We start from the raw sequence: 288358 nt of genomic DNA, 5'->3' as shown, positions 1-288358 counted from the left end.
ATCAGGTCCACTCCCCTCTTCATCAGGTCCACCGTCCTCTTCATCAGGTCCACCGTCCTCTTCATCAGATCCACTGTACTCTTCATCAGGTCCAACGTCCTCTTCATCAGGTCCACCGTCCTCTTCGTCAGATCCAACATCTTCTTCGTCAGGTCCAACATCCTCTTCATCAGGTCCACCGTCCTCTTCATCAGATCCACCGTCCTCTTCATGAGGTCCACCGCCCTCTTCATCAGGTCCACCGTCCTCTTCATCAGATCCACCGTCCTCTTCATCAAATCCACCGCCCTCTTCATCAGATCCACCGTCCTCTTTATCAGGTCCACCTTCCTCTTCATCAGGTCCACCGTCCTCTTCATCAGATCCAACATCCTCTTCATCAGGTCCACCATCCTCTTTATCAGGTCCACCGTCTTCTTCATCAGATCCACCGTCCTCTTCATCAGGTCCACCACCCTCTTGATCAGGTCCACCGTCCTCTTCATCAGGTCCACCGTCCTCTTCATCAGATCCACCGTCCTCTTCATCAGATCCACCGTCCTCTTCATCAGGTCCACCGCCCTCTTCAGTAGGTCCACCGCCCTCTTCATCAGGTCCATCGTCCTCTTCGTCACGTCCACCGTCCTCTTCATCAGGTCCACCGTCCTCTTCATCAGATCCACCGTCCTCTTCATCAGATCCACCGTCCTCTTCATCAGGTCCACCGTCCTCTTCATCAGGTCCACTCCCCTCTTCATCAGGTCCAACGCCCTCTTTATCAGATCCACCGTCCTCTTCATCAGATCCACCATCCTCTTCATCAGATCCACCGTCCTCTTCATTGGTTCCAACGCCCTCTTCCTCAGGTCCACCATCCTCTTCATCATGTCCACCGTCCTCTTCATCAGATCCAACGTCCTCTTCATCAGATCCACCGTCCTCTTCATCAGGTCCACCGTCCTTTTCATCAGGTCCACCGTCCTCTTCCTCAGTTCCAACGTCCTCTTCATCAGGTCCACCGTCCTCTTCATCAGGTCCAACGTCCTCTTAATCAGGTCCACCGCCTCTTCATCAGGTCCACCGTCCTCTTCATCAGGTCCACCGTCCTCTTCATCAGGTCCACTGTCCTCTTCATCAGATCCACTGTCCTCTTCATCAGATCCACTGTCCTCTTCATCAGATCCACCATCCTCTTCATCAGGTCCACCGTCCTCTTCATCAGATCCACCGTCCTCTTCATCAGATCCACCGTCCTCTTCATCAGGTCCAACATCCTCTTCATCAGGTCCACTGTCCTCTTCATCAGGTCCACCGTCCTCTTCATCAGGTCCATCGTCCTCTTCGTCTCGTCCATTGTCCTCTTCGTCACGTCCACCGTCCTCTTCATCAGATCCTATTCCTCTTCATCAGATCCACCGTCCTCTTTATGAGATCCACCGTCCTCTTCATCAGATCCAACGTACTCTTCATCCGGTCCAACGTCCTCTTCATCAGGTCCAACGTCCTCTTCATCAGGTCCACCATCCTCTTCATCAGGTCCAACGTCCTCTTCATCAGGTCCACTCCCCTCTTCATCAGGTCCACCGTCCTCTTCATCAGGTCCACCGTCCTCTTTCTCTGGTCCACCGTCCTCTTCATCAGGTCCACCGTCCTCTTCCTCAGGTCCACTCCCGTCTTCATCAGGTCCATCGTCCTCTTCATCAGGTCCACCGTCCTCTTCCTCAGGTCCACTCCCCTCTTCATCAGGTCCATCGTCCTCTTAATCAGGTCCATCGTCCTCTTAATCAGGTCCACCGTCCTCTTCATCAGGTCCAACGTCCTCTTCCTCAGGTCCACTCCCCTCTTCATAAGGTCCATCGTCCTCTTCATCAGGTCCAACGTCCTCTTCCTCAGGTCCACTCCCGTCTTCATCAGGTCCATCGTCCTCTTCATCAGGTCCACCGTCCTCTTCCTCAGGTCCACTCCCCTCTTCATCAGGTCCATCGTCCTCTTCATCAGGTCCACCGTCCTCTTTCTCAGGTCCACCGTCCTCTTCATCAGGTCCACCGTCCTCTTCCTCAGGTCCACTCCCGTCTTCATCAGGTCCATCGTCCTCTTCATCAGGTCCACCGTCCTCTTCCTCAGGTCCACCGTCCTCTTCATCAGGTCCACCGTCCTCTTCCTCAGGTCCACTCCCCTCTTCATCAGGTCCATCGTCCTCTTCATCAGGTCCACCGTCCTCTTCATCAGGTCCAACGTCCTCTTCATCAGGTCCAACGTCCTCTTCATCAGGTCCACTGTCCTCTTCATCAGATCCACTGTCCTCTTCATCAGATCCACCGTCCTCTTCATCAGGTCCAACGTCCTCTTCATCAGATCCAGCGCCCTCTTCATCAGGTCCAACGTCCTCTTCATCAGATCCACCGTCCTCTTCATCAGATCCAACGTCCTCTTCATCAGGTCCACCGTCCTCTTCATCAGGTCCACCGTCCTCTTGATCAGGTCCACCGTCCTCTTCATCAGGTCCACCGTCCTCTTCATCAGGTCCAACGTCCTCTTCATCAGGTCCAACGTCCTCTTCATCAGATCCACCGTCCTCTTCATCAGTTCCACCGTCCTCTTCATCAGATCCACCGTCCTCCTCATCAGGTCCACCGTCCTCTTTATCAGGTCCAACGTCCTCTTCATCAGATCCAACGTCCTCTTCATCAGGTCCACCGTCCTCTTCATCAGATCCACCGTCCTCTTCATCAGGTCCGCCGTCCTCTTCATCAGATCCACCGTCCTCTTCATCAGATCCAACGTCCTCTTCATCAGATCCAACGTCCTCTTCATCAGGTCCACCGTCCTCTTCATCAGGTCCAACGTCCTCTTCATCAGATCCACCGTCCTCTTCACCAGTTCCACCGTCCTCTTCATCAGGTCCACCGTCCTCTTCATCAGATCCACCGTCCTCTTCATCAGATCCAACGTCCTCTTCATCAGATCCACCGTCCTCTTCACCAGTTCCACCGTCCTCTTCATCAGGTCCAACGCCCTCTTTATCAGGTCCACCGTCCTCTTCATCAGGTCCACTCCCCTCTTCATCAGGTCCACCGTCCTCTTCATCAGGTCCACCGTCCTCTTCATCAGGTCCAACGTCCTCTTCAACAGGTCCACCGTCCTCTTCATCAGATCCAACATCTTCTTCGTCAGGTCCAACATCCTCTTCATCAGGTCCACCGTCCTCTTCATCAGATCCACCGTCCTCTTCATGAGGTCCACCGCCCTCTTAATCAGATCCACCGTCCTCTTCATCAGGTCCACCGTCCTCTTCATCAGATCCACCGTCCTCTTCATCAAATCCACCGCCCCCTTCATCAGATCCACCGTCCTCTTCATCAGATCCACTGTCCTCTTAATCAGGTCCACCGTCCTCTTCATCAGATCCAACATCCTCTTCATCAGGTCCACCTTCCTCTTCATCAGATCCACCGTCCTCTTCATCAAATCCACCGCCCTCTTCATCAGATCCACCGTCCTCTTCATCAGGTCCACCTTCCTCTTCATCAGGTCCACCTTCCTCTTCATCAGATCCAACATCCTCTTCATCAGATCCACCGTCCTCTTCATCAGGTCCACCACCCTCTTGATCAGGTCCACCGTCCTCTTCATCAGGTCCACCGCCCTCTTCATCAGGTCCACCGCCCTCTTCATCAGGTCCACCGTCCTCTTCATCAGGTCCATCGTCCTCTTCGTCACGTCCACCGTCCTCTTCATCAGGTCCACCGTCCTCTTCATCAGGTCCACCGTCCTCTTCATCAGATCCACCGTCCTCTTCATCAGGTCCACTGTCATCTTCATCAGGTCCACCGTCCTCTTCATCAGGTCCACTCCCCTCTTCATCAGGTCCACCGTCCTCTTCATCAGGTCCACCGTCCTCTTCATCAGGTCCACCGTCATCTTCATCAGATCCACCGTCCTCTTCATCAGATCCACCGTCCTCTTCATCAGATCCACCGTCCTCTTCATCAGACCCACCGTCCTCTTCATTGGTTCCAACGCCCTCTTCCTCAGGTCCACCATCCTCTTCATCATGTCCACCGTCCTCTTCATCAGATCCAACGTCCTCTTCATCAGGTCCACCGTCCTCTTCATCAGGTCCACCGTCCTCTTCATCAGGTCCACCGTCCTCTTCCTCAGTTCCAACGTCCTCTTCATCAGGTCCACCGTCCTCTTCATCAGGTCCACCGTCCTCTTAATCAGGTCCACCGCCTCTTCATCAGGTCCACCGTCCTCTTCATCAGGTCCACCGTCCTCTTCATCAGATCCACTGTCCTCTTAATCAGATCCACCGTCCTCTTCATCAGATCCACTGTCCTCTTCATCAGATCCATCGTCCTCTTCGTCACGTCCACCGTCCTCTTCATCAGATCCACTGTCCTCTTCATCAGATCCACCGTCCTCTTCATCAGATCCACCGTCCTCTTCTTCAGATCCAACGTACTCTTCATCCGGTCCAACGTCCTCTTCATCAGGTCCAACGTCCTCTTCATCAGGTCCACCGTCCTCTACCTCAGGTCCACCGTCCTCTTCATCAGGTCCACCGTCCTCTTCCTCAGGTCCACTCCCCTCTTCATCAGGTCCATCGTCCTCTTCATCAGGTCCACTGCCCTCTTCATCAGATCCAACGTCCTCTTCATCAGGTCCACCGTCCTCTTCCTCAGGTCCACCGTCCTCTTCATCAGGTCCACCGTCCTCTTCATCAGGTCCACTCCCCTCTTCATCAGGTCCACCGTCCTCTTCATCAGGTCCAACGTCCTCTTCATCAGGTCCAACGTCCTCTTCATCAGATCCACTCCCCTCTTCATCAGTTCCACCGTCCTCTTCATCAGATCCACCGTCCTCTACATCAGGTCCACCGTCCCCTTCATCAGGTCCACCGTCCTCTTTATCAGGTCCAACGTCCTCTTCATCAGATCCAACATCCTCTTTATCAGGTCCACCGTCCTCTTCCTCAGTTCCAACGTCCTCTTCATCAGGTCCACCGTCCTCTTCATCAGGTCCAGCGTCCTCTTCATCAGATCCACCGTCCTCATCAGATCCAACGTCCTCTTCATCAGATCCAACGTCCTCTTCATCAGGTCCACCGTCCTCTTCATCAGGTCCACCGTCCTCTTCATCAGATCCACCGTCCTCTTCATCAGTTCCACCGTCCTCTTCATCAGATCCACCGCCCTCTTTATCAGGTCCACCGTCCTCTTCATCAGGTCCACCGCCCTCTTTATCAGGTCCACCGTCCTCTTCATCAGATCCAACATCTTTTTCGTCAGGTCCAACATCCTCTTAATCAGGTCCACCGTCCTCTTCATCAGATCCACCGTCCTCTTCATCAGGTCCACCGTCCTCTTCATCAGATCCACCGTCCTCTTCATCAAATCCACCGCCCTCTTCATCAGATCCACCGTCCTCTTCATCAGGTCCACCTTCCTCTTCATCAGGTCCACCGTCCTCTTCATCAGATCCAACATCCTCTTCATCAGGTCCACCGTCCTCTTTATCAGGTCCACCGTCTTCTTCATCAGATCCACCGTCCTCTTCATCAGGTCCACCACCCTCTTGATCAGGTCCACCGTCCTCTTCATCAGGTCCACCGCCCTCTTCATCAGGTCCACCGCCCTCTTCATCAGGTCCACCGTCCTCTTCATCAGGTCCATCGTCCTCTTCGTCACGTCCACCGTCCTCTTCATCAGGTCCACTGTCATCTTCATCAGGTCCACTATCCTCTTCATCAGGTCCACTCCCCTCTTCATCAGGTCCACCGTCCTCTTCATCAGACCCACCGCCCTCTTCATCAGTTCCAACGCCCTCTTTATCAGATCCACCGTCCTCTTCATCAGATCCACCGTCCTCTTCATCAGATCCACCGTCCTCTTCATCAGACCCACCGTCCTCTTCATTGGTTCCAACGCCCTCTTCCTCAGGTCCACCATCCTCTTCATCATGTCCACCGTCCTCTTCATCAGATCCAACGTCCTCTTCATCAGGTCCACCGTCCTCTTCATCAGGTCCACCGTCCTCTTCATCAGGTCCACCGTCCTCTTCCTCAGTTCCAACGTCCTCTTCATCAGGTCCACCGTCCTCTTCATCAGGTCCAACGTCCTCTTAATCAGGTCCACCGCCTCTTCATCAGGTCCACCGTCCTCTTCATCAGGTCCACCGTCCTCTTCATCAGATCCACTGTCCTCTTAATCAGATCCACCGTCCTCTTCATCAGATCCACTGTCCTCTTCATCAGATCCATCGTCCTCTTCGTCACGTCCACCGTCCTCTTCATCAGATCCACTGTCCTCTTCATCAGATCCACCGTCCTCTTCATCAGATCCACCGTCCTCTTCTTCAGATCCAACGTACTCTTCATCCTGTCCAACGTCCTCTTCATCAGGTCCACCGTCCTCTACCTCAGGTCCACCGTCCTCTTCATCAGGTCCACCGTCCTCTTCCTCAGGTCCACTCCCCTCTTCATCAGGTCCATCGTCCTCTTCATCAGGTCCACTGCCCTCTTCATCAGATCCAACGTCCTCTTCATCAGGTCCACCGTCCTCTTCCTCAGGTCCACCGTCCTCTTCATCAGGTCCACTCCCCTCTTCATCAGGTCCAACGTCCTCTTCATCAGGTCCAACGTCCTCTTCATCAGATCCACTCCCCTCTTCATCAGTTCCACCGTCCTCTTCATCAGATCCACCGTCCTCTACATCAGGTCCACCGTCCCCTTCATCAGGTCCACCGTCCTCTTTATCAGGTCCAACGTCCTCTTCATCAGATCCACTCCCCTCTTCATCAGTTCCACCGTCCTCTTCATCAGATCCACCGTCCTCTACATCAGGTCCACCGTCCCCTTCATCAGGTCCACCGTCCTCTTTATCAGGTCCAACGTCCTCTTCATCAGATCCAACATCCTCTTTATCAGGTCCACCGTCCTCTTCCTCAGTTCCAACGTCGTCTTCATCAGGTCCATCGTCCTCTTCATCAGGTCCAACGTCCTCTTCATCAGATCCACCGTCCTCTTCATCAGATCCAACGTCCTCTTCATCAGATCCAACGTCCTCTTCATCTGGTCCACCGTCCTCTTCATCAGGTCCACCGTCCTCTTCATCAGATCCACCGTCCTCTTCATCAGTTCCACCGTCCTCTTCATCAGATCCACCGCCCTCTTTATCAGGTCCACCGTCCTCTTCATCAGGTCCACTCCCCTCTTCATCAGGTCCACCGTCCTCTTGATCAGGTCCACCGTCCTCTTCATCAGATCCACTGTCCTCTTCATCAGGTCCAACGTCCTCTTCATCAGGTCCACCGTCCTCTTCATCAGATCCAACATCTTTTTCGTCAGGTCCAACATCCTCTTCATCAGGTCCACCGTCCTCTTCATCAGATCCACCGTCCTCTTCATGAGGTCCACCGCCCTCTTCATCAGATCCACCGTCCTCTTCATCAGGTCCACCGTCCTCTTTATCAGATCCACCGTCCTCTTCATCAAATCCACCGCCCTCTTCATCAGATCCACCGTCCTCTTCATCAGGTCCACCTTCCTCTTCATCAGGTCCACCGTCCTCTTGATCAGATCCAACATCCTCTTCATCAGGTCCACCGTCCTCTTTATCAGGTCCACCGTCTTCTTCATCAGATCCACCGTCCTCTTCATCAGGTCCACCACCCTCTTGATCAGGTCCACCGTCCTCTTCATCAGGTCCACCGCCCTCTTCATCAGGTCCACCGCCCTCTTCATCAGGTCCACCGTCCTCTTCATCAGGTCCATCGTCCTCTTCGTCACGTCCACCGTCCTCTTCATCAGGTCCACCGTCCTCTTCATCAGGTCCACCGTCCTCTTCATCAGATCCACCGTCCTCTTCATCAGGTCCACTGTCATCTTCATCAGGTCCACCGTCCTCTTCATCAGGTCCACTGCCCTCTTCATCAGGTCCACCATCCTCTTCATCAGACCCACCGCCCTCTTCATCAGGTCCAACGCCCTCTTTATCAGATCCACCGTCCTCTTCATCAGATCCACCGTCCTCTTCATCAGATCCACCGTCCTCTTCATCAGATCCACCTTCCTCTTCATCAGACCCACCGTCCTCTTCATTGGTTCCAACGCCCTCTTCATCAGGTCCAACGTCCTCTTCATCAGGTCCAACGTCCTCTTAATCAGATCCAACGTCCTCTTCATCAGGTCCACCGTCCTCTTCCTCAGGTCCACCGTCCTCTTCATCAGATCCACCGTGCTCTTCATCAGGTCCACCGTCCTCTTCATCAGGTCCAACGTCCTCTTCATCAGGTCCACCGTCCTCTTCATCAGGTCCACCGTCCTCTTCATCAGGTCCAACGTCCTCTTCATCAGGTCCAACGTCCTCTTCATCAGGTCCAACGTCCTCTTCATCAGATCCACCGTCCTCTTCATCAGTTCCACCGTCCTCTTCATCAGATCCACCGTCCTCCTCATCAGGTCCACCGTCCTCTTTATCAGGTCCACCGTCCTCTTCATCAGGTCCACCGTCCTCTTCATCAGATCCACCACCCTCTTGATCAGGTCCAACGTCCTCTTCATCAGGTGCAACGTCCTCTTCATCAGGTCCACCGTCCTCTTCATCAGTTCCACCGTCCTCTTCATCAGATCCACCGTCCTCCTCATCAGGTCCACCGTCCTCTTTATCAGGTCCACCGTCCTCTTGATCAGGTCCAACGTCCTCTTCATCAGATCCACCGTCCTCTTCATCAGGTCCACCGTCCTCTTTATCAGGTCCACCGCCCTCTTCATCAGGTCCACCGTCCTCTTCATCAGGTCCACCGTCCTCTTCATCAGGTCCACCGTCCTCTTCATCAGACCCACCGCCCTCTTCATCAGGTCCAACGCCCTCTTTATCAGATCCACCGTCCTCTTTATCAGGTCCACCGTCTTCTTCATCAGGTCCACCGTCCTCTTCATGAGGTCCACCGTCCTCTTCATCAGATCCACTGTCCTCTTCATCAGATCCACTGTCCTCTTCATCAGATCCACCGTCCTCTTCATCAGGTCCACCGTCCTCTTCATCAGATCCACTGTCTTCTTCATCAGATCCACCGTCCTCGTCATCAGGTCCAACATCCTCTTCATCAGATCCACCGTCCTCTTCATCAGGTCCACCGTCCTCTTCATCAGGTCCACCGTCCTCTTCATCAGATCCACCGTCCTCTTCATCAGGACCACCGTCCTCTTCATCAGGACCACCGTCCTCTTCATCAGGACCACCGTCCACTTCATCAGGTCCACTGTCCTCTTCATCAGGTCCACGGTCCGCTTCATCAGGTCCACCGTCCTTTTCATCAGGTCCACCGTCCTCTTCGTCACGTCCACCGTCCTCTTCGTCACGTCCATCGTCCTCTTCGTCACGTCCATCGTCCTCTTCGTCACGTCCATCGTCCTCTTCGTCACGTCCTCCGTCCTCTTCATCAGATCCACCGTCCTCTTCATCAGATCCACCGTCCTCTTCATCCAGTCCAACGTCCTCTTCATCAGGTCCAACGTCCTCTTCATCAGGTCCACCGTCCTCTTCATCAGGTCCACCGTCCTCTTTATCAGATCCACCGTCCTCTTCATCAGGACCACCGTCCACTTCATCAGGTCCACCGTCCTCTTCATCAGATCCACTGTCCTCTTCATCAGATCCACTGTCCTCTTCATCAGGTCCACCGTCCTCTTCAACAGATCCACCGTCCTCTTCATCAGATCCAACGTCCTCTTCATCAGGTCCACCGTCCTCTTCATCAGATCCACCGTGCTCTTCATCAGACCCACCGTCCTCTTCATCAGGTCCAACTCCCTCTTCCTCAGGTCCACCATCCTCTTCATCAGGTCCTCCGCCCTCTTCCTCCGGTCCACCATCCTCTTAATCAGGTCCAACGTCCTCTTCATCAGGTCCACCGTCCTCTTCATCAGACCCACCGTCCTCTTCATCAGGTCCAACGCCCTCTTCGTCAGGCCCTCTTCCTCCGGTCCACCATCCTCTTAATCAGGTCCAACGTCCTCTTCATCAGGTCCACCGTCCTCTTCATCAGATCCACCGTCCTCTTCATCAGGTCCACCGTCCTCTTCAACAGATCCACCGTCCTCTTCATCAGGTCAACGCCCTCTTCGTCAGGTCCACCATCCTCTTCATCTGGTCCACCGTCCTCTTCATCAGATCAAACATCCTCTTCTTCAGATCCAACATCCTCTTCATCAGGTCCACCGCCCTCTTCATCAGATCCACCGTCTTCTTCATCAGATCCACTGTCCTCTTCATCAGGTCCACCGTCCTCTTTATCAGATCCACTGTCCTCTTAATCAGATCCACCGTCCTCTTCATCAGATCCAACGTCCTCTTCATCAGATCCACCGTCCTCTTCATCAGATCCACTGTCCTCTTCATCAGATCCACCGTCCTCGTCATCAGGTCCAACATCCTCTTCATCAGATCCACCGTCCTCTTCATCAGGTCCACCGTCCTCTTCATCAGATCCACTGTCCTCTTAATCAGATCCACCGTCCTCGTCATCAGGTCCAACATCCTCTTCATCAGATCCACCGTCCTCTTCATCAGGTCCAACATCCTCTTAATCAGGTCCACCGTCCGCTTCATCAGGTCCACTGTCCTCTTCATCAGGTCCACTGTCCTCTTCATCAGGTCCACCGTCCTCTTCATCAGGTCCATCGTCCTCTTCGTCACGTCCATCGTCCTCTTCGTCACGTCCACCGTCCTCTTCATCAGATCCACCATCCTCTTAATCAGATCCACCGTCCTCTTCATCAGATCCACCGTCCTCTTCATCAGATTCAACGTACTCTTCATCCGGTCCACCGTCCTCTTCATCAGGTCCAACGTCCTCTTCATCAGGTCCACCGTCCTCTTCATCAGATCCACCGTCCTCTTCATCAGATCCAACGTCATCTTCATCAGGTCCACCGTCCTCTTCATCAGATCCACTGTCCTCTTCATCAGATCCACTGTCCTCTTCATCAGGTCCACCGTCCTCTTCAAAAGATCCACCGTCCTCTTCATCAGATCCAACGTACTCGTCATCAGGTCCACCGTCCTCTTCATCAGGTCCAACGTCCTCTTCATCAGATCCACCGTCCTCTTCATCAGATCCAACGTCATCTTCATCAGGTCCACCGTCCTCTTCAAAAGATCCACCGTCCTCTTCATCATATCCACTGTCCTCTTCATCAGATCCACCGTGCTCTTCATCAGGTCCAACATCCTCTACATCAGATCCACCGTCCTCTTAATCAGGTCCACCGTCCTATTCATCAGACCCACCGTCCTCTTCATCAGGTCCACCGTCCTCTTCATCAGGTCCACCGTCCTCTTTATCAGGTCCACGGTCCGCTTCATCAGTTCCACCGTCCTCTTCATCAGATCCACCGTCCTCTTCATCAGGTCCACCGTCCTCTTCATCAGGTCCACCGTCCTCTTCATCAGGTCCACCGTCCTCTTCATCAGGTCCACCGTCCTCTTCATCAGGTCCACCGTCCTCTTCATCAGATCCAACGTTCTCTTCATCAGGTCCACCGTCCTCTTCATCAGGTCCACCGTCCTCTTCATCAGGTCCAACGTCCTCTTCATCAGATCCACCGTCCTCTTCATCAGATCCAACGTCATCTTCATCAGGTCCACCGTCCTCTTCAACAGATCCTCCGTCCTCTTCATCAGATCCACCGTCCTCTTCATCAGATCCAACGTCATCTTCATCAGGTCCACCATCCTCTTCAACAGATCCTCCGTCCTCTTCATCAGATCCAACGTACTCTTCATCAGGTCCACCGTCCTCTTCATCAGGTCCACTGTCCTCTTGATCAGATCCACCGTCCTCTTCATCAGATCCAACGTCATCTTCATCAGGTCCACCTTCCTCTTTATCAGGTCCACCGTCCTCTTCATCAGATCCACCGTCCTCTTCATCAGACCCACCGTCCTCTTCATCAGGTCCAACTCCCTCTTCATCAGGTCCACCATCCTCTTCATCAGGTCCACCGCCCTCTTCATCAGGTCCACCGTCCTCTTAATCAGGTCCACCGTCCTCTTCATCAGACCCACCGTCCTCTTCATCATGTCCAACGCCCTCTTCATCAGGTCCAACGCCCTCTTCCTCAGGTCCACCATCCTCTTCATCAGATCCACCGCCCTCTTTATCAGATCCAATGTCCTCTTCATCAGGTCCACCGCCCTCTTCATCAGATCCACTGTCCTCTTCATCAGGTCCATCGTCCTCTTCATCAGATCCACTGTCCTCTTAGTCAGATCCACTGTCCTCTTCATCAGGTCCATCGTCCTCTTCATCAGGTCCACCACCCTCTTCATCAGGTCCACCGTCCTCTTCATCAGGTCCACCGTCCTCTTCATCAGGTCCAACGTCCTCTTCATCAGGTCCAACGTCCTCTTCATCAGGTCCAACGTCCTTTTCATCACGTCCAACGTCCTTTTCATCAGGTCCAACGTCCTCTTCATCAGGTCCAACGTCATCATCATCAGGTCCACTGTCCTCTTCATCAGATCCACTGTCCTCTTCATCAGGTCCACCGCCCTCTTCATCAGGTCCACTGTCCTCTTCATCAGATCCACCGTCCTCTTCATCAGGTCCACTGTCCTCTTCATCAGGTCCACCGCCCTCTTCATCAGGTCCACTGTCCTCTTCATCAGATCCACCGTCCTCGTCATCAGGTCCACTGTCCTCTTCATCAGATCCACCGTCCTCTTCATCAGGTCCACCGCCCTCTTCATCAGGTCCACTGTCCTCTTCATCAGATCCACCGTCCTCTTCATCAGGTCCACTGTCCTCTTCATCAGGTCCACTGTCCTCTTCATCAGATCCACCGTCCTCTTCATCAGGTCCACTGTCCTCTTCATCAGATCCACCGTCCTCTTCATCAGGTCCAACATCCTCTTTATCAGGTCCACCGTCCTCTTTCTCAGGTCCACCGTCCTCTTCATCAGATCCACCGCCCTCTTCATCAGGTCCAACATCCTCTTTATCAGGTCCACCGTCCTCTTCATCAGGTCCACCGTCCTCTTCATCAGATCCACCGTCCTCTTAATCAGGTCCAACGTCCTCTTCATCAGGTCCAACGTCCTTTTCATCAGGTCCAACGTCCTCTTCATCAGGTCCAACGTCCTTTTCATCAGGTCCATCGTCCTCTTCCTCAGGTCCACCGTCCTCTTCATCAGGTCCACCGTCCTCTTCATCAGGTCCACCGTCCTCTTCATCAGATCCACTGTCCTCTTCATCAGGTCCACCGTCCTCTTCATCAGGTCCACCGTCCTCTTCATCAGGTCCACGGTCCGCTTCATCAGGTCCACCGTCCTTTTCATCAGGTCCACCGTCCTCTTCATCAGATCCAACGTCATCTTCATCAGGTCCACCGTCCTCTTCAACAGATCCACCGTCCTCTTCATCAGATCCAAAGTACTCGTCATCAGGTCCACCGTCCTCTTCATCAGGTCCAACGTCCTCTTCATCAGATCCACCGTCCTCTTCATCAGATCCAACGTCATCTTCATCAGGTCCACCGTCCTCTTCAACAGATCCACCGTCCTCTTCATCAGACCCACCGTCCTCTTCATCAGGTCCAACTCCCTCTTCATCAGGTCCACCATCCTCTTCATCAGGTCCACCGCCCTCTTCATCAGATCCACCGTCCTCTTCATCAGATCCAACGTCATCTTCATCAGGTCCACCGTCCTCTTCATCAGATCCACTGTCCTCTTTATCAGGTCCACCATCCTCTTCAAAAGATCCACCGTCCTCTTCATCAGATCCAACGTACTCGTCATCAGGTCCACCGTCCTCTTCATCAGGTCCAACGTCCTCTTCATCAGGTCCAACGTCCTCTTCATCAGATCCACCGTCCTCTTCATCAGATCCAACGTCATCTTCATCAGGTCCACCGTCCTCTTCATCATATCCACTGTCCTCTTCATCAGATCCACCGTGCTCTTCATCATATCCACTGTCCTCTTCATCAGATCCACCGTGCTCTTCATCAGGTCCAACATCCTCTACATCAGATCCACCGTCCTCTTAATCAGGTCCACCGTCCTATTCATCAGACCCACCGTCCTCTTCATCAGGTCCACCGTCCTCTTCATCAGGTCCACCGTCCTCTTTATCAGGTCCACGGTCCGCTTCATCAGTTCCACCGTCCTCTTTATCAGGTCCACCGTCCTCTTCATCAGGTCCATCGTCCTCGTCGTCACGTCCATCGTCCTCTTCATCAGTTCCACCGTCATCTTCATCAGGTCCACCTTCCTCTTTATCAGGTCCACCGTCCTCTTCATCAGATCCACCGTCCTCTTCATCAGACCCACCGTCCTCTTCATCAGGTCCAACTCCCTCTTCATCAGGTCCACCATCCTCTTCATCAGGTCCACCGCCCTCTTCATCAGGTCCACCGTCCTCTTAATCAGGTCCACCGTCCTCTTCATCAGACCCACCGTCCTCTTCATCATGTCCAACGCCCTCTTCATCAGGTCCAACGCCCTCTTCCTCAGGTCCACCATCCTCTTCATCAGATCCACCGCCCTCTTTATCAGATCCAATGTCCTCTTCATCAGGTCCACCGCCCTCTTCATCAGATCCACTGTCCTCTTCATCAGGTCCATCGTCCTCTTCATCAGATCCACTGTCCTCTTAGTCAGATCCACTGTCCTCTTCATCAGGTCCATCGTCCTCTTCATCAGGTCCACCACCCTCTTCATCAGGTCCACCGTCCTCTTCATCAGGTCCACCGTCCTCTTCATCAGGTCCAACGTCCTCTTCATCAGGTCCAACGTCCTCTTCATCAGGTCCAACGTCCTTTTCATCACGTCCAACGTCCTTTTCATCAGGTCCAACGTCCTCTTCATCAGGTCCAACGTCATCATCATCAGGTCCACTGTCCTCTTCATCAGATCCACTGTCCTCTTCATCAGGTCCACCGCCCTCTTCATCAGGTCCACTGTCCTCTTCATCAGATCCACCGTCCTCTTCATCAGGTCCACTGTCCTCTTCATCAGGTCCACCGCCCTCTTCATCAGGTCCACTGTCCTCTTCATCAGATCCACCGTCCTCGTCATCAGGTCCACTGTCCTCTTCATCAGATCCACCGTCCTCTTCATCAGGTCCACCGCCCTCTTCATCAGGTCCACTGTCCTCTTCATCAGATCCACCGTCCTCTTCATCAGGTCCACTGTCCTCTTCATCAGGTCCACTGTCCTCTTCATCAGATCCACCGTCCTCTTCATCAGGTCCACTGTCCTCTTCATCAGATCCACCGTCCTCTTCATCAGGTCCAACATCCTCTTTATCAGGTCCACCGTCCTCTTTCTCAGGTCCACCGTCCTCTTCATCAGATCCACCGCCCTCTTCATCAGGTCCAACATCCTCTTTATCAGGTCCACCGTCCTCTTCATCAGGTCCACCGTCCTCTTCATCAGATCCACCGTCCTCTTAATCAGGTCCAACGTCCTCTTCATCAGGTCCAACGTCCTTTTCATCAGGTCCAACGTCCTCTTCATCAGGTCCAACGTCCTTTTCATCAGGTCCATCGTCCTCTTCCTCAGGTCCACCGTCCTCTTCATCAGGTCCACCGTCCTCTTCATCAGGTCCACCGTCCTCTTCATCAGATCCACTGTCCTCTTCATCAGGTCCACCGTCCTCTTCATCAGGTCCACCGTCCTCTTCATCAGGTCCACGGTCCGCTTCATCAGGTCCACCGTCCTTTTCATCAGGTCCACCGTCCTCTTCATCAGATCCAACGTCATCTTCATCAGGTCCACCGTCCTCTTCAACAGATCCACCGTCCTCTTCATCAGATCCAAAGTACTCGTCATCAGGTCCACCGTCCTCTTCATCAGGTCCAACGTCCTCTTCATCAGATCCACCGTCCTCTTCATCAGATCCAACGTCATCTTCATCAGGTCCACCGTCCTCTTCAACAGATCCACCGTCCTCTTCATCAGACCCACCGTCCTCTTCATCAGGTCCAACTCCCTCTTCATCAGGTCCACCATCCTCTTCATCAGGTCCACCGCCCTCTTCATCAGATCCACCGTCCTCTTCATCAGATCCAACGTCATCTTCATCAGGTCCACCGTCCTCTTCATCAGATCCACTGTCCTCTTTATCAGGTCCACCATCCTCTTCAAAAGATCCACCGTCCTCTTCATCAGATCCAACGTACTCGTCATCAGGTCCACCGTCCTCTTCATCAGGTCCAACGTCCTCTTCATCAGGTCCAACGTCCTCTTCATCAGATCCACCGTCCTCTTCATCAGATCCAACGTCATCTTCATCAGGTCCACCGTCCTCTTCAAAAGATCCACCGTCCTCTTCATCATATCCACTGTCCTCTTCATCAGATCCACCGTGCTCTTCATCAGGTCCAACATCCTCTACATCAGATCCACCGTCCTCTTAATCAGGTCCACCGTCCTATTCATCAGACCCACCGTCCTCTTCATCAGGTCCACCGTCCTCTTCATCAGGTCCACCGTCCTCTTTATCAGGTCCACGGTCCGCTTCATCAGTTCCACCGTCCTCTTTATCAGGTCCACCGTCCTCTTCATCAGGTCCATCGTCCTCGTCGTCACGTCCATCGTCCTCTTCATCAGTTCCACCGTCCTCTTCATCAGATCCACTGTCCTCTTCATCAGATCCACCATCCTCTTCATCAGGTCCACCGTCCTCTTCATCAGATCCAACGTACTCTTCATCAGGTCCACCGTCCTCTTCATCAGGTCCACCGTCCTCTTCATCAGGTCCAACGTCCTCTTCATCAGATCCACCGTCCTCTTCATCAGATCCAACGTCATCTTCATCAGGTCCACCGTCCTCTTCAACAGATCCACCGTCCTCTTCATCATATCCAACGTACTCTTCATCAGATCCACTGTCCTCTTAATCAGATCCACCGTCCTCTTCATCAGGTCCAACATCCACTTTATCAGGTCCACCGTCCTCTTCATCAGTTCCACCGTCCTCTTCATCAGATCCACTGTCCTCTTCATCAGATCCACCGTCCTCTTCATCAGGTCCACCGTCCTCTTCATCAGATCCAACGTTCTCTTCATCAGGTCCACCGTCCTCTTCATCAGGTCCACCGTCCTCTTCATCAGGTCCAACGTCCTCTTCATCAGGTCCAACGTCCTCTTCATCAGATCCACCGTCCTCTTCATCAGATCCAACGTCATTTTCATCAGGTCCACCGTCCTCTTCAACAGATCCACCGTCCTCTTCATCAGATCCAACGTACTCTTCATCAGATCCACTGTCCTCTTGATCAGATCCACCGTCCTCTTCATCAGATCCAACGTCATCTTCATCAGGTCCACCGTCCTCTTCAACAGATCCACCGTCCTCTTCATCAGGTCCACCGTCCTCTTTATCAGGTCCACCGTCCTCTTCATCAGATCCACCGTCCTCTTCATCAGACCCACCGTCCTCTTCATCAGGTCCAACTCCCTCTTCATCAGGTCCACCATCCTCTTCATCAGGTCCACCGCCCTCTTCATCAGGTCCACCGTCCTCTTCATCAGGTCCACCATCCTCTTCATCAGACCCACCGTCCTCTTTATCATGTCCAACGCCCTCTTCATCAGGTCCAACGCCCTCTTCCTCAGGTCCACCATCCTCTTCATCAGGTCCACCGCCCTCTTTATCAGATCCAATGTCCTCTTCATCAGGTCCACCGCCCTCTTCATCAGATCCACCGCCCTCTTTATCAGATCCACTGTCCTCTTCATCAGATCCACCGTCCTCTTCATCAGATCCACCGTCCTCTTCATCAGGTCCATCGTCCTCTTCGTCACGTCCATCGTCCTCTTCATCAGATCCACCGTGCTCTTCATCAGGTCCAAGGCCCTCTTCCTCAGGTCCACCATCCTCTTCATCAGGTCCACCGCCCTCTTCATCAGATCCACCGTCCTCTTCATCAGATCCACCGTCCTCTTCATCAGATCCACTGTCCTCTTCATCAGGTCCATCGTCTTTTTCGTCACGTCCATCGTCCTCTTCGTTACGTCCACCATCCTCTTGATCAGATCCACCGTCCTCTTGATCAGATCCACCGTCCTCTTCATCAGGTCCACCGTCCTCTTCATCAGGTCCACTCCCCTCTTTATCAGGTCCACTGTCCTCTCCATCAGGTCCACCGTCCTCTTCATCAGGTCCACCGTCCTCTTCTTCAGATCCACCGTCCTCTTCATCAGATCCACCGTCCTCTTCATCAGATCCACCGTCCTCTTCATCAGGTCCACTGTCCTCTTCATCAGATCCACCGTCCTCTTCATCAGATCCACTGTCCTCTTCATCAGATCCACTGTCCTCTTCATCAGATCCACTGTCCTCTTCATCAGGTCCACCGTCCTCTTCATCAGGTCCACTGTCCTCTTCATCAGGTCCACCGTCCTCTTCATCAGGTCCACTGTCCTCTTCATCAGGTCCACTGTCCTCTTCAACAGATCCACCGTCCTCTTCATCAGATCCAACGTACTCGTCATCAGGTCCACCGTCCTCGTCATCAGGTCCACCGTCCTCTTCATCAGGTCCAACGTCCTCTTCATCAGATCCACCGTCCTCTTCAACAGATCCACCGTCCTCTTCATCAGACCCACCGTACTCTTCATCAGGTCCAACTCCCTCTTCATCAGGTCCACCATCCTCTTCATCAGGTCCACCGCCCTCTTTATCAGGTCCACCGTCCTCTTCATCATGTCCACCGTCCTCTTCATCAGACCCACCGTCCTCTTCATCATGTCCAACGCCCTGTTCATCAGGTCCAACGCCCTCTTCCTCAGGTCCACCATCCTCTTCATCAGGTCCACCGTCCTCTTCATCAGATCCACCGCCCTCTTTATCAGATCCACTGTCCTCTTTATCAGATCCACCGTCCTCTTCATCAGATCCACTGTCCTCTTCATCAGGTCCACCGTCCTCTTCATCATGTCCACCGTCCTCTTCATCAGACCCACCGTCCTCTTCATCATGTCCAACGCCCTGTTCATCAGGTCCAACGCCCTCTTCCTCAGGTCCACCATCCTCTTCATCAGGTCCACCGTCCTCTTCATCAGATCCACCGCCCTCTTTATCAGATCCACTGTCCTCTTTATCAGATCCACCGTCCTCTTCATCAGATCCACTGTCCTCTTCATCAGGTCCACCGCCCTCTTCATCAGATCCACCGCCCTCTTTATCAGATCCACTGTCCTCTTCATCAGATCCACCGCCCTCTTTATCAGATCCACTGTCCTCTTTATCAGATCCACCGCCCTCTTTATCAGATCCAATGTCCTCTTCATCAGGTCCACCGCCCTCTTTATCAGATCCACTGTCCTCTTTATCAGATCCACCGTCCTCTTCATCAGATCCACTGTCCTCTTCATCAGGTCCATCGTCCTCTTCGTCACGTCCATCGTCCTCTTCATCAGATCCACCGTGCTCTTCATCAGGTCCAACGCCCTCTTCCTCAGGTCCACCATCCTCTTCATCAGGTCCACCGCCCTCTTCATCAGGTCCACCGTCCTCTTCATCAGGTCCAACGTCCTCTTCAACAGATCCACCGTCCTCTTCATCAGGTCCACCGTCCTCATCATCAGGTCCAACGTCCTCTTCATCAGGTCCAACGTCCTCTTCATCAGATCCACCGTCCTCTTCATCAGATCCACCGTCCTCTTCATCAGGTCCAACGTCCTTTTCATCAGGTCCAACGTCCTCTTCATCAGGTCCAACGTCATCATCATCAGGTCCACTGTCCTCTTTCTCAGGTCCACCGTCCTCTTCATCAGATCCACCGCCCTCTTCATCAGGTCCAACATCCTTTTCATCAGGTCCATCGTCCTCTTCCTCAGGTCCACCGTCCTCCTCATCAGGTCCACCGTCCTCTTCATCAGGTCCACCGTCCTCTTCATCAGGTCCACCGTCCTCTTCAACAGATCCACCGTCCTCTTCATCAGGTCCACCGTCCTCATCATCAGGTCCAACGTCCTCTTCATCAGGTCCAACGTCCTCTTCATCAGATCCACCGTCCTCTTCATCAGATCCACCGTCCTCTTCATCAGGTCCAACGTCCTTTTCATCAGGTCCAACGTCCTCTTCATCAGGTCCAACGTCATCATCATCAGGTCCACTGTCCTCTTTCTCAGGTCCACCGTCCTCTTCATCAGATCCACCGCCCTCTTCATCAGGTCCAACATCCTCTTTATCAGGTCCACCGTCCTCTTCATCAGGTCCACTGTCCTCTTCATCAGGTCCACCGCCCTCTTCATCAGATCCACCGTCCTCTTCATCAGGTCCAACGTCCTTTTCATCAGGTCCAACATCCTCTTCATCAGGTCCAACGTCATCATCATCAGGTCCACTGTCCTCTTCATCAGATCCACTGTCCTCTTCATCAGGTCCACCGCCCTCTTCATCAGGTCCACTGTCCTCTTAATCAGATCCACCGTCCTCTTCATCAGGTCCACTGTCCTCTGCATCAGGTCCACCGCCCTCTTCATCAGGTCCACTGTCCTCTTCATCAGATCCACCGTCCTCTTCATCAGGTCCACTGTCCTCTTCCTCAGGTCCACCGTCCTCTTCATCAGGTCCACCGTCCTCTTCATCAGGTCCACCGTCCTCTTCATCAGATCCACTGTCCTCTTCATCAGGTCCACCGTCCTCTTCATCAGGTCCACGGTCCGCTTCATCAGGTCCACCGTCCTTTTCATCAGGTCCACTGTCCTCTTCATCAGGTCCACCGTCCTCTTCATCAGATCCATCGTCATCTTCATCAGGTCCACCGTCCTCTTCAACAGATCCACCGTCCTCTTCATCAGATCCAACGTACTCGTCATCAGGTCCACCGTCCTCTTCATCAGGTCCAACGTCCTCTTCATCAGATCCACCGTCCTCTTCATCAGATCCAACGTCATCTTCATCAGGTCCACCGTCCTCTTCAACAGATCCACCGTCCTCTTCAACAGATCCACCGTCCTCTTCATCAGGTCCACCGTCCTCTTCATCAGGTCCAACGTCCTCTTCATCAGGTCCAACGTCCTCTTCATCAGATCCACCGTCCTCTTCATCAGGTCCAACGTCCTTTTCATCAGATCCACCGTCCTCTTCATCAGATCCAACGTACTCGTCATCAGGTCCACCGTCCTCTTCATCAGGTCCAACGTCCTCTTCATCAGATCCACCGTCCTCTTCATCAGATCCAACGTCATCTTCATCAGGTCCACCGTCCTCTTCAACAGATCCACCGTCCTCTTCATCAGACCCACCGTCCTCTTCATCAGGTCCAACTCCCTCTTCATCAGGTCCACCATCCTCTTCATCAGGTCCACCGCCCTCTTCATCAGGTCCACCGTCCTCTTCATCATGTCCACCGTCCTCTTCATCAGACCCACCGTCCTCTTCATCATGTCCAACGCCCTCTTCATCAGGTCCAACGCCCTCTTCATCAGGTCCAACGCCCTCTTCATCAGGTCCAACGCCCTCTTCCTCAGGTCCACCATCCTCTTCATCAGGTCCACCGCCCTCTTTATCAGATCCAATGTCCTCTTCATCAGGTCCACCGCCCTCTTCATCAGATCCACCGCCCTCTTTATCAGATCCACTGTCCTCTTCATCAGATCCACCGTCCTCTTCATCAGATCCACTGTCCTCTTCATCAGGTCCACCGCCCTCTTCATCAGGTCCACTGTCCTCTTCATCAGATCCACCGTCCTCTTCATCAGGTCCACTGTCCTCTGCATCAGGTCCACCGCCCTCTTCATCAGGTCCACTGTCCTCTTCATCAGATCCACCGTCCTCTTCATCAGGTCCACTGTCCTCTTCCTCAGGTCCACCGTCCTCTTCATCAGGTCCACTGTCCTCTTCATCAGGTCCACCGTCCTCTTCATCAGATCCATCGTCATCTTCATCAGGTCCACCGTCCTCTTCAACAGATCCACCGTCCTCTTCATCAGATCCAACGTACTCGTCATCAGGTCCACCGTCCTCTTCATCAGGTCCAACGTCCTCTTCATCAGATCCACCGTCCTCTTCATCAGATCCAACGTCATCTTCATCAGGTCCAACGTCCTCTTCAACAGATCCACCGTCCTCTTCATCAGGTCCACCGTCCTCTTCATCAGGTCCAACGTCCTTTTCATCAGATCCACCGTCCTCTTCATCAGATCCAACTTACTCGTCATCAGGTCCACCGTCCTCTTCAACAGATCCACCGTCCTCTTCAACAGATCCACCGTCCTCTTCATCAGGTCCACCGTCCTCTTCATCAGGTCCAACGTCCTCTTCATCAGGTCCAACGTCCTCTTCATCAGATCCACCGTCCTCTTCATCAGGTCCAACGTCCTTTTCATCAGATCCACCGTCCTCTTCATCAGATCCAACGTACTCGTCATCAGGTCCACCGTCCTCTTCATCAGGTCCAACGTCCTCTTCATCAGATCCACCGTCCTCTTCATCAGATCCAACGTCATCTTCATCAGGTCCACCGTCCTCTTCAACAGATCCACCGTCCTCTTCATCAGACCCACCGTCCTCTTCATCAGGTCCAACTCCCTCTTCATCAGGTCCACCATCCTCTTCATCAGGTCCACCGCCCTCTTCATCAGGTCCACCGTCCTCTTCATCATGTCCACCGTCCTCTTCATCAGACCCACCGTCCTCTTCATCATGTCCAACGCCCTCTTCATCAGGTCCAACGCCCTCTTCCTCAGGTCCACCATCCTCTTCATCAGGTCCACCGCCCTCTTTATCAGATCCAATGTCCTCTTCATCAGGTCCACCGCCCTCTTCATCAGATCCACCGCCCTCTTTATCAGATCCACTGTCCTCTTCATCAGATCCACCGTCCTCTTCATCAGATCCACTGTCCTCTTCATCAGGTCCATCGTCCTCTTCGTCACGTCCACCATCCTCTTCATCAGGTCCACCGCCCTCTTCATCAGATCCACCGCCCTCTTCATCAGATCCACCGTCCTCTTCATCAGATCCACTGTCCTCTTCATCAGGTCCATCGTCTTCTTCGTCACGTCCATCGTCCTCTTCGTCACGTCCACCATCCTCTTGATCAGATCCACCGTCCTCTTCATCAGGTCCACCGTCCTCTTCATCAGGTCCACTCCCCTCTTTATCAGGTCCACTGTCCTCTCCATCAGGTCCACCGTCCTCTTCATCATTTCCACCGTCCTCTTCATCAGATCCACCGTCCTCTTCATCAGATCCACCGTCTTCTTCATCAGGTCCACCACCCTCTTCATCAGGTCCACCGTCCTCTTCATCAGGTCCACCGTCCTCTTCATCAGGTCCAACGTCCTTTTCATCAGGTCCAACGTCCTCTTCATCAGGTCCAACGTCCTCTTCATCAGGTCCAACGTCCTTTTCATCAGGTCCAACGTCCTCTTCATCAGGTCCAACGTCATCATCATCAGGTCCACTGTCCTCTTCATCAGATCCACTGTCCTCTTCATCAGGTCCACCGCCCTCTTCATCAGGTCCACTGTCCTCTTCATCAGATCCACCGTCCTCTTCATCAGGTCCACCGCCCTCTTCATCAGGTCCAACATCCTCTTTATCAGGTCCACCGTCCTCTTCATCAGGTCCACCGTCCTCTTCATCAGATCCACCGTCCTCTTAATCAGGTCCAACGTCCTCTTCATCAGGTCCAACATCCTTTTCATCAGGTCCAACGTCCTTTTCATCAGGTCCAACGTCCTCTTCATCAGGTCCAACGTCCTTTTCATCAGGTCCATCGTCCTCTTCCTCAGGTCCACCGTCCTCCTCATCAGGTCCACCGTCCTCTTCATCAGGTCCACCGTCCTCTTCATCAGGTCCACCGTCCTCTTCATCAGGTCCACGGTCCGCTTCATCAGGTCCACCGTCCTTTTCATCAGGTCCACCGTCCTCTTCATCAGGTCCACCGTCCTCTTCATGAGATCCAACGTCATCTTCATCAGGTCCACTGTCCTCTTCATCAGATCCACCGTCCTCTTCATCAGGTCCACCGTCCTCTTTATCAGGTCCACGGTCCGCTTCATCAGGTCCACCGTCCTTTTCATCAGGTCCACTGTCCTCTTCATCAGGTCCACCGTCCTCTTCATCAGATCCAACGTCATCTTCATCAGGTCCACCGTCCTCTTCAACAGATCCACCGTCCTCTTCATCAGATCCAACGTACTCGTCATCAGGTCCACCGTCCTCTTCATCAGGTCCAACGTCCTCTTCATCAGATCCACCGTCCTCTTCATCAGATCCACCGTCCTCTTCATCAGGTCCAACGTCCTCTTCATCAGGTCCAACGTCCTCTTCATCAGATCCACCGTCCTCTTCATCAGGTCCAACGTCCTTTCCATCAGGTCCAACGTCCTCTTCATCAGGTCCAACGTCATCATCATCAGGTCCACTGTCCTCTTTCTCAGGTCCACCGTCCTCTTCATCAGATCCACCGCCCTCTTCATCAGGTCCAACATCCTCTTTATCAGGTCCACCGTCCTCTTCATCAGGTCCACTGTCCTCTTCATCAGGTCCACCGCCCTCTTCATCAGAGCCACCGCCCTCTTCATCAGAGCCACCGTCCTCTTCATCAGGTCCAACGTCCTCTTCATCAGGTCCAACGTCATCATCATCAGGTCCACTGTCCTCTTCATCAGATCCACTGTCCTCTTCATCAGGTCCACCGCCCTCTTCATCAGGTCCACTGTCCTCTTCATCAGATCCACCGTCCTCTTCATCAGGTCCACCGCCCTCTTCATCAGGTCCACTGTCCTCTTCATCAGATCCACCGTCCTCTTCATCAGGTCCACTGTCCTCTTCCTCAGGTCCACCGTACTCTTCATCAGGTCCCCCGTCCTCTTCATCAGGTCCACCGTCCTCTTCATCAGATCCACTGTCCTCTTCATCAGGTCCACCGTCCTCTTTATCAGGTCCACGGTCCGCTTCATCAGGTCCACCGTCCTTTTCATCAGGTCCACTGTCCTCTTCATCAGGTCCACCGTCCTCTTCATCAGATCCAACGTCATCTTCATCAGGTCCACCGTCCTCTTCAACAGATCCACCGTCCTCTTCATCAGATCCAACGTACTCGTCATCAGGTCCACCGTCCTCTTCATCAGGTCCAACGTCCTCTTCATCAGATCCACCGTCCTCTTCATCAGATCCAACGTCATCTTCATCAGGTCCACCGTCCTCTTCAACAGATCCACCGTCCTCTTCAAAAGATCCACCGTCCTCTTTATCAGGTCCACCGTCCTCTTCATCAAGTCCAACGTCCTCTTCATCAGGTCCAACGTCCTCTTCATCAGATCCACCGTCCTCTTCATCAGGTCCAACGTCCTTTTCATCAGGTCCAACGTCCTCTTCATCAGGTCCAACGTCATCATCATCAGGTCCACTGTCCTCTTTCTCAGGTCCACCGTCCTCTTCATCAGATCCACCACCCTCTTCATCAGGTCCAACATCCTCTTTATCAGGTCCACCGTCCTCTTCATCAGGTCCACTGTCCTCTTCATCAGGTCCACCGCCCTCTTCATCAGATCCACCGTCCTCTTCATCAGGTCCAACGTCCTTTTCATCAGGTCCAACGTCCTCTTCATCAGGTCCAACGTCATCATCATCAGGTCCACTGTCCTCTTCATCAGATCCACTGTCCTCTTCATCAGGTCCACCGCCCTCTTCATCAGGTCCACTGTCCTCTTTATCAGATCCACCGTCCTCTTCATCAGGTCCACTGTCCTCTTCATCAGGTCCACCGCCCTCTTCATCAGGTCCACTGTCCTCTTCATCAGATCCACCGTCCTCTTCATCAGGTCCACTGTCCTCTTCCTCAGGTCCACCGTCCTCTTCATCAGGTCCACCGTCCTCTTCATCAGGTCCACCGTCCTCTTCATCAGATCCACTGTCCTCTTCATCAGGTCCACCGTCCTCTTCATCAGGTCCACGGTCCGCTTCATCAGGTCCACCGTCCTTTTCATCAGGTCCACTGTCCTCTTCATCAGGTCCACCGTCCTCTTCATCAGATCCAACGTCATCTTCATCAGGTCCACCGTCCTCTTCAACAGATCCACCGTCCTCTTCATCAGATCCAACGTACTCGTCATCAGGTCCACCGTCCTCTTCATCAGGTCCAACGTCCTCTTCATCAGATCCACCGTCCTCTTCATCAGATCCAACGTCATCTTCATCAGGTCCACCGTCCTCTTCAACAGATCCACCGTCCTCTTCATCAGACCCACCGTCCTCTTCATCAGGTCCAACTCCCTCTTCATCAGGTCCACCATCCTCTTCATCAGGTCCACCGCCCTCTTCATCAGGTCCACCGTCCTCTTCATCATGTCCACCGTCCTCTTCAGCAGACCCACCGTCCTCTTCATCAGGTCCAACTCCCTCTTCATCAGGTCCACCATCCTCTTCATCAGGTCCACCGCCCTCTTCATCAGGTCCACCGTCCTCTTCATCAGGTCCACCGCCCTCTTCATCAGGTCCAACGCCCTCTTCCTCAGGTCCACCATCCTCTTCATCAGGTCCACCGCCCTCTTTATCAGATCCACCGTCCTCTTCATCAGGTCCACTGTCCTCTTCATCAGGTCCACCGCCCTCTTCATCAGGTCCACTGTCCTCTTCATCAGATCCACCGTCCTCTTCATCAGGTCCACTGTCCTCTTCCTCAGGTCCACCGTCCTCTTCATCAGGTCCACCGTCCTCTTCATCAGGTCCACCGTCCTCTTCATCAGATCCACTGTCCTCTTCATCAGGTCCACCGTCCTCTTCATCAGGTCCACGGTCCGCTTCATCAGGTCCACCGTCCTTTTCATCAGGTCCACTGTCCTCTTCATCAGGTCCACCGTCCTCTTCATCAGATCCAACGTCATCTTCATCAGGTCCACCGTCCTCTTCAACAGATCCACCGTCCTCTTCATCAGATCCAACGTACTCGTCATCAGGTCCACCGTCCTCTTCATCAGGTCCAACGTCCTCTTCATCAGATCCACCGTCCTCTTCATCAGATCCAACGTCATCTTCATCAGGTCCACCGTCCTCTTCAACAGATCCACCGTCCTCTTCATCAGACCCACCGTCCTCTTCATCAGGTCCAACTCCCTCTTCATCAGGTCCACCATCCTCTTCATCAGGTCCACCGCCCTCTTCATCAGGTCCACCGTCCTCTTCATCATGTCCACCGTCCTCTTCAGCAGACCCACCGTCCTCTTCATCAGGTCCAACTCCCTCTTCATCAGGTCCACCATCCTCTTCATCAGGTCCACCGCCCTCTTCATCAGGTCCACCGTCCTCTTCATCAGGTCCACCGCCCTCTTCATCAGGTCCAACGCCCTCTTCCTCAGGTCCACCATCCTCTTCATCAGGTCCACCGCCCTCTTTATCAGATCCAATGTCCTCTTCATCAGGTCCACCGCCCTCTTCATCAGATCCACCGCCCTCTTTATCAGATCCACCGCCCTCTTTATCAGATCCACCGTCCTCTTCATCAGATCCACTGTCCTCTTCATCAGGTCCATCGTCCTCTTCGTCACGTCCATCGTCCTCTTCATCAGATCCACCGTGCTCTTCATCAGGTCCAACTCCCTCTTCCTCAGGTCCACCATCCTCTTCATCAGGTCCACCGCCCTCTTCATCAGATCCACCGTCCTCTTCATCAGATCCACCGTCCTCTTCATCAGATCCACTGTCCTCTTCATCAGGTCCATCGTCTTCTTCGTCACGTCCATCGTCCTCTTCGTCACGTCCACCATCCTCTTGATCAGATCCACCGTCCTCTTCATCAGGTCCACCGTCCTCTTCATCAGGTCAACTCCCCTCTTTATCAGGTCCACTGTCCTCTCCATCAGGTCCACCGTCCTCTTCATCAGGTCCACCGTTCTCTTCATCAGATCCACCGTCCTCTTCATCAGATCCACCGTCCTCTTCATCAGGTCCACCACCCTCTTCATCAGGTCCACCGTCCTCTTCATCAGGTCCACCGTCCTCTTCATCAGGTCCAACGTCCTTTTCATCAGGTCCAACGTCCTTTTCATCAGGTCCAACGTCCTCTTCATCAGGTCCAACGTCCTTTTCATCAGGTCCAACGTCATCTTCATCAGGTCCAACGTCATCATCATCAGGTCCACTGTCCTCTTCATCAGATCCACCGTCCTCTTCATCAGGTCCAACGTCCTTTTCATCAGGTCCAACGTCCTCTTCATCAGGTCCAACGTCCTCTTCATCAGGTCCAACGTCCTTTTCATCAGGTCCAACGTCATCTTCATCAGGTCCAACGTCATCATCATCAGGTCCACTGTCCTCTTCATCAGATCCACTGTCCTCTTCATCAGGTCCACCTCCCTCTTCATCAGGTCCACTGTCCTCTTCATCAGATCCACCGTCCTCTTCATCAGGTCCACTGTCCTCTTCATCAGGTCCACCGCCCTCTTCATCAGGTCCACTGTCCTCTTCATCAGATCCACCGTCCTCTTCATCAGGTCCACTGTCCTCTTCATCAGATCCACCGTCCTCTTCATCAGGTCCACCGCCCTCTTCATCAGGTCCACTGTCCTCTTCATCAGATCCACCGTCCTCTTAATCAGGTCCACTGTCCTCTTCATCAGGTCCACTGTCCTCTTCATCAGATCCACCGTCCTCTTCATCAGGTCCAACATCCTCTTTATCAGGTCCACCGTCCTCTTTCTCAGGTCCACCGCCCTCTTCATCAGGTCCAACATCCTCTTTATCAGGTCCACCGTCCTCTTCATCAGATCCACCGTCCTCTTAATCAGGTCCACCGTCCTCTTCATCAGATCCACCGTCCTCTTAATCAGGTCCAACGTCCTTTTCATCAGGTCCAACGTCCTCTTCATCAGGTCCAACGTCCTCTTCATCAGGTCCACCGTCCTCTTCATCAGGTCCACCGTCCTCTTCATCAGGTCCACGGTCCGCTTCATCAGGTCCACCGTCCTTTTCATCAGGTCCACCGTCCTCTTCATCAGGTCCACCGTCCTCTTCATGAGATCCAACGTCATCTTCATCAGGTCCACTGTCCTCTTCATCAGATCCACCGTCCTCTTCATCAGGTCCACCGTCCTCTTCATCAGGTCCACCGTCCTCTTCAACAGATCCACCGTCCTCTTCATCAGGTCCACCGTCCTCTTCATCAGGTCCAACGTCCTCTTCATCAGGTCCAACGTCCTCTTCATCAGATCCACCGTCCTCTTCATCAGATCCACCGTCCTCTTCAAAAGATCCACCGTCCTCTTCATCATATCCACTGTCCTCTTCATCAGATCCACCGTCCTCTTCAAAAGATCCACCGTCCTCTTCATCATATCCACTGTCCTCTTCATCAGATCCACCGTCCTCTTCATCAGGTCCAACATCCTCTTCATCAGATCCACCGTCCTCGAAATCAGGTCCACGGTCCGCTTTATCAGTTCCACCGTCCTCTTCATCAGGTCCACCGTCCTCTTCATCAGGTCCACCGTCCTCTTCATCAGGTCTATCGTCCTCTTCGTCACGTCCAACGTCCTCTTCGTCACGTCCACCATCCTCTTGATCAGATCCACCGTCCTCTTCATCAGGTCCACCGTCCTCTTCATCAGGTCCACTCCCCTCTTTATCAGGTCCACTGTCCTCTCCATCAGGTCCACCGTCCTCTTCATCAGGTCCACCGTCCTCTTCATCAGGTCCACCGTCCTCTTCATCAGATCCACCGTCCTCTTCATCAGGTCCACCACCCTCTTCATCAGGTCCACCGTCCACTTCATCAGGTCCACCGTCCTCTTAATCAGGTCCAACGTCCTTTTCATCAGGTCCAACGTCCTCTTCATCAGGTCCAACGTCCTCTTCATCAGGTCCAACGTCCTTTTTATCAGGTCCAACGTCCTCTTCATCAGGTCCAACGTCATCATCATCAGGTCCACTGTCCTCTTCATCAGGTCCACTGTCCTCTTCATCAGATCCACTGTCCTCTTCATCAGGTCCACTGTCCTCTTCATCAGATCCACCGTCCTCTTCATCAGGTCCACTGTCCTCTTCATCAGATCCACCGTCCTCTTCATCAGGTCCACCGCCCTCTTCATCAGGTCCACTGTCCTCTTCATCAGGTCCACTGTCCTCTTCATCAGATCCACCGTCCTCTTCATCAGGTCCAACGTCCTCTTTATCAGGTCCACCGTCCTCTTTCTCAGGTCCACCGTCCTCTTCATCAGATCTACCGCCCTCTTCATCAGGTCCAACATCCTCTTTATCAGGTCCACCGTCCTCTTCATCAGGTCCACCGTCCTCTTCATCAGATCCACGGTCCGCTTTATCAGGTCCACCGTCCTTTTCATCAGGTCCACTGTCCTCTTCATCAGGTCCACTGTCCTCTTCATCAGGTCCACCGTCCTCTTCATCAGGTCCACCGTCCTCTTCATCAGGTCCAACGTCCTCTTCATCAGATCCACCGTCCTCTTCATCAGATCCGCCGTCCTCTTCATCAGATCCACCGTCCTCTTCATCAGGTCCACTGTCCTCTTCAACAGATCCACCGTCCTCTTCATCAGGTCCACCGTCCTCTTCATCAGGTCCAACGTCCTCTTCATCAGATCCACCGTCCTCTTCATCAGATCCAACGTCATCTTCATCAGGTCCACCGTCCTCTTCAAAAGATCCACCGTCCTCTTCATCATATCCACTGTCCTCTTCATCAGATCCACCGTCCTCTTCATCAGGTCCAACATCCTCTTCATCAGATCCACCGTCCTCTTAATCAGGTCCACCGTCCTATTCATCAGACCCACCGTCCTCTTCATCAGGTCCACCGTCCTCTTCATCAGGTCCACCGTCCTCTTCATCAGGTCCACCGTCCTCTTCATCAGATCCAACGTCATCTTCATCAGGTCCACCGTCCTCTTCATCAGATCCAACGTCCTCTTCATCAGGTCCACCGTCCTCTTCATCAGGTCCACCGTCCTCTTCGTCAGATCCACCGTCCTCTTCGTCAGATCCACCGTCCTCTTCATCAGGTCCACCGTCCTCTTCATCAGGTCCACTGTCCTCTTCATCAGATCCACCGTCCTCTTCATCAGGTCCACCGTCCTCTTCGTCAGGTCCACCGTCCTCTTCGTCAGGTCCACCGTCCTCTTCGTCAGGTCCATCGTCCTCTTCGTCAGGTCCACCGTCCTCTTCGTCAGGTCCACCGTCCTCTTCGTCAGGTCCATCGTCCTCTTCGTCAGATCCACCGTCCTCTTCATCAGATCCACCGTCCTCTTCATCAGGTCCACCGTCCTCTTCATCAGATCCACCGTCCTCTTCATCAGATCCACCGCCCTCTTCATCAGGTCCACTGTCCTCTTCATCAGGTCCACTGTCCTCTTCATCAGGTCCACTGTCCTCTTCATCAGATCCACCGTCCTCTTCATCAGGTCCACGGTCCGCTTCATCAGTTCCACCGTCCTCTTCATCAGATCCACCGTCCTCTTCATCAGGTCCACTGTCCTCTTCATCAGATCCACTGTCCTCTCCATCAGGTCCACTGTCCTCTCCATCAGGTCCACCGTCCTCTTCATCAGGTCCACCGTCCTCTTCATCAGGTCCACCGTCCTCTTCATCAGATCCACCGTCCTCTTCATCAGGTCCACCACCCTCTTCATCAGGTCCACCGTCCTCTTCATCAGGTCCACCGTCCTCTTAATCAGGTCCACCGTCCTCTTAATCAGGTCCAACGTCCTTTTCATCAGGTCCAACGTCCTCTTCATCAGGTCCAACGTCCTCTTCATCAGGTCCAACGTCCTTTTTATCAGGTCCAACGTCCTCTTCATCAGGTCCAACGTCATCATCATCAGGTCCACTGTCCTCTTCATCAGATCCACTGTCCTCTTCATCAGGTCCACCGCCCTCTTCATCAGGTCCACCGTCCTCTTCATCAGATCCACCGTCCTCTTCATCAGGTCCAGTGTCCTCTTCATCAGGTCCACCGCCCTCTTCATCAGGTCCACCGCCCTCTTCATCAGGTCCACCGTCCTCTTCATCAGATCCACCGTCCTCTTCATCAGGTCCACTGTCCTCTTCATCAGATCCACCGTCCTCTTCATCAGGTCCACCGCCCTCTTCATCAGGTCCACTGTCCTCTTCATCAGATCCACCGTCCTCTTCATCAGGTCCACTGTCCTTTTCATCAGGTCCACTGTCCTCTTCATCAGATCCACCGTCCTCTTCATCAGGTCCAACGTCCTCTTTATCAGGTCCACCGTCCTCTTTCTCAGGTCCACCGTCCTCTTCATCAGATCTACCGCCCTCTTCATCAGGTCCAACATCCTCTTTATCAGGTCCACCGTCCTCTTCATCAGGTCCACCGTCCTCTTCATCAGATCCACGGTCCGCTTTATCAGGTCCACCGTCCTTTTCATCAGGTCCACTGTCCTCTTCATCAGATCCACTGTCCTCTTCATCAGGTCCACCGTCCTCTTCAACAGATCCACCGTCCTCTTCATCAGGTCCACCGTCCTCTTCATCAGGTCCAACGTCCTCTTCATCAGATCCACCGTCCTCTTCATCAGATCCAACGTCATCTTCATCAGGTCCACCGTCCTCTTCAAAAGATCCACCGTCCTCTTCATCATATCCACTGTCCTCTTCATCAGATCCACCGTCCTCTTCATCAGGTCCAACATCCTCTTCATCAGATCCACCGTCCTCTTAATCAGGTCCACCGTCCTCTTCAACAGATCCACCGTCCTCTTCATCAGATCCACTGTCCTCTTCATCAGGTCCACCGTCCTATTCATCAGACCCACCGTCCTCTTTATCAGGTCCACCGTCCTCTTCATCAGATCCACTGTCCTCTTCATCAGGTCCACCGTCCTCTTCAACAGATCCACCGTCCTCTTCATCAGGTCCACCGTCCTCTTCATCAGGTCCAACGTCCTCTTCATCAGATCCACCGTCCTCTTCATCAGATCCAACGTCATCTTCATCAGGTCCACCGTCCTCTTCATCAGATCCAACGTCCTCTTCATCAGGTCCACCGTCCTCTTCATCAGGTCCACCGTCCTCTTCGTCAGGTCCATCGTCCTCTTCGTCAGATCCACCGTCCTCTTCATCAGGTCCACCGTCCTCTTCATCAGGTCCACTGTCCTCTTCATCAGGTCCACCGTCCTCTTCGTCAGGTCCACCGTCCTCTTCGTCAGGTCCATCGTCCTCTTCGTCAGATCCACCGTCCTCTTCATCAGGTCCACCGTCCTCTTCATCAGATCCACCGTCCTCTTCATCAGATCCACCGCCCTCTTCATCAGGTCCACCGTCCTCTTCATCAGGTCCACTGTCCTCTTCATCAGGTCCACTGTCCTCTTCATCAGATCCACCGTCCTCTTCATCAGGTCCACGGTCCGCTTCATCAGTTCCACCGTCCTCTTCATCAGATCCACCGTCCTCTTCATCAGGTCCACTGTCCTCTTCATCAGATCCACCGTCCTCTTCATCAGGTCCACCGCCCTCTTCATCAGGTCCACTGTCCTCTTCATCAGATCCACTGTCCTCTTCATCAGGTCCACTGACCTCTTCATCAGATCCACCGTCCTCTTCATCAGGTCCACTGTCCTCTTTATCAGATCCACCGCCCTCTTCATCAGGTCCAACATCCTCTTTATCAGGTCCACCGTCCTCTTCATCAGATCTACCGCCCTCTTCATCAGGTCCAACATCCTCTTCATCAGATCCACTGTCCTCTTCATCAGGTCCACCGTCCTCTTCAACAGATCCACCGCCCTCTTCATCAGATCCAACGTCCTCGTCATCAGGTCCACCGTCCTCTTCATCATATCCACTGTCCTCTTCATCAGATCCACCGTCCTCTTCATCAGATCCAACGTCATCTTCATCAGGTCCACCGTCCTCTTCAACAGATCCACCGTCCTCTTCATCAGGTCCAACGTCCTCTTCATCAGATCCACCGTCCTCTTCATCAGATCCAACGTCATCTTCATCAGGTCCACCGTCCTCTTCATCAGGTCCACCGTCCTCTTCATCAGGTCCACCGTCCTCTTCATCAGGTCCACCGTCCTCTTCATCAGGTCCATCGTCCTCTTCATCAGGTCCACCGCCCTCTTCATCAGGTCCACCGTCCTCTTCATCAGACCCACCGTCCTCTTCATCAGGTCCACTGTCCTCTTCATCAGGTCCACTGTCCTCTTCATCAGGTCCACCGTCCTCTTCATCAGGTCCACCGCCCTCTTCAACAGGTCCACCGCCCTCTTCAACAGGTCCACTGTCCTCTTCATCAGATCCACCGTCCTCTTCATCAGGTCCACTGTCCTCTTCATCAGGTCCACCGCCCTCTTCATCAGGTCCACCGCCCTCTTCATCAGGTCCACCGCCCTCTTCATCAGGTCCACCGTCCTCTTCATCAGGTCCACCGCCCTCTTCATCAGGTCCACCGCCCTCTTCATCAGGTCCACCGCCCTCTTCATCAGGTCCACCGCCCTCTTCATCAGGTCCACTCCCCTCTTCATCAGGTCCACCGCCCTCTTCATCAGATCCACCGTCCTCTTCATCAGACCAGAACCCTGCAGGTTCCAGTTGTACCCACCAGAACCCGTCATGATAAGCGAACCCGACCCGTTCCTGTAGAACCTGCGACCCGACCCGCCTGCTAACCCGTTAATTGTGAACCCAGCCGTCTCTCCTTCACTACTTTGCTTTATTTCTTCTTCTATTAAATGTGATTCGTCTTTTCTTGTTTCGTTTCCAGTAAAAGTGAAACCAGTAAATACGTCTGAAGCTTTAACATGTTTAATGTCAGACTGGACCAGTAGACCAGTTCCCTGCAGTCTGCTGGTTTATTCATGTGATGGGAGAACGCTGCATGGAGCATATCTCATCCAGCATCCTGGTTCCACCACAGAACCAGCAGAAACCTCTCTCTGGCTGCCGGACGCTGGGATGGAGACAAAGCTTTGGAAAACCTCCTGCAGGGCTTCACAGTAAAGACGCCTGATCAGTAAAACACTCGGCATGTCCACGAACACAAAGAAAAGAAACAAAAATCCACCTGCATGGTGTTCAATGTGTCATTTTTACCTGACAAACTGTGTGTCTGTTGGAGTTTCACCTCATAGAGAACAGTTTAAACTATGTAACCTTTTCCAGGAGGATTGGTCCCACTGAGTTACAACCAGTGGTGTAGTGGACCATTAAGAAGTGGGAATACTATACAATTATTCGCCCTTTTTTTAAAAAAAATAGAAAAAAGTAGCCCCGAAAACTGCTGTTTCAGAAAAAGTGACAAGTCAAACTATTCTATTTAGTTTACTCCAAAAGTCCATCAGTATATTTGCTCCTTGTCACATCATTTCTGGTCTTCGGTTTCAGGGAGGAAGAGTTATGAAATGACTAAACCAGTACTGGAACACAAACTGGTGAGAGACAAGTTCATAGACATATATACATATATTTTTATTGTGTCTATGTTTAGGCTAAAGTTAACGCAGCTGATGGTTAACTGCACCAGTCTAGCATACCGGTAACCTTAGCCGAGCTGCTGGTTGATGTAGGTACATGCACATGGGATGTTTGTTAGTGTAAAAGTATCACAGAGAGTTTAGAAGTGGGTATACTCTATGCTGACTGAAAAAGAAGCGGATATACTCCGTTTACCCTCGTATACCCTGGACTACAGGTTACATCCAGGTCAAACACAAACCAAACTTTATGGAAACTGGACGGATTGTCCTCCGGACTGTCCTGGTATGAACACCCCCAGCTAGCCACACAGCACCGGTCTAAACAGTAAAGCTGTTTATTCAGGTGTGGATGTGGACAGTCTCAGCGAGGCCAGTGGGCTGAAAGACTCGCCGTCCAAAATCCTGATTTTACACTGTAAACAAAGCGGCTGGGTTCGGCCGAGATCTGGACCTGATACCAGCATTTAAAGGTTATCAGGCTGTGGACAATAAACAAACAATTGAACAGTTAAATAAATTTTAAAAAATGGCGTCTGGAACTGGCAGAAATGTGTGAGCCACGTGAAATGGGACGGATGCTGCATGTCCAGGAGAGTAAAGGAGGAAGACAGCCTCCGTCATGCTCCGTTTCACACCACATCCACCTCCAAAATAAGTTGAGTGAAGTTTTTAGAGGCGAGCAGGATGCTGATCTGTGATGCTGGCGGTGGAGCGTGGCTCCGAGCTACAGGAACAGATGTTTTATCAGGAACACCCAGAGTGCACGATGAGATGCTTTAAAGGTCACTGTTATTCTGTAATAACAAGCAGCTCCCCAGAGTTCCACCATACTGTATCTGTCAGCAAATACCAGAGCTGCACTTGGCTTCGTCTGAACAGACGCAGGGCATTCGCGCATCTAAAACAGCTTAAATAGGTCAGTGAGCCTTTACGAACCCAACGCTTTGCAGACAAAGCTGGAAGAGATGTTGCAGGTAGTCCGTCTTATCAGACACTCATTATTACTGTCAGCTGAACAACAGGAGCAGCTCAAAGCTACTACAGACAAGTACAAGTATATGGACTATTGATCAGTTCTTAAACAAGCTGTTTCACATTCTTAAACTTTAATCAGTCCCTAACAATCAATAATAATCACCAGAAATACCAAGTATACATGCCAACAAGCTTTAACACATGTCTAGGTGAGTAAACGGGAAGATACCGTTTTCTGGCCCAACTTCCAGCTGTTTTTATACTTTTATAAAGTGTCATGGTTTCTTTTGTTCTTGTTTCCTGTTTTATTTTGTAGTTCTTCCTGTTTATCTCCCCTGTGTATTGTAGTCCATTTAGCTTCCTGATGTGATGGCTCTGTGGGGTTGGTTTGGTTTGTTTTTCCATTTTATTTGTTGGTTTTTTTCTTTTCCAAGCGGTGGGTTGAGCTCATCCAGCCAAAAACCCTGTAGCTTCAACAGGATCCACCTCCAAGGTTCATGGGGGACATGAGGACTGGACTCACCCAGGGGACATTGGCCATGTTTACATGTTTACAGTTTTGAGTCCTGTTTAATTTAGAATAAAAGGTAAATCCACTTTAAACTGAAAAATAACCATGTAAACACCTAAATCCTAATGCTAAAGTTAATTTGGAATTAAACTTATTCCCAAGTAAGTGGCTTGTTTATTCATGTTTTAAATCCGAACTGATTAATTCCTCTGTCATGTAACCTTTGTTCCACTCCAAGTTAATTCCGATCGTTCTGAGCATGCTCGTTACATTGTCCTGTCCCAATGATGTGTATATTCCATATTGTTTTGCCTCCCGTTTTCTGTAGTCTGTCTCCCTTCTATTCTATTCTATTCTAATCTATTCTATTCTATTCTATTCTACAGTCATTTAGCAGACGCTTTTATCCAAAGCGACTTACATATGAGTGAGAACAACACAAGCATGAAATCAAACAGTCGAGAAAATTGTAGGAAGGTTCTAGTGGACTGTCCAGTTGGACGCAGGTCCTTACATGAAGTGCTACAGGCTTTTGTTTTTGCTTGTTTACTCCCTTCCCACCCCATAATATCATAATATGTTATAATAAAAAGAATTAATACCATAAAGTTTGTTGCAAAGAACTGGGCTAAGTTCTCCAACTTTCCAATAAATATAGCTGTACTAAGTGTTGAAGTTCTCCTTGAAGAGCTGAGTCTTCAGTTTGCTCTTAAAAGTAGACCGGGACTCTGCAGAGCGGACAGTTTGGGAGATCATTCCACCATCGTGGCACAACAGAGGAAAAGAGTCTGACTGGTGATTTAGTCCCACGTATTGGTGGTAACACGAGGCGTCTTTCACTGGTGAAACGTAGCTTTCGAGAGGGAATGTAGGCATAGATTAGGGAGTGAAGGTAGACGGGAGCTCTCTCGCTGTACCAGCGTAGAGTCTGGGGACTCACTCACATCAACGGATTTCTAGGGTGGGACACACAAACGTGGAGTTAACCAATCAGACAAATGACGTCAGTCAAGTAGCAACCTACAATTTCCGGAAGTGTTCAGTATAGCGAACGCAACAAAAGAAAATAAACATGGTGTGAAGGACAGAAGACATAAATGACTTGTGTTGTTTTTGCTGTAAAAACCTGAAACTACACGGCATTATTGGCAACTCTGTGTTGCTTTGTGAACCTAATAAAAAAGAAACAAACTCCCGCTACATCCGTCCATCTTGAATGTTTTGAATACATGGTGACACAAGGCAAGAGGAGAGAGTCTCCTCAGATCAACCAATCAGAGTGGTCTGTTTGTTTCAGACAAGCAGCAACCTCCGGCGGTTAAAAGTGAAGCCAATGCAGAAGTGCATAAAACTGCAGTTCCCCCTTCATGCCACTAGGGGCTCCAAAACAGAGCGAATCCCCATAGACTCCCATGTTCAAAAGACCAACTTCACAGCAGAAATAAACATGTTTACAGCCTGGTTCAAAAATCCATTTTAGGTTTAATAGGTCAGGTTTACCTTCATGACAACTGTGGGGGGGAGTGAATTTCTTTCTAAGTCGCCCGTTTAAAAGTAATTTAATCTCGAAGTTCAGCATTTGTAGGGGTGTGTCCTTTTGATTGACAGGTACCCGATCTCCCGCTTCAAGTAAGAAGAACGTAGAACAACCGCCGTTTTTAGTCGGTTAACAACGTGACTTAGCTTTAGCCCGCTGACCTCCGTTAGCTGGTTAGCTCCTGTTATCTCTGGGCTAGCTCAGTTGGCTCTTAGCTACAGAAAGCTCGGAGTTCGCTCAATGTCTATCATCCACAATCATTTACAGCCCCCCTCTCAGCTCCACCTCTTTGCCCATATTTGTAATTTCCAGGCGAGACGACACGCATGCCCCTGCCAAGATGGCGATGGTAGGAACCGCCCACCGAGCTTCATTTCAGCTCTTCAGAAACCTACGGGTGACGTCACGGAGGCTACATCCATCTTTTTATACAGTCTGTGGTTTCAGACCAATGCAAATCTCCGTGAATGGGAGGGACTCCAGACTGTGTCTCTCTGTGTTGAGTATGTAGAGGACTCCAGTCTGGGGTGCCAGGCTACAACATTACAGTCTAACTATTTAGACCTGTTCAGGTAGCAGTTCTCTCCAGGGTGTCCGCAGTCAAACAGTGTGATGTCCCAGCATACCTGTGTGCGAGGTAAACTTCTCGCTCGAGCCTCATGCATATTCATTCACACATGCTGGGATGTTTACTTCTGCTTTTTTGACTTTCTGAAAGCTAAAAAGTTCCATTTAAAGATGGATTGCCTTGATTTAATCACTGTATTTACATCATACCTCATTTGAATAGAGGTCATTGCATGAATTACTGGCTAAGATATTAAAGACAGAACTTGGGGGTGTGCAGACCATTAGGTCCCCGCACGCCCAAAACAAGAAAGTTCAGGTCAGGACTGAAGACTGAAAAACATGATTTGACTTTGAAGAAGGAAAAGTCATCGACTCAACTGATTAATATGATTAACGAGAACAAGCATGTTTGTTTCAGCTCTCACCCTTTCAGGAGAAGAATTACTGGCATTGAAACAAACACACAACAAAACGATTTACATTTTTACACATTTTCCTCATTTCCACGTCTTCCTGCTACTATCTACCTGCTATCCTCACTGCAGCACCTCCACCTCAGCTGCATCCCAAACGTCTTCCTGGCTTTATTCCAGCCATAGAGGATCATTATTTTCCTGCTTTTCTCATCACTTGTTGATCTTTGGCTGCTCCTGATTGGACGTTACCGTCAGTTTAAGCTCTCTGATTGGTGAAAAGTCTGACAGGAAGTGTCTTCATCATCATGTCCAGGTGGAAATAGAGGTCTCTTAGCAACATGGTAGTGATGGTGATGAAGATGTGATAAATAATGATGGATTTACCATCTAGAGTCTCTGAGTAAACACTACATCTGGATAGTAAACCTCCTGGACGGATAAAAATGCTGGAAAACCTCCGTAGATCAGCTGAAGGGTCACAGATCCATCACGGTAGCCACAGACCACAGAGACACTGATGATGATGCGACCTGGTGGCATTTTAATGGTTACAGAACTTTCTGACCTGCAACATTTGAGCTAAACTGGAAAAATGATTCCTGCATTGGTATTACTGGGTTTGGATGATTGTGATCGTGTCTTCAGACCTCCAAGCTTCACGAAATGCTGGAGCCAGACTGTAAACATATTCCAGCACATGTACTCACATCACCCCGCTTCTATTCTCTTCAAATTAGTTTTGAGCTTTGTTAGAAAGTTTTTAGGTTAACGTACAGAGCTCTGAATGGCTGCAGGTTCTGCATCTCAGCTTGGTGAGTTGCACAGGACTCATGCAGGCCCCATACCCAGCCAGCAGGTCCATGTGGAGCCCATACGGCTTAAATATGGGCTATAAGTGGGCATGAAGGCCCCATGTGGTTTCAGTGACATGGGCTCCATGTGAGAAGTCCATGTGGGTTGTATGAGCCCCAAAAGGGATGTAGTGGGCATGGGGAGCCCGTGTGGGCTGGCTAAACCTGAAACCCTGCTGAAACCCAGTTGGAACCATCTTGAAACTCATATGGACAAACACAGGTGTAGCCACCATGGAAACTGGACATACTGGCTTGGATGACCTGGATAAACCTTCAGGCATCTTTAACTTGACTGTCAACCTCCAGAAAACTGCTTTTTGTTTTGCAACAGCAGCTGTTGCTCATCAGAGGCAAACAATGTTGCTTTATGATCACTTTTTTTCACAATTTCTTCTATAAAGATAAAAAATGTTGAACTTTGTTTGTGTTTTCATGTAAAAAAAAAAAAAAAAAGAAGAAAACTATCAGACGATTAATCAGAGATAGAGAAGTAAAACCAGAGACTGTATATAAAAGATGGGTGGAGCTTCCGTGATGTTCCCCATATCCTGAAGAGCTGAATCTAAGCTCATTGGGAGATTGTCACCGTCGCCATTTTGGCAGCATCATTCGGGTCAAAGAATGGGCAAAGGGGTGGAACTGAGCTGAGAGGGGGGCTGTGAGCATCGGGGTGGATGATCGACGTATATCGAACTTCAAGCTGCCTGTAGCTAAAAGCTCCAGGTGAGTTAAATCACGTTAACCAATTAAAACCTGTGATTGTTCTACATTCCTCCTTCTTGCAGCAAGATATCAGGTAGCTGTCAATCAAAAGGACACACCCCCAATTATGACGAATACCTTCAGTTGTCATGAAGGTAAACCTGACCAATTAAACCGAAAATGTGTTTTTGTACCAGACTGTAAACGTGTATTTCTGCTGTGAACATGTTTCTTTCTGCTGTGAAGTTGGTCTTTTTAACATGGGAGTCTGTGGGGATTTTCTCTGTTTTAGAGCCCCTAGTGGATGAGGAAGGAACTGCAACTGTTGGCACTTCAACACAGGCTTTACCTTTAAAGGTAAAGTATGTAAGATTTTCAATATTTTCAAAATAAATTAACTAAAAACAAATCATAATTAGTTTTTTTAAAACATGTCGGTTCCAGTCTGTCCATATTGGATCCGTTATTAAATTACAAGTTTAATTAATGACAAAGACCCTTCTTGAATATTTTCTGACCAGTAAAAAAAAAAAGTACTTTTTTTCCACCAGTAGGGGGAGTATAATCCCATTTATTGCAGAGCGGCTCTGAGCTACAGCTCACAAACCATTCCTGCCCTCATTGGAGCTGGCAAGGAGGAGGGGTGAGTTTTGCTCATTACTGCCAACCTGTGGTCGTTTGTGGACGTAGCAGTTTTGTGGTTTTGCTCACGACCTGGTGTTTGCCACCTGGTGGTGGAAAGAATCGCCTTGAAATCTTACATACTCTGCCTTTAATCACTGGAGGTTGCAGCTTAAGTAAAACACAAAAAGACAAACGTAATCTCAGCACAATGACCATATAAATGATATCTCCAAAGCATGATGCTGATGTGATGAAACTCTCCGCTTCCAAAGAAAGCACTGACTCCATGTTTATCCCGGCTCTTCATCACCTTTCTCCAGTCTAAGTGTCACTCCTCCTCCTCCAGATGTTTCAGACCTCCAGAGGAGTCCTAAGTGGTAGGAAGTTCCTGAAGAGGACAGCGCTGAGGCCAGAGGGACGTTTGTGGACAGTCTGGGAGTGGAAGGATGTTTTGGCTTCATTTGATGACAAGCAGCCGATCAAACGGTGTCGTTTGGAACCAGCAGGTATAAACTCACGGAGGGGATGATCAGACCACAGACGTACATTCAGTTGTATCAGGCATTAAAACTGAAGGGGAAATTTTGTTTCATCGTTGTTCTGAGACTGTATGTTGCTGGTTTAATAAGGGACGTCGTCTCACCAGTAAGCACACACAAAAATAAAAGAAGTTAAACTAGAAAATATTTATTTTTGGTTCATTGCCAGCGTTTATATTTTCTATTATTTTGATATTGTTCACAGAGTCATCTGACGGATATATTTCTATATTCTTTATTACATGTTTCCATTCAGTCCTGTGATGAACTGGTGACCTGTCCAGGTGTACCTGCCTCTCGCCCAGTGACTGCTGGGATAGACTCCAGCTTGCCTGCGACCCTTAACTGGGCTAAGAGGGTAAGAAAATGGATGAATAAATAAATGTTTCCACTCAGGGGATAGTCAGTTCAGCATACCTGGAAGTGACGTTAACGGCGCTTCGTATTGTCGTAACTCTAAGACTGAAGATCCACCAGTGCAGTTCGCTAAAAGTCCGACTGAGACACATGATCGGTAACGTTTAATGCAGCAGCCAGGAACTATTTTACTTGTAAGTCGACTCGTAACAGTGTTGTTTGGAGGAATTTAATGAAGTCTGATAAACACGTCCCCTGAGGTGTGTCAGTTTGTTGAACATGTTGGTGGAATCTGCTGACTTACGTCATGTTGCGTGAAATGATCCAACTGCAGAATCCTGATGAAGTGACTATTATCAAGCTTGGTGCGAGCTGAACAAGCTCTTTTGTTTCCCTCTCAAACGTCTCTGCAGCTTTTCAGTCTGAACTCCCTCCTGCTGTCTGATCTGATGTGCTGCATGCGTTATTAGAGCCAGAAAGAAGGCGCAGATGACGGAAAGAACCGTACAGCCTGATATCTCCTACACTCTGCACAGGAAAGAATGTGCCACATTTCATGGTGTCTGATCTATGGATGGTGTTTCAGTGGCAGAGCGTCTACCCTGGTGAAGGTGTGGATAAAGCATGCCTGATGCAGCGTCTGTGCTTGATTATGGTTTTCTAGTTGATCTCCTGGAGATTAACTTGAGATATTTTTATCTAAATAAATCCCTGTCAGCTTTCACCTGGTGTTGTTGCCACCTGCCAGGTCAGAAAGCGTGTCTGAAGCTCTCATCTTCCATTGATGAAACCAGTCTTCATGGTGTCCAAGCTTCATGGTGTACGCTGTTCAACCGGTGGGAATCACTGTCACAGTAAAAAAGTCGTCACTCTCAGCTCGCCGGCGATTCAGCCGGCCTGAGCGAAGCGTGGGATAGAAGCTGACAGCTCCTCAGACCCACACGGCTCGGTCTCACACTCCTCCACGTTCGCTGATACACTGGAACGAAAACAGCCACCTGACAGGATGTTTGAGGAGCGAGCAGGAAACACATGAACACACACTGGTACATCCCAGGGCTCCTACACCAGACACACACACACACACACACACACACACAGATAATACAGTAGTGCACTCAGAATCACCCCTCTCAGTCTCCAGCCATGAAATTTCAGCTTTGGCAAAGACGGAGACATAAAAAGAAAAGACAAAACAAACGCTCACTCAGACTTTCACACATCCTCGCAGCCGAGCCAACTTTGGATTAGTCCAGGGATGTTGTCTCCACGACAACCAGCTTCTGGTGATTGGTACCCGGATGGCTGGGTGCCATTCTGGGCCAGATGTTAAACTGTGGTCCGCTTCCCGCTTGCGTAAGTCCTGTTTTATCAGCCAGTTCCCTGCAGTGTAACAACAGCAATATAAAATCGGGGCCTCATTAGCATACTTACATAAGCTGAACTAATGAACCGGGTTAAGTCCCTGAGCCAGGACCAGAACCAAGGCATGTTTAGAAGGTGCATTTATAAGTATTTCATCAATAAGAGCTGAATTAGTAACAAGGCCTTCATGTTTTTTTGTGTTTAGTCAGGAGTCAGCTCCACTCTGTGATCAAGAGGCGTGGAAATGGTTTACGGCGGAGCAACATTCCCGCTTTAATCCGCTGACGGCATGAGAGGCGGAAAGAAAAAGGAAAAAGGAAGAGGGTGAGGGACAGGTCGAGGAGGGGACGACGGGGGAGGATCACTGAGGCTGAGAGAGCCGGACGAGACGAAGACAGGGTTAAGCTGGGTGAGGTCTACACAGAGATGCAACACGTCAACGACCACAGAGACGAGGAGAAGTGAGCAAAAGGCAGAGAAAGAGAAGTGCAAGGAGTCAGAGGGGGAGCGGGAAGTCAGGGCTCCTCCGTGGGGAGGGTTTGTCTTCACTCCCGCTGTTCTTTCAAAGCCTTATGTCTGGAATCTCACTTCATTTCTCTCATGACATCTTAGCCCGGCGTTGTCCATGCACCACCGCCCCTGTCTGCCTCCTCTGCCTCCTCTGCCGTCTCTACGGACTCTGCAGACTCTGCAGGTGATGCTGTGTGGAGCGTCTGCGTTGTAGCCAAGCTGGAGTCGGAGATAAGCTGCTCCTGAACAGCGCCAGATCCACAGAGCTGCAGGCCTGAGATCACGGAACACACACCTTCAAACAACACACCTACTTCCACTTCATCGAGCATCTTCTGATTGTGTTTACACTGATCAGCTCTAAAACTGCAGCTTTATTGTAAACAATGTTTACATGAAAACATCTGCGAACACGACAATGTCATGATGTGATGTTTCTTGTTCTCTTTAGTTCCTGGTTTCCTGCTTTATTTTGTAGTTCAGTTCATTTGTGTCTTGTTTAGACTTTGTTCCTGTTGATATATATATATATATATATATATATATATATATATATATATATATATATATATGAAACATCAAGTTAAGAATTTATTTCTCTGACAGGCCGTGTCGCTTCTTTTGGGCTTGTTTTAAACCAGCTGCTTGCTTGTTTTTCTCACACGATCTGGCAACACAGCCTGTTAATCAGATTCACCTGGTCTGGTTAGTTTCATCCATCTCACCTGTTTCTGTTTCTTGTTCTGTGGTTCAGTATTTACACCCCTTGGTTTCTGTTCCCCATTGCTGGTTCACTTTGCTGGTCATATGTTAGGTTACTGTGTTTTCATGCAGTGTCTTGCTTCAGTTGTGGGAAATAAACCTTCTAGATTCTGCATTCCTGCCTCCCGTCCAGCATTTGGATCCACACCTCCACCACTCATCATGACAGACAAAAGATTAGCTGGTTTTAATTTTCTTGCTCGGATGACATGGAGACCTGCAGCTCAGCTGTTCCAGTACAAACTCGTCCGAATCGCTCAAGCGAGAGCTGGAGATCACGATCAGATGAAGCCAACAGGACCACGTCATCTGCAAAAAGCAGGGACCCAATCCTGAGGCCACCAAGCCGGATCCCCTCAACACCTCGGCTGCGCCTAGAAATTCTGTCCATATAAGTTATGAACAGAATCGGTGATAAAGGGCAGCCTTGGCGGAGTCCAAGCCTCACTGGAATTGAATCCGACTTACTACCGGCAATGTGGACCAACCTCTGACACCTGTCGTACAGGGACCGGACAGCTCGTACAAGGGGGTCCGGTACCCCATACTCCCGGAGTACCCCCCACAGGAGCCCCCCGGGGACACGGTCGAATGCCTTCTCCAGGTCCACAAAGCACATGTAGACTGGTTGGGCAAACTCCCATGCCCCCTCCAGGACCCCAAAGAGGGTATAGAGCTGGTCCACTGTTCCGCGACCAGGACGAAAACCACACTGCTCCTCCTCAATCCGGGATTCGACTATCCGGCGGACCCTCCTCTCCAGGACCCCTGAATAGACCTTACCAGGGAGGCTGAGGAGTGTGATTCCCCTGTAATTGGAACACACCCTCCGGTCCCCCTTCTTAAAAAGGGGGACCACCACCCCAGTCTGCCAATCCAGCGGTACTGCCCCCGATGTCCACGCGATGCTGCAGAGGCGTGTCAGCCAGGACAGCCCCATAGCATCCAGAGCCTTAAGGAACTCCGGGCGGATCTCATCCACCCCCGGGGCCTTGCCGCCAAGGAGCTTTTTGACCACCTCAGCGACTTCAGCCCCAGAGATAGGAGAGTCCACCCCTGAGTCCACCAGCTCTGCTCCCTCATTGGAAGACGTGTTGGTAGGATTGAGGAGGTCTTCGAAGTATTCCTTCCACCGACCCACTACGTCCTGAGTTGAGGTCAGCAGCACCCCATCTCCACTGTACACAGTATTGATGGAGCACTGCTTCCCCCTCCTCAGCCGCCGGATGGTGGACCAGAATCTCCTCAAAGCCATCCGGAAGTCTTTCTCCATGGCCTCGCCGAACTCCTCCCATGCCCGAGTTTTTGCCTCGGCAACAGCCGAAGCCGCATGCCGCTTAGCCTGTCAGTACCCATCAGCTGCCTCCAGAGTCCCACAGGCCAAGAAGGCCCGATAGGACTCCTTCTTCAGCTTGACGGCATCCCTCACTGCTGGTGTCCACCAACGAGTCCTGGGATTACCGCCACGACAGGCACCAACGACCTTACAGCCACAGCTCCGGCTGGCCGCCTCAGCAATAGAGGCACGGAACACAGCCTATTCGGACTCAATGTCCCCCGCCTCACTCGGGACATGGTTGAAGCTCTGCTGAAGGTGGGAGTTGAAGCTCGCTCTGACAGGGGACTCAGCCAGACGTTCCCAGCAGACCCTCACAACACGTTTGGGCCTGCCAGATCTGACTGGCCTCCTCCCCCACCATCTGAGCCAACTCACCACCAGGTGGTGATCAGTTGAAGCTCCGCCCCCCTCTTCACCTGAGTGTCCAAGGCATGTGGCCGCAGGTCCGACGATACGACTACAAAGTCGATCATCGAACTGCGGCCCAGGGAATCCTGATGCCAGGTGTACATATGGACACTCTTATGTTGGAACATGGTGTTCGTTATGGACAATCCATGACGAGCACAGAAGTCCAATAACAAAACACCATTTGGGTTCAGAGGGGGGGGACCATGCCTCCCAATCACTCCCCTCCAGGTCTCACTGTCATTGCCCACGTGAGCATTGAAGTCCCCCAGCAGAACAATGGAGGAGCACCCTCCAGCACTTCCTCCAAGGACCCCAGAAAGGGTGGGTACTCTGAACTGCTGTTCGGTGCATAAGCACAGACAACATTCAGGACCCGCCTCTCACCATGAGCAACTCCAGAGTGGAAGAAGGTCCAGCCCCTCTCGAGGGTACTGGTTCCAGAGCCCAAGCCATGCGTTGAGGTGAGTCCAACTATATCTATCCGGAACTGCTCAACCTCGCGCACAAGCTCAGGCTCCTTCCCCACCAGAGAGGTGACGTTCCACGTCCCTAGAGCCAGCTTCTGCAGCCAGGGATCGGACCGCCAGGGTCCCCGGCCCTTGCTGCCGCCCAGCTCACATTGCACCCGACCCCTACGGCTCCTCCCGCAGATGGTGAGCCCACGGGAGGTGGGGCCCATGTAACCCTTTCGGGCTGAGCCCGACCGGGCCCCATGGGCGAAGGCCCGGCCACCAGACGCTCGCTCACGTACCCCGCCTCCAGGCCTGGCTCCAGAGGGGGGTCCCGGTAACCCGCGTCCGGGCAAGGGAACATTCATGCCCAGGTTGGTCTTCATCATAGAGGTCTATGAGCCGTGCTTGGTCTGGTCCCTCCCCTAGACACCTGTTTTCCATGGGTGACCCTACCAGGGGCATAAAGCCCCCGACAACATAGCTGCTAGGATCTTCGGGACGCACAAACCCCTCCACCAGATAAGGTGACGGCTCAGGGAGGGGACCTTCAAACTAAACTGGAATAAACTGGTAATAAATTAGTTGCCATGACAACTGCTCACACTACGAAAAGAAAAAGAGACAATCGCTGAAAGTTTTTATAAAAAAAACTATTTACCCAGTGATGGACTGGCGACCTGTCCTGGTGGACCTGCCTCTCGCCCAGTGGTTACTGGGATGGACTCCAGCTTCCTGTGACCCTCAGTCAGACTAAGGGGTTTGGAAAATGAATGAATTAATATTTACAGTTACAAAACTTTAGTTTACAGATATAAAATATTATTAATTCTAAAAATATGCACAAATACTTTCAAAACCAATTGAAAAACGTGGATGTAATATCAATTTCTATTGTCGTCCTGTTACATCTAAGGTCATGTTTTGTTTCACACACTGGAGAGACGAAGCTGAAAGGGCTTTGAACCCTTTATAGATGCTTCTTGTATGCGGAGTAAATGCAGCAAACTGCTGATAAATCAGTTGGAAACCAGAAGAAATGTTGTGACACTGAATTGTGTTGTGAATCCTGATCCGGTTGTCTGATTGTCCGGTTGTCTGGTTGTCCTGATTGTCTGATTGTCTGGTTGTCTGGTTGTCCTGATTGTCTGATTGTCTGGTTGTCTGGTTGTCCTGGTTGTTCCCTACAAAAAGAGACGTGTTCATCTCCAGAACACTCACAGGACATTTATCTCCTGAACCCCCCAGAGTTATGTATCATTTGTTGTTTTTGCATTTTGTTCAAAATCAGAAATAAAAAACTAAAAAAAATCTGCTTGTTTTTCATCATTCTGTGGAAAACAGGCTGGTTTTGAACTTTTAATTATTACAGTTCACTTTTGGAAAAAAAACCAAAAAAAAAAAAAAACTTCATTCTATTTAGATTTTTTCAAATTTAATTTAGTTTAAATAATTTAATTGCATTTTTTAAATCTAATTAAAATTTTGAAAAATTGACCCAGTAAAACGACCCCTGGACAGAAACTGGTTTCCACATTAAAGCTGCTGGTTGGAAGTTGATGTTTCCTGCTCGATGTCTTGTCCCAGTGCAGACCAGTGGTTACACAACGTGTTGGGTCATGATCCCCAGTGCTGTTGGTGTGCAACCGGTTTTCCGGATTGTTCCATCGCGCTCTGATGAGACGACTTGTTTTCCTGCGAGCAGCAACGCAGCAGGTGGATCTGAACATCAGATGTGGATGTTTACGCGTGTGATGAATCAAGCGGGTCGCCGTGCGCTCGTCCCTACATGTCAGGCTTAAAGCCACCAGAATCTTCATTAATCAGGAGGAGAAAGTGATTCACTGCTGTGACAAAGCTTCTTCATGCCCTAAATCAGATTTTTAATCCAACATGAGAAACAACTTTGATGTTTATTTATTAAAAAAAATAATACATCAGTTTCACATATTAATCTCTCTGAAAAATGGGGAAAAATGTTTTGTGTTTTTATGTCTTAAGAGAGACTAAATAAACATAAACTGGAGAAATTCTGTTTTTATTTTTGGAAGTTTGGGGGTTTGTTGCTTGCAGGCAGCATTGTACCAGAAACATGTGTCATACTGTGTTGAACTGTGGGGCGCCGCCCACAAGACAACACTTGATGACATCATTCTATTACAAAAACATGCCATACGCTTGATGCATAATGCTGGATATTATGATCATCCAATATTTATTCAATCAAAACTCATGAAATTTGATGATATTGCTATAAAACAATACAAATGATGTTTAAGGCAAAACAAAATGTTCTTCCAGAAGATGTCCAAAGCTTCAGCAGAATAAATATAACTTCAGAAACCGTCGTAAATTTATTGTTCCAATATCTAGGAAAGATGTGAAACAAAGATGGTTTTCTTTTCGGGGGGTTCAACTGTGGAATAAACTCAGAAATTAGGTAAATAATTGTATTTCTTTATTTCTATTTAAAAAGATGATCAGAGATATGCAACTTTATAAATGATTTTTCTTTATAAAAGTCACACATTGTGCATGTTGTACATTTATTTTTGTTGGTATTTGTATAATTTAAAGTAACTACTGGTAAGTGTACATTATTAGGCATACAAGCGTTACTTCTGCTTATTTTGTTTTTGTTGCTTGATTGTTTTTTTGTTGGGGGGGAGGATAAACTGATTGTGACTGATACAAAACAAAACTAACTAACTAACTAACTAACTTTCTTCTTTTTAGCCGGGTCTCCATTGTTTAATGGTCCTCTTCTTCCTCCTCAGGCTGCTGAAATTTCGCAATTCAATTCAATTCAATTCAATTCAATTCAATTCAATTCAATTCAATTCAATTCAATTCAATTCAACTTTATTTACATAGCATTAAATCATGGCAATGCCATCTCAAGATGCTTTACAAACAAGAGAAAACATAATGAAAGCCAATTCATAATAGCCTATATAAGGAAACCAACAGATTGAGTTGGAGATCCAACTCAATCTCCCATCCTGAGCAAGCACACGGCGACAGTGGGAAGGAAAAAACTCCCTTTTAACAGGAAGGAAACCTCCGGCAGAACCCGGCTCAGGACAGGCAGCCATCTGCCTCTGCTGTGTGGGGGGAAGAGGACAGAAAGACAACAGACAACAGGAACTGCTACTCCCGGCCAGGGAGACCTGCTGAGACAGGAGACATATATATGTATGTATATATATATATATATATATATATATATATATATATATATATATATATATATACATATATATATATATATATATATATATATATATATATATATATATATATATATATATATATATATATATATACATACATACATACATACATACACACTGTTATTTTAAGCGCATCACATGGCGGATTTTGGACAAGCCACTAAGTGAAAATAGCGTGGTTACAGTATAGTCATTGCTATTTCCTACCTAATCTAACCCATGTCTCTTCCCACCTGACATGTCAGACCATTTTGTCGACTTGTGGCATTCCTGATTATTCCCAATACTTTCCCCACCCCTTAAGATTAACACAAACTGGTTATTCTGGCTGGTTGAGGTTTCTCTCCCTCCCTTCCTGCGTCCTGCAGGGTTTCCAGTTTGGAAAGTGGGAAAACGCAAGATTGCAGTCATAGAAGGGCTGACTTTATCTTTCTGTTTTAATAAAGAAAAGAGAAACTGTGAAGAAGATGATGATGATGAGGAGGAGAAGAGGCGGCTAATAATTGCAACTGCCTTGTTTTAATTGTGCCCAGCATCCCCAGCGTTTGCAGGGGCCATTAGAGGACCTGAAGCGCTGTTGTGTTGATCAGCATGCTCTTTTCTACTGCACACAATAACACACATAAACCATAATCCTCAGTGATTCGTGCACACAAACTGTTTTCCACAGCAGCCAAGCTGTCAACAATCACAACAACAGTGTGCATTGTGTGGACGCGTACCACTGGAAGTTGGCTCGTTCCCATTGTGTGCCAGTACAGGATGTTTAGGAGTGTGCTGCCTTTGAGTCTTCTGAACACGCCGTCCAGAGGTGTGTGTGCCAAGCGAACGTCAGCGGCCAGCAGCAGTACGCCGGCCAAACACCGACTGCAGAGAGGCAGCAAAACACTCTGCAAACCTCAAACTTTCATTTAGCAAATCTGCATAAAGAGAGAGAGAGACTGGCGCTTGTAGAACCTTTATCTGTTTGTGCTCGCAGGCGTCTGAAGTCGACCAAGGTTGTAGTTTTCAAAGGGAGCAAACCGCGATCAGCCGGGTGGAAAAATCTCCCACAATCTTTAATCAGGAGAGAAACGTGTCAAGGAAAAACTCTCCCGCTCTTTTTTCATCAGCCTTTTGTTTGATGTGCTCATAAGAGAGACAACGAAGTGTGTGTGAGAGGAGAATCTGTGCACGGGGGACAGATTCATTACTTGGATAATGAGTCCATCTGGGACAGTATGAGACAGTTCACCTCCCCTCTAGTTGTCTCCAGCTTTCAGGAAGAGGACATTCTTCCAGCCTGGAGCCAGAGGACTGTGAGCAGAGCTGTGGCCTGGTTAGCATGCCTGCCAATAGGTGCAGCGTCTGCCGCCGCCACCGTGCACCGTGCACCGTGGAAGGGCTCGCTGCAGGAGCTGATCCGACCGGACATGTGGGATTGCAGATGTCTACAAATCAAACCTGGCGCTGAACCTGCGCACCAACCCGCCATTCTAGACAAGTTTGGAGGTTAACAAGCAGATAGAAATGAAAACATTCAGGTATAATCTGCATCAACTAAAACCACGCGAGTTAAACGAACTTGTGATGTTACGCAGGCTGGAAAATCCTCACAAAGAGGAGGTAAAAGGATCGACAGGGAACCGCAGCCATGCTCACAAGGACTAATTATCCCGGCCTGCTAGATGGAGGCATCTTCACTTCCACATCAATACCCAAAGTGGAAACAGAAGACAACAACTTACTTCCATCCCACAGAGCACAATCTAACAGCTGGAGTGGCTGTGGCTCAGCGGGTGGAGCGCTCGTCAGATCCTCAGTTCCTCCACTGGGGGACCAGTTGTTAGCCCAACTCCACCTTTCTGACCACTGGTGTGTGAGACATGGCTGCATTACAGGAAGAACCACCTGAATCAGGTCCACCTTCTTGCACTGCCTTTCATCAGAACACTCAGTACGTCCAGTACGATCTGGTACTGCGAACCAGTAAAAACCAGTCAGAACCAGTCACAACCGCTCTCTGGGTTGGAAACTGGGATGCATGTCATGGATATCAGTGCAGCATCAAAACAAGACAGAAACTCTCAGTTTTAAGGGGGGAGCTAGTGTTGTTTTTGTTTTGAAGACACTTTGTCTCTGCAGGGAAATTCACCCTCATTGGCGACGTTTACACGATGTTTTTTAATTCAGAATTAAATCATTTGGAACTAACATATTCTCCTACGAGTTTACATGAAAATAAGAATAAAGGTTTACATGAAACACGTCCTCACTTAATTCCTCTTTAAGAACAACTGAGAAGGAGAAGAAAGATAGACCACCGAACACGGGAGGCAAAACAATGCGCGTCATCGGGACAGGACAAGGTAACGAGCATGCTCAGAACGACCGGAATTAACTTAATGTAGGAGTGGGCCACTGGGATCCTGCAGACCAATAAGGGAGGAACTGTAGGAAGGACTAAATGGCAGCAGGTGCGACTGCAGGACTCCAGTCTTTAAAAACCCTGTGTGTGCTCTCTCCTGACTTTTGATCCTCTGCACCTCTGGTAAGAGACTTTGGGAGTTTGATTTTTTTATAAGTTTTAGTACTTTAACTGTTAGGGTACTGTAGGGGTGTAAGACCCTAAGGTATTTGTATTTTATTGTAATTTTGGGTCTGCCACATTTGTTTAATCATGTTTTATGTGTTTGGCTTTTTAGGCACAACACTGGCTGCCGTTTTGTTTTAGTTAGTTGTGATACATTTTTAGGTAATTGATCTTATTTCATTTTAGAGTTTTAACATCTTTCCTTCTTGTTTCTAGTGCTGAGGCTGGTGTGGTCCGCCATGCACCGGCCTGGTTTGGACGCTGGGAGTTCACTTTTGGGGGTGATGTGTTGTATATAGTTATTGGTGTGGTGGTTTTCATTTGAGTTGTGTTTATGTAGACCTCTTTGTTTGAGTTAGTATACTACCAGCTCCCCTCGTGGTGAGTGGTTGGCCTCCCAGTCTCAGCATGACATTCTGTCATCTTATTGCTTCTTATCTGCTTTCATTTGAGTTTTAGAGTTATAAAGTAAAATGGACGTGGTACGACCCATACTGACTGTCGTGGCCTCTTTATTGAAGCCTCTGCTTATCAGCCTTTCTGGCTGCATTAAGCTTGTTCCATCCTCCACGAGAAGCAAGAACTGAGGCTGCAAGAACAAGAAAAAACGTCTGGTTCATCAGGTCCATCCATCCTCCAGGAGGGAGAGATCACTGCAGGGGGCGATGTCTGCTTTATGTGCCATGAACCTGGTTGTTACCTCCACCAAGGAGGTTATGTTTTTCCCACCGTCTTTTTGCTCAAGATAACTCAAAAGGTTAAGGACGAATTTTTTTTTAAATTTCAAGAGTTGTTGGAAATGTGAAAATGAAGAACTAGTTAAATTCTGGTGGTGATCCGGATCACTGTTTGGATCCAGGAAGTTTTTAAAGGATTCTTTAACATTGTGCTTGGTGGAGGTTTCCGCTCTCCGAGTGTTTTTCTAGTTTCATATTTAACGAGCAACTTCGGACGCGGCAGGGCAGGTCGTGCACGCGGCAGGGCAGGTCGTGCACGCGGCAGGGCAGGTCGTGCACATGGCGGGGTCAGAGTGTTTTAGTGCCACATGTATAGTTGTTGGTACTTTCTCACCACCTCGATCAGCTGTTTTATCAAAACAATCCGTTTTACCTCCAACAGTAAAAACGCAGAAGCAGCAACTCCGCTTCATGCTTTCTTGGTTAACCACGCCCACCTCAAATGTCCGACCAATCATGTGATCGAGAACAAGAAAAAAGTTCTGCCAGCCTGATGTCTCGATAACTGTCTTCAAATGTGAGAACAAAATGACGTAATTTTCTTCTCGGAGCCTCGAGAACAAGAAGAAAGTTCTGGCTTCTGGTGGAGGACGGAACAAGCTTTAGAGCGGAATTAGTTTACATGACAGAGGAATTAAATAGTTCAGAATTAAAATGCGAATAAACCAGCCACTTACATCGGAATCAAGTTTAACTCTCAAAAGAAATTTGCATTTGGAATTACGTGTTTACATGATTATTTTTCATCAATTTAAAGCAGAATTAATTTTAATTCAGAATTAAACAGGAATTAAAACTCCCATGTAAACGAACGGCATGCCTGTCTTAAAACTAACTTACACTCATCAGCCGTCGATTTAGCCTGAGACTCGATCTGATTTGGTTTTTATTTCATCTAGTTTTTATTGTCTGGATTGGATTCGTTTCCATTTTCATTCTGTAAATAGTTTTTATTCATTGTAATGGTTTTCTGTTGCTTTTAGCCTTTATTATCCTCGATATTCAGCATATTGTTTAGCTGTGGCTGCTGTTAAAGCTTTAAGAACAAAGGGAGATGATGACAACTTAAAGCGCCGTCTGCTTCTAAAACTAGCCAATTACTTGTGTTTGTAAAACAAACTGTCCTGTGCTGCAACAACAAACTCAGAAGATGAGACCTGCAAACGTTTTTAAATAACTTTACGACAGAACAAACCTTAACATTATCTAAAGACACATCCAGTCATGGTGGATCGTGGGACCTGTTTTCATGAGCATCTATCAGATCTCAGATAAACAACTCTGCCAGATTTTCTTTACTGTACACGATTTTCCTTTTCTCAGCACCTGCACTGAAAGCAGGAGGAAGAAAGCGAGCTTGTGCTGCCGGCGCTGCTCTCTGATCAGACCAGCAGTGTTAAACAGTCCGCGGCGGAGACGGCAAACCCAGGAGGACACACAGCTGACATTTTATCCACCGCCGACAACAACATGACTGATAAAACTCTTTCAGGGGAAAAGCTAAAATCTAAAAGAATCTTCCATCACAGCTCCTACTGAACTCACATGAAGTCCAGGCAAAGCAGGAATTAATCTATGAGATTAATCTATGAGCTGCATTCTCAGCTCTGAGACGTGTCAGAGCTCCTACCAACAGATCTCAGAGCAGCCACAACCCAGCCAAACGTTTCAAACCCCAGCAACACTTCATGCTTTTGCTAGCCGCTAGCAAGCGAGGAAGAGAACCAGCCAGATAAGCTCTTGCAGGAGTTAATCTGTTATCAGAGGCAGACTTTGTACCTCAGGTGTGTTGTAAAATATCCAGTCAAATTACTGCAGAGATTTTATTTTCCTTTCTCACTAGATAATTATTCATGCATTAAATCTATTACCTATACAACCCGAACCCAGCTACCGCTGGGCTAAATGGAGGCTACACCCCGGACTGGTCACCAGTTTAACCAGTCTCTGCTCAACTAGAGCAGAAAAGACAAAAACTGTTTCGTGATTTTGCTTCGACGTATTTGGAAACAGAAAACAGAGAACCCTGAAGCTAAGTGGGGATTGGTTCGAGAAGCTGGAAAATCTTTTAGCTCACTTAAGACAGAACATTTCCTGAACACATCACTAACATGAACAACAAATATCCCCAACTATGAGTCAAATAAAATAAGATCTGAATCTCCCAGAGGCAAAGAGAGACTGGTGGAAAGACAGATTATTTGCAAAACCTTAATCTTGGATCTTGGCCTCTGAAACTTAGTGAGCTCTGTTTGGAAGACAAAATGCTTCCCTTCGTCCCCAAAATGACTCAATCCAGCCGAATACCAGAGAAAGATGTCAGTGGTGATCCTCAACTCCCCATGCAGCGACCATGGTTACTCCTGTAGCTATGGCTACCACCCTTAGACTCTTAGACCTTCCAGAAGGTGAATCCTTCCTGTAACTCCATAAAACTTTGAACAAACAGACATGTGGATTGGCGACAGTTTACCTTTCAGTTCTTAGACCTAAAAAACAACAACGACAAAAACAAAAACAAACAAAACAGAAAAAGCACCAGTAGCCCTACCTGGCAACACCTACGTCTACCTACGATTCGCAGCCGTCTGACCAGCACCTACCTGCAGCTGCGTTTCCATTATATTTTTTCCTAAAAATAAAAGTTATATTTGTAAGTTTCGATAAACAAAAACTATTTGCAATTGTTTCCATTGAACATTGTTTAGCGCACTAGCCTCAGTTCTCGTAAAGTTTAGGCCATATCGCGAGATTTAACGAGAATTGCGGCTTATGCAAGATAGCCTCGTTGTCATGGTTTCAGCTCTGCCCTGAACGAGCTGAACTCTTCCCTGCCTGGTTGCTGATTTTCCTCACCTGTGCTGATCTCTACTTAAACGCCTGCCCTAGATCGGCTCAGTGCGAGATCCTCTGTCCTTCCACAGCCTTCAACCGTTGTGCATGTGCCCGTCTCTGAAAGAATACCTGATCTTGACCCTGGCTGTCCCCTACCACCGTCTTTACTACGTCCTTGTTGGTATGAATTGACCACCTGTTGCTGAACCTGGCCTGATCCTGACCCTGCCTCCTGCTTGCTCCTTGATTTCTTCCACTTTCTTGTGTCTTTTGGTGTGGACCCTGCAGTGTTTTTGAACCTTGTGATTCTGGATTGTGGAGACTGTTTTTCCTGCTCTGGAGGTCTACTCTGAGACTGCCTATCCCCCCCATCTCCTGGTAAACATTAATTTTTGGCCTCTCCATGATTACCTCACCCCTGTTTTTTGGTTCACCTCTGTCTTTTGTGCTCCAGACCTCCTGATGACCCACCTTCAACACCATCTCTGTTTCAGTTTAACCTCCCCTGTTGGCTGAGTTGTGGGTCCTGGCTTCTTAAACCGTAGTACTCGTAGCGTTATTTTCTAGTTTTTGCCACGGTTTTCAAAGCTTTTTTTTTACTCTTTTAATTTTCTAAAACTCTTAAATTTGTTTTCAGGTCATGAACAGGTCATGACCTCCCATGTCACGTCCAGGGACACGTAAATGCGAAAAAAATGTTTAATTCCACTTTTGTGAGATATTTCTAAATGGAAACGTCTGAAAAACTTTTTCAAAACCTCGGTGTTTCATTCACATTTTTTATTACGATATTTATTTTTTGCTCAATTCTAGATGCAATGGAAACGCACCTATTGATGGTCATGCTGTTTTATTTCTTATGTCCTCGTTCTAGAATAAAGCAGACTAGAAAACCACAGGGGCAATTTTGAGTTGTACACCTGACTTACAACCAGAGAAAGGAACAAACCTGAGAAGAAAGGGAATAAGATTCATCTAAAGAAAAAGAAGTTGAGGAGAATAACCAAAACTTTGTGGTTTTATTCTTCTGCTGATGTTTTAGGACAGCTATAAACAGTTTTATAGTGGCCCATTACCAGTGTCAAAATGTGGAAATAAACTCCAAACTCAGCACTACCCACCACTGGATGTACTGACTTAACCACCATGCAATGTAAAAGATGTGGAAGTGTGAGGGCGACGATGAAACAGACACTAGTTTACACACGTGAGCTAGCAGATTTGGACCATTAGACTCTTAGCTAGTAAGCTAGCTGCTGAACCTTTGCAAGTCCTTTGCATGATGGGAACATGACTGAATGAAGGAACTGTAAAATGTTCAGATGGCGGTTCTGATAGACCGATGAAGTTGTGTAAAATTATCCACGTTGGAAAAAGCTTTGACAGACTATTGCTTGTTCATCTAGCATCAGAAATGATCGGTTAGCTTCGAGCGGAGGCTCGCATTGACAGGCAGAAGCCCACACAGAAAGAGTACACCTTCCTTAGTAGTAGCAGTGATTACTTCAGTAGAAGGTAGAGTGATTACTTCAGTGTAAGTAGAAGGTAGATGTGATGCATGATGGCTTGTTGGCCTTGTATTGCTGACGATGCAGATACAGGACTGTTGCATTCATAGCTGAAAACATGAACTTTTAAATAAAGTTAACCAGAGAGGTGTTCGGGGTTCAAACCACGGCTGCTTCTCTCCTTTGTTCTTTACTTTTGTTTTCTTTTGAATGCTTTCTGGCGTCATGTGGCGCAGTGCTGTGTGGTGCATCCAAATGGCTGGAATAAACCTTAAAGTATGGATTTTTCCATGGAGTTGAGCTGTCAATTTAGCACCCATGGTTGATGTGATTTTGCCTCAGTTGGCTTTGGTGTTTGCTTCCCGATGGGAGAATCAGAAACGTTAATCAATAGAGTCTCCCCCCTCCTTGTCTCCCCCCCATCACCTCAGAAACAAGCAAGCAAAAGAGCAGCTCGCCGACATGGAGGCAGGCGTGAAAACAACTTTATGGTAGGAATTCAGAGCCCTGTTGGATCTGCTACACCTTAGTGAATATGTCATTTTGTGAAAATGTGTATTGGCTTCTTCTTTGTCTCGTCTTTAGACATGACACCCTGTCTCCTCCTCTTTTCATCCCGAGCCAAACTGCATCAGGCGCTTGCGGGTGAGTCCTGCTGAAGAAAAGAAAAAGCCTGTAAGAGCTCGGAAGGTCAAAGATAAGTGGAGGTATTAACAGGAGGAAATAGAAAGAAAGAGACCCAGAGAGAATCACATGGACCGTTCGTTCTCCATTCAGAGCAGCGTCTACACTACGGCGCACAGGAAGCTCACAGGGACACTTCCTTTGTCATTAATCATGGTGACAGGCCTTTTGTTGTTACTTAGCAGCGGTGTGCTGGGAACATTACTCCTCTGTTCACGGTTGCTAACACATGTGCACCACGGTAGCATGTACATGGGGACCATGCGCTAACGCTGACCCTGCTGGAACCCAACAATATACCCGTTATCCTGCAAGAAGTAGCTCTGAATTCTGTTTAAGGGGCTCAGGGAATGGGTTTCTTGCCTTATGCAAAGTCTTACAAGTCTGTTGAGTTCAATTCAGCTTTATTTGTAAAGTCCCAATTCACAACAGTCATTTCAAGCCACAGTTGGAGATGAAGTCCTACTGAATCCAATTCATTGTCGTCCCATTAAAACAAGCCCATATTCATTCATACATCCATTTTCTTAACTGCTTGTTCCAGTTAAGAGTCGCAGGGAAGCTGGAGCCTATCCCTGCAATCTTTGGACATGAGGCAGGTACACCCTGGACCGGTCGCCAGTCCATCACAGGACTACATACTTTATGCACATGCACCCTCTCATACAGGCGATTTAGAGTAACCAGTTAACCTAACATGTCTGAACGGTGGGAGGAAACCGCAGTACCCGGAGAAAACCCACGCACACACGGGGAGAACATGCAAACTCCACACAGAAAGACCAGCGTTTGATCAGCCGAGGATCAAACCAGCGACCTTCTTGCTGTGAGGCCACAGTTTTAACCACTGTGCCACCGTGCAGCCCAAAAGTTGACATTAGTCCAAGTTAGTCTCACTGTCCGCTTTAGGTTCACCTGTTCTACTTCACGTTAACCAGCCAATCACACGGCAGCATGTAGTCTGTAGACATCCTTCAAACTGAGCATCAGTGTTACGACTGCGGTTGTTATGTTGTGTGTGTGTGTGTGTGTGTATGTCTTTATTTGGAAAATTTGCATTTTGTGAACAGGTGTGTTCCAGTGACTGGACCAGAATGGACCAGCAGCACATTGACAAGTTCTAAACATCCATCATTATAATCAAAATTAAACAATATATATATTAGTTTTATACTGTATATATGGGTCAACGTAGTTCATATCTAAGGAGACTATGGGACATATTACATGTAACTGTCATGCTAAGATAGTTACCATGGTTACAGACAAAACATTCTGGTAGTGATATTTACAGAGTGTATGAACGCGTCAGAAGACCACTCAATCAATCCGGTGATCAATGATCACCGGATTGATTGAGACCAGGAGACTGGGGGGGGGGGTTCTTTATGTTTCCAGTGTGCTGGAAGAGGACAGGGTGAGTCGGTACATATGTTAGGGGTGTGGTTCCCACAGCAGTCAGAAGGTTTATAAATCATCAATAAGCAATCAATCGATCTGGGTTCTGGGAACTGTTCCGGGTCTGTGTGTCTGCTGTGGCACCTCCTGTCTAAAGGCAGGGCAGAAAACAGCCCATAGCAGGGACAACTGGGGTCACCATGCTGGTCAGGCAGCGCTGTGTTGCCAGGTCCTGAGTGGGACCAGCATGACCCCAGAAACCGCTTGATGTCGTTCCACAGAGAGATGCTGCTGGGAAGCCCCATCAGAATGACGCCTCTGCAGAAGGTGGAGAGAGTTGTTGGGCTGATCTCTCTTTAAGAAATGGTAGCTGTGCTGGAGCTTTTACACAGTGGAAGAGATGTGGAGGGAGCAGAAGATTGGTTCCCTGAACTCCGAGGAACCTGGGGGACATCACACCAGGACAGTCCAACTGGGCGGATTTACGAGTTAATCAACATCTTCCTTTGGTTTGATTTGTGTTCAAAGTGTACTGAACTGCATGGGACCAAACCTCCTCCTGGTCCTGGTCCTGGTTCTGTGATTCAGGATGGAGAGCACACCAGGAACCAGGATGCTTCAGCAGACTGCAGGGAGGTGGTCTGGAGGTTCAGTCGGATCAAGCTTCAGACATGTTTACTGTGCTGTTTTCTTTTTTACTGGAAAAGAAAAGGAAACATGAATCACATTTCCAGAAGAAATGAAAAGAAGTGAAAGGACGGGGTGGATTTACTGTTAATTTTAGGCTAAAACTGGTGAAATATGATCTCTCCTGCTAGTCCTCATCAGAACCCTCGCTGCAGCGTTTTGGATCAGCTGGAGACTTTTCAGGGCATATTTGGAACAGAACATTAATAAGGAATTGCAGTAATCCAGGCTAGAAATAATAAAGGCATGGACTAATCTGTCTGCATCTTTCTGAGACAAGATGCTCCTAATTTTTGCAATATTATGCAGAAACCTGTTTTAAATGTGAGCTAAAAGACAAAATGGTTCCTCCCAGTAGCACACAGATTAATGCATCCAGATTAATTTTGTCCAAAGTTTTTCAGGCCTGAAGATAACAACCTCAGTCTGACCTCATCAGCTTCCACTTCAGATCAATCAAACACCATCATAATTGTATGTTTATCAATCAGCACATAAATTTATTAGTATAACTCAACACAGCATGAACGACAGAAAGATCATGTGATGCGAGCATGTGACTCATCATTAAGACTTTACTGGAACTGAACCACAAACGACATGAAAGCAGAACAGTTTGCTGACTTCTGCATTCAGTTTGCAGCACTGATGTGCATCATCATCATCATCATCATCATCATCATACGAATCATTCTCATCCTATGAGCAGAATATCTGACTTGGTTCACCTGTCCTGCTAAATGACACGAGGGAAACTTTAATGTCAGGTCCTCTGTGGTTCATCCCATGTTTTAGACCCAGAGTCAGGAAGCTTGACCCTCTTGCCAACAGCTTTCTGATCCAGCAGATGTCTCTCTGATCCAGCACACCAGATTCAAATGATTTACTTCACTGTTGGATCCAGTGAAGGACACAGAGTGGATCCAACAGCAGTACAAACGATTCTGGCAGGTAAACAGCCTTGTCCGGAAAAGTTGCAAGGTGAGTACGCTCAGATTCAAACACAGGTTTCCTGTTTGCCAGACCAGTAAGGAACCACGACACAAACAGGGAAGACAGGAAACTCAGAGGAACCACAGACTCTCTGCAGGTGGGATCCGTCCTGGAGAGCGGTTCGGATGGGGGCTGGGTGCAGATTCAGAGCTGGCCGGAGGCAGGTCGGGTTGATAACAGGGGAGCAGTCTGGGAAAAAGTCCTGGAGAAGGCAAAGACTGAGTGGTGTGAAGCTATACTGGTTTAACTGGGAATGGCGAGCGGGTGACGGCAGCAGGTGAAGGAAGGTAAGCCGATGGGAGGTGTGGCTGATGGGACAGATTAGAGTAATAAACTCTGGTAAAATCTGCAGAAGCATCCAGAAAACAACTGAACACTGAAATATTATTACTTTTATGGAAAATTTCCTCCCGAACATTTAAACATAGATCTGCACCGTGTTCACTGCAAAAACTGAAACCTAAGTTTAAAAATCTTAAACTGAGTACACATATGCTTATTTTTTTAAAGGTAAGATAATTCTTAGTTTCTATGCCGGAGAATTCTTCTTGTTTTATTAGTATTTTTACTTGTTTTGGGAAGTCTTGACAAGCCAAGTTTTCTTGTTCTGTTGGCAGAGAATTTATCTTATTTTAAGCAACATTTACCTCATTTTTGTATATTTTTTTCTTGTTTTTTAAGGCTGAGTTTTTGCAGTGTTTATACTCAGACTGTTTGCCAGCAAAGCAACGGAGCTCCGTGTCTCTTTGTTTGTTCGTACATAAACGTAACGTGTGTGCAGACATGACGGGGACCAATAATACGGCATGTGGGGATTATTACAGACTGTAAACATGAGCTCATGATGTAAATGTGAACGTTCCTGCTGAGCAGTTTTTAACTTCCTGATGCCCGTGGGAAGAAAACTGTCCTTCAACCACGGACCAGTTGAACGTCCACATGAAGGCAGAGGTGCAACTGGTCCTGGTCCAGGTCCAGGTCTTGGTCCTGATCCTGGTCCAGGTCCAGGTCCTGATCCCGGTCCTGGTGTGATGGATCCTTAACAATAAGAAGGGGTGTCCAAATTCCTCGAGGGCCGCTGTCCTGCAGATTTTCCATGTTTTTTTTGTAATTTCTTTTTTTTTTTTATTTCGAACAAATGAAAGAAAATAAGAAAAGAAAAATATACGAACATACCTATACATACATATGTGCATACACACGTTTATACATATATACACATTCTACTTAAGAAAATAATAATAATCACAAATATTAATAACAACAATAATAATAAAGGAGTGGGAAGAAGTGTAAACTTATTTTGTTTCCCCTTTCTAACCCTTTTTACTCGAGTTTTATATTCTGTCACTGCACGTCGCAACATACTTATTCAATTTACGATCTATGTTTATAATCACACACATTTCCATAGACCTCCATTCATATGAACACATCCACACAGATATACTACATACATACATATACTTGCAGTCATATCTACAAAATATGACATAAATATCCATCTACTTATAATATTCCTTATATCTTTTTTCCTTCATTTTTATCCCTCATTCATGTACTTTTTCAAAATGAAATTTTTGTTCCTCTTTTTGATTATATTTATTTTTCTGCTTTGCTTTAAATGTTCTTCCAGCTTGTTCCACAAATTCCCCCCACAGCTTGATATGCACACACTTTTCATTGTTCTTACTTTTTGCGTTCTAAATTGTAACTTTCCCCTTAAATTATAATTTCCCTTTGTTTGGCAGTAAATTATTTCTTGATTTGTACATTATTTGCACGATGTATTCCTGTCTCACACACCTGACCCCCATTAAATGGATCAAACAACCAGCGAAGTCCTGATTAATGTGAGTCAGGTGTTTCTGAGCAGGGATACATGGAAAACCTGCAGGATCCTCGAGGACCGGAGCTGGACACCCCTGCTTTAGATGTGTCTGAGACGGCTGTGCACGTTGGATCTGTTTGGATGTTTAAGAACATTTCTAGACGTACAGGACGGTAAATTCCATCCAGACGTTCTCGTGCTCTAAATATATCTGTGTGTCAGAGCGCTGGATCGATAGAAAACTTGAAGCGTTTCTCTTTCTCTGCTCTAATCAATCAGTTTACAACGTATAACAAAATCAGAGAAAGTTAGAACCTCCCACACGTTTCTCACACAAAGTCACGACGTCGACCGTAAAACTGTTTCACACCAGAGAACGATGATGGATAATAACGAGAAATATTTTCTAATTCTGTCTCTACAAGTAGGACATAAAGACATATTTAGTTTCGCTGGAAGCTCCCTCTAAATCACAACTAATTCTCCCTGCAGTGGCCTTTTCGGATAATTCATATCTCCGTATTTTAGACGTAACGACCTGCGTGTTGAGAAACAACACGTTAGTGCTGAGCACGTAGCCTTTACTACTACGGCGTTTGCCCTTCACTGACTTACAGACGGTCGCCGAGGGTCTCATTATTCTCTATAAGTGGAGAGTTTGTTGAAACAAAGATGTCCACTGGGTTCTGCAGGAATAACGAAAACAATGCAACTAACTAATCCCAGGAAAAGTGTCCTCGGTCAAAGCGGTGGATGACGTGGTGCTCTGTGTTTTTCTTTAGCTGACGGGATGATTACTGGGAACTGCTGGGAGAAGATCAAGAACAAGACCTGAAGAACCAGAATGGACGTTCCGCTGCAAGAATCATGCAAACAGACGACACTGACACAGATATCACCATGACAACCTGTCATGAAGTCCGTAAACAAATGACCTGTTGGGATTTCATCATCTTCTTCTTCTGCTGACCAGAAACGAAGCTTGCTCTCACCCCACAGCTGTCGGAGGACGCAGGAGCTGCAGACTCTCTGCAAACCACTTTTTAATCTCTTTTTAAAAGAAACAAATGTTTGAAGAGCAAAACGGCAGAACGAGACCATCCCTCCCGACCAGGAGATAATCCCTCCCGACCAGGAGATAATCCCTCCCGACCAGGAGATAATCCCTCCCGACCAGGAGATAATCCCTCCCGACCAGGAGATAATCCCTCCCGACCAGGAGACCATCCTTCCCGACCAGGAGACCATCCCTCCCGACCAGGAGACCATCCCTCCCGACCAGGAGATAATCCCTCCCGACCAGGAGACCATCCTTCCCAACCAGGAGACCATCCTTCCTGACCAGGAGACCATCATTCCCGACCAGGACACCATCCCTCCCGACCAGGAGACCATCCCTCCCGACCAGGAGATAATCCCTCCCGACCAGGAGACCATCCTTCCTGACCAGGAGACCATCCCTCCCGACCAGGAGACCATCCCTCCCGACCAGGAGATAATCCCTCCCGACCAGGAGATAATCCCTCCCGACCAGGAGATAATCCCTCCCGACCAGGAGACCATCCCTCCCGACCAGGAGATAATCCCTCCCGACCAGGAGACTATCCCTCCCGACCAGGAGATCATCCCTCCTGACCAGGAGACTATCCCTCCCGACCAGGAGACCATCCTTCCCAACCAGGACACCATCCGTCCCGACCAGGAGACCATCCCTCCCGACCAGGAGACCATCCTTCCCGACCAGGAGACCATCCCTCCCGACCAGGAGACCATCCTTCTCGACCAGGAGATCATCCCTCCCGACCAGGAGATAATCGCTCCTGACCAGGAGACTATCCCTCCCGACCAGGAGATAATCGCTCCCGACCAGGAGACCATCCTTCCCGACCAGGACACCATCCCTCCCGACCAGGAGACCATCCCTCCCGACCAGGAGACTATCCCTCCCGACCAGGAGATAATCGCTCCCGACCAGGAGACCATCCCTCCCGACCAGGACACCATCCCTCCCGACCAGGAGACCATCCCTCCCGACCAGGAGACCATCCTTCCCGACCAGGAGACCATCCCTCCCGACCAGGAGACCATCCTTCTCGACCAGGAGATCATCCCTCCCGACCAGGAGATAATCGCTCCTGACCAGGAGACTATCCCTCCCGACCAGGAGATAATCGCTCCCGACCAGGAGACCATCCTTCCCGACCAGGACACCATCCCTCCCGACCAGGAGACCATCCTTCCTGACCAGGAGATAATCCTTCCCGACCAGGACACCATCCCTCCCGACCAGGAGACCATCCTTCCCAACCAGGAGACCATCCCTCCCGACCAGGAGACCATCCTTCCCGACCAGGAGACCATCCCTCCCGACCAGGAGACCATCCCTCCCGACCAGGAGACCATCCTTCCTGACCAGGAGACTATCCTTCCTGACCTGCAGCAGACATTAAAGACGACTTTTGCTGTTAAGCTGGGCTTGTATGACAAAAAGGTTGGATTTTGCTATTCCATAGTCATTTAGCAGACACTTTTATCCAAAGCGACTCACATACACATGCATACCACTATAGGCACATCGGGGGGCAACTTCAGTGTCTTGCCCAAGGACACTTTGGCACATGGGAAGCCTGGAATCAAACCCCCAACTTTCCATTGACAAGCCAACTGCTCTTCGTCCTGAGCTACAGCCGCCTACACAGGTTGGTTTTTGCTGTCTTGGTTTGGCTTGCAGCGCCCCGTTAAGCAGCTGAATACCTCCACGAGTCTCTGAAGGACCAGCAGCAGTGAGGAACTCCGTACGGTCACAGGTCCGTGTGTTGGTAGCCTGACCCTGCAGACAGACACTAACACACTGTCACACATTAAAGGTCACATGTTAGACATTTTTTCAACAGTTTTATCTGGGTGTCGGATGTTCAGCAACATTGTTTTTAATGTGTTTCACCCCAAATTCAGTCTTGGTTCTTAATTTCAGCCATTCTAAAAGTATCTCGAGTGAGTTTTGCTGTTTCCGAACCTGTCAGTGTTCGTGGGCGGAGCCTGTCCACGCCGAGAGGATGCAGCTTCCACTGGCGTTGCTCCGTGATGTCCGAGGGGAGGTTCAGCTACCCGGGGGACGGGTTACCCGCGCACCGCTACCGGAAGGGGGGGGGGGTTAACCAGACTCACCTGCTTAAACACACATTCTCTAAAAGCAGAGCAAGCAAGTGAAAGAGGTGGCAGAAGTTTCTCGTTTCTGGGCCTCTGGGAGTTTTGCATATTATGGGACCTTTCATGGATTTACAGGGTCCCTCTGCTTTATCTGAACTCTGCAAACAAATTAATCGCTCACATTCAGACTAGATAAGCTCATCAGCTCTCTCTCAATGTGTGTGTGTGTGTGTGTGTGTGTGTGTGTGTGTGTGTGTGTGTGTGTTTCGGGGCTTTATGCAGTACTTTAAGCCACCATGGGTGCTATACCCCCAAGTTGCCATATTCAGTTATTATCCCGAGTGTGTGTTATCCTCACAATGCTCCTGCACGACCTCCCACAAAGCTGAACTCCATCCGACCCTACTTCCCATCATGCAACGCTTCCCGTAACCTCCCACGGCTTGGAACGATCCTTTTCACTCCGAACCACACAGATCCATTCAGACTCTTCTGATCCACGCATGCACACATTCACTGCTGACATGAACACACTGCTGTTTACTGTCTCCCTCAAAGTGACAAAGAGCTCCTGGGCTTTCTGGTGACAGTCCATGTTTACCTTCCTTCACTCCTCCTCCTCCTCCTCCGCTCCCTACGCCTTGCCCATTTTTCCTTTCATAAACCTCTCCTCAGAGGGTTTGTCACGGATAAAGAGCTCTTTAGATGAAGACTAGCACTGAGCGAGGATGACCCCGCTGTCTCTGCAGCCGGTTGCCCAAAGCTTGAAGATTTATTCCCGTCCTCGAGTTATTTCCAGCTGCTGAGGTGCTGATGGGTTACACGCAGCAGGGCCGTTTATCAGCTGGAAATGAGTCCCATATCGATCCTTACACAACGACAATGGCTGCAGGGAGAATCATAAAAGACTAAAATGAACTGATATCATTGTTTGAAGCTTTTAATATAAACCTCAAGGGTACAAAGACAGAGAGTTTCCTCTAATTACGCTCAGGCTGGCAGCCCATGCTCAGCCGTCTCCATAAAGCAGGTAGGCATCCCTCAGAAGTGGAAATGAGCCAGCGGATGTGTTTAGAGATGACAGGAGGAGGTGTCTCCATCAGATCGGTGGCTTTTTAAAGAGTCCCCTCAGCATCAAGTGAAGTCTCAATGACAACTGTTCCCTCAGTGATACATCGCTCTCTTTAATCATAGAGAGACTTTCTTCCTCTCATCTTGTTGTGGACTGTGATGACATAATAGCTTTCCTGGGAAAAGACGGGCTGTGCTTCGATGCGAACGGCTGCTCTTTGACTGAAACACAGGAACCAAACTTCCAGCAGAAAAACCAATCAGTGTAGACGATGGTTGCTCCGGGGGCCGCCAGCGGTGGGGGCCCCTGCTTTCGTCCACCATGAACCTCCGGAAGTGCTTCAGAGCTCGGCGTTAATCATCTACATAGCTGGACTGCTGAAAGGTGAATAAGTCGTGTAAAGGTGACATTCAGAGCCAGGAAAGTTTTCACAGCCCTTTAAGTGAGAAAAGAGGCAAACAACTCCGTTTGCTTCCTGGGAGTCTCGCGGAACTGGTCTCTGTCTGGTTTCCAGGTCCAGATGGGTCTGGGTTGCATGGCCAGTGGAGGAGGGATACGTGTCTAGACCAAGCCTAGGCCAAGACCAAGCCTAGGCCAGGCCGAGGCCCGGTCTAGACCAGGTCTAGGCTAGGTCTACCCCAGGCCTCGGCCAGGTCTAGGCCACATCTAGGCTAGGTCTACCCCAGGTCTAGGCCAGGTCTAGACCAGGTCTAGGCTAGGTCTACCCCAGGCCTCGGCCAGGTCTAGGCCAGGTCTAGACCAGGTCTAGGCTAGGTCTACCCCAGGTCTAGACCAGGTCTTGGCTAGGTCTACCCCAGGCCTAGACCTGGCCTAGACAGGCCAGTTCGGTCAGGCAAGTTCTCTGTGTTTCTTGCTGGATCAGCTGTGGGATCCATATAATCCGAATCACAGATTTTATTTATTAATTCATCTTTTACCGTGACGTCCGTGAGTCAGACCATTAACAGTACAAACACACTTTTCCCGTGTTTTCCCAGAATCTGAGGAGTCCAGATCTGCTACGATCCACAATCCTGCAGGTTTTCCATGTTGAGTCCATTCAATGTGAGTCAGGTGTGTTGGAGCAGGGGAACATGGTAAACCTGCAGGGCTGAGGCCCTCGAGGGCCGACATTGAACACCCCTGCTGTTTGAACAGCTGAAACAGTTTTATCCTGCAGCAAGGCCGGATTCTCCTCCCATTTATCCAGTTTTTGCCGTGTGATCTATAAACCCAACATTCCCAGTATGGCGCCCAGTTGGGGCTGTGATGAGAAGCAGGTTCATTCTGCTGGGACAGAAGCAGGGACATATCCAGTCTTAGCATCAGAGTTTCCTCCCCGTCCCAGCTCCTTAATGCTTCTAATCTGGCTTTTACACAGAATAGGATCCATAAATTCCCTTCCTGCTGTTTCATCTCCTTCCAGAATCTTCTGCCGTGTGAAAGACATGGATCCTCTTCTTTCATTTAACTCTACCTGCGTCTTTTATTTGCTTTTCTGGATCTTTTACCTCTTTGAAAAGCACAAAATGGACATTTCTGCTGATAAGCCATTCACACCACCAGACCGGACGAGGACAGATGTGTCCCCGTCCCCATCTGGACTCTTCAGTGTAAAGACTGCATCTGGCTGGACATGTTTTTTTACACGTTGCAGCACGCAGTGGGATAATAAACAGGTTTCCATGCTAAAGTTGAGGCTTTTCTTTCAAGGTTTTCCTACATATAACTCTGCAAACTTGGTTCTGTATTATTCCTTTGTCATGTGACATGTCTGTAGGTCAAAGCTTGGACGAGCTGGCATGAACTTTGAATTTCCCCTCAGGATGAATAAAGTATCTTTGATATATTGATTGATTGAAACCACTCCAACCAGTTAACCAGGAGTGTGAGGTGTTACTGGATTTGTAGAGGAACTTCACCTGGGATTTCTGCATATTTAGTCAATTGTCCCACCAGGAGGACATTCAGCAGTGCTGTGGACAGGTTTACTTCATGCATTTCCATTAAATAGAAATACTTTCACACACATTGTTTCCACTTCAACTCAAATATCTTGTATATGTAGGTCAATTCCACCTTTTCTATATTTCTATAGGTGCATAGAGGATCATCAGACAAAAATAGTTATAATGAAAGAAATATTTTTTTTCACAGATAAGTGTTTGAGTTAGTCTTCCGAAGCAGCATGGATTCTCGGCTAGCAGTGCCATCATCACAGTACCAGTAAAACCGCTCTGAAGTCCTGCTCTGGTTGAACAGTTCTAAACCTTTGCAGGAAAACTCTCATGGTCTTAATCTGGCTCGGTGCTATCTCTACAGCTTTGTCCTCATTTAGTGTACTGGGATCCCTGAGTATGCGAACTGGTGGTGCCCACATCTCCACCTGCCAGCAGCTGACACTAGTTCCTGTTTACTCAGGTTGTTTTCACATGTGAACAATGGAGATTTGCAGCAGAATTTTGCAGACCGTTGCTGTTCATGCAAGCGATTTACAGCAGGAGACCTCACGCCAGACACGTTTCCTCACAGCTGGAAAGAGGCGAGTGCAGAAGGAATCTGTCTGGAGTGCACAGGAGGCCGGGTGGGATGCAGAAATTAGGTTTAGGAAGAAGCGCGGGGAACAGCTAACGAGGCTCTTTGTGATCTTACTGAACATATTCAGTGAAGACAGAGATCAACAGATCAGCAGAAAAGACACGAAGCTGCAGCTCGTACAGAACTCGCACGAGGACAGGCCTTGTTAGCCTCCATGTCCATCTTCTGCTTGTCTTATCCTCATCTTCACCTCGTCTTCATCTCATCTACACTTCGTCTTCTCCGTGTCTCCTCCTCTATGTATCACTTGCAAGAAGGATGCGAGAACTTTTAAAGGGGTGGAGGCTGCAGACGCTGCAGGTGACGTGAAACCATAGACAGTATATGAAAGATGGATGGAACCTCCAGCGGTAAAAAGTGAAGCCGATGTGGAAGTGCATAAAACTACAGTTCCTCCTTCATCCACTAGGGGCTGCAAAACAGAGCAAATCCCCATAGACTCCCATGTTAAAAAGACCAACAGAAATAAACATGTTTACAGCAGATATAAACATGTTTACAGCAGGAATAAACATGTTTACAGCAGGAATAAACATGTTTACAGCAGATATAAACATGTTTACAGCAGGAATAAACATGTTTACAGCAGGAATAAACATGTTTACAGCAGGAATAAACATGTTTACAGCAGATATAAACATGTTTACAGCAGGAATAAACATGTTTACAGCAGGAATAAACATGTTTACAGCAGAAATAAACATGTTTACAGCAGGAATAAACATGTTTACAGCAGGAATAAACATGTTTACAGCAGATATAAACATGTTTACAGCAGATATAAACATGTTTACAGCAGGAATAAACATGTTTACAGCAGGAATAAACATGTTTACAGCAGAAATAAACATGTTTACAGCAGGAATAAACATGTTTACAGCAGAAATAAACATGTTTACAGCAGATATAAACATGTTTACAGCAGGAATAAACATGTTTACAGCAGGAATAAACATGTTTACAGCAGGAATAAACATGTTTACAGCAGGAATAAACATGTTTACAGCGGAAATAAACATGTTTACAGCAGGAATAAACATGTTTACAGCAGGAATAAACATGTTTACAGCAGATATAAACATGTTTACAGCAGGAATAAACATGTTTACAGCAGGAATAAACATGTTTACAGCAGATATAAACATGTTGACAGCAGGAATAAACATGTTTACAGCAGATATAAACATGTTTACAGCAGGAATAAACATGTTTACAGCAGAAATAAACATGTTTACAGCAGGAATAAACATGTTTACAGCAGAAATAAACATGTTTACAGCAGATATAAACATGTTGACAGCAGGAATAAACATGTTTACAGCAGGAATAAACATGTTTACAGCAGAAATAAACACGTTTACAGCAGGAATAAACATGTTTACAGCAGAAATAAACATGTTTACAGCAGGAATAAACATGTTTACAGCAGAAATAAACATGTTTACAGCCTGGTTCAAAAATCCATTTTAGGTTTAATAGGTCAGGTTTACCTTCATGACAACTGTGGGGGGAGTGAATATTTTCTAACTCCCCGTTTTAAAGTAATTTATTCTCGAAAGTTCAGCATATTTCGAGGCGTGTCCTTTTGATTGAAAGGTATCCGATCTCCCGCTTCAAGTCAGAAGAACGTAGAACAACCGCGGTTTTTAGCTGGTTAACAACGTGACTTAGCTTTAGCCCGCTTACCTCCGTTAGCTGGTTAGCTCCTGTTATCTCCGGGTTAGCTCGGTTAGCTCTTAACTACAGAAAGCTCAGAGTTCGCTCGATGTCAATCATCCACCATGACGCTCACATCCCCCCCTCTCAGCTCCACCTCTTTTCCCCATATTTGTATTTTCTGGGCCAGAAAAAAAGCATGCCCCTGCCAAGGTGGCGATTGTAGGAACCGCCCACCGAGCTTCAATTCAGCTCTTCAGAAACCTACGGGTGACGTCACGGAGGCTCCGCTCATCTTTATATACCGTCTATGCGTGAAACATGAAAACTATTTCAGAACCATTTAAAAACCATTAATGGTTCAGCAGATGGAGCTGATGAAGCAGCATGTCTAGCAGGGACAACCAGTAACCTGACCACAGACCATCAGGAAACAAACACTGAAACAGAAACCTCTGTTAGTCTTGTGTTCCTGTTTTTTGTTATTATCTCTCAGTAAATCATCATTAACCTGAATCTTATCAGCAGATTCTTCACAGACTTTTAATCCTTCTGCATCCATATTTATTCTTCCTGATCTAAGTTCCTGCGAGCCGGGTGTCACACAGGCGCTCTGACCCCTTCTGTTCTAAGTACAGAAGGAAACCCAGACAGTGTCTGACAGGGTCTCAGAAGAGGCCTCCCTGTCAGTCTGTTGGCGCGTTGGGGTTTCCAAACAAGTCAAAACTGACTTTCTCAGAGACGGGATACAAGACAGCTCATCACTTTTGGCTATTTGTCTTCTGGGATGTCAATCTTGTGCGAAAATGTCATGTTCAGAAAGAAAAGTAAAAGAGCAACAACAAAGACTTTGGGTCATCATGTGGTCTTGGGACTAATTCTTGTTTTGATGGAAATGGATTTTTGGTGAAAGATGCGTACGGCGAGGCTCCTGGAGGCTTACAGGCCGACGGCTAATGAGGACTAAGCTGCATTAACAGGACTTTAACACTGACCCTGCAGAGCCCGCTGCCTCCAGCATGCACTCGCTTCTTCTGCAGCTTCTTACTTCCAGAGCTGCACACAAACACAAACTGAACTGCCTATCGACGTAAGTCCTGGTTAAGACCCTCTCACGGTCTTTGCTGCTTCTGGTTCCTGTGGGAGGGAAAACAGAGAGAGCGGGAGGAAGAAAACATGCAGTTATCGAACGCTTATTCTGAATGACTTTATAATTTAATGCTACATTCTTCTCGCTCCAAAGATGACCATCATTTATAAATCTGGTGCTTCCAAACATGATATCCTCAACAGTTGAGGAGCACGATGGCGCCAGTGTTCGCGACTCTCTGTGTCTGTTTTTGTATTTTTGTTCATTTCAATGTTTATCAGTCAAAATGTCAACTTTCTGCTGGCGAATAACCGCCAAACATTGTTGGATCTTTGCTGAACAGCCAACAGTGTGGTTTATAATCCAGATGATGGATACAATACATTGCCTCCACAACTATCAGGTCTCCTTTTCACCTCTTCTCCGCATACCTGTGCAGCACCATCGTGAAGGCGGTCGCCACCGCTGCAGACGCAGTGGGAGACTGGTCAAACTGAAGGCCTGTTTAGCGCTTGGATCTGCTTCCAACCTTCGTAGGCTTAGAGTTGCAGGTCATCCGCTGCCTTTCTAGGGTTGGTTGGAACCATCCCACACTTCTCTGGCCCGACTGTTGGCCCTGACCTGTTCCTCTCGCGCCGCCCTTCTTTGACACACCTGCAGCAGCACAGAGTGAATCCACAAAATCTTCGACATGTTGCACGGACTTCTCGGACTGAGGACAACCTGGCTGCTGTCAGGTTCGGCTTGGGAAATACCAGATCGTATTTTAACAAGACTTTTATCATAAAGGATTACTTCATATCCAACGGGTTGGATGTCCTCTGTGTTACAGAGATGTGGGCAACTCCCGGTGATTCCAGCACGTTTGCTGAACTTTTGCCTCCAGATTACGGCTTCCTGGATTCACCGCACACATCGGGCCGAGGCGGGGGAGTCGCTGCTGTTTACAGACACTTGTACAGGTGTAAACAGGTCTTACTGCCCACTGCTTTTTCCAGCTTTGAACTGGTTTTATTTTAGATGACTTGCACTCGTCCTGTCTTGTGCATCATGATCTCCAAAATACAATTTTATAGGATTTTACAAATGAACTTGCAGATTTTTTGGCAGAAATTATGACAAAATATGACTCTCTTCTTATTGTTGGAGATTTAAACATTCACGTGTGTCGTCCGGAAAAACCCAAGGATTTCTTGAGCCTTTTTGACTCTTTCAGCTTTCAGTTTGTGTGTGAACAAGGTCACACACTGGACTTGGTTTTATCACATGCCTGCCTGTTCTTAATTTAAAAGTTTGTGCTGCTGTTTTTTTTTTGGCGTTTTTAAATTCTTTGCCAAGTAATCAGGGCACGTGCTCCTCCTTGGCGCTCTCCTGTTTTAACCCTTCCACTCCTATTAATTTCTCTGTCTTGATCAATATGTTTTCCCTGGATCCCTGCACAACATTGATGAACTTAGTTCTTTTTGTCTTGTCTCAACGTAGATGTATCTTTTTAGACCAACTTTGCATAAAAAACTTACAATATTCAGTTAGAAAAACATAAATAATGACTTTCTGATGCAATTCAACATTTAAAGTTTGGTTTGATTAAAAATCCCATAAAGCTGAATTAATTTGGGTCTTCATTTTTACAGCATGCGAACTGTAGTTCACGTTTTGCCCACACAGATCTATCATTAAGCCCAACATTATACAGAAAACTTCACGAATTTAGTTGAAAAAACTACAATAATAAGTTTCTGATACACCTAGATATTTTAAGTTCAGTTTACTTAAAAGTTTCAGTTTACTTTCATTTTGCAGTGTGGTTGCACAACACTTGCCAGACTGTCCCAGACACTGTGGCCCCCATAAAGACCAAACAGCCAAAAGCTAGGTCCGAACTCTGGTTAAATGACGAGACACGTGCTATGAGGTGCAAATGCCATAAGGCTGAGTGAAAATGGAAAAAAAGAAACACAAGTTTCTTTCCAATTCTTAAGAGATAGTTTGGATTTATATCAGTCCATGGTAAAGGAAGCAAATAGAAAATATTTAGCTAATATCATCCTTTCAAATAGTCATAAACATCAGATATTGTTTAGGTCAATTGAGACTATTCTCAATGCTCCTCAAGCTTCCTGTTGTGAGCCCTTCTTTGAAATGTGCAAAAGGTTTTTATGTTTTTTCATTAACAAAGTAGCTTCAGTAAGGGCACAGATAATACTGCCCACATCTGACCCCTCAGATCCACCTACATGTTCTGCTGTCTGCCACCTGTTTGAACATGTCACTCTTGCTCAGCTACAAAAACTGATGGGCGACCTAAAGCCGTCAGGCTCTCCACATGATGCCGTTCCCCTGACGCCTGTTGAAAGAGTTTTTTCCTACTTTAGGCTCATTAATTTTAACCATTATTAATGCCAGTCTAACATCAGGAGTGGTTCCCAAAATGTTTAAACATGCTGTCGTACAACCTCTTCTCCAAGAACCTGAGCTAGAGGTAAAAGTTTATGCAAACTTCACGGCTAATTTCCAAGTTGCATTTTTATCTGAAGCCTAGGAAAGAACTGTATATAACCAGATAACTGTACACCTACGGGAGCGTGATTTTCTTGAGGCTTTTTAGGTTTTAAAGCTATGCACAGTACTGAATCTGAAAGTTTTTAATGATATTCTTTTATCATGTGGCTCTTATTTTACTGGACTTAATTGCTGCGTTTGATACGGTTGATCGTGATATTTTAAGCTCATGTTTGGAACATTGTGTCGGCATAAAAGGTGTGGCTCTGGAATGGTTCAGGTCCTATTTAAAAGACTGAGGTTTTTTCAGTTTGTCTAGGGGACTTCGAGTCCTCCTGTGCTCCACTATCATATGGAGTACCGCAAGGATCCATTCTGGGCCCAATTATATTTTCTTTATATTTACTCCCTTTGGGCTCAATTCTTAGGAGACATGGCATCTCCTTTCATTGTTATGCAGATGATTGCCAGATTTATCTTCACCTGAAAAAGAATGAATTCTGTCAGTTCTCTCCAAACATGTCGGAAGGATGTCGAGTCTTGGATGGCACTTCACTTTCTTAATCTAAATGACTCCAAAACAGAGATGGTGGTTCAAGGTCTGCTGATGTAGATGATAGATTTAGATCATTTTAAATTATTTTACAAACCAGAGATTATGATTATGATGGATTCTGAATGAAAGCTTGACAGCCAGATTCAGTCTTTCATCTTAGGCACCTGGTTAAAATTTCTAGCACGTCTGTATTTTGAAGCAGTAGGCTAATCCATGCATTTGTAACCAGCCGGCTGGATTACAGCAACGCACTTTATTTTGGGGTGAGTCAGTCATCTTTATCTCGACTGCAGCTTGTACAAAATACAGCTGCACGTCTTTTAATGTAAAGATGAGCATATTGCACCAGTTTTTATCATCGCTTCACTGGCTGCCCGTACACTTTAGGATCCATTTTAAGTTGCTTTTATTTGGTTTTAAATGTCTGAATGGTGCTGCACAGCTGTACCTCTTGGAACTTCTCCACCCCTACACACAATCTTGGTCTGTCAGGTTGGCTGACCAACTTCTCATGTCTGTATCAAGGACTAAACGGGAGCTCAGAGGGGACCGGGCCCCTGCGGTGGCAGCACCTCAACTTTGAGTTGCCTTTATATATTAGACAGGCCTCCTCTATATCTGTTTTTAAATCTTCGCTAAAATCCTGTTCATGCAGGACTTTTATACGCAATAAGGTGACATTTTTATCAGATTTTATTTTGATTGTCTTTTAGTTGATTGTAAATTTTTTACTTTTAGTTGTAGTATTTTACATTTTAGTTGTCTTTTTGTATAATATATTATTATTCTGTTTTTAGTTTTAACCCCCACAAAGTGGCACTTAGTTCAATGCAGTTGTTTTTAAAGTGCATTGTAAATAAAATTGCATTGCAATTGCTTTTCTGAAATGTTGTGTGTTGGTTTTACATGGTGGCTTGAAATTTCACATTAATGGCACAAATAGAAATGATAAAGTTACTCTGATACTTCAGGGAACACAAACAAAGGCAGAAAACCTGAGGTAAACCTTCTGCGACTTTACACCTGTTAAAAAATCACTGCGTCGGCCCCTTGAAAAGCCCTTCATCTGTGAAACATGGTGTTGGAGAACCTCAGGTTGGGGGGGATGGTGTCACGCTCCACCTCCCTGGCTTCTGCTCCATTCCCTGGTCTCACTCGGCTTCTCCTCTCTCCACCTGGGGGTTTAAACTCACCTATCCCTCATCACCTAGCCAAACTTGACATACCAAACAAGTACCAGTCCAAACCAGTCCATCGTCAAACTGGGAGTTCCTGTTCCCAGATCCAGCCTTTGAACGAGAAATTATCTTCGATCTTCTGGACCTTACAAACTGCGCATCCTTCGCTCTGATCTGTCGGGATTGTTGCTTTAGGTAATGCTGACACAAAAGGTGATGTTTGCTCTCTGTTATAACATTCTCCTCGTGTCACGACAACACTCTTCCTCAGTACGACACATCCTGATTGTGTCACTACGACACATCCTCCTCGTGCCAGTACGACACACCAGATTGTAGGATGAAACTTCTGAGATGAAGGTTGAAACCTGCATCAACCCGCTGTTCCCAACAGCAGATGATGGACAATGGCAAACTGGACCATCGCACCCACATAGTTGGAATTCTGAATGAATATAATCTCCAGCTTCCAGCGGAGTCATGTCCAGATCCACGTTTTCCAGTCCAAACCCACGATATGTATCGCCACAAAGGTAAATGATCATCAGGAAGGCATTTTTACTTGATTGCAGCAACAACAAGACCTATTTATGGACAACTGGACCTTTGCTTACCCCAACCTCCTCATGGTTGCTGTTGTTAGGCTTGGCAACCTTTCTACTCCGCCATTTTTCACCATGCAAAGCACATGGATTTGTCAGTGATTTCATCCATCCATCCATTTTCTGCTGCTTATCTGGGGTCGGGTCGCGGGGGCAGAAGCCTAAGCAGGGAAGCCCAGACTTCCCTCTCCCCAGCCACATTTGCCAACTCTGCAGGGGGGTATCCCGAGGCGTTCCCAGGCCAGCCAAGAGATATAATCCCTCCAGCGTGTCCTGGGTCTTCCCCGGGGTCTCCTCCCAGAGGGACCAGATGCCCGACCCACCTCAACTGGTTCCTCTCGATGTGGAGGAGCAGCGGCTCTACTCTGATCTCCTCCCAGATGACTGAGCTCCTCACCCTATCTCTAAGGGTGAGCCCGGCCACCCTGCGGAGGAAACCCATTTCAGCCGCCTGTATACGGGATCTCGTTCTTTCGGTCACGACCCACAGCTCATGACCATAGGTGAGGGTAGGAACGTAGATCGACTGGTAAATCGAGAGCTTCACCTTCTGGCTCAGCTCCTTCTTCACCACGACAGACCGGCGCAGAGTCCGCATTACTGCAGACGCCGCACCGATCCGTCTGTCGATCTCACGCTCCATCCTTCCCTCACTCGTGAACAAGACCCCGAGATATTTAAACTCCTCCACTTGAGGCAGGACCTCACTCCCGACCCGGAGAGGGCAATCCACCCTATTCCGGCTGAGGACCATGGTCTCCGATTTGTCAGTGATTTCAGTTGAAGATATTCCAAAGGAAACATGTAAATGAACAACAGTGTTCTCACATTGTCTGGATATACTCTTATTTTAAGCTAACTTATTAACTCCGTGTAGATGACGGTATCTGTTATGTTTTAACATGTTGCTAAATGTTCAGCAACCAACGTTACTTACTAGTGTTTATCTGATATATTAGTTTGTCCTCAAGCAGCACACAAACATCCTCAAGCAACTACCTTCCTCACTGTTAGAGCACCAGTAACTTTTAGTTAATATTCTACTGGCCTTGTAGCTAACAGCGGTTTGCTACTTGCTGTTAGCATCCTATCTTGAAAGCAACATGGTAGCTTTTTATATTTGTAAATGGACTCAGTTGTAAATGAGGTCTTTGATTCATATTTAGCATCTGTCCAGTTATGTTTTGGCCATACACACACCACTTTGGCTTTTTGTTCAGGAAGAGAAAGCTGGCCAGAATCATCTAACATATTCCAAGGCAGGACTTGGCGAAGGGTCAATTCTTTAGAAATATAGAGAAACAAACACATCATCTGGATCAAAGCAACACCGTCGCTGTAGCAACAGACAGAAGGAAAGCTGGAAGAAAACTGACAACTGTATTAATTTGTGACTTTATCCAAAATGAACTAATCAGACAGTGTAAATGGACATCTCTCTGTTTTGTTTTATCACAGCCCAGAGCTTACACAGTTCCTTCCTTTTATATTTTCCTTTCAGTTCTTTTGAGGCTCCACTCGTTGATCTCTTATCCACAACGTAACCTGATCCAGGGCAGGTTAGCCATTCAGAACCCAGTGTTAACCCTACAAGCCTCTGTTGGTTTCCTCAGCTGTTATTTACAATGAACCAGCTTGTATGAACACTGACTGGATCACAATGCTTGAAGTGATTTGTCTGTAAAGTACATGTTTTGTGAACTGGTAATGTACAAATAAAGCTTAATTGAACTCAGGAAGTGTTTATGCACCAGTTTGATATTCTCAGTATATTATTTAGAAGATTTTTTAAAAGGATTTCACTATTAGAAATTTTTCTTTCATTTCATCTCAACAATATGGACCATTTTCTTTTTTTAAAAAGCATAAAATCTCCCCAAATAATCCATTTAAATCAGATGTGAAAAACGCCAGTGGGATGAATATTTTTGCAAAAATTTACATGCAAACACTGTAACCTGATTACCCTGATAAAGGAGAGAAATTGAAAAGAATTCCCAGACATGTTCTGAGGTTATAACAATTGTTCTTTTCTACAATATCTCACCTGAATTTATGTGTGTTTATTCTGAGATAATCATATTCTCTGCAAGTCTAAGTCACACTGAAGGTCTGGACCCAGAGGCAGAACACGGTCCGGGAAGTTTAACAGAATTTATTCTAAATATAATGAAGGTACAAAGGTAAAGGGGAAGGAGAGCTTGGTATGGAAGGCTGTGGACTGAGGATGGCTCCAGGCTGAGGTAAGGAATGATGGGAGGAGTGGAGGAGGTGGCTGAGGAGGGGTGTGCCGGGGGAAGTAAAGCTGGAAATGGCAGCAGACAGGACTGGATGTTGACCTGAAGCACAGCAGATACAATGTTCCTCTGCAGACAAAACGCACCAAGAACCAGAAGGCATTAAAGCTGGGGTAGGTAATGTTGGGGAGCTAGCAGGATGTGAAAGCGGCGCCCTGTCTTGGCTCCTCCCCCTCTGGTTTTGCTCCTCGCATGATCCAAGGTTTTTTTTTTTTACCTCCATCAAGGAGGTTATATTTTTACCAGAGTTTGTCTGTTTGTGTTCAAGTTAACTCAAAAGGTTATGGACGGATTTTAATTAAACTTTTAGGACTTGTTGTGAAATGTGAAACGGAAGAACTGATTTAATTTTGGTGGTGATCCAGATCACCGTTTGCATCCAGGAACTTTTTAAAGGCCAGGGTTTAAAGGTTTGCGTTCTCCGAGTGCTTTTCTAGTTCGCAGCTTTTTCCACCAACGATTTTCTCTTTCTCGGCTGTTTAGCAGGAGGAGGCAAATAAACCGAGTCGGGTCGGGAAATCCTTCCTGCATTTTCTCAGCGATGAAGAAGCTTACGAAATATAAGAAATGAACAAATTAAATTTTGTCCGAACGTTTGGATTGGTCAGAGTTTTTACAGAATTACAGTAAACTGAAGGGTCTAACTATATTTCTTATTGTTCATAATTACAGAATGTATAGACTACTATCAGGACGAGGAACCAGTTCACCCAGAGTAAAGAAAATGTCTCTGAGCAAGATTACCTACTATAGCTTTAATGTGCAGGTTGATGGAAGAGATGGTGGAGAACAAGTTCACTACTAGCTGCTGGAGACAAAGCATGCAGGTACAGACGGAGAAAGAAGCAGAAGAAACAAAATAAAGAACATAAGTAAAACACAAAGACATGAAAGAGTAACTCCCATAGATTCACTAAGTAGAGTTGATGACAATTAATAGATAAATATAAAAAGTTTAACAGCTCAAATAGTTTTTCATTTTGTTTTAAAATACTTTAAAATATAGTAATAGTTTTTTGGAAAAACACTTTAAAACCTTTAAAAGTATTACTCCGCCTCGCTCCTGCACTTCCTACTCCTGCAACTGCAGTTGCGTGTTTGGAGGAGTTCGTACATCGCAGAAGTTGCTGCGGGGTGAAAAGTTTGTAACTTTTCCTGAAAAAGCAGCTAATGTTTCCAATCAGACTCCTGATACTAACAAGATGCTGTGCACCCGACCTGCGATGGTTTTGATGAGTTTTCTGTTGGTTTTATGATATTTTCCGACACGTATCTGACACCATTACAAGCCAGTTAATCGTTGCTCTGTCTGTAAAGTTTGATTGTTTGTCTAAATAACTATGTTTTGACCAAGTATACCTGTGATAGTTACTCTTATTATATTTTTCCAACTTCATAAGTCTGTATTGATGTTCATAGATAGTTTTTTTGCACTCTTTAAGCGTAACAGCTTAAATTAGAGCTGCCGTTCCATCTGTTAACAGCAGAAACTAACATGAGAACATTTTTTTACAACATTTTAGTGGTATGTTGAGTTAAATGGATTTTCTGCGTGGCCTGTCATGCAGGCAAGGCTTTTTTAAGACCTCCTTCTGGACATCGGTTCTGCTTGTAGTTATCTGTGGATTTCTAAGCTATATTCCTGTTTGTTTTCCTGTTTTATTTTGAAAAGCTTGTTCCATTGTTCAGTTTACTTCCTATTCACCTGGTTTCTGTTGGCTAATTAAACCAACCACTCCCCATCTTGTCATGAGTTCTCTCAGTATAAACGCTCTTTGATTCATTTGGTTCATGGACAGGTCTTCATCGCCCATCCTCAGGAGTTTTTTCTGGCTTTGTCTTTGTCTTCTGTATTTATTAGTGGTGGTTGCTTATGACTTCTTGTTTTGTGGCCCTTGTTCCTTCCTGCCATTGTACAGCTTTCTGTTCACCTGTCAGCTGTTTTCCCTCACACTGAGACGGTGATGGCTGATTGAGGTTTGGTTCGAGCTTCATGACTGGAGGCTAAAACAGAAGCAGGCAGTGTGCAGAGATCACGGCAGCAAGCATGAGGCAAACAGCAAGGCGGGTCATGTGCAACTTAAATCCACTGCTCAGACTGGATGACAGGTTGAAGCAGCTGGAGTTGTCTGACTGAACTGGCAGGTGTGAACAAATGAGACAAGTAATGAAGGAGTCTCTTACAGCCAGATCTACTGCAGATGATCAAAGAATCAGATTACTTCCAACCTACTCTTTCTGTCAAAACAGCTGGAACACGCAGTCACCACCCAACACGCCTCCCACCTTCCCAACAACTCCTTCTGGTTCTCGCTCCATCACAGCACTGAAACAACCTTCTTTACGCGGGACATGTCGGCATCCTCCTTTCGCCGCAGCTGTCCACACCATCAACCACAGGACAGGTCCTTATGTCTAGGGTGTTCCTCAAGGGTCTGTGTTTGGTCCTCTCATCTTCATCCTTTATATTTTGTTAATTAGCCACAATATTCACACTCATGGACTAAATTTTTAACTGATACAATGTCGGCATCTAGAGATGTACACATCCACAGACTCCACAATCTGTTCTCACCACCCTCACTCTCATCCACTCCTATGTCGCTAAAACCCTGGTCCTTCATCTTCAGACTCAACAAACTCCAGTACAACCTTCTAACTCTAATCCCTCATGTGAGACCACATTATCTCTGTGTTTAAGAACATCCCCTGGCTTCCCATCCTCCAGGTTAAATTCCTCCTCCTCACTCTCAAACCAGAACCCTCCCGCCTCTTCTATCCTGAAGCCTTCACTCCTCAAGCCCGGAGCCCAGATAGACAGAACCGTCTCCATCACAGCTACCTCTCTCTGGAATGTTACCACCTTAGATCAGAATCTGTACAGAACCATTCACAATCACATCATTGTTGTGTTTATTAGTGTTTGTAACCCTTTAATGCATTGTGCCCACTATTTAAAGGCTGTTTTCCAGTATATATTTATAAGTGAAGATGGTATTTTTGCAATTTTGCTACTTCAGTGGAAATTAGGAGAGTTACCCAACACACTGCCACTCATGGAAGAATAACCTAATATAGTATAAAATTTCATATACAAATAATTACTAAGTGTACCTGAGTGATAAACAGGGCAAGAAAATACTACTAGTCCATTTTTATAGAATGTTTCTACTACATAAATATCACAATAAATTTATAATATTTATTCATTCAGTCATTCATAATCCTAACCAATTAATCCGATGAAGGGTCGCAGGGAAGCTGGAGCCTATCCCAGCAGTCTGTGTACAAAAAGCACGGTACACCCTGGACAGCTCGCCAGTCCACTGCAGATATTTATAATATTTATCAAAAAATGAATAAACTAAATGTAAAAAATACTGGAGACAAAGAAAAGTGTCTTTGTACAAGTCTGTAGAAGTAAAATATTATATGTGGAAAAAAATGTGGTATTGAGTTTGTAATAACTCATCAGAGAGTCAATGTTTCAAACTTGACATTTACTTGGATGTTTTTGTTTACTCTAATTCTAATTTTAACATCTTTTTTCTTCTTCTTTCTTTTTTTTTTACTACCTGTTTATATGTATTATACGTAAAGCATCTTTCGGTGTGTTACACATAAACATATTTTTTATTTGATTGTTTTCTACTTTCAATTTGACCAATAAGCAGCAGCAGCAACAATAAGCTGCTGAAATCCTGTCACAGCATTTCCCAGAATTACTGCCATCTAGTGGTAACAGTGGGTATAACACAGCTATGAATGTACGGTGGCCGACAGTGGTCAAAATATGAATAGCTAGACAGATGTCTGTCTATCTATCTATCTATCTATCTATCTATCTATCTATCTATCTATCTATCTAGATAGATAGATAGATAGATAGATAGATAGATAGATAGATAGATAGATAGATAGATGATTCCTTGTTGCTATGGGTTACGGGCCAGGTGGGATCCACAGCATGGTGCAGGTTATGGGAGGGGTTCTGAGTGGCAAGGGTAACTTTACTCGCCAGCTGGTACAGTTCAGCCAGAGGTTGCTGGGTGCTTCTGGTTATCTAACTGGTATGATACAGGAGTTTTGTTCTAATTGTGGTAGAAAGGAATAAGAAGAATAAGAAGGATAAGAAGTTATAGATGAAGTGGATTCAGGGTTAACAGGGGTTAAAATGTCTTTATTGAAATTAAAAGTTCTCTGTTTTGTGAAGAGACGGCGACGCTTCTGCACACAAGCCGAAACAAGAGTTGCCTTCCCCACGGAACAGCGCCAACATCTGGCCAGTGGCATCAGGTGCAGCCAAAACTTAACCACAGGCAACTGCTTCAATATCGTCTTCTTCTATGCTGCTTTAAAGGTGGTATTTATCCCAAATAATGCTCTATATCCTGTCAAACCAAGCTGCTAGTGCAGTCCATGCAGAGACACAATAACTTACATTGCAGGCGGCTGCTGCGTTATAAGGAGCTATGGTGAGAAGATATACTATGGCTTTCAAAAGTATTCATTCACCTTGAACTTTTCATTAGATTGGAATTTACTGTGAAAGAACAAAACAAAGTGTCACACAATTGTGAAATACAATGAAAATTACACATGATTTCTTTTTTTGCTTGTTTTGCAAGACATTGTAAATGCTTTATTCTGAGAGAATAAAAACCATTGAGAGGGCCTTTAAAAGTGGCCGATTATATTTTTCTGTCAAAAAATTTCTGTGAAAAGCTAAACCCAATCATACAAAAAAGGGCTATAGGCAGCATGTCGAAGGCCTCCTAGTCACCTGGGGAGGGTGGAGACACCAGCTTGCCGCCTCTGCCAGAAAAGAGGACCCCTGGAACAGAATCTCAGCTGCTGTCTGAGAACCCTGGGCGAAGGTCACTGCTGCTGGCAACACGACAATCCTGAAGGCCACAGCGAGAGCCTTTGTCCAGTAAGCAACACCATCTCTTCCCTCATGGCTCGGGAGAAAGCCTGCAGCAGCCACCCGAAACACCTCCCCTGGCCTGTTGGCAATGGTGCTTGAGCTGAAAGTTGGTCAGCTGAAGTTCCCAGAAGTGGTTGCTGAGGAAACACCAAGGTCAGACAAGCAGGTAATTCTCTTTGAGCTTGTGTGTCATGAGAGGACTGTATGGAGGAGCTCCTCTGAGCTTGTGGAGGAGTGCTGGAGGAATGGCTGGCAAGCAAGATGCCAACCCAACAAAGTGGGATGATGAGGATTTGTAGGACAATCCCTCTGCAGGGCGATGCTGGGCACAGTGGAGCCAGGTAGTGAAGGGCCATCAGGTTGGCCCCCAACGCAGCTCGGGGGGGTCGAGGCCGTTGTGGACCAGGAGGGGAGAGGTGTGGCCAGTAAAATAGCCCTACCTGGACACAAGCTTGGGCCTGATCAGGGGCGGTCTGAGGTCTGAAGTCATATCGCTGATGTTTCGCTGAGGTTTTTCTGCTCTGCTCTCAGTGAAGGCGGACGCTTTTTCCTTTGCAGTTTCTCTCCTTGCCTCCCAGTCTGGCCTGCTACTTTGTCCTGTCTGTTTCTGAGCCTTTCTGTACATCTCCTGTTCCTGAAACTTTTTCTACATCATGGATCTGATCTGTTGGTCTCTCAGTGCTATTCCTCCTTGAGGCCAGTACCAGTTCTCCTGGTAATTCCACACCTGCTCCCTTTTAGTCTGTGTTCTAGCTAATCTCATGGCATGCCCATAAAGTTAAAATCACCACAAAAACCTTGCAAAAAGATATAAAACCAAAGTAGAAAATATATGGAACCAAGGTAAAATGTCTGTATAACCAAAGTAAAAAGATATAAAACCAAAAAGAGAGCAAGACTTCCTGATTGAGTTATGTCCACTTTTGACACAACTGAAGGTGGTTCATCATGTCCACGCACTACTTCTGCTTTTTCTTTACTTTTATGTCCCAATAATTAAAACTTTTACATGAACTTTAACATTACTTATGACTCAAGTTTTATTGCAGAGTTCTTTCTTTTTGTTCAGCCATGCAAAATGTTTTACCCTGTTCTTTCCCACCCATTAAACACCCTGGTAGGAGTTATAGCACACTGATAAGAGGTCGTTGACCTCTGCGCCACAGGGAGAGGAGAATTTGGGATGACAACCTTAATAAATGTCAGAATGCAAGAAAGGAAGGAAAGAAGAAGGCAGTGTGTAAGCAGGCAGCAAATCCAGCACTTCCAGCTTCTTGCTGTTGCCACAGAAGGCAGGAGATGGTTGGAAATGATTATCCAGAAGAAGTTGAATGTGTCAGGGCACGGGAGAGAACTGAGCGGTGGTGCTGAGTTTGATCAAACAAGCTGTTCAGATGAGAGGAAGATTAAACCAGATTGGCTGATTCAGCTGGCTGACCGTGTGATGCATTGGAGAGAAAAACCGCACTTTTACCATCAAACTAGTGATAGAGACAATACACCCATCATCCTCTTCATCAGGTCAACCTTCCTCTTCATCAGGACCGCCTTGTAGCGCCGGGTCGGACTTCTTTTTAATTCCAGCCAGTAAAAGTCAGTCTTATCTGGACTCTTTTGTTCTGTCTCTTTCTCTCTTCTTCTGATGATGATGATGATGTTTTCTTGTGTTTCTTTGCTGAATCCACATTCAACACATCTGGTTTGCTTTCATGTGATGTGGTGTGTGATGGAAACTAAGCTGCAACGAATCACTCCATTTCAGAAGAAATGTTTGTATCATCCCGTTTCTCTGTTCATCAGCAGCGGCCCCAGAAATGTAGATACTGGGCGTCACAATCCCACCAAGCCACTCCAGAAGTTTTAAGGTGATGTCTTTCAGGCCATAATAACTGAATAAAAAAGCATAATTATTATATTACCTGCTGTTTGTGCATTTGAGTCAGATTCAACAGTTTATAATACTATATTATCTAAAACCAGGGGTTGTTTTATAATAATGATGGTATAATGGTAGTTAGATCATTATTTTATTCAATACATTGACTAAAAAATAAACTTTTCAAGTGCTACCATCCACAAGAAACATGTTCATCCTGCATGTTATAAGAAAGCAGGTTCAACAGAAAACACGACTCGGTGACATTTACTGAAGAATAAATTTCACCATAATTTTGTAAATTAGTTTGAACTCATTTCCAACAAAACTGGTCATATTTCTATGTAAATATAAATAAATGTCAGTAAAGTCTGTTTACTTTAATTATTATTCATTTATAAATGTGCTTAGATTATATTATTATTATATTTTGAATTATAGATCTAGAATTTGTCCTCTTATAAAGCCAAAAGTCGCTAGATAGATAGAACCCACCTGCAGTGATCAATTGTCCGACTGCTGACCACAGAAACCCCTCCCGATGTGCCACGGTTTTCTCTTGGTGGTATCTGCTTCTCATCTGGTGAGCAGATAAGAACCGTGTTTGAAGATGCCAAAGTTTCTGTCCCAGCAACTGCGTTTTGTCACACCGTGTTCGAGGCTGATATTAACTGAAAAAAAAAAACTTGTATATTACAGCAATGATTGTTTTTAACAAATAAAGTCAAAGCAATTTTTTCTTGAAATTGATGCTCAAATTCAACCCTATAAAACAATATTTTGCAAAGTTTAAGAACAAAGTAAATTGTTGCCTGAAACGTATTCTTGTTTTGGACTTCCACAAGTTCCTTGTTGATTCTGTCTTTTCTGATTTTCACCTTTTACATGGGATTTTTCTTTATTTACTCACTTACATTTATAAATGTGTTTTTATTTTTTTCTAAATTGAACATACACAAAGACAAAATTATTAACATAAAGCCTGAACTAGAACGAGAACTAGAATATAAGGCTCTAAAGACTCAACATTTGTAAATTCTTAATCTGATTACATGGAACACACTCTTGCATTTACTCCCATCATTGCTGTAATTTGCTCTTGAAGTTTCTTTCTTTGATTGTATTTTCTAACGAGTTGATAAAACAAAAAGCATTGATGTAAATTCCCCTTTAAACAGCACAGTTCTGTCTGCGAACCAGATCGGACCAAAGCAAGTTGAAGAAATAAGTTGATTCTTTAAATCAAGCAAAACGAACCCAGAATGATGAATGTATCTGTCGGAGGAGCATTAACTGACCCTGGGCTGAAACCCCCGTACAAAACCCACTGCTGCATCTGAAGCAATAAATCTTTCCCACCAGTTTCTGCTCTGAATAACAACATTTTTAACAATGAAGACAGCACAACTCCTTTGTGGTTGTTGTTCTACTGTGAAGTAGAGGGTGACATTTCTTTTAGGAATCCCATGGGTCACTGGATCCCTGCAGGATTCCCACAGGATGGGAGTCAGTTTTACCAATAACTACATGATTGAGATGGTAAAGGATAAAAAGGTAATGGGAGCAGATGGGAGCAGATGGGAGGTGGAACTTACAAACCAACAACCGACAAAAGAAAAAGGAAAAAAGACAGGTGCTGCCATTTTCTAGTTTTTGCTCAATAATTGTCAAGGGGTGTCAAAGTCCAGTCCTCGATGGCCAGTATCCGGCAAGTTTTTGTTGTTTGTCTCTACCCACACACCCAATTCAAATCAAATGGATCCCGCAGCTTCTTGTCAGCCTGTGTATGAATTTCATTCAAGTGTGTTGGAGCATGTAGACAACAAAAGCTTGCAGGATACCGGCCCTTGAGGACTAGTTTGACACCTATGTCCGACACCTCAACCCAAGTAAAAAGAACTACCCTACCCAAAAGCCAACACTGCTTCTGACCACTGCTTCCCACTTCCCACAGGAATGGAGTTAGCAAACACCAATGTTGGAGACACCAATATGGATTTACAACGCAACGTTACAAGTAATGGCGATTGGGTTAGCAGAATTTAATCATTTATTCTCCAAACCGGTGAGTCCGATTAAGGGTCGCTGGGAAGCTGGAGCCTATCCCAGCAGTCTTTGGGCAAAAGGCAGGGTACACCCTGGACAGCTTTCCAGTCCATCCCAGGGCCAGAATTTAATGATTTAATAAAATTCAACATGTTAAATAAAGACTAAACAATTTTTTAAAACCCGTCCCTGAGCCGTCACCTTATCGTGGTGGAGGGGTTCGTGTGTCCCGAAGATCCTAGCAGCTATGTTGTCGGGGGCTTTATGCCCCTGGTAGGGTCACCCATGGCAAACAGGTGTCTAGGGGAGGGACCAGACCAAGTACGGCTCATGGACCTCTATGATGACAACAAACTTGGGCATAAATGTTCCCTTGCCAGGACGCAGGTTACTGGGGCCCCCCTCTGGAGACAGGCCTGGGGGTTGGGCATGAGGACAAGCATCTGGTGGCCAGGCTTTTGCCTATGGGGCCCAGTTGGGCTCAGCCCGAAAGGGTTACACGGGCCCCACCTCCCGTGGGCTCACCATCTGCCGGAGGAGCCATAGGGGTCGGGTGCAGTGTGAGCTGGGTGGCAGCAAGGGGCGGGGACCCTGGTGGTCCAATCCCCGGCTGCAGAAGCTGGCTCAAGGGATGTGGAATGTCACCTCTCTGGTGGGGAAGGAGCTTGTGCGCGAGGCTGAGCGGTTCCGGCTAGATATAGTTGGACTCACCTCGACGCATGGCTTGGGCTCTGGAATCAGTTCCCTCAAAAGGGGCTGGATCTTCTTCCACTCTGGAGTTGCTCATGGTGAGAGACGCCTAGCAGGTGTGGGCATTCTCACCAGCCCCCGGCTTGGTGCCTGCACGTTGGGGTTTACCCCGGTGGATGAAAGGGTACTTTCCCTTCACCTTCGGGTGGGGGGGACGGATTCTGGCTGTTTTCTGTGCTTATGCACAGAACAGCAGTACCCACCCTTTCTGGAGTCCTTGGAGGGAGTGTTGGAGGGCGCTCTTTCTGGGGACTCCATTGTTCTGCTGGGGGACTTCAATGCTCACGTGGGCAATGACAGTGACACCTGGAGGGAGGTGATTGGGAGGCATGCCCCCCACCCCCTCTGAACCCAAATGGTGTTTTGTTATTGGACTTCTGTGTTCATCATAGATTGTCCATAACAAACACCATGTTCTAACATGAGTGTCCGCATGTACACCTGGCATCAGGATTCCCTGGGCTGCAGTTCGATGATCAATTTTGTGGTCATATCGTCGGACCTGCGGCCACATGCCTTGGACACTCGGGTGAAGAGGGGGGCGGAGCTGTCAACTGATCACCACCTGGTAGTGAGTTGGCTCAGATGGTGGGGGAGGAAGCCGGTCAGAGCTGGCAGGCCCAAACGTGTTGTGAGGGTCTGCTGGGAACATCTGGCTGAGTCCCCCGTCAGAGCCGGCTTCACCTCCCACCTTCAGCAGAGCTTCAACCATGTCCCAAGTGAGGCGGGGGACATTGAGTCCGAATGGGCTGTGTTCCGTGCCTCCATTGTTCAGGCGGCCAGCTGGAGCTGTGGCTGTAAGGTCGTTGGTGTGTGTCGTGGCAGTAATCCCAGTACTCGTTGGTGGACACCAGCAGTGAGGGGTGCTGTCAAGCTGAAGAAAGAGTCCTATTAGGCTTTCTAGGCCTGTGGGACTCTGGAGGCAGCTGATGGGTACTGACAGGCAAAGCGGCACGTGGCTTCGGCTGTCGCCATGGCAAAAACTCGGGCATGGCAGGAATTTGGCGAGGCCATGGAGAAAGACTTCCGGACGGCTTTGAGGCAGTTCTGGTCCACCATCCAGCAGCTCAGGAGGGGGAAGCAGTAGTCCGTCAACACTCTGTACAGTGGAGATGAGGAGCTGCTGACCTCAACTCGGAACATTGTTGATCGGTGGAGGGAATATTTCGAAGACCTCCTCAATCCTACCAACACGTCTTCCGATGATGAAGCAGAGCTGGGGGACTCAGGGGTGGACTCTCCTATCTCTGGGGCTGAAGTTGCTGAGGTGGTTAAAAAGCTCCTTGGCGGCAAGGCCCCGGGGGTGGATGAGATCCGTCCGGAGTTCCTTAAGGCTCTGGATGCTGTGGGGCTGTCCTGGCTGACACACCTCTGCAGCATCGCGTGGACATTGGGGGCAGTACTGCTGGACTGGCAGACTGGGGTGGTGGTCCCCCTTGTAAAGAAGGGGAACCGTAGGGTGTGTTCCAATTACAGGGGGATCACAGTCCTCAGCCTCCCTGGGAAGGTCTATTTGGGGATCCTGGAGAGGAGGGTCTGCCGAATAGTCAAGTCTTGGATTGAGGAGGAGCAGTGTGGTTTTTGTCCTGGTCGCGGAACAGTGGACCAGCTCTATACCCTCTTTGGGGTCCTGAAGGGGGCATGGGAGTTTGCCCAACCAGTCTACATGTGCTTTCTGGACCTGGAGAAGGCGTTCGACTGTGTCCCCTGGGGGCTCCTGTGTGGGGTGCTCAGGGAGTATCTTGTACCGGACCCCCTTGTACGAGCTGTCCTCCGGCGAGGCTACCCTTTATCGCTTATTCTGTTAATAAATTATGTGGACAGAATTTCTAGGCGCAGTTGAGGTGTTGAGGGGATCCCGCTTGGTGGCGTCAAGATTGGGTCCCTGCTTATTGTAGATGACGTGGTTTTATTGCCTTCATCTGGTCGTGATCTCCAGCTCTCACTTGAGCCATTCACGGCCGAGTGTGAAGCGCTGGGATGAGAATCAGCACCTCCAAATCTGAGACCATGACCGAAAGAACGAGATCTCGTATACAGGCGGCTGAAATGAGTTTCTGTGGCAGGGTGCCGGGCTCTCCCTTAGAGATAGGGTGAGGAGGTCGGTCATCCCGGAGGTGCTCCTCCGCATCGAGAGGAACCAGTTGAGGTGGCTTGGGCATCTGTTCAGGATGCCTCCTGGGCCTCCCTGGTGAGGTGTTCCAGGCACGTCCCTCTGGGAGGAGACCCCAGGGAAGACCCAGGACACACTGGAGGGATTATATCTCTTGGCTTGCCTGGGAATGCCTTGGGATCCCCCCCGCAGAGTTGGCAAATGTGACTGGGGAGAGGGAAGTCTAGGCTTGCCTGCTTAGGCTGCTGCCCCCACGACCCGGTAAGTGGTAGAAGATGGATGGATGGATAAATTTTAAAAATTGCGAGCGGAAATCCATCTGAGTTGGAGTGGGTTTGGCTCTTCGGTCTGAACCAGGAGACCCCGGTTTTCACCTGGACCGGGGTTCGCCTTTCTTGTCCGAACCAGGAGACCCCAGTTTTCACCTGGACCGGAGTTCGCCTCTCTTGTCCGAACCAGGAGACCCTGGTTTTCACCTGGACTGCAGTGCTTTGACCAGTCTGAGGTGTGAGGAAAGTCCTGACCTGATCCCAGAAAGGAAGCGAGGATGGCGGCGGCTGAACTTGGAGCAGCTATATTTAGCCAACACACACCAACAAACAGTGAGCATGCTCTGACCCCCACCATCTGCTCTCACCATCACACACACACCTTCATGTATGCAGACAAACACCTTCGGGTCTGATCACCAAATGCTGCCTGCAGTCCCCTAGGTACACCCAGATCCCCCTCAGTAGGCAGTCTTACACAGATTGTAGGGGACACCGTCTTTGTCGGGGCTGTGTGTGATAATAAATTTGTGTGTGAGGCGTCTGCAGCCAAAAGGCTTCTCTGAGAGCACGAAGCTATGGGGAGCCGTTTTAATGAGCATTTTCTAGCCATGCGTGTGTGTTCAGGGAGTGTGTGTAACAACACGTCTATCAAGCATTTTCCTCCAACTGAAGAAGGACTAAATGACCCCCACAACGTTCCCACCTCATGGAATACACACACATTTCAGACTTCTTCCACACACACTCACACACACACACACACACACGGCAGTGTGGTGATGGTTGGAGGTTTGTCCTGTTCCTGGAGGTCTGGTGATGTCCCAGCAGGCTGGGGGCCACGCAGTCCCAGCAGCCTGGGGGCCACGCAGTCCCTGCAGCCTGGGGGCCACGCAGTCCCAGCAGCCTGGGGGCCACGCAGTCCCTGCAGCCTGGGGGCCACGCAGTCCCTGCAGCCTGGGGGCCACGCAGGCTGACACTGCAGCCTAGTGGTAAGGAACTGGAGCGCGCACACGATGAGGGAACATAACCACGTCTTGCTGAATATGACGCGCATTCCCCTGCTTTGTGTGCACGCTGCAGCCGTCCACGTGCATGCACGCAAGCACAAGGCTCCCCTACATGCTCTGGAGGAAGCATTGTAGAGCAGCACAGAAAGCCCACTGTCTGCAGGCCTGACGGGGGGAGGACGGAGTTTGGCAGGCGTTGCACTGCCTCGCTGTGGCCTTGTCACCCAGCTAACCTCCACCCAGCTGCGCGTGCGTTCACACTTAAAATGCACAAACGGTCCTGACTTACATATTTGTTGGGCGGGGTATGTGTGTGTGTGTGTGTGTGTGTGTGTGTGTGTGTGTGTGCTGGTTTGCATACAAGATGTCCTGCGTTGTCCAGAGGCTGCAGTGGTTTGTCTGACCAGCAAAGCGGCTCGTCCTGGACATGTTAGACCAGAGTCTCAGCTGACTCTACTGGTACCAGTATTGATACTGGTTCATCTGGTAAAGCATTTTAAAGATCATATTCTCTTATCTGAGCTTTAACCACATAAGTTTCTGTATTTGTCCATCAGTTCCTAGAAAGTTTTATCTAATTTGCTAAATTAAATTATAATAAAATAGTATAATAAAATATAATATAATAATATTAAATTAAATAAATTTAGTGAAAAGATGCTGCTTTTAACTCAGGTTGATAATAATAATAATAATAATAATAATAATCATAATAATAATAATAATAATAATAATAAAAACTGTCTTTGACCATTTCCATTATATATATATATATATATATGTATAATGTGAATATATATTTATATCATATTTATTTATATATATATATATATATATATATATATATATATATATATATATATATATATATATATATATATATATATATATATATATATAATGGAAATGGTCAAAGACAGTTTTTATTATTATTATTATTATTATTATTATGATGATTATTATTATCAACCTGAGTTAAAAGCAGCATCTTTTCACTAAATTTATTATTTAATTTAATATTATTATATTATATTTTATTATACTATTTTATTATAATTTAATTTAGCAAATTTAATTTTTTTTTCCAGTTTTACTGATTTCAGTGAATTTTGCCAATTTTGACTTTTCTTTAAAACATATGTAAACTACACACACACACACACACACACACACACACACACACACACACACACACACACACACACATATATATATATATATATACATATATAACTTTATGTTATCAGTTTTACACCTGTGAACAAACACGAACATGGTTCTATCACTTTTTCAGAGTTTTTTGTGTCCAGTGTGTGTGTGTGTGTGTGTGTGAGAGAGAGAGAGAGAGAGAGAGAGAGAGAGAGAGAGAGAGAGAGAGAGAGAGAGAGAGAGAGATTCTACAACTGGAGATTTGGTTTCAGTAAATTGATAAACAAATCAGTAGATCATCGTCCTTGAAGAACGTGTGGTCGCGCTGCTGCACGTGCACACGAGCCAGATGATCCCTGTCAGAAACAATATGGAAAATCGATCAGTGATCATTGTGTTTTCAGACATGAAGCTGCTTCCAGTTCATCCCATCTGTCAGATATTCGCCACTGGGAAGGTGAAGAAGTGTGTGTGTGCGCGCGCGTTTGAGCAGGCAGTCGATGACAAATGAGGGTAAATAATCGGCAGCAGTGGGAGGTGTTGGAGGAGGTGTTGGAGGAGGGGCGGAGGGGGGGGGGGGGGGTACAGCCCCTGACCCAGAGAGAGGAGCAGAAAGTTCTCCAGGTAGGATGTGTGTGTGTGTGGGGGGGGGGGATCAATGCCTTCAACCTGCTCCCGCGCTCTGATTGGCTGCTACTCCTTTGACAGACACCTCGGTCCCTCCCCCCCCCATCTCCGGCATCCTGCCTGAAGTGAGTGTATGATGTGTGTGTGCGCGTGAGGACGCCGGCAGACTGAAGCGAGCCACGGAGGCAGCCTCCAACTCCAAACCCGATGAGCTCGCAGCCCTCGCGCTCACGCACACGCTCTGTCCGCGCGGCGCTCTCCCTTCAGCCCTGGGAGTCCAGAGGAGGAGGACAGAGAGGAGGAGGACAGAGAGGAGGAGGACAGAGAGGAGGAGGAGGACAGAGAGGAGGACAGAGAGGAGGAGGAGGACAGAGAGGAGGACAGAGAGGAGGAGGACAGAGAGGAGGACAGAGAGGAGGAGGACAGAGAGGAGGACTGGCGGGGTGAGAGGCAGACCACCATGGCTTCGGATCCGGGTCTGGCCGCGGTTCTGCTGTGGACTATTTCCCTCCAGGCTGCGCGCGCCGCGGGAACCAACACCAACGAAGGTAGGACTGCGCGTTCGTGCGCGCGCGCGGCTCTTCGGAGTGTAAAGATGCTTTAAGTTGGTGCGCGTGCACACCTGAAGCCGCGTCCGGAGACTGACCTGAAAGTTTCCTGCGAGCAGCTGGCGTGGGGTGCGTGACAGCTGCGGTCACGGCGCGCGTGTCAGGTTCACGCGGAGACGTGAGAGCTGCTTTGGGACCAGTCAGGGTGCTGGACTCCTTTCAGTCCGGGATCCACATGGAGTCCGGGTCTGTCTGCTCACATTCCACGCTCCGGCGCGTGGAACCGATCAGATGTTTCTGATCAATAAATGATTCCATCAGAAACATATCGATCCTGAAACTACAGGAGAAAATAAACTGCCATATTTCACCTCGTTTGAGGATTTTCTGGGTTCATTCCAGCCTCCAGATGTGATCCCACTGATCAGAGGAACTTTCCCACACCTCCTTCCATCTCCACGCGTGTTCATTTCCACACGCGTGATCCCACGACCACCTGACTCTCCTCTACATACAAACAAGTTATTTTCCTGCCAGAAAACAGGAGATATTACACATAACAGCTACTTTTATGAAGCCGCTTTAATTTTAAATCATTTTTATGTAATTAGTTTCATTTAATTTGCTTTTAATATTTTTATTTATTTATTTGAATAAATATTAATTTATTCCTATTTATTTATCAAATACGAATCAGTTTAATATTAAATCTAGTTTTATTCTACTTCAGTCTTTTTCTTTTTGGGTTTTTTTTTATAATTTATTTTTTCTATAATTGGAAATAAATTCAGGCATTAAAAGGTGAGGAGCTGTAGGTAATGTCAGGACAGATAGGAGGACGGTTTCTGGCCCCTGGGCCGTATATTCATACTGTAAGTAATCTGAGGTGTGTGCATGTTTCCAGATGCACACACACACACACACACTCACACACACACACACACCTGCTGTGGGTTTGTTTACTTCCATCCTCTCGGCCTTCATCTTTCCACCATCAGACAGAAATCTGTTGTTGTCACTTGTTCAGCTAATGTCACGCGACCGAGTCCCCTGCCACCTTTCTATTTGTTTAGGAGTGTGTGTGTGTGTGTGTGTGTGTGTGTGTGTGTGTGTGTGACAGGGTCTCTGACACGGGTCTGGTCTCGGAAGCCTGAGTGACAGCCGACAGTCGGCCTCCTGACGGCAACGTTCAGCGTTTTACTGCTGCAGGAGGAAAAAAGCAGCAGAAAGATGTAAGGATGGTGGAGAGGCGGAGGAGGGAGATGAGTGCTTTGGTTCAGGTGGGATCACCTCAGTGCAGGAGAGGTGAGGGCAGCCACTTATCTTGTGTTAAGCTGCATAGGGTCGAGCCGGGCCGCCTCAGGTCAAACGGAGCTGTACATCTGGAAAATCTGTACATCTGAACCACCATTAAATCCCAGTTTTACACGTCTGGATGGATTTTTTCACGCTCATTCAAAACCTGCACATTTCGCTCCACCTTTCCCGGATGGAGGATCCTCGTATGGGAGCACATTTAACATCTTTTTTAATTTATTTTCCTCCTAAAATAGATTAAATTCATCTCCACAACTACAATATAAACCCTAGTCACTACAGAAAACTCACACATGAGATTACCAGAATGAGATAAAGTCATCTTGGAAGTGAGCAAAGGAAACGTAGGAATGAGTAAAGCAGCTCTAGGAACAGGTAGATCAGTCCTGGGAACGAGCTAAGTAGTCCTACGGACCAGTAAATAATCCTAGCAATGAGTAAATAAATCCTACGAATGAGTAAAATAATCGTAGGACTGACTAATTCGGATTAGGGGGATTAAGTAGTTGTAGGAATGTGTGAACTAGCAAGATGTTTGAGTCAGACGAGACATTAGCAGAGTTTTTAGAGCGGGAATGAAAGTGGGATGTGTGATTGTGGCCGCTAGCTGCTAGCATCAGAGTTTCTGTCCCGCCGTGACGATTCTGTAACCTGCAGAGTCTCTGCTTTCATGCGACGCCTCGTTCATGTGCAGAAATGATCAGTGATGTTCTCATGTTTTCAGTTTTAGCTGAATTTGTCCCCGTCATGTCGCTATGCTACATGTTAGCATCGCTGCTATGTTACGCGTTAGCATCGCTGCATCCTAGCGTGTTCTGGACCGTTGGGTCTCATGCTGCTTGCTGTACTGGACGGGTTTCATCGGGAAGAGGAGACTGAGTCTGTTTTTCAGTCTGTAATTTATCTGCAGGACGATTCTGTTGAAGTTTATCTCGATGACGAGAAGCTAACAAGCAGATTCCACAAACAAAAACAAAACAAGACTTTGGGGTAGACAGATATAGTTTCCTTTATTTGGATGCAGAAAGTGTAGAAATAAAGAAAAGCTGATTAAAAAAAGATCCCTGGTTGTTTTTAAGGCGAAACATTTGTTTATATTTATATTTTGTTTATATTTCACATATAAAAGCGAGTTGATGTGTTTTATGTGGCAGAATACAAACAGCAGAATCACTTAAAACGCTCTTCAGATAACCAAAAATCACAACATCTTATGAAATGACAAAGTTAAAACTATCATACAGCTTATTATATCTATGAAATTAATGTGAATTCTGCACATAGAAACCTGAAGCTCCATAAAACAGAGGAGCTCTAAAAAAAAAAGTGTTTTTGAAGCTAAAACCAGCGAATATTCGTAGAAACACCGACGTTTTCCTGGAAGCCTAAAATGTAACCGAGATTTTCTGATAAGTGAAATTAAAACGTGCAAAGGTTTTTATTCAGCTGTTGCGGAAAATTAAAAGAAAGTGTTGGACCTGACCTGCAGTAAGGAAGAAACAAACGTCTGGTTTTTATAGAGAAATAAGTTGTTTTTCAGGCTGTTAGTCTGAGTCCAGGAACGCTGTTCCCGCCTCCGATGGGGAAAACATTCGGTTTCATTCGGAGGGAAAATGTTTGAGCTGGATGAAGAGCTGGAGGTGAATGTGGTGGTGTTGGAGGTAAAGCTGTCCGGACAGGCGTGCAGGGATCCATGTGGCTGCGCACGGCGCTCTGAAACACACGCTACGGCCATTTTGTTTGTGTTTATTCTTCATGTTTGTGGAGATTCTCAGGGTTGCTGTGCTCCGTCCTCGTTGACGTGCACTCATAACGCACGTGTCCTTCAACATGCCGTCGTTTATTCACCCTGGACTGGAGCGCTGTGTGTCTGTGTGTGTGAACAGTTAACATGTAAACGCATCCATCAGGCCTTGGTTTGGCGCTCAGAGCAGCGATAAGACACAAATCTCTGACTTCATATTTGTTCAGAAAAAGGCGTTTTATTGAGTCTTTCCTGACTTGGTGCGTCGGACGGGAGAATCTCGCAGACGTTTTTGTCCTGCAGAGGGAAGAACAAAAAGCAGAAACGGAGCAGGAAGGTTTGGTTTCCGTGGCTGAAAAACTCACAGCTTCTCATTCGCACTCAAATCTGTTTTTATGTTATTTTCTACATAAAAATTACACTGTAAAACATGTTAAGTTGAAATAAAAAGTATTTATCTGGATTTTATTTAGATTTCTTCATTTTGCTTTAGTTGATTTACTGAATATTCTAAAAAAAAAAAAAAAAGTTAATTTATTTGAATAAATTTAATTTTCCTTGTTCTAGTAATTATATAAAAATATTTGTATATTTTTGTAATTTAAAAAACACTTTATGTTGGCAGCTTAAACATTTTAAAACCATCCGAAATATTTCTTAAAGCTTAAAGCTAAGAGAGGAAAATTATATTTAACTATTTATGTTTTAGAAATAAATTAATAAAACATGTTCATCACAAAATTCAAGCTAAAATAAAAGAAAAAAAACCAAAACTGTTCAATAATTATTAATATTGAAAGCATCTGAGCTTCCCTGCAGGTCCTGACAGGACCGGCTTATAGGACATGCTTATTAATGATGAGTAAAATTAAATAATGTGAAGGTGTAACGGGATAAAAAATGAATGAATCAGTAGAAGGAATAAAAATATTGATTACATGATAAAAAAAAAAATTTTAATCTCTACTCTAAATCTCTACTGTTTCATCTTTACTCCCCATTTCATGATTAGTTTGTCTTTAAGGACAAATTTCAGACGTGTTTTTACCGTTCCTCACCGTTCCTCACCGTTCCTCACCGTTCCTCACCGTTCATCACCGTTCCTCACCGTTCCTCACCATTCATCACCGTTCCTCACCGTTCCTCACCGTTCCTCACCGTTCCTCACCGTTCCTCACCGTTCATCACCGTTCCTCACCGCTCCTCACCGTTCCTCACCGCTCCTCACCGTTCCTCACCGTTCCTCACCGTTCCTCACCGCTCCTCACCGTTCCTCACCGTTCCTCACCGTTCCTCACCGTTCCTCACCGTTCATCACCGTTCCTCACCGTTCCTCACCGTTCCTCACCGCTCCTCACCGTTCATCACCGTTCCTCACCGTTCATCACCGTTCATCACCTTTCCTCACCGTTCCTCACCGTTCCTCACCGTTCCTCACCGTTCATCACCGTTCCTCACCGTTCCTCACCGCTCCTCACCGTTCCTCACCGTTCCTCACCGTTCATCACCGTTCCTCACCGTTCATCACCGTTCATCACCGTTCCTCACCGTTCCTCACCGTTCCTCACCGTTCATCACCGTTCATCACCGTTCCTCACCGTTCCTCACCGTTCCTCTCCGTTCCTCACCGTTCCTCACCGTTCATCACCGTTCCTCACCGTTCCTCACCGTTCCTCACCGTTCCTCACCGCTCCTCACCGTTCCTCACCGTTCCTCACCGTTCATCACCGTTCATCACCGTTCCTCACCGTTCCTCACCGTTCATCACCGTTCATCACCGTTCATCACCGTTCCTCACCGTTCCTCTCCGTTCCTCTCCGTTCCTCACCGTTCCTCACCGTTCCTCACCGTTCATCACCGTTCCTCACCGTTCCTCACCGTTCCTCTCCGTTCATCACCGTTCCTCACCGTTCCTCACCGTTCATCACCGTTCCTCACCGTTCCTCACCGTTCCTCACCGCTCATCACCGCTCCTCACCGTTCCTCACCGTTCATCACCGTTCCTCACCGTTCCTCACCGTTCATCACCGTTCATCACCGTTCCTCACCGTACCTCACCGCTCATCACCGTTCATCACCGTTCCTCACCGTTCCTCACCGTTCATCACCGTTTCTCACCGCTCATCACCGTTCCCCACCGTTCATCACCGTTCCTCACCGTTCCTCACCGTTCATCACCGTTCCTCATCGTTCCTCACCGTTCCTCACCGTTCCCCACCGTTCATCACCGTTCCTCACCGTTCCTCACCGTTCATCACCGTTCCTCACCGTTCCCCACCGTTCATCACCGTTCCTCACCGTTCCCCACCGTTCATCACCGTTCCTCACCGTTCCTCACCGTTCATCACCGTTTCTCACCGCTCATCACCGTTCCCCACCGTTCATCACCGTTCCTCACCGTTCCTCACCGTTCATCACCGTTCCTCATCGTTCCTCACCGCTCATCACCGTTCCCCACCGTTCATCACCGTTCCTCACCGTTCCTCACCGTTCCTCACCGTTCATCACCGTTCCTCATCGTTCCTCACCGTTCCTCACCGTTCCTCACCGTTCATCACCGTTCCTCATCGTTCCTCACCGTTCATCACCGTTCATCACCGTTCCTGACCGTTCCTCACCGTTCCTCACCGTTCATCACCGTTCCTCACCGTTCCTCACCGTTCATCACCGCTCCTCACCGTTCCTCACCGTTCCTCACCGTTCATCACCGTTCATCACCGTTCCTCACCGTTCATCACTGTTCCTCACCGTTCCTCACCGTTCCTCACCGTTCCTCACCGTTCATCACCGTTCCTCACCGTTCCTCACCGTTCCTCACCACTCCTCACCGTTCATCACCGTTCATCACCGTTCCTCACCGTTCATCACCGTTCCTCACCGTTCCTCACCGTTCCTCACCGTTCCTCACCGCTCCTCACCGTTCCTCACCGTTCCTCACCGTTCCTCACCGTTCATCACCGTTCCTCACCGTTCCTCACCGTTCCTCACCGCTCCTCACCGTTCCTCACCGTTCATCACCGCTCCTCACCGTTCCTCACCGTTCCTCACCGTTCATCACCGTTCCTCACCGTTCCTCACCGCTCCTCACCGCTCCTCACCGTTCATCACCGTTCCTCACCGTTCCTCACCGTTCCTCACCGTTCATCACCGTTCCTCACCGTTCCTCACCGCTCCTCACCGCTCCTCACCGCTCCTCACCGTTCCTCACCGTTCCTCACCGTTCATCACCGTTCATCATCGTTCCTCACCGCTCCTCACCGCTCCTCACCGCTCCTCACCGTTCATCACCGTTCCTCACCGTTCATCACCGTTCCTCACCGCTCATCACCGTTCCTCACCGCTCCTCACCGTTCCTCACCGTTCATCACCGTTCCTCACCGCTCATCACCGTTCATCACCGTTCCTCACCGCTCATCACCGTTCCTCACCGCTCCTCACCGCTCCTCACCGCTCCTCACCGTTCATCACCGTTCCTCACCGCTCATCACCGTTCCTCACCGTTCCTCACCGTTCCTCACCGCTCCTCACCGCTCCTCACCGCTCCTCACCGTTCATCACCGTTCCTCACCGTTCATCATCGTTCCTCACCGCTCCTCACCGCTCCTCACCGCTCCTCACCGTTCATCACCGTTCCTCACCGCTCATCACCGTTCCTCACCGTTCCTCACCGTTCCTCACCGCTCCTCACCGCTCCTCACCGCTCCTCACCGTTCATCACCGTTCCTCACCGTTCATCATCGTTCCTCACCGCTCCTCACCGCTCCTCACCGCTCCTCACCGTTCATCACCGTTCCTCACCGCTCATCACCGTTCCTCACCGCTCCTCACCGTTCCTCACCGTTCATCACCGTTCCTCACCGTTCATCACCGTTCCTCACCGTTCATCACCGTTCCTCACCGTTCCTCACCGCTCCTCACCGCTCCTCACCGCTCCTCACCGTTCATCACCGTTCCTCACCGCTCATCACCGTTCCTCACCGTTCATCACCGTTCCTCACCGTTCCTCACCGTTCATCATCGTTCCTCACCGTTCATCACCGTTCCTCACCGTTCATCACCGTTCCTCACCGCTCCTCACCGTTCCTCACCGTTCATCACCGTTCATCATCGTTCCTCACCGTTCCTCACCGTTCCTCACCGTTCCTCACCGTTCATCACCATTCCTCACCGTTCATCACCGTTCCTCACCGTTCCTCACCGTTCATCACCGTTCATCACCGTTCCTCACCGTTCATCACCGTTCATCACCGTTCCTCACCGTTCCTCACCGCTCATCACCGTTCATCACCGTTCCTCACCGTTCATCACCGTTCCTCACCGTTCCTCACCGTTCATCACCGTTCCTCACCGTTCCTCACCGCTCATCACCGTTCATCACCGTTCCTCACCGTTCATCACCGTTCCTCACCGTTCCTCACCGTTCCTCACCGTTCCTCACCGTTCATCACCGTTCCTCACCGTTCCTCACCGTTCATCACCGTTCCTCACCGTTCCTCACCGTTCATCACCGTTCCTCACTGTTCCTCACCGTTCCTCACCGTTCATCACCGTTCATCACCGTTCCTCACCGTTCATCACCGTTCCTCACCGCTCATCACCGTTCCTCATCGTTCCTCACCGTTCCTCACCGTTCCTCACCGTTCCTCACCGTTCCTCACCGTTCCTCACCGCTCCTCACCGCTCCTCACCGTTCCTCACCGTTCCTCACCGTTCCTCACCGTTCATCACCGTTCCTCACCGTTCATCACTGTTCCTCACCGTTCCTCACCGTTCCTCACCGTTCCTCACCGTTCATCACCGTTCCTCACCGTTCCTCACCGTTCCTCACCACTCCTCACCGTTCATCACCGTTCATCACCGTTCCTCACCGTTCATCACCGTTCCTCACCGTTCCTCACCGTTCCTCACCGTTCCTCACCGCTCCTCACCGTTCCTCACCGTTCCTCACCGTTCCTCACCGTTCATCACCGTTCCTCACCGTTCCTCACCGTTCCTCACCGTTCCTCACCGCTCCTCACCGTTCCTCACCGTTCATCACCGCTCCTCACCGTTCCTCACCGTTCCTCACCGTTCATCACCGTTCCTCACCGTTCCTCACCGCTCCTCACCGCTCCTCACCGTTCATCACCGTTCCTCACCGTTCCTCACCGTTCCTCACCGTTCATCACCGTTCCTCACCGTTCCTCACCGCTCCTCACCGCTCCTCACCGCTCCTCACCGTTCATCACCGTTCCTCACCGTTCCTCACCGTTCCTCACCGTTCATCACCGTTCATCATCGTTCCTCACCGCTCCTCACCGCTCCTCACCGCTCCTCACCGTTCATCACCGTTCCTCACCGTTCATCACCGTTCCTCACCGCTCATCACCGTTCCTCACCGCTCCTCACCGTTCCTCACCGTTCATCACCGTTCCTCACCGCTCATCACCGTTCATCACCGTTCCTCACCGCTCATCACCGTTCCTCACCGCTCCTCACCGCTCCTCACCGCTCCTCACCGTTCATCACCGTTCCTCACCGCTCATCACCGTTCCTCACCGTTCCTCACCGTTCCTCACCGCTCCTCACCGCTCCTCACCGCTCCTCACCGTTCATCACCGTTCCTCACCGTTCATCATCGTTCCTCACCGCTCCTCACCGCTCCTCACCGCTCCTCACCGTTCATCACCGTTCCTCACTGCTCATCACCGTTCCTCACCGTTCCTCACCGTTCCTCACCGTTCATCACCGTTCCTCACCGTTCCTCACCGCTCCTCACCGCTCCTCACCGCTCCTCACCGTTCATCACCGTTCCTCACCGCTCATCACCGTTCCTCACCGTTCATCACCGTTCCTCACCGTTCCTCACCGTTCATCACCGTTCATCATCGTTCATCACCGTTCCTCACCGTTCCTCACCGTTCATCACCGTTCATCATCGTTCCTCACCGTTCCTCACCGTTCCTCACCGTTCCTCACCGTTCATCACCATTCCTCACCGTTCATCACCGTTCCTCACCGTTCCTCACCGTTCATCACCGTTCATCACCGTTCCTCACCGTTCATCACCGTTCATCACCGTTCCTCACCGTTCCTCACCGCTCATCACCGTTCATCACCGTTCCTCACCGTTCATCACCGTTCCTCACCGTTCCTCACCGTTCATCACCGTTCCTCACCGTTCCTCACCGTTCCTCACCGTTCCTCACCGTTCATCACCGTTCCTCACCGTTCATCACCGTTCCTCACCGTTCATCACCGTTCCTCACCGTTCCTCACCGTTCATCACCGTTCCTCACTGTTCCTCACCGTTCCTCACCGTTCATCACCGTTCATCACCGTTCCTCACCGTTCATCACCGTTCCTCACCGCTCATCACCGTTCCTCATCGTTCCTCACCGCTCATCACCGTTCCTCACCGTTCCTCACCGTTCCTCACCGTTCCTCACCGTTCCTCATCGTTCCTCACCGTTCCTCACCGTTCATCACCGTTCCTCACTGCTCATCACCGTTCCTCACCATTCCTCACCGTTCATCACCGTTCATCACCGTTCATCACCGTTCCTCACCGTTCATCACCGTTCCTCACCGCTCATCACCGTTCCTCATCGTTCCTCACCGCTCATCACCGTTCCTCACCGTTCCTCACCGTTCCTCACCGTTCATCACCGTTCCTCACCGTTCCTCACCGTTCATCACCGTTCCTCACTGCTCATCACCGTTCCTCACCATTCCTCACCGTTCATCACCGTTCATCACCGTTCCTCACCGTTCCTCACCGCTCATCACCGTTCCTCACGGTTCCTCACCGTTCATCACCGTTCCTCACCGTTCATCACCGTTCCTCACCGTTCCTCACCGCTCATCACCGTTCCTCACCGTTCATCACCGTTCCTCACCGCTCATCACCGTTCCTCACCGTTCCTCACCGTTCATCACCGTTCCTCACCGTTCCTCACCGCTCATCACCGTTCATCACCGTTCCTCACCGTTCCTCACCGTTCCTCACCGTTCATCACCGTTCATCACCGTTCCTCACCGCTCATCACCGTTCATCACCGTTCATCACCGTTCCTCACCGTTCCTCACCGTTCATCACCGTTCCTCACCGTTCCTCACCGTTCATCACCGTTCATCACCGCTCATCACCGTTCCTCACCGTTCATCACCGTTCCTCACCGCTCATCACCGTTCCTCACCGTTCCTCACCGTTCCTCACCGCTCCTCACCGTTCCTCACCGTTCATCACCGTTCCTCACCGTTCCTCACCGTTCCTCACCGCTCATCACCGTTCCTCACCGTTCCTCACCGTTCCTCACCGTTCATCACCGTTCCTCACCGCTCATCACCGCTCCTCACCGCTCCTCACCGTTCCTCACCGTTCCTCACCGTTCATCACCGTTCCTCACCGCTCATCACCGTTCCTCACCGCTCCTCACCGTTCCTCACCGTTCCTCACCGTTCCTCACCGTTCATCACCGTTCATCACCGTTCCTCACAGTTCCTCACCGTTCCTCACCGTTCCTCACCGTTCATCACCGTTCCTCACCGTTCATCACCGTTCATCACCGTTCCTCACAGTTCCTCACCGTTCATCACCGTTCCTCACCGTTCATCACCGTTCATCACCGTTCCTCACCGTTCCTCACCGTTCCTCACCGTTCATCACCGTTCATCACCGTTCCTCACAGTTCCTCACCGTTCCTCACCGTTCCTCACCGTTCATCACCGTTCCTCACCGCTCCTCACCGTTCCTCACCGTTCCTCACCGTTCATCACCGTTCCTCACCGCTCATCACCGTTCCTCACCGTTCCTCACCGTTCCTCACCGCTCCTCACCGTTCATCACCGCTCCTCACCGTTCTTCCTCCTCTGGAGTCTGAGGGCTGAATAAGTCCAGCAGACCACCAGTAAAACGCTTCAGCCAGGAGACGTTTGCTTCAGAAACTGTGTTTACAAAGTGTTCTAGGACAAAACTGAAGCCGTTTAGTTGGAGGGCGAACAAAGAAACGTTTGTGCTGATGTGTAAACAAGCAGCGGTTCTCCTCCCCGACCCAACTCCTGCATACTGGTGCATTCCCAGTTAATCCAAGATTAATCAAAGCTGACGTTCAAAACCAAAACTATTGATTAATCAGCGTAATCTTACTCATGTCCTTTGTTTACGCGTGTGCTTGTATTAGTTTATAATAAAATGTTCATTGTAAGAAGACAGTTGACTCTTAGATGTATTACAACTTCTCAAGACCAGAGTATTTTCCACCACAACTGTTTACTAATTTCTCTGAAATATATATAAATAATTTAATAACCACGTATTTTTAAACTGTGTTTCCTTCCACTTATCAGTATCTCCTCGTCTTTACTTAATAAAATCATTCCGCTAAGAGGCCTAAAAATCCATTTATACTGAAATAATATCCAATTAATCGTAATCAAGGTAACCTGTTCGATAAATTGCGATATGGATTTATAGGTCATATGGTCCCGGCCGGGACAGACAGCATTCTTCCAGGTTGTTGTCAGGATGGAGCGACATGAAAAGCTCCATGTAGGCAGCAGGACTCGCTGCTAATCAGCAGCTGGAAGGGATGATGAGCGTATAACTCTGCTGCAGGAAGACGGACGGAAGAAAGGAACATTTTTCCCTAAATCTGAAGCTGTATAAGAGCGACGGCATCCGACAGGCTGCAGCTGCTGGTCGCTCCACCTTTCTCCTGGTGTAAAGAAATGGTCTTAGTTTTAATCAGAGTCATTGTTGTTGCGCTGGACGGAAAACAGACGCGTGTTTAAAACATCATGATAAAAAGCAGAAGGACGCGTGGAAATGAAACTTTCTGCTTTAGTAGGATGAAAAAAGCTGCAGAAGACGTGTTGCTGGACGATAAGGCTGCACAATTCAGGATAAAAGGATTTTTTTCCAGTATAAATACTTATTGGAGGTATTATCGGCGCATCCACACTGAACATAAAAACAATAAACGTCTCTCTTGTCTTGTGTCCCGTATTTCTATCCACCTTTTCCCCAAACCGAATCCTGGCAGGATGGAAACAAATCGCTGTTCATTCTCTCAAACAAACAATAAAACATGTTTTTGGATCCACATGTCTGAGGCCAGACATGAAGGTTTAGTCCCACCTAGACACAGGAGGACAAATACGTCGTCAGTCACATTGAAATCAGCCTGCGGACATGTTTGGTTTTATTCTGGCTGGCCTGATTGGATCTGAAGTTCTCCATGGAAACGCAGCTGATTGGTTCTCTCTGGACCGGACCCGGTCCTAGAACATTTTGACAAATCTTTCAGACTCTGGTCTCTGGAAAACCTGACCCCCTTAGCTAGTCTGTTGCTAGCGTGTTGCTAGCGTGTTGTTAGGATGTGATGTGGTGTGGAAACTGGAAGAAAAGTAAGGTGGTTTTCAGCCTCAGGACGCTGCCAGAATGCGGATAAAACAGATCGTAGTTCATCGGATATGTTCAGAACGCAGTTTTAATGTCGGAAAGTTACGTAATGCTTCTTTTAAAGAGGAAAAGACCTCTTGGCGCTTAGCGGCCACATACGTGGACAGCACTCTTTAGCTCTTATGTCCACATATGTGGACAATGTGGACATAATTTTCCTCTAAGAGTACACAACATCAAGACACAATCCTTTGATTTGAATCTAATTGGGTTCCAACAAGCCCAAATAACAAGAGGAAACAAGAAAATCCATGTAAAAAAAAACTGTTAATTTGCTTTGAAAAAATGTCGGGGAGAGTCTGAAAGGACTGACTCAGTAAAACTGTTTGGACTGTTAAGACCTAAAACCCTCCAGAAATGCGCTGCGACCATGTCAACGGATTGGAGGAAAGCCGGCCGGCTGGAAGGGAAACATAAAGAGCAGCTCAGATATTCAGGCGCTTTCTGAGCTCATCTGTTTAGTGGGTCATGATTGCACCGTGGAAGTCTGACATCATCTTTAAAAGCAGGTTTATTAGTTCTACTTTCATCGATCTTGACTGAGCTGTAGCTTGGGGGACGTGCTCACCTGTACTTCCTGTTGTAGGATGTATTTCTGTGGCTTTAGACTCAGTCTGAACCCAATAAAGCTCCCGGTGATCTCAGGAGGGAGACTCTTTATGTGCAGAGATGTGGGAGTGATTTGAAAATAAGAAAAGGGCACGATCTTTTCCCTCCTTCTGTCTGCTGCTTTCACCCCCCCCACTGGTCTTTATTAAGACATCAGCCTTGTTAGCCAGCTGTCGACAGAAATATCGGAGCCATCAGATCAATACGTCCTCCGGAGCTGTTAAAGGCCCAGCCTCTCCCAGCAGGGGCCTCTCTTCAGAAGACCATTCTGGCACAGAGATCAGGAGCCCCGAGCCGGCTCTGATACACTTTCTGATCGCAACCGTGTCAATGGGTGATTCATGTTCCCCTCTCTGCTACGGTCTGCTAGCATGTGGGCGAGAACATCCCTTACTGGGAACGTTGGGAATGAAAGGTGAGGCGCCGTTGCAGGCGACGCCTGACAGCTCCGTAATGGGCTGCTGTCGTGGTTGTGTTCACAAAGCTCTCATGGAGAGAAGTCTTTATGATGTTTTCTGCACGGGGACTGATGAATGACGAAGGCTCTGCAGCATCTTCCTCACCTCTTTGGATGTGGACTGACGGAGGAGACTGGATGTGTAGAAAACAAAGGGAAGGACAGGCGTACGATGGAGAAAACTGCAGATGGTCAGAGAGAGCAAAGTGAGATGGAGGGTGGAAGAGAGGAGAGGCTGCGTCGTCCTATCGCCCGCTGTCTTTATCAACACCAGCGGAGAGCGTCTAGCTGATAATTGGCTGCTCTCGATTCCTTTCAATCCATTAAAGGATTTAAATGTTCATTAAGTTTAATAGAAGCCCAGGGAAGGCCTAATATGCTCTGATAAACGCCGGCAAACCTGCCAACCTGCTCCAATTGCTGCAGTAACAAAGAGCCGTCCAGCTAATAAGGTCAAACTCTGAGTTTGTGCTGGGCTTACTTTGTGTGTTTGGTCTGAGTCACAGCGACTGGAGCAGCAAGCAGAGACGAGGAGGAAAAACCGTCCTTTTAACGGCAGGGCATCATTTTCTGATCGGCCAGGAACCTTCATCCATCACTGACTTCTACCTTGTCTTGGCTTTGTCACAATCATCTCTGATGTACGATTTTTATCAACGTAAAAACACGGAAGTTTATTGATTAGCTTACAAACAGCAATAATAATATATTAAACCAGAAATGATCTACTGACCATTTAAAAGGTTTTAATCACCAAAAGCATCAACCTTTCGCTACATGATGTAAATTATGGAAACAACTTCAGGAAAAAGTCAAAAGATTTCCAGACATTTTCCAGTTAAAGCTGAAACAAACAGTATTACAAGCCCAGGCGTTAACCAGTGTCTGGGTTTGTATACATTCAGTGTCTCCTGGACACATAAACTCGTTGCCATGGTTATATTAGCGTAAGCGCTTCACCTTCGGAAAGTTTCCACCTCCAGAAGCACCACGTCCACTAGAGGCTCCAAAACAGAGCAGAACTGTCGGGGGAGTGATTTTTTTTCTAACTCCTCCGTTTAAAAGTAATTTAATTTCAAAGTTCAGCATAGTTAGGGGCGTGTCCTTTTGATTGACAGGTACCCGATCTCCCGCTTCAAGTAAGAAGAACGTAGAACAACTGCAGTTTTTAGCCGCCTAAAAGTGAGACTTAGCTTACCTCTGTTAGCTGGTTAGCTCCTGTTATCTCCAGGTTAGCTCGTTTAGCTTTTAGCTACAGGCAAGTCAGAGATATCTAGATGTCAGTCATCCACGATACGCCCACAGCCCCTGTCTCAACTATACCTCTTTGCCCATATTTGTATTTTCCAGGAGAAACGGCACTATTGACACTGTAAAGATGGCGATAGTAGAAACCGCCCAATAAGCTTCAGTTAAGCTCTTCATACGTCACGGCGGCTCTGTCCATCTATTTTATACAGTCTATGAATTAAACCCACAGCAAGAAAAACTTCTACTGCATCTGACAAGCTTATTGCTTGTAGATGTGTAAAGTAACCACAGATAGGTTGCTTTAGATTTTACAAGTTTAACAAGTTTAATTTCCAGTAAAAACCATTGACTGTATATAAAAGATGTCTTCACCTGTAGGTTTCTAAAGAACTGATTGAAGCTCATTGGGCGGCTCCTACCATCGATATCTTTGCAACGTCACATGTGTCGTCTTTTCCAGAAAATACAAAAATGGGGAAAGACATAGAGCTCAGAGGGGGCTGGCTAAGAGCTCTCCAAGCTAACCTGGAGCTAACAAGCGCTAACATCCTTTAGACATGGGGGTTTATGGGGATTTGCACTGTTTTGGAGCCCCTAGTGGATGAGAGGTGACTTACAATTTTTGGCACTTCTGTTTAGGTTTAGTTTTAACTGCCAGAAGTTGCCGCTTGGTAAAAATACTGATGATGAACAGTAAACGTGATGCTACGTAACTTTATGTAATTGGTAATAACGTCACAGTAAGCTAATGAAGTTGACACTGGCTAGCTTAAAGAATAGACTGTCGTCAATGCAAAAAGCAGAAGGTAAGTCTATCCCTGCCATTCGCAGAGGAGAGGCAGATGCACCTGGTCAGGTAACCTGTCCATACAATGACTAAAGATGTGATTAAAAAATGTGGCCTTGCGTTTATTAAAAACCAAACCAGATTTAATAAACTAAACAAAAACACTTTTATATCAGTTTTTATTTTCTGTAGGATTTTATAAGATGAAATTTAAGGTTTCACAGATGTTGGTCGTCCATCAGTTACTGTTGGTGCAGGTGATTTTTATTATTCCATCTGCACCATCTTTACTCAGAAAGCTAACGGCAAAGCATTTAGACTGGACTCTGGAGCAAGGGAAGTGGACTGACGAGTCCAGACTTACCTTGTTCCAGAGACTAGAGGAGGCAGATGAAGTGATGCAGACACCATGTCTCGTGTCTTCTGTACAAGCCTGAGGGGGAAGTCTATGATCTGGTGTTGCTGCAGTTGCTCAGGTCTAGCTTCAGGTCTAGAATGAGGTTAGCTGACTACCTGAATATCCTAAATGAGCAGGTTATTCCGTCTAACTCCAGGATTCATGGGGCTTAGACTGTGAAAGAGTTCAGGGAACAGGAGACATCCTTTTCAGACATGGATTTTACTTCCTATCTTGGGATTGGGAACGCAACACAAAGGTTTTTCTGTCTCGGCACTCAAATCAGGGCCAAACAGCTCTCTGGTAATCAAAAATGTATTCACAACAAGCAGATTGATGAAAAAGCTTGTAAGGCAAAATCTCTAGGGTGAACCAAGGCCAAAATAACAAACTAAATCAACTACACCACCCAGAAAGTGTTAACAAAACCTGACATAAAAGTAAACAAAGCACATTTATTAAGCCTCATTTCTCCGCATAAACAGGAGAAAACACTGAAAGCAAAGTTCACCTCCAGATTACAGGTTCTGAAAGTGAAAAATCAGTTGAACAGAAATACACAGCGGCTCACAGCTCAGCAGCTTGTATCACACACGAGGAAACAGAGCTGAGCTGCTGTGAAAAAGTGCCAGCAGAACTCAGGGAAACCTGCTCAGAAGAGACCACCACAGTCCAGACCTGGACAGCATGGAGCTGGAGGTCAGAGGTCAGAATCATCACTGCAAGATGTGAAGCAGAGCTTTAAGGTGGTCCAACCAGATGTTCGATATTCATCTACTCATCTCTGTCAGTGTTTTATGCGAACTGATTATGTGTATAAGTGAAGCACTTTGTGCTACTTTATGTATGAAAGGTGTTATACAAATAAATCCATCCATCCATCCATCCATCTTCTGCCGCTTATCCGGGGTCGGGTCGCGGGGGCAGCAGCCTAAGCAGGGAAGCCCAGACTTCCCTCTCCCCAGCCACATTTGCCAACTCTGTGGGGGGATCCCGAGGCGTTCCCAGGCCAGCCGAGAGATGTAATCCCTCCAGCGTGTCCTGGGTCTTCCCCGGGGACTCCTTCTGCAAGGACGTGCCTGGAACACCTCACCAGGGAGGTCCAGGAGGCATCCTGACCAGATGCCCGAGCCACCTCAACTGGTTCCTCTCGATGTGAAGGAGCAGCGGCTCTACTCTGATCCCCTCCCGGATGACCGAGCTCCTCACCCTATCTCTAAGGGAGAGCCCGGCCATCCTGCGGAGGAAACTCATTTCAGCCGCCTGTATACGAGATCTCGTTCTTTCGGTCACGACCCACAGCTCATGACCATAGGTGAGGGTAGGAACGTAGATCGACTGCTATACAAATAAATATTGATTTAATTTGACTTGATTTTAGATGGATTTCATGCTTTTCTTAGATGTGATTTATTACATTTATTACACTCTTTCATCCATTATGCTTGTGTGGTTGGGTTTAGTTGTGTGTGTGTGTGTGTGTGTATGTTGTTTCCCATCACTGTGTGGACAAATTTCCTGTACTGGGACAATAAAATTGATCCTGATCTTGATCGCATCCAGACTTTTGCTCTTGTACCAGTAACATGAACTGCTTTATCTCGGGGGGGCTGTAATAGATGACTCCTGAGCAGCAAACAGGACATCTTGATGCTGCTCGGCCCGCCAGTGAGTCACTGGAAAATAAGTGACCTAAAATTACAGCCTATTCAAACTAAATGGCTAAAGCACAAAGCTGAGCTTGCACATGCTTCCATGCACTAAACCCAGAGGAAAACGGCTCCCCTCTGCCTGTGCTGCTGCATCATGTCCTCCACTGGCCGTGGATCTGTTTGGACACTGGTCTGAAGGAGTTCAGTGAAGCTACGCTTGGCAGATTCAGGTGCTTTGAGGAAAGATGCCTTCTGGTATTCAGGAGGGGACATTCCCGCGTGACTGTGGAAGGTGAGCTAAATGCTCACGTATGATGTAGCGAGCCCCAAACTGGCCGCGATGCAAGCTGATGGATGTGTCCCAGGGCTTGCTTCCATAAGGAAATAATGCATTTTACATTCAGTAATCTCACCATAGATCACAGTCATGATGCAATTAATATCTGCAGGGAAAAGGAGGAGGGGGGGAGGCGCTGGAATAACTTAGCTCTCTACTTACCTAGACACACATAAACACTAATGCAATAATGTAAAAGAGTTATCTCTACGGGGAATTTGGTTTTTCTTTGGTTTGAGTTAAAATAAAAGACCAGTCTTTACATTGTTTAACACAGATGGAGGAGTCACTAAATCAGATGAGGAGTATTAGAAGAGAAGGTTCATAAAAGTCTGTTTCAGTGTCTTGCGTCAGCTCTGATTCACCTCCTGAGGTGACTTAAATGTTAAAAAAACTAACATTGTTTAGGTGCAGGGTTGTTTTGGTGGAGAAAAAAAGCTTTTGTCCGTCTTGACATCCTGTTAAACGGTTTTAGAGTAAATTCTACATCACGTTGGACGCATTCGGAGCTCTTTTAAACAGATTTAATGCTGAAAGCGGAGGGAATAATAGCAGAAAGTCACCGACTGCAAAGCCACATCAGTATAACTGATTCTTCCAAGCAGTAAAAATACAGACATGAAGACAGAAAAACGTGATTGTGGTTTGTTCCGCAGTATTTTCAGAAAGCAGTGATCACCTGATGATCTGGTGGATGACCGGCTTCGTGAAAACGGCAGACGTCTCTGTGTCATCAGCATCTCTTCATCTCTGATCATTTTAAAGCCCAGGATCCTTCAGATCACGTGACTCTTGCATGTTTTTTCCTCATCAGTCCGTCTTTAGAGGAAAGAAACATTTTCACAATGGACAATGTGGACAAATCCCTGTAAAACTACTGTTGTTACAAAGTTGTCGCTGCAAACTAGTTAGAGGTGGAGTCTGTTGCTGGGCCGCGGCGTTGGCCATTTTACTGCAGACAAAACAGCATTTTGGAGAAACGGCAGCTGCCGCTGTGTTTGCCGTTACAGGATCCTCATTTGCCGTTTGCAGTTTTTGGATCTTGACGTCTCTCAACAGCAGTCGCTCTGCAACTGGTTTAATAGTTTGGAGAAAATGTAAGAAGCCGTATGATTGGCTGAAAGCAAACACTCCTGGTTAACTGATGAATCTGTCAATCAGTCGTAAATTTGATTGACAGACTTATCAACCGATGGTGACATTCGTTGACCTGCGACGTCAGGGGAGTCTCAAACTCCACCGTACCGATTTCTCTCACAAATGCAGAGACGTCCACAAATGAGAAGCAGGTTGTAGAATATATGTTACAAATGTACCTCGAAACTATATTTGTGTGTGTTTTAAGTGAGTGTGTGCATTTGTGAAACAGAAAGTGTGCTTTTCAGAGTATTGAGGCTGATTTGGCTTCAAATGGGTAAAACTCCAGACCAGTGGATGTTTCAGCCCAGTAAAAAAAGAAAGAACAAAGCGTGTCCATCTTTCCACTTGCCGCACAGCTTCTGCAGCAGATACCACCGAAGAAGAAACTGATCGCCTCCCCGTGTCCATTTTTCCATAAATAAAAACGACAGGATGAATCCTGAAATAAAGCTGAGATTCAACATTTCAGATCAAACATGGGAATCAGTAATTCATGGTTGTAACGTTACCTAGCAACAGGGCTGGGCGATGAATCGATTTAATCGATTAATTCGAATTAGCTGTTTATGAAGATTTATTTTTACGAAAATTGGGATTTTTTTTCACCCCGCCATCACCTTTTGGGCTTCCGTACCTTATAGTGACGTCAATAGTGACTGAAATAAAAGCATTTTTGAAAAAGAATAATTTTTGACGCTTGTAATTATTTTTTTCTTTACAGTCGGGGGAAAAAATCCATTAAAATCGGAAATCGGATTTGGTTTAAAAAAATCTGAGATTTTATTTTTCGGCCATATCGCCCAGCCCGACCGAGCAACCAATTTTAATTTCAGTGGATTTATATCAGCTGGTGTTCATTTCATGTCGTCATTTTATTTTTACTCTGGGAAGTCGTAGGTTTTTACTGGTTTTCGGTTGAACCCTGTCCTGCCCAGCGTCATGACGTGCAGACCGGTGGTCTTTTTTCCAAACCAGTCACCAACCAGTCTGTTTATCTCCCAGTTATGTTTGGACATCTGGACGTCATGTAGCAGACATGTTTGGGCTGAATCCAGGCTACGTTTGGCTCAGTAACAACACATGCTAGCGTTGCGTGGAACACAAGTGGACCAGATGTCAGTATTTTGTGGCCAGAAGTGGTCGTTATCAAATCAGCTAAAATCAAAGATAGTTTATTCATCCCTGAGTCTAAAGTTTGACATACAGACATGTAACATTAATGACAAAAAAAGAATTACAGAATGAAACTGAAGCTTAGGCCCCGCAGCCAGTTTTACTGGCGCCTGATATTGGAGGCCTTCTCTTTGGGGGTCATGTGACTGAGTCCTGGCTCCAAGTAAAGGCCTAATTTGGACCAAACTTCTTTTGCAGTTTGGGTCCCACTTAGGCTCTGGTTAAACCAGTGTGAACGCAGACTGGTTCACCAGAAAGAACCAAGGTGGGAAGACTCCAGAACCAGAACCGGCAGTGTGAATGCAACCTGCAGTGGAAGCACACAGAGTGGTGGACACTGGTTGGTGCACACTGGCTGGTTAACATTGGTTGGTGCACACTGGTTGGTGCTCATTAGTTGGAGCACATTGGTTGGTTGTACACTGGTTGGTGCACACTGGCTGGTTAACATTGGTTGGTGCACATTGGTTGGTGCACATTGGTTGGTTGTACACTGGTTGGTGCACACTGGTTGGTGCACACTGGCTGGTTAACATTGGTTGGTGCACACTGGTTGGTGCACACTGGCTAGTTAACATTGGTTGGTGCACATTGGTTGGTTGTACACTGGCTGGTTAACATTGGTTGGTGCACACTGGTTGGTGCACATTGGTTGGTGCACACTGGTTGGTGCACACTGGCTGGTTAACATTGGTTGGTGCACAATGGTTGGTGCACATTGGTTGGTTGTACACTGGTTGGTGCACACTGGCTGGTTAACATTGGTTGGTGCACACTGGTTGGTGCACACTGGCTGGTTAACATTGGTTGGTGCACATTGGTTGGTTGTACACTGGCTGGTTAACATTGGTTGGTGCACACTGGTTGGTGCACATTTATTGGTTGCACACTGGTTGGTGCACATTGGTTGGTGCACACTGGCTGGTTAACATTGGTTGGTGCACACTGGTTGGTGCACATTGGTTGGTTGTACACTGGTTGGTTGTACACTGGCTGGTTAACATTGGTTGGTGCACACTGGTTGGTGCTCATTGGTTGGTGCACACTGGTTGGTTGTACACTGGCTGGTTAACATTGGTTGGTGCACACTGGCTGGTTAACATTGGTTTGTGCACATTGGTTGGTGCACACTGGCTGGTGCTCATTGGTTGGTGCACACTGGTTGGTTAACATTGGTTTGTGCACATTGGTTGGTGCACACTGGTTGGTGCACATTGGCTGGTGCACACTGGTCGGTGCTCATTGGTTGGTGCACACTGGTTAGTTGTACACTGGTTGGCGCACACAGCGATCACACTGGAACTTTTCCATGAAACGGAGTCATGGCAACATCTGACTCCGGCATGAATCATATACCACCATATCTGCAGCCGCTTTTTCTTCTCATCTTGCTGCGGATGTCAGCCTTTTCTCTCATTAAGCATGCACACTCCAGAGCAGAAACCCTGACGTGACCATGGCACGTTGGACACACTGACTGACGGTAATTATCGCCATTCATCACTGAGCATAAGCCAGGGATGATAAGAGCTCTTTATGTAAAATGTCAGCTCACTGAAATGATGAAAATGATTAAAGGGCATCGGTGTGAAATAGAGACGTACAGGCAGCATGGAGACTGAGAGGAGCTGACAGTCGGGAGGCCTGCGGGTGCAGAAGGCTGCAAGCAAGAAAATAAATAAAGAATCAAAGTAGTTTTATTTATTTAGGTGGAAAGTGAGAGAGATGTGTGCAGAGAAACATCTGAGCTTCTCCGGACTCGGCCTGCGAGTCTGTATTGATAAAATTTCACCATCTCTGCTCAGTCCAGCCCGGCTGACCTGGAGGTGAACTCTCCCCAACTGGAATCAATCATTTGGGGCATATTTAGCTGGATGTTGCAGCAGCAGCAGGCAGAACTTCATGTCACAGGTTCTTCCCGTGTTCAGCAGGTGCTGCTGACAGCGTCAACCCAGATCTCTGCACATATCACCCTTCTTCTCCTTCCACACTCCCTTTCTTTTCTCCTCACCTCTCCTCTTTACCTGCTCTATAAATAGCTCCACCTGCCTCTCCTTTGCGTCTACACCCCTCCGCTTGTTTTCCCCGGGGATGCCAGACAGGCTTGGCCAGCAGGATTGTCTGCTGTTCACTACGCTCTCCCCCGGGAATGAAAGCGCCTCTCTGGCCCCTGAGCATCCTCCACCCTTCATCATGCAGCACGCCTGATGCCTTGCAGGCGGAGTTAAAGCAGGGGCTCAAGCTTCAGCCAGGAGCACCTGCTAAATTAAGACGTGAGGGATGGCGCGTGGCGGGGGTGGCAAGTGGAAACCGAATCATCTGGTCAGTCTCCGGATGAGGAGCGGAGACTCCACCTCCGGCTCTCCCTAACCTAATCTCCTGGTTCGGGAGGAGGATAAACGGGAGTGTTTACAGTAGTTTTCTCTTGTTACTTTGGTGAAAAAGTGCCGTCTCCAGTGAATTTTGTGCTGATGTTATGGAAAAAGTTGCGCAGTGCACACCTTCGCCGTTAATTTCCATAACAACTCAGGAAGCTCTGGCAGTGATGATGATGATGTGTGTGCTTGTGTCTTCAATGTAAAAATACTTGTAGGTTTGCGACGGAGTGCATTCACCTCTGCAGGTTGCAACATTACAAGCAGTTTTTCAGCAATCTGGCTCCACGTGGGCGCCGCAGCGCCGTCAGGGCGCCGTCGTTCTCATCACTTCTAAAAGGATTACGCTCATTAAACCCGAGATGGGTGTGTTTATTGTTTCAGGTCTCCGGTTCGGACCGGCGTTCATTCTTCCTCGTTAGTTTCCCTGCCTGTTGGTGGGACATGGATGCATTAGAATTCTCTGCTGTGCTTGTTGTCTCCCATCGCATTGATCTGGCAAAATCAACAAATCAAAAATGCATGAGCCAGGTAACGATTTCATCAAAAAAGAATCAAGCATGTGGCACAGTCCTATTACTCTGAAGAGTATAGTACACCTAACAAATCAAGTCTTCATCCCTGTGCTCCGCCTGTAGGAGTCCCCAGGGAGTCCTGCAGCGATGCAGGGTCTCAGCACTCCAGAGGGTCTGTTTACTTAGATTTTCATGGAAAACATCAACCGGACACTGCAGCACACATCTCTGGCTGAAAAATGTCTCCCTTTCTTAGACTTTAGTGATCAGTTGTTTTGTTGTAAAACAGTTTAATATGATGCTGTAATCACACTCCACCAGTAGAGGAAGAGAAGTAGTCACATTTTCACACAGAATTATTTACTATGTTGATATTCCTGTTCTTTTTTCACTTGCATGACTGTTCAGGTTTATTCCCACCAGGATTGTCAGGGGATATAGTTTGATTAGGTGGGAAAATCCATCATAATGGTTCATTTGGTTTGGCTTGGTTTCATACTGAATGTGGTGAAATGGATTAAACTTCCTGGACATCGTCATGCATACGGTCTAAATCAAATAGCCGCACTTTGGATCGTGTATCTACACTCTGGATCGTGTATCTACACTCTGGATCGTGTATCTACACTCTGGATCGTGTATCTACGCTCTGGATCGTGTATCTACGCTCTGGATCGTGTATTTACGCTCTGTATCGTGTATTTACGCTCTGGATCGTGTATCTACGCTCTGGATCGTGTATCTACGCTCTGGATCGTGTATCTACGCTCTGGATCGTGTATTTACGCTCTGGATCGTGTATCTACACTCTGTATCGTGTATCTACGCTCTGGATCGTGTATTTACGCTCTGTATCGTGTATCTACGCTCTGGATCGTGTATTTACGCTCTGGATCGTGTATTTACGCTCTGGATCGTGTATCTACGCTCTGGATCGTGTATTTACGCTCTGGATCGTGTATTTACGCTCTGTATCTTGTATCTACACTCTGGATCGTGTATTTACGCTCTGTATCGTGTATCTACGCTCTGGATCGTGTATCTACATTGTGGATCGTGTATTTACGCTCTGGATCGTGTATCTACATTGTGGATCATGTATTTACGCTCTGGATCGTGTATTTATGCTCTGGATCATGTATTTACGCTCTGGATCGTGTATTTACGCTCTGGATCGTGTATCTACATTGTGGATCGTGTATTTACGCTCTGGATCGTGTATTTACGCTCTGGATCGTGTATTTACGCTCTGTATCTTGTATCTACACTCTGGATCGTGTATTTACGCTCTGGATCGTGTATCTACACTCTGGATCGTGTATCTACGCTCTGGATCGTGTATCTACGCTCTGGATCGTGTATTTACGCTCTGGATCGTGTATCTACGCTCTGGATCGTGTATCTACGCTCTGGATCGTGTATTTACGCTCTGGATCGTGTATTTACGCTCTGGATCGTGTATCTACACTCTGGATCGTGTATTTACGCTCTGGATCGTGTATCTACGCTCTGGATCGTGTATTTACGCTCTGTATCGTGTATTTACGCTCTGGATCGTGTATCTACGCTCTGGATCGTGTATCTACGCTCTGGATCGTGTATTTACGCTCTGGATCGTGTATTTACGCTCTGGATCGTGTATTTACGCTCTGGATCGTGTATCTACGCTCTGGATCGTGTATTTACGCTCTGTATCGTGTATTTACGCTCTGGATCGTGTATCTACGCTCTGGATCGTGTATCTACACTCTGGATCGTGTATTTACGCTCTGGATCGTGTATTTACGCTCTGGATCGTGTATTTACACTCTGGATCGTGTATTTACGCTCTGGATCGTGTATTTACGCTCTGTATCTTGTATCTACGCTCTGGATCGTGTATTTACGCTCTGGATCGTGTATTTACGCTCTGTATCTTGTATCTACACTCTGGATCGTGTATTTACGCTCTGGATCGTGTATTTACGCTCTGGATCGTGTATTTACGCTCTGTATCGTGTATCTACGCTCTGGATCGTGTATCTACATTGTGGATCGTGTATTTATGCTCTGGATCGTGTATCTACATTGTGGATCATGTATTTACGCTCTGGATCGTGTATTTATGCTCTGGATGGTGTATTTACGCTCTGGATCGTGTATTTACGCTCTGGATCGTGTATCTACATTGTGGATCGTGTATTTACGCTCTGGATCGTGTATTTACGCTCTGGATCGTGTATTTACGCTCTGTATCTTGTATCTACACTCTGGATCGTGTATTTACGCTCTGGATCGTGTATTTACACTCTGGATCGTGTATCTACATACTGGATCGTGTATTTACGCTCTGGATCGTGTATCTACATTCTGGATCGTGTATCTACGCTCTGGATCGTGTATCTACGCTCTGGATCGTGTATCTACGCTCTGGATCGTGTATTTACGCTCTGGATCGTGTATCTACGCTCTGGATCGTGTATCTACACTCTGGATCGTGTATTTACGCTCTGGATCGTGTATTTACGCTCTGGATCGTGTATTTACGCTCTGGATCGTGTATTTACGCTCTGTATCTTGTATCTACGCTCTGGATCGTGTATTTACGCTCTGGATCGTGTATTTACGCTCTGTATCTTGTATCTACACTCTGGATCGTGTATTTACGCTCTGGATCGTGTATTTACGCTCTGGATCGTGTATTTACGCTCTGTATCGTGTATCTACGCTCTGGATGGTGTATCTACATTGTGGATCGTGTATTTACGCTCTGGATCGTGTATCTACATTGTGGATCATGTATTTACGCTCTGGATCGTGTATCTACGCTCTGGATCGTGTATTTACGCTCTGTATCGTGTATTTACGCTCTGGATCGTGTATCTACGCTCTGGATCGTGTATCTACGCTCTGGATCGTGTATTTACGCTCTGGATCGTGTATTTACGCTCTGTATCGTGTATTTACGCTCTGGATCGTGTATTTACGCTCTGTATCGTGTATCTACGCTCTGGATCGTGTATTTACGCTCTGTATCGTGTATTTACGCTCTGGATCGTGTATCTACGCTCTGGATCGGGTATCTACACTCTGGATCGTGTATTTACGCTCTGGATCGTGTATCTACGCTCTGGATCGTGTATTTACGCTCTGGATCGTGTATTTACGCTCTGTATCTTGTATCTACACTCTGGATCGTGTATTTACGCTCTGGATCGTGTATTTACGCTCTGGATCGTGTATTTACGCTCTGTATCGTGTATCTACGCTCTGGATCGTGTATCTACATTGTGGATCGTGTATTTACGCTCTGGATCGTGTATCTACATTGTGGATCATGTATTTACGCTCTGGATCGTGTATTTATGCTCTGGATCGTGTATTTACGCTCTGGATCGTGTATTTACGCTCTGGATCGTGTATCTACATTGTGGATCGTGTATTTACGCTCTGGATCGTGTATTTACGCTCTGTATCTTGTATCTACACTCTGGATCGTGTATTTACGCTCTGGATCGTGTATTTACACTCTGGATCGTGTATCTACATACTGGATCGTGTATTTACGCTCTGGATCGTGTATCTACATTCTGGATCGTGTATCTACGCTCTGGATCGTGTATCTACCCTCTGGATCGTGTATCTACGCTCTGGATCGTGTATTTACGCTCTGGATCGTGTATCTACGCTCTGGATCGTGTATCTACACTCTGTATCGTGTATTTACGCTCTGGATCGTGTATTTACGCTCTGGATCGTGTATTTACGCTCTGTATCTTGTATCTACGCTCTGGATCGTGTATTTACGCTCTGGATCGTGTATTTACGCTCTGTATCTTGTATCTACACTCTGGATCGTGTATTTACGCTCTGGATCGTGTATTTACGCTCTGGATCGTGTATTTACGCTCTGTATCGTGTATCTACGCTCTGGATCGTGTATCTACATTGTGGATCGTGTATTTACGCTCTGGATCGTGTATCTACATTGTGGATCATGTATTTACGCTCTGGATCGTGTATTTATGCTCTGGATCGTGTATTCACGCTCTGGATCGTGTATTTACGCTCTGGATCGTGTATCTACATTGTGGATCATGTATTTACGCTCTGGATCGTGTATCTACATTGTGGATCATGTATTTACGCTCTGGATCGTGTATTTACGCTCTGGATCGTGTATTTACGCTCTGTATCTTGTATCTACACTCTGGATCGTGTATTTACGCTCTGGATCGTGTATCTACGCTCTGGATCGTGTATTTACGCTCTGGATCGTGTATCTACATTCTGGATCGTGCATTTACGCTCTGGATCGTGTATCTACATTCTGGATCGTGTATTTACGCTCTGGATCGTGTATCTACATTCTGGATCGTGCATTTACGCTCTGAATCGTGTATCTACATTCTGGATCGTGTATTTACGCTCTGGATCGTGTATTTACGCTCTGGATCGTGTATCTACGCTCTGGATCGTGTATCTACATTCTGGATCGTGTATTTACGCTCTGGATCGTGTATCTACATTCTGGATCGTGTATTTACGCTCTGGATCGTGTATCTACACTCTGGATCGTGTATCTACGCTCTGGATCGTGTATCTACGCTCTGGATCATGTATCTACGCTCTGCATCGTGTATTTACGCTCTGGATCGTGTATCTACGCTCTGGATCGTGTATCTACATTCTGGATCGTGTATCTACGCTCTGGATCGTGTATTTACGCTCTGGATCGTGTATCTACATTCTGGATCGTGTATTTACGCTCTGGATCGTGTATCTACGCTCTGGATCGTGTATTTACGCTCTGGATTGTGTATCTACGCTCTGTATCGTGTATTTACGCTCTGGATCGTGTATCTACGCTCTGTATCGTGTATCTACGCTCTGGATCGTGTATCTACGCTCTCTATCATGTATCTACGCTCTGGATCATGTATCTACGCTCTGGATCGTGTATTTACGCTCTGGATCGTATATTTACGCTCTGGATCGTGTATCTACGCTCTGGATCGTGTATTTACGCTCTGGATTGTGTATCTACGCTCTGTATCGTGTATTTACCCTCTGGATCGTGTATCTACGCTCTGGATCGTGTATCTACATTCTGGATCGTGTATCTACGCTCTGGATCGTGTATTTACGCTCTGGATCGTGTATCTACATTCTGGATCGTGTATTTACGCTCTGGATCGTGTATCTACGCTCTGGATCGTGTATTTACGCTCTGGATCGTGTATCTACGCTCTGTATCGTGTATCTACGCTCTGGATCGTGTATCTACGCTCTGTATCGTGTATCTACGCTCTGGATCGTGTATCTACGCTCTGTATCGTGTATCTACGCTCTGGATCGTGTATCTACGCTCTGGATCGTGTATTTACGCTCTGGATCGTGCAGCTCATCTTTGAATCTCACCTTCTAACAAAAAGCTGATCCAGTATTGTTTATTTGTTGTCAGTATAGTGGTTAGCACCTGGTGACACTGTCACAGGTATTGATGATGTATTGAGGTATTTGGAACCAGCTTCTAAGTGCAGAGGTGTATAAAGTAGAAGTTCAAATAAAGTAGAAGTCCTGTTGTGTTTTTGGATCTACCTGTGCATTAAGAACAAGTGTTTTCATCAACAGGCTCATCTACTTTGCAGTGGAGCTGATGTAATTACATTCACCTGGTTTAGTGACTGGTTGGAAAGAGCTGCCGGACATGATTTCTACTTACCTCTTCTACTTTATACACCTCTGCCTAGGTGGAACTGGATATTTTATTCCCATCTAAACGTCCAGCTGTCGCGTCGGCCTTCTTCGGCCCAGGAGCACTAGATTCATCATTGTGGTTTAAAAAGAAAGTAGAAGCTGGACACATGTTTCTCAGGAGACTGGGCTACATTATAAATACTAATCCTACATGTCGGACCATTCATCCTCATGAAAAAGGTCTTCGTTTAAACTCAGGCATCAATTAAAAGGTCTCGAGTTTAATGTAACGGACAGGAGATGATTGACCTTCTACCTGCACTGAGACCTGGCTGAGATTATGATTAAAACATCACCTGCTGTCATTTAAGAAAAAAAAACCTTTCCAGGTATGTGCTGTCACAGAGGAAGCGAAGCTGCAGTATCTTATTAAACCAGATGCATCTCTTCACTTTTTCTCATCCGGCTAAATTAGATCAGAACTTCCTTATTCAGTGTTTTACTGCTCCGATACGCTCACCCTCCATTTATGTATTATTCCTGTCAATCAGCAGCCGCTTCTCTGCCTCCATTTTTATTCTGGTCTACAGATAAGGATAGAAAGACTTCATGTTTTGGAACATTTATTCATTCATGTATGCAGTGGCTGTTAGAAACATTGAAAACAAGCGTTTTCACTTGTGGTCTTTTACTTTTCAGAACACGATGAAACTATAATCACATCCTGACCGAGTAGAATAATTCACTTCATACAACTTCAGATAATTAATAACATCTAATATGTTGCACAGTCTAGTTTATTTCCAAACATCAGATGTAGTGTCCAGCCCATTGGCTAACAGCTTGTAGAACCTAAAGAAATGTTTTTCTGTGTAACGTCATCAGACTCATCGTGGAGGACTGCTGGTCCAGTCCTGCTTCCACTCCCAGCATTCCTTCATGCATGGCCTGAGGTCTCTGTCGGGGTGAGGTCTATACTGTAGACCACACTGAGCACGGTTACATGGTGTTTTTTTAATTCGTAATTAAATAATTTCGGAATTAACGTATTCTCTTACGAGTTTGCATGAAAATAATAATTCCAAATGAACGTTTACATGAAACACGTCTTCACTTAATTCCTCCTTAGAGCGGCGGGTTGGGAAGGGTTCTGATTGGACCAGAGGGTGCACGTGATGTATGACGTATACCGGAAATAAACTAAGTTGGTTCCCTGCTTCTCGTCTTTTCAGTCATAACTTTTAAAAACTACACAATAAGAACCAGTTTCGCTGCTATTTATTATAAATGTGAAGCAGCAGCTCAACACCAGCATACTACTTCACTTTCTGCAGCAACTGAGAAGGAGAAGAAAGACAGACCACCGAACACGGGAGGTAAAACAACGCGCGTCATCGGGACAGGACAAGGTAACGAGCATGCTCAGAACGACCGGAATTGACTTAGAGCGGAATGAAGGTTTACATGACAGAGGAATTAAATAGGTCGGGATTTAAATGCGAATAAACCAGACACTTACATCGGAATTAAGTTTAATTCCGAATAGAAATCTGCATTAGTAATTAAGTGTTTACATGGTCGTTTTTCATCAGTTTAAAGCGGAATTAACTTTTATTTGGAATTAAAGAGGAATTAAAACTCCCACGTAAACGTATGGACTGAGACCTCTTCCCATCCAGCCTGCCTGGATCCTGCAGTCAGGACGAGGCTCCATGTTGAGAATAACTGTTTACATACTTTACAACTTATTCCACCAGGAGGCATCAGAGACCTCAGACCGAATGGAGTAGAAAGGCTGATTGTAGATATAAAGTAACGGCTGCTGTCCATCCTGTGACCTGACATTTGGTCAAACTGGTGCCTGCAACACCCCCTACTGGTTTCTTTCTTATTGCAGGAAAACAAATAGGGGTCATATTTGGAGACATCGCAAACAAATTAAAAAAATGCAAACTACAAGAGGCACACATGCCTTCTGTGTCTAGCTCTAGGATCATGAACCTTCCACCTAGAAAATGTTTTTGCTGTGCGTGTCAGTTGTTGTAAGGTTAAGAAATTGACCACCATCATTATTTTAGAATGAAGTGCTTGTCCTGGCTGGAATGATCCAACAAACAAGCACAGTTTACAAATACAATTAATGTCTAAATGAGTCCAAAATTATTTTCACCTGCTCACAGATTCTATTCCTAATTTCAATTTACAACCAGTTGACGGCGATGTGCACTCTGCTCTTTTTCCAAATACGAGGTCACATGTCCTTCATCCCTGTTTTTTATCGGAGACACGTCTATTGATGTTTTAAATGCTTTTCCTCCTCCAAACAGTTCAAGCAGTGTCCAGATATGTGGTTTGGCATCATGCTGTAGAGGGTTATATGGATGAATTTGGCCTTAAAACAAAGTAATTGGGTAGTGCCATGGTGGAATATGACTGGTGTTCAGTCTGTTCCGTTCTCTGCAAAAAGCCAGATCTGTCTTGTTCTTGAGGCCACGAGAACAAAATGGCATCGGTTTGTCCTTGTAGTTGTGGTTGGGTTTGTCTTGTGGCTTGTTCTGGACACATCCGCCAAGCAGAACTTTTCATGGGGCTCTGAGAAATATTGGATGATTGGCTGGACATTCAAGGTGGGTGTGGGTAAAAAGCTAGAAGTTATGGGTTCCATATTTTTCCTGATGCAGGTTAAACAAATAGTTTTAATGAACGGTCCATCAAGGTGTACAAAAAAACACGGACACTGCCACGTGCACAGCCTGTCCTGTCCTGGCGACGGCGGGAACCGTCCAATGAGCTTCAATTCAGCTCTTCAGAAACCTTCAGGTGAATCTGGATTAATACACCATTAGAATAAAACCAGATCTGTTGAGCAGAGCGTTTTAAAGCGGGTTTTAATGTGACTCATCCACACTGAAGTTCAGTGGACAACAAATACACTGCAAAAACTCAGCCTTACAAAACAAGACAAAAAAATACAGAAATGAGGTAAATGTTGCTTAAAATAAGATAAATTATTTGCCAACAGAACAAGAAAATCTGGCTCGTCAAGACTTCCCAAAACAAGTAAAAATACTCTTAAAACAAGACGAATTCTCGGGCATAAAAACCAAGAATTACCTTTAAAGAATAAGCATATACTTACTCAATTTGAGATTTCTAATCTTACTTAGATTTCAGTTTTTGCAGTGTAAAAACTGTTTTCTCTGCTGAGCTGAAGGTTTCCATCTTACCTCCATCCTGCCATCAGCGTTGACCTTCCATGGGTTAGAATGACGGAGTTGTGTTTTGGTCCGGTTCTGTTTTTTCTGCTTTGAACCTTTAACATCTCGTCCCATCACTCCCAAACAGAAGGTTTGAGAGGAGGAAGATGAAAAGTTGAAGAGAGTTTTCTGAAGGGATGCATCAGAGTCATAACGAGCCGGCGACTCCCTCCGCCTGACTCTACCAAGGACAAAATGCTTACGCGGAGACGTGCACAGAAAAGACAGGTCTCTGGGGAGAAAAACTTCAGGGAGAGTTTGGAGATGAAGAGGAGGATGAGGAGGGAATAAGGTTAGTGTAGGTGTAGAGGTAACGAAATGAAGCTTTAATGATTCCTGCGGGGAAAACGGGCAATGCTGCAACGTGAATGCAAGATTTACCGTCCACATGAAACGGAAAGCATTCAGTATCCACACGTGCACACGCAGGGAGGCAGACACGTAGAAAATATATCAATATTCATTTTCACCACAGAAGCAGGATGAAGGACTGAACCATAGAGAAGATTTAAATGATACGTGGATCCAACAATCTGCATGTGGCCAACATGCTAAATCAAAGATAAAACATGTCTGAAACATATGAAGTTGCTATTTTCATAAACACAGTAGGGCTGCATGATTATGACCAAAATAATAATCACGATTATTTTTGAGCAATATTGTAATTACAATTATTTATTGTCTGGAAAAATGTGTATTTTTATTGCACCACTAAATAAAAAAAAAAAAATAAAAATGAAAAAATAAAAAAAAAAAAAAAAAAAAAAAAAATATATATATATATATATATATATATATATATATATATACACATATATAATGTAGGGTTGTTTAGATGCAGCTGAATTTTCCATTCTGGACATGACTTGCTCTCATCAGTCTAAAACTTGTTACATCCTCCATGAGAAGCTTCGTCAACTTCTTCCGCAGCAGGGCTGGTCGTGCACGCGGCGGGGTTTGTGTATTTTAATGCCTCGTGTTAAAAAAAGTTTCTTTTTTACCACCTCGATCAGCTGTTTAATCAAAACAATCTGCTTTATTTGCAACAGGAAAAATGCGGACCTGAAATGTCCAACCAATCCAACGATACTTAACTGGCTGCTGGTAAAAGGTGTGCCCGCTTGATATTTAGGCAGCTTAATGAAGCCTTAAGCACGCGTTCGCCCCCTGGTGGTCGGCAGACTGCTGGTTGAGAATTGTGTGATCAGAGACGCTGCAGCAGAGCTGCGTTTTAAATGTAAACATCGTTGATGATCAGGTTTGTTTAATTGTGGCCACCAAAATTGTGATCACGATCAAAATCCGATTAATTGTGCAGCCCTAAAACACAGTCATAAAGAACTGGATTGATCCGGATCATGTCATGGAATTGTTTTAAAGGGATTATAACTGACGTGAAATGATGTCCTCATGTAAGCCCATCCGCCTGAGAAGTCCTGTAGGTCTGGATCATATGAACGGGTTTTACAAACCAGAGGTTGTGAACCTGAGTTTTAAAACAGATTCTGAATCAGAGCCTAAAAGCCAGATTGTGCCAGTTTGATCCAGTTTCTTTCAGTCGAGTCCTAAAAGAAGCTCTTCCTAGCACGACGGGGATCTTTGTAACCACTGGCTGGTTTACTGCCAGTGGTTCATGTTGGAGCGAGCCAGTCATCTGGATGTCGCCTGCAGCTTGTATGAAGTGCAGCTGCACGTCTTTTAACTGGCACTACGAGCACATCAGCCAGTTTTATCATCTCTTCACCAGCTGTCCGTGCACTTCAGGATCTGTTTTACATTGCTTTCATTTGCTTTGAGGTGTTTGAACTGCGCTGCTCCGTTGTGCCTCTCTGAGCTCAGCCAGCCGGAGGTTTGGAGGGAACCGGACCTCTGCGGCAGCAGCAACTAAGCTGTGGAACGAGCTGCCTGTATACAGCAGACAGGCCGTCTCTGCACCTGTTTACAGACCATCCGTTATTGCACACAATGGCTGGTTCACGTTTCCATCTGATTTTAGTTTATTTTAATTATTTTATTTTATGTAACACTATTTTAAATGTTAATGTCCTTTTATACCTGTGATGGACTGGCGAGCTGTCCAGGGTGTACGCTGTCTTTCACCCAAAGACTGCTGGGATAGGCTCCAGCTTCCCCGCGACCCTTCATCGGACTAAACGGTTAGGATAATAAATAAATGAATAAATGAATAAATGAATGAATGGATGAATGTCCTTTTATGTGCTATTTATTTAAATAGTTTAATTTTTCACATTGTGGCATTTAAAATTTGTTGTTTGTTACAAATAAAGTTGCAGTTTCATCTGACTATCTAAGACAGGGATGTCCAGCTCCGGTCCGCAGGGGCCACAATCCTGCCGGTTTTCCATGTTTCCCTGCTCCAACACACCTGACTCAAACTAATCCGTCACTGTGCAGAACTTCATCATGCTGTTGGATCCATTTAATGGAGGGCAGGTGTGTTGGAGCAGGGATACATGGAAAACCTGCAGGATTGATCTAACACCTCTATCTTGTTCCCCAGAAACTGCAAAAGCTGCAGCGATCACACCGATAACAATACCAGATGATTGGACACGCTGCGGGTTAATTAATCTAAAAGACCCTCATCATCCTGACTGTCCACGTGGGGTCATGTGATCAGATCAGAGGGAAAACAACATGCATGTTTCTGCTTCTGTGACGTACAGCAGAGGAAGTTATTCCTCCCAAACTAACAGATTAAATGGTCCTGCTGGGATTTCTCTGCGTTCATGGTGTGAGGATGGAGGACGTCATAAAACAGGAAATCCATCCAGTAAGTTTCACCTCCTGCAGGAGAACAAGCAGCTTCGCAGCACAAAGACCTAAAGCAGGATGTGCTGAACAATACGGGAAATGTGTGTTGTTTTTCAGCAACGCTGCTAATTTCCATCAGGTGGATGTTAACATATCCACTAAAATGTAAAAGACGCGTAAAGCAGCCAGTCTAACTTACAGCCAACACAGATGTTCACGTCACTTCGTCCGGCCGAGACACTGCAGGAGATCAACGCTGCAGGAAGAGTTTCCACAGACTTGCAGCGCCGCATCATCCCAGATTTTCTCTCTATTTTCAGACTTAAGTTATAAATGACTTTAAATACTAGAAGAACGCTGGAATATTTCATCGTTATTTCTAAGCTTGAGACGTTTTATGTTTAATATGTGTTCATGATAGTACTGTCCAGGTTTTTCTCTGGAGTTATTTAGTCATTTAGTGCTGCACTGATTATTTTAATAACTGACTAGTTACAGATTGTTTTGCCGATCAGTCTACTGATGGGAGATTTAGCCGCAGCACAACCACCATTAGCTTCTAGCTTTAAGTGTTTTCTCTAAATATGTTCACTGGGCTTCAGAAAACACAAACAAATACTTGTTTAGGTTTTTCTTCACTTAATGTGTCTGTGGCATCAAAAGGCCAACAAATCAAATGAGGTTTGCACCTGAAACCAAGTAAAAATAAGCTTTAGCTCACTGTGATGTTAATGTTAGCAGCTAACTAGCTAGTTAGCTTACAGAGACAATGACAGTCGTTTTAATCAGATACTGAATGTTACGTCCCATTACTTGTTATGCTAATCTAACTGTGTGATCTCCATTAGACCACTGGATGACTGTCTTGTTTCCATCCTACTACTGGCTGCGCTGCTCCTTCCGGGATTTTCTGCCTCGTCATCGTCTTCAGCTGGGCCAGCTCGTCAGTCCTTGTCATTCAGGGCAGCTGGGTGTTTGCTCGCTCTACCTCCCTCTTTTGCTTTGGTTGTCGTCCTGGAAAGTGGTCTTTCTTTAGTTGGAACTGATTTGTGTCTTGTACCTTTGTTTTTGTTTGCCCAGTAGGGGCAAGGATAGTTTATTTATGGTTTTAAGTTTGGTTCTGGCTTTGGTTGTTTTGTGTGATGTCTTTCTGTTCTCTGATTCCTGCCTGGTTGCCACGGGCTAATTTAATGCCTGCAAATGAACGCCTTTTGTTTAATAGAACTTATTTGTGGGTTTAATGCTTACAAACCTCTCCCTCTTTTCACTGGCAAGCTGGGGGTTTGTAACACTGAATCCGGTGCAACATGCTTCCTGCGGCGGCAGGTATGGAGGCAGTTTTGGGAGGAAAAAAAAAGGCCCAGTGTGTGAGAATTACTCTACCTTTGCTGTTTGCTAACTAAATGTGAACAACCGAGTAGTCGTCTCTGGCGCCTCGTTTGAACGCGTTATTACCACGACTGAAGCTGCAGAGTTACAAATATGAAAACATCAACATCTTGTACAAGTTGGAGAGTCCTGTCAGGTGATGAGTTATAGAACGACACATTATTCTTTTTCGTTAGTGATGCCGAGCATATCCTCCATGTATTTGGTACCAAGCTGCTGCTCACAGCTAATATCATGTGACTAGAGGGAGGATATCAACCCCCTTCCCCCTTGACAAATCAGCTGAAACAAATGATGAAACATCAGGAAAAACTGGTAAAATCCTTCTGAAAGCAGCGCGGTGTCCTGCTGGCATGACTTCTGTGAAGACTAACAGCGGCTGCAAACGGAGCTTTTCCACTGTAAGCTAACAGATTAGCATCTCTGCTGTTTGATACAGCCGTAACAGTAAATGATGCGACTCAAACAGGAGGATAAAGTAGCTGCTGGACTACCTGTCCTGTTTCTAACATAAATAAACTTCACTGTTAGACTGAATGAACTTAATGTCCAGCAGAAAGCTGCGACTTCAACCTCAATTCTGACGTCCATCATTAACTGTCACCATCTGCTAAACGCCACACCCATGTAGACGCTCCGTTTCTCCTGATCATTTCCTTTTTTCCTTGGCTATTTGGCTACGGTAGTTTTTTTTTCTCGTCCCCATTGGCTTGTGAATGTAGACTTCAATAAAATACGTTTTTATGAAATCCATAGCTAAGGTTTTCTTATAAAAAGCCAAATTATTGTCCACCAGTACCTTCCTACGATGTCCTCTACTGCTTGTGTTGTTCTTACTCATATGTAAGTCGCTTTGGATAAAAGCGTCTGGTAAATGACTGCAGAATAGAATAGAATAGAATAGAATAGAATAGAATAGTTACTCGACAAGGGACGCTTCCACCTCTGATGAAGCATTATTTTAAAAACAACATGGTTCGCACTGCGTCTGGAATTACAGAGGAATCATCTTTTATCTGGACTCGTCATTTCAGAGCAGAAATCCCAGAAAGGCTCCTGGAGTTTAACGGCTTCGGGACGCAGAAGACGGATACGAAGACAGAAGGACAGCGTGGTTCGAATCCTGCGTTTATATTGAGCAGCTGATGTGAGCAGCGAAAGTAACGCAGAGAAGAACAACAAGAGGAAGATGAGGAGGAAGAAGGAAAAGGTGGTGGGAGGTTTTGAGGAAAGGCTCTGTGTGTGTGTGTGTGTGTGTGTGTGTGTGTGTGTGTGTGTGTGTGTGTGTGTGTGTGTTAGGGGGTGTGTAGCGATGCCTTGCTGCTAGCGGACAGATTCTTGTTCATACTTCCAGCTCAGGAAGGGAATTAAAACAGAAAAGAGGAAAAGAAAAGCAGTTTTGAGTTGTTTATGAGTAATTTGATGGCAGTAAATAAAAACCTCCAGTTTAATTTTTACCAAAAGAAAATGTCGTTAAACAGACACAGGTTTGACTCCGGATGTCCAGACTTTACTGTTACAGTCTCTATGTTTAATTCAGCCCAGTTCCACCCATCTAAAATATTGTTTGTTTGTTTGTTTGTGATGTGCTTCTCTGCGGCCCTTCTTCTCACGCTGTGAAAGAGACCGCTGATGATCCAGGCGGCAGTCTGCCGACTGGATCATTTAGCTGGAAACTCTGAGCTTCCTGGTGTCTCATGACTAAATACCGACACAGTCATGAATCACGTGTCGCTTCTTCAAGTTTCAACCAATTTGTCTTATCATGGTATCAAGTCCCTACAAGTAAATACTTGTTACTTGGAGCTGATAAGATTAGTCCAAAACATAAAGCTAATGTGCACAGATCCTCAGATGGTGTGTTTGGTTTGGTGAGTTGGTGATTTATGTAACTTTATGGTTACAGAGAAACATCTTGTGTGTGTGTGTGTGTGTGTGTGTGGACTCAGCAGAGATGAAATGAGAAAATCTAAACTAGAATGAACATTAAAAAGTAGTGCAGTATCTTTACTGCAGGTCTTCATTTTCAGTTAGCAAGTCAGTCGGTGACCCAGCTTTCGACCGGTACTTAAACGCACCATCTTTTCGTGAAGCTCTGAGGCTCCTGGAAGCGTAAACAGTCTCCAAACCCATCAACCGATCAGCACATGCTGCAGTTTACTCTGCACGTACCAGCTGATTCGTGCACACATACGCAACGTTTTATATGTGTCTGAGCCTTTGCGTACTTAAAACTATTAGATTGGTGAAATTAAAGATAAAAATTTTGTGGGTAAAACATTGTAATTATTCGTCATTTATGCATGTGTAAATTTTGTGTGTGTGCAATTTCTAGATATTTGCGTGTGCATTTTGACATTCATTTGCAGCGACCCAGTACGGTTTATGAAACAGGTTTTACATACGAATATACCTGAAGACATAAACACACACACACACACACACCATGATGCTAAGTCTATTTTCTCTCCAAATAGTTGTGTATTTTATGTGTTCTGCAGTAATAAGATCCTCATTACTGATGGTAACCTGAAGAAGCTGTAATATGTACCAATAATAATAATAATTAAAAAAAGAAAATAATAATAATAATAATAATAATAATGATGATGATGATGATGATGATGATGATGATGATGATGATGATGATGATAATAATAATAATAATAATGATATTATTATTATTATTATTATTAATATAAAAATAATAATAATAATAATAATAATAATAATAATAATAATAATAATAATAATGTATTAGATTTATGTAACTTCTTTCCAAAGCATGCAGAGCGTTGTACTCTGGATGCATTATTGAAACGCGACAGCAGACCACCACTGAGATGTTTGTTCATATTCCTACACCGGCCATGCTGATACTGGAGGGTGATGTCTTGCACAGAGACACAACAGCTTGACTGTTCGAAAAAACTTTAATCATTTGATTTTTTATTTAGTTCAAGATGTGATCTGAAGAAACTACAACACTTTTCACTTGTTAGGTTCAGATTTGTTAAGATGACATGAGAAAGGCATCGCGTCATCACGCAGTACTACACGCCATCACGAGATTTGGTTTGTTCTCTTTATTCAACAAATTTTGATTGAAAATGGTTCAGATAAACATGGAAAATCCTTCAGATATTCCAAGTTGACAAATCTGCAACAAAAAAGAATAAAAACAAGTAAAAACATAAATATAAAAAAATCCAAATCACCAGTTTCAGATGCAATGCAGATGTCTCTAAAAGCCTTAACACCTTGTTTTCCCTTCCACCATAACAGATGCATAGAAGACTAGACCACGTTACGGATCACGTGGCAGTTCAGACTGAGCAGAACGGGCTGGAAGTGGTTCAGATCTGAAATCAGAGTAAAACTATCATCACATGGTTGTGTTTGTATGTTCAAAAGCTTAAAATGTAACTTAAACGTCATCATTTTATGTTTCCAAGGTGGAATTCAGTCATTTTAAACTGTAAGATAACATGATTACTGGTCAGAAGGAAGGTCTGCGTATGTCATGCGATCAAATGCGAGCTGGGTTCAAACCATTGGCCTCCCAGTCACTGGGCCACCTGACACGCTGCCGTCTGTACAGTTGTGATGGAATATCTGCAGACACTGACATGTAGACACACCTACAGTATGATGTAGAGTGTGTGGGTTTGGACACTCGGTGGAAAATAATGGCTTCACTTTGCTGTGAAATATATGAGCATGTCTTTCAGGGTGGAAATGACCATTTGCTGCTCGCTCCTGTAATTTCCTGCGTCTCCAGCTCTGCCTGCGTTGTGTTGTCTTGTTTTAATGCAGTGTGGTTGTTGTCGCCACAGGTGCTTCAGGCAAACTCCACTTCCTCTGAGACAGCTCATAACTCTTCCATGTTGAGTTCAGGCACAAGCGCTGCCTCCTCCAGCCTGATAGGAAGTCGGTGTGTGCGTGGAGTTGCTTCTGCAACGCTTTGGCGAGCCTGGCTGGTTTGATGCATGTCTGCAAGCGAACGGCGGGCTGGCGGGCTTCCAGACACCAGCAGCTTGCTAACCTGACGTAGCCACAGTCACTTTCAGGGCTGCAAGGCGGGTGAAGTAATGGTGGAGGAAAGTTGACCACCACCCTGGGAAATATGTGGCTTTTCTGTTGGTGAGCAGAAACAAGCTGTGGAGCTGGTGGACAGCTTTTTCATTTAGCGTTCTCCCTCATGTGGAGGAGGGAGAGGCGAGGTGCTTTGTGTTTCTGTTATGAACAGAAAGCAGCCAAACAGGAACAAACTCAATTTCAGGCCTGGAGCCCTCCAGGAGACGTCCTGTTAACCTGTTCACCGCTGCTGCTCCAGGCCGCTGTGCTAACCAGACCCATCGCACCATGAAGGTTCCACACCTCTCGCTCGCCGAAGACTCGCTCTGCCACTCGTCTTTGAAAAAGAGTTTAAAAAGCAGAATACTGTCCACAAAGACGGAGCGAATCTTCTCCATAAACTTCTTTTCTTAGAGGATGAAGATCAGCAAGATGAGGGATGTTCTCTGACCCTGCAGCGGTCAGCTGTTACATTGATCTGCTGCAGTTCCGCTGAATCCTGCTGGAAGTTTCCATCAGAAGATGCTTCACTGTGCTCAGGAAGGGATGGACATGGTTAAACCATGTTGGTACTAAGGGGACCAAAGAGGGACAAGAAAACCTCCCCCCACCATCCCACCAGCAGCAGCCTGAAGCGTTGATCCTGACGGCAGGATGGATCCATGTTGTCATGATGTTTCCAGCAGATTCTGATCCTACCATGTGAATGTGGAGCTGAACTGGAGACTCATCAGACCAGCAACGTTTCTCCATCTTCTATTGTCCAGTTCTGGTGAGTCTGTGTGAATTGTAGCCTCAGTTTCCTGTTCTTACTGACAGGAGGGAACCCGCGGTGGTCTTCTGCTGGTTCTGGTCCAGACAGCTGCTGCTCTTCTTCAGACCTTCTCAGGAAACACTGGAGATGGTTGTGTGTGAAAATCCCAGTAAATACTCAGACCAGCAACCTGAAATCTCCTTTCTTCTTTGTTCCAATGCTCAGTTTGACCTCCAGCATGTCTGTTACTTCATGCTGCCGTGGGATTGGCTGGATAACAGGAAGTAGAACAGGTGTATGTGTTAAAAATGCAGTCTGGGTGACCTTTCTGTGTGGAGGTTGCATGTTCTTACTGTGTATCTGTGGATTCTCTCTGGGTCCTCTGGCTTCCTCCCACCGTCCAAAGACAGCATCTGCCAAGTGACTCGAGAATAAATATGTTTATGTTAAACTTCTGCATTAAAACTGATGAAGTCTGATCCAGCGCTGATGTAGCTTTGGTGGACTGAGAAAGAGTTTAACAGGCGGCATCCATTTGTGACCTTGTGCAGAGAGCAAAGGGGCATAGGATCATCAGTACGAGACGATGGGGTGTTGGCGCCTTGAGAGGCAGAAGGAAGGCTGGTCGATGGGGGGGGGGGGGGGGGGGGGGGGGGGGTGAGAGGACGGTGGCACCGCCATCTGTCTGTGTGTTCTGACCCACTGCCCTCATCACCAGCCTGATGCTCAGATTAGCAGGAGAGACTTACCAGCTAATCACAAGACATAAGCAAAGCATCATCTTTGCACAGAAAATTAGAAACTATTGAGGAAAATGTGGAGAAATCCTCTTCATGGAGAGGAGCTGCAGCAGACAAGAGTGCTCCACGCCATTAAGAATTACATTCATCCTGTTTGCGCTGATGAATTCTGGGTATTCTTGACCCACTAAAAGTGATAAACTGACTTTATGGCACGTTTCCATGCAGCAGCAGCTGTCTGAGAAACTCACCTATGTTAACTTAGAAAGGCTTTTAGGTTGGTTTTACTTTATTAAAATAAATAAATCTTCAGAATTTGAATTTGCTTTGGTTTTTATCCAATTTGACCATTTATTTGTGCATCAAACATGTTTGACATGGTTATTTAGCGTTGGCATAACTACAGTCCAGGCCAGGACCAGTTCCAGGCTGGGAGAATAGTGGAAGTGGACAGCCGACATTTATCGTGTGAAGTTTGATTCAGGACAAATGGTCAAATCATAATTCAGCATTTGGCTCAGGTTGAAGCAGATTATCTATAAAATATCACTAAAGTGTTTTCCTCCATCGCAAATCCCTGCCATCCTCTATGCCGACATTTTGCCTAAAACCAGATCCAGCCGATGCAGGCAGAGTGCCAAACTCTTCCTCTGCACTTCTGTCTCTTCTTCTGCACTTCTGACTCTTCTTCTGCACTTCTGTCTCTTCTTCTGCACTTCTGACTCTTCTTCTGCACTTCTGTCTCTTCTTCTGACTCTTCTGCACTTCACTCTTCTTCTGACTCTTCTGCGTTTCTCATTCTTCTTCTGCACTTCTGTCTCTTCTTCTGACTCTTCTTGACTTCTGACTCTTCTTCTGCTCTTCTGGCTCTTCTTCTGCACTTCTGTCTCTTCTTCTGACTCTTCTTGACTTCTGACTCTTCTTCTGCTCTTCTGGCTCTTCTTCTGCACTTCTGACTTTTCTTCTGACTCTTCTTCTGCACTTCTGTCTCTTCTTCTGACTCTTCTGCACTTCACTCTTCTTCTGACTCTTCTGCGTTTCTGACTCTTCTTCTGCACTTCTCTCTCTTCTTCTGACTCTTCTTGACTTCTGTCTCTTCTTCTGCTCTTCTGACTCTTCTTCTGCACTTCTGACTTTTTTTCTGACTCTTCTTCTGCACTTCTGGCTCTTGTTCAGCACGTTTTACTCTTCTTCTGAACGTCTGCCTCTTCTGCTCTTCTGGCTTTACTTCTGAACTTTCACTAGGCTTGCGGTGTGCCAAATTTCACAACGTTTTATGCGTGTATAGGGGGTCAAATTTGAGCTCAATGTGGTGTGAAGAATAAACATTGGAAAACAATAGGGTCTGATCTATACTTCATATAGCAGGAACAGGAAATGGGAACCTGAACAGAAAACACCAGAATACACCAGAGAAGACTACTACAAAGTAAAACAGGAAAGCAGACCTAAACATGACCCCAAAGCGGAACCATGACATTTGTTTAGTTTTTCTGTCCAGTTTCTGCCACCAAGCTGAGATAAACCAACTGTTCAGCTAATGTCTCTCCCTTTGCTGCTAAAAATCTAGTTTTCTGTCTGATCTTTGCTGGTTTTCACAGATGCAACTAAAAAACTGGAACAAATGATCCAAACTAACTTTACAGTTTAACCATTTTGTTTGCTAAGTAGTCCGTTATGCGTGAACTCAACTTTGGCTTAGAACTCTGTGACAAGTAACATTTAACATGTTAAAGCAGTAACAGCACATCTACTCAGATACTCGCATGCAGCTTCTCTGAGTAAACACCCAGAAGCGGTAAAAGAAGTTAGGTACAAGGACTGGACTGAACTCAAGTGGAAAACAAATGAATATTAAAAAAAAGAAATGAGAATCCATCATAAAGTCTGAAGAACTGCTGCTCAGGACCCCTTTAAAAGAGGAAAAAAGCCCTGCTGAACCTAAACATAATGACGCCAGCAGCACCACCAGAAAAACAGTTTACATGTGAGAATGCAGCGTCATGACTTCATACATGTTCAGACTTTATTCTGCAGACAACAGAAAGTTTTTAACCCATCTCATGTTTAATGGAAATAAAGTAGGTTTGTTTCTTTCCATGGTTGAGTTTCAGCTCATGTCGTTCTGCAGCGGTGAATCTACACCACGTCGTTTCTCTCAGTTTCACTGGAAAAAAGGAAATCTTAAAAATAATGATTAATTTCATTATTGATGTAATTAATTTCCCGATTGATGCTTTTACTTATTATTTATTATTCTTTGTCTAGCGAGCTCTATTTTTCCTCAGAAACAGTCATGTTTCTCACTGCACAGCGAGAATAGAAACATTTTGTCTCCTGATCTATTCTGAGCTTAAAACATGCAGGCTCTCAGGGCTCTGAGGGTGAACCAGGTCAAGGTGACATCACATACTGAGACACATGGCTCAGAGTTGCTGTGACGGCCGTCCTAGCTCATCAGTCACACCTGTCAGACAGGTGTCGGTGTGTGTGTGCGTGCATCCATCAGGTGCCGCTGTGCTCAGAGGATGGTGATGAAGGGCAGGATGGATGGAGCACGATGAGGAAAAACAGCCATTTAACCTTCTCTTCATGAGACCACCCTGTAGAGGAGGCAACATGAGATACGAGAGTACTAGGAAGCAGCGATGCTAACATGTAGCATCGCAATATGACGGGGAGAAACTCAGCTAAAAGACTTTACCAGCATCAGGATCCAAACCAAACATAGTACAAAGCGCAAACAGAAAACACGAGAACATCACTGATCATTTCTGCACATGAACGAGGCGTCGTATGAAAGCAGAGACTCTGCAGGTGACAGAGACGTCTGTCTCGTCACAGTGGGACAGAAACTCTGGCAGCTAGCGGCCACAATCCCACATCATGTTTTTATTCCATCTCTAGAAACTCTGCTAATGTCTCCTATGACTTTGCCTTTGTTTAAACTGAATAATGAAGATCCTGCTGGTTTCCATGGAGATGAAGATCCTGCTGGTTTCCATGGAGATGAAGATCCTGCTAGTTTCCAAAAACATGCTTCCTTGCGACTCAGCAGTTAAGAAAATGGATGGATGGATGGATGGATGGATGGATTGAATAATGGATGGAATGATAGATGGATGGATGGATGAAATGATAGATGGATTGATGCATTGATGGATCAATGGATCGATGGATGGATTAATGGATGGATGGATGGATAGATGGAATAATGGATGGAATGATAGATGGATGGATGGATGAAATGATAGATGGATTGATGCATTAATGGATCGATGGATGGATTAATGGATGGATGGATGGATAGATGGAATGATGGATGGAATGATAGATGGATGGATGGATGGATGTAATGATGGATGGATGGAGAGATGGATGGATGGATAGATGGAATAATGGATGGAATGATGGATGGATGGATGGATGGAATGATGGATGGAATGATGGATGGATGGATGGAATGATGGATGGATGGATGGATGGATGGATGGATAGATGGATGGATGGATGGATGGATGGATGGATGGAATGATGGATGGATGGATAGATGGATGGATGGATGGATAGATGGATGGATGGATGGATGGATGGATGGATGGAATGATGGATGGATAGATGGATGGATGGAATGATGGAATGATGGATGGATGGATGGATGGATGGATGGAATGATGGATGGATGGATGGATGGATGGATAGATGGATGGATGGATAGATGGATGGATGGATGGATGGAATGATGGATGGATGGATAGATGGATGGATGGATGGATGGAATGATGGATGGATGGATGGATGGATAGATGGATGGATGGAATGATGGATGGATAGATGGATGGATGGATGGAATGATGGATGGATGGATGGATGGATGGATGGATGGATGGATGGATGGAATGATGGATGGATGGATGGATGGATGGATGGAATGATGGATGGATGGATGGATGGATGGATGGATGGATGGATGGAATGATGGATGGATGGATGGAATGATGGATGGATGGATGGATGGATGGAATGATGGATGGATGGATGGATGGATGGATGGAATGATGGATGGATGGATGGAATGATGGATGGATGGATGGAATGATGGATGGATGGATGGATGGATGGATGGAATGATGGATGGAATGATGGATGGAATGATGAATGGATGGAATGATGGATGGATGGATAGATGGATGGATGGATGGATGGAATGATGGATGGATGGATGGATGGATGGATGGATAGATGGATGGATGGATGGATAGATGGATGGATGGATGGATGGAATGATGGATGGATGGATGGATAGATGGATGGATGGATGGATGGAATGATGGATGGATGGTATTCTCTTCCTATCATCAACTATCTTGGGCTCCACATCTTTCTGGACCCTCTTGGTGTTTCTAAGGTGAACTTGGAGTCTATCCCTGGATTCTTCTCACTCTTTCCACTGATAGCTGACTCTATCATCATCATCATCGGCTGATCATCATGGATTCCTGAGAAAATTACCTGGTAACACCTCTATCAAACACCTGGAAAACTACGTAGCTTCACTTTTCTGCTTTTTACAGTGGAACAGTTCCTTCTCAGATATGACTTTCTTTGTTCCCAACACTATTTTACACTTTCCTAGAAAGACTCTGCTGGTGTGTTTTGGTTTCCGCTAACAGTAATGGGCTATCAGGATGAGATGACATTTACATTTTCCTCTCTGCTGCAGGTGAATTTACTCTGACATAATAACACACATGTTGCATTTGAAGTCATCTTGCATGCCTCAGAAACCTTGTACTTGTGAAGATCCATCCATCTCTTTTCTGTATGAACTTATTGCAACCCAGGGTCTTGGGGTGCTTGAGTCTGTCCCTGCAGCTGCCAGGCAAAGTTGAGAAGAAATGCTTCCTGTATTTTGGACAGATGTAGAATTCAAGGCCTAAACAAGATGTTAATGTTCATCACTCACCTCCTCGTTTTGTTTAATTTCTCTGCAGTGAATCTTCTGGACACCACGACGATCACAGGAGACTGGGGCTGGCTGACGTACCCGTCACACGGGGTAAGACATGAAAACAAACGTTTAGACATTCCTGTCTAACCCAAAGAAAGTTCTGGTTTAGTTGTTCATCACATTAACGACACATACTGGGATTTTACGGTCTGTTTGGAGCCCATGTGAGACTGGTTGTCCAGTTGAGACGAAGCTGGTGCTTATTATAGAGGATTTATCGTTGACTCAGCAGATTAATAAAGATACACTCACCAACATCAGATCCAGCATAAAATCCAGCATCAGGTCCAGCATCTGACCCAGCATCATCGGCAGCACATCCCAATCCGGGATTTGGTGAGTCTGAGCCTCCTTCGAGGGTGAGGAGGGAGAAAGATGAAAGCAGGAGAGCGAGGTGACATGGAGGGCACGGCGTTGCCTCATTAGCATATTGTAATGCCACTTGATGACGCCTGGGGTGATGAATTAGGACTCCAGCCGTGATCTTTCCAGCAGCGAGATGCCAGCGTGTCCCCGACTCCCTTGGCTGTTGGGGAAGTGGTGGGAGCGTTTACCTCACCTCCGGCCTACACAACAGACGGCGCTGTGATTGAACGGAGGCCAGGAGGAACAGATGGATTGTCTTTCAAGTCCTGAGAGAAGAGCTGGAAGAATCGGATTAGAGTTTTGAGCGAAATGACGCCTTCTGTGTGGAATTGGAGCAAAAGGCGACTGTCTTATGACATCTAGATTACATAAAGTCAGCCTGAAGTGCTGCATTTAATTGGTTTTAATAAAGCAGAAATATTCTCCATACCTTGATGAGACTTTTTTTTTTAATCTATCTCTGTGCTTCTGCACATGAAAAGCTTGACTGAATGGATTAAAAATGGGAGCTGAGATTTGCAGCATTATAGTTTGGTTACGTATGTGTGTGTTTTGTGTTACAGGGTGTGAAACAGGTTCTGTGGTGTTTGATACCGGTGGCAAAGTAAATTTCCAGCAGGGAAAAAGACTGCCATGTTTAGAGGAGTGTGTTTGAAGTGGGGTTGCGTCTAACTTGCAGTCACCAGAGCGCTCTGTTTGGAGAAGAAGGAGGATTCCTGACACGTTTTCTGACCTAAAACCATCCCAGCAGTTTGAGTGAATGTTGTTTCTGCATGTTCTCACTGAAGGATGAGCAGTTTGCAGCAAACCACTGCACACACAGAAACTTTTAAGCTTTAAATGACCTAAAAACAACTCTAAGCCCCAAATTTTTATGGTTCCGATTTCTTCATTGTTCTTTTTTTTTTTAAAATTGGAGTGGGACCAGATCCAGTCCAGTATTGGTATTGGATATTGATGTGACTTATGGATCAAATCGTTCTCAGATGACAGTGAGAATCCATAACCAAAGAGCAATAGTGTGTCTTCAGAGATGCAAACATTACTTCATAGTTTCTGCACTGTGGGATGGCATGGTAACTATCAAATATTTATCAACAACAGAAATATCTGCAAATGTTTTTAATGAACCTGGAATGAAGTTAAAGCTGGGGTTAGGGCTGGGCGTTATGACCGAAAAATAAAATCTCAAGATTGTAAAAAGATTGTAAAAAGAGATGCAGGCGCTGCTACTGTAAACATTATAAGAAACGACATGTTTGCACTTCGTGCGTTACCACTGTGAGATAGTTTTTACACTTTCATCATACATTTAAGAATAGGCCTCACTTCACTTGTGTAACTTTATCCTAAAGTAAAAAAAAAAAAAAATTAAATAAATAAATAAAAGTGCCTCCTCTTAGAAGAAAATTTGTGATTCCTTTTAGAGTTTTTTCACATTAAATAACCAAAACAATTTCCCACATTGGCATTGAGGTAATCAAAATGATTGTTTCTTTACACTTAACATGTGTTAAGAAAAAATGGACCTCTTTGATAAAAAATACTATTTTTAAAAAATCCCTGAATGTTATTAAAGCTATATTTCTAACATACATGTTTTATTACAGGGCTGCACGGTGGCGCAGTGGTTAGCACTGTGGCCTCACAGCAAGAAGGTCACTGGTTTGATCCTTAGCTGGTTTGGTCAGTGGCCTTTCTGTGTGGAGTTTGCATGTTCTCCCCGTGTATGCGTGGGTTCTCTCCGGGTACTCCGGCTTCCTCCCACCGTCCAAACACACATGCATGATAGGTTGATTGGTCACTCTAAATTGCCCCTAGGAATGAGTGTGAGCGTGAGTGGTTGTTCGTCTCTCTGTGTGGCCCTGCGATGGACTGGCGAGCTGTCCAGGGTGTACCCTGCCTGTCGCCCAATGCCAGCCGGGATAGGCTCCAGCTTCCCCGCGACCCTGAATTGGAATAAGCGGTTTGGAAAATGAATGAATGTTTTATTACATTATTGCTGTTTTTTGTTTAATTTGCACATTTTTAGCAAAAAAGACGAGCCTGTTGACTGCATCTGGCTTCAGGCCCCCTCCCACACTGAAAACCCTGCGTTTCCATCACACCTAGAAACTTTGCAAAAACTAAATATCGCTATAGAAACCAGCTGCTATAAAAGTTTTTACGATCTCAAGAGGTGGTTTTTCAGACATTTCAATATGGAAATATATTGCAGGAGTGTAATGGAAACACTTTTTTCGTGTTTACGTGTCCCCAGACATGACGTGGGGGGGGCGTAATGTGAGTGTGGCGACCAGTTAATTCCCGCTAAAGATTGCGCAGTGTGGAATAAACAACAGCGACTTTCAGAGTTTTAGAAAAGAAAGTGAGCGAGAAAAGCTTAGGCAATCCGAAGCAAATTCTCCGCAGCAAGTAGAAAACCCTAAAATAACACTACGTGCCCACTTTGCATTAATTTAAAACGAGATTTTACGAAACTTGATGCTAATGGCTAAACACTGTTCCATGGAAACACCCGCAAATCATAATTGTTGTTGGTTGAAACGTAAAATATTGTTTTTATTTTGAAAAAAAGTCATGAAACGCAGAGTGTGCACTAGTTGTTCGTTGCTAGCTGCCATGTTGTTGTGTTTATGCGTTTCTGTGGGAAACCAGCGGGAGTACGCTGATGTCACTATAAGGTACGGAAGCCCAAAAGGTGATGGCGGGGCAGAAGAAAAAAAAAAAATCCTGATTTTCATAAAAATAAATCTGCATAAACAGCAAATTCGAGCCAAGACAGGGCGTCACTTTCACATTTTGCTTGCTTCCCAGCATTACCTTAAAGGTTTATACATTTGGGGTGAAAAGTTAGAGTCCTCAGACTCTGTAGTTCATAAAGATGCACTGATATAAGTTAATGTAAAGGAACAGGTGGGATGTTGTGTATTTGTGCTCCTACGTCACATTTCCTGTCATCTTTGTAAATAAGAATTTCTTCTCAACTGACTTTTCCTGGAAAATTAAAGGTAAAAAAAAAATAAATAAATGAAAGTGATGTTCTGCTTAAACAGAATCCCGAACAGTCTTAAATAAAGAGGGAAGCTGAAGCAATTTTTTTTCCGGATAAGTAAAACCAATAGAGCAGTGTGTCTTTTTTCTTCCATAAATGACCAGATTAGTATCGGATGAGTATCCTGCCTTTAAAATGACAGAGCCAACATTTGGCCTGGTTTCTAGGTTCTTGCTTAGGTTTTGTCCTGGTTTCTCAGTTGTGGTTTAGGTTTTTTTTTCCTGGTCTCTGGCTTGTGGAGTAAGTTTTGTCCTGGTGTCTGGGTTGTTGTTTAAGTTTAGCCCTGGTCTCTGGGTTGATGTTTAGGCTTTGCCCTGGTGTATGGGTTGTTCTTTAGGTTTTGTCTTGGTCTCTGAGTTGTGGTTTGGTTTTGTTCTAGTCTCTGGGTTGATGTTTAGGTTTTGTCTGGTCTCTGGGTTGTTGTTTAGGTTTTGTCTTGGTCTCTGGGTTGTTGTTTAGGTTTTGTCTTGGTCTCTGGGTTGTTGTTTAGGTTTTGTCTTGGTCTCTGGGTTGTTGTTTAGGTTTTGTCTTGGTCTCTGGGTTGTTGTTTAGGTTTTGTCTTGGTCTCTGGGTTGTTGTTTAGGTTTTGTCTTGGTCTCTGGGTTGTTGTTTAGGTTTTGTCTTGGTCTCTGGGTTGTTGTTTAGGTTTTGTCTTGGTCTCTGGGTTGTTGTTTAGGTTTTGTCTTGGTCTCTGGGTTGTTGTTTACTTTTTGTCCAGGTCTTGGTTGTGGAATATGTTTTGCCCTGATGTCTGGGTTGTGTTTATGCTTTTTTCTGGTTTCTGGGTTGTTGTTTAGGTTTTGTCCTGGTCTTTGGGTTTTGGTTTAGCTTTTGTTCTGGTCTCTGGGTTGATATTTAGATTTCGTCCTTGTCTCTGGATTGTGGAATATTTTTGTTATGGTCTCTGGGTTGTTATTAAGGTTTTGTCCTGGTCTCTGGATTGTTTTTTTTAGGTTTTGTTCTCATCTCTGGGTTGTTGTTTAGGTTTTGTCCTGTTCTCTGGGTTGTTGTTTAGGTTTTGCCCTGATCTCTGGGTTGTTTTAACATTTTTCTCCGGTGTTTGGGTTGTTCTTTAGGTTTTGTCCTGGTCTCTGTGTTGTGGTTTAGGTTTTGTTCTGGTCTCTGGGTCTTGGATTAGGTTTTGTGTATGTCTTTGCATTTAGGTTTGGTGATTTTTTTTTTTGGTGTTCTTTTCTTCTTCTGTCGTTTTTTTCTTTCGTTTTGCTTTTCTTTTTAGCCTCCCCTCATTCTAGTTTAATTAACTCTCCTCACCTGTCTCTTGTTAGTTGTCCTCGGTGTATTTAGTAGTCATTTTCCTGGGCAGTCCTTTAGTGATTGGACGGGTACGTGACGGTCGCCTCACCAGGATGCAGCAACAGCAGCAAACCTGCACGACTGCCAGGCAACCATATTCAGAGATGTCAGAGAGAAAAGCTTTGCTCAGACCTCATGGGCTCTCTGATAAATGGATGTTTTGACAACCTCTAACTCTCTTTATTCTACACTTCCACACATACTTCCAGCACACACATAAGGTCATTTTTTCTGCTATCCTGACAGTTTACAGTGTTATGAATGTGCAACGTTGGCAGCAGTTTGCTTCCAGCTGCCCTCTGCTCGCTGCAGCCGCTTAGAGGTTCCAGAAGAAGGAAAGGATTTAGGTTGTCTGATGACACAAAAAGCTTGGATCAAACTAAGAGCTGCTTGTATCGGTATGGTCACACCATGCGAGTGTGTGCGTAGAGGGGTAAACACTGGATTTCGCAGTGTGTGGTCAAATGTCTTTTAAAAGAAAAAGCAAGCTTGGACAGTGTTTTAATACTCTGCGTTCCAATTTATTATGCAAACTGTATTTATTGTTTTTACTTTTTGGTTTTTGATTCAACTCTTGATGGTATAATTTCTCAGGTCTTATTTGAAGATCATTCTTAGATACCTGTGATAATGAATTTGGCAGATGAGCTCACTTAATGGTGAAACTACAGCAGAAGCATGTTCCACATTATTATACAGACCATCCTTTTTAAGCCATGAGGAAAGAGGAAGGACGTCTCTGTGGCTGGAAAGCATGAAACAGTTGAATGTCTTGGACAAGATGTGAAAACCTCAGACAATCCTCGAAAATGTAATTAAGTCATTTGTGGCTGATTCGAAGCACACAGGTTTGCGCAGATAACGGCACTATGAGGAGGTTTCCGCCAGAAAAACAACGGATTAAGACGGCAGGTGTTGAAATGGTATTATAAAGCAGCAAACTGGGATTTGATGCTACAGGTGCCTCTGCAGCCTGGTGAACATCAGGGTGCAGGATTCTCCAGAGGTTCACAGCGATGCAAAAAGCAGAAACGGCTGTGGTCCAGAAATTCATAAAAACTCATTTTCAAATGTCTTGCTCTCTGATGAGTACTGTACAAACCTGGATGGTCCAGATGGTTGTAGTAGTGGATGGTTGATGGAAGGCCACCAAGACTGTGATGCCAGCGAGGAGGTGATGGAGTCATAATTTGGCCCCTGTATGTCACAAAGAGAGAATGAACCCACAGAGCTGGTAAGTGGTCAGATGTTAACTGTTTTGTTGAAGAATGACTTGGATGACGAGGTGAAAGATGTCCAAGGATCTCAGCGGTGTCTTGGAATGCTGGAAGACAGAAAAATGATCCAGGCAGGCGGGGAAGGCAGGGAAGGCTGTGGTTGGTCTCAGACTAGGCAGAAAACACCTAGGATAGGTAACGATCCAGCATAGAATGGTAAACAGCCTGGGTTTTTTAAGCAGGAGAGGTGCATAATCTTGATTCCACTCAGCTGTGCTGCTTAACCACAGGCCATGCCTCCAGTAAACACCACAGACAGGGAGCTATACACACACCAGGGCTTGGAAATCCATGACACTGTAGGGTCCCTGAAAGTGTGAAAATGACTTCTGAATATAGAGTATGTGGTGTATCTGATTAACCACTTCCTTCTATGATACAAGAAAACCTGCTTTCTGAACAAAATCACTTTCCTGCATGACAGTGCACCATCTGATGCTCAAGGAAAACTTCTGCATCCCTGGCTGCCATGGGCCTAGAAAGACAGAAACCCATGGTGTGGCCCCCATCCTCCCTAACCTTTCCACCAGTAGGAACCAGTAGGAACCTGGAATAGGAGCCAGAATGTCCACTGCCATTGCAGTCTTACTGATGCTACTGTAAAGGAGGAAGATGGTGCATTGCAGTCTTGTGATTGGTGGAAAGAATCAAGTATGTGTGTGACTCAGCAACCTGAACAAAGCAGGAACATCTCCACAGTTAGATAAACGCTGGATTTATTGGACTGTATGCAATGCAACCCATATACAAGCCAGAGACCTGTTTTAAACTTTGCCCAACTTCAGACTGTGCGAGCTCATGTGGCTGTGCCTGATACTGTGACTGTGGCTGTAGCTCCTGCTGCGGCTGCGGCTGCAGCTGCGGCTGCGGCTGCGGCTGCGGCTCTGACTGCGGCTCTGACTGGGACTGTGGGTGTGGCTGCGGCTGTGACTGCGGCTGCGACTGCGGCTGCGACTGCGGCTGTGACAGGAACTGAGGGTGTGGCTGCGACTGTGTTGCAGCAGAAAATATTACTGCATGACCATAAAACATGGCGGGAGCCAATGGCTGTAGTCAGGCTGTGCAGCTGTGGCTTATGAACTTCAGCTTGTGGACCTGCATCGGTTGATGACAGAGCTGGGTCATGACTGGTTAAACCTCTCGCTGATGGAACTCGCATGTAACGCTGGCAATAATAAAGCCATTTCAGTACGATTTATAGAGTTTAAACAGCCTTGCTTTTTTCATAGTCTTATAATCTAATCTTTACAAAACCTGGACAGGTTGATGTTTGACTGCTTCAGAGAAGAAACTCAAAATATTGCAACTGTAGCTTATGTCAGCGAAATACATGGACAGAAGTTTCACTTCCTCTTCATCATTTTGATTTGTTTCATTGAAAAACACACAGTACAAAGACCCATTGGTGTGTATCTGAGCTGACTGATCCTTCCTGGTTCACTGTGAGATATTAACTCCTATTAACAAAGTGTTGATGAAAACATGTACAAAGTTAGATTACTGTAACATGTAGAATCTTAGAGCTGTAGACGTTAAAGCATATAAAATGTCATTTATTTAATGTCATTTTAAAATTACATTTATTTAATATTTTCCAGACACTGATAGAGCTGATTTTACAACAATAATATTTGTCTATCATGCAATTTAGTTGTTCACTGAAATCCATTTAAATGAAGAAATGTTGCTTTTTAGGGCAAATTTCATGTGATTACAATGCGATCAATCAAGATTAATTATGACGGCTGTAATTACTTAGATCATTTTATTTTACCGACTCCCACCATCCATCTGAGCCTGGCTGTATTCTGGCGGTCCTGGTTGATGCTCATTGTGAGCCCCTCGACAGGGATGAGAGATTTACGTGGTCACCATGAACCCGTCTTCCATCCCTCTGCTGTCATCTTATTACAGTGATAATTGTGAAAATGATCAACCGTCCGATGTGCAGATGATAGATTCTTTTCACAGTTTTTATTATTGTTTGTATTAACTTGGACCCAGGTACGCTGGAGGCCGGATGCTTATAGCTGATAATATTATATAATTAGGGGCGGGACTTTAAAGCATTAATTACAATTAATTGATTACAGAAATATTAATGCGTTTAAAAAAAGTAGTGCATATTAATCGCTGAACCTTTGTCAGAACACAATTTCCTGGTACACTGATTACACTGATGCACACAGGACCTCTGCTACTAGCTTAGCTGCATTGGCGCTATAAGTAGCAACGTTTCAGACCATTCAGTAAATTTATTTCAAGACAAAGGGAGCATCAACTGGTGGAATGGAGGACTTTTGGTGAGTAACAATAAAAGTAAGTGTAGTTTTCTTCTTTCCGTGGGCAACACCTCCGTCTTTCCCCTGTGCTAAAGAACACACATGTAGCTCGGTCCTCATGCCGCTCCACGTTGCTGTCAGACCAGAAGGTGATCACCTCTATGACTCAAGTCGTCAATAAGTAATCCGTTCTGGTTTACTGTCAGACATTAATGTCTTTTAATGAAGAGTGTGGATAAAAAACATTTAAAAAGTTAGAATGACTTTAACATGTTGTAGACGTTAAATTAAACCCTTTAAACAGCTGTAGCTGTTTAAAGTGACACTTTAACTTTGGGTCTGGTTTTGGCCAGGGATGTTTTCCTTTTTTTTTTTTTAAACTGTTTTAAAAGTTAAATTCATTTTTCCAGACATTAATAAAGTTTTCGTTTCTTATATTAATCTCGTTTTCTATTATTATTTGATTTGAAAATCCCTTAAAATCCATTTAAATTAAAAAATAGTTGCTTTTTGAGGCAAATTTTGTTATGCAATTAAAATGTGATCGATTGAGATTAAATAATTACAAAGCCTCTTATTAATTATATTATTTTTTAAATTGTTTCCCATACATGAATATAATATAATATAATATAATATAATATAATATAATATAATATAATATAATATAATATAATATAATACAATGTAATATAATATAATATAATATAATATAATATAATATAATATAATATAATATAATATAATATAATATAATATATGTTTACTGTTTGATATAAGCAGATTAAAAAAAACTACGACCTGAGCATTACACGGTTATAATGTACTTCATATAATAATTAAACCCTGCGGTGTGCATTATAACCGTGTATATAATATAATATAATATAATATAATATAATATAATATAATATAATATAATATAATATAATATAATATAATATAATTTAATATAATATAATATAATATTCTGACAATCCTGTGCCTACTGTATAATTGACCAATCAGACAAAGCTATGCTAGCATCACTTTGTCGCTGGTATTTCATTCAAACTTTGTATCATCATGGGCGAACATCTTTATTGTTTATTCTCTGCTTCTCAAAGCACACAACCAGCTGATAAAGCAGATCCTCCAACTGTCCCACGACCTGATGTCCGTCCTGAAGCGACCGTGTTCCAGTTTCAGATCCTCGATTAAACAATGAAACTCTACAAGTTCTCGTCTCTTCTCTAGAACAGGATGAAGCCAGCGCCTCTTTTTGTCTTTTACTTTGCAGCATCAGCACACTGTTGTCGTGGCTTGATCTGAAAAACACCTTATAAGTTTGTTTTAGAAGTTTCATAATTTATTCTCAACTTTGCATCGCACTTTGTGTGCAGAGCTGAAACGGAGATAATTCACCTCCTAATTATGCAGAATTTCATGTCGTTTTGTTTGCATCGGTCATAGTGTGTAATGGCCTTTAGATCCAAAGACTCAGGTCATCTAGTCCAGACCAGAGTCCAGACCAGAGTCCAGACCAGGGTCCAGACCAGGGTCCAGACCAGAGTCCAGACCAGAGTCCAGACCAGAGTCCAGACCAGGGTCCAGACCAGGGTCCAGACCAGAGTCCAGACCAGAGTCCAGACCAGGGTCCAGACCAGAGTCCAGACCAGGGTCCAGACCAGAGTCCAGACCAGAGTCCAGACCAGGGTCCAGACCAGAGTCCAGAGCAGAGTCCAGACCAGAGTCCAGACCATAGTCCAGAGCAGAGTCCAGACCAGAGTCCAGAGCAGAGTCCAGACCAGAGTCCAGAGCAGAGTCCAGAGCAGAGTCCAGACCAGGGTCCAGACCAGAGTCCAGACCAGAGTCCAGACCAGAGTCCAAACCAGGGTCCAGACCAGAGTCCAGAGCAGAGTCCAGACCAGAGTCCAGACCAGGGTCCAGACCAGAGTCCAGACCAGAGTCCAGACCAGGGTCCAGACCAGGGTCCAGACCAGAGTCCAGACCAGGGTCCAGACCAGAGTCCAGACCAGAGTCCAGACCAGGGTCCAGACCAGAGTCCAGAGCAGAGTCCAGACCAGAGTCCAGACCAGAGTCCAGAGCAGAGTCCAGACCAGAGTCCAGAGCAGAGTCCAGACCAGGGTCCAGACCAGAGTCCAGACCAGCGTCCAGACCAGAGTCCAGAGCAGAGTCCAGACCAGAGTCCAGACCAGAGTCCAGAGCAGAGTCCAGACCAGGGTCCAGACCAGAGTCCAGACCAGAGTCCAGACCAGGGTCCAGACCAGAGTCCAGAGCAGAGTCCAGACCAGGGTCTAGACCAGAGTCCAGACCAGAGTCCAGACCAGGGTCCAGACCAGAGTCCAGAGCAGAGTCCAGACCAGAGTCCAGACCAGAGTCCAGAGCAGAGTCCAGACCAGGGTCCAGACCAGAGTCCAGACCAGAGTCCAGACCAGGGTCCAGACCAGAGTCCAGAGCAGAGTCCAGACCAGAGTCCAGAGCAGAGTCCAGACCAGAGTCCAGACCAGAGTCCAGACCAGAGTCCAGACCAGGGTCCAACCCAGAGTCCAGAGCAGAGTCCAGAGCAGAGTCGAGACCAGAGTCCAGACCAGAGTCCAGAGCAGAGTCCAGACCAGAGTCCAGAGCAGAGTCCAGACCAGAGTCCAGACCAGAGTCCAGAGCAGAGTCCAGACCAGGGTCCAGACCAGAGTCCAGAGCACAGTCCAGACCAGGGTCCAGACCAGAGTCCAGAGCAGAGTCCAGACCAGAGTCCAGAGCAGAGTTTACTCTAAACATGGAGAAGCAGCGTTTAACTGAGATTAAACTCTCACCAAACACACTTTCCCATCCAGGTAAAAACATTTCTTTACTAATGAGTCTCTGCATTAAAATTGGCTCCAACCGATGTTCCCTTTAATAATTTTAAATATGATTTTATGGTGATTTTTTTTCTATTCGTTTCTGCTTTTTGCTACGATGTGATCACATTCCCCACTAACTCTAGTATTTTTAATGTTTTATATTAAAGATGAAATGTGATGTACAGATAAAGTTGTCTTGAATGCGCTGTGCACGTGCTCAGCAGCGGCAGGGATTGGCTGACAATGTGAAGGACTTCGGCAGCTTTAGGGATTTATTTCTCACCGGGGGTTTTATGAAGAATTTCCACGCCTGTGTCTCAGAGGTTGAACCGATACCTGCAGTCGCTTCATGAGAACACAGTTACAGCTGAGTTGCAACGTTTTCCAGGAAAATGCCTGTCCAGTCCATGCATGCGAGCCTGTGTGTAGGTCTTTATTATCAACCTGACCTCCACTATCTGCCAGATTCAGAATGATGCCATCATGACGGATCACGTCCTCCACTCAAGGGGCCTCTTTCCATCCAATTTATTCAGGCAATAGCTGGGATGCCCGCGCGCTGTCCCAGGAGCATCTTTCTGTTTTTCTCCCTCCTTCTCTCGACCACACTCGCATGCTTCCTCTAACACACTTTCTGGGAACCTGTCAAGTAGGGCAGGAAGACTTCATTATCCTCCCGTCCGATCTATGTCGGCCATGACAGGTTCATCTACCGGACACCCAGCGATCGATACAGCTGACAGCATGATGTGTGTGTGTGTTTGTGATTAATGTGGGCCGGGGACACCATGATGTGGATGGGCAAGTGATGAGCTGAAGTGTCAAAACCCCCCGTAGTCAGTTACTATTCTCCAACTCCTCCTTACTCCATCTTCCTAACACACACACACTGAAACACAGTTTTCTGCTCACAGCATCTCCTAGCACCAGTATCTCCTACCAGTATCGCCTAGCACCAGTATCTCCTACCAGTATCTCCTAGCACCAGTATCTCCTAGCACCAGTATCTCAAAGCACCAGTATCTCCTAGCACCAGTATCTCCTAGCAGCAGTATCACCTACCAGTATCTCCTAGCACCAGTATCTCCTAGCACCAGTATCTCAAAGCACCAGTATCTCCTAGCACCAGTATCTCCTACCAGTATCTCCTAGCACCAGTATCTCAAAGCACCAGTATCTCCTAGCACCAGTATCTCCTAGCAGCAGTATCACTTACCAGTATCTCCTAGCACCAGTATCTCCTGGCAGCAGTATCACCTACCAGTATCTCCTAGCACCAGTATCTCAAAGCACCAGTATCTCCTAGCACCAGCATCTCCTAGCACCAGTATCTCCTACCACCAGCATCTCCTAGCACCAGTATCTCCTAGCACTAGTATCTCCTAGCACCAGTATATCCAGGAACCAGTATCTCCTAGCACCAGTATCTCCGGGAACCAGTATCTCCTAGCACCAGTATCTCCTACCAGTATCTCCTAGCACCATTATGCCCCAGCACCAGTATCTCCAAGCACCGGTATCGCCTAGCACCAGTATGTCCTTGCACCAGTATTTCCTAGCACCAGCATCTCCTAGCACCAGCATCTCCTAGAACCAGTATCTCCTAGTACAGTATCTCCAGGAACCAGTATCTCCTAGCACCAGCATCTCCTAGCGCCAGTATCTCCTGGCAGCAGTATCACCTACCAGTATCTCCTAGCACCAGTATCTCCTAGCAGCAGTATCAGCTACCAGTATCTCCTAGCACCAGTATCTCCTAGCACCAGCATCTCCTGGCTGCAGTATCATCTACCAGTATCTCCTAGCACCAGTATCTCCTAGCAGCAGTATCACCTACCAGTATCTCCTAGCACCAGCATCTCCTAGCACCAGTATCTCCTAGCACCAGCATCTCCTAGCACCAGCATCTCCTAGCACCAGTATCTCCAGGAACCAGCATCTCCTAGCACCAGTACCTCCTAGCACCAGTATATCCAGGAACCAGTATCTCCTAGCACTAGTATCTCCGGGAACCAGTATCTCCTAGCACCAGTATCTCCTACCAGTATCTCCTAGCACCATTATGCCCCAGCACCAGTATCTCCAAGCACCAGTATCTCCTAGCACCAGTATGTCCTTGCACCAGTATTTCCTAGCACCAGCATCTCCTAGCACCAGCATCTCCTAGAACCAGTATCTCCTAGTACAGTATCTCCAGGAACCAGTATCTCCTAGCACCAGCATCTCCTAGCACAAGTATCTTCTGGCAGCAGTATCACCTACCAGTATCTCCTAGCACCAGTATCTCCTAGCAGCAGTATCACCTACCAGTATCTCCTAGCACCAGTATCTCCTAGCACCAGCATCTCCTAGCACCAGTATCTCCTAGCAGCAGTATCACCTACCAGTATCTCCTAGCACCAGTATCTCCTAGCACCAGCATCTCCTAGCACCAGTATCTCCTAGCACCATTATGCCCCAGCACCAGTATCTCCAAGCACCAGTATCTCCTAGCACCAGTATGTCCTTGCACCAGTATTTCCTAGCACCAGCATCTCCTAGCACCAACATATCCTAGAACCAGTATCTCCTAGTACAGTATCTCCAGGAACCAGTATCTCCTAGCACCAGTATCTCCTAGCACCAGTATCTCCTGGCAGCAGTATCATCTACCAGTATCTCCTAGCACCAGTATCTCCTAGCAGCAGTATCACCTACCAGTATCTCCTAGCACCAGCATCTCCTAGCACCAGTATCTCCTAGCACCAGCATCTCCTAGCACCAGTATCTCCTAGCACCACCATCTCCTAGTACCAGTACCTCCCAGCACCAGTATATCCAGGAACCAGTATCTCCTAGCACTAGTATCTCCGGGAACCAGTATCTCCTAGCACCAGTATCTCCAAGCACCAGTATCTCCTAGCACCAGTATGTCCTTGCACCAGTATTTCCTAGCACCAGCATCTCCTAGCACCAGCATCTCCTAGAACCAGTATCTCCTAGTACAGTATCTCCAGGAACCAGTATCTCCTAGCACCAGCATCTCCTAGCACCAGTATCTCCTAGCACCAGTATCTCCTGGCAGCAGTATCACCTACCAGTATCTCCTAGCACCAGTATCTCCCAGCAGCAGTATCACCTACCAGTATCTCCTAGCACCAGTATCTCCTAGCACCAGCATCTCCTAGCACCAGTATCTCCTAGCACCAGTATCTCCTAGCACCAGCATCTCCTGGCACCAGCATCTCCTAGCACCAGTGTCTCCTAGCACCAGTATCTCCAGGAACCAGCATCTCCTAGCACCAGTACCTCCTAGCACCAGTATATCCAGGAACCAGTATCTCCTAGCACCAGTATCTTCTACCAGTATCTCCTAGCACCATTATGCCCCAGCACCAGTATCTCCAAGCACCAGTATCTCCTAGCACCAGTATGTCCTTGCACCAGTATTTCCTAGCATCAGCATCTCCTAGCACCAGCATCTCCTAGGACCAGTATCTCCTAGTACAGTATCTCCAGGAACCAGTATCTCCTAGCACCAGGATATCCTAGCACCAGTATCTCCTAGTATCAGTATCTCCTAACACCAGTATCTCCTAGAACCAGCATCTCCTAGCACCACTATCTCCTAGCACCGGTATCTCCTACAACCAGTATGTCCTAGTACCAGTATCTCCTAGCACCAGTATCTCCTAGCACCGGTATCTCCTAGAACCAGCATCTCCTAGCACCAGCATCTCCTTGCACCAGTATCTCCTAGCACCAGTATCTGCTAGCACCAGTATCTCCTAGCACCAGTATCTCCAGAAACCAGTGTCTCCAAGAACCAGTATCTCCTAGCACCAGTATCTCCTAGAACCAATATCTCCTAGAACCAGTATCTCCTAGAACCAGTATCTCCTAAGCCAGTATCTCCTAGAACCAGTATCTCCTACCACCAGTATCTCCTAGCACTGCTATCTCCAGGAACCAGTATCTCCTAGAACCATTATCTCCTAGCACCAGTATCTCCTAGCACCAGTATCTCCAGGAACCAGTATATCCAAGCTCCAGTATCTCTTAGCACCAGTATCTCCTATCAACAGTATCTCCTAGTACCAGTATCTCCAGGAACCAGTATCTTCTCACACCATCATCTCCTAGCACCAGTATCTCCTACAACCAGTATGTCCTAGCACCAGCAGCTCCAGGAACCAGTATCTCCTACAACCAATATGTCCTAGCACCAGCATCTCCTAGCACCAGTATTTCCTAGTACCAGTATCTCCTAACACCAATATCTTCAGGAACCAGTATCTCATAGCACCAGTATCTCCTATCACCAGTATTTCCTAGCACCAGTATCTCCAGGAACTAGTATCTCTTAGCACCAGTACCTCCTAGCACCAGTATCTCTTAGCACCATTATCTCTTAGCACCAGTATTTCCTAGCACCGGTATCTCCAGGAACCAGTATCTCCTCGCACCAGTATTTCCTTGCACCATGATCTCCTAGCACCAGTATCCCTAGCACCAGTATCTCCTAGCATCAGTATCTCCTAGCACCAGTATTTATTAGAACCAGTATCTCCTAGAACCAGTATCTCCTAGAACCAGTATCTCCTTGCACCAGTATCTCCTAGCATCAGTATCTTCTAGTACCAGTATCTCCTAGAACCAGTATCTCATAGAACCAGTATCTCCTAGCACCGTGATCTCCTAGCACCAGTATCTCCTCGCACCATGATCTCCTAGCACCAGTGCCTCCTAGAACCATTATCTCTTAATAGCTTCTCATAGCATCATTATCTCCCCCCCTCTTAGCTTCCCGCTGCATGTTTAGTTGTGTAGCAATGAAAAGAGTCCTCCCATAGTTTCCTGCTGTTAATATTAGTGCTGTGTTATGAGACAAACATAAAAATCCAGGTTTTGATGAGAACTGGTGTTTCATCCTGGACTACTCTGTTTGATAGTTGTTTATTCTTGGATTTGCATTGATTATATTGTAACAAAACAGTTGTTACGACTGAAATATGCTGCACTTTTGTGTTTCCTTTTGCTGACATTTCCTCTGTAACAAAATGTCCCAGAGTGCGGTGAACTTACACAATACTGAACTTCATTTTGAGTTGCTCCTCTGATCAGAACTGTTCCCTCCCTGTTCTGGGACCCTTTCTGCTGCTATCAGCAGCACCGTCCTCCAGATCTGATTACACACTCCCTTAACACACTTGCAGCTCGTCTTTGAACTATATCTGCTGCCCTCTTGATGGCCGTCCGCTGCGATGTAATTGCCTGTACGAGCTCCCGTGATACGGCGGCTGCAGGCTGGTGGTGGTGCTAACACCAGTCTGCAGCTGCTCTTTGGATATGTGTCTTAATAAATGAAGGCACCATGTGCTGCAGGTGTTGGATCTTTGCTAGGTCTTGGTGTCTACCTGTTTGGGAGAGCTGCAGGAGGCATGGGACATGAGGAGCTTGGTGGTGCTGGACCAACAGATTTAAGCATCTGCGAAGTTTTACCATCAGCTTCATTTTGTTCTTTGAATTAAAAGGAAAAATTTAACTTTGTGTTTGTTTCAGCTGCATCCTTTGCAAGCAGAAAATATTACAGAAAAGACTTGATTGTCGCCTTTATTTGGGTCAGTTAATGTTATTAAGTGGATTTAATTCATCCTTCCGAGCAAGTCAGCCCTAAAAATGTCAGCTCAGTGAAATCAGGCGTTTTTGAAGGCTCATATAGTTTGTTTTGACAGAGGAAATAAATTCATGATGGCTGAGAAGCTCTTGTTTGTGTCCCCACATCCTTACTGCAGGGAGAAAAAGGAAATCTGCCAGTGTTACATCTTTCACACACTGTGAGCTCAGAAAGGCCGTCTGAGAACCGGAACTGTCAGAGAAAATGATGCCGACTGCTTCCAGGAGGCCGAGTCTCTGACAAGCTGGACAAATATGCTTTTTACATACGGATTATTGTGTGTCAACAACGAGGACTTCAACAGAGTGGACGCCCTCGACCTTGGATTGATGGTCTCTCAGTAAAACGAGGACGAGAATGAAAGTGTTTCATTTTAAAAAGTGGAGATGAAGCTTGGAAAAGGTCCGAGTTAACGGATAATCACTGGAGTTCTCAAAACACGACATGCACGTCTTCTAACTGCTACATCCGATGATTAGATTTACTTTTCTACATTTATTCATTTATATTTCATATTATTTTATGTGTTTTATTCTTTCTTTCTTTGTCTGTTTCTTTGCTTTACAAAGAGGCGGTGCCATCGCTTGCATCGTTTGTCATCGCTGCTCACTTTGTGGCAGAACGCAGATGTGCAAGAAAAACAATATTCACAGAAGTGCAAATAAATACCTTCATAACGCTGCAAATCACAGGAAGAAAAAACAAACGGAGGATCAGGAGTGAGAACAAACTGAACTTTTCTGGGTTTTTGTGAAGGAACTGAGAGACGGGATCTCGTGGGTTTTAACAGGATCCAGGTTCCAGCTTCCTGAGGTGAATGTGACTTCTGAAACTGGTTCTACTGGTTCTACTGGACCTGCTGTGGGCTGCTTCTTGTAATGGGGTTGGATCTAAACATGGAGGATCTTAAAAACTCAACAGACTGTTTCTGTAAGACCCTGTGGGAAGGTTTAGGGACTGTCTGGAGACTGGCCTTGTCATGTTGTCTTACATGTTGATGCTTAGGAAATACTCTGGTTTGATCAGATGTCTGATTTGTACGCTTAGTTGAACACATAACTTAATTATTGTTTTTAACTTGTTAAAAGCAAAATGTGTGGAGTAAATCTAGACATGTTGGGGTAATTGTGTATATGTTCTGTTTTACAACTAACCAGCCATCACTCTATATTTATTTGGGTTATTATGTAATTTTCTCTATGTTGTTTATGGGACGGCTTTATTTGTGTAAAACTAGAGCGTGACGTATGTCCCCCTGCGTTCTTACGGACCGGACCCCCCCCCCCCCCCCCCCCCCCCCCCCCCAACACAGTTACCGTTGTTTACTGGTGAAGCTGAGCTGTTGTTTACCTGGCAACGGCGCGGTTACGTGTGGACATGCTGGTGTAATTAGCATGGTGTTGCACGTATCTTAATAAATATGAGCAATACAGTCATCTGTTGTTTGAGTGAGACACTGTTTCGCCAGTTAAGCACACTCTTTATGGTGGGAGTTGTTGGACTAACTATAGTTAGTAAAATAAAATCGCACACAAAACGTCGAGGAGTTTACGAAGCTCATGAACAGCGCGGAGGTTAGCTCTGGTCTCCATCACAGTGGGATCTGTCTGGATCTTTTGCAGTGTTGTACAGATAAACATTTAGAGGCACTTTGGAGTTTTAGCAGCCAGACTGATATTTTCCCATGACATGACAGTTCTTGGACTACTTGTTACATGTCTTGTTGTGTACATATAAAACAGCATCATCAGCATACATCTGACAGTTTGCATTCCATTGACAGAAGACGGTTTATGTACGTAGTGTAGTTCTGAGCTTTGGGGGACGTTCCAGCACTTCAGTGGATGTTACATGTTTTATATGCAATTTCTGTGTTGTAAATATGATTTTTACCATTTTACTTCTTGTAATGGAAAATGTTGATGTATCCTTTCTACTTTACGTGCTCCGTTGAAAATGCTTGTGGGAAGGTTCAGTCATTTTTAGTTTTACTCATTTATTGTTGCCATCTTCATTTCTAAAACGGTAAGAAAAACAGAAAATATCCTTGGCCAAGTTTTAGTGTCATCTGAAATATTTGAAGCTGTTCTATAATGAAAAGTCTGAACATGTTGCAGTAATTTAAAGTTAAAATGTTTTCATTCACACTCTTCATTAATCGGCATTAATATCTGACAGTAAAGCAGGACGGGATCAGTCAGTGGAACTTCAGTCTGATCATGCAGCAGAGGTCTTCGCCTCCTGCTCTGACTGCAGTCTGAAGCAGGATGAAGCGACCAAGCCTCGTGTGTGTTCTTCTGGATGGGGAAGGGCTTACGCAGCAGCAGCTGCTGCTAACAGAGCGTAAACTCCACATTCAGAAGTATTCAGTATCACTAAAGAAGTCACTAGACCTTTTGAGAGTCACCTGTTCTTTAAATAGACTCACTAGTAGGCTGGATAAATGGCTAAATATAACGCCAGAGTTACTAAGTTAACGGCGAGGTCTACTGTGTGCATCACTGTAACCAGTGTACCAGGAAATTTCAATTCTTTTAGTGAAGCTGCAAACATTGTGTTCTGCGATTAAATGTGCTCATATTTTGTAATTTAGGTATTATTACTTATGCGGTAAAGTCCCACCTCTTTATATATATATATATATATATATATATATATATATATACATACACTTTTATATGTATGTATGTATATATGCGGGGTGCCTGGTAGGTTGTTTCCAAGTGGTGCAATAAAAATACATGTTTTTCCAGGCACAATGAATGATCGTGATTAATAATCGTGATTACAATATTGATTAAAATAATCGTGATTATTACTTTAGTCATAATCGTGAAGCTATACTGCTAACAGAGAGTAAACTCCACATTTTTTGTCATTCACCAAAAGTATTCAGTATCACTAAAGAAGTCACTAGACCTTTTGAGAGTCACCTGTTCTTTAAATAGACTCACTAGTAGGCTGGATAAATGGCTAAATATAACGCCAGAGTTACTAAGTTAACGGCGAGGTCTACTGTGTGCATCACTGTAACCAGTGTACCAGGAAATTTTCCATTCTTTTAGTGAAGCTGCAAACATTGTGTTCTGCAATTAAATGTGCTCACTTTTCTGTAATATTTATTATTTGTAACAGGGTAAAGTCCCACCCCATTGTGTTTAATTCAATAATGAATTACATCATCATTTCAAGTTTTCTTGATTTTATTGGTTTTATTATTTTACATCTAATCCACTTCCCGATTGGACCCTCTGGCCGGCCGGTTTTGGCCCGCAGGCCGTATGTTTGCCACCTTCGTATTAAACCGTCTCTGTGATTGTTGGGAAGAAACAGACGCTTCTCTGATGTGACTGCAAAATCAGTTACTTCATCTTCATACAGTATAAAACCTGCTTTCATTTTTATGTCCTGTACTGTTTTCATCTTTATTCACACACACACACACACACACACACACACACACACACACACACACACACACACACACACACACACTGTCCTGTAAAAAATGGCTGAATAGATAGCAATTACACCATCTCCTCCACTGATCCCAGACCAGTGCAATTAACACTCCTATTCCAGAAAGGTTATTGCTGTCATAGAGCCCACAGACTGGCGTGCACACACACACACACACACACACACACACACACACACACACACACACACACATCCACACACAGCCGAAAAGTTATTAAGTCTGCTATGGTTGTGTAGCTGATAGGATAAGAGGCAGAAAGGTGTTGGGCAGGGCCTGATATTTCCACTGAGTTAATATGCAGACCTGTTACTTCACATAGAGCTCAGCATTAAGCTGGGAAATGCCACCTGCAAACTCCCTCCCTCACCCCTCCTCACCCCAACTATTCTTAGTCCCTCTTCATTCTCTTTGTATTCCTCCCTGTTCTGTCTGGGAGCTCTGCAGCCTCCGTCACATGCGTTAATCTGAAATGAGATCTTTCCAAGAAGACGCCATTTATCTGCTTTGTCTTTTGATGCCTCAGCTCGAAGTCGTGTCTGCAGCTTGTGCATGCTTCAATGCAACAGAAAGACACTTCTGCTGGCGCAGACATCTGTCAGCCGCTGGATCATGGTCTGACTGAAGGTTTCAGATGGATAAAACCACATCAACTCTTCATATGAGACAGTTGTGCAAATGAAATTCTGACTTTGACTTCCCATGTCATGGACATGTTGTTCCTGTCTCCCTGCCCATCAACACATGCGGTTTTAATGCAGGACTTGTGCAAAGTTTGGCTGTAACAGAACTGGGTGACTAGGAGGTGGTCTGTGATGCCAGAGGTGGTGTGTGGTTATTGTACATTCCTGTGGCAGTGGTGCAGGTGTGGATTAAAATGCAGGATGAAGAGGCAGGTGGAATGCAGTGAATGTTTTAACTGTAGGACGATCGGACTGATTACAGCAGAACAAGGCAAGAAGGACAACAAACTGGCAAAGGTGAACTGAGACTAAGTGGTTTATATGCACAGGAAACACACCGAGACAGGAAATGATGAGCTAAATGAAACCAGGGGAACTGGCAAATGGGAAACAAAGCTCGACAGAAAACACAAGGAAAACTCCAACAGGACAGCAGAACCACACAAAAACTCCAAAACAGACAGTAACCCCCATGAGGGATGGCATTCAGGTGGCCCTGAAGCAAAAAAGTCCAGTGGGAGGAAGGGGACCAGAGGAGGGACCAGGGCAAACACAAAGTCCAGGAGAATGGGCCCAAGAGGATGGCCTGGAGAGCGGCCAAGAACTGGGCTCTGGAGGGCGGCCCAAAGGCCAAGAACTGGGCTCTGAAGGGCGGCCCAAAGGCCAAGAACTGGGCTCTGGAGGGCGGCCCAAAGGCCAAGAACTGGGCTCTGAAGGGCGGCCCAAGGGCCACGTTGGTGAGAGCAAGTGAGGCAGGTCACCCCAGAGTGGCCAACGAAGGCAGGATCACCACAAAGTCTGGGGCAAAGAGCAGAAGCAGCGTTGAAGGAGGAGGACCGTCTGCGGAGGCAGGAAGCACTGAAGATGGAGGAAGAGCGACCTTACAGGAGGAAGAGGAGAAGCCTTCCTTTCCGAGACCCTCTCAACAAGGGGAACCAGGGACGGAGGAGTGACCTCCTCGTAGACAGGAGCCACTGGGGACAGAGGAGGAGCATCCCGACCTAAGACCCCCTCGGAGACGGGAACTGGAGGAGGAGTGTCCTGACCCGAGACCATTTCGGACACAGTAGCTGTGGACCAGGTCGCATGGGAGGCCCCAGTGCTGGAAGCGATACTGGAGACATTGACTGTGGAGCTGGTGGTGACACTGGAGACCAGGCCGGAGGCAGAGAACCAGAGAACCAAACCCAGAGACTAGGACCAAGGATGGGCTTGGGAAGGATATTGACATCCTTCTTTGCCTCCGCCAACAGTTCTGCAACACCGAGCCGAGCAAGAAAACCGGTTGGCTGTTAGTACGAACCTCCTGTCTGCTGCCAGCTGTGTCGGGACCCGTCGTGCCGTCGGCCTTGGTCACCAAACGCACCTCTGTAAAAGTCTCCTTGAAGTTGTTGAGACCCGCTGGGTCCATGTTCGGCCAGTTTGTTCTGTCAGGGAGGTGTGGACAGAAAAGCAGGATGAAGAGGCATGAGGCAGGTGGAATGCAGGGAATATTTTACCTGTAGGACGATCAGGTGGACTGCCTCAGAACAAGACAAGAAGGACAACAAACCAGCAAAGCTAAATGAGACCAGGTGGTTTATGTGCAGGGAAACACAACAAGACCCAGGTGGAATGGAAAAGCCAGAGAAAACACAAGGAAAGCAAGAAAATAAAAGAGGAAACCAGAACCAAGGAGTACTTAAAAAACCCAAACCACAACAGCTATGTTCGTTCTGACCTCATCCAGCAGGTTGGATATCTGGAACTTTCTCTGCGTCTATACGAAGCTCCTCCGTCGAGCCATAAGTTCTCCTGCAGAGTTTTCTGAGAATAAGACGTTATCAGCTTGTGTTATGATAAGACCTTTCCACCAGCTCTGCTGATAACAAGATTTCTTCTCATTCTCTCAGCTTTGATCCAGTTTGTACAGTTTCTCAGCCAACATGACAAGTCTGTGGAGAGAAACTGAAAATGCCATCCGTCAGAATGATTTGTTCAGGTGGATGTGCGTTCTGTTTTCACACCCAGCTGATGGAGGGCTTTCATTAACAGCCGTGGAAAGGGTCTGATTCAAGCGCTGTTGTTGGAATATGTGACTTATATATGAGAAGAAAACTGAGTCAGAAACATTTTCCATGTGATCTCTAGACTCCCTGCGGAAGAAGTGCTGCAGCTGCTTTTCCTCAGAAGCAGCAGTCATGAATAGAGACCTAAAGACATCCACTCCTCTTCCTCCTCCTGCTGATCTTCCCACCAGCAACACATAATCATCTCTCTTTACAACCACGTCTTTAATCCTTGCTCTGTTTTGATGTAGACAGATTTCATGCCACACGTTTCAGACTTGTGTAGAAGTAGATCCTGAGCTTTAAAGGCAACTGAGGAAAAATTTGACGCTCTGTGATGAGATCCCTTCTCCTCTGAAGAAAACTAAAGAGCTGGAGATTAAAGTGAGAAAGGAAGCATGCAGAATCAGAGGAGGATGAAATCCCACTTGGCCGAACAGCATGACTGGACAACCCGCTGCGTCAGACACACATGCTGTAACACGTTTCAGTCCTGCTTTGTCTTCATGGGAAGATGGCGACGTTTCACATATATTATCTGTATCTGGGAGTCTTCAGTCAGTCGGAGACTTTTACTGGATTCAAACTTTCCTGCTTTGTCTGCGTTTACCTTAAAGGTGCAGTCAAACCAGGATAGTCCGCTAGACTCGGTCCGATTGGGGGCTCGGTTGTAGGGGGGTGTATCCATGGCAACCAAGACCACGTTCACATTGCACTTTGGTCAAACCAGTCAAACCATTAGAATAATATCTCCCCATTCCCACCAGAGGTGGCGCTGCACTAGTATTTAGCAGAAGAGAGGACCAGACCGGCGTGAAGAAGAAAACTGTTTCCTCCACCTGCCAGTTAAACATGGAGACCAAACTATGGCTGTTTTGGGTTTTTATTGTGTCTTATGCAAGTATACTGCAGAAATCCACTGCAACAATGGACGCAGTATGAACACCAGACGAGGCAGAGGGCCCTTAACGCCATCGCTATGGACTTACCCACAATGCAATGCTACGCCGCATGCAGGAAGGGACTTTTTTCCTGTATTTGGTCCGCTTGAAACGGACCAAGACCTGCATTTGTAGGAAGATCGATTCTGCTTCTTTGGTCCGAATCAGAATTTGTTTAGTTTATTCACATTTCCTTAAACAAAGTGGATTTTCCAGGCAAACGGACTTGAATTAGAATAAAAAAGACTGATGAATGTACTCTGAAAGACCAGATCACACAACAGGCGTATGCTCAGACCTCAGGCCTTCTCATTCACACAAAACTTAAAAAACCTTTTCCTGATGGCCTCCAGCGTGTAAAGATCTGCAAAACGGGATGAAACAGACATTGTTGTAGAATCAGATTGATGCAGATCTGTTTCATTCTGATCGTTTATCCTGGATGGTATCCACACCTGCATGAATGGCGTAAATAATATCTTTATGATACAGCATCATATCCACTGAGCTGATAAGAATTCAGGCATCAACAACATGGCTGCAGATAGAACACAGATAGCGGCGTGCTCAACGTAGAGCTGCTCCATTATGACAAAAATTATAATCACAATTGTTTCGACTGAAATGGAAATCTGGATTATTTAACACAATTATCCAGTATTTTTAAACAACGCTGCGAGTCGTGGTGTTCTAGACTCTGTGTCGTGCATTATAACCGTCTAATGTACGGTTCCGACTTGTTTAATCCGCTTTTACCACTTATACAGGAACTATTTTACGTTGGCCTGGATGTACGTTTTATACCAAACAACCGCTGTCAGGCTGCAGAGCGTTTCTCTCATTCACCTGTTAAAAGACGGCTGATCTGAACCAGCTGGTTAACGCGTTGCTATGGTAACGCCCCGTAACGGAGGGATATTACAGTGTTTAACTGGACGAACTATGTATAGGAAAATAATGCAGCCAGTTGTCACTGACAATGGTATAAACTATGTTTAGGTGAACTTCCACAACCTACTGCAGTTATTCTACATTGACCTGCAGCCGGAGCCGACTGAGACTGGCCGCCTGGGAGTGCTTTAGGACGGGAGAGGCTCCCGCTGCTCCTTCCTTACAGTAACTGCAGAACAATATGTGTCTTCAAGTCAGTCGCCAAAACACCAGAAAAGTCTCTAATAACTCCAGTAAAAGTTGCTAGATTTGTCGCTTTTAACAAAAAAAGTCGCCAGATTTAGGGAGAAAGTCACCAAGTTGGCAACAGTGTCTGAATGAAAGCAAAGCGGCTGTGGGAGGAGTTTACAGCACAGCGCTGCAACGCCAGAGACGCTCGATTAGCAGCTGAAGACAGCAGGAGAGGAAACTGCAGAGAGAAAAATAATCACACCCTTTTATTTTCATAATCGTTGGAAAACCCAGATCGTAGTTGAGATTAAAATCCGATTAATCGCCCAGTCCTACTCAACAACATGGCTGCAGGTAGAACTCAGGTCGCGGCGTGCTCAACGCCTGAGCTGAACCGACTTCCATGCATGTGTGTGTTTCTCCCAGTAATCCTTCAGCTGCGTGTGACTGGACCAGTAATTGAAAGGGAAAGCGCCGACCCCAGGAAGCTTTGGGATGACATGAACTCGGCCGGATGACACGTTTCTCTAACTTCTCTCCTCGCCTCCACCCACCACCGTCCCCTTTACACCCCTAGCTGCCCCTGCAGAAGCTCTCACATGACCCCCCCAGACACCGACTGGCTGAAAACCAGTGGGATAATTAAGATGTAGGAAGCCCCAGCCATCCCAACCTCCCTCCTCATCCTCTCATCTTTATCAGCTAAATTGAAACTGTCCTTGAACTTGTGAAGACCCTGGCTAATTAGCCGGGTGTAGAACCTCCCTATCTCGCTCATTATTCTGTCCTGCTATCACTGCGCTCTCAACCTCTCCTTTACTTTCTTTTTTTTAACTTTAGCTACTCGTATCCTTCCTCAGAACAGAGACAACAAGGTTAGAGGACGCTGTGGATGAGACTGAGCTACTGCAGATGTTTACAAGCTCCGTCACTTTGTTTCTGCTGCAAACAGACGTCGGCGACTCGGCGGAGGATGTTTATTTTCCTACAGCTCGGTATGGATGTTCTCCACGGTGAAAGCTGGAAGTGCAGAGTGGAGCGTCCTCAGACAGGAGGAAGACAGCGACGTGCCACAGAGAAAGGAAGAAGATGCGAGACAGATCAGAGCTAATTGGCTGTAAATTGTGTTTCCTGTCAGCTCATCGGATCTCTCATCAGGCTAAATCCTACATGGCAGGATAAAACTGTTTCCTCTGTGTGAACACGCTGACAATGTGTTGCTCGTACGTCAGAACTACACAGACACAACCACATCCACATGACAAAGCAAGGGCTGGGTGGGTAATCATGCATAATTATTATTCTAATAGAAACGGGAAAAAATAAGACGGAAAAGGATCATTATGGAGATAAAAATCATCTTTACAGGGATGATCTGCTGTTTTCGTACCCTTCCATCAAAGAAAAGGCCAAATTTACTAAACTCCCTCAAATATGTAGAAACTGAAAAAAGTAATGAGGACTTAAAATTTAATAAATTATGATTTAGTAAAAACAAAGACAGCTGTTGAACTGTGTTTGAAAAAAATAAAATAATAATATTAGTGATATCTCAGACCATTTGGAGCATGCAGGCCAGAATACCTGAGACCAGGTGCAGAAGTCTGAGAGTTCCAGAAACATCTGGTGGCAGTGAACGCCTCGGAGGTTGTTCCCAACATGTTACCTTTCACCTCCCACAATGATTGTTTTTTGGTTTTTTTTAAGCATTTCTGTAGAAGGATTTTCAAATAATTTTATGAATTTATTCATTTATTTTTATTCGTTTGTTTGTTTGTTTATTTATTCATTCAATCTATTTCACCTCATTTCAGTGCCATTTTTCCTTATTTACTCGGAGGCTGCGAATACACTACTGTAAATATTTAGTATCATATTTGTGACACAAAGTAGTGACAACTAATAATAATAATAATAATAATAATATAATGTGTTTTAAATGTGTTTTACATTTTATTTGTGAGAAGATGCATATAATACATGTTGGTGTGACTGATAAAAGATCCAGAGGTAAAGGTATTGTGTTAGTAGAATATATATGATTATAAAAGAATAAGAATAATAATGTGAAGATTAATGAAGTTGAGCTGAATCAGAGGAAACTTTACACAGTTCCTGTTGCTTTTATCACCCAGCACATAGCAGTCTGTGGTCTGCATACAGCAGGAGTATCCACGGCTTATTTCTTTTCATTTGAGGCAGATCACATCTGTAAGTTCAGACTTTGGATAATAAGAGTTACTTATTTTGCAACCTGAGCTTTTCTCTTATTTCCTACAAACCGTAACAGATTTACGGCTCTCTGCCAGTTCTTGTCTGACGAAGATTCATCCATCCATCTATTCATTTATTTATCCATCCATCCATCCCATCATCCAAAAGAGACACCTAAAACCAGATCTATATAAACTCTTCCCTCACCCACCAGGCCAGGGGGCGGTTCATCTTCAGATCGGTCCTCGACCAGAGTTCTGGTGCTGAGCTGGTCTCGGATCTGATCTCGTCTGGATTCAACCATTTTGTGTCCCACAGGAAGTTATTTCAGCGTGATGAACATTTACATGAAGATGTTTAAATCATGTTTCATGTTTCCTCCTTGTAATCTGATTACTTCTTGCAGGTGGGATTCAGCAAACAGTGTGAATGTAATGACATACATGTGGGGCGAGTCATTCGTGGGAAACGTCCCGTTGGAGTTGGGTTAGGTGAATCCCACCGATGCTGAAATGTAGAACAGGAAAACACGTGTCGACGGGAAATCTGAGGAAAATCTTCCTTATTTCTCCCTTTAGGACATTTACACGTAGACCAGTTCTAACATCCTAGTCCAGGGTCCACATCCTGGTCTCCAGTGGGTCGGACCAGTAAGATAACAGCATAATACTGAAATAATTCAGAAGTACAAACACTTCATCAACATGTTTACATCTAATCATCCATTTAGAAAATATTATAAAGAACCAGAAATTTATGGAGATTTTTTTTTTTTAAATCCTCTTTGAACATTTAGTGTTTTTATTTATCTATATTTAATATCCGTTCTTCTTTATTAATTATTTATATAATAAACATAAAATAAAAAAACCTATATGGCTTATTTAAATGAATAATTTATTATTCATTATTTAATTATTTTCTAGTTTTTAGAAAGATGTTCCTTAAGCCTTTTCTGTATCACGTATTTTTTCACAATATAGTTTCATTTTATCTTGAATTTTGTTTTTACTGTTCTGCTGCAGTTTCCTGATCAGGAATAAATGATCAATCAATCAGTGATTTATTTTACATCACACACATTCACACACCAGCATGGTGGATCTATTTTCAGAAATCTGCAAGTAAAAATTTCACATGATGATCAGAGAATAAAAGACTCAAGCTGCAGCAAACACATTTAACACATCCGACAAGTAGGCGGAGCAAATGGTGAGTGGGCGGGGCAGAGAGTGAACGGGCGGAGCACACGGTGAGTGGGTGGAGCAGAGGGTGACCGGGCCAAATGTGCGTGAGTGGGTGGAGTAGATCATGGACATCATAGATACGTAGACGCCTCATTGAGCGCTGGCGAGTGAACCAGCGTCGCCGCCATATTGGATGGGTCTCCGCTTTCGAGTCTTGCTGCAGAGTCGACATAGTTTCCCCACAAAACTGTTTTCTATGGAACAACACGTATATATAACACACAAACAAAACACTTTTCTACATCACTGGTTTATAAATAATGTTAACACAGTGAATAATCCAAATGCAAATGATGAATTTACTCCTATGAGGTGTTTATGGAAAAATATGATGATGCTTCACAAAGAGAGTTTTACATGGTGGCATGATTACCTCCATCAAGGAGGTCATGTTTTTACAAGCTTTGTCTGTTTATCTGTTTGTGTTCAAAATAACTGTAAAAGTTATGGACAGATTTTCATGAAATTTTCGGGACTTGTTGAAAACGTGAAAAGAAAGAACTGATTTACTTTTGGTGGTGATCCGGATCACCGTTTGGATCTAGAAACTTTTTCAAGGCCTTGGCGGAGGTTTACGTTCTCAGTGTGTTTTTCTTGTTAACTTCTGAATTGCACAATTTTTATACAGTACTTTATTTTCAGACTTTTTAAAACTGTATCTTTATATTGATAAATGAATAAATATAAATTAAAAAAAAGAGTCGACCGTAGTCAAGAGAAAGCAGCAACTATTCCCGTATTTTGTTCAGAATACGGTTGGAATAACCCGTGAAATATTGAAAGCACATCGTGTGGAATTACATTTCACAAGGTTGAATAATCATGTATTTAACCAGATAAAAATAGATAAATCCAAATACATCAATAAACAAACATGTTTGTACCAATTTCATTTATATCAATTTATATTGTAGCTACCTTATGTCTTAGTTAAATAGCATTATAAAAAATAATTTAGCATAAAAGCACGTTGTTTTTAATCTTTTACAGTCATCTGTATCATAACAATATTTCTGCCCTTTGTGACAAACCAAACTGTGATAAAAATCAGGTAAAAATTAGTGAAGTTATCGTTGTGGTTGGACCTACACCTTATTATTAAAGATTGCCGGCGCATGGGAGACCCATCCAAGATGGCGGCGAGATAAGACGTCAGCTCGCACAGGCAGTGTGATACTACGCGGGGTTTATGCATGGGCGTAGCGGACGCAGGGTACGCGGAGGACATGTCCCCCGCACTTTTTACAAACATTATAACCACTTAATTACTTTTTTAAACTTTTTTTTAGGCGAAGCTACGACGGCTAACAACAAACACCGTGTGGCAACAGATAAAGTCCTGCCGTAGAACGTCTCTATTATAACTGACTGGGAGGAGATATTGATAGCATCAAAGGGATTTTGGGATTAAATTCTACAGCAATTTCACTTTTATTATGTTTAGTTAATTCATTTTTAATTTATTTATGGATAGCCCCCACTCAAACATTATCATAAAATGTTATTTATTTTTCTCATATTACTGTTTCTGCTTGAGTGTAAAATTAATTTTAGAGCTCATGATATTATTTTCTAATATAGTTTTTTAGCCTGTAGTCTTCGATTCCCTTTGTTCAAAAAGGAAACATTTACACAGACGTAGTTTATCTGTTATTTCAAAGACAATATTTGTTTATTATTCATTTATTGGCAAATATAATTTGACTGCTGTATCAAGCAGCAGGCATTGGTCATAATATTCTGTTTAATTGATTAATTTTCAACATGTGTGCTCTCATCATTGATGATAAAATAAATGATAAAATAGCGACTTCTCGACGTTGACATGTTTATTGTGTCACTTTCACTCGTCACTTTTTCCATTATAATGAATGATGCGGCTTATCAGCGTGTTACCGTGTCACTTCCATGTCATTTTAGCGCTGATATATTTAAACAGGAACGGTGTTTTACCAACCCTTTTGTTTTCAGTGTTGTCATTTGGAACATAATAATCTGACTACTCACCCTGTAGACGCTCCAGGGTCATTCTCCGTCAACTCAACCAGTTTAGCAGCTTTAGATTTACATTTAGACTTTAGAGTTTGATAGTTTATCATTTTAAAGAACTAAAGTTGGTTCCCTGGTCCTGTGCTGTTTATATTTATTTGGTTTTTCAGCTGCTAAGGATAGATGCAATTGATGTCTCTTTTAAAAACTCATCTTTTAACGTTGGCTTTTAAATCCAGAGATCAGGACCACGAGGTCTTTTCTGTCCTATTTTGTCTTTTAACTGTTCTTATTTTCATGCTATTAATGTTGACTTATTTTATTTTCCTGTACAGCCCTTTGGTTACCTTGTGGTATGTGGAAGTGCTCTACAAAAAAATTCTAATGACTGATTCATTGAATGCGAGAGGATGATAAACTATTCTCTAGATCCAAGAATTTGTCCCCCTCACTTCTAAAATGATGGCTACGCCCTTGCGTCTATGTATATATGTCTATGGAGCAGATGGTGAGCGGGCAGACTGGTCCGGTCCAGTCGGTCCAGCCCAGTAGTTATCAGGAGAAATGACTAAAGTCACATTTATGAAATAAATAATAGAATAATTAATTTAAACAATCAAAGGGAACCCGACATTGAAAAGGCTCCTCTTGGCAGAATAAATTTGTTCTGGACAGGACGGGTTTAAATCCTGACTTACCTCATCATGTCACACCGACTGAAGTCACGTAACGGTGCATCTGCATGTTTCTGTCAACAGTAAACCTGAGAATAACCAGGAAATCTCTCTCTCTCTTTGCAGTGGGATGCCATTAATGAGATGGACGAGTTCTTCAGTCCGATCCACACGTACCAGGTGTGTAATACACCCGACTCGTCCCGCTATCAGGACTTCTCCTCAGCAGAACTGTGGTGGAAATATCGCTGTGATGAAGGGAAACAGGGAAGCAGGCCACATAAAGTTTGGCTTTTTATCATTTTATGGACAAATTCATCATAAAGTAGATTATTATGCACACACCCACTCTGAAAAGTCTTTTCAGCCCTGTTGGAGCACATTTTCCTTTATGTTTAATAAAAAGACAAAATGCTGGAGCTGATAGGAGCTCTGATCTGCAGCCGCTCTCAAAACTGGCCTATTTTATGAGTTGGTAAAGCAAATAATACTTTAATTATGCATAACTTCTACATCCTGGCTCCTGGAACACGTTAGCGGCATTTTTGTTCATGTCATCGTGGTTTTGTTACACACTGAAATTTCCCTCCATCATCAGATCTTTATATTTGGGAAAAGTGTTTCATAAGTATGTGGTGATTTATAGGACCGAATGCTTTCAGAGCTCTCAGACACACAACCCTGTAATCATGTATATACTGCCATAATCTCCTGCACATATACATAAAATCCACTCTCACACACATAATCAAATCAAATCAAACTTTATTTCTTGAGCGCTTTTCATGCCACGGGCAACACAAAGTGCTTTACAAGATAAAATCAAGTAATAAGGATTAAAATAAACAGGAGATAACAAGACATTTAAAAACAATAAAGACGCAATTACATTTAAACTACTGATACTAATAACACCCCATGCACACATGTAAGAGACCATTTACCCATCTGAATCGTTAATAACAGCACGGGAGATGTTATAGATGTGAGCTGCTACTGGTTTGAATGAGAACTTGTAGTGCGTGTGTGTGAGAGGTCATTTTGTCATGGAACGGGGGGGCAACAACCCAGAGAGCGGATTCAAAGTCAGGTTAAATTTTTTTAATATGCAGTGCAACGTCCACTAGGTGGCAGTAATGACAGTTGTTCTGCTAACAGCGATAAGACGTGTGAAGAAGAAGAAGGGACGTGACAAACAACCAAGCGGCAAACTCCAGCTGTTAAAAGTGAGGCCGACGCGAAGTACCAAAAACTGCAGTTCCCCCTTCATCCACTAGGGGCTGCAAAACAGAGTGAATCCCCATAGACTCCCATGTTAAAAAGACCAACTTCACAGCAGAAATAAACATGTTTACAGCAGGAATAAACATGTTTACAGCCTGGTACAAAAATCCATTTTAGGTTTAATAGGTCCGGTTTACCTTCATGACAACTGTGGGAGATGTGATTTTTTTCCTAACTCCCCATCTAGAAGTAATTTAATCTAAATATTTTGGGCGTGTCCTTTTGATTGACAGGTACCCGATCTCCTGCTTCAAGTGAGAGGAACGTAGAACAGTTTTTAGCCGGTTAACAGCTTTATTTAGCTTTAGCCCGCTTACCTCCGTTAGCTGGTTAGCTCCTGTTATCTCCGGGTTAGCTCGGTTAGCTCTTAGCTACAGGCAGGGTGGAGTTCGCTCGATGTCAATCATCCACCCCGACGCTCATAGCCCCCCTTTCAGCTCCACTTCTTTACCCATTTTTGTATTTTCTGGGAGATATGACACACCTGACGCTGCAAATATGGCGACGGTAGCAACCACCCAATGAGGTTCAGTTCAGCGCTTCAGAAACCTATGAATGACATCAAGGAGGCTCCGTCCATCTATGCACAGTCCATGCAAACAACGTACGCAAGTTTGTTTGATTCAGTCAAGCAGCAGAAGTCAGTAATGTCTAAATAATGTTTTAACATTTAACAACAGTGTTTTAACCAGAAAAAGCCAGAAGAAATTTTAACGCATGCTGATGCAGCTATTTGCTGTTTTTCAACTGTTTATTGACACCACCATGCTGGGATGTGCTTGTGTGTGTGTGTGTGTGTGTGAGTTTAAGGTCTGTGTGTGTGTGCAGGGGGGGTATTGTAGTATATGCATGAGTTCAGAGGTGTGTTTTTCTGTGTTTTTACATCCCCTCACATTCACGACCAGTTACACGTTACGTATAAAGTTCACCTCGGCAAGTCCGACGTCGTTTTGATTTGTTCCATTTAATTTAGTTATGTGTTAGTCGGAGAGAGGGACACATTAATATTTCCGCTCTGAGAACTACCGATTATTGACTCATTTTTCTTTTCCACACTATACGTCCCAACAGAACATTACCAGGACATTTTCTGTTATCTGTATGAACAATTCTGTTCCTCCAAACATGGAAAATTCACTCTACTTTTACAGCAAACACCCTACTACATCCACAGAAGCACATCACTCTGAACCAACTAAACAAGATTAAATCATTTAATTCAACTGGTAACAAGTTACTGAATCAAATGTGTTTGACGTCAGTCATTAAGATCACATCCAGCAGTATTTCTCCCAGCAGGTGGTGGTGGGTTTATTTTCCTGGACCATCCTCCTGGTACCAACTTTATCATTCGAGCAGACCACCGTATATATATTATCTGAAAATGTTTTGCTGCCCAAAACAAATTAAAATGGAGTCCAAAGGTGAAAATGTGGCGTTTCAGGAAATAAAAATGCAGCTTTTAGCGTGCTGAGTGACTGCTGGTTACGCTGAAGCATTTTCTCTGCCTCAGGTCTGTAATGTGATGAGTCCAAGCCAGAACAACTGGCTGAGGACGGGCTGGATCCCCCGAGAGGGAGCCAGGAGGATCTACATCGAGGTCAAGTTCACCCTGAGAGACTGCAACAGCATGCCTGGAGTCCTGGGCACCTGCAAGGTAACGACAGCGCGAGTAGACGAGGTGCAGACAGGGAGCGGCCCAGCCATTCAGAGTTTAATCACTAAATAAATGTAATAAAATGAAACATAGTCGGCTGAAATGCTGACATATTCCTCACGCTGCATGCTCACCTCTGCAAACACCCACTTCAACACTTTTCACACCAGCTCTGATCGTCACCAGCTCAGAAGATGAGAATGAACTGGAGGTGTGACCCAAACACGGAGCTGCCACAGTTAGCACTGGAACTGGGTTCACACCAGTGGCGTCGTGTGTGATGAGTTTTTACCCAGACAACCAGAAAATGCCATGAGCATTTCAAAGAAAAGCTACCTAGTTTGGAGTTCGGACGACGAGTTGTGTTGCGTTAATCCGCTTCAGATCAACCACATAAATTCTGAGATGATAAATAATCCATCAGAGAAACGGAAATTTCCAGGGAAGATCGGGCTGTTTTCCACAAACAGCAGACAAGCTCTGCATCATGTTTACCGTGTGGCAGCGCGGCGTACTGCTTCATTCGGCTCTGATCAGCTAATCAGAGGGGTCTGACGGGGTTAAATAAAGAAGCATGTAGCTATTCCGTGATAAAGTGTTCGGTTTAGGCGAATATCACCAAAGACAATATTGTGGGATCTATTGTTTCTTGTATTTTAACAAAGGCATTACTGCCGGGAGGGAAGGAGACAAAAAAAAAGTCCAACTGGACTCGCAGAAGTCTGACGAGCAACTATCTATGATGGGTTCTATTGTTTGATTTCTTACTTGTGTTGTTCTCACCCTCATATGAAAGTCGCTTTGGAGAAAAGCTTCTGCTAAATGTCTGTAGAACAGAATACATCTCTTTCTGTCAGTCAGACTTTATTCATACAACACTTTTCACACAGAAATTATACCAGAACCCAAAGAGGAAGGAAGTCTTTTCCGGAAACAGAGAAATCATTTGTTTTAAGCTGAGAATGAAACTGAACTGAGGAAACTGTCAGTGAGGAGAAACTGGAGAAAAGATAAATAAGATGGAAATAATGGAGTCAAGCAAAGGAAAGAAAGTAAAATAAAACTGAAATGACAATTAAAAATGAATTACTAAATGTCATAAATTACAAGTAAAAGTAGAATAAAATACTCACCTAGATATGTAATAAAGCTAAATGAAAACATTAGAAGGTGAAAAGATGAGAACTAAGTTTGGTTTTGAAGACAGTAATGTTATATGTCGTCTTTGAGTCTCAGGAAGGTTCCACAAACATGGACCAAAGGAAGAACATGGTTCCAGCAGGTCCAGAACAGAGCACCTCTGGACCATTTGCTCTACAGTCCGACAGGCTTTAGATACTTTCCTGTTGCAGCACACCTGAATCCAGACCTCATCCTGACTGCAGGAACCAGAGACTGCAGAACGACCACCGCTCCTTGTGATCCGATCAGAGTTCAGACTTGTTTAAATTAATTTCATTCAATAAATCAAAACATTTCACAATCTGAACATATCATCAACTTAAATTTGAATGAAACAAGGAGAAGCAGAAGTAAAGTCTGATATTATCTGTCCCCATTTTCAGCCAAACATCAGTAAAGTATAGCTGACATGCCGACGTACCGACATGCCGACGTGCAGACATATCCGTGTGCTGACATGCCAACGTACCAACATGCCGACGTGCCGACATACTAACGTACCGACATGCCGACGTGCAGACATATCTGTGTGCTGACATGCCGACGTACCAACAGGCCAACGTGCCGACGTGCCGACATACTGACGTATCAACATGCCGACGTGCCGACATATCCGTGTGCTGACATGCAGACGTACCGACATGCCGACGTACCAACATGCCGACGTACCAACATACCGACGTACCAACATGCCGACGTACCAACATGCCGACGTACCAACATACCGACGTACCAACATGCCGACGTATCAACATGCCGACGTGCCGACATACTGACGTATCGACATGCCGACGTGCCGACATACTGACGTACCGACATGCCGACGTGCCGACATACTGACGTACCGACATGCCGACGTGCCGACATACTGACGTACCGACATGCCGACGTGCCGACATACTGACGTACCGACATGCCGACGTGCAGACATATCCGTGTGCTGACATGCCAACGTACCAACATGCCAACGTACCAACATGCCGACGTGCCGACATACTGACGTACCAACATGCCGACGTGCCGACATACTGACGTACCGACATGCCAACGTGCAGACATATCCGTGTGCTGACATGCCGACGTACCAACATGCCGACGTACCAACATGCCGACGTACCAACATGCCGACGTGCCGACATACTGACGTACCAACATGCCGACGTGCCGACATACTGACGTACCGACATGCCGACGTGCAGACATATCCGTGTGCTGACATGCCGATGTACCAACATGCCAACGTACCAACATGCCGACGTGCCGACATGCCGACGTACCGACATACTGACGTACCGACATGCCGACGTGCAGACATATCCGTGTGCTGACATGCCGACGTACCAACATGCCGACGTACCAACATGCCGACGTACCAACATGCCGACGTGCCGACATACTGACGTACCAACATGCCGACGTGCCGACATACTGACGTACCGACATGCCGACGTGCAGACATATCCGTGTGCTGACATGCCGATGTACCAACATGCCAACGTACCAACATGCCGACGTGCCGACATACTGACGTATCAACATGCCGACGTACCAACATGCCGACGTGCCGACATACTGACGTATCAACATGCCGACGTGCAGACATACTGACGTATCAACATGCCGACGTGCAGACATATCCGTGTGCTGACATGCCGACGTACCGACATGCCGACGTACCAACATGCCGACGTACCAACATGCCGACGTGCCGACATACTGACGTATCAACATGCCGACGTACCAACATACTGACGTATCAACATGCCGACGTGCAGACATACTGACGTATCAACATGCCGACGTGCCGACATACTGACGTATCAACATGCCGACGTGCAGACATATCCGTGTGCTGACATGCCGACGTACCGACATGCCGACGTACCAACATGCCGACGTGCAGACATACTGACGTATCAACATGCCGACGTGCAGACATACTGACGTATCAACATGCCGACGTGCAGACATACTGACGTATCAACATGCCGACGTGCCGGCATACTGACGTATCAACATGCCGACGTGCAGACATATCCGTGTGCTGACATGCCGACGTACCGACATGCCGACGTACCAACATGCCGACGTACCAACATGCCGACGTACCAACATACTGACGTATCAACATGCCGACGTACCAACATACTGACGTATCAACATGCCGACGTGCAGACATACTGACGTATCAACATGCCGACGTGCCGACATACTGACGTATCAACATGCCGACGTGCAGACATATCCGTGTGCTGACATGCCGACGTACCGACATGCCGACGTACCGACATGCCGACGTACCAACATACTGACGTACCAACATACCGACGTACCAACATGCCGACGTGCAGACATATCCGTGTGCTGACATACTGACGTATCAACATGCCGACGTGCAGACATATCCGTGTGCTGACATACTAACGTACCAACATGCCGACGTGCAGACATATCCGTGTGCTGACATACTGACGTATCAACATGCCGACGTGCAGACATATCCGTGTGCTGACATGCCGACGTACCGACATGCCGACGTACCGACATGCCGACGTACCAACATACTGACGTACCAACATGCCGACGTACCAACATGCCGACGTGCAGACATATCCGTGTGCTGACATACTGACGTACTGATATAGTGACGTACTGACATACTGACGTACTGACATACTGACGTACTGACATACTGACGTACTGACATAGTGACGTACTGACATAGTGACGTACTGACATAGTGACGTACTGAAATAGTGACGTGCCAACATGCCGACTTCCGACATATTGACGTACCGACATGCCGATGTACCGACATGCCGACGTACTGACATACTGACGTGCCAACATGCCGACTTCCAACATATTGACGTACCAACATGCCGACGTACCGACATGCCGACGTACTGACATACTGACGTGCCAAAATGCCGACGTGCCGACATATCCGTCTCCTGACATGCTGACGTACTGACATAGTGACGTGCCAACATGCCGACTTCCGACATATTGACGTACCGACATGCCGACGTACTGACATGCCGACTTCCTACATATTGACGTACCGACATGCCGACGTACTGACATGCCGACTTCCGACATATTGACGTACCGACATGCCGACGTACTGACATGCCGACTTCCTACATATTGACGTACCGACATGCCGACGTACTGACATGCCGACTTCCGACATGCTGACTTGCTTATGTGCTGACTCACATGATAACAACATGCAGTGTGTACACTTCACACTTCATGAGTAAATTATATTCTTATGCAGTATTGAACATAAAATACCACGACACAGACACACATTCACTTCCTGCTCTGCTGTTTGTTCCGCAGGAAACCTTCAACCTGTATTACTTTGAGTCTGACAGAGTGGCGGGCTCGTCCATACGGGAGAACCAGTTCATTAAGATTGATACGATTGCTGCTGACGAGAGCTTCACGGGAGTGGACCTGGGGGTCCGCAGGCTTAAGCTCAACACCGAGGTACGAGCTCCGACTCTAAACAGCAGGAAAAGTACCACTCATACTGCTGCAGAGTGTCCTTCTAAGCCTTTCTTTCTTTTTTTCTATTCCTTTATTTTCTTTTTTTCATTTTTTCTGCTTTCTTTACTTTTCTGAGAGAAAACAAACATCAGCGTTTTAGTTTCTTGGGAAATACTGTGATATTGATAACAGCTTCAGATTTGATATTGGAAGGTGGAAACTGTGTAATTACTGAAGAGAGAAGAAGAAATAACAGAAATGTAGTTTTCTGCACTGATCTGGCTGGTAATTTCTCCCCCCATCTCTCTTTGGAAGCCTCGACCCACCAGCCAGTTTCTCCTCCCAGCAGCCAGGTTTTCCACTAATCTTTTAAAGATGTGTTGATCAATAGTTCTCCAGGATGCTGAAGGTCTTTTAAAGTTGTCTTTGGCAGGTTTTTCAGTCCAGTCCGGGTCCCTGACCAGTTTTAAAGTTTTCTAAGCCGCTTTAAGTCTGAACTCTGATTATTCATTAAAGCATAAAAAAGGCTTTTTAGTCCAACTAAAGAAAAAAAACAGTTTAAACTAGATCTTTAGGCTCTTTGTCACAAACAAACATAATTTGTTCCAGTTTCATCTGTAAAAACCAGCAAAGATCATTTGTAGGCAGGGTGGCCAGATGTCACGCTTTTTGCGGGACCGTCCCGCATTTCTATCACTTTCCACACGTCCCACAAAACAAGGCGCTGTCCCGCATTGTTACGACCACTCTTCACTTTTGTGAAGGAAAGAAACAAACAAAACAAAACTGGTTTTTACTAACTGTGTGTGGCAAAATATTTGACGGCTGTCACATCACACCGCCTGCTGATTTGATTGACACTCATGTCAATCAAACTAGGAGGCGGGACTTAATGCACATCTAGGATGCACCGGTGCACCCTCTGACGAAAAAGAATGAATAAAAACACCGATTGATCATGGAGGACAGGGAGACGACTGCTGTGAAGAAGGACAGAAAGTTTTGTGACAACAAAGACTGGGAAAGCAGATATTCCTGGGTTAGACCTGTTCCAGGAGACTGTGAGGGTATTTTGTGATGTTTGTCAAAGTAATTTTTCCGTGTCACACGGCGGAGAATTTGACGGGAAACGGCACAAAAAAAAAAAGGCACAAAAAAACCGCGCTGCACAGAGGGAGGCTTCCCAGTCAACATGTTCATGATAAAGCCTCGACTGCTAATTCTGTTTGATTCTTGATAACGTGAAAGGAACAAGGAAACAGTATGCAAGCTTTTACTGTTTCCCTTTGTCAGAGAACTTGAATTTCAATTTAAAAAAAATATAGTAACAGATTGGTTATGTTTGGATAGATATTTTATCACCAAAAAGCAGAAGGTTTTTTTTTATTTTGAAACTTTGTCATGAAAGAGTGGAATCACACATTGTCCCACATTTTCATCGTCTTTGTCCCACATTTGGGGAGAGAAGATCTGGTCACCCTATTTGTAGGATGTTGAAGATCTCAGCCTTCCAGAATTTTCCATCAGAGCTTCACTCTCAGGCTGCAGGTCTGCTCCTGGTTCTGGTTCTGGTTCTGGTTCTGAAGCAGAACCAGGACCAGAACCAGAACCAACAGCAAGTCTGTTGCTGGTTCTGAAGCAGAACCTTCAGGGATCGACCCTCCTGTGTCGTCTCAGACAGAGAACAGAACAAAAGGCAGGGACATCCAAAGAAGAGCCTTGGAAAGTCCTTCCAGGATCCTGGAGAACAGTTCCTGGAAAGTCCTTCCAGGATCCTGGAGAACAGTTCCTGGAAAGTCCTTCCAGGATCCTGGAGAACAGTTCCTGGAAAGTCCTTCCAGGATCCTGGAGAACTATGGAGTATCTGACCTCCAACTTCAGATCTAAAAATGTTTTGAGCAAGAACCCACAGGACAACATCCCCCTCCACCCACCCCCCTACCCCAACACACACACACACACACACACACACACACACACACACACACACACACACACTCCCAAAATTAGCAACAAAGGTGTTAATTTTATTTATTTGATTTTTTTCAGGCTCTGTGTTTCTGTTTGATGGATTTTACTGGGAAGCATCCTGGGAGTTTACCTGCTGTGCAGATAAATGTCGACATGATCAGAAACTTGTTTCAGACGATTCAGACTGTCGAACAGAAAAGATGCTTCGGCCAAATAGTCCCTTTTCCGCGCCTTAGCGTCGTACAAACTCTGTTTTTATCTTAAATGCTGTAATTCTTTTTAAATCCTGTGTTTATATTTCAATAAATTGCTGCGTCTGGTTTGTGTTTCTATAAAGAACCGAAGGTTTGTTGGTGGACTCGCACAGCCGTAGCGCTGCAGCTGTAATCCAGTATTTTCCATAAACTGCATCAAATGAAGGAGTTGCAGGTGCAAGCTGGGCGCTGCACACGGAGCTTTACATGTTTTCATAATGCCTGTTTTATTAAAACAAGCTACTTGGTATCATTTCACTTGTTTTCCACCTTAAACTCCACAAAACCCACAGAGATTCCACAAACAGAGATAAATTGATCCGACCGGAACCATCTGAAGCCAGATATATTGTGCTGAGTTCCTCGGAGCCTCGGCGCTCTGGTGTTGTCCGTAAGCTATTAAAAACACATCAGTTAGACGGCGCGTTGCATCGAGTGGTTTGTTCCTGCATCCCCTGCAAACACACCCTTTATTAAAGTGTTGACTTTATTTCCTTACATCCCACACACACAGTCCTGCTGCCAGGATTACTCACTAAAGCAGAAGATGTGGAGTAATCCACGCCTGAAAATAGTCCCAGACAAATATAACGTGTAGAACTGTTCCAGTCACACGCTGGAGGGGAATTTTCAGGTCAGACGGAGACGTCTGGCTTCTTTTCATTGCATTTGTTGACAGAATAAATTACCAACCTTCTGCTGTAAAGCTGACGACGTGATTCGATTCGCAACACGTTGCGTTGAGCGTGTTCTGGTGCACATAAAGTAAATCCAGACTGTCATGCTTCTGACGCATCCCAGTGTTCGGACACACTTCCAGGAGATAAATAAATAGATTTTCATTTGTCGCACAGAGCCGGGAAGTCGTGCAGCTCTGGAGGATTTTCTCTGGTTCCAACATAAAAACACAACAAACTAACATCTCACATGGAAAATCTGAGATGCTCCACTTTTCTGAGGGAAACCTGCTAGTTTGGCCCAAAAAGATGCAAATTAGATCTTTTTTTTTTTTTTTTTAAATGACACAGTTTGAGCATCACACTCTGATATCTGGGAGTAATCAGATTACAGTAATTATCTGATCTGAGGCACCAACATGCAAAAACTAAATCTGTTTTACATTTACCGGTTTGTTATTGGGTTTATAGTCAGACGTGCTTCTGATGAAAACTGTCGTTAAATGTATTAATAATCCTGAATTCAGACCCCCCCCCCCCCCCCCCCCGACTTGGCAGGAAAACGGGGGATTGTCAAATAATTAGTCTGTAGGTGTTCTGCGGTCGCGACACAAGTAGAGTCCAAACGCAGACACGGCTCCCAATTCCACACAAAAGGTTTATTTGGTTCCTCCAGATCCAGATGAAGCCTGAGAAGACGAGCGAGGTAAGCCAGCTGACAGGCAGACGAGCAGGCAAGCAGGAGGGCGAACCATCAGGCAGAAAAGCGAGCAGGCAGGCAGACCAGGATCTTCTGATGAGAAGGAGACAAACAGGTTAACAAGCGATACCGAGTAGAATTACAAGACCGAGAGCTGTTACCGAAGAACAGCAGACCGAGCCGGTCACAAGTACGGTCGTCGCTGAAACTCGGATCGGTGTTGATCTGGTTGCCAGAATGCTGGAACACCAGCAACAGGATCCGCAACAGAAGGTGTGTTTCTATTACACCTAGAAATGCACAAAAACTGAATATCACAAGATAAAAATGCGAATGAAACATCTAACAGAAGCATTTTTTTTGCGTTCACGTGTCCCCAAACATGACATACGAGGTTGTGACCAGTTTATACCCGGAGAAGATGGCGTGGAACAAACTATGAATTTAGAAAAGAAAATGGGGAGAAAAGCTTTGAGAAGTCGTAGCAGCATTACGTAGCTACCTAGCATAAGACGCAATTTTTGTAGAATCGCGCGAGAGGAACGATATTTTACGAGACTTGAGGCTAATGCGCTAAACACCTTTCAATGGTAACACCTGCAAATCGCAAACTTACACATATCGCTTTTATCTTGAAAAAAAAAATGTAATGTGATTTATTACATCAATAATAGACAAAATGTAAATAATTCATGTGTCCTTCAGGCATGCTCATAACATCCGAAGCAGCTCAGGAAGCGTGGACGTCCAGAGAGTTTGTCTTCAGCAGCAAAATGAGAACTATATTGTTGCGTATTTGACTGTTCCAGTTGAAGAGGGGAGAAGTCACGATTTACCGACTTCCTGTGGAGAAACATCAGCGATCGACTGGCTTTTATGAACCAGTGAGACCAGTATACACCCTGCTGGTCCCAGAAACACATCAGACCACCAGGAAAATGGCGGCTTTGCCAGATGTCCAGTCTGTCCCTGTGTGGGGCTTAAATAGGACGGTTTTCTTTCTGGACAAGTCCACCTTTCGTACAAGATGTTCTGTGAGACAAATTTTAGAAACAGATTTTTGCTGTGTTGATATAAGTTAATGGAAGAGATGTGCCGGTCTCCGACGTCCCCCATTTGCCGGTTTGACAGATAAACTGGTTTTCCCAACAAAACTGGGATGAAAGATGTTTTAGAGGCTTGTTCAGGTCAGAATGACCTTTGGTCATCTCCAATGATTCTTGAAATCTGCTTCTATGTGACACATTTCACCCAAATACAAAAAATATTCCACGTTACCTGAGGAAATAGTATAAACTCTGCTGGCCGGTTGGAACGAACACGAGGGAGTGACGCACGTAGAAGGGTCTGTCGTTAACTCGGGACGATCCTCGTGCTTCTTGTGGACCTTGTCATCTGCAGATCCAGCGGCTGAGGTTGTTGTTGTTGACGCTGATGAGTAAATGTTGTCCTTCATGTTGCAGGTTCGAGGCGTGGGACCTCTAAACCGACAAGGCTTCTACCTGGCCTTCCAGGACATCGGCGCTTGCATCGCCCTCACCTCCGTGCGCGTGTACTACAAGCGCTGCGTGGGCGTGAGCCGCAACCTGGCGGTTTTCACCAACGTGGTGACGGGGGCCGACTCGTCCTCTCTGGTGGAGGTCAGAGGTCAGTGCGTGGACCACGCCGAGGAGAGGGACACGCCAAAGATGTACTGCAGCGCGGAGGGCGAGTGGCTGGTGCCCATCGGAAGATGCGTGTGCTCGGCTGGGTTTGAGGAACACAGAGACTCCTGCATCGGTGAGTCGCGCCGACGGTTTCTGTTTGCTGCGTGGAGTTTGCATCGACGCCGCGAGCAAGCCGCGAGCACGTTCCTGCAGGGTTACAGCTGCTGTAAACGGCAGGTGAAGGCGGGAGCGGTGGAGACGGGTAGCACCTTGCTGTCCGTGGTGTGTGTGAGCCACGCCGTTTAAGGGAGCAGGTGGGGAGGCTCCGATGCTGGCTGGAGCGTTTCCACAGGCAGTTGACCTCTGACCTCAGCTGCAGGTGGGGAATGAATGAGCGATGCTTTCTGCGTGACGGTGCAGCACCTGCACCGGCAGCTGTTGGGTTGGTTAGCAAACCGGTGACGGGTCAGCTGATGAACTGGTTTCTGCAGCGTGTTTTTATGCTTCATCTTCGCTACAAATCTACAAAGTTTCCCCAAGAAATGTTCAAACCAGAAAGAAATGCAGGATGTGCACGCAGAGCACCTCCGATGCTGGAAGTCTGCAACATCACTGCTGTTAAACAGGAATAAGAAACTCCTGAACTGGTAGGCATCGAACAGTCGGGCTGGGGGATTCATCAGATTTTTATCTCAACTACGATCTGGGTTTTCAACGATGATAAAAATAAAAGGGTGTGATTATTTTTCTCTCTGCAGTTTCCTCTCCTGCTGTCTTCAGCTGCTCATCGAGCGTCTCTGGCGTTGCAGCGCTGTGCTGTAAACTCCTCCCACAGCCGCTTTGCTTTCATTCAGACACTGTTGCCAACTTAGCGACTTTCTCGCTAAATCTGGAGACTTTTGTTGTTAAAAGCGACAAATCCAGCAGCTTTTACTGGAGTTATTAGAGACTTTTCTGGTGTTTTGGCGACTGACTTGAAGGCACATATTGTCCTGCAGTTACTGTAAGGAAGGAGCAGCGGGAGCATCTCCCGTCCTAAAGCACTCCCAGGCGGCCAGTCTCAGTCTGCTCCGGCTGCAGGTCAATGTAGAATAACTGCAGTAGGTTGTGGAAGTTCACCTAAACATAGTTTATACCATTGTCAGTGACAACTGGCTGCATTATTTTCCTATACTTAGTTCGACGAATTAAACACTGTAATATCCCTCTGTTACGGGGCGTTACCATGGCAACGCGTTAACCAGCTGGTTCAGATCAGCCGTCTTTTAACAGGTGAATGAGAGAAACGCGCTGCAGCCTGACAGCGGTTGTTTGGTATAAAACGTACATCCAGGCCAACGTAAAATAGTTCCTATACTTTAGCATATTTAGCAAGTGTTGTCATAAAGAAATATGAATTTGTTATAAAATGTTTAATGTGTGGAACCATGCTAAAAGCAGATTAAATAACTCGAACCGTGCATTAGACAGTTATAACGCCCGACGCGGAGTCGAGAACACGACACACAGCGTTGTTTAATCCTTACTTATATTTATGTATTCAGTTTACATCAGTATTTGCACTTTGTCAAGATAAAGTTTCATGTTATTTGTTTGTTTTCTAAAATATGTGGAATCCTAAAGACGTTGTTGTTAAATAAATCATGTTGTTAAAGATAATGGATAATTGTGTTAAATAATCGAGATCTCAATTTCAGTCAAAGTAACCGTGATTATAATTTTTGCCATAATCGAGCAGCCCTATCAGACAGTGGAGGCCTGTTTTATCTGCCTCCTGTCCTCCATTAACGAAACTTATCTTCTCCTCTACAGGGTCTGTCTGTGTGATCTGAGTCTCTACAGAAGGCTGAGACATGTTAGTTTTCTTCAGATGTGTCAGATTCAACAAACTGGATGCATAACTGTATCACAGTCAATTCACCTGTTAAAAATCTGAATACTTTTTATTAGCAGAGTTTTTACAGGTAAAAAAAAAAAATAGTGAAAGTGAGACATGATGTGTAATTCTGGCTGCTAGCTCACAGCGTTTCTGTCCCACAGTGATGATTCAGACGTCTCTGTAACCTGCAGAGTCTCTGCTTTCATACGATGGCTTGTCTGTGTGGAGAAATGATCAGACGGGGATGTTCTCATGTTTTGTTTGGGGTTTGATCTTGTTTGGCTTTGATGCTGATGCTGGTGGAGTCTTTTAGCTGAGTTTCTCCTTGTCATGTAGCTATGCTACATTGCTACATGTTAGCATCGCAGATATGCTGCATGTTAGAATCACAGCTATGTTACATGTTAGCATCGCAGCTATGTTACATATTAGCATTACAGCTATGCTGCATGTTAGCATCGCAGCTATGTTACATGTTAGCATCGCAGCTATGTTACATGTTAGCATTACAGCTATTCTGCATGTTAGCATGGCAGCTATGTTACATGTTAGCATCGCAGCTATGTTACATGTTAGCATTACAGCTATGCTGCATGTTAGCATGGCAGCTATGCTACATGTTAGCATCGCAGCTATGCTACATCTTAGCTTCGCAGCTATGTTACATGTTAGCATTACAGCTATGCTGCATGTTAGCATGGCAGCTATGGTACATGTTAGCATCGCAGCTACGCTACATCTTAGCTTCACAGCTATGTTACATGTTAGCATTACAGCTATGCTGCATGTTAGCATGGCAGCTATGGTACATGTTAGCATCGCAGCTACGCTACATCTTAGCTTCGCAGCTACTCTACATGTTAGCTTTGCTGTTTCCTGCTGTCTGCAGCCGTCTTCCGGGTCTCATGCTGGACTCTGTACTGGGTGGTTCAGTTAGGAAGAGGTTAAATGGCGTGTGAATCGTCACACAGCAGGATCTGTAACGGGATTTATGAGAAATAATTCTGTTTTGTTTGAGTTTGGACGTTTCTTGTGTGAGTGCAGCATCATATTCATGTGGTTTGACTTGGAAGTTGTTGTGGCTTCATTTCCCTCCACCTGCATGTTCACATTCGACCAGAATTATCTTTATTTTTAATACTTAACAAATATGAATTTAATTCTGACCGATTTGATTCCGACTGATTCTGCAGGTCTTTATCTTCTCCAATTGCTGATGTGGGCGGGTTTGGATGGAAGATAACCGGCGTCTGACTGGTCCACTGCCTTTCAGTGAACCACTTTCCAGACCAGTCTGGAGAAACTTTCCACAGAGAGGCAACACACATGCCGACGTCAGGGAGAGACTTGACATCCTGTTTTCCTCTGATGCAGCCGTTTCTGACCAGACTTTATAAGGTTTAGAGAGAAAAACTGAGACTTGAACGAAGTTCAGGGTCTGCTGGCAGCTTTGTAACATTTACCTCCAACAGGTAGATGCAGAACATGCGTGTGTGTGTCTCTGCTTTCATTCAGCTGCTGACGGAGAACCGCGGACCACACTGAACCACTGAATCTTCATCTTTTATTCAACTGCATTGTGATTTTTGTCCTTTCTGATATTTTTCTCTGGGTTCTGATTTGGTCTCAGGTCTCGTTAAAAGACCTGAGCGGACTCCAGGTTGCCAGGGGCAACAGTAATTAAAGCCTATTAATCACCCAGCGATGGATAATTAAACGCTAAAAGCAGCTTGTCAACCAAACGAGGCGAATGAGACACGCAACGCCAACCCCCTACCACCTTCACCTAAACGCACACACTTACGTGCTCGATGTGGATGTGTGTGTCTCATCACAGACACACTTCCTTCTCCTTTTTTAAGTTTCCTGTCAGCGTGAGTGGCTGATTGGCAGATGGTTCATTTCCACCCAAATCTGTCTCATTTTCACTATTAGCATGCTAGCACCAGCTAGCCAACTCCTGCCGGTCAAATCCACGTTAACATGGCAATTTCCCAAATACAAATTCAAAACCCAACGACAAAAGAAAGACTGAAACTACAAATGAAAAAACACAACAAATTAAAAGACACAACAATTTAAAGACACATTGATGAACTGGATAAAACAAATAATAAACACAAATTATCAAAACAAATTGACAAATGAAAAATGACAACAATTAAAAGGCAAGACAAACTAATGAACTCAACAAATAAAAAATGACAAATAAAAAAAACATTAAAAATTATAACAACAAATTAAAAAAAACTATCATAAAACACAACAAATTACAAAAATACACAAATTATAAAACATGATAAAGGAAAAAATGACAATTCATGAAACACGAAAAAATGATCATTACAAAAACAAAAAAAAAAAAACAAAGAAAAAATGTAAAAAAAAAAAAAAAAAAAACTGTAACTTTGAAAATCACAAAAATTCCCAAAACACAATGACAAATAATAATAAAAAAAAAAAGACAAATGAAAAAACGAAACTTCAGTAACTGAACAGAAGAGGTAGTATCAGTGGTGATTTTTGTCCAGTTAGCGATTACTGGTGTTGTCCACTGGGACCGACCTCTTCCAGTAGCTTCATGTAGTTGTGTTTCTGCAGCTAAAGATGAAGAATGAAAAATGTTGTTTTACATTTAACTAAAACAGTCGTCTCCGTTAAATGTTTGTGTTTATTTTCTGATATTAGTGGTTGGTGTTTGCACAGATCATAAAACATCCGTTTCATAGCCCTGCGTTAACTTGCTGGCACTCCGGAGGCTTAATGATAAATAAAACATTACAAATAAAAACTGTTAATATGTCATATTTAGTTTCCAGTTCAAAGTGTTGATGAAATTATTTTGACACTTTTATAAATGTCAATGTTATAGTTTCATGTTCGCCTTAATCAACTATTTTAACCACTTTTACTAAATTCGACCACGTGCCGTCTGAAAGAGACGGAAGTGACGTCAGATAACCAGTTCAGGTTCAGGGGAAGACGGAGACCAAACCTGCAGTTCCAACCAGAGTAGTCTGCATGTGCTGGTCCCCTCCTCTTAATGTTACCCCCTTCCCTCCACCATCTCTACCACATGCATTCCCTCCACCATCTCTACCACATGCATTCCCTCCACCATCTCTACCACATGCATTCCCTCCACCATCTCTACCACATGCATTCCCTCCACCATCTCTACCACATGCATTCCCTCCACCATCTCTACCACATGCATTCCCTCCACCATCTCTACCACATGCATTCCCTCCACCATCTCTGCCACATGCATTCCCTCCACCATCTCTACCACATGCATTCCCTCCACCATCTCTACCACATGCATTCCCTCCACCATCTCTACCACATGCATTCCCTCCACCATCTCTACCACATGCATTCCCTCCACCATCTCTACCACATGCATTCCCTCCACCATCTCTACCACATGCATTCCCTCCACCATCTCTACCACATGCATTCCCTCCACCATCTCTACCACATGCATTCCCTCCACCATCTCTACCACATGCATTCCCTCCATCATCTCTACCACATGCATTCCCTCCATCATCTCTACCACATGCATTCCCTCCACCATCTCTACCACATGCATTCCCTCCACCATCTCTACCACATGCATTCCCTCCACCATCTCTACCACATGCATTCCCTCCACCATCTCTACCACATGCATTCCCTCCACCATCTCTGCCACATGCATTCCCTCCACCATCTCTACCACATGCATTCCCTCCACCATCTCTACCACATGCATTCCCTCCACCATCTCTACCACATGCATTCCCTCCACCATCTCTACCACATGCATTCCCTCCACCATCTCTACCACATGCATTCCCTCCATCATCTCTACCACATGCATTCCCTCCACCATCTCTACCACATGCATTCCCTCCACCATCTCTACCACATGCATTCCCTCCACCATCTCTACCACATGCATTCCCTCCATCATCTCTACCACATGCATTCCCTCCACCATCTCTACCACATGCATTCCCTACACCATCTCTACCACATGCATTCCCTCCACCATCTCTGCCACATGCATTCCCTCCACCATCTCTACCACATGCATTCCCTCCACCATCTCTACCACATGCATTCCCTCCACCATCTCTACCACATGCATTCCCTCCACCATCTCTACCACATGCATTCCCTCCACCATCTCTACCACATGCATTCCCTCCACCATCTCTACCACATGCATTCCCTCCATCATCTCTGCCACATGCATTCCCTCCACCATCTCTACCACATGCATTCCCTCCACCATCTCTGCCACATGCATTCCCTCCACCATCTCTACCACATGCATTCCCTCCACCATCTCTGCCACATGCATTCCCTCCACCATCTCTGCCACATGCATTCCCTCCACCATCTCTACCACATGCATTCCCTCCACCATCTCTACCACATGCATTCCCTCCACCATCTCTACCACATGCATTCCCTCCACCATCTCTACCACATGCATTCCCTCCACCATCTCTACCACATGCATTCCCTCCACCATCTCTACCACATGCATTCCCTCCACCATCTCTACCACATGCATTCCCTCCACCATCTCTACCACATGCATTCCCTCCACCATCTCTGCCACATGCATTCCCTCCACCATCTCTACCACATGCATTCCCTCCACCATCTCTACCACATGCATTCCCTCCACCATCTCTGCCACATGCATTCCCTCCACCATCTCTACCACATGCATTCCCTCCACCATCTCTACCACATGCATTCCCTCCACCATCTCTACCACATGCATTCCCTCCACCATCTCTACCACATGCATTCCCTCCACCATCTCTACCACATGCATTCCCTCCACCATCTCTACCACATGCATTCCCTCCACCATCTCTACCACATGCATTCCCTCCACCATCTCTACCACATGCATTCCCTCCACCATCTCTACCACATGCATTCCCTCCACCATCTCTACCACATGCATTCCCTCCACCATCTCTACCACATGCATTCCCTCCACCATCTCTACCACATGCATTCCCTCCATCATCTCTACCACATGCATTCCCTCCACCATCTCTACCACATGCATTCCCTCCACCATCTCTGCCACATGCATTCCCTCCACCATCTCTACCACATGCATTCCCTCCACCATCTCTACCACATGCATTCCCTCCACCATCTCTACCACATGCATTCCCTCCACCATCTCTACCACATGCATTCCCTCCACCATCTCTACCACATGCATTCCCTCCACCATCTCTACCACATGCATTCCCTCCACCATCTCTACCACATGCATTCCCTCCATCATCTCTACCACATGCATTCCCTCCACCATCTCTACCACATGCATTCCCTCCACCATCTCTGCCACATGCATTCCCTCCACCATCTCTACCACATGCATTCCCTCCACCATCTCTACCACATGCATTCCCTCCACCATCTCTACCACATGCATTCCCTCCACCATCTCTACCACATGCATTCCCTCCACCATCTCTACCACATGCATTCCCTCCACCATCTCTACCACATGCATTCCCTCCACCATCTCTACCACATGCATTCCCTCCATCATCTCTACCACATGCATTCCCTCCACCATCTCTACCACATGCATTCCCTCCACCATCTCTGCCACATGCATTCCCTCCACCATCTCTACCACATGCATTCCCTCCACCATCTCTACCACATGCATTCCCTCCACCATCTCTACCACATGCATTCCCTCCACCATCTCTACCACATGCATTCCCTCCACCATCTCTACCACATGCATTCCCTCCATCATCTCTACCACATGCATTCCCTCCACCATCTCTACCACATGCATTCCCTCCACCATCTCTACCACATGCATTCCCTCCACCATCTCTACCACATGCATTCCCTCCACCATCTCTACCACATGCATTCCCTCCACCAACTCTACCACATGCATTCCCTCCACCATCTCTACCACATGCATTCCCTCCACCATCTCTACCACATGCATTCCCTCCATCATCTCTACCACATGCATTCCCTCCACCATCTCTACCACATGCATTCCCTCCACCATCTCTGCCACATGCATTCCCTCCACCATCTCTACCACATGCATTCCCTCCACCATCTCTACCACATGCATTCCCTCCACCATCTCTACCACATGCATTCCCTCCACCATCTCTACCACATGCATTCCCTCCACCATCTCTACCACATGCATTCCCTCCACCATCTCTGCCACATGCATTCCCTCCACCATCTCTACCACATGCATTCCCTCCACCATCTCTACCACATGCATTCCCTCCATCATCTCTACCACATGCATTCCCTCCACCATCTCTGCCACATGCATTCCCTCCACCATCTCTACCACATGCATTCCCTCCACCATCTCTGCCACATGCAACAGCACGCTTACGTTGCAGAGACTGCCGTTCGGTGGGGCTGTGACGATATGCTTTTGTCCCGATTCGACTTCCCACCCCTACCGTACGGCGTGCCGTGTTGCGCTGACATCTTATTGATGATGACAGAAATGTGCAGCATGATGAGATACAAAATAAAATACAGAGTAAACCACAGACAAAGCTAAACCTCTAGCGCTGTAGACCTGCAGGGTCCTCTAGCGCTGTAGACCTGCAGGGTCCTCTAGCGCTGTAGACCTGCTGGGTCCTCTAGTGCTGCAGACCTGCAGGGTCCTCTAGCGCTGTAGACCTGCTGGGTCCTCTAGCGCTGTAGACCTGCTGGGTCCTCTAGCGCTGTAGACCTGCTGGGTCCTCTAGCGCTGTAGACCTGCAGGGTCCTCTAGCGCTGTAGACCTGCAGGGTCCTCTAGCGCTGTAGACCTGCAGGGTCCTCTAGCGCTGCAGACCTGCAGGGTCCTCTAGCGCTGTAGACCTGCTGGGTCCTCTAGCGCTGTAGACCTGCTGGGTCCTCTAGCGCTGTAGACCTGCAGGGTCCTCTAGCGCTGTAGACCTGCAGGGTCCTCTAGCGCTGTAGACCTGCAGGGTCCTCTAGCGCTGTAGACCTGCAGGGTCCTCTAGCGCTGTAGACCTGCTGGGTCCTCTAGCGCTGTAGACCTGCTGGGTCCTCTAGCGCTGTAGACCTGCAGGGTCCTCTAGCGCTGTAGACCTGCAGGGTCCTCTAGCGCTGTAGACCTGCAGGGTCCTCTAGCGCTGTAGACCTGCTGGGTCCTCTAGCGCTGTAGACCTGCAGGGTCCTCTAGCGCTGTAGACCTGCTGGGTCCTCTAGCGCTGTAGACCTGCAGGGTCCTCTAGCGCTGTAGACCTGCTGGGTCCTCTAGCGCTGTAGACCTGCTGGGTCCTCTAGCGCTGTAGACCTGCAGGGTCCTCTAGCGCTGTAGACCTGCTGGGTCCTCTAGCGCTGTAGACCTGCTGGGTCCTCTAGCGCTGCAGACCTGCAGGGTCCTCTAGCGCTGCAGACCTGCTGGGTCCTCTAGCGCTGCAGACCTGCTGGGTCCTCTAGCGCTGGAGACCTGCTGGGTCCTCTAGCGCTGGAGACCTGCTGGGTCCTCTAGCGCTGTAGACCTGCTGGGTCCTCTAGCGCTGCAGACCTGCTGGGTCCTCTAGCGCTGTAGACCTGCTGGGTCCTCTAGCGCTGCAGACCTGCTGGGTCCTCTAGCGCTGCAGACCTGCTGGGTCCTCTAGCGCTGTAGACCTGCAGGGTCCTCTAGCGCTGCAGACCTGCTGGGTCCTCTAGCGCTGCAGACCTGCAGGGTCCTCTAGCGCTGCAGACCTGCTGGGTCCTCTAGCGCTGTAGACCTGCAGGGTCCTCTAGCGCTGCAGACCTGCTGGGTCCTCTAGCGCTGCAGACCTGCTGGGTCCTCTAGCGCTGCAGACCTGCTGGGTCCTCTAGCGCTGCAGACCTGCAGGGTCCTCTAGCGCTGCAGACCTGCAGGGTCCTCTAGCGCTGGAGACCTGCTGGGTCCTCTAGCGCTGCAGACCTGCTGGGTCCTCTAGCGCTGCAGACCTGCTGGGTCCTCTAGCGCTGCAGACCTGCTGGGTCCTCTAGCGCTGCAGACCTGCTGGGTCCTCTAGCGCTGCAGACCTGCAGGGTCCTCTAGCGCTGCAGACCTGCAGGGTCCTCTAGCGCTGCAGACCTGCAGGGTCCTCTAGCGCTGCAGACCTGCAGGGTCCTCTAGCGCTGCAGACCTGCAGGGTCCTCTAGCGCTGCAGACCTGCAGGGTCCTCTAGCGCTGCAGACCTGCAGGGTCCTCTAGCGCTGCAGACCTGCAGGGTCCTCTAGCGCTGCAGACCTGCAGGGTCCTCTAGCGCTGGAGACCTGCTGGGTCCTCTAGCGCTGCAGACCTGCAGGGTCCTCTAGCGCTGCAGACCTGCAGGGTCCTCTAGCGCTGCAGACCTGCAGGGTCCTCTAGCGCTGCAGACCTGCTGGGTCCTCTAGCGCTGCAGACCTGCAGGGTCCTCTAACGCTGCAGACCTGCAGGGTCCTCTAGCGCTGCAGACCTGCAGGGTCCTCTAGCGCTGCAGACCTGCTGGGTCCTCTAGCGCTGCAGACCTGCTGGGTCCTCTAGCGCTGCAGACCTGCAGGGTCCTCTAGCGCTGCAGACCTGCTGGGTCCTCTAGCGCTGTAGACCTGCTGGGTCCTCTAGCGCTGCAGACCTGCTGGGTCCTCTAGCGCTGCAGACCTGCTGGGTCCTCTAGCGCTGCAGACCTGCAGGGTCCTCTAGCGCTGCAGACCTGCAGGGTCCTCTAGCGCTGTAGACCTGCTGGGTCCTCTAGCGCTGCAGACCTGCTGGGTCCTCTAGCGCTGCAGACCTGCTGGGTCCTCTAGCGCTGTAGACCTGCTGGGTCCTCTAGCGCTGTAGACCTGCTGGGTCCTCTAGCGCTGCAGACCTGCAGGGTCCTCTAGCGCTGTCTAGGACCAGATCCAGAAGACCAAAGTGTTTACGCAGACGACCTTACATGCTGCGTTTACTTGCCCTGGGGACATCTGATGTTTATCCAGTGACGTGAGTTAAACCTGAATATTTGTGAGAATTCGTATGTCTCTGGTAAATCTGTCTGAGGAAACCAACGGCTAAAAATAAATGTCATTTACTTTCTAATAATCCCGAGCTGGAGGTGAGGCTTCCGCGCCATCTTTTATTTACCGTTAGCATGAGCAGAGAGTGGATTTTCACTTTCCATCCCGCTTCAGTCGACATGTCGTCTCTCCTAGATCCAAACTGGGTCGCTGTGCTAATTCGCCCTGGTCCAAGCTAACCGCAGTCACGCACACACCAGACAAGACCCAGAGAGGAGGGGGGCACGAGATGGTGGGAGGAAGTCGACCTAATAGTGAAGGCGTGTAAATGTGTGTGAGCGTGCAGGAGAGGAAACATATCAGACGCCCGGGCGTGCACCGACGTACAGTATGTGTGTATATGAGCGTGCTTAAGTGGCTCTCCCCCGACGAATGTGCATGCTTCAGCTGAGGGCACGACATGTGTGTGTTAGTGTGTGTTTGTGTGCGTGTTAGTGTGTGTGTGAGAGAGCACAGGGTTGCGTGACATGCACTAAAGTGTCACACGGGAAGAGGCGATGAAAGACGAAAGGAAAAAGAGAGGAGAGACGGAGCTGGAGTGGTTGACTGAACCGCTGGTCCACTTGAGTTTACATCAAAACACTGAATCCTTGTGTGTGTGTGTGTGTGTGTGTGTGTTTGTGAGTGTGTGTAATTGTATAAGTGTGTCTTGGAGTGCAGAATGGACTTAAGTGCTCCTTACAGTGAGAGCGATTGAGGACACACTGATATGAGACACACACACTTAGTGTGGTCACATTTACTCAGCTCAGCTGACCCATTCAGTCCCAACACACACACACACACACACACACACACACACACACACACACACACACACACACACACACACACACACACACACACACACACAGGAAGCAGAGGGGGGTTCTTTCAGGAGTAAGATGGATAGTTATTACCTCTGCCAAGAAGGTGATGGAGGTTGTGTCTATCTGTCTGTCTGGTTGTTCATGATGCGTTTCTAAAAACTGATCTTGGTCTGACTTAGATTCCATCAGATGTTGCTGATTTTGTCCTGAATTAGTTTTGCATCAAACTAGTTTTCAGACTTTCAGCTTCCCAATGTCACACCAAGATCTCAGAAGCTTCTTCACATACGTTGTGGTCCTCGTGGGCCCCTGTCCTGCAGGTTTTCCATCTAGTCCTGTTCCAACACGCCCAACAGCCAATGAAGTTCTGCACAGCGACGGATTCTGTGACGATTAGCCCTGAAGACCCAGAAATTCAGCCTCACACAGTTGTCATCGCTTCAACAGGAAAAGGTTTATTAAAAGCTGGAGGTTGAGAGCTTGGAGCCGTCTGGTAGGAAGGAGCAGAACTGCAGTCCAAGGCAACGTTTCTCTGGAATCTGAAGACTCCAATAAGCAGGGCGTAAGTCCAACGTCCAGTAGTGTAGTGAAGGAGACAGGCAGTGGTCAGACGACGTATGCAGGAGGGGCAGGCCAGAGTCCGTGGTCGTTCAGGTCAGAAGTCGTTGTCCAGGTAAACACAGGGCGAGAAAGATCCAACGTGGGCGAGGCGAGACAGACATAAACCAGGGACGAGACTCGGTCGATGACTAGAGAACAGAAACATGGAAAAGATGCTGCATAGCAGCAAGATGTTGTCCATCTGGCAGAGGAACAGAGACTGGAGAGGATTTAGAGGGGGCAAGGTGGGGAACGAGGGGAGTTCAGGTGGCACAAATGGGCTTAGATAAGACGCCGAACAGAGCACGAACCATGACATGCAGCTGAGCCAGGTGTGTTGGAGCAGGGATACATGGGAAACCTGCAGGATTCTGGCCCTCTCGGATGAGAACGGGACACCCCTGCTGCAGTCCTGAAGGTCCGGAAGGTGCTTTGTGCTCGTTGGCACCAGCCTGTGGACCGGGACCTGGAAGTTAATAATTACTTAATATAATAATAATAATCATAATCATAATCATAATCATAATCATAATAATCATCATACTAGAAATCATAATAAAAGTAATAATAATAATAATACACTAGAAAAGCACTCGGAGTGCACAGACCATGAATCTGATGTAATAAATCTAAGTTAGACCAAGACCAGTTCTCAGGAAAACCATGACCAAAGTCCTCCCAGTAGTTTTACGGAAACGGATTAACGCAGGTAGAAACATGACCTCCATGGTGGAGGAAACAATTCCCTCATAAATGCATGAAGTGGTTTACCAACCTAAACCCTTCCCAACAGGCCGTACTGGTCCAGGAGGCTTCTAACTGGACTCTTATGAGGTCTAAGGGAGGCTTGGAGAGTCTGAGATGTAGGTCTGATGGTCTGAACGAGGACTGAACCTGAGGGGACGTCCACTCCTCAAAAGGATCTGTGTCTCCGCAGGACGATGGACTCCAGATAGTTCAGCTGATAACCTCCCGGACTGATGAGATTCCACCTTCTGCGCCATCATTTCTCATGTCTTTCCTCCTTGGCATCCTGAATGCTGCAGATCAGATCATTTCGTTGATCCCCCGCTGTCAGACTCGACAGTTTTATGTGGAATTTAATGTCTTGTTTTCCATTTAAAGATTAATTTGCCTCTTTTTTATTGATCACTTGCTGTTTGTGGTCCATTTGCTCGCTTATGTTTGATGTTTGATCTAAAAGATGTAAATTACTGTAAAAAGGAAATCCCTGAAATATATCATAGTTCTGGCTTAATTATTGACACAAAGTAAATAAATAAACATATCTAATGGGAATCCGATGAACAGGATAAACTCACAGAAGCCATAAAACCTGTGAGCTGTGCCGCTTCTAAATGTGAAAGTCTTGATTGGTGGCTTCTGGAAAACCTTATTTCTCTTCACTCTGCTCAGTTAATGGACTTTCTCTACAGACTCTGAATATTTCCTCTGACTGCACCACATTTTCATCCACAGCTGTGAAAACAGTCTAGTTCCTTAAATAACTCATTGTTCAGAAATCTGAACTGAATGTGCTGTTCTGGAGGAAAAATATGCAAAGCAAAAGTCATGTTTTAGCATAAAAAATTCATTTTTACCTGGAGGAGCAGAGATGCTGCTAGAAATGGGGCTCTGCGGGGCCTGAGCCCCTGACTCAGATCTTATAGAAAGAACAAAGTTATGTTCCCTCTGCTTCCCTTTGCCCAGCGTAAATAACTGCCTCTGGAATGGAAACACTAAATAACATAAATAATATGGTTATAGAAAAGGAGAAGTAGGATCCTCTAGAGATGTGCTGTTCTTGACCGAGTCGGCACTAAAAGTTGATTCTTTTAAGTGAATGAAAAGAACTGATTTCTGTCTAAAGAACCGGATCTTTACGCGGGACTTGTTGTGATTCTGTGTTCAGTTCATTTAAAGCATCAATTTAAATATTACAGTTATTCACATTTAGATGGAAAACATGGAAGAAAATAAGAAGTTTATGATAAAGGATGGGAGATTGAGTTGGACTCAACTCAAATCTGTTGGTTTCCTTATATAGGCTGTTATGAATTGGCCTTCATTATGTTTTCCCCTCTGTCTGTAAAGCGTCTTGAGATGGCATTGCCGTGATTTGACGCTATATAAATAAAGTTGAATTGAATTGAATTGAATTAAAAAAGAAAAAAAAAACATTTTTAATTGCATTATTAGACCAAAAAAAAAGCTCCGAGTGAAGCTAAACGAAGAACCATATTGGGAGCCTGAAAGAACTGAGTCTTCTAAAGGATCTGAGTCAAAAGAGCCAAATCTTTTAAAAAAGCCCAACTTCCCTTCACTACTGTCCTCTTTTCAGACAAAAGGGAAAATAAAGAACTTATCTTTCTGGATGTATAAATAGAAATGTATTTAAGTTAGAAAGACGTGCACAAGAAGAAAAGTAAAACCACAACGTTTTCTGCTGTTCTCAGCTTTTTTTCTTCTTCTTCATGTTCCTTTTCTTCTTCTCTGGTCTGTTGCTTTCTCTGGTTCTGTGTCGCCTCAACATTGTGTCCATGGTTTCCGGTAGTATTGTTTTATTTTTACTGTCAAGTGAAGGATAGATAAACTCCTTGAAAAGAAACAAGTTATGTTTGTAACCAACGTAGGAGACGGACGAAATCTGTGTATCCTACTTCTGTGTCCGCATAAATAGGACTTGAGTTCCACCCAACATGCAAGCGTCGCGGAATCGTCGCGGAATCGTCGCGGAATCGTTGCGGAAGCGTTGCGGAAGCGTCGCGGAAGCATCGGAGCAAAACGTCTGTTGCGATTGAATTCTCTTGACACTGAGACGTATGAGGATTACATCATCGAACAATAGTCGGTGTACTTCTCAAGTGAACAGCAAACCAATAAATAAGTTATCTGTTCAGTCTGAACAGGTTTTATGAGACTGCTCTTTATTTCTTTGTAGTAGGGATGCGCGGCGTCGAAACAAGACAAAACGGTGCAGCTTTCCACCTCCAAGACAAAAGTCTCGATGTCTACTGTGTCAAGTATGAAGTGAGACCGTCTCTTACCTGACGGCTCGGTGTCGGTGTCGGTAAGGAGGAAATGTTGGTGTTTTATAGGAAGTTTCGATTGACCTGGTATCAGAGTAGCAATGATAGAACATCAGAGTATTTTAGAGAAGCTCTTCTGGGCAGTGTCCCAGAAGCGACACCTGGTGGAGCCACTTCTATGTTGCTGAGATCAGCTGCGAAGTCGCTGCACGTTGGTGCTCGGTGGAACCGAGGGGTTCAGCGTGTTGGGATGGGGTTGGTAACTGGCTGTTGGGCCTTTTGGGGGGTTTTCTCAGGTCAGGGTCCTTATGGCTTGGTGCAGGTCTGCTTCTAGTTATAGATGTTGTTCGTGTAAACCCGGAAGGGTTGAACCTTTAACCAGAATAATTTCTGTCGGATGAAAGAAGCATTTGTCCCTGTTGGCGTCGTGTTGCAGCGTCCTTCACTTCCTGCAGGCTGCAGAGCTCCTAATGAAGACCAAGTTCAATGATTTGGTGAGAACTTCATCATCCTCCCACTCCTCGCCACTTGTCTATAAACATGATATCCATAACTGCTGTCAGAATCAGCTTTGATAGCGAACGTGTGAGGACGGTCTCCCCGAGCGGCGGGACGCGGGAAGACGAAGTCATCAAATTAGCTGCATCCTCCTGGCAGTTTGTAAACAACAGCTGATCAACAACATGGTTACTGTTTGCAGGCAGATGACACTGAGACTCCAGAAAACACACCCACGCTCACTGCCTCCAGGCTGGGAAGCCGCCTGCTGGGAACACACACACACACACACACACACACACACACACACGGCTAGTACGAGCGACACGCTAACACTGATCCACCAGGGATTTCTATCAACAGTCAGCTTACAAACAGAAATACGGATTTATCACAAAGTTAGATGTTTGTACTTTCTTCCCATTTCCGTAACACGACTGCATAAAACTATTAATTACATTTAACATCTTCATTAGCAGGTTTGTGCGTCTGAAAGACTTCCCCAGCAATAATGTAGTACATATTCACGTCTACAAGGACTGTGTGTAGGACCAGAGTGTCTACAGAGAGCTGAGAGGACGCTACTGCAACATATGTATAACTGCATCGCAGTAAATTCCCCTGGAAAACAGCAGAATGTGAAAACTTATCGGTGTGAAAACAGCCAAAGTGAGACATGATGTGTGATTGTGGCTGATCGCTCCACAGTTTCTGTCCCACGGTGACGAGACAGACGTCTGTAATGAGCAGTGTCTGCTTTCATACGACACTCCAGGGTTTCCTCCAGCGCCAGAAGGCTGTGCATGTAGAGTTTAAAGGCACAGACACTGCCTCACAGCAAGAAGGTTGCTGGTTAGAGCCCCGGATGGGGGCCTGAGAGGGGTGGGGGGAGGGTTTAAACGGTGCATGTGTGGGTTCTCTACGGGTTCTTCTTCCCACGGTCCAAAAGCATGCATGTTAGGTTACTTTATCATTCCAAATTCCCCAAAAGAATGAATGTTTGTGTCGCTGTGTGGCTGTGAGGTGGACTGACCAGGGTGTAGCGTCTTCCCACCCGGGTTGCTGGGACAGGCTCCATCTGTACGTCCATCATCCATCCATTCATCCATCCATTCATCCATCCATCCATCCGTCCATCCATCCATCCATCCATACGTCCATTTATCCATCCATCCATCCGTCCATTCATCCATCCATCTATCCATCCATCCATCTATTCATCCATCCATCCATCCATACGTCCATCCGTCCATACGTCCATTTATCCATCTATACATCCATCCATCCCTCCATCCGTCCATCCATACGTCCATTCGTCCATTCATCCATCCATCTATTCATCCATCAGTCCGTCCATCCATCCATCCATCCATCCATGCAGTTAAGGGTCGCTGGGAAGCTGAAGGCAATCCCAACAATCACTGGGCGAGACCTGGACAGGTCGACAGTTCCAGCTGCCTCATGACCTTGAATTGGACGAAGCACATTTTGAAAAGGAGAAAAGAAAAGTCGTTCTCATGAAGTAACACAAGCCTTTTTCTTGCACTCGAGGTAACAAGAATAAACTTGTGTCATTTTGTGGTTGGGGACTTGCTGTTTGTCACCAATTTGCAGACGCTTTCGACCGAGCGGGAAGTTGAGACTTCAGTGTTCTTTCAAAATAAAAGTATTTGCACATTTCCTGGACAATTTCACGCTCTTATTATAAATTATAAATGTTCACAAATATTGACTTTATGTTCACATGGATCCATCAATACAATTTCATTTGTTGTTGATATTTGACAAAAAAAAAATCATAATGATGCTATCATAAGATATCACATCAGTATTTATTATACTGGCTTGACTGTAATATGTTTCCAATCAGAAATGGAGTGTTTTCATACATCACTACGACTTCGTTCGTCCAGGTTTTAACATTCTCTCCGAGTTGTGAAGCGATGAGCTCTGACAGGTTACGATGCTTCCAGCGGTGCTGAGCTGGCAGATGCAGAGCTCGTAGCTGGACAGGTATTTTCATAAAGTTTCCTGTGTGGATTTTCCACCAAATACCATGTGCTGCTGGACGAGTCACAAAGCTGCTCAGTTCAGACAATAACCTTCCTGCACTTACATCCGTCTTGCCACTAACTGCTGCTGCCAACAAGCTTCTGAGGCTTTTTAGCAGCTCGCCGGCTGGTCTGGTCTCCTGAGGATGGAGGATGTGTTTCTGTAACACCTGGAGCAGTGCTAGCATGGTCCAGTTCACCAGGAACTCGGACTTTGATGGCTTCACTGTTACGATACCGGCTTAAATTTATCTATGTATGGAATAGGAGAGAAAACCAGAGTTATGACCCATCGGTACGAGCAGACTGTACTGTCGAGCTGCAGGCAAGACGAGGTTAAAGAAAGGAGAATAAAGGGAGCATGAGGGGGAGAGGATGAAGATAAACAAAAGGAAGGACGTAGAAAGAGAAATGTGGATGAAACAGAGGGAGAGAGGAGACGACGGTAAACGTTTTAATAGTTTTGAGCCGTTCTGACGGAGCGATAGCAGAATGAATCATATCTCTGTCAGACAGCACCGCCATGCCACTCAAACTTCCCTCCAATCTTTGTTGTGATTGGCCGAGGTCCTATCTCCACAGCAGGTGCAGCGGGCTACACATCGCTACACAAAGAAACTTTGCCATGCACACACACACACACACACACACACACCAGCCACCGGCCACACAAAGACACACTCTCACAAACAAATCCTCTCATATGAATGAAAGCCCACAGACAGAAAGGAAGGCGAGAGCTGCTGGGTAAATTATTGATTGAGTGCGCCCCCCCCCTTGGCCTGCAGGCGCCCCCCCGCGTCCCAGCCTGGTGTCTAAGAGCTATTAGTGGTGACAGTAAAGAGACAGGCAACATGATAGTAGATCACTGAGAAGCTGGCAGCCTCTGTCTGAAGGACTGCGGGACTTCTTCAAACGATTTTCTGCCCCGACTTCTTGTTGAGTTAAACTGATGTGCACGCAGGGCGCTGTCATTTACTTTTCCCTCCGCCAGGCCGCCGCTGGAGGCCCACAAGTTTGGACGGAGCGTGTCGGGAATCCTAACAGAGGGCCGGACTTCTCTGGCCCGTCCGTCTGAAGGAAACCTTCAGCGGCTGAATGTGGAACATGAGCAGATTAAAACTGAGATACAGAAACAATTCGGCCTGGTTGTTCAGGAGGCCTCAGATGCAGAAAATCATGTCTGAAAGTTTGGTTTTTTAGGAAGTTTTTCAGGAAATGTTGGAGGCAGAATTTTGTTGTTTCTTCTCACATTTACTGAACAAACATAAACGAAATGTCAGGATTCATTTGCAAGCTTGATTGTTTATTAAGTCCCAGAACAGTTTATGTCATGAATAATGATCACATAACAGTCACACAGTTATAACAAGTATTTATTATACAAAGTTTATTAACAGCTGACGGATTGGGGACTCGTCACATACCGAACATTGAAAGTCCTTATTTGTAGTTTGGGCGGAGCTTCAGTGTCTTCTGTCACAAAGTCCCTCTGGTCGCGTCTGACCCAGTAAAACCAGCACTTGGACTGATGAAGTCCCCATTCAGCCAGCGGTGCTGTCACAGGGCAGGGTGTTTGTTTTTGTCCCGGTTCATTCATTTGTTGGTTCATTCATTCCTTTCCTTAACCTCTTGATCTAATTAAAAACAAGTGGAGAACCACAAAATGGCGCCATTTTGTTTTCACGACCCGAGAACATAAGAAAAGTTTGTTAGGCTGGATTTCATTGTTTTCCTAAAGTGCTTCGATCAATTCAGGGTCGTGGGAATTTTTTGGTTAACAAAAATCTTTTTTTGTTTTTCAAATAAATAAAAAGAATCTATTTTAAAATTTTTGTCATTTTAATAGTTTTTAACGATCTTTTAACTCGTCTTCTTGGGTATTTTAGCAGCAGAGTGATGGTCTGGATACGCTGTTGTTTTTTCCTAAATGAAATCAAGAAGAACGACAAGCAAAGTAAAAAGTTTTGTAGATTTTTTATTGTTTTTTATCTAAACAAATCAGCCATATCGAAGAATCATGAGAATCGCAGTTAAAATCAAATCGGCACCCAAAAAAATCAGAATCAAATGGAATCGGGACGAATATGCAAATGAATCTGGATCAAAGCGTTTCATCACAGCCATACTGATTACTGTACTGTCCATGTAATTTATCTAAGCTTTATATCTGGAGACATTTATCACAGTTTTACATTTTTGACAGAAATGAGACGATAAACTTACCAGTAACCAGATTACATGTAGTAATAAAAATAAATATTTGAGTTAACGCAGTAACGTGTGTTTACATTGACAAGCGAAAAGACGGAGGTATGACCTCCATTTTAAAGCAGACTTCCTCTACATGCTAGCATGGGAACGCTACTCCGCGTCTGCTACGGTGTCCCAGAGGTTTACCTCTCTGAGTTTACCTTCACGTCTACATTAAACCACAAAGCCGCTATATTACTGTATGTTTGCAGATTTACCGTCTGCAAACAGTCCAGCAGTGGAAACCAGTCAGTCTGGTTATACTGGTGTCAGATGGGAAAACAGCTGAATGGCAGAGATCATCTCAATGAAACATTTTAAAGAAGTTTTAAATGACTTGAAGGACAAGAGGCTGCAGATGCTTTGAATGATGACTTGAGTTCATTTTTCTAATCTATAGAAAACATTATTATTATATCTCTACATATGTCTCACTCTTTCTCATGTAAACTGAATAAATACAGAAATAATTACTACATAACCCTGTTTATTGTTGTTGTAGGCAGAAAACTTGTGTAAAATATTAACAAAAATATTAAAATAATCCAAAATATTTCCGGTTAATAACAATAAATGACTAAATGAGTTTATCGCGTCTTAAAAAACACTAAAACATTTTTATACAGTAAAATGTTATTGTTCAGTTTTACAGAGATGCAGAAAGTGTGGAAACTGGATGAGATGGAGCTGCAGCGAGGAACTGGGACGCTTTCTGAGGATGGGACTGGTCATACTGGAGCACATTTATACGTTTCATGTTGAAGCAGAAGAAGGAAAGAAAGTGTGGAAACCTGCAGCAGCTGCATCAGACAGAGGAATCCTGCAGGTTGGCCAGGCTCTGACATCATCAGCTCAAAATCAGCTGAAAATCTCTCATAATAACGTCTTTACTTAATTATTTTTAACTGAAAATGTTCATATTTATCCAGCAGGACCCGACTGCCTCTCAATTGTCTCTTCATAAGTTGGATAACCACCTAAATTAGTCTCAGAATAAAAGTTAATATGTCGTCATGGTAATAATAGTAATGTAGTTAATATTAATGTCTAGTTTACAACCAGTAAATAAAATCAGGTTTATTAATACAGCTTTTAACAAAGGTTAAATATAAACTCCAATAAAAGTCTTTACATGGGAACAAACAACAGCTAATAACTTATAGGTTAGTGGTGCGTCCAGGTGTACTGGTGACGTCTGTGAACTGGAGTCTGGCTCCAGTTAGTTAAACCCAGTTTAAACCACCACTAGCTGCCATTTAGCAGGCGCCTTTATCCAGACTTTATTACAAACACACTCATGGCCTGATCATAGCGGCACACATCGGGGAAACTTAGGGTTCAGTGTCTTGCCCAACGACACTTCGGCACACAGTCAGAGGAAGCCTGGAATCAAACTCCCAACTTTCCAGTTACAAGCCGACTGCTCTTCCTTCTGATCCACTAATGAACTAATTAACAAAAACTGTCCAAATGAAATGATACAGCTGACTGAACCCGTTGCAGAACAATCAGCTCCTGACTCAGAGCGGCAACAGAAGTCGTCATTTCAGCCACGAACCGGAGGAAATGTTTCCGACACTTCGGTTGGACGATCGGCAGCTTCTCTCTCTCTCTCTCTCTCTCTCTCTGCGAGGTGTTTTCTCTGTCTCCTCCCGACTCTGTGTCTGCTACCTTCTCATTTTTTATTTCTTTATCTTATTATGTATAATTATTTATGATTAGTTATACGGCTGTAACAATATGCTTTTGTCCCGATTTGATTTAATTGTAAATTTTGGGTATTGATTTGATTTAAATGGTGATTTTCCTGATTCTTCAATATTGCTGATTTGTTTAAGATGGAAAACAAAAAAATTTACTAAACTTTTTTTTTTGCCAAGTATTTTTCTTCATTTCAGTTAGTAAAGAACGACACAGCATCCAGACCATCTTTCTGCTGCTATAATACCCAAGAAGACAAGTAAAAATATCAATGAAAACAATAAAAAATTCTAGAAAAAATTTCATGGATTACTTGTATTTTTTTTTTTTTTTTTAAAAGGATTTTTTTTTTAACACAAAATCAATTTTAAAATATGAAGCAAAAAATCCTGATTTTCAATTTTTTTTAATTCAATTTCCCACCTGTAAATTTATTATTATTATTTATTTACAACACAGCATCCAGACCAGCATTCTGCTGCTATAATGCCCAAGAAGACAAGTAAAAATATCAATGAAAACAATAAAAATGACCAAAGAAAAAAAGATAATGGATTATTTGTATTTATTATAAAAAAAAAAAAAAGATTTTTTTTTTACACAAAATTGATTTTAAAATTATGAAGCAAAAAATCCTGATTTTTCAATTTTTTAAATTCAATTTCCCACCCGTAATAATTTATTATTACTATTTATTTACAGCATCCAGACCATCTTTCTGCTTTTGTAAATGCTGGAAAAACCTAAACAAAAAAAACAAAATAACTACATATTAAACTAACGTCAGCTCCATGAACCACGTGACTTCGTTGTGACATTAATCCACAATTTTATCACGATTTGCCTTTACAGAGCAAAAAGTATCAAGATCAGTATCGATAAAAAAGTACGATAAAACGGAAAAATTTGGGTTCCTACGGGTTATTAACCAAGCACAAGTAGTCTTTGTGGAAAGTTGGTGGACATCTGTAAGTCGGGTTGCCAGGTTCTGGTTGGTTTTCAGCTCTTTCTGTGTTTCCTGTCTGGGTCTCATGATCACTCTGGTCAGACCCAGCTCTTCTTCTTCATGTTGTTCTCTTCTTCTGTGGTGGATGTTTTACCTGGAGCTGTCTGGTCGAGCGTCTGCAACCACTTCAGCTCAGTGTGACTCTTCGTGAAGCTTTCCTCTCTGTCTTTTAAACTTTGTTCATCAGAAACAGCTGATTAATTTTCTCACCGATGCGTGTCTGCGACGGCTAATGTCAGAGAGTTTGTCTTCCCTCTCCTCGTCTGCCCACACCTTCCCGTCACCGTGCACGCTTCACTCTGATCTCCTCCGTCTGCCTCCATCTTCCTGAAGCCCCCCCTCCCCCTCTTCCCTCCATCAGACACAGTTTAATGGTGACAGCCATTCAATCGGATAATTAACATCCGTTTAACGCTCATTAAGCGGGATGTATTTGTCTCGTTTGATTTGTAATTACCAGGCATTTTCCACAGGAAAAACACTGTGCTAATGTTCCCTTTGTGATGGCTTCATTGATGGAATTGATTTGAACTCAGCAGGGAGGCCGACAGGCCGAGGAGAGGTAGGAATGTGAAAGACCTTTCCATGCTGGTGCCCTGCGCCGTATCTGGCTCATTATTTGATTCCAGTTGACAGAAGAAAACCAGGTTAATAAACATAACTGTTAAAATATATAACTCACTGAATAAAATCAGGATTTAGTCCTGTTTAAACTGCCTGAAAATAAAAACTACCCGGTGGAAATGTCTTTTTTATTTTAGTTCAGAGCTTTGACTCCCCAGATAGCAAAAGGTTTGTGGCCTGAATGTGCATTTTTTAGACGAAATGTGACCTTGACTTGTGGCGTGTCCAAAACTGGTCACATGACCACCGCATGTGGCCCACAAGAACCCTGCCATAGGGAAGGCTTCCTTCTTATCGCTGGATCAGGACCACTTCCAACCCACAAAATACTGCCTATAATCCGCGTCCAGGCCAACACCAACATCTGAACCACATGTGGTCCACAGCAGACATGCCATCATCCAAACCAGGCTGGGAACTGACATCCGGTCCACTTCTGGCTCACGCAGCACTTCCCCGAAGCGTAACTGATGTGCCAAAAGCTGCCCGAATTTGACCCAAACATGTCCGCTGTGTGAGTTTTACCTTTAAGATGTCTCTGACATCGTTACAAGTCAACAACGTCATCACGTTACGCTCCAAATACTCACCAAGAGGTCGCGAGAAAGTCGTAGCGTCCGGCAGCGATAAATATCAGAGGGACGGAGAGTACCTTAGTATTTTCTACTAGTTTTTAGAGTATTTTAGATAGTTTTCAGTAGTTAGTCAGCAGTTTGCACAGTTAGTTGCTGTTTTTTTAACACAGTTCTTCAGCAGGCTTTGTTTTTAGCACAACATTAGTAGAAGTTTCCATCAGTGGAGTGACTTAGCCTTCGTGCCTTTTTGTTATTTTGCTCATCTGAAGTCGATGGTTCAGAGGAAACTGTCAGGAAGCTGCTGTGAACTCAAGACGTACAGTACTGCAAAAATCAACCTGTGCTCTCCACATAAAAATATTCTACCACAAAAGCAAAATCATTTATATTGTTCAAATACTATATAGAATTTTTAATGTTTTTCTGCTTTAATAAGGTTTTTTTGTTTCAGTGTTTGTTCATTTAATTTAAAAATAATGAGAAAAATGTCAGAATTGATATTTTTCCAGACTATCATTGTTCCATGATATTTTTGTTTCCATTGTACACATTCAGGGCGGTGTCCACTGGGGGTGGTCAGATCGTTTCAGGGGGTTGCTATTTAATATGCCTGTCAAAATGAACCCATTAATATAAAAATAAATCTGTTAAATTAGAGCCTTATTCCTTTTTTAACAAAATTAGTCATTTTAACATATCTGAATTTGGCTTCATCTCTGCAAAGAGAAGCTAACAGCGGTCAGCTGAACCCACCAAGAAACACTTATACGCCTTATTTATGAAAATTCTCAGAGTTCAGCCTTTCGGTCCATTTCTGCTCCCTGGGTACGTAAACGTGGACATCAGCTTTAAAAACGATAATACAACCCTATCCTCACACTCCTGTCTGAATTCTACGTTGCCACGGTTGTTAAGTCAGTTCATCCACTAGGGGACAGTGCTGAGTTCAGACTTCACTTCCATGTTTTGTCACCGTTTGGTAACAAACTGCCATAAAGTTGTTTACAACCATCCGAAAACACCAGAATAAAATGAATAAAACCACAAAGTTTTCTGCTGTTCTCAACTTTCTCTACTTTGGGTGCTTTTTATTTGGAAGTTTCTACGTTGTCTTCTTTCTGTTCCTTTTCTTCTTCTGTGGTTGTTCCCTTCTCTGCTTGTGTGTCAGCTGCATAACTCAACACTGCACCTACAATTTCCGGTGGTATTGCTCTGTTTTCTGCGTCAAGTGCAGGCAGCAACCTCCTGCGGTTAAAAGTGAAGCCTATGCGGAAGTGCATAAATCTGCAGTTCTCCCTTCATCCACCAGGGGCAGCAAAACAGAGCAAATCCCCATAGACTCCCATGTTAAAAAGACCAGCTTCACAGCAGAAATAAACATGTTTACAGCAGAACTAAACATGTTTACAGCCTGGTACAAAAATCCATTTTAGGTTTAATAGGTCAGGTTTACCTTCATGACAACTGTGGGGGGAGTGAATTTTTTTCTAACTCACCCGTTTAAAAGTAATTTAATCTCGAAATTTGGCATATTTATTCTTTTGATTGACAGGTACCCGATCTCCCGTTTCAAGTCAGAAGAACGTAGAACAACCGCGGTTTTTAGCTGGTTAGCTCCTGTTATCTCCATGTTAGCTCGGTTAGCTCTTAGCTACGGAAAGCTCGGAGTTCACTCGATGTCAATCATCCACCAGGAAGCTCACAGCCCCCCTCTCAGCTCCACCTCTTTGCCCATTTTTGTATTTTCCAGGCAAGGAGACACGCATGACCCTGCCAAGTGATGTCACGGAGGCTCCGCCCATCTTTTTATATACATTCTATGGTGAAATGACCGATAGCTGAGCTCCTTGGAATCCAACCTAATTACGTATGTAGGAAGAAATAAACTGGACGTCTGTATTTATAGCCGTCTTCTGCGTCCAGCATAAATGGGTTTATACATCTAGAGGATGCTGCAGGATGAAACATCTGATATATCACACAATTAATCTATCGGGGGGGGGGGTGGGAGGTACAAACACCAACGTAATTCATCTTAAGAGCCGTCACTCATAAAGTTTAAAAATCTTTTTAAGGCACGAAGTAATTAATAAATACTTTATCAAATGACATAACATGGAGAAAAATGCCCAGGAATATATTTCAGCTGCGTATTTCAGATGAACTCAGTCGATCAAAATGCTTCGTACTTTATTTTAAAAGCTCTAACAGATCATTTTATCTTCTATAATGTCAGAAATAAACGTTTACATTTAGAAATATTTTGGATGACTGATAAATGTGATGAAGAAATTTACATTGTTTGTGTATTTTTGTATATTTATGGCATCATTTCAACACTTTCATGTGGTAACGTTTTTTACCCTTTTATCTTCAGAAGTTCAGATAGAAAGATGGAGCACTTGGGGAAACTTTAAATGTCCGTACAAAAATAAAGCAGGTCTCAGCGGAGTATTTCTGTTAGTTATTAGAGGGTTAATCCAACATTTGTCTCTGAAAGCCTGGATTGTGTTCAAATGAGTAGAGCTGCAGATAGAAAGACTTTAGTTTCAGTGCTTCTTCTCCATCTTCTTAGTTACCAGGGTGATTATCTCTGCCAGCGTGATTGGTTGGCTGGAAAAGGAGCGGCAGTGATGACAACAGCACCTTTCTAAAAAAGTTGAGAGAGTTTTAACAGGAAGTGCTGGAAGCAACGACACAAAAATAGCTCAGCGTTGCTAAAAAAGCAGCTTTGTGCAGCACTTTTCCTCCACGTTTGGCTGCTCATGCATCCCTCCCCTCATCGGAAGCAACTGGAGAGAAAGGATTGGTCGTAAGCGACGCTTTGTGGCAGACGCTTCTGGTCATCTTCCAATCAGGAGATCAGCTGCTTTTATACTCAGAAGGTTTTATCCATTTTATTTTCTTTCCGGATTTTGTATAAAATAAATCAATAAAGATGCGATGGATTCGTTACGACATGGAATTACTGATCAATTAAAGTATTTCAGGTTTATAATAATCCATCAAATTTATATTCAAATACAATCATGTAAATGTATTTGTATATATATATATATATATATATATATATATATATATATATATATATATATATATATATATATATATATATATATACATTATCAGTAAATTAAACTTTGTCATTTAATTTCTTACATTAGAATGAATTAATAATAAGTTTAATGTTTTGCATTTAGACGAAGAATCTCAAGTAACTTTTCTTTAAAGTTCAGGAACAGTTTTGATCAGCTGTTATATGATGAAAATACACACAAATTATGGCATTTTCCCCTGTTTCTTATTGTCATGTTTCTTTTAATATGAATGGGTTCCTGGTAGGGCTGCATGGTGGTGTATGTGTATGTGTGTGTTGTCCTCAGGTTCTCCAGGTTTCTAGGTTGGATATTTGGTTAACTGGTTACTCTAACTTGTCCCTAGAGGTGGGTTAGGGTTGTAGTTTGTGTCTCTGTGATAGACCTGTCCAGGTGTACCTGCCTCTCGCCCAATAACTGCTGGGATAGACTCCAGTTTCCCCGACCCTGCATTGGACTAAGAGGTTTAAAAAATGGATGGATGGACATCTGTTTAGGCTTCTTTGCATCTCAGTAAAAAAATAATGGACCTTTCACAAATAATCCTTTGCCTGACCATTTTTCTGTCTTCTATGATTTACTGATCACTCAGAAAGTCCAAACAACCTGCTTCTCGGTGCAGAGTTGATCAAAGCCAACAGCGACTTTACTCAGCTGATGGATTTCCTGATCATTTTAATCTGAAAATATTAAATGTAATGGAAACTGTTGCAGAGTAAAGAGCACCTTCAGCAATCAGAAGACAGCATGAAACACCAACGTGGTCACAAACCTGAGAAGCTGCAGGAAGTTGAACGTACGTGGAGGACATGATTCCCTCCGGAAGCAGAGATGGTGATGGCTGAGCAGGTTCTACTTTCTCTGCATCTCCGTCTGCCAGCTTTCCTCATCGGTCTGTGGTGTTTTTCTGACAAGATTTCCTCATAAACTTCAGTCTGATGCAGATTTCTGTCATCTAGTGGAGGGAAACAAGTTTCAGGTCTTTCTGCAGACATGACCTGGTGCTCGGAGGGTTAATACCAAGCAGCAACCTCTGGCGGTAAACAGTGAAGCCTATTCGGAAGTGCATAAAACTGCAGTCCCCCCTTCATCCACTAGGGGCTGCAAAACAGAGCGAATCCCCATAGACTCCCATGTTAAAAAGACCAACTTCACGGCAGAAATAAACATGTTTACAGCCTGGTTCAAAAATCCATTTTAGGTTTAATAGGTCAGGTTTACCTTCATGACAACTGTGGGGGGAGTGAATATTTTTCTAACTCGTCCGTTTAAAAGTAATTTAATCTCGGAAATTCGGCAGATTTAGGGGCGTGTCCTTTTGATTGACAGGTACCGATATCCGGCTTCAAGTAAGAAGAACGTAGAACAACCGCGGTTTTTAGCAGGTTAATAACGTGACTTAGCTTTAGCCTGCTTACCTCCGTTAGCTGGTTAGCTCCTGTTATCTCCGGGTTAGCTCGGTTAGCTTTTAGCTACAGAAAGCCCGGAGTTCGCTTGATGTCAATCATCCACCATGACGCTCACGGCCCCCCTCTCAGCTCCACCTCTTTGCCCATATTTGTATTTTCCGGGCGAGACGACGCGTATGACGCTGTCAGCATGGCGACGGAAGAAACCGCCCACCGAGCTTCACTTCAGCTCTTCAGAAACCTACGGGTGACGTCACGGAGACTCCATCCATCTTTTTATATACAGTCTATGGTTAATACAGGTCTAAAATAAAACATGAGGTTGCAATGAAAAGAGTTCAAACAAAAAAAGCAGAAAAGTAAAATATAACTTCATTAAAAACAACCAGTTATACCTCAGAGAGGTGAAGCAGACGTAAGCTAGCAGCATGTTTGGATCATACTGTAGAAGTGTTTCTGCTGACGGTGGGATGATGGTTCAGTGGGAGAAAAACCACAAAAGAAGAGGTTACTTCTTCCGCTTTGAGTTAATCTCTCTCTACCAAACTGCTCTCTTCTCTTTTTGTCTTTTATTTCAGTGTAAAATAAAGTTGCAAACGCCCAAATAAATCTTTCAGTTCTTTGTAACGGTGTCTTTTATTTATTTCATCTGATCTTTTTTATGCAGAAGATTCTTTGACGCTGCGGTCCCTCTTTCAAAACCCCCAACATCCTCAGTAAAGCTTTAACCCAGAAGATCCAGCATGATGTACGTGATCAGAGGCGTCATATGGAGGGGAGTTCGGAAGATTCTCAGGGCCTCAAGACTTGATAGGGGCCCAAAAAGAACATTTATATGTAAATATATAGCAGTAATATAAACTGATAAACCATTTATATTAAAATAACCTAGTATAATATATGCACTGTGATTTAACCCTTTATAGGGCACTCAAAGAAATACAGTGAAATTAAAAATTTTAACCTAAAACTGTCCATCTGGGACAAACCAAGACCCCCATTCTGTTGTTACATTAACAAAAAAAAATAGTTTCATGCTGAATATGAAAGGAAACAAAGTGTTAAAAAATAGTCACTTGCCCCATAAAGGGTTAAACTCAACTCTAGATCTTTATTATTCCCATGAAAAGCTATTCTTTTTCTTAGCTTGAAGGAAAAGCAACTATCTAAAATATGCAATCAAGTGGTGGGGTCTATGCCGTTGTCTTTCATAGGGCCCAGAATGTCCTGGCGGCGCCCCTGGATGAGATCGTAAAGTTTCTGAGACATTTTGCATCACTTCATGGTACCAACTTTGCTTAAAATCCTGTGGAACACAATCTGATCTTTGTCTTCTGCCCCCTAAAGGACACCAGAAAGCAGCAGATCGCATTATAAAAACATGTCACATGGTAATAAATAGTAAATATCCCTAAAAATATTGGTACTTATTTACATTTTTTAAATGTATAAATAGAGACCTCATCGTTCAGCTTCAGCCCTTTCACCTGCAGGTCATCCACCACCGCGTACATTTACACGACGCACAGCACACGCAGCTCGGGTTAAGTGGCAACGTGATGCCATGTTGTACAGTGGGCTGTTGCAGCGCGTCCGTCCAACAGGAAGACAAAGGACAGTGTCCCATTTCCACAGCTGATCTCCCAGACACGCTCATCCATCAACCAGACAGCTTCAGCAGCATGTTTGTGGCTTCCTCTCCTCCCAGGGGAACCAGTTAAGGAGCCTTTCACTAAATTTCCTCCCCAGATTTAGTTGTGCGCCGTCTTGCTTTGCAAGGTGGATGTTTGGGGTCATGGGGACTCAGTGTTTTCCTGCACACGCAGAACTTTTCAATTCCTTCTCGTTGATGAGCTTGACGACTTTAAAGATGAAGGTAAAAGTCACCTTCAGGGGATATTTTTACTCACTGTGATCGATGTCCTAGTTTTAGGAAGTGAACAGGACTATTTTAGTTTTGGGTAAAAACCTTGTTTGACTAATTTTTTTCACAGATGAAGGAAAATAAATGATTTGACTGGAAAAGCTGCTGTTTATAAAGACAGAAGCCTGAAGAAACACTGAATAAACAGCCTGTAAAACCTCAGAATAAAGACTAAATACGACACTCAAAAGACTTGAGACTTTACTCAGACTCACGATTTTAGACCTGTCAATATTTTTTTTAATTTTTATGGGTTTTTTTCCCATTATTCTTTTGGGAAAAAGAATAATGGGACAGACGTCATAGTGCAACGTCTCAGGTGTAAAAACCAGGAGCCTGGATTTTACCTTACTCCACTTTAACCCTTTAAGGTCCTGGTCTACCCTCTGGTAGAGGGAAATCTGCAGTGACTTTGATTAATTTCTTTAAAACACTGTGGGAAAAAACCTGCCTGAGTGTCTCTACCAACTGGTTTGAGTGTGTAAAACCCAAATTAAATATAACACTACTATTTACATGTCAAGCATCTGTTGTGACGTTATTATTAACTACTTCTTTTACACATCTTAACCATTTGCTAAAAACATTTATTCTGTTTATTCTTGTCCAAAACAAAGAAAGAAAACACAGAGTAACATTTTCTCTTGTCTTTTTGTTAGCGTGACAGTTAAAGAGTTAAAACCTTAAAACCTGGAGAAGTTTGTCACTGGAGCATGGAGCTAATGCATTCATGTTAGCATCTACATTAGCATCTACGTTAGCATCTATTCTAGCAGCCATGTTAGGATCTATGTTAACATCCAGGTTAACATCTATGTTAGCATCTACGTTAGAGCCACATTAGCATTTATGTTAGCCTCTATGTTGGCATCTATTTTAGCAAACCTTTTAGTATCTATCTTAGGGCCCCAGCTGTGTTAGCATTAGCTAGTTGTTACCTTTGTATAAAACAATATTAACTTGATCAGACTGGCTTCACTGAACATTCAGAAGAAGAAGAATGAACACGGTTTATATACCTGGAGATGTTACCATGATGACGTTAAACTGGGACTGAACTGGGATCGGACCTGCAGTAAATAACCTGATTACATTTACGGTGTGTTCAGACCAAATGCGTTTTGAGCGTCAAGAGCAGCAGCTTTACATGTAAAGTCTATGTGGCGGCGCGTTAAGGAGGCATCAAGCTTTTTTGCGTTGCGTTTTGAGTGATGCGCATTACGCGCCGAAAATTTTAAAAGTTTGACGCGCGTTACGCGCGGAACATGCAGAACATGCAGAACACGCAGAACACGCGTCAAAAGCCAGAGATGGAAAATCTGAACTTCTGCCACAAACAAGAGCTGCAGGCTGCTTACAGAAACTTTTCTGTCCTAACGGCCCTAACTGACCCTGTCAGAGTTGCCAGGTTTGGCTGATTTCAGCTGCACCGAACTCCACCAAAGAGCTGCTCCGTCGGTAGCTCCGTATATATAATAAAAAAGAAACGCCCACATTCTGGAGGCATTATTGTATTTTCACCATATACTGTTGCATAAGAATGCCGTTACTCCATGCAATATTTAGGATAACCATTCCTTGCTAAAAAGATGAATGTTACTGATTTGACAACGTAGCAGGATACGTAGCGTGGGAACGCTTTTTGTTGGGGGGGAGGGGGGGCTCTCTGCTGAGTGCGGCTCTTGTTGCATTAACACTGACTATCACTGCCCTACGGCAACGTTCTCTAGCTTTATTGATTAAATCAAGCCATGCCGCGGAAGGAAAGCTCCACCTTTCACCCTCTCTGCGTTTTGCCACTCGCTCCAGACAAGACAGACAAGACAGCAGCGTTGTTGTTTTGGGTTAGTTTTGGGCGTTGGACACAAAAGTGACCGTTTAGTGACCAGCGTCAGGCGTTCAGCATTTTGAGCATTTTTGACCATCAAAACGAGTTTGGTCTGAACACACCGTTAGACTGGACCAAACTTAGATCGAACTACCTGTAAACAGCATGATGACTTTAAACAAAGACCAAACCGGGATCGGACCCGCTGTAATCACCAAACTGACGTTAAACTGGGACCAAACTGGGATCGGACCCGCTGTAATCACCAAACTGACGTTAAACTGGGACCAAACTGGGATCGGACCCGCTGTAATCACCAAACTGACGTTAAACTGAGACCAAACTGGGATCGGACCCGCTGTAATCACCAAACTGACGTTAAACTGGGACCAAACTGGGATCGGACCCGCTGTAATCACCAAACTGACGTTAAGCTGGGACCAAACTGGGATCGGACCCGCTGTAATCACCAAACTGACGTTAAACTGGGACAAACTGGGATCGGACCCGCTGTAATCACCAAACTGACGTTAAACTGGGACAAACTGGGATCGGACCCGCTGTAATCACCAAACTGACGTTAAACTGGGACAAACTGGGATCGGACCCGCTGTAATCACCAAACTGACGTTAAACTGGGACCAAACTGGAATTGGACTCAGTGTGAACACTGCACCAAATTTGAACTGGGACAAACTGGGATTGGACCCGCTGTAATCACCAAACTAACGTTAAACTGGGACCAAACTGGGATCGGACCCGCTGTAATCACCAAACTGACGTTAAGCTGGGACCAAACTGGGATCGGACCCGCTGTAATCACCAAACTGACGTTAAACTGGGACCAAACTGGGATCGGACCCGCTGTAATCACCAAACTGACGTTAAACTGGGACCAAACTGGGATCGGACCCGCTGTAATCACCAAACTGACGTTAAACTGGGACCAAACTGGGATCGGACCCGCTGTAATCACCAAACTGACGTTAAACTGGGACAAACTGGGATCGGACCCACTGTAATCACCAAACTGACGTTAAACTGGGACAAACTGGGATCGGACCCGCTGTAATCACCAAACTGACGTTAAACTGGGACAAACTGGGATCGGACCCGCTGTAATCACCAAACTGACGTTAAACTGGGACAAACTGGGATCGGACCCGCTGTAATCACCAAACTGACGTTAAGCTGGGACCAAACTGGGATCGGACCCGCTGTAATCACCAAACTGACGTTAAACTGGGACCAAACTGGGATCGGACCCGCTGTAATCACGAAACTGACGTTAAACTGGGACAAACTGGGATCGGACCCGCTATAATCACCAAACTGACGTTCAACTGGGACAAACTGGGATCGGACCCGCTGTAATCACCAAACTGACGTTAAACTGGGACAAACTGTGATCGGACCCGCTGTAATCACCAAACTGACGTTAAACTGGGACAAACTGGGATCGGACCCGCTGTAATCACCAAACTGACGTTAAACTGGGACCAAACTGGGATCGGACCCGCTGTAATCACCAAACTGACGTTAAACTGGGACAAACTGGGATCGGACCCGCTGTAATCACCAAACTGACGTTAAACTGGGACAAACTGGGATCGGACCCGCTGTAATCACCAAACTGACGTTAAACTGGGACAAACTGGGATCGGACCCGCTGTAATCACCAAACTGACGTTAAACTGGGACCAAACTGGAATTGGACTCAGTGTGAACACTGCACCAAATTTGAACTGGGACAAACTGGGATTGGACCCGCTGTAATCACCAAACTAACGTTAAACTGGGACCAAACTGGGATCGGACCCGCTGTAATCACCAAACTGACGTTAAGCTGGGACCAAACTGGGATCGGACCCGCTGTAATCACCAAACTGACGTTAAACTGGGAGCAAATTGGAATTGGACTCAGTGTGAACACTGCACCAAATTTGAACTGGGACAAACTGGGATTGGACCCGCTGTAATCACCAAACTAACGTTAAACTGGGACCAAACTGGGATCGGACCCGCTGTAATCACCAAACTGACGTTAAACTGGGACCAAACTGGGATTGGACCCGCTGTAATCACCAAACTGACGTTAAACTGGGACCAAACTGGGATCGGACCCGCTGTAATCACCAAACTGACATTAAACTGGGACCAAACTGGGATCGGACCCGCTGTAATCACCAAACTGACATTAAACTGGGACCAAACTGGGATCGGACCCGCTGTAATCACCAAACTGACGTTAAACTGGGACAAACTGGGATTGGACCCGCTGTAATCACCACACTGACGTTAAACTGGGACAAACTGGGATTGGACCCGCTGTAATCACCACACTGACGTTAAACTGGGACCAAACTGGGATCGGACCCGCTGTAATCACCAAACTGACGTTAAACTGGGACCAAACTGGGATCGGACCCGCTGTAATCACCAAACTGACGTTAAACTGGGAGCAAATTGGAATTGGACTCAGTGTGAACACTGCACCAAATTTGAACTGGGACAAACTGGGATTGGACCCGCTGTAATCACCAAACTAACGTTAAACTGGGACCAAACTGGGATCGGACCCGCTGTAATCACCAAACTGACGTTAAACTGGGACCAAACTGGGATTGGACCCGCTGTAATCACCAAACTGACGTTAAACTGGGACCAAACTGGGATCGGACCCGCTGTAATCACCAAACTGACATTAAACTGGGACCAAACTGGGATCGGACCCGCTGTAATCACCAAACTGACATTAAACTGGGACCAAACTGGGATCGGACCCGCTGTAATCACCAAACTGACGTTAAACTGGGACAAACTGGGATTGGACCCGCTGTAATCACCACACTGACGTTAAACTGGGACAAACTGGGATTGGACTCAGTGTGAACACTGCACCAAATTTGAACTGGGACAAACTGGGATTGGACCCGCTGTAATCACCAAACTAACGTTAAACTGGGACCAAACTGGGATCGGACCCGCTGTAATCACCAAACTGACGTTAAGCTGGGACCAAACTGGGATCGGACCCGCTGTAATCACCAAACTGACGTTAAACTGGGACCAAACTGGGATCGGACCCGCTGTAATCACCAAACTGACGTTAAACTGGGACCAAACTGGGATCGGACCCGCTGTAATCACCAACCTGACGTTAAACTGGGACCAAACTGGGATGGAACCCGCTGTAATCACCAAACTGACGTTAAACTGGGACCAAACCGGGATCGGACCCGCTGTAATCACCAAACTGACGTTAAACTGGGACCAAACTGGGATTGGACCCGCTGTAATCACCAAACTGACGTTAAACTGGGACCAAACTGGGATCGGACCCGCTGTAATCACCACACTGGGATCGAACCCGCTGTAATCACCAAACTGACGTTAAACTGGGACAAACTGGGATCGGACCCGCTGTAATCACCAAACTGACGTTAAACTGGGACAAACTGGGATCGGACCCGCTGTAATCACCAAACTGACGTTAAACTGGGACAAACTGTGATCGGACCCGCTGTAATCACCAAACTGACGTTAAACTGGGACAAACTGGGATCGGACCCGCTGTAATCACCAAACTGACGTTAAACTGGGACAAACTGGGATCGGACCCGCTGTAATCACCAAACTGACGTTAAACTGGGACAAACTGGGATCGGACCCGCTGTAATCACCAAACTGACGTTAAACTGGGACCAAACTGGAATTGGACTCAGTGTGAACACTGCACCAAATTTGAACTGGGACAAACTGGGATTGGACCCGCTGTAATCACCAAACTAACGTTAAACTGGGACCAAACTGGGATCGGACCCGCTGTAATCACCAAACTGACGTTAAACTGGGACCAAACTGGGATCGGACCCGCTGTAATCACCAAACTGACGTTAAACTGGGAGCAAACTGGAATTGGACTCAGTGTGAACACTGCACCAAATTTGAACTGGGACAAACTGGGATTGGACCCGCTGTAATCACCAAACTAACGTTAAACTGGGACCAAACTGGGATCGGACCCGCTGTAATCACCAAACTGACGTTAAACTGGGACAAACTGGGATCGGACCCGCTGTAATCACCAAACTGACGTTAAACTGGGACAAACTGGGATTGGACCCGCTGTAATCACCAAACTGACGTTAAACTGGGACCAAACTGGAATTGGACTCAGTGTGAACACTGCACCAAATTTGAACTGGGACAAACTGGGATTGGACCCGCTGTAATCACCAAACTAACGTTAAACTGGGACCAAACTGGGATCGGACCCGCTGTAATCACCAAACTGACATTAAACTGGGACCAAACTGGGATTGGACCCGCTGTAATCACCAAACTAACGTTAAACTGGGACCAAACTGGGATCGGACCCGCTGTAATCACCAAACTGACGTTAAACTGGGACAAACTGGGATTGGACCCGCTGTAATCACCACACTGACGTTAAACTGGGACCAAACTGGGATTAGGTTCAGCTTTAGGAATCATTGCTGTAGAAATGGATGAGTGGATGGATGTTCTGTACTGGTTTAACAGGTACTTAAGTCTTTAAAAAGTAAAATGCATATTTTTACTTAAAATCTGCAGCTGTGGACCTGCTGAGCCACCGTCCTGCGGGTTATTCACGCTGTCAGACACCTGAGTCGGATCACTAACGGCTCCTTTAGAGCCTTGGGACAAAAGCAGGGAATAAAACCTGGAACTAGGTGAAGATTTTTCTTCCTTTTAACATGACTGTGTTTTGAACGTGGATAAAAAAGCAACGTTTTCTGCACAACCTGTGAGCTTTAAACTGATCCGTCGTTGTTTTTCAGACTCGGTTGATGTTTAAACCAGATGACAGACATTTAGTGGTTCTCTGACCCTGAATCTGAGTTCCCAGCAGCTTTACTGAAGACGTCAGACTTTTCCTTCAGTCTCCTCACAGGTGGGACGCTGATGGAGCCTCCTCCAGCTCCCCCTTCCTTCCTCTGTATTTATTTACCCACTTATACGGGGAATAAATCAAGGTCAGCACACAAAGCCACACACAGCTATTAAGATTCATTGTAATGCAAATTCTCTTGTTGTGAGTCCACTACGCTGACAGGGGCTGACACGCTAGGCAACATACAAACATGCACACCTGTGCACATTCACACACACACTCATTTTTATCATGTTGTGTAAACAGTGAAACCCAACAGAAGAGTGTTTTTTGTTGCACTACGTCTCCCCCCCTCCATCTGTCTTCAGCATGTCTTCAGTTCATTATTCACATTTCAAGCATTTATCCGGGACTGGATCCGCAGGAGGGACGCTCTGCTGAGACTGGTGGTAGTAAACCAGTCCAACCATCCTCTAATCTCATCCAGCAGAGTTCATTTTCTGTCCTCCACCAGATGAAGCTGGCAGAACAGATTGCTGTGCAGCTTGTGACGATGGTACATTACCTGCTATCAAAATCCATCTATTCCCTGATCTTCTGCACATGCTCAGTCCAGTTCAGTGTTTCCCAGCTCCTGCCAGGTGAGAGGTGGGCACCCGTCCATCACTGGCAAACGTAAGGAAAAATGAGACAAGCTAACTCTCATGATTACCCCGAGGTCAATTTAGAATCAGCAGTCTGGGAAAGAACCAGCCAACCGGACCGCGGCCTGAACCAGGACCTTCTGGTGAAGAGGCCGCAGGATGAACCAGAGGGGGGGGGGGCAATGCTGTTATTGACACATGGCTTTTCCTGTGATGACTTGCTTAAAATGTGCATGAACATCAGAAGAGCAGCAGGAGATGTAAACAAACCTCAAGAACAACTTTTTAACTAATAATAAATTATACTGAAATGAAACTAAATAACAATAAACCTTTTATAAGCGGAAATTAATGAGATTATCCATGTTTATTAAATGAAAAATAACACAATAATAATATGATGAATATAATGAAACACCATGTCCCAGAAGCTGCATTAAACCAGTTAAATATCATCACTAACATCGTCATCAGGACAGCGGATAGGCTGCCTTAGTCATGTGACTCGGAAGGGAAACACTGTTGTTGGTCTTCAGGCTTAGTTTGTTGGCCTGAAACTTTCAGAAGAGAAAAGAAATGGCAGAATTTGTGTTAGCAGAGTGGTAAAAGTATCAGATTCAGTATTTTCCCTGACTGATATCAACATATCAACATCTTTATCTCTGTTTAGGACTGCTGTCGTTTCGTTGCCCTGCAGCATCCTGACAAACCATTTTTCTCTGTGGGGTGATTAGTGTGTGGCTTTTCACATGTGTGACATAATGTGTGTGACGTAGCCCGTATGGCAGGGTGTGTGACTCATCACATGTAGCTGTTTGTGTGTTGCACTGCGTCTGGCGGTGCAGTGATATGTTGCATGTGATGGACCATGTGTGTTGTACTGTGTTTGCCGTGCCGTGTCAGATGTACCACGCGTTTGGTTTTGCTTGATTAACCGTGTGTGGTGTACCACATGGTGCGGTGTGTGTGACATACCGCATGTGTGTTACTGAATCTCATGGGTCGTCTGAAAGTTGTTTGTGTTCATACGTGCAACGTGCAGAAAGGCCGAGGCGCGAACCCAGAACCTTCCCTCTGTGTGTTGGGCTGATCTTTCCAGGAAAGATAAATTAATCATTAATGAATTGATATGACTGATGACGTGTCTTCCACATGGCATACAACACTGCTCGTGTCACCACCATCTCGTCCCAACTTTCTCTCTCTCTGTAGTTCTGCGTTTCCTAGCTGCCCCTTTGTCTTAATTCCTCTTCATCCAGAGGGACGGTTGATCTGGTGGGTCAGCTTCTCTACCTTTTTCCTGAGTGTTTATGTTGCAGCTGGTTACCGTGGTAACGTCCCTTACCGCCCTCCTGTGCATGCTTGTCTGCATTTTGCACATTTCGCACCTTTGCGTGTGCGATTGTGTCATACATCGCAGCGTTTTGCTGACGCTGGAGCTGCTCTGATGGCTATCGGCACCCGCTTGTCATCGTGGGACGGAGGGATTAACGGGAAGAAGCCGGAAGAGACAACAGAGGGATGAATACTGCTAAAAGACGCGTGGTTGTTGTGTTTGCTGAGTGAAGGAGAGGAACCTCGTCTATGTAAAATAATGCACTGATATTTGTAACCCTGAGCCCATCAGGTCAGTGGTGACTGTCATGTGTCTGCAGGACTTTTCTGGTTGGGATTGAATGTTTTTATTGATGTTTGTCATAATTTCACTAATTTTACTCTGTTACACTGAACATTTTCTTCTCTAATGATGTTTTGTGTGTGTTGCTGTTAGAGGTCGGCCGATTCATCAATTCAGCCTGAATCCATTACAATTTATTAATGTTAAAATATTATACATTTCCATAATAACTGAATGACAGAAATGCGGCTGTGAAATGAGGCAGAGAATGTCTGAGCGGGTTCATATAAAAACTGCATTTTGTATTTATTGAGTTTATAATTGTCTAATCCTAAAATTTCTGTGATGATCCGACACATTTCAGAATGACAAAGTCTATGTTAGGTAGCAGGTCTTGCTGGTCCGCTGTAAAACTACGGCTGTGAAGGTCAATGAAAAACAAAAACTTTAACTTCCAGGAAGCCAAGTCATTTGTGTCCTCCTACAAACCTGTGATAAGACAGTGAGGACCAAAGCTGGTCGGTTCTTTTGGAGGTCTCATAACTCACCCTCAGAGGAATAAAACGGATCTGCAACAAGTTTCCAGTGGAAACTTTATCAGATGATGTGCATGTACTGCTTTTTGTCCATGATGCTTTAAAGACACTGACTGATACACAAACTCCAAGGAAATCCCAGAATAGCTAGTTAGCACTGTGAGGCTTCAGAACCAGCAGAGTAAAATCCCTCAAAGTGTTTAGGTTGAGACGTGCTCTGCTAACTCTGCAGCTCCCTGTCACCATGCCGACCCAACCCACTATTTTTGTCTCAGCAAAGCAATTCTTTGTAAACACTGACATGAAGCTGAGCTGGAAAATCCTTTTTTGCAGCTCACCGGATCATCCCGCCTCAACTCCCAACACTGGTTTGAGTTTACAGAGATGTTTCCTCCTTATTAGCCATACATACATGATGAAGCTAAATCCCTGCCTGAGTTATCCTATGTTTTCTGTGGTTGTAGTGTCTCTTATTACAAATGTTGTGTTTTTAAAGCACAATATCATTTAAAAAGACTTGATTAACATAATTTTTTAATGCATAGAAAAGCCGAATAACATTAGTTTTTCTGCTTTGTGCTTTGTAACTGAGCTATTTTTAATAACAAGTAAAGTAATCCTCAGGAAGAATAAGTAATCTTAGGAATAATTACAGTAGTCCTAGGAATGAGTAACATAATCTAGGAATGAGCAATGTTATCTAAGAAAGAGTAAAGTTATCAAGCAATGAGTAAAGTTATCCTAGGAATGTGTAAAGTAATCTAAGAATATGTAAAGTAATCTAGTAATACATAAATTATTTCTAGGAATGAGTCAAGTCATCCTAGGAAAACGTAATCGAGGAATACATAAAGTAATGTAGGAATAAGAAAGTTAATCAAAGAATACATAAAGTAATCTAGGCATGAGTAAAGTCCTCCCAAGAATACATAAAACAATCTAGTAAAGTCATCCTAGGAAAACGTAGAGTAATTGAGGAATGTGCAAAGTTACTTAGAAATGTGTAAATTAATCTATTCATCAGTATAGACATCCTAGGAATTTGCGAAGTAATCTAGGAATATATAAAGTATTCTAGGAATGATTAAAGTCGTCCTAGGAGCACATAAAGTATGAAAGGAATACATAAAATAATCTAAGAATACATAAAGTAATCTAGGAATATGTAGAGAAATCCAGGAATGAATAAAGTTATCCTACAAAAATGTAAAGTAATCTAGAAAAGCATAAAGTAATCCAGAAACACATAAAGTAATATAGGAATACATAAAGTAATCTAGAAATAAGTAAAGTTATTTTTGGAATATAATACATAAAATATTCAAGGAATACATAAAGTAATCTAAGTATACGGTAAGTAATCTGGGAATGAGTTGAGTAGTCTAGGAATGGGTAAAGCCATCCTAGGAATACATCATGTAATCTAGGAATACATGAAGTAATCCAGGAATACATAAAATAATTTAGGAATAAATGAAGTAATCTAGGAATACATTAAGTAATCCAGGAATACATAAAATAATCTAGGAATACATAAAGTAATCTAGGAATACATAAAGTAATCAAGCAATGAGTAAAGTTAACCTAGGAATGCCTAAAGTAATCTAGGAATATATAAAGTAATCTTGGAATGATTAAAGTCGTCCTAGGAGCACATAAGTATTAATGGAAGAGATTAGAGTAATATAGGAACGGGTAAAGTTATTTTAGGAATATAATGCATAACGTAATCTAGGAATACATAAAGTAATCTTGGAATGAGTAAAGTCATCCTAGGAATACTTAAAGTAATGTAGAAATACATAAAATGATCCAGGAATACATAAAGTAATGTAGTACTGTGTTAGGTAATCTATGAATGAGTAAAGTCATCCTATGAATACTTAAAGTAATCTCGAAATACATGAAGTAATCCAGGAATACATAAAGTAATCTAGGAATACATAAAGTAATCTAAGATTACATAGTGTAATGTAGGCATAAGTAAAGTCATCCTAGGAATAAGTAAAGTAATCCAGGAATAGATAAGTATTCTAGGAACACATAAAGTAATCTAGGAATACTTGTGTAATTTAGGTGTATATAAAGTATTTTATGAATGAGTAAAGTCATACTGGGAATATGTAAAGTAATTTAGGAATACATAAAGTAATCTAAGATTTCTTAGTGTAATGTAGGAATAAGTAATGTCATCCTAGGAATAAGTAATCTAGGAATACGTAAAGTAATACAGGAATGAGTGAAGTCATTCTAAGAATAAGTAATGTACTCCCATAGGAATATATAATCCAGACATACATTTGTAATGTAGGAATGAGTAAAGTTGAGGTGAAGTAAAACCATCAGCGATCCAGCCATATTGTTCATATGAGTGGGAAGTGGTTCCAGCATCATGTGGACAGACTGATGTCACAGCCAGTTTGCTTTGGTGGAAATGCTGCATTTAACATCCGTTTACTTGCTAATGAGGAAACTATCTGTTCAGCAACTCTCTCTGATTCCCTGCCTTAGTACGAAAATCTGTTTCTATTTGCTTCTATTCTTTTCATGTGAAACATGTGAAGGTTTCATTCCCTTTAAAATGTCTCAGTCAGAATACTTTTAATGGTTTACTTATCACTTCAGCTATGTGAGTTATCCGGTTTCATGGTGCTTTCAGCTCTTCTTCAGTCCTAACCACAAACAAAAGCTTCCCTATAAACTCAACAAGGTGAGAAGGAGAGTTTAAGCTAGCGTAGCCGCGGCAAGCTAACGCACAGCTTTCAGCAGGAGTGTGTATCAGTCTCTGACAAACATGATGACAGCGCTGTCTGCTGTGAGGTTTACCGCCGAAGCTGAAGCCTATTAACTGCCTGGAAAGAGAATATATTTATCATAGCTCCCTCCATTATTAATCAATGCAGAGTTAAAAGTGAATATGAATCAGAGGAGCTCCAACGGGGTCTGGATTCTGACGGTCTCACTGGGAGTATCAACAGTGCAGCGCATTTTCAGCCCAAATCTGAGTCTGGCTTTCATCTGCGCTGCGCTGCCGCTGCTGCAGATACCATGCCTGTAATTACACACAGATCTGGTGCTGAGGCCTATAATGAGTGTTTTGGAGGAGATGACACAGTTTTGAAAAAGGTGAAGCTTTGTATTTTTACACAGTTTGTTGTAAGAATATAATTTATGCCACTCTGAGTGATTATGTGGGCGCAGCTTTCCTGCAGGCTGTTTACCGGCACTTTTTTTCTCTGTTTGCAGCCTGTGAGGTGGGGTTCTACAAACCGGTGGCAGGCGACGGCCCGTGTGGTAAGTGTCCTCAACACAGCCACTCAGAGACCCGAGCCGCCATCTCCTGCCCCTGCGACTCAAACTACTATCGAGCTGCTGATGACCCGCCTGCAGCTCCGTGTTCCTGTAAGCATGAACACGCTGCACATCACAACACCCAGCTCCACGTGCATGGACACCTCCAACATGGCCAAAACACAGACAAACAATAGAGGTGCAACAAAATGCTCAACTTACAATGCAATACAAAATGCGGAACAGGGCTAACGATACGTAAAACAACACAAAATAAAAACTGAAGAAAATAACGAATTTAATAGAAAACAATAAGCAACAACTGGATGATGTAACTGTGTTGCTCTACAAAAAGAAAGAAGGAATGTCTTCTATCTTGGCTTTCACCACTAGAGGACAAAGTGGTTTTAAATTCTTGCCCGTAATGCTGCTAGAACTTTTATCTCGCTAATTTCTTGCTTTTTTAGGTTGGCAAAGTCAAAACCTGAACAAACAAAAACATTCAAGCATGTTACTGTAGGCTGTCTGAAGGCCTGCGTAGCTAGCGTAGCTGGAATAACTGGTGTAACTGGCATAGCTAGCGTAGCCAGCGTAGCTAGCAAAGCTGGCATAGCTAGTTTAGCCGGGGTAGCTAGTGTAACCAGTAGCTAGTGTAGACGGGGCAGCTAACGTAGCTAGCATAGCTAGCACAGCTAGCGTAGCTGGCATAACTAGCGTAGCCAGCATAGCTAGCGTAGCCGGCGTAGCTAGCGTAGCTGGCATAGCTAGTTTAGCCGGGGTAGCTAGTGTAGCCAGCATAGCTAGTGTAGACGGGGCAGCTAACGTAGCTAGCATAGCTAGCGTAGCTGGCATAATTAGCGTAGCCGGCATAGCTAGCGTAGTCGGGGTAACTAGCGTAGCCGGGGTAGCTAGCGTAGCACCGTAGGACCTGGCCCAGAACTCCTGGCCAGAAGAAAGAGTTCCTTAGACACGTTTGCAATAAGTCATCATTGTTATGTGAGGTAAACTCCCTATGAAAAAACATCCAAGCAGCATCAAATTTAATCACAAATCATGTTGTCATGGCAACATCCAGCAGTTTCTTGATATGTTTCTGTCTCCAGGCCCTCCATCTGCCCCGGTCAGCGTCATCTCCTCAGTCAACGGGACCTCTGTGAATCTGGAGTGGGACCGTCCTCTGGATACTGGCGGACGAAGCGATCTTCTCTACAGTGTTCTGTGCCAGAAATGTTCGGGAGACGGCCCTTGCGAGGACTGTGCCGCCTCCCCAGGAGGCAGCAATGGAGGCAAGCTGGGCGGAGGAGCGAGCATCGGGGTCGGGGGAGGTGGGATTGTGGAGCGTCTGGGCACCGCGGCGGTTCGATTCGTTCCTCGGCAGACGGGTTTGACGGAGTCTTGGGTGACGGTGCTGAACCTGGTGGCCCACACCAACTACTCCTTCCGCATCCTGGCCACCAACGCGGTGACTCACCTGAGCAATGAGGCACCACCGTATGCCGTGGTCAACATCACCACAAACCAGGCAGGTAGGGTTCTCAAGACAGACCGTCCTTCATTTCACCTCAAAACGTCGTCTTATTTACAATGTCGCACACACGCTCCAGTCCAAGTCAATCCAGTTGGTTTTGGGATTCAACCATAAGCCATTTAAATTAAACCCAGTGGATAACAAAACCTCCACCAGAACCAGAACCTGAAAGGAAAACCTCCACCAGAACCAGAACCTAGAAGGAAAACCTCCACCAGAACCAGAACCTGAAAGGAAAACCTCCACCAGAACCAGAACCTAGAAGGAAAACCTCCACTAGAACCAGAACCTGGAAGGAAAACCTCCACCAGAACCGGGAAGGAAAACCTCCATCAGGACCAGAACCAGAAACTGGAAGGAAAACCTCCATCAGGACCAGAACCTAGAAGGAAAACCTCCACCAGAACCAGAACCGGGAAGGAAAACCTCCACCAGAACCAGAACCGGGAAGGAAAACCTACACCAGAACCAGAAACTGGAAGGAAAACCTCCATCAGGACCAGAACCTAGAAGGAAAACCTCCACCAGAACCAGAACCGGGAAGGAAAACCTCCACCAGAACCAGAACCGGGAAGGAAAACCTACACCAGAACCAGAAACTGGAAGGAAAACCTCCATCAGGACCAGAACCAGGAAGGGAAACCTCCATCAGGACCAGAACAGGAAGGAAAACCTCCATCAGGACCAGAACCAGGAAGGAAAACCTCCATCATGACCAGAACCTGGAAGGAAAACCTCCACCAGAACCGGGACCTGGAAGGAAAACCTGAGTTCTTCAGGTTCCCACCGTGAGACATATAAGTTTGGTTAATTGATCACTTCTCACTGTACGTCGCTTTGGATAAAAGCATTTGCCAAATGACTGTAGAGTAGAATAGGAAGACCAGAACCAGAACCAGAACCAGGAAGGAAACCTTCATCAGAACCAGAACTGAGAAGGAAAGTATTCATGATGAAGACTTTGAGTCACATGACCTGTTTTTTTCTTCATTAAAATGGTAAATAGTTGGAAAGATAAAGACCTGGACGATGATTTAATGACCCAAGATTTTTAGAAAGAATTAAAACATTAAAATCAGAATAATAAACAAATGAAAAAAAGAAACGTGTTTTTTAGTCAAACTTAATCAAATGAAAATAAAATTATCTGAATCGAAAAGTAATATTTGAAAAAAACGACTTAATGCTAGCGCCCATGCTCAGCAGCTCATTGGCTGCCAAAGACTTTAGCAAAGACTGGCAGCCAAAGAGTTAATATGAGGACTTTATTTGTCCCTTTAACAAAATAAGAAAATAAATCAAACATTTTTAGAGTTATTTGTCATTCATCACCATTTTAATGTCAGAATTATTATGGTATAATCTACTTCTTGGTGTCTGTCGGGACTCAGAGTGGATGCATCATGTCATGCTGGGCTCTAAAGGGTTAAACGACATATACGGACACTCATGTCCACACATGTGGACAAGCACAGAACAGACTAATGTGGACGCGTACCCAGAGGGACCTGCTTTACACAGAGGGACGTCGTTTTGCAGAGCGACTCGCTGAACTGACCAAACTCTTCTGCTTCCATCACAGCTCCCTCTGAAGTGTTGGCCATCCGCCAGGAGAACACCAGTCAGAACAGCGTGACCCTGCTGTGGCACGAACCCGACCAGCCCAACGGCGTCATCCTGGAGTACGACATCAAGTACTACGAGAAGGTACGGAACCCTTCAGGGAGAACGTGAGCTGCAGGGAACCGCAGTGGAAGTTGGGTCGATTGTAGAGAACCTCATCCGAGAACCAGAACCTGCTGGATAAATGAGAGGAAATGGGGGGGGGGGGGGGGGGGGGGTGAGACGGTGCAGATTCCAGTTTATCCATAGTGGCAGTGACAGCAGGCGGCTGGCGGGCTCAGAAGCCACACCATGGGCTAATTGCAAGGAGTGTGTGTGCAGATGTGTGTGTGTGGTGATAGACATCAGCTAATTGCAGAGGGAGCGGTCTGGGAGCCGGCGGTCTCATAGCCAAGCCAGCAGGATGATGAGGGGAGTGCTGAAGGATTAGCTTGTCTCTGACACTGCCGTCTTAATCTCGCCTCGCTCCGTGTGGCGGTGTGTGTGTGTGTGTTTGGGGAGGGTTATAAACGAAGAAGTCAGCAATGCACTCTGTCAAGGTTTCTATACTTCTGTTCTAAACAAGACTGAGTCACAAGGAAGCTGCTGCTCTTCATCACATGATGACGCATTAATCCTTCCTAAAGGCACAATAACTCACTTTCTCTGGGGGGCGGAGGGGGGGGGGGGGGGGGGGGGGGTGCACAACCACAACAGGGATGATGATGATGACTATTATGATGGTGATGATGATAGTAATGGTGGTGATGATATCAGTGATGATGATGATGAAGATAATAATACTGATGATGATGACTATTATGATGGTGATGATGATAGTAATGGTGGTGATGATGACGTTGGTGATGATGATGATGATGAAGATAATAATACTGATGATGATGACTATATGATGGTGATGATGATAGTAATGGTGGTGATGATATCAGTGATGATGATGATGGTGATGAAGATAATAATACTGATGATGATGACTATATGATGGTGATGATGATAGTAATGGTGGTGATGATATCAGTGGTGATGATGATGGTGATGACGATAATAATACTGATGATGATGACTATATGATGGTGATGATGATAGTAATGGTGGTGATGATGACGTTGGTGATGATGATGGTGATGAAGATAATAATACTGATGATGATGACTATATGATGGTGATGATGATCGTAATGGTGGTGATGATGACATTGGTGATGATGATGGTGATGACGATAATAATACTGATGATGATAACTATATGATGGTGATGATGATAGTAATGGTGGTGATGATGGCGTTGGTGATGATGATGGTGATGACGATAATAATACTGATGATGATGACTATATGATGGTGATGATGATAGTAATGGTGGTGATGATATCAGTGATGATGATGAAGATAATACTGATGATGATGACTATTATGATGGTGATGATGATAGTAATGGTGGTGATGATATCAGTGATGATGATGATGGTGATGAAGATAATAATACTGATGATGATGACTATATGATGGTGATGATGATAGTAATGGTGGTGATGATGACGTTGGTGATGATGATGGTGATGAAGATAATAATACTGATGATGATGACTATATGATGGTGATGATGATAGTAATGGTGGTGATGATGACGTTGGTGATGATGATGGTGATGAAGATAATAATACTGATGATGATGACTATATGATGGTGATGATGATAGTAATGGTGGTGATGATGACGTTGGTGATGATGATGGTGATGAAGATAATAATACTGATGATGATGACTATATGATGGTGATGATGATAGTAATGGTGGTGATGATGACGTTGGTGATGATAATGATGTTACAATGATAAAGATGACAATAGTGTTACAGATGATGATAGTGAAGATGGTGATGATGATGATGATGATGATGTTAATGATGATGATGACAAAGATAGTATTATTGATCGTTATAGTGAAGATGGTGATGATGATGATGATGATGATGATGATGATGATGATGATAGTGATGATGATGACGATGGTAATGATAATAATGACAGTATTGCTGATGGTTATAGTGATGATGGTTGTGATGATGATGATGACAGTGTTGATGGTGATGATGCTTAGGATGATGATTTTGATGATTGTTAATCAACTCCCAGTCTGTGTCCCTCCTAACAACGCATGTCTTCATAATGATCATAAATGTTTGCATCACACATTCTATTCTATTCTATTCTATTCTATTCTATTCTATTCTATCCGGTTCTACAGTCATTTAACAGCCCCTTTTATCCGAAGCGACATACATCTGAGAGTGAGAACAACACAAGCAAGAAATCAAACATCAGGAACATCATGCTGGTCTGACTGTTGCGAGTCCAGTTGGATGAAGCTGTTGCCAGGCAACGCTACAGGCAGCTGGTTTTACAGGAGCTACAGCAGGGAAATATGAAGAAATATATTCTGTAACCACATCAGGATCCAGTCTACCACCAGAAAGTAGACCAGACCTGATCCCCGACTACCACAGATCCAGTCTACCACCAGAAAGTAGACCAGACCTGATCCCTTACTACCACCTCAGGATCCAGTCTACCACCAGAAAGTAGACCAGACCTGATCCCTTACTACCACATCAGGATCCAGTCTACCACCAGAAAGTAGTCCAGACCTGATCCCCGACTACCACAGATCCAGTCTACCACCAGAAAGTAGACCAGACCTGATCCCTTACTACCACCTCAGGATCCAGTCTACCACCAGAAAGTAGACCAGACCTGATCCCTTACTACCACATCAGGATCCAGTCTACCACCAGAAAGTAGACCAGACCTGATCCCTTACTACCACATCAGGATCCAGTCTACCACCAGAAAGTAGACCAGACCTGATCCCTTACTACCACATCAGGATCCAGTCTACCACCAGAAAGTAGACCAGACCTGATCCCTACTACCACATCAGGCTCCAGTCTACCACCAGAAAGTAGACCAGACCTGATCCCTTACTATCACCTCAGGATCCAGTCTACCACCAGAAAGTAGACCAGACCTGATCCCCTACTACCACATCAGGATCCAGTCTACCACCAGAAAGTAGACCAGACCTGATCCCTTACTACCACATCAGGATCCAGTCTACCACCAGAAAGTAGACCAGACCTGATCCCTTACTACCACATCAGGATCCAGTCTACCACCAGAAAGTAGACCAGACCTGATCCCTTACTACCACATCAGGATCCAGTCTACCACCAGAAAGTAGACCAGACCTGATCCCTTACTACCACCTCAGGATCCAGTCTACCACCAGAAAGTAGACCAGACCTGATCCCTTACTACCACATCAGGATCCAGTCTACCACCAGAAAGTAGTCCAGACCTGATCCCCGACTACCACAGATCCAGTCTACCACCAGAAAGTAGACCAGACCTGATCCCTTACTACCACCTCAGGATCCAGTCTACCACCAGAAAGTAGACCAGACCTGATCCCTTACTACCACATCAGGATCCAGTCTACCACCAGAAAGTAGACCAGACCTGATCCCTTACTACCACATCAGGATCCAGTCTACCACCAGAAAGTAGACCAAACATGATCCCTTACTACCACCTCAGGATCCAGTCTACCACCAGAAAGTAGACCAGACCTGATCCCTTACTACCACATCAGGATCCAGTCTACCACCAGAAAGTAGTCCAGACCTGATCCCCGACTACCACAGATCCAGTCTACCACCAGAAAGTAGACCAGACCTGATCCCTTACTACCACCTCAGGATCCAGTCTACCACCAGAAAGTAGACCAGACCTGATCCCTTACTACCACATCAGGATCCAGTCTACCACCAGAAAGTAGACCAGACCTGATCCCTTAATACCACATCAGGATCCAGTCTACCACCAGAAAGTAGACCAGACCTGATCCCTTACTACCACCTCAGGATCCAGTCTACCACCAGAAAGTAGACCAGACCTGATCCCTACTACCACATCAGGATCCAGTCTACCACCAGAAAGTAGACCAGACCTGATCCCTTACTATCACCTCAGGATCCAGTCTACCACCAGAAAGTAGACCAGACCTGATCCCCTACTACCACATCAGGATCCAGTCTACCACCAGAAAGTAGACCAGACCTGATCCCTTACTACCACATCAGGATCCAGTCTACCACCAGAAAGTAGACCAGACCTGATCCCTTACTACCACATCAGGATCCAGTCTACCACCAGAAAGTAGACCAGACCTGATCCCTTACTACCACCTCAGGATCCAGTCTACCACCAGAAAGTAGACCAGACCTGATCCCCTACTACCACATCAGGATCCAGTCTACCACCAGAAAGTAGACCAGACCTGATCCCTTATTACCACCTCAGGATCCAGTCTACCACCAGAAAGTAGACCAGACCTGATCCCTTACTACCACATCAGGATCCAGACTACCACCAGAAAGTAGACCAGACCTGATCCCCTACTACCACATCAGGATCCAGTCTACCACCAGAAAGTAGACCAGACCTGATCCCTTACTACCACATCAGGATCCAGTCTACCACCAGAAAGTAGACCAGACCTGATCCCTTACTACCACATCAGGATCCAGTCTACCACCAGAAAGTAGACCAGACCTGATCCCTTACTACCACCTCAGGATCCAGTCTACCACCAGAAAGTAGACCAGACCTGATCCCTTACTACCACATCAGGATCCAGTCTACCACCAGAAAGTAGACCAGACCTGATCCCTTAATACCACATCAGGATCCAGTCTACCACCAGAAAGTAGACCAGACCTGATCCCTTACTACCACCTCAGGATCCAGTCTACCACCAGAAAGTAGACCAGACCTGATCCCTACTACCACATCAGGATCCAGTCTACCACCAGAAAGTAGACCAGACCTGATCCCTTACTATCACCTCAGGATCCAGTCTACCACCAGAAAGTAGACCAGACCTGATCCCCTACTACCACATCAGGATCCAGTCTACCACCAGAAAGTAGACCAGACCTGATCCCTTACTACCACATCAGGATCCAGTCTACCACCAGAAAGTAGACCAGACCTGATCCCTTACTACCACATCAGGATCCAGTCTACCACCAGAAAGTAGACCAGACCTGATCCCTTACTACCACCTCAGGATCCAGTCTACCACCAGAAAGTAGACCAGACCTGATCCCCTACTACCACATCAGGATCCAGTCTACCACCAGAAAGTAGACCAGACCTGATCCCTTATTACCACCTCAGGATCCAGTCTACCACCAGAAAGTAGACCAGACCTGATCCCTTACTACCACATCAGGATCCAGACTACCACCAGAAAGTAGACCAGACCTGATCCCCTACTACCACATCAGGATCCAGTCTACCACCAGAAAGTAGACCAGACCTGATCCCTTACTACCACATCAGGATCCAGTCTACCACCAGAAAGTAGACCAGACCTGATCCCTTACTACCACATCAGGATCCAGTCTACCACCAGAAAGTAGACCAGACCTGATCCCTTACTACCACCTCAGGATCCAGTCTACCACCAGAAAGTAGACCAGACTTGATCCCTTATTACCACCTCAGGATCCAGTCTACCACCAGAAAGTAGACCAGACCTGATCCCTTACTACCACCTCAGGATCCAGTCTACCACCAGAAAGTAGACCAGACCTGATCCCTTACTACCACCTCAGGATCCAGTCTACCACCAGAAAGTAGACCAGACCTGATCCCTTACTACCACATCAGGATCCAGTCTACCACCAGAAAGTAGACCAGACCTGATCCCTTAATACCACATCAGGATCCAGTCTACCACCAGAAAGTAGACCAGACCTGATCCCTTACTACCACCTCAGGATCCAGTCTACCACCAGAAAGTAGACCAGACCTGATCCCTACTACCACATCAGGATCCAGTCTACCACCAGAAAGTAGACCAGACCTGATCCCTTACTATCACCTCAGGATCCAGTCTACCACCAGAAAGTAGACCAGACCTGATCCCCTACTACCACATCAGGATCCAGTCTACCACCAGAAAGTAGACCAGACCTGATCCCTTACTACCACATCAGGATCCAGTCTACCACCAGAAAGTAGACCAGACCTGATCCCTTACTACCACATCAGGATCCAGTCTACCACCAGAAAGTAGACCAGACCTGATCCCTTACTACCACCTCAGGATCCAGTCTACCACCAGAAAGTAGACCAGACCTGATCCCCTACTACCACATCAGGATCCAGTCTACCACCAGAAAGTAGACCAGACCTGATCCCTTATTACCACCTCAGGATCCAGTCTACCACCAGAAAGTAGACCAGACCTGATCCCTTACTACCACATCAGGATCCAGACTACCACCAGAAAGTAGACCAGACCTGATCCCCTACTACCACATCAGGATCCAGTCTACCACCAGAAAGTAGACCAGACCTGATCCCTTACTACCACATCAGGATCCAGTCTACCACCAGAAAGTAGACCAGACCTGATCCCTTACTACCACATCAGGATCCAGTCTACCACCAGAAAGTAGACCAGACCTGATCCCTTACTACCACCTCAGGATCCAGTCTACCACCAGAAAGTAGACCAGACTTGATCCCTTATTACCACCTCAGGATCCAGTCTACCACCAGAAAGTAGACCAGACCTGATCCCTTACTACCACATCAGGATCCAGTCTACCACCAGAAAGTAGACCAGACCTGATCCCTTACTACCACATCAGGATCCAGTCTACCACCAGAAAGTAGACCAGACCTGATCCCTTACTACCACCTCAGGATCCAGTCTACCACCAGAAAGTAGACCAGACCTGATCCCCTACTACCACATCAGGATCCAGTCTACCACCAGAAAGTAGACCAGACCTGATCCCTTATTACCACCTCAGGATCCAGTCTACCACCAGAAAGTAGATCAGACCTGATCCCTTACTACCACATCAGGATCCAGTCTACCACCAGAAAGTAGACCAGACCTGATCCCTTACTACCACATCAGGATCCAGTCTACCACCAGAAAGTAGACCAGACCTGATCCCTTACTACCACCTCAGGATCCAGTCTACCACCAGAAAGTAGACCAGACCTGATCCCTACTACCACATCAGGATCCAGTCTACCACCAGAAAGTAGACCAGACCTGATCCCTTACTACCACCTCAGGATCCAGTCTACCACCAGAAAGTAGACCAGACCTGATCCCTTACTACCACATCAGGATCCAGTCTACCACCAGAAAGTAGACCAGACCTGATCCCTTACTACCACATCAGGATCCAGTCTACCACCAGAAAGTAGACCAGACCTGATCCCTTACTACCACATCAGGATCCAGTCTACCACCAGAAAGTAGACCAGACCTGATCCCTTACTACCACATCAGGATCCAGTCTACCACCAGAAAGTAGACCAGACCTGATCCCTTACTACCACATCAGGATCCAGTCTACCACCAGAAAGTAGACCAGACCTGATCCCTTACTACCACCTCAGGATCCAGTCTACCACCAGAAAGTAGACCAGACCTGATCCCTTACTACCACATCAGGATCCAGTCTACCACCAGAAAGTAGACCAGACCTGATCCCTTACTACCACATCAGGATCCAGTCTACCACCAGAAAGTAGACCAGACCTGATCCCTTACTACCACCTCAGGATCCAGTCTACCACCAGAAAGTAGACCAGACCTGATCCCTTACTACCACCTCAGGATCCAGTCTACCACCAGAAAGTAGACCAGACCTGATCCCCTACTACCACATCAGGATCCAGTCTACCACCAGAAAGTAGACCAGACCTGATCCCTTACTACCACATCAGGATCCAGTCTACCACCAGAAAGTAGACCAGACCTGATCCCTTACTACCACCTCAGGATTCAGTCTACCACCAGAAAGTAGACCAGACCTGGTCCCTACTACCACATCAGGATCCAGTCTACCACCAGAAAGTAGACCAGACCTGATCCCTTACTACCACATCAGGATCCAGTCTACCACCAGAAAGTAGACCAGACCTGATCCCTTACTACCACATCAGGATCCAGTCTACCACCAGAAAGTAGACCAGACCTGATCCCTTAATACCACATCAGGATCCAGTCTACCACCAGAAAGTAGACCAGACTTGATCCCTTATTACCACCTCAGGATCCAGTCTACCACCAGAAAGTAGACCAGACCTGATCCCTTACTACCACATCAGGATCCAGTCTACCACCAGAAAGTAGACCAGACCTGATCCCTTACTACCACATCAGGATCCAGTCTACCACCATAAAGTAGACCAGACCTGATCCCTTACTACCACATCAGGATCCAGTCTACCACCAGAAAGTAGACCAGACCTGATCCCTTACTACCACCTCAGGATCCAGTCTACCACCAGAAAGTAGACCAGACCTGATCCCCTACTACCACATCAGGATCCAGTCTACCACCAGAAAGTAGACCAGACCTGATCCCTTACTACCACATCAGGATCCAGTCTACCACCATAAAGTAGACCAGACCTGATCCCTTACTACCACATCAGGATCCAGTCTACCACCAGAAAGTAGACCAGACCTGATCCCTTACTACCACATCAGGATCCAGTCTACCACCAGAAAGTAGACCAGACCTGATCCCTTACTACCACCTCAGGATCCAGTCTACCACCAGAAAGTAGACCAGACCTGATCCCTTACTACCACATCAGGATCCAGTCTACCACCAGAAAGTAGACCATACCTGATCCCCTACTACCACATCAGGATCCAGTCTACCACCAGAAAGTAGACCAGACCTGATCCCTTACTACCACATCAGGATCCAGTCTACCACCAGAAAGTAGACCAGACCTGATCCCTACTACCACATCAGGCTCCAGTCTACCACCAGAAAGTAGACCAGACCTGATCCCTTACTATCACCTCAGGATCCAGTCTACCACCAGAAAGTAGACCAGACCTGATCCCCTACTACCACATCAGGATCCAGTCTACCACCAGAAAGTAGACCAGACCATCCCTTACTACCACATCAGGATCCAGTCTACCACCAGAAAGTAGACCAGACCTGATCCCTTACTACCACATCAGGATCCAGTCTACCACCAGAAAGTAGACCAGACCTGATCCCTTACTACCACCTCAGGATCCAGTCTACCACCAGAAAGTAGACCAGACCTGATCCCTTACTACCACATCAGGATCCAGTCTACCACCAGAAAGTAGTCCAGACCTGATCCCCGACTACCACAGATCCAGTCTACCACCAGAAAGTAGACCAGACCTGATCCCTTACTACCACCTCAGGATCCAGTCTACCACCAGAAAGTAGACCAGACCTGATCCCTTACTACCACATCAGGATCCAGTCTACCACCAGAAAGTAGACCAGACCTGATCCCTTACTACCACATCAGGATCCAGTCTACCACCAGAAAGTAGACCAAACATGATCCCTTACTACCACCTCAGGATCCAGTCTACCACCAGAAAGTAGACCAGACCTGATCCCTTACTACCACATCAGGATCCAGTCTACCACCAGAAAGTAGTCCAGACCTGATCCCCGACTACCACAGATCCAGTCTACCACCAGAAAGTAGACCAGACCTGATCCCTTACTACCACCTCAGGATCCAGTCTACCACCAGAAAGTAGACCAGACCTGATCCCTACTACCACATCAGGATCCAGTCTACCACCAGAAAGTAGACCAGACCTGATCCCTTACTACCACCTCAGGATCCAGTCTACCACCAGAAAGTAGACCAGACCTGATCCCTTACTACCACATCAGGATCCAGTCTACCACCAGAAAGTAGACCAGACCTGATCCCTTACTACCACATCAGGATCCAGTCTACCACCAGAAAGTAGACCAGACCTGATCCCTTACTACCACATCAGGATCCAGTCTACCACCAGAAAGTAGACCAGACCTGATCCCTTACTACCACATCAGGATCCAGTCTACCACCAGAAAGTAGACCAGACCTGATCCCTTACTACCACATCAGGATCCAGTCTACCACCAGAAAGTAGACCAGACCTGATCCCTTACTACCACCTCAGGATCCAGTCTACCACCAGAAAGTAGACCAGACCTGATCCCTTACTACCACATCAGGATCCAGTCTACCACCAGAAAGTAGACCAGACCTGATCCCTTACTACCACATCAGGATCCAGTCTACCACCAGAAAGTAGACCAGACCTGATCCCTTACTACCACCTCAGGATCCAGTCTACCACCAGAAAGTAGACCAGACCTGATCCCTTACTACCACCTCAGGATCCAGTCTACCACCAGAAAGTAGACCAGACCTGATCCCCTACTACCACATCAGGATCCAGTCTACCACCAGAAAGTAGACCAGACCTGATCCCTTACTACCACATCAGGATCCAGTCTACCACCAGAAAGTAGACCAGACCTGATCCCTTACTACCACCTCAGGATTCAGTCTACCACCAGAAAGTAGACCAGACCTGGTCCCTACTACCACATCAGGATCCAGTCTACCACCAGAAAGTAGACCAGACCTGATCCCTTACTACCACATCAGGATCCAGTCTACCACCAGAAAGTAGACCAGACCTGATCCCTTACTACCACATCAGGATCCAGTCTACCACCAGAAAGTAGACCAGACCTGATCCCTTAATACCACATCAGGATCCAGTCTACCACCAGAAAGTAGACCAGACTTGATCCCTTATTACCACCTCAGGATCCAGTCTACCACCAGAAAGTAGACCAGACCTGATCCCTTACTACCACATCAGGATCCAGTCTACCACCAGAAAGTAGACCAGACCTGATCCCTTACTACCACATCAGGATCCAGTCTACCACCATAAAGTAGACCAGACCTGATCCCTTACTACCACATCAGGATCCAGTCTACCACCAGAAAGTAGACCAGACCTGATCCCTTACTACCACCTCAGGATCCAGTCTACCACCAGAAAGTAGACCAGACCTGATCCCCTACTACCACATCAGGATCCAGTCTACCACCAGAAAGTAGACCAGACCTGATCCCTTACTACCACATCAGGATCCAGTCTACCACCATAAAGTAGACCAGACCTGATCCCTTACTACCACATCAGGATCCAGTCTACCACCAGAAAGTAGACCAGACCTGATCCCTTACTACCACATCAGGATCCAGTCTACCACCAGAAAGTAGACCAGACCTGATCCCTTACTACCACCTCAGGATCCAGTCTACCACCAGAAAGTAGACCAGACCTGATCCCTTACTACCACATCAGGATCCAGTCTACCACCAGAAAGTAGACCATACCTGATCCCCTACTACCACATCAGGATCCAGTCTACCACCAGAAAGTAGACCAGACCTGATCCCTTACTACCACATCAGGATCCAGTCTACCACCAGAAAGTAGACCAGACCTGATCCCTACTACCACATCAGGCTCCAGTCTACCACCAGAAAGTAGACCAGACCTGATCCCTTACTATCACCTCAGGATCCAGTCTACCACCAGAAAGTAGACCAGACCTGATCCCCTACTACCACATCAGGATCCAGTCTACCACCAGAAAGTAGACCAGACCATCCCTTACTACCACATCAGGATCCAGTCTACCACCAGAAAGTAGACCAGACCTGATCCCTTACTACCACATCAGGATCCAGTCTACCACCAGAAAGTAGACCAGACCTGATCCCTTACTACCACCTCAGGATCCAGTCTACCACCAGAAAGTAGACCAGACCTGATCCCTTACTACCACATCAGGATCCAGTCTACCACCAGAAAGTAGTCCAGACCTGATCCCCGACTACCACAGATCCAGTCTACCACCAGAAAGTAGACCAGACCTGATCCCTTACTACCACCTCAGGATCCAGTCTACCACCAGAAAGTAGACCAGACCTGATCCCTTACTACCACATCAGGATCCAGTCTACCACCAGAAAGTAGACCAGACCTGATCCCTTACTACCACATCAGGATCCAGTCTACCACCAGAAAGTAGACCAAACATGATCCCTTACTACCACCTCAGGATCCAGTCTACCACCAGAAAGTAGACCAGACCTGATCCCTTACTACCACATCAGGATCCAGTCTACCACCAGAAAGTAGTCCAGACCTGATCCCCGACTACCACAGATCCAGTCTACCACCAGAAAGTAGACCAGACCTGATCCCTTACTACCACCTCAGGATCCAGTCTACCACCAGAAAGTAGACCAGACCTGATCCCTTACTACCACATCAGGATCCAGTCTACCACCAGAAAGTAGACCAGACCTGATCCCTTAATACCACATCAGGATCCAGTCTACCACCAGAAAGTAGACCAGACCTGATCCCTTACTACCACCTCAGGATCCAGTCTACCACCAGAAAGTAGACCAGACCTGATCCCTACTACCACATCAGGATCCAGTCTACCACCAGAAAGTAGACCAGACCTGATCCCTTACTATCACCTCAGGATCCAGTCTACCACCAGAAAGTAGACCAGACCTGATCCCCTACTACCACATCAGGATCCAGTCTACCACCAGAAAGTAGACCAGACCTGATCCCTTACTACCACATCAGGATCCAGTCTACCACCAGAAAGTAGACCAGACCTGATCCCTTACTACCACATCAGGATCCAGTCTACCACCAGAAAGTAGACCAGACCTGATCCCTTACTACCACCTCAGGATCCAGTCTACCACCAGAAAGTAGACCAGACCTGATCCCCTACTACCACATCAGGATCCAGTCTACCACCAGAAAGTAGACCAGACCTGATCCCTTATTACCACCTCAGGATCCAGTCTACCACCAGAAAGTAGACCAGACCTGATCCCTTACTACCACATCAGGATCCAGACTACCACCAGAAAGTAGACCAGACCTGATCCCCTACTACCACATCAGGATCCAGTCTACCACCAGAAAGTAGACCAGACCTGATCCCTTACTACCACATCAGGATCCAGTCTACCACCAGAAAGTAGACCAGACCTGATCCCTTACTACCACATCAGGATCCAGTCTACCACCAGAAAGTAGACCAGACCTGATCCCTTACTACCACCTCAGGATCCAGTCTACCACCAGAAAGTAGACCAGACTTGATCCCTTATTACCACCTCAGGATCCAGTCTACCACCAGAAAGTAGACCAGACCTGATCCCTTACTACCACCTCAGGATCCAGTCTACCACCAGAAAGTAGACCAGACCTGATCCCTTACTACCACCTCAGGATCCAGTCTACCACCAGAAAGTAGTCCAGACCTGATCCCCGACTACCACAGATCCAGTCTACCACCAGAAAGTAGACCAGACCTGATCCCTTACTACCACCTCAGGATCCAGTCTACCACCAGAAAGTAGACCAGACCTGATCCCTTACTACCACATCAGGATCCAGTCTACCACCAGAAAGTAGACCAGACCTGATCCCTTAATACCACATCAGGATCCAGTCTACCACCAGAAAGTAGACCAGACCTGATCCCTTACTACCACCTCAGGATCCAGTCTACCACCAGAAAGTAGACCAGACCTGATCCCTACTACCACATCAGGATCCAGTCTACCACCAGAAAGTAGACCAGACCTGATCCCTTACTATCACCTCAGGATCCAGTCTACCACCAGAAAGTAGACCAGACCTGATCCCCTACTACCACATCAGGATCCAGTCTACCACCAGAAAGTAGACCAGACCTGATCCCTTACTACCACATCAGGATCCAGTCTACCACCAGAAAGTAGACCAGACCTGATCCCTTACTACCACATCAGGATCCAGTCTACCACCAGAAAGTAGACCAGACCTGATCCCTTACTACCACCTCAGGATCCAGTCTACCACCAGAAAGTAGACCAGACCTGATCCCCTACTACCACATCAGGATCCAGTCTACCACCAGAAAGTAGACCAGACCTGATCCCTTATTACCACCTCAGGATCCAGTCTACCACCAGAAAGTAGACCAGACCTGATCCCTTACTACCACATCAGGATCCAGTCTACCACCAGAAAGTAGACCAGACCTGATCCCCTACTACCACATCAGGATCCAGTCTACCACCAGAAAGTAGACCAGACCTGATCCCTTATTACCACCTCAGGATCCAGTCTACCACCAGAAAGTAGATCAGACCTGATCCCTTACTACCACATCAGGATCCAGTCTACCACCAGAAAGTAGACCAGACTTGATCCCTTATTACCACCTCAGGATCCAGTCTACCACCAGAAAGTAGACCAGACCTGATCCCTTACTACCACCTCAGGATCCAGTCTACCACCAGAAAGTAGACCAGACCTGATCCCTTACTACCACCTCAGGATCCAGTCTACCACCAGAAAGTAGTCCAGACCTGATCCCCGACTACCACAGATCCAGTCTACCACCAGAAAGTAGACCAGACCTGATCCCTTACTACCACCTCAGGATCCAGTCTACCACCAGAAAGTAGACCAGACCTGATCCCTTACTACCACATCAGGATCCAGTCTACCACCAGAAAGTAGACCAGACCTGATCCCTTAATACCACATCAGGATCCAGTCTACCACCAGAAAGTAGACCAGACCTGATCCCTTACTACCACCTCAGGATCCAGTCTACCACCAGAAAGTAGACCAGACCTGATCCCTACTACCACATCAGGATCCAGTCTACCACCAGAAAGTAGACCAGACCTGATCCCTTACTATCACCTCAGGATCCAGTCTACCACCAGAAAGTAGACCAGACCTGATCCCCTACTACCACATCAGGATCCAGTCTACCACCAGAAAGTAGACCAGACCTGATCCCTTACTACCACATCAGGATCCAGTCTACCACCAGAAAGTAGACCAGACCTGATCCCTTACTACCACATCAGGATCCAGTCTACCACCAGAAAGTAGACCAGACCTGATCCCTTACTACCACCTCAGGATCCAGTCTACCACCAGAAAGTAGACCAGACCTGATCCCCTACTACCACATCAGGATCCAGTCTACCACCAGAAAGTAGACCAGACCTGATCCCTTATTACCACCTCAGGATCCAGTCTACCACCAGAAAGTAGACCAGACCTGATCCCTTACTACCACATCAGGATCCAGACTACCACCAGAAAGTAGACCAGACCTGATCCCCTACTACCACATCAGGATCCAGTCTACCACCAGAAAGTAGACCAGACCTGATCCCTTATTACCACCTCAGGATCCAGTCTACCACCAGAAAGTAGATCAGACCTGATCCCTTACTACCACATCAGGATCCAGTCTACCACCAGAAAGTAGACCAGACCTGATCCCTTACTACCACATCAGGATCCAGTCTACCACCAGAAAGTAGACCAGACCTGATCCCTTACTACCACCTCAGGATCCAGTCTACCACCAGAAAGTAGACCAGACCTGATCCCTACTACCACATCAGGATCCAGTCTACCACCAGAAAGTAGACCAGACCTGATCCCTTACTACCACCTCAGGATCCAGTCTACCACCAGAAAGTAGACCAGACCTGGTCCCTTACTACCACATCAGGATCCAGTCTACCACCAGAAAGTAGACCAGACCTGATCCCTTACTACCACATCAGGATCCAGTCTACCACCAGAAAGTAGACCAGACCTGATCCCTTACTACCACATCAGGATCCAGTCTACCACCAGAAAGTAGACCAGACCTGATCCCTTACTACCACATCAGGATCCAGTCTACCACCAGAAAGTAGACCAGACCTGATCCCTTACTACCACATCAGGATCCAGTCTACCACCAGAAAGTAGACCAGACCTGATCCCTTACTACCACCTCAGGATCCAGTCTACCACCAGAAAGTAGACCAGACCTGATCCCTTACTACCACATCAGGATCCAGTCTACCACCAGAAAGTAGACCAGACCTGATCCCTTACTACCACATCAGGATCCAGTCTACCACCAGAAAGTAGACCAGACCTGATCCCCTACTACCACATCAGGATCCAGTCTACCACCAGAAAGTAGACCAGACCTGATCCCTTACTACCACCTCAGGATCCAGTCTACCACCAGAAAGTAGACCAGACCTGATCCCTTACTACCACATCAGGATCCAGTCTACCACAGACCAATAGACCAAATAATCTAATGAAGTACAGCTTTTGTTAAGATTTTGATTAATCACAAAAACATATCACAAAAAAGCAACACTTTTCTTTTAAATGGATTTTCTGAACGACTGAATCAGATAAAAGACACGGACATTGATGTTCTGATGTTGGACCTGAGGCTCTTTTTATGTTTAGAATAAAGCCTTTTCTGAATTTCTATTCAATCAGTAGAAAAGAGAGAAAATAGAACTGCGCTGCCAAAACTGAACAGACTTGAGAGTTTCAGTACTTTACCAGCTCCAGTCTACAACATCTTGTAGTACTTTAAAGTTTTACCGTGGTTTTGTCCACACTCTTCATACGCTTTAATATCCGACAGTAAACCAGGACAGGACCAACTAGTTTGCTGGGATTGCTGGGACTGACTCCAGCTTCCCTTTAATTGGACCAAGTTGTTAGGAAAATGGATGCGATCAACCAGTGGCAACTTCTGAGGTTCATATTTACAGTCTGGTCCTGCTGCAGATCACCTCTAGCTCTGACTGTAGCTTGAAGCTGGATGCTGTGAGGACCAAGACTCCACGGTGTTCTCCTCAATGGGGGAGGGGCTTAAACAAAAGTCACTGCTGCTAACAGAGTGGTAATAAAATTATAGAACATTATTACAAACATAGCTGAGCAAAATTCTCCAATTTTTATTAAATAAGTCACTAGAAGTGTCTAGAAAACTCCTTAAATATATACCAGTCTGACTAAATAAATCAAAGTCATTAGCTAAGCTGTGGCGTGCGCATCAGAGTGCACGGACACATGTTCCACTTTCTGCGATTACATCTGTTCATTTGTGTGTTAAATGTGCTCATTTTTCTGTAATCGTATTTAACATGGTAAATCTGGCATCAAACCGTGTCAGAGGGGAAAGAGAAGTCAGATTTCATGTCATCACCGTGGTATGAAGGTATCGATCCGATATATCGACGCTTTGACTCGCGGTATGGACACAGTCGTCTTAAGTTCCGACATCGTCCTTTCTAGAAGGTGATGACAGTAAAGCATCTTTAGGATGTTAAATATGATGATTAATGGTGAGATCAACTATGTGGGATGTACACCAGTTCCAACTGGTTATTGCCTGATTCTGTAAATCCCAGTTTGTTGGCAGGTTTGGCTGAGGGAACTCTGGAATCAGGATACGTTAACCAAACGGTTCATCCAGGAAATCATTTCTGTTGTTCGCCGTCTCCATGACAATGCTTCTGTTTCTGTGACAGGACAACGAAGAGCAGAGCTACTCCACTCTGAAGTCTAGAAACACCAGCGCCCGCGTGTCGGGTCTGAAGCCGGGAACCAAGTACATCTTCCAGGTCCGAGCCAGAACGTCAGCGGGCTGTGGACGCTTCAGCCAGAACGTGGAGATCCAGACCGGAAAAGCAGGTGTGTGTGATGGTATGGGGTAAATCCCCCGCCTGACATGAACCACGGAGCTCCTCAGAGCCGACCTGATCCGGTGGGAAACATTTTCTCAAAGCCAAACTAGGGATGCACCTGGATGTACATGGTATTGAGCCGATACCAATACTGATGTCAGTATCGGCTCAGTACCATGTGAGTGTACTCGTACTTGGTATTAATAAAAGTGTACCAATACCACAACTGAGACCCGATACCAGACTATTCAAACCAGTGCAGATGTGTTTGATGACATGCTTCGGACATAAATGCCTTGAATGTTAAAATGTGACTAATCTTTGTTCCACTAAAAGCCAGATCTTTGTTCCAAAACCACACATTTATAGTTGTATTTAGGTAAAATGTGCCAAATCAGAATAAAACTTGTTGAAATTGTTAGATCTGTAATGTTATTATATCTGTAATGGTGAGGTAACTTCAGAAAGGATGGGTCATTTATTACACCCTGATGAAATCTTACAGTTATAACAGCAGTAATAAGCATAGCCACAATAATGTTCATATAAACACATCTGGTATCGGCTGATATTCAAATTTCAGATATCGATATCGGAACTCCCAAACAGTGAATCGGTGCATCCCTAAGCCAAACAGAGGGTGGTCCAAGTCTGCACAGGTCTGAGAGTCAGTTAGGCAGAAAGGCACCCAGATCCAGAGTTGTGTCTCATCTGCTCCCAGTATGAACCTGTTAGAGCTGAGGGGTCTGCTGGGTTCAGAACTTTTTACAGCCTAACCAGGACAAAACTGAAGTTTTACTTAGAGAGAGAAACACAGTTTAAAGCTACAGACACTGTCCCTGCATCCGTCTCTGAGGTGGAAAACCTGCAGCTTTGTCCCACATATTAAGAAGACAACAAGAATTGGTTTTTATCATCTTGAGAATATCGCCAGAGTCCGGCCTCTTCTCTCTCAGGGCAACATGGAGAAGCTAAAACACGACTTTTATCACCAGTCGACTGTAATGCCCTGCTTTCTGGTCTTCATAGAAAGAATATTTTGGCTCTTCAATTATTTCAAAATCCTGCTGCACGTGTCCTGACGAAGACCAGGGCGCGCGGACCAGGGTGGGGCCCCCTTTGCACCTGTTTTAAGGTCATTGGCTTCCTGTGTGTTTCAGGATGGATTTTAAGGTTCTTTTACTAGTTTATAAATGTCTTCACAGTTTTGGGCCTTCTTATCTTTCGGATCTACTTTTACTCTATAAGCCCTCGCGGACCCTGAGGTCCTCTGGCGCTGGTCTTCTGGTCATCCTAAGGTCAGGACCCGTACCCATGGTTAGGCATCTTTTCAGCACTACCTCCCCCCCCCGTCTCTGGAACGGACTGCCGGAGTACCTCAGGGCTGCAGAGAACATTTTAAGATCAGCTTTAAACTCAGCTTTTTATTTTGGCTTTTACTGAATTTTTATCATGTTATTGTGGATATTTCATTTATTTACTTCAACCCAATTCTTTTTCGGGACATTTTATTCATTTTATAATTAATAATACTGCTTTTTATTATCTCTATTGTTTTATTTTATTAGAAATATTTATTGTTTTTATTTATTTATTTATTTATTCTTATGTATTTCATCATATTTAGCATATTTTCCGGTGTTCCTCAGAGGGAGCCCTCTGGACTGGGTGTCATACTGGCCGTGGCTCTGGGGGCACCTTGACCGTGATGGTGCCCCTGGTACTGTGGTCTGGTTGACTCCCAGTCCAGACGGCTCCTCTGATGGTGTTTCCTTACTGGGCTCATCTGTGCTCAGCGATATTTAACTAGGTAGGTGTATGCGTGATTATTAAGACAAGTGTTGGAAATGTGCGTTGGCTGTGTGTGTGAGTGTGTGTGAGAAAGGAGGGGCTGATGAATTTTCTTTGTTTTGTTGTGTTGCGTTAATCACTTTGTGTTGCATTTTATTGTAGGAAAAGTCCTTTATAAATAAAGTTTGATTTGATCTGGATTTGGTCAGTTCCCAGACATAGAAGCAGACATGGAGAAGCTGCATTCAGTTTCTATGCTCCACATGTCTGGAACAAACTCCCAGAATGCCTTGAATCAGCGGAAACATCCAGCTAAGGACCCTCCTGTCGTAGTTTCGTGTAAAACATCCAAACTTGCTCCCTTTCTTTTTAAATGGAATTTTTAATCAATTTTAAAGTTTAAAATTCAATAATTTTTTTCAACTTGTTTGTGTTTATCTGTTTTTCTTTCTTTTCCTTTCTCTAGTTTATCATTTGAAATCTTATTTTCTGACGTTTTATGTCAGTAAATCACGCTGAGTCACTGTTGCCGCTTCGCCTGCTAACTCTGGATGTGTGTGTGTCTCTGCAGCTCCTCTGCGCTACAACACCATGACCATCATCTGGATCTGCATGGCCCTGGTGTCCGGCCTCGTCACCTTCCTGGCCATCATCATCTGCAGGAAACGGCAAGGCTACACTTTACCACACTACCCATCGCTGCTGTGTGTGCAACACTTTCTTACACTACTACCTCGCTTTGTGTTGTTTGTGGTCCGATCTTCCGTGTGCACTTTGTTTCTTTGGCTGTTCTGCACGTATTAAAAGTAAAACAAGAGCAAAAGACCGTACTAAAGAGCAACCTGGAGGAGAAACTGATCCTTTTCATGCTGAAAACGGCTGAACAGATAATCTGCATGATGTTCTGTCTGAGGTTTACAAGCTAATTCATCTCAGCCTTTGCTGTCTTCTCGTTTCCCTCCTTGTAATTTCCACCTCATAGTGGATTTAATTATGTTGATTCATGTCCAGTAGCTTGCACACCAAATGTTCCCACTTATCCCATCAGCCCATCCCCCACCTTCCCTTTCATGTCTGCAACCTACATCTCTGCACTGCAGCAAATAATTAATTCCAGAGCTTTTAATTAATTCACACTTCAATGCATATTAAGCTCCTCGGATCTGTTCTGTTTAAGGAGAGACAAAATTATAAGTTGGAGGACATAAAGATGTTATCCAGGCAAGACGGTGTTGTCATGACTACAACGTTCAGGACACGCAGCTGTTGCTAAGGTGGAGGACTGAGGAAAATGTTCGGGTTGAAGTCGATGGGCCGGTTGCCAGTTTACTGATGAATTAATCCAAAATGGCCTCCAGACATGTTTTTCCTGTTGACACACGAAGGAGACGCTCAGACGATCAGAGGAGTTCCTCTTCGTTAGACCCCATTCTGCTCCAGGTTCCTTCATCAGACCCGAGTCCGGCTCCGGGAATAAAGGAATTCCCAGTTTCCAAACGTTCCTTCATTATGAAAGCATCTGCACGTCTGATCCCGCCTCCCGCCCCACGTCCAACATCTCCCGCCTCCCGCCCCACGTCCAACATCTCCCGCCTCCCGCCCCACGTCCAACATCTCCCGCCTCCCGCCCCACGTCCAACATCTCCCGCCTCCCGCCCCACGTCCAACATCTCCCGCCTCCCGCCCCACGTCCAACATCTCCCGCCTCCCGCCCCGCGTCCAACATCTCCCGCCTCCCGCCCCACGTCCAACATCTCCCGCCTCCCGCCCCACGTCCAACATCTCCCGCCTCCCGCCCCACGTCCAACATCTCCCGCCTCCCGCCCCACGTCCAACATCTCCCGCCTCCCGCCCCGCGTCCAACATCTCCCGCCTCCCGCCCCACGTCCAACATCTCCCGCCTCCCGCCCCACGTCCAACATCTCCCGCCCCACGTCCAACATCTCCGCCTCCCGCCCCACGTCCAACATCTCCCGCCTCCTGCCTCACGTCCAACATCTCCCGCCCTCCCGCCCCACGTCCAACATCTCCCGCCTCCTGCCCCACGTCCAACATCTCCCGCCTCCCGCCCCACGTCCAACATCTCCCGCCCCACGTCCAACATCTCCCGCCTCCCGCCCCACGTCCAACATCTCCCGCCTCCCGCCCCGCGTCCAACATCTCCCGCCTCCCGCCCCGCGTCCAACATCTCCCGCCTCCCGCCCCGCGTCCAACATCTCCCGCCTCCCGCCCCACGTCCAACATCTCCCGCCTCCCGCCCCACGTCCAACATCTCCCGCCTCCCGCCCCACGTCCAACATCTCCCGCCTCCCGCCCCGCGTCCAACATCTCCCGCCTCCCGCCCCACGTCCAACATCTCCCGCCTCCCGCCCCACGTCCAACATCTCCCGCCTCCCGCCCCGCGTCCAACATCTCCCGCCTCCCGCCCCACGTCCAACATCTCCCGCCTCCCGCCCCACGTCCAACATTTCCCGCCTCCCGCCCCACGTCCAACATCTCCCGCCTCCCGCCCCACGTCCAACATCTCCCGCCTCCCGCCCCACGTCCAACATCTCCCGCCTCCCGCCCCACGTCCAACATCTCCCGCCCCACGTCCAACATCTCCCGCCCCACGTCCAACATCTCCCGCCCCACGTCCAACATCTCCCGCCCCACGTCCAACATCTCCCGCCTCCCGCCCCACGTCCAACATCTCCCGCCTCCCGCCCCATGTCCAACATCTCCCGCCTCCCGCCCCACGTCCAACATCTCCCGCCCCACGTCCAACATCTTCCGCCTCCCGCCCCACGTCCAACATCTCCCGCCTCCCGCCCCACGTCCAACATCTCCCGCCCCACGTCCAACATCTTCCGCCTCCCGCCCCACGTCCAACATCTCCCGCCTCCCGCCCCACGTCCAACATCTCCCGCCCCACGTCCAACATCTCCCGCCTCCCGCCCCACGTCCAACATCTCCCGCCTCCCGCCCCATGTCCAACATCTCCCGCCTCCTGCCCCACGTCCAACATCTCCCGCCCCACGTCCAACATCTTCCGCCTCCCGCCCCACGTCCAACATCTCCCGCCTCCTGCCCCACGTCCAACATCTCCCGCCCCACGTCCAACATCTTCCGCCTCCCGCCCCACGTCCAACATCTCCCGCCTCCCGCCCCACGTCCAACATCTCCCGCCTCCCGCCCCACGTCCAACATCTCCCGCCCCAGGTCCAACATCTCCCGCCTCCCGCCCCACGTCCAACATCTCCCGCCTCCCGCCCCACGTCCAACATCTCCCGCCTCCTGCCCCACGTCCAACATTTCCCGCCCCAGGTCCAACATCTCCCGCCTCCCACCCCATGTCCAACATCTCCCACCTCCTGCCCCACGTCCAACATCTCCCGCCCCACGTCCAACATCTCCCGCCCCACGTCCAACATCTCCCGCCTCCCGCCCCACGTCCAACATCTCCCGCCCCACGTCCAACATCTTCCGCCTCCCGCCCCACGTCCAACATCTCCCGCCTCCCGCCCCACGTCCAACATCTCCCGCCCCACGTCCAACATCTCCCGCCTCCCGCCCCACGTCCAACATCTCCCGCCTCCCGCCCCATGTCCAACATCTCCCGCCTCCTGCCCCACGTCCAACATATCCTGCCTGCCGCCCCACGTCCAACATCTCCCGCCTCCCTCCCAACGTCCAACATATCCTTCCTCCCGCCCCACGTCCAACATCTTACGCCTCCTGCCCAACGTCCAACATATCCTGCCTCCCGCCCCACGTCCAACATCTCCCGCCTCCCGCCCAACGTCCAACATATCCTTCCTCCCGCCCCACGTCCAACATCTTACGCCTCCTGCCCAACGTCCAACATATCCTGCCTCCCTCCCCACGTCCAACATCTTCCGCCTCCTGCCCAACGTCCAACATATCCTGCCTCCCGCCCCACATCCAACGTCCAACATTTCCCGTCCCACGTCCAACGTCAAACATCTCACGTCCAACGTCTCATGCATAAATCTGAACAAACGTGAAACCGATGGACGAGCCAGTACCCGAGTCTCTCTTCCTTCCAGAAACGACACAAAAACAAATGCTTCCTGTCACCTGATGTTCCTTTTTTAGAGTCATCCATCTTTACCTTAGAGTCTAAACAAGCCTCCAGCCTTACCCCAACTCCAACACACGCATCCATCTCCAGACACAAAGCACTGAAGGATTAAAAAGCAAACCAACACAGGTGACTAATGAGCTGAAGACCTGAGTAAACACCATCGTACATCGTACCCACGACGACCAGATTACGACCACCGGGGTCCTAACAGACCATCAGCATAAAATACAGACATCACAATAGAAACTAAACTCAAAATAAAACTCAAAACTCAAAACTCAAAATAAAACAATAAAAGCAAGATGAATAGATAAAAACTCACTTAGCTTGAAGAAAATTCTATTTTAATTTTTTTCACAAGTAAAAGCCAGAAAGTATTCGTCCCCCTGGCTAAGTATGTTATGGATCCACCTTCTGCTGCCAGTTACAGCTTCCAGTCCTATTGGGAAAGTTTGGGGAAGCAGGGGACCAATGGGGAGCTGGGGAAGCTGAGCTCGAGCCAGATCAGTCAGATCAGATGGAGACTGTTTATCAACAGCAGTTTTTTACATCTTGCCCCAGACTGGATTTAGCCTGGACTCTGGTCCAGTCTACCACATGAACATTGGCTTTATGTTTGGAATCACTGTCCAGCTGGCAGGTGAAACTGAATGTATTTGGCCCTGTCCATCTTCCTCATCCCCAGAACATGATGCTGCCACCACCATGCTTGACAGTGGGGACTTTGTGTGCAAGGTGATGTGCATTGCCAGTTTTCCACCACACACGGTAGTTCACATTCGGGCCAAACAGTGCCGTTGCTTCCAGATGTTTGCTGAGTCCCCCACATGGCTTGTGGCCTGCTGCAAACAGGATTTCTTCTGGCTTTCTCCTCACCAGTCTTCCATAAAGCCCAGTTAGTTCAGTCCACGACCCACGGTTGTCCTGTGGACAGATTCTTCCATCTGAGCTCCGGATCTGTGCGGACATCCGGACTCTGCTTTAACTTCTGACCTGTCTGGTGTGCTCCTCGGACTTCAGTGTTGATGTTTGCTTTTCAGCATTCTCTTATCAAACCTCAGAACAGCTGGATCTGCCCTGAGGTCAGATTACAAGCAGCTGGATCTGTATTTAGGTCAACAGCCAATCAGCAGTCATCAGGTAACTTCTGCAGGTAACAGGTCTGGTCTCTGGTTCAGATTCTGGTCTGGACTATGGTCTGGTTTTTTGGTTTAGATTCTTGTTTGGACTATGGTCTGGTTTTTGGTCTGGTTTTTGGTTTAGATTCTGGTCTGGACTAACGCCTGGTTTTTGGTCTGGTCTCTGGTCTAGATTCTGGTCTGGACTATGGTCTGGTTTTTGGTCTGGTTTTTGGTTTAGATTCTGGTCTGGACTTTGGTCTGTACTCAGTTTTGTGGCTGACTGGAAAGCAGTATAAATATTTTAAAATGGAGCGATGTGTTCATAGGTGTAGACAGATAATAAAAAAAAGTATGATAACTTTATGCTGTGAAAAAAGAATTCTCAAATTAATATGTTTGTAGTCGTGGTTGCCATGACGATATGTAGACATGCCTCAGTAGAAACAGACAGATGTTTTTATCAAACCAGCTGCAGAGATAAAATCAGAACCCTCTTCCCTGATTTCTATTGTAGCAGTTTTATTCCTAATGAAAGAAATAATCAGATGTGTTTGTATGCTGGCGGAACCATTAAAACCAGTACTGTGTGCATGCTTGATGTCACCAGCAGTTAATGAGAGCATGTTCAGCTTCAACTGTGTGTTTGTGTTCATTGCAGAAGAAAAGCCACTTAAGCAGAACAAGATTCATAGTTCATGATTATTTATTAATTTATTAACCTTTAAATCTCCAGCTATTTTGGATATTTTAGACGCCATGATACACACACACACACTCATACACACACACACACACACACACACACACACACACATTCATTTTCTTAACCATTTAGTCCAATTAAGGGTCGTGTGAAAGCAATCATTGGGCAAGAGACAGAGAACACCCTGGACTAGGACTGCACGATAATGACCAAAATCATAATCATGATTATTTTAAACAATATTGTAATCACGATTTTTAATCACGATCATTCATTGTTCTGGAGAAACATGTATTTTTATTGCACCACTTGCAAACAACCTACCTGGCAACTCTACATACATATACACCACCTAAAAAAATAAAGGCAACACTTAAACAACACAATGTAACTTCAAGTCAACCCCACTTCTGTGAAATGGAACTGTCCACTTAGGAAGCAACACTGATTGACAATCAGTTCCACATGCTGTTGTGTAAATTGAATAGACAACAGGTGGAAATTATAGGCAATTGGCAAGACACACCCAATAAAGGAGTGGTTCTGCTGGTGGTGACCACAGACCACTTCTCAGTTCTGATGCTTTCTGGCTGATGTTTTGGTCTGAATGCTGGCGGTGCTTTCACTCTAGTGGTAGCATGAGACGGAGTCTACAACCCACACAAGTGGCTCAGGTAGTACAGCTCATCCAGGATGGTACATCAATGCCAGCTGTGGCAAGAAGGTTTGCTGTGTCTGTCAGCGTAGTGTCCAGAGCATGGAGGCGCTACCAGGAGACAGGCCAGTACATCAGGAGACGTGGAGGAGGCCGTGGGAGGGCAACAACCCAGCAGCAGGACCGCTACCTCCTTCTTTGTGCAAGGAGGAACAGGAGGAGCACTGCCAGAGCCCTGCAGAATGAGCTCCAGCAGGACACAAATGTGCATGTGTCTGCTCAAACAGTCAGAAACGGACTCCATTAGGGTGGTATGAGGGCCTGATGTCCACAGGTGGGGGTTGTGCTTACAGTCCAACACCAAGCAGGACGTTTGCCAGACATTTGCCAGAGAACACCAAGATTAACAAATTCTCCACTGCCGCCCTGAGCTCTTCACAGATGGAAGCAGGTTCACACTGAGCACATGTGAGCCCAGATGGAGTACAAAAGGAAGGTGGAAAAGCAACTGGAAAACAAAGACATCAAAAAGGTGTGGAGAGGAATGAAGACCATCATTGGCTACAAGTTGGGCAACTGTCATTCTACAGAGGATGATGTAGACAAAGCCAACTCTCTCAACCAGCACTCCATCAGGTTGATAATTCTCTATCCATCTTCATGGGTGCCCATTTCACCTCTGCGGCTGGTTCCTCCACCTCTGCGGCTGGTTCCTCCACCTCTGCGGCTGGTTCCTCCACCTCTGCGGCTGGTTCCTCCTCATGAGCCCGCTGAGCTGCTTCATCTGTGTGTATCAACTACAGAGGTTGCAGTTGAGCTCAGGAAACTCCGAGCAGAAAAGGCTGTAGGTCCAGATGGGTTATGTCCAATGCTCCTGAAAGACTGTGCAGGGCAGCTAGCTGTTCCTCTCCAAAGGCTATTCAATATAAGCCTTAAGATGGAAAAAGTCCCAGTTCTGTGGAAGACATCGTGTCTCATACAGGTGCCTAAAAAGGGCATAATGACTACAGACCCGTAGCTTTGACATCTCACATAATGAAGACCTTTGAGCGGCTCCTTGTTCGTTGCATGAGAATTCAGGTTGCTGAGGATCTCGACTCTCTCCAGTTTGCCTACCAGGAACACTTAGGAGTTGAGGATGCAGTTCTTTACATGCTGCACCAGGCATATGCCTACCTGGAAGTGCCTGGGTCTTATGTCATGATCATGTTTATTGACTACTCAAATGCTTTTAACACCATCAGGCCTCCCATACTGAAAGATAAACTTTTAGATATGGGGGAGGCCCCCTCCCTGACATCCTGGATTATGGACTATTTAACATGAAGACCACTAGATGTCAGGATGGGGAGAAGTATTTCTGGAACTCTGGAGTGCAGCACTGGGGCTCCACAGGGGACTGTTCTAGCTCCCTTTCTTTTCACACTCTACACTTCAGATACAACTCAGAGTCCTGCCACATACAGAAGTATTCAGATGATACAGCTGTTGTGGCATGTGTGGGAGGTGGACAGGAAGGGGAGTACAGCGACCTGGTAGAGGCCTTCACAGACTGGACTAACAAGAACTATGTTCTCCAAGACCAAAGAGCTTGTGGTGGATTTCAGGAGATCTACATGAAACAGAAAGCCAGTCTGTATTAATGGAGAGAATGTGAAGACCTACGGGTACCTGAGAGTTGTTCTGGACCAATTGTAATGGTCACAGAGGAAGTCAGTCTATCTATCTGTCTATCTGTCTATCTATCTGTCTGTCTGTCTGTAACATAGTAGTGATAGTGAAGGCAAAATTAATGACGTTATCATGGATCATTGTTGATTTACCATGTAGTCTCTCACTACATGTTGTGTCTGGATTGTATCCCTCCTGGACGGCATGTGGACCAGTTACATACATGATGATAGAAGAAATAGACCTCAGGTGGATCTGCTGGAGGTTTAATGGTTAATAATTCTCAACTGTGTTCAAAGTTTGATGCTACAAGTTTTCCACTACTGTCCTGTATTCATCCCTCTGTATGTTTGTGTGTCTCTGTGCTTGTGTGTGTGTGTGTGTGCGCGCATGTGTGTGTAGACACTGTGGCTACAGCAAAGCCTTCCAGGACTCTGATGAGGAGAAGATGCATTACCAGAATGGTCACGGTATGTTTGGCCCATTCCTCAATTATCACCAATAGATCAAATGGCGTTACTTTTCATCCCCGCGTTATAAAGTTCATCCTCGGAGCAAACAGTTTCATCAGCCTCCTCCTTCCTCCTGCCTCCATCTGAATCCCTCCATCCCGCTTCATCTGGCTCCCCGTCGCCACGGTGACGGGGCTCAGATGTGATGTTGCTCTCATTCTCTGATATGTGACCAAATGCTAATGTTTTTATCTTAGTGTCATTCCCCGATGCGAGGTTCTATATCGACCCGCACACGTACGAGGACCCCTGCCAGGCCGTCCACGAGTTTGCCCGAGAAATTGAAGCTTCCAGGATCAAAATAGAGAAAATCATTGGCTCAGGTAAAAAAAAGACTCAAACACACAAACAGAAAGAGGCCGAGATGCACACAAACACAAACACACACACACCGAGCTAGAATCATTGGCTAAGCTAAGTTAAAATCATTGGCCGGTGTAAAGGCTGCGGTGTGCAGCAGAGAGGAGGATAGCCAGGCGGAATCAGAGCGTTGCGTGGAGCTGTCAATCAGAGCTCCTCGGCCAGGCAGGGAATACTAACACTGTGTCAGCTGCACAATAAGCTGGCTTACATGCAGCTGCTGCACAGAAACACAAACTGCAATTACACTCAGACTTCTCCTCAGCTACAGATAAGAACGAGAGGGTAATTAGTTGCTGTTTATACCACGCAGTCACTCAGTCCATAAGTAGATGTCTTTCTCTTATCTAAGAGGGAAAATTAACTGACACATTCTCATTTACACAAATGGCTAAAGAGGGGGTGAGGGTGCAGCTGGGTGCAGAGGATACTCAGTATGTTGGAATATTTAGTCTATCAAGGCTGGAGGTGATTGAAGTTCTTCTGTCATGTGCTCAGGAGAGTTTGGGGAGGTGTGCTATGGACGTATGAGGCTACCAGGGAAACGAGACATACCAGTGGCGCTAAAGACCCTGAAGGCCGGATACACAGAGAAGCAGAAGAGGGACTTCCTAGCCGAGGCGTCCATAATGGCCCAGTTTGACCATCCGAATGTCATCCGCCTTGAGGGCGTGGTAACTCACAGTACGCTGACACTGGAACAGGATTCATTAGAAAAGTCTGTATTATATGACTAAATGGCAGACATTTTCTGCTCTAGTATGAATGGTGTTACTTTAAAACATGAAGCCACAGCTTGTGGTTGGGCCTCAAGCCCCACCTAGAGGCAGCAAAAGTCTTTCCGTTTACTCCTGCGGACCATGAGCAGAGGTTTATAAAGTAGAAGTAGAAGGTAGAAGTCATGTCTAGCAGCTCTTTCCAACCAGTCACTAAACCAAGTGAATTTAATCAGGTCAGCTCCACTGCAGGTAGATGAGCCTGTTAGTGAAAACACCTGTTCTAAATGCACAGATAGATCCAAAAACATGGCAGGACTTCTACTTTATTTTTATTTTTACTTCTACTTCTACTTTATACACCTCTGGCCGTGAGTGCTGCAGAACCGAGCACTGTCATCCGTGAGATGCTCAGATGTATTGCAACTTCCCACCACCTGGTGGCGGTAATGTGTCAGGTTCAGCAAACTCCAGTAAGCATAAGACAAGCTAGCTGCTAGCCGCTAGTCTGTAGCAGAAGTTATTAGGAAGTATATAAAACTAATAGTAAAAGATTATCTCAAACCCTCTAAAAAGCAAAAATATTGCTCAAGAACAACCTGATTCATTAAGTTCTGTTCAGTAAACTGTGGTATCTTAGCAGAAGTTAACTAACGTTAGCTAAAATTAGCTCGGATTAGCTAGCGTTACCTAACGCTATCCAACAACAGAGCTCTGAAGACACAAAATCAGCATCTAGAAACCAAACAATGAAAAAATGGATGGAAAGAAACTGAAAGCTTTGAAAAAAAAAAACAAAAAAAAAAAAAACAAGTTTCAAATGCAGATACGTGTCGTGTCTGCTAATTCATCAAGATTATATAAAAAAAAAAACTTTATTAAATAAATCAATAGCATTCTAAATCATTTTTGTAAAATATCTAATTTAAATGTACATTTATTTATCACTTTATCTAATTTTAACCTTTTATAAGTTTTAATGTATTTTATCACTAAATCCTTATCAAACAGATTTTCATCTTTTTCCATAATTTTTTTTCTTATATCTGATAGATTTTGTGTTGATATTCCTGAGTTAAGTTTTTTAATGTGTTCTTGTAGAATTAGCAGCCAGTTGGGTGTCTTGTATGTACAGTTTCACATACATGTGACATGTAGATGTCCATCATGATCTCATGTCACGATTTAAGATGTTTCAAGCCATTAAACTGAGAGTTGGTTTAGTCACTGAATATAAATTTAACCAGGAGTGAGATGATTTTAACCAGTACAGTGTGCGACTGCACATGGACCAGTTTGTACTGGAAATGTTGGACCCCAGTGTAAAAAGGTTAAAATACAACTCTGCTTTAAAATAACATGACTAAAGCAAAAGTAAGAAGAAACCATCCAGAAAAATACTCAAAGACTAAAATATTCTGCAGGTTCTGTGAAATCTAATAAATGAATTAAATTGAAGCAAAATAAAAAAGACAGTGGACTCTCATGTTGGAAGCTAGCACTAAGACAGGGCGACTGTGGTCCTTGAGGGCTGCAGTTCTGCAAGTGTTTGGAATTTCCCTGTTGCAATACACCAGACACACATCAGACTTATTAGCACACTGGTGCAGAGCTTTACATCACACTCTAGGAACGGAGTTGCCCACCCCTGCTTTCTGATCATGCACTCCTATATTAGCAGCTGATGCTAAGACTGTTGGCTCTTGCATTAGCAGCTAATGGTATGACTGTGGGATTTTGCATTTACAGCTAATGCTAAGACCAGTTTGTTTTGGTACATCTGAACAGGTATGAATGAGAAGTTTACCAGTGAAACTGGGTGGTTGAAGTGGGGAATCATGGTGTTCAGGAACCATTTTTACACATTTACGTTGATCTTCTGTTGCATGTTGTTTATTTCCCACATGTTTCTGTTTGTCCCTTCAGGTAAACCGGTGATGATCATCACAGAGTACATGGAGAATGGCTCTCTGGACTCCTTCCTCAGGGTTGGTGTTTACACTTTCAGATTATCTTTTTTTTATCTGCTCTTCTTGTTTGATGCCTTTGTGCTTTTATTGTCTCCTAATGGGCTGATGAGCACAGTTTTTGCCTCTGCTGGTTTTCACCAACCGAACCAAAGAAAATACTCACAAAGTAAACAATCTAATGTTTCTTTTCTGTGGATTTTATCTGCAGACAATGTCTCAGCTCCAGTCATTGTACTGGATCTGTTTGTCTACAGAAAATTTCTTCCTCGACTGGGATGACTTGCTGCGTATTTCCAGGTTGTTTTAACAAAGTCAAACACCTCCAGTGTTTGCTCGTATGGAATTACTGCAGATAATTATCCCTGTCATGTTTTATTCTCTTATCTTTCGTGTCTGTGCAATCTTGATTAAATCTTCTGCATAATCGCCGTGTTCATCTTCTCTGCTTCAGTATCATCCCTCTCTTTTCCCCCTCCTGACCTTTCCTTCTTCTTTTCTCCTGTTTTCTTACAGAGACACGATGGCCAGTTCACCATCATCCAGCTGGTGGGGTTGCTGCGGGGCATCGCAGCAGGTATGACCTACCTGTCTGACCTGGGCTACATCCACCGAGACCTGGCCGCCCGCAACATCCTGGTCAACAGCAACCTGGTGTGTAAGGTGTCCGACTTTGGGTTGTCCAGAGTCCTGGAGGATGACCCCGACGCTGCATACACCACCAGTGTGAGTTTTCACATTGAGGCAAGCATTAATGCAGCAACACACACAAACACACAGCTTTCTAATAATCCCTTTCATTTGCATTTTGTTTCAAGCTAAATTTTATAACTAGAAAAGAGAACATTTAACATATTGGTTAGAAAAGGTTCTAGGATGAAGGGAAATATGTATCCAGAATGATGGTAAAACCTTCACAGCATTTCATCAGGATATTCAGCACATCAAAGCCATGATGATAGATTTGATCAACATCAGGTACGAAAACGGTTGTATCCAGAAATCTGTCAAGTTCATTATTTAAAGTCCAAAAGTTAAAACCTCTTCCACCCCAAGCGCCCCAGGAATGGAGGCGGCGCGACTAAACGTCCGGTTTTAAAGGCCTGACATCTGGTCAGTAACGTAAATGTAGAGTCCAGAATCTCAGCTCAATGTTGATACCAATCATTTCAATGATTTCCAAACACAGTTAAGGCAACAAACAAAAGAGCAGCTCTATGAATCTGGGTTTTTTGCTTATGGAGGTAACTTCTGGGATAGCCCGGGATTTCGTATGACACTGGTTTACTTCTCACCAGACAAATCACCATGGTAACGACTAACCTGCTCTGGAGCAGGTTATGTTCTGGATAAGAGATCAGTAAGTATGGAGGCAACATCTAAAAACCAATCAGTTTTCTCAGAAAATGTCCGTTCTTTCCTGACGGTGCGAACGTCATGAGAGGAGCTGCGGAGACGAAGAGGTTTTAGGCATGAAAACGTCCATCTGATGAAGAAATAAATCCTTGTTACTGATCCTGTTCTAGTATATTTTTCTTCTTGTTTTTGTTACTAAGTTCGATTAATTCCACAAGAGTTTCATATGAAATAATCATTATGAATAATTACAATTAATATAATTATATAGCTACTTGTGCCGTCACAGCAAAGAGTTACACACACACACACACAGACAGACACACACCCTGGTTCCATTTAAGCTTCTCAAGGTCCCGAATGTCTGGGTAAGTTAACTCAGATAATAGAGTGATATCTGGGGTAATCTTGAGTTGTAATACAAGCCTCAGGTAAACAAAGTCTGCAAAAGTATGTAAACACAAATAATTGATCCCTGTAGCCACCCAGACAGACAGACAGACAGCAACAACAACAAATGACACCTTTACTCAAAGCACACATCTCACAGATTCCATAAATCTAAGTTTCATCTTGGTTTTCTCAACGTTCACCAATCCAGATGCAAAGAGGACTAAATATTCACGTTTGAAAAGCATTATCCCAAATTCTGTCCTACCTTTGGTGTCTTACCTCAAAAACTCACACCCATGAGAACAAAAAAGCATTTAGTAAACAACTGCGATTCTTATTGTGCTTTAGGAGCAGTTCCACATCAAAAATCACAATTTTCTGCCCGGTTAGATGGCTTTGATTGGACGACAACAGATGCCATCCATTCCGCATCACAAATATGTCCCGCCTTAGTGTTGATGGGTCAGATTGATGCAAACACGATGACATCATCGTAATGCGACTGTATGACATGATTAGAATAAGAGGTTGGTCGTACCAGTCGTCCAATCAAACCAAGGTTAAAAGACCTTCTATTTTAGACCCAGAAGCATGAAATCTGTACTGCAGAGTGCTTTACGTTCCCACCTGTTGTGGTAAATATGGTGGTTTATTCAGAAACAAACTCTGCAAATGAAGTTGGATCATTTCTGCCTTTCAGTCTCACAAAATGAAAAGGCCTTGTCATCTCTTCACGGGACCCGTTGTAACTTTGTTGTGTTCCTCTTCACCTCCATTAAACTTTGCACCTCTGTAGCAGGTGTGTTGGGTCATCTAAAACCTGCAGGGATGGCCCTGCAGGGAACTAGCTGGAAACCAGTGCAGCTAGAAACAACTGGAAGGCAGTGCAGCCGGAGACCACTAAAAACCAGTACAGCCAGGAACAACTGACACTGGAGACTACTTGAAACCAGTGCAGTTTGAGACCACTGGGAACCAGTACAGCTGGGAACCAGTACAGTCGGGGACCACTGGAAACTAGTGCAACTAGAAGCAATTAAAAACCAGTGAAGCTGGAGACCTTTTGGAACCAGGGCAGCTGGAGACCACTGGGAACCAGTGCAGCTGGAGACCACTGGGAACCAGTACAGCTGGAGACCACTGGGAACCAGTGCAGCTGGAGACCACTGGGAACCAGTGCAGCTGGAGACCAGTACAGCTGGTCACCAGTGCAGCTGGAGATCACTGGGAACCAGTGCAGCTGGAGACCACTGGGAACCGGTGCAGCCGGAGACCACTGGGAACCGGTGCAGCCGGAAACCACTGGGAACCAGTGCAGCCGGAGCTGGAGACCACTGGGAACCGGTGCAGCCGGAAACCACTGGGAACCGGTGCAGCCGGAGCTGGAGACCACTGGGAACCGGTGCAGCCGGAGACCACTGGGAACCGGTGCAGCCGGAGACCACTGGGAACCGGTGCAGCCGGAGACCACTGGGAACCGGTGCAGCCGGAGACCACTGGGAACCGGTGCAGCCGGAAACCACTGGGAACCGGTGCAGCCGGAAACCACTGGGAACCGGTGCAGCCGGAAACCACTGGGAACCGGTGCAGCCGGAAACCACTGGGAACCGGTGCAGCCGGAAACCACTGGGAACCGGTGCAGCCGGAAACCACTGGGAACCGGTGCAGCCGGAGACCACTGGGAACCGGTGCAGCCGGAAACCACTGGGAACCAGTGCAGCTGGAGTCTGATGATTTCACATCGTAGATGGAACCCAGTGCTCCACATATTTACACGCTGCAGCCGTGAAACCGCAGCAATCAGAGTGATTATGTTACATCGCTTTACTTCACTCTGAGACATTATGACATCATTACAATAATGATGTCAATAATGATTAATACATTGATGATGTCATAAATGATTAATGATTAATACATTGATGATGTCATAATGTAATGATGAAAGAATACACTTCCTGTTCCAGCCTGGAAGCTGGAGATGCTGAGTCGAGGCAGTGAGGAAGTCACTGTGGAGGAGGCAGTGAATCCACCACGGAACGGGTCCAGCAGGGTTTCATGTGTCGCAAATTTAACCTTGAAATGTGAGAAGAAAGCTGCAGGAAGCAGCCTGTCTGTTTGGAAAGTCATGCTTCATCCTGTCAGGTTAATTGATCATCAAGCTGATATTAGGATTAATCGTAGCAGCTCACGTAGAAGCCAACGTTTGCAGGTTTATTCTGGTCCTCGACACAAATCTACAGCTTTGCTGTTTTTAATTATTAGATTAAGTGCTTCATGCTGCCATTTATAATCGTTGTTTAAATTTAATTTAATTTCATTTCATTTTTTTCATTTCTTATTTATTTAATTTATTTTGTATTTTTATTATTTTATTTGAATTTAAATAATGTAATGTTTTGTTATTCTTGTCTTTATTCTGTCTGGTTTGGATTCCTGCAGCCTACTTCTGACGTAGCAAAACAAAATGCAGCTGTTGGTTTTTAACAAGTCCTTTTACATTTTTAATCAGGTTTAAATGTATTTTATTGGTTTTTTAATATTTTTAATGTCCATGTTGCTTCTCATCTGTCTGACTGTTGTCCAAACGTTTATCCCTTCTGGTTGTTGTTTGCTTTTATTTGTCCTCTTTTATTATCCACAGCTTGTTGAAGCTCTTCTCCTCGGTTTGCCTTTGTATTTCAGTGTAAAACTGCACTTTGTTGTTGTTTACCTTCCACAGATGGAGGCTATATTTTTCTCTTTAATCATTTGTGAAAAGATTTCCATCTCCTCTTCCATTTCCCATCATCTTTACCTGAAATGGTTTGGTCACGTGACCTCCTATCACATCCGATGACGTGTACATGTAAAACAAAGTGTTTCCATTCCACGTTTGCTATATGCTTCTATATGGACACGTCTGACAAAACACCCTATGAGAGCATAAAAACTTATTGATACAAATCATTTAGAAAAATTGGAAGTTGCTTCCATTAGAAGTGTTTTATTGAGTTATTTGGGTTTTACGCAGCTCGAGTGGAAATATAACATCAAGCTGAAGCTAATTTGTTACCTTGAGCAGTGCTGTTTCTGTGATATGATACTTCCAGAATCATTAGTGAAATTTTTCTAATATAAAACCATCCTCAGTGCTGTTAACCATTTGGCCACCACTTTCTCTAAAAGCTTCAAGCAGAGGTAACTTAGAAACTGGTCTACAGTCATTATGGATCTTTTTTAAAAGAAGGTCACACATGAGGTTTTAAAATAATCAGCGATACAACCAGTTGTCAGAGAGCTGATTAAAACAGGAAGCACACCAGGCCCAGTGGAACAAATCACCTGAATTAGGAGATTCAAGGGCATCACATCAGCAGGGCTGGTAGACACTCATATGTGATCAATCACAACTAAAAGATCTGATGGACGACGATGGATCCAAACTAAAGCTTGGTGCTTTGGTTCATGTTGACTCTGTTCTCCGCAGGGCTTATATTTGTCTTCCCAGTAGTTTTGGACAGGCACAGCTTTTGGATTTGAACCAAATACTTGACAGTTTGAAGCATTCGGCTTGATCTTTGCTGTGTTTCCAACAGGGAGGAAAAATCCCCATCCGATGGACGGCCCCGGAAGCCATCGCGTACAGAAAGTTCTCCTCCTCCAGCGACGTGTGGAGCTACGGCGTGGTCATGTGGGAGGTGATGTCCTATGGAGAGCGGCCGTACTGGAATCTCACCAACAGAGATGTGAGCGCTGCTTTGTCACATCTTTCACACAACAGGACAAACACTGGGAGCTCATGCAGGTTTGTTGCTTTAACTTATGCAGGTGATCAAATCTGTGGAGGAGGGCTACAGGCTGCCGGCTCCGATGGGCTGCCCTGGCGCTCTGCACACCCTCATGCTGGACTGCTGGCAGAAGGATCGCAGCGAGAGGCCACGCTTCTCCCAGATAGTCACCGTCCTCGACAAGCTAATCCGCAACCCGGAGAACCTGAAGTCCATGGATACGCTCTGCAGGTGGGCAGTTAGCTCAGCTGATCGGTGTCTGCAGCAACGCAACGTGGGAGCATTGTCTCACGTGCTTTTTCTTCTCATTTGGCCAGACAGCTCGCCAGCTTTTAGTCAAATATCGCTTTATGTGATTAAACTGCAAATCAACGCAGGCCTGCGAGGGTCTGAGAAGAGGATCTTCTGGTGACGGACTGCAAGGCGACCGAACGCCTGTCCCGTTGCAGGAGTAAATCCATGAGCACCAACGATTTTTTTTCTTTCAGTTTTGATACTAAGTAAAATTCCAGCCAGTATCAGCGATACTGATCCGACGCCAGTCATTTCTACAAAAAAACTAGTCTGTTTGGAAAATTACTTATAAAGAAGCCTTCCTACATTACTGTGGTCCCAATCAGACAACGATCTGGTGCATCACCACCACCTACTGGTAAGAGGTGTGGACCAGAATATTAGATGCAACAACTCAATGGTTAGTTGTTGGATCTATCAAATGGCTCATCTTGCAGCTTCCTCTAAATTTAAAGCCTGAAAACATCCAGAATCTCCATAAATGAGGACGATGATGTGGTTTTTGTTGGATTCCCTTCAACCCTGTGACAATGTGCCTGTAAAGCCAGAATCAACTTTTCTCGCTGATGTAATGCCAAACTTTGGATTGTTTTTTTTCCATTTTAGTTTATTTTTTCATCCATATATCAGACATAAGTGCACCACAGGAAAGCCATACATTTAAAGATTTAAATCAATTAACCAAAACAAAGTGTAGGCTGAACTAGCAGCTTATATGATAACAACCATTAGTTTTAAGTAAAAGGTAGCTTTTTAAATTTTTGCTTTTTATTTGGACTAAGTCATATTTTTGTTGTTTCTGTGTTAGAAAACTAACACCTAGCTGTATTCCCATTACTGACGAGCTACATATTTATCTCCGATTACTAAAATATTTATATTTTAGCATAAAAAGCAATTCTAGAGCATAACTAAGTGGTATCGGAGGTATTGATGTTTCAGTATTAATCTGCACGGCAGTAAAATCCAGTCTCTTCCTGCTGCTGTCCAGCGTGGCGGCTGTGGGATAAAGTTAAAGACTTAAGTTTCCCTCAAAGTTGTCTGGCAGATGAAGCGAGTGGTTGTGTTCATTTTCCATTAAGCTCATCTCTGATGGAAGCGCTGCACGTTAAGTAAAATCCTGGCTGCGATATTGCCATTGATCGGCGGAGGATCTGGGAGCAGGTTTGGGAGGACACCCGGGCTGAAGCTGGACCTGTGTAAATTGCTCAGTTCAGATCCCGGGTCCTATAGAGTCAGTGGTGCGTAGCACTGTGCATCTAAGGGAAACAGCAGGTAGAAGGAAAGGCAGAAAAGAAGGATTTCTTCTGGTATTAATCTATCCAAAGCAGCTATCGTGCAACCGCAGCCGCCACCTCCTCTCTATCATTTTAACTGTTATTGATTTTCTGTCTCGATATGCAGCGCATTTCAAAGCTCCCTTTTCCCCTGGCCTCTCTCGCTCTTCTCCTGTTCGGACTCTTTCCAACTAATCTTTTTGTCATCCTATTAATCTTTCTCTGCCATCTCTCTCTGTCTTTGCTGCAGTTTAAACAGCCCTCCGCTGATGGAGAGAGCCATGCCCGACTTCAGCAGCTGTAACTCAGTGGATGAGTGGCTGGACACCATAAAGATGGGCCGCTACAAAGAGCACTTTGCTGCAGGGGGCTACCATACTCTGGGTCACGTCATTAGCTTGAAGCAGGGGTAGGTGCAGCTGTACCGAAGAGCGGTAGTAGCTGAGAGGTGATGGCGAGCTGGCAGCCTCTAACAGCAGATGTAGGGGGGAAGTCAAAGCAGAAATTGATGCACACAGGCTGTAAACTGCTGAACAAACAGCTGGTTGTGCGTTCTGTTCACTTCAGAAAACAGGACTAGAGGCACCACTACGTAGTTTAAAATGATGGAAAAGACTTAAAAGTTGAAAATAAGTAACAATCGTCGAGTGATACTGCTTTAATGACACCACCACGTGCACAATCCTGTCACATGCGAAACTTCTCATTTATAATGAATTAACTGGACCAAAGAAAATCTTTTTCATGTTATTTATTACAGAGGAAGCCTGTAAGAGGCTTTAGTCCTGGGTGGAGGAGATGATGGGTGGAGCTGATGGATGGTGCTTTGGTATGACTAAAGTTTAGCAATGTTTGGTCCTAGAGCGCTGTAGTCCTGCAAGTTTTAGAGATTTCTAGATTTCAACACACCTGACTGAAATAAATGAGTCACAGAGCAGAACACGATAAACTGTTGGATTGGATTTAACTCAGGTGTGTTGGAGCAGGAAAACACTGCATGACGATCACCAGCTTGTTGGTGTCAGGGAGGGTGAGAGTGGGAAGGAGTTTGGAAATAATGCTCAGGTGGAGAAAGGTTGTCTTGCAGAGTTGTTGGATGTAAGCCTCAATAGTGAGATGAGCTAAGTGTTGGTAACTACTGACTTCCTGTGTCATGATGTGGTTTGTGTTTTTCCTTAGTTCAGGTTTCCTGTTTTATTTTGTAGTTTTTCCTGTTTGGTTCCCTTGTTTGTTGTTTAGCTTTATTGATTTCCTCATTGAGTTCACCTGGTCTTGTTTTAGTTCATTCCGTACACCTGTTTCTTGTTTGGTTCCCCCGTGTATTTATACCCCTCAGTTTTAGTCTTGCGTTGCTGGATCATTTGGTTGCACTACTTTGTTGTCCCTTGTTGTTAGTCCCCTGTGTGCCTTGTTAGAATAAACCTTCTGGAATCTGCTTCCCTGCTTCCCTGATCTCTGTATTTGGGTCAACACATTCACCATCCCTCACCGCCACCCTATAACATCCTGGCCAGAGAAATAAAAACCAGTTATGGTGGCAGTTCGGATTTGGTGAAGACTTTCAACAGAAGAGCCGTTTTTGCTCGATACAGAAGACAGATATGCAGAGGAACGCTTTCATCTGTCTCCTGTACCATTTTGGTCCATTAATGGTGGACCACTCGTAATTTGATCCATAACTGGGGAAATTGGGGAGCCTCGACTTGCCCTCAACAGATGACGAGGACAACTGTAGGGATGGCGGAAGCTTTTGAAGAAAGGTTGTGTGAGCATGTTGGACCCACCGCTAATTGGTGTCTGAAACTGAACCAGAACTTTGTCTTTTCCAGGCAGGCAGTGAGTGTAGAAAGCTACAATGATGGTAAGGATGATAAAGGTCGTGTATGGGTTGTCATGAAGAGTTGTATGTCATCGGCGTAATAGTGGAATGAAAATCTAAAGCACATCATCATGATCACAGCAAACAGGACCGCAGCAAATCTAAAAGGAGCCCACCAATTGATCGAGAAAATTACTTGACCACAATGACATATATAAACACTAAGAGAAATAAAAGATATGACCAAAGATCCACATATAGTTCAAAGTCAATGTGTGGAAGCTTAAACTTATATATTCTCACCCCAGTAATATGCAACAATCTTCAGCTATCATACCATTATGATAACACTCCTAAGAGCTACATAAGATTACAAAAATAATATGACTAATAACATTAGTCAGTATATCCAACCAATATCTCTAACCGATAGCTCTTTAGTAATTATATTATCCATATTATGTTATACAATCTATAAACGTACACTACTTACAATGATGAAGTTATGAAGTAATAATAATAATAATGACAATGAAAATAGCAACAATTATAAGAGATATAATAACAGAAATACTAACGTTATATAATACTTTTTTATTACCATTACTGTACCTGTTAGGTACCATCTCGTTATATATTGATTTAAATATTTGGACACCGCCTGTGACCCCACAAACACACACAGAAAAGCCTTTCCCGGTGTTTCCTGTGCATTTTAAATATCGTGTTCCTTCGAAAACAATACCCTCCACCTCTCTGGCTGAGGTTTTGTATGTGGGATGGAAATAAGTTCTTCCTAGCTTTGAGCATCATGCTGAGTGATGATTAACCAGGTTCTGAAGTTCTAGTAACTTGGAATGTAAAAGATTTTGATCTATTCCGAAATGTTAATACTAACAAATTCCCAAATGCTAAAGCAGTTATATAATGAACCAAAGCCTCAGTTTTATCAGCCAAACAGGCAACAAAAGTAACAAGGGGAAGGAGATATATTCTTTATAAGTACTCGCAGGAGAATTAGATGGCTTGATTGTTTAGGTTTTTCTGATCAAGGTCACCACTTATCAGAGTACAGCAAAACTAGAGGTGGTGGTTTACTACAGGGGTACCACACAGACAGTACAGTGGTGTAGGGGTTAGCACTGTAGCTTCACAGCAAGAAGGTTGCTAGTTCAAGTGTGTATGTTCTCCCCATGCATGTGTGGGCTCTCTCCAGGTACTCCAGCTTCCTCCCACCCACAAAGCGTGCATGTTACCTTAATTGATCACTTCTCACATGTAAGTCGCTGTGGATAAAAGCATCTGACAAATGGCTGTAGAAAGTCAGAATGATTTAAAACAGATAGTAATGGGAAAGGATCAGTCAGATTACACCTCCATAAAGACAGTGAAGCTTTCCCTTACCTCCAACATCAAACAGGAAGAGGGTTTAAGATGTAAAAACTCCTGACATTGAGGCGTATCTACCAGAGAAGAGGACGGATAACTTAGTAGTGATGAATAATCTACAGTCTGCTGTTAAAATCCATCTCAACAGCTCTGATTAATCTGATAAATACACTGTTCTCCTCTACTAGACAGTTACTTTACTGAATTCACAAGGCCTGTAGATGGACATGAAAATGTACTCATCTTAGTAAATTTGCTCCTAATAAATAAAATAATAATTTATTTGAACCTAAATCTGGACCCACAGAGAACATTTCTAAACTTTTATTGCAGTTTGAATCCATTTTTCCCTGAAAGGGGATGAAATGCAAAGATCCCCAACTCCAGACCTCCTGAGCTGGAGTCCTGCACGTTTTCGATGTTTCCCTGCTGCAACACACATGACTCATATTTAGGGATGTTTGATATTGGCTTTATTAACAATATACAATCCACAGATTTTATTGAAACCTTAATTACCAATACTAATATCAACTAATACCGATACAGACCCAAATGCTCTGAATAATAGTCTGGTTTGTTTTCTGTTTCTCCCCAGCTGTAGCAGCCGCTTGGCTGGTTCAGGTTTCAATCTACAGTTGTGGTTTTGTATATTTGTCTCCTTTTTCCTCTTTTGCCTCTGTCCATTCTTTACCCAGTCAGGTCCAGCATTAATCTGTGGATTCAGAAATGAACACATAAAAAATATGTTCATACTAATGCAGAACAGGACTGTACTGGGATGCTGCTTGGACCCACCAGTTGAGGTGTTGGGAGAGAAGAAGATAATTGCTCTTATATACTGAAGGACAATCCCTGTCCCCCCTCCCCTCCACTGGCTGGGAGCTGTAATGCTATAAAGTTGTTTACAATTGACCAGAAACATCAGAAGAAGAAGAAAAACACAAAGTTTTTTTGCTATTCTCCTCAAAATTCTTGTGGTGCTTTCTTATTTGGAGATTTCCACATTTCCCCTGTTCTCTGGTTTGTTCCTTTTCAATGGTTGCATGCCAGCTATCCAATTTAATACTGCCCCAGTGATTTCTGGTGGTATCGCTCCATTTTCTGTGTCATGGCTAAGTGCCCTGAAAACCGACCAAATCACATGCGTAAACAATGCAGGAGTCAGACGAAACTGTCCATCTGTTAGCGGATTGGTCTTCTGTGTCCAGCAGAAATGGCTTTTAACCCTGATAGCCTTGCAGGGCTCCTTCAGAGACAGACTAATGCATCCAAAGCGTGAAGGACCTGCAGCTCCTTGATTCTTAGAGCAGTAAGAATGGAAACCAGTGGTCCTCCCAGGAGACCACAGACACACTCATAAAATCCACCACAATATATTAATATATTTACCTAATTTTTCTTCCTATTATTATTACTCTTACGGTGTGTTCAGACCATTTTATTGTGTTTGAGCGTCAAGAGCAGCAGGTTTCCATGTAAAGTCTATGTGGAGGCGCGGCAAGGGGGCGTCGAGCTTTCTCGCGTCGCGTTTTGAGCGTTTTGGGCATCAGCGTTCCACGCGTCAAAAGCCAGAGATGGACAAAGCTGAACTTTGGCCGCTCGACGCGAGGCGTCAACCAATCAGAGCGATCAGCTCGCAGCTCCTGGAGGATTCCTGTGGTGAACCCAGACACAGGGCTGAGACGCCATTACTCCGTGCAATATTTAGGATAACCATTCCTTGCTAAAAAGCTGAATGTTACTGATTTGGCAACGTAGCAGGATACGTTGCCTAGCAACGCTTTGTTTGGGGGCGGCGGCTCTCTGCTGAGTGCGGCCCTTGTTGCATTAACACTGACTATTACTGCCCTACGACAACGTCCTCTAGCTTTATTTATTAAATAAAATCATGCCATCTCTCTACTGAATCCACCATCATTCAAACTGACCGGAAGGAAAGCGCCACCTCCCTCCTCTCTTTTCCGCCGCGTTTGCTGCTCGCTCCAGACACAAGCAGCAGGAGTGTTGGGAGCGTTTTGGGCGTCGGACACAAAAGTGGCAGTTTAGTGACCAGCGTCGAGCGTTCAGCGTTTTGAGCGTTTTCAACGCTCAAAATGCGTTTGGTCTGAACACACCGTTATATAGTAAAATGTTTGCCATGGATGGATGTTTGCCATGCTGTGTTGGTTTTCTGATGGACCAGGGACATCTTTGGTTCCCTCTCAGGAAAACAAAGTTTGATTTCTCAAGATAACGAGATAAAATGTCCTGTTATCTCAAGAAAACTGCTTCAGTGTTTATCCATAAAGCTCCTCTGCAAGGACCAACAAAGTGCTGGATGGGACGGTTCTGCTCTCACGATGGCAAACAGAGTGGTTCTACCATCATGATGCCAGACAGTCCATCCATCCATTTTCTGCCGCTTATCCAGAGTCAGGTCACATGGGAGGCAGCCTAAGCAGGGAAGCCCAGACTTCCCTCTCCACAGCAACATTTGCCAGCTCTGCAGGGGGGATCCCGAGGCGTTCCCAAGCCAGCAAGAGATAAAATCCTTCCAGCGTGTCCTGGGTCTTCCGTGGGGTCTCCTCCAGTAGTGACCCTCCCAGAACACCTTACCAGGGAGACGTCCAGGAGGCATCCTGCCCAGTTGCCCAAGCCACCTCAACTGACGGCTCTACTCTGAGCTCCTCCTGGACGACCAAGCTTCTTACCCTTTCTCTAAGGGAGAGCCCAGCCACCCTGCGAAGGAAACTCATTTCAGCCACCTGTATGCGCAATCTTGTTCTTTCGTGCACTACTCATAGCTCATGACCATAGGTGAGGGTAGGACCAATGATTGACTGGTAAGGTAAATCGAGAGCTTTGCTTTGTGGCTCAGCTCCTTCTTCACCATTACACCTGGCAATCTCATGCTCCATCCTTCCCTTACTTTTGAACAACACCTCCACTTGGGGCAGGATCTCACTCCCAACCCGGAGAGGACAACCCACCCTTTTTCCGATCAAGGACCATAGTTTCAGATTTAGAGGCACTGATTCTCATCCAAGCCATTCAAGCGAGAGCGAGAGATCACAACAAGATGAAGTCACCACTTCATTCGCAAAAAGCAGAGACCCAATCCTGAGGTCACCACGTCGGATTCCCCCAACGCCTCGGCACTGCCTAGAAATTCTGTCCACAAAAGTTATGAACAGAATCGGTGATAAAGAACAGCGTTGGCGGAGTCCAACCTTAACTGAACAAATTCAACTTACTGCCGGCAATGTGAACCAAGCTATGACACCTCTCCAACTCCACAAAGGACATGTAGACTTGTTTGGCAAACTCCCATGCCCCCTCCAGGACCCAAAACAGGGTATAGAGCTGGTCCACTGTTCTGCAACAGGGTGAAAACTGCATTGTCCCCCACAATCCGAGGTGTGATCTCCTGTAGTTGAAACACAACCTCCGGTAGCCCTCTTGATAAGGGGGGACCACCAACCGAGTGTGCCAGTCGAGGGGCACTGTCCCCGATGCCCATGCAATGCTGCAAAAGTGTGTCAGCTAAGACAGCTCCACAGCATCCAGAGCCTTTACCAACTCTGGCCGGATCCACCCCCGGGGCCTTGTTTCTCAACAACCTCAGCCCTGGAGATAGGAGAGTCCACTTCTGAGTCCCCCATTTTTGCCAATGGTCATCATCATAGGGGCCTCTGAGCTGCACTTAGTCTAGTCCCTCCCCAAGATACTTGTTTGCCATAGGTGATAAAGCCCCTGACAACATAGCTACTAGGATCTTCAGGACACACAAACCCCTCCATCACGATAGGGTGATGGCTGAGACGGTATATGACGATTCTGCTGTCTCGATGATGGACAGGACAGTTCTGCTGTCACAATGATGGACAGGACAGTTCTGCCATTGTGATGTTGAACCAAGCAGGACGGTTTGCCGTTGCAACGCTGAACAGGGGGTTAAAAAAATTGAGATTTAAAAATAAAACCTCTTAAATATCACATAAAATGACAATAAAAATGTCTCAACATAAAGATTAGAAAATTTCTCAAGATATTTAGCTACAATGTGAGTGAAACTGCAAGTCGCACTTTAAATAAAATGCCTTTAGACTTGTGCGATGCAGAGCTTATTGAACCTGTTTTTGTGCCCTGCAGAGACATCCAGAGGCTTGGAGTGACGCTGATGGGCCATCAGAAGAAGATTATGACCAGCGTCCAGCTGATGAGGGCACAAGCCCTCAACAAGAGTGTCCCATCAGTGCACGTATAACTTCCAGCTGAGGTTTCACCTGCTGAGATGTAGAAAGCAAGGCTTCTGTAAGGTCGAAAAGGACTCCATGGGAATCATCAGACAAACAGGAGAAGACATGCTGGAACTTTACCAGATTTTCACTTGGGAGATGGACAAAAGGTGAAAGGTTTTATCTGCAGCACAAGTTAACATGACTTGTCTGGGACTGACTTTTCAGTTTTTTCTTCCTACCAGTTACATTTTCTGTCTTGTTTATGAATGGAAAGACTGCCTTAATTACCACAAATTATTTTCATTTTATTGTCTACAAAGAGGAGATAATTTATCATGAATTTATCAGAGTAATATGATTTACTGGGACAATAAAGAGCAGCAGCAGCTTGAAGAAAATGAGGCTCAAAATTAATCTTGAGCGAAGAAAAGGCCAGTTCAACCGAGTTGTCTTCGTTGCGGAGAAGACCTGCTTCATACCAGCCTGTCAACAGAAGGCTCATGTCTCCACCATCCACCCTCCATGAATGACGCGTGGGAGCTGTTGAGCCCTCCGCCCAGTCTGAAGCTGCATAGCGCACAACGTGGCAGTGTGTGATTCGTTACAGTGCACTTTATTCTACAATCTCTTGTGTTGTAGAGGTTCAGCAGTTGTGTCACTTATCTCTTTGCAGCCTTGACTGGAGCCACAACATCAGGCATTTACACATGTATCTCTCTCACAAATTTCAGCTAAATACAATATAAAATCCAAAACAATAAGTCTAACACTCGTTAGTGTTGTAATTAGCTCGTTTGTGGGATTTCTATAAAAACTTTGTCTGTGTCCATAAACATGAAAAAACAGATTCCAAACAATATTTTTAATATGCATAAATGGAACTAATATTGGCCGTTTTGAGATCGTGATTATTTAGAGTTTTTGTTTGGTTGGTTGCGATTAATTTTTAATTGGTGAGGTTTCGGGTTTAAATGTAAAGCAGGCAGTAATTCCTGGAGGAAAATTTCTTCTCTGGCTGATTTTTTAGGCCTAGCATATCAGGCTACATGCTATCCCTTTATTCATGTCTGATATGGAAACATATTTGCTACGCTTAGAAAAATCTGAAAAGATTTTGCAACCCCAAAATATTGATTATTGTACAGTTTTATGACCAAAATAGTCATCAGCTAGCTTTTTTTTCTTTCTTTTTGTGTGTTAGCCTTGTAGCATACAGAAAGCTAATACAAACTAGCTGATGTTGTAGAGCTAGCTTATTTATTGTTTAACATTGGTGCACAATGCGAGAGCTAATTAGCTAGCAGGTAATATATCCGAATACAAAAGAGTCACGTGTATTTGAGAAAATATATCAGTAAAACATAATCTATAACTTGTTTTCTGATATTTGGACCATCCAAACCTTTATTGTGGCTTCCAACGTCACACTAAATATGATCTCATGCTGTTTTCCAAACTGCTGTCACATAAAACACATACTGGGTAGTAGAGGTGAGGAAAAGACTTTTTTAGATTCGTCGCAATCCAGACGTGTCTGATTTCAAATGGATGAACTAGTATAAAATATGTATTATGTAACATTATTAATAACACGAGGAATACAAAAGTGGAACTAGGAATGGTGAAAGTGCGGAACCGATGGCTGAGTGGGAAATCTGACCGACAACCTCTGCTTCATAAGCTTGTTTACTGTTGTTTACAAATGTCTGAAAACAACAGAAGAAGAATAAAACCACAAAGACTTTTTTGTTGTTCTCAACTTCTTCTGCATCTGCTTCGGGTGTTTTTTGTTCTATGGTTTATGCGTCATCCTTTTTCGGTTTCTTCCTCTTCTTTCAGCTTACAACTCAATACTGCCTCAGAGGTTTCTGGCGTGACTGCTCCGTTTTCTGCGTCAAGTGACGGAAAGCTAGCTTCTTTAAAAAGGAACTTAAATACGAGCGTAACCGAGACGGACAGGAGACGGACGAAACTATTCATCTGTGTCTTCTGTCTTCTGTGTCCAGCATTAACGTGCTTTCATCAAAACTAAACGTAAGGTGCCGGAAGGTTCTCACCCCTACTACGCAGTATGCAGTGTACAGTGCTCACTGTAGGGCTGTGACAATATTGTCCTGATTCGATTTGAATTGCGATTATCACAATTCTTCAATATTGCTGATTTTTGTAGATTTAAAACAAAAAAAAATGTATAGAACTTTTTTTTTGCTCTCCAAACCACACAGTAGCCAGACCGTCGTTCTGCTGCTATAATGTCCAAGAAGACAAGTAAAAAGATCAATAAAAAAAAATAAAATAACAAAAAAAATAATAATAATAATAGATTATTATTTGAAAAAAAAATTCAAAATTTGAAAAAGATTAGGGTTTTGTTTTTTTTTTTAATCAAAAAAATGTTTTGGTTTTTTTTTTGTTTTTTTGGGGTTTTTTTTTTTTTTTTTTTAATCAAAATAAAATCAATTTCAAAATTTTGAGGCAAAAAAATCCCCAAAATCTGTAGGTATACTACACGGTTTGAAAAATAGCCCGTATGTAAAATTTAAACACTTGTTCGTTCGACACCCCCAATAGCATAAAAATATGTCAGTTTATATTTAACATAAAAAAAGTCTTTTATTATTAATTCAGAAATAAATGATACACGTTTTTAGCCTACGACCAAAATGACTTGAATTAGCATAACATTTTAAATATACCTGCAGTTTTACTGTCTTTCTGAATTATGTTTACTGCTTGCTGGGAGGAGTGTGTTACACCTGAACGTTATTTTCTTCCTCACTTGTTGGAACTAAAGAAACAGAGACATGTTAAATTCATGGCAGCCACTTCTTCTGGGACCACAACTCATCAGTGCAATAAATCTCCACCTCAGAGAACATATCCAGACACAGGTTTCTGTGTGAATGTGGGGAAAATGATGAAAATAAGCTACACAGACTGTATAATAAGTCTTACTTTAACAACACTTTTTGCCTCAGTCTTGATCGAAAGATTAATAAATACAGAATGTTTTAAATTATAACATACTTAACAGGTAATCAGCCAAAATGGATCCCTGTTTCCTCTCTACCATCTGGAGAATGTTTTTTCTTTTGCACCTCGCTGGGTTTTCCTCTTGTCGGTTGATGTCCTTTTATTTGGAGAAAAAAAGCTTCTATTTCTTGTATTATAGTGACATTTCACTACTGGTGTCTGATTTTTGTGTTTGGGTGCGATTCAAGACACTGGACTTGAACTGACAACCCATATTTTATAAAGTTAGGATATGTTTTTGCTAGATGAATTGATTTATAATGTATACAGCAAGTTCAGTCACTGGAAGGATGAAAAATGTAACCAGATTTATTCACAGTTTATTATTTATTCATGCTCATTTTTTGCAGACAATTTGGTTCTGAGAGAATTTATTACCATTGATGAATCATCTTTGTTGGTTATGATGAAATCATTAATGAGCAAACTGTCCATAAAAACACAATAAAGGAACGTTTGTGCGTGACTGCATCAGGAAATCTATGTGTTTGCATTACGGTTAAATAGAAACCAGGAGTTGGTTAATGACTAACATTCAGTTTTTCCATGACCTGGTGTGGTCCCAGGTTGGTGAACAATAATGAGGCTGCAGGTTTGAGCATTTTTGTTCTCATACTTGCTTGGTACCAAATGATTACATGAAGGTCACATTGACTGGATAGAAGTCCTAAATTCATTCTGCTAGTAAATGTGGATTCTCAGCCACCTCCTTCACTCTCTGCCGTGTTGTATACCACATTCTCCTTTTCCTCACACAATATGACTATGATGGCTCTGGTCCAGTGGTCTTCATGTGTCCTCTCAGACAGCCAGTCAGCCTTTTTCCAGTCATTTATACAGTCCGTCCAGGAATTCACCCAGTGTTAAAAACTAATAATACAAAGTCTGGCAACCCTCAAAGTTCTGCAGATCCTTCCAGTCACGGCAACTTTAATATGACTTTGACCAATCACAGCACTGTGTTACCCAGAGACTATACATAAAGAGATGGGCGGCTCCTTTATAACATCACCTGTATATTTCTGAAGACCTCAATTGAAGCTCATTGGGCAGTTCCCACTGTCACCATCAAAAATGGCGCTCCTGAAACAATCCAGCACCTCACAGCAGGGTACAAGATATTGGCAGGCAAAGAATACATGGAGCGCCATTACCAAGTAGTTGGCGTAGTGTACAGGAACATCTGTGCAGAATATGGACTGGACACCCCTAAGTCCCATTTAGAAACTCCCCCCAAGGTGGTGGGGAATGAGAGGGCTAAAATCCTCTGGGATTTCCAGATCCAGACAGATAAAATGATGGTGGCCAACCAAGCCGAAATAGTGATCATGGATAAGCAGCAGAGGAAAGTCATAGTGAGCGATATATATTCATCCCCAATGATGGAAACATCAGTAAAAAAGAGCTGGAAAAGTACCAAGATCTCACGGAAGAACTGGAGAAGTACTGGAGGGTAAAAGCAACAGTAGTACCCATAGTGATTGGAGCATTTGGGGCCGTGTCCCCCACACTGGAGAAGTGGCTCCAACAGATACCTGGTGAGACATCAGACATCTCTGTCCAGAAAGACGCAGTCCTAGGAACAGCTAAGATACTGTGTAGGACCCTCAAGCTCCTAGGACTCTGGTAGAGAACCCAAGCTTGAGAGATGAACAGCCACCCGCCCTACCTGAGGGAGATGGGAGGGGTGGGTGAGGGAGGAAGGTTTGTTTGTTATAGTTTGTGTATATATACATATATATATATATATATATATATATATACATATATATATATATATATATATATATATATATATATATATATATATATATATATATATATATGCGTGTATCCCAACAAGGGCTTGTATTGTAAATCCTTGCATTTATAATATAAAACAAGGATTACTTTATATTTAACTATACTACCATTACTACTGTATTTTAACTTTTGATTTTGTGAGCAGCATGAGTTGGAATTTATCTGGAGGACATTCTTTTAGATGAGACTTCATTGAGATGAATGATTACCCTGGTCAGGATCTAGACCACTTCAGCAGTTACCATGGTAACTCAGCTGGGATACGTTTAAGCTACAGTGATGGAACAGAACTTCCACTTTGATGATCTCGACATGAAATCCTTTTTTAAAAAGCTGCTTCATGAAAAGCCCCTCTGGAGAGACTGTTTTTAAATCCTACCACACCACACCTCCTCCACCTGCCCAAGATGGAGCCGTGTCGGACACACTACCTAAAGACACACTACAGAACTTTATCAGATTTTCTCAGTGATGCTATAAAGGGCTAATCCAGCACCATCTTCATACTACCTGCCTCCTGGCTAAAGGTCCGTCATTGCTGGACGCAGAAGACAGATACATAGATGGACAGTTTTGTAAGCTCCATTTTCAATGAGCCATTTGTTCAGAACCCAATGGGAAGGGTTTTGAGTTGTATAATCACCAGTAAAAGGAACATACCAGAGAAGAAGAGGAACAGGAAGAAGACAAAGCAGAAACTGCCAAATAAAGTGAGCCATAATCCAGCCTCATTTTCATCCAGCCTCCCCATATAATGTGTGTAGTTACCAAATCAGCCATGGTGGCGTACATAATGGGTGGTGTGTTGCTATGGCCCTGCTAGCACGTAGCTAACATGTGAGGTGGTATATCAAGCTAAAATCAGAAGAAATAGTTTTATCTTTCGGTTTTTTAGCCTCGGGACAACAAAGCCGTCAGAAACTAACATGATCTATGTTTCTGTGTCACTGTGGCATCAAACGAGTCCAAAGTGCAGAGTTAAAGGCCTCCAGGCCTTTCCCATCATTCATCACATGACCTGTTGCCTTGATAGTGAAGTTCAGTTAGTCTCAACCCAATTATTATCAAACAGCAACCTGGAAGTTAAAAGTGAAGCCGATGCCAAATCCTACAGTTGTCCCCTCATCCACCAGGGGCTCCAAAACAGAGCAAATCCCCATAGACTCCCATGTTAAAAAGGCTTCACAGCAGCCTGGTCCAAAAATCTATTTTAGGTTTAATAGTTTAGTTTTTAAATTTTTTTATTTAATTTTTTTAATTTAAGTTTACCTTCATGACAGCTATAGGGGGAGTGAATTCTTTTCTAACTCCCCCATTTAAAAGTAATTTAATGTCCAAATTCTGCATATTTATGGGCGTGTCCTTTTGATTGACAGGTACCCGATCTCCCGCTTCAAGAAGGAAGAATGTAGAACAACCACAGTTTTTAGCCGCTTAACAACGTGACTTAGCTTTAGCCAGCTTACTTCCATTAGCTGGTTAGCTCCGGGTTAGCTCAGTTAGCTCTTAGCTACAGGCTCGGAGTTTGCTTGATGTCAATCATCCACCATGACGCTCACAGCCCCCCTCTCAGCTCCACCTCTTTGCCCATATTTGTATTTTCCAGGATGACCCTGCAAAGATGGCGATGGTAGGAACCGCCTACAGAGCTTCAAATCAGCTCTTCAGAAACCTACAGGTGACCTTTCAGAGGCTCCGCCCATCTTTTTATGTACAGTATATGGTTATAATCTTTTTATATACAGTCTGTGGTTATAATCTAATATTATGTGTTGTCGTCATGTTTGTTCCAGTTTACCAGCACTTGTCCAGTTTCCAGGACTACGAACAGTTTGTTGCATCTTTGCTGTGATTGGAGTCTGATCCTGAGGAGACAGTTACAGCCTGCTGCCGCCTGCATTAACAGGACACCCAGTGAGGCTTTACTCTCCATAACCTTGTTGTTTCATTTTATTCATTTTCTTCCAGGATGTCAGTTCCGACCAAGGTGGGATGAAGTCCTGAGTTTATAACAGGCATCAGAGCGATTAGCTGGAAGACCGCTGCAGCATAATAGCCTGGCATGGTCCAGAGATCATTGTAATGAATAGTTTTCCTGTTCAGAGTGGGCAGAGCTCAGGAAAATTCATCTCAGCTGCATCTCAGACAAAGCACGCTTTCATTTCAGGCTCAGCTTGGTCGAACTGTATCTGTTCTTATCCGAACACTAAAACAGCCTCCTGCATGATCACTGCAGGACGTTTAGAGTGGATTTTTTTTGTGGGAATGAGCCCTGACCCTGCTCTGAAACGTAATTGCAAACTAATCCTGAATGGGGAGCGGTCCTGATGAATCTGTGCATGAGTAATTGTCCTTTCCTTCACCTTAGGAGGTCTGTTAGGAGATAATCCTCTCCGTAGTGAAACCAGACCTAACACAACATCATTAATCTCATTACTGAGGCCGCCTTGCTTTGTTGCCACCAAGTCCCTCGCCCAATTATCAGCCACCACCCTGTCCCCATGATGACGGCATGTCCCTCCCATCTCTGACGGCCATCTTTACCGTCCCCTGACTGAATAGGGCTCTGCATCCGGACTGAGCTTCCTCTGAGTCTCCGCTGTGTCCTCGACTGACCCGGACGTCCTGCGAACAAATCCGACCATGACGGCAAGATGTTTGGGTATTTCTTATCGCCAAGCAGCAGGTCCACATTGCCAGCGGATAACAGATGGATTCAAGCATTTATTGTCAAGTTTGTTTCTGCAGTTAAAGAAGTACAACAATAGAAATTCATCAGTTAGCCTGGAATCCGTGTAAGTCTCTGCTCCGACGTAATGACGGCGTTCAAACAACCTTGGTACAACCTCAAACGTAGCTCGCTGAGTGGCAGTTCTTCCCGTTTCTGTCATCAGGAGAACAGTCGGAGAGGAGGCCTCATCAGTTCAGTACGATTCACATTTCACCTCTCTGAACACAACAAACTGGATTTTACCATCCTGTCTGACAGGAACCAGGTCTGTTCAGAGCAGGTCATGCTCTCTGACCAGGGCCCCACATCACAGATCCGATCATGAAAAAAATACAACCGTTCACAAGTCTCAAGTCACTGGGAACACGAAGCACAACTCAACATAACTGAGCCCGAGTTGAGCTGCACGGTGGCGTAGTGGTTAGCACTGTGGCCTCACAGCAAGAAAGTCACTGGTTCTGGGGGAGGTTCGGATAGTGGAGTTTTTGTGAAGTTTCCATGTTCTTCCTGTGTATGTATGGATTCACCCACTGTCCAAAGACATGCATGTTAGATTAACTGGTTACTAAATTGTCCACAGGAATGCCTGTTTGTCTCCTGTGTTGGCCTTGTGATGGACTGGTGACCAGTCCAAGGTGTACCCTGCTTCTCGCCCAATGATTGCTGGGATAGACTCCAGCTTCCCTCGGCCCCTAATTGGACTAGAAAAAGGATAGATGGAGTCTGAGTCCCAGACAGGAGTCTCAGGCTCAGCTGAACATTTCCACCAATACATGAAATGAAATGAAAAAAACTTTATTAATCCCCGAAGGGAAATTCAATATTGTAGTATATAATAATAATAACTAGAGGAGGTCTTGTTCCGGAGGCTGATGGCTGCTGGCAGGAATGATCTTCTGTATCTTTCAGTCTTACATCGGACCTGAAGAAGCCTCTCACTGAACACACTTTGTTGTTTCATCACTGTGTTGTGGAGAGGGTGTGAAGAATCCTCCATCATCTTCATCAGCTTGTGCAGCATTCTTCTTTGGACAATCAGCTCCAGCGGCTCCAGAGTTACTCCAAGCACAGAAGCAGCTTTCTGGATCAGTTTGTTGATTCTCTTCAAGTCTCTGGTTCTGATGCTACTACCCCAGCAGATGCTGCAAAGCTGACTGCACTCTCCACAACAGACTTATAGAAGATATGCAACATCTTGCTGCAGACGTTAAACCATCTCAGCTTCCTTAAGAAGTACAGTCTGCTCTGACCTTTCTTGTAGATGTAGTCAGTGTTGCATTTCCAGTCCAGTTTGTTGTCCAGCTGAACTCCAAGATACTTGTATTCCTCCACATATGTTTTTAATATTAACATATTACATATTTTGCAAACCAGTTTTTCTGCTACTTGGTGAATAAACTCACGTGAAAACTGGATGTCTCCGACTTCATCTCATACCATTAAATATTTAGTCATTTCTGTCCATCAGGTTGTTCCGGTAACCCCCGGCTGCAGCCTGGAGAATGGGGTGGGGCTGAAGATTGGGTGTGGTTGGATGTCAAATGGGTGTGGTTGGATGTCAAATGGGTGTGGGGGTTAGGGTTAATCCAATCAATATGTTGAGGGGGTGTCCAATATCCAGCCCCGCCTCATTCTCTTAAGTCTGCAGCCAAGACCCTCTCGGTTGTTCAACGTTTATGTGCATAAACCTGCAGAAACAAAGTGACAAAGTTCAGAAGCAGTCCAGAACCGATCAGGATGAAAGTTGTTTAAAAATGTTAAAATAACAACATGCAGCACTGAAATCATTCACTGAATATGTGGTAGATTTAAAATAAACACCTAAAAGTAGAACTTAGCGCCCCATTAAAATTAGTATTTAGAAAATATTGTAGGAACTGATGTTGAATAAAAAATAACCCTTATAAATACACTGTTTGGGCTTTTGGAGTAGTCTCTGTAAGAACTTTACTTCTGCATC

At 45.8% G+C, this 288358-nt stretch overlaps 1 protein-coding gene across 1 annotated transcript; it reads left to right on the top strand.

Moving 5' to 3' along the window:
• Positions 1-95726: 95726 nt before the first annotated feature.
• On the top strand, positions 95727-278857 carry epha8 (eph receptor A8; the record flags this gene model as incomplete). Its single annotated transcript, XM_079242729.1, has 20 exons — positions 95727-95814; positions 142679-142743; positions 174011-174064; positions 176682-176825; positions 181356-181505; positions 186571-186886; positions 230014-230169; positions 231162-231584; positions 233169-233293; positions 250572-250734; positions 253090-253222; positions 261158-261225; positions 261465-261590; positions 262126-262311; positions 264270-264331; positions 264827-265036; positions 269638-269787; positions 269870-270060; positions 271651-271809; positions 278743-278857. 20 exons carry the CDS (start codon positions 95727-95729, stop codon positions 278855-278857), a joined length of 3084 nt encoding a protein of 1027 aa, XP_079098855.1.
• Positions 278858-288358: the final 9501 nt, after the last annotated feature.

Source organism: Telmatherina bonti (genome assembly GCF_933228915.1).
Source record: "Telmatherina bonti genome assembly, chromosome: 6".
NCBI lineage: Eukaryota > Metazoa > Chordata > Actinopteri > Atheriniformes > Telmatherinidae > Telmatherina > Telmatherina bonti.
Note: the sequence above shows the minus strand (reverse complement) of the source record. Positions and strands in the feature narration are given on the sequence as shown.